This window comes from Dermochelys coriacea, chromosome 1 (genome assembly GCF_009764565.3).
Source record: "Dermochelys coriacea isolate rDerCor1 chromosome 1, rDerCor1.pri.v4, whole genome shotgun sequence".
Classification (NCBI taxonomy): Eukaryota; Metazoa; Chordata; order Testudines; family Dermochelyidae; genus Dermochelys; species Dermochelys coriacea.
This window is the reverse complement of record NC_050068.2, coordinates 237823797-238112154: the sequence shown is the minus strand read 5'-3', so window position 1 is coordinate 238112154 and position 288358 is coordinate 237823797. Positions and strand designations below refer to the sequence as shown.

Here is a 288358-nt window from a genome sequence, read left to right as displayed (position 1 = left end):
GGAGCTCTGAGCAGTCATACTGCTCCCTTACATACAGTGCTACTCCCCCACCTTTTCTGCCCTGCCTGTCCTTCCTGAACAGTTTATAACCATCCATGACTGTACTCCAGTCATGTGAGTTATCCCACCAGTCTCCGTTATTCCAATCACGTCATAATTCCTTGACATCACCAGGACCTCCAGTTCTCCCTGCTTGTTTCCAAGGCTTTGTGCATTTGTATATAAGCACTTGAGATAACCTGTTGATCGCCCCTCATTCCCAGTATGAGGCAGGAGCCCTCCCCTCACAGACCTTCCTGCCTGTGCTTCCTCCCGGTATCCCGCTTTCCCACTTACCTCAGGGCTTTGGTCTCCTTCCCCCGGTGAACCTAGTTTAAAGCCCTCCTCACTAGGTTAGCCAGCCTGCTGGCAAAGATGTTCTTCCCTCTCTTCGTAAGATGGAGCCCGTCTCTGCCCAGCACTCCTCCTTCATGGAACACCATCCCATGGTCAAAGAATCCAAAGCCTTCTCTCCGACACCACCTGCGTAGCCATTCGTTGACCTCCACGATTCGACGGTCCCTACCCAGGCCTTTTCCTTCCACGGGGAGGATGGACGAGAACACCACTTGCGCCTCCAACTCCTTTATCCTTCTTCCCAGAGCCACATAGTCCGCAGTGATCCGCTCAAGGTCATTCTTGGCAGTATCATTGGTGCCCACGTGGAGAAGCAGGAAGGGGTAGCGATCCGAGGGCTTGATGAGTCTCGGCAGTCTCTCCGTCACATCACGAATCTTAGCCCCTGGCAAGCAGCAGACTTCTCGGTTTTCCCGGTCAGGGCGGCAGATAGATGACTCAGTCCCCCGGAGGAGAGAGTCCCCGACCACCACCACCCGCCTTCTCCTCTTGGGAGTGGTGGTCGTGGAACCTCCAACCTCAGGACATCGCATCTCATGCCTCCCAACCAGCGGAGTCTCCTTCTGCTTTCTCCCCCCAGACATATCATCTGGTCCATCTCCGCATTGGTACCTGTGGAGAGAACATGAAAGCGGTTAGTTACCTGTGTCTGTGTTACTGGAACCCGGACATTCCGCTTACCTCTTCTGGAGGTCACATGTTGCCAAGCTTCTTCACTGGCCTCTTGGCTCCTCTGTGCAACCTGCTCTATATCTTTAGAGCTTTGTGCCCCTAGAAGGCTATCCTGAGTTTGGTCCAGAAAATCCTCAGTCTCTCGTATACAACGCAGGGTCGTTACCTGTTGCTCCAGACCTTCAATCTTCTCTTCCAATATGGAGACCAGCTTGCACTTTGTACAGACAAAGTCGCTTCTGTCCTGTGGAAGAAAGACAAACATGGCACATCCAGTGCAGGTCACAACAGCTGAATTCCCCCCTTCCATATCACCTACCTACTACGGAGCTTCCTCAGAGATGTTGGCAAGATGTAAGCCTCACTGGGCTCACTCCAGGCGAACTCCCAGGCAAACTCCTGCTGTGAGCTGCTCTGCTGTCCCCGCTGCTCCGCTGCCGCTCAGCTGGTTCGCGAGGCTCCGGCTATTTTTAAACAGCCAGGCTTCCCTGACGCAAACACACAGACACCCTAATGCCCGCCCCCTGCAGGCTAGCAGCCAATCAGACACTCACTCAGGCTCCCTCCCAGCAAACACACGCTCGGATACTTCCTCAGCAAGCAAACACACACACTCGGATACTTACCAGTCCCAGGCAAACTCCTGCTGTGAGCTGCTCTGCTGTCCCCGCTGCTCCGCTGGTTCGCTGCCGCTGCTCCGCTGGATAGCTCCTACTTGATAGTTTTGTGTTTATATGTCCCAGGATCATGTTCACTCTTTCTAAGCTACGGCACTGCATTGGGAGCTCATATTCAGCTGGTTACTTACCATTACTCTTAGGTCCTGTTTAGTGTCACTGCATTCCAGGGTACTGTCTCCCTTCTTGTAAGTGAGATCTATATTTTTGTCTCCTAGATGTGTGACTTTGGATTAGGCTATCTAAAATGCATGGTGTTCAAAGGAACTCACTTTACCAAACAATCCAGATTGGTTGTATAATTGAACTGTCCCCATCATTATCTATGCCGCCACCATTTGTTGTGTCATCCACAAATATTACCAGCAATGATTTTATATGTTCTTCCAGAATATTGATAAAATATTGAATAACAGTGGGCCAAGAACAGATCCCTTCAGGTCCCCACTAGAAACATCCCTTCTAAGATGATGATTCCCCATGTACAATTACTTTTTAAGATCTATCAGTTAACAAGTTTGGAATCCATTTAATATGAGATACATTGATTTTGCATAATGCTTTTTTATCAGAATGTAATATGGGATTAATTCAATGGTTTATATAAGTATAAGTATATTAAATCAATGCAATAACCTTTATCAATCAAACTTGTAGTCTCCACATCAAACAATATCAAGTTTGTTTGACAAGACATATTTTCAATAAAGTCAAGTTGATTGACATTAATTATACTACCATAATTTAATTCCTTACTATTTGCATTCCATATCAGCCTTTCCATGATTTTTCCAGGGTAACTGATCTATAGTTACAATGGTTATTTCATTTACCCCTTTTTAAACATGGACACATTAGTTTTTTCCAGTTCTCTGAAACTTCCACAGTACCAACATTTCTTATAATTCAACACTAATGGAGTCAGTGCTCTTCTTGGCCAATTCTTTTAAAACTCTTGTGAACAAATTATCAGGTCCTTCTTTTAACTTTAATAGTTGCTGTTGAACATCCTACATAGTTATTTATAGAATAGAAATTATTTCCTTATCACTGTAAAATGTAAAACACCATCCTTATTTCCAAATACAGAATACACATATTTATTGAATATTTCTTTTTTCTGCATCACGATTGAAAAAATTTCCATCTTATCTAATATCAGATGTATAGCATTCAATTTATTTATTTCTGATGTCTAAGGAGTTTCTTCTTTTCTTATTGACCATACATTTGTCATTAATACTTTTTAGCTTCCCTTATCAACTGTCTGCATTTTCTAACTGCCCATTTGTACTCATTAGTATGAACTTACTCATTTTTCCTTTTGTTGTATTTTTTAAAATTTGAATTGCTACCTTCACTTTCTGTTTCATCACAATTTTTATTTTTTATTTTTTTTAACCAAAGAAGTCTTAAATGATTAAAGAACTGGCGGAAGAGAGAGAGAGAGAGGCATTACAGCTTCTAATAAAACATTGTTCAATAACTCTCAATTATCACTCACATTTTTTATATTTAAATTTTCACTCAATCAAAGATGTCAAAAAATTGAAAAAAAAATAATTGGGAAAATTTTACTACCGTTTGTTGTGTCTGCAGTATTAGCTTGATGCTTAACCTCCTCCTCTTCATTTGGACTCTGCCAAAATTATAAAGTATTGTAACAGGATGCATGTTCAAAATGTGTTGGTGTAGGAGCTCCTATAATGATAGTGGTGTTTTTATAACACTTGATAATGGCTAGAAAGTTGTGCTATGACCACTGCTCATTACCGTAGTAACTATCTCACTATTTACTTGTTCTTCTTGCATCTGTTTGTTGTATCTGTTGTCTCCAATACTTAAATTATAAGTTCTTTGGAGAGGGACCATCTTTTTGTTATGTGTGTACAAACCTTAGTGCAATAGGCCCCAATCCCTGATTAAGGCCTTTAGGTATTAGCACACAATAAATAAAATTAATAGTTATGTTATTCATGTATTGCAATAGTGCCTGGACTCCTTGTCAGGATCAGGGCCATATTGTGGTAAATGCCAAAGAAATACATATGAAGGAGAAGAAGAAGATGTTTGCTACTCTGATGGGGCAAGGCCAAATGGCTATAGTAAAGTAATGGGAGACAGATATATTAGCCACAGGCTAAACAAATCCCTGTTACCAGGATAAGCAAATGGCAGCTGCTCCAGGTCAATTAAAACACCTGGGGCCACATAAGATCTTTCCAGAAGGCAGGGAGTACAGCTAGGTTGATTGGACACCTGAAGCCAATCAGGGGCTGGCTGAAACAAGTTAAAAGCCTCCCAGTTAGTCAGGTGAGTGCGTATGTCAGGAGATGTAGGAGGAAGCTATGCTATTGGAGAGACTAAGCAGTAAAAACCATATCAGGCACAAGGAAAGAAGCCCTGTGGTAAGGATGAAATGGATCTTGAGGAAGTGGGGGCTGCTGTGGGGAAGTGGCCCAGGGAATTGTACGCGTCCCATTTCTAAAAAATCATCTACCGTAGCTAATACTATCAGAGTCCCTGGGCTGGAGCCTCGAGTTAAGAGCAGGCCTGGGCTCCCCCTTTGCCCCCTGATTAATCACTGAGACTGGGAGACAACAGAGACTGTGCAAGGGCGGGTAGCGTCTCCTCACCTCCCTTGCTGGCTTATGATGAAAATGGCTCAGTAGGCTGTGACCCTTGCCTCCAGAGAGAAGGGCTATGTGGAGGGTCACAATGGGCCTCTGAGGCTAGTGAAATCTGCCAGGAAACGTGGGACCAGTGGAGACAAGGACAGAGCTTTGCCACACTACCTTTCAAATTATTCTTGCAGGAAGAGAGGGAAGAGAGAGAATTTGTTGTTCTTTTTTACCAATAAGGGTGACGACTGGAGTTGATCAGATACTATAGTGATAAGGACCATATATTTACCTAGATAGACATATAGAGGAAGTTTCTTCCATAAAAAAGAACTAAGGTAAACCAGCCTTGCAAAATAGTTATAACAAGCTTCTTAGCATAGGCCCAAAATCTAATTAACCATCTTCAATTACCTGCTTCTGAAATGAGCTTTTATACTACTGAAAAAAATACTTACCCTTGGCAAGTGACCAGTAGAATTTTACCATAGTGGGGTAAAAACTCATTTCAGCCTGGAGGAGCTAATAATCTGACCATGACAAGACTGAGCCAGATAATGTCACCTAATGTGCTGCTAATAGTTCTATAAAAGACAAAAATGAAGGCAGACCTAAACTACGTCTACACTTAGGGTGGTGTGTACAGTACATATACTCCACACACCCCTAGCTTGGGTATAAATTGCAGTGTAGACAGTAAGGAGCTGCTTAGGTGAGCAGACTATAGACATACCAGAACCTTAGCGTACATACCCTACATGGCTCTCTACATGCCCAAGCAGTGCCTCTCATGTCTACACTCTTATTTTTAGTGGTGTAGTGTCCTGGAGTGAGAAAAGGCTCTAGCAGGAAAGAGGCAATGGGGAAAGGTTCCGGCAGCTCACCACTGCTTCAGTCTTTCCCCACTGCAGGGCACTCCTGGACTTTCCCTGCTGCCTTCCCCCACAAGAGAGTTTCACTGTGTCATATTGCTGTGTGTACCTGGCACACCACCATCAGTGTAGGCAAGGCTCTACACTGCAGCAGAGGAGGGAAATAGGCTTGGAGACTTGCGCTCTAGAACTCTGATTCTAGGAGCAGGTGCTCTTGAATCTGCAGCAACCATTCTTACCAGTTCAGAAGTAGTGTTGACAATTTGTGGTTGTAAGGCACAACACGCCCCCTTCAGCTAAAAGCAAAATCAGCATAGCACAAAGATTTGTGCTGATAGTGGGGTTGGTGAATAATGAGAAAATGAAGGCTTATCATGTGATCTTAAAGATCCATCCTCTTTGGCCATATAATACATAAAATATCTTTAAATATTAATAAAATTGTACAAGGTATTGAAAATCACAATGAAAATATTTTATTAGTATCCTTAGTGTGCCTATGACCTATAAAGATCATTAATTTGAAACCTAATAGTTTACCTGATACTGTATAACATCCAAACCCTGATCTGGCAGAATTGCATTATATGTATAATATTGTTAATAATGTAAAACATAATAGAATGCCAAACAGCATTATGGAAAACAGGAAAAGTAGATAATTATCAGTATTATAATATCCTCAGTATCAGAACAAAGGGCTTAAATGTTATATGGACGAATGAAACTCTGATGATCCAGTAATTTCTTCATCTGAGAATGATTACACTATTGGAAAAAATGGATTGAATTTTTGTCTTTCATAAAAAAATAGGCTTTTGAGAAAATTAGAAGTGAGGTACAGTAGATTTTTCTCACTTAAAAATATAATTTAAATGATTAGAAAGCACTGTAATTTTTTTCAGATCAAGGATACTTGATTGTCCTTTTCATTTGTACTTTTTCTGCATTCCTGCCTATATACTTCCTTATCACTTAACTAGCTAATCAATCACTAGCCTTTTCTTACATTTTAAACACTGTAGAAAAGTATCTTCATTGAATAGGAAAGGTGGTAGTGTTGCCTTTATTCTGAGTTGCCTCTGGTCACTTTATCATCTGGGTCCCCAAAGCTTAAAATTAAGGTATTACATATTCGAATTCAACAGGGTTTTGAAGGTTTGCACAAGTAATATTTATTAAATACTCACTTTATTAGGATTAAGATTGCCTATAATTGTAGAAATCTTCTGGAGGGGAAAAAAAGTAATTAAAAAGTATGAACTGAAAATGATATATTGTGGCAGTGTGCATAGGCCATACATGCCTCTAGTGGATCATTGCTTTAATTACACTTGACCAAGTACAGCTTCAGAGAAAAGCACTGAAATTCTTACCATAAAGTAAAGGAGTACTTGTGGCACCTTAGAGACTAACAAATTTATTAGAGCATAAGCTTTCGTGAGCTACAGCTCACTTCATCGGATGCATTTGATGGAAAAAACAGAGGAGAGATTTATATACACACACACAGAGAACATGAAACAATGGGTTTATCATACACACTGTAAGGAGAGTGATCACTTAAGATAAGCCATCACCAACAGCAGGGGGGGGAAAGGAGGAAAACCTTTCATGGTGACAAGCAGGTAGGCTAATTCCAGCAGTTAACAAGAATATCAGAGGAACAGTGGGGGGTGGGGTGGGAGGGAGAAATACCATGGGGAAATAGTTTTACTTTGTGTAATGACTCATCCATTCCCAGTCTCTATTCAAGCCTAAGTTAATTGTATCCAGTTTGCAAATTAATTCCAATTCAGCAGTCTCTCGTTGGAGTCTGTTTTTGAAGCTTTTTTGTTGAAGTATAGCCACTCTTAGGTCTGTGATCGAGTGACCAGAGAGATTGAAGTGTTCTCCAACTGGTTTTTGAATGTTATAATTCTTGACGTCTGATTTGTGTCCATTCATTCTTTTACGTAGAGACTGTCCAGTTTGGCCAATGTACATGGCAGAGGGGCATTGCTGGCACATGATGGCATATATCACATTGGTAGATGCGCAGGTGAACGAGCCTCTGATAGTGTGGCTGATGTGATTAGGCCCTATGATGGTATCCCCTGAATAGATATGTGGACAGAGTTGGCAACGGGCTTTGTTGCAAGGATAGGTTCCTGGGTTAGTGGTTCTGTTGTGTGGTGTGTGGTTGCTGGTGAGTATTTGCTTCAGATTGGGGGGTTGTCTGTAAGCAAGGACTGGTCTGTCTCCCAAGATCTGAGAGAGCGATGGCTCGTCCTTCAGGATAGGTTGTAGATCCTTGATGATGCGTTGGAGAGGTTTTAGTTGGGGGCTGAAGGTGATGGCTAGTGGCGTTCTGTTGTTTTCTTTGTTGGGCCTGTCCTGTAGTAGGTGATTTCTGGGTACTCTTCTGGCTCTGTCAATCTGTTTCTTCACTTCAGCAGGTGGGTATTGTAGTTGTAGGAATGCATGATAGATCTTGTAGGTGTTTGTCTCTGTCTGAGGGGTTGGAGCAAATGCAGTTACATCGTAGCGCTTGGCTGTAGACAATGGATCGAGTGGTATGATCTGGATGAAAGCTAGAGGCATGTAGGTAGGAATAGCGGTCAGTAGGTTTCCGATATAGGGTGGTGTTTATGTGACCATCGCTTATTAGCACCGTAGTGTCCAGGAAGTGGATCTCTTGTGTGGACTGGTCCAGGCTGAGGTTGATGGTGGGATGGAAATTGTTGAAATCATGGTGGAATTCCTCAAGAGCTTCTTTTCCATGGGTCCAGATGATGAAGATGTCATCAATGTAGCGCAAGTAGAGTAGGGGCATTAGGGGACGAGAGCTGAGGAAGCGTTGTTCTAAGTCAGCCATAAAAATGTTGGCATACTGTGGGGCCATGCGGGTACCCATCGCAGTGCCGCTGATTTGAAGGTATACATTGTCACCAAATGTGGAATAGTTATGGGTCAGGACAAAGTCACAAAGTTCTGCCACCAGGTTAGCCGTGACAGTATCGGGGATACTGTTCCTGACGGATTGTAGTCCATCTTTGTGTGGAATGTTGGTGTAGAGGGCTTCTACATCCATAGTGGCTACGATGGTGTTTTTAGGAAGATCACCAATGGACTGTAGTTTCCTCAGGAAATCGGTGGTGTCTCGAAGATAGCTGGGAGTGCTGTAACGAAGGGCCTGAGGAGGGAGTCTACATAGCCAGACAATCCTGCTGTCAGGGTGCCAATGCCTGCGATGGGTACCCGCATGGCCCCACAGTATGCCAACATTTTTATGGCTGACTTAGAACAACGCTTCCTCAGCTCTCGTCCCCTAATGCCCCTACTCTACTTGCGCTACATTGATGACATCTTCATCATCTGGACCCATGGAAAAGAAGCTCTTGAGGAATTCCACCATGATTTCAACAATTTCCATCCCACCATCAACCTCAGCCTGGACCAGTCCACACAAGAGATCCACTTTCTGGACACTACGGCGCTAATAAGCGATGGTCACATAAACACCACCCTATATCGGAAACCTACTGACCGCTATTCCTACCTACATGCCTCTAGCTTTCATCCAGATCATACCACTCGATCCATTGTCTACAGCCAAGCGCTACGATATAACCGCATTTGCTCCAACCCCTCAGACAGAGACAAACACCTACAAGATCTCTATCATGCATTCCTACAACTACAATACCCACCTGCTGAAGTGAAGAAACAGATTGACAGAGCCAGAAGAGTACCCAGAAGTCACCTACTACAGGACAGGCCCAACAAAGAAAACAACAGAACGCCACTAGCCATCACCTTCAGCCCCCAACTAAAACCTCTCCAACGCATCATCAAGGATCTACAACCTATCCTGAAGGACAAGCCATCACTCTCTCAGATCTTGGGAGACAGACCAGTCCTTGCTTACAGACAGCCCCCCAATCTGAAGCAAATACTCACCAGCAACCACACACCACACAACAGAACCACTAACCCAGGAACCTATCCTTGCAACAAAGCCCGTTGCCAACTCTGTCCACATATCTATTCAGGGGATACCATCATAGGGCCTAATCACATCAGCCACACTATCAGAGGCTCGTTCACCTGCGCATCTACCAATGTGATATATGCCATCATGTGCCAGCAATGCCCCTCTGCCATGTACATTGGCCAAACTGGACAGTCTCTACGTAAAAGAATGAATGGACACAAATCAGACGTCAAGAATTATAACATTCAAAAACCAGTTGGAGAACACTTCAATCTCTCTGGTCACTCGATCACAGACCTAAGAGTGGCTATACTTCAACAAAAAAGCTTCAAAAACAGACTCCAACGAGAGACTGCTGAATTGGAATTAATTTGCAAACTGGATACAATTAACTTAGGCTTGAATAGAGACTGGGAATGGATGAGTCATTACACAAAGTAAAACTATTTCCCCATGGTATTTCTCCCTCCCACCCCACCCCCCACTGTTCCTCTGATATTCTTGTTAACTGCTGGAATTAGCCTACCTGCTTGTCACCATGAAAGGTTTTCCTCCTTTCCCCCCCCTGCTGTTGGTGATGGCTTATCTTAAGTGATCACTCTCCTTACAGTGTGTATGATAAACCCATTGTTTCATGTTCTCTGTGTGTGTGTATATAAATCTCTCCTCTGTTTTTTCCATCAAATGCATCCGATGAAGTGAGCTGTAGCTCACGAAAGCTTATGCTCTAATAAATTTGTTAGTCTCTAAGGTGCCACAAGTACTCCTTTTCTTTTTGCGAATACAGACTAACACGGCTGCTACTCTGAAACCTGTTACCATAAAGTGCTTCTTAAAAACCAGCCATGCCTGGCTTAGCCTGTCATTTTATTGTGATACCGCACAGTTAGACACAGTGCTATGAAGTCAAGTATCTCAAAAGGCACAAACAAACCTTAATTTTTCAACATCCTCATCTACTTATTTTTTTTTCTATGCTGTGGATTGAAAGCACATTTTTAAGCACAACGGGCAAAATTAATTGTGTGCTACTGCCCAACTCTTGCAGCCCCACTAAAATCAGTGAAATTATTACCCTGTATTTCTGAGAAAGAAAAGTGAAAATTCTTGATCGTTCAGTATCAAAACAATATGAGGAAGACATCAGATGTGTGAAGGAGGATGGATGGGGTTGTGTGTAAGACACCGGACAGGATTCATAAAATTCAGATTTTATTCCTCACTGTGGCACAGATTTTCTTTGTGATGGTGGACTTGTGGACAAGTCACTTAGTCTCTTTCTCTGTCTCCATTCCCTACCTGTTAAAAAACCTGGTGGTAATAATTCCCTACTCCACAATGAAATGTGGGCTGTGGCTTGACCATCAGAAAGAATAGGTTGCTTTTCTGAGGGCTCCATAACATGGGGAGAAAATGGCTATTTTGCTTTGCATTCAACTACCTATCCATTAGGACTGAACTGTGTCTTTGGGAACTGATTGTCATTTCCAGAAGGGCATCCCACACTGTTGTCCACATTGATATTTGAGCTTAGCAAAAGGTCATTTACTGGTGCTGAAATATCACTCTTATGAGTTGTAGCATGAGCAAAATGATGGTACTCACTGGTAGACTCAGAATTGAATTAATGTTAAACAGGCTACAGATTGATCAAATAGATGGGTACCCAGATTTACATGAATTTCTCCAAAGAGTAGAAAGGAGGAAGTACTTGGCATATTTCCTGAGAAGATACATTTCCTTCCTTTCTCACCATATCCTTGTCTATCCAGTTATGGAGACCCCCAACTGAATAGAAGGCTAAATCAGCTAAAGTGTTTGATCCTGCTTATATCCTTAACTTGACAGTGGACTTTATGTTCTCCTGAACTTTGCATAATAGACAGTGAAATTACCTGAAATAAGTACCTATGTGTAATTATTTCTGTACATTTTTTGAAGAAACCACTCACTGTTCATTTAGTGGTTAATAGAATTCATGAATGAGAGCTTCTAAGAGAATAGAAAACTTTCCACCTATACATGATTGTTAGGAAGGTGAAAAGGTAAATCTTAATGTATTTTTAATCAATACATACCTATAGGTTCACCGTGATAATATATCAAGTAAATTATTAGATGTTACAAACAAGAAGCACATCCTGTGAAATTAACTTAAGGGTTTTTGGTACCATATTATGTGCGAACCGTAAGCTAAAAGGGCAGGGATCATGTTTGTTTGTATAGCACCTAGCACAATGAGGTCCTGATTCATGACTGGGGCTGCAAGGCACAATAGTAATACAAATAATAGATAAAAATAATAATTTATTATTTGTATTACAGCAGCACCCAGAGGCCCCAACTGAAAGAGGTGCTGCATCATGCTAGACTCTGTTAAAATACACAGTGAGAGACTGCCCCCACCCCAAAGAGATTACATCTAAACCAACGTAGGGAAGGAGGTGAAGCAGATGCACATAGAGATTAAGTGACTTGGCCTAGGTCACAAAGCAGATCGGTGGCAGAGATGGGAATAGAACCCAGATCTCCCAAATGCCCTATCCACCAAATTACAATCCCTTTCAGAGTGGTGCAGGGATAAAATCCTACGGAATCTTTTATCTCTAGATCATTGATTCAAAGCTGATCCAGGTTGATAGTGACCAAAAGTCACTAATGGCTGATGGCTGTTCAGTGGCGTATGTGAAATAGCTTGAGTTGGACTTTATGCTATTTTGGCACAAAGGCCATCAGCAAAATGATTGACCTTTTTGGCATTCATAGAAGGGGGTCCAAGGACTGAATGGATATAAAGGATGAAGTTCCTTCTCATTACTCCTTCAAGAGGTGATCTCTCCAGATCTTGGTTTCATCACATTCACAGGGCATTACCGGTGAAGCTAGCAGTACTCTTATCCATTCTTTACCTGTTCAGTAGCACAAGAGAGGTAGAACATGCCTTTATATGTTTTAGAGTCTTACCTTATGTCCCTCTGAGTCTTTACTTCAGGCCTAACAAAACTCTCTCTCTTTATCTTTCCTCATCATTATCTTATATTCCAAGCTAGTTTTAATTGTTCTCCTCTCTTTACAGTTTCTCTCAGTTTGAGATGTGGCTCTTAAAAATGAATTCCAGTTTCTTGGTAGAGAAAGGCGTCTGGAGAAGGATCAGATAGGAAAAGGGTGGGTAACATGATCAGAGAAAGTCTGGTTAAATTGAAATAGATTACAGTCAATAAACTGAAACATTTGAGATTTATACAAACATTTCAGAAAACTAGAACCTATCAAGGTACAAACCAATATCATTTTGCAGTTTTTAGAGGACATGTGTAGGTGGAAAGCTACTGCTAAATAAGAAATTTTAACAAACTCAGATCCACAGAATCAAAAAAAGAATGGGCCATTCTTCTGATCTTAGCTGATCCTTGAAAAGTCTTAATTGAGAAAAGATTACTACTCCTGCAGACAGAACGATACTCAGCCACTTGAAATAAATTGGCAGTGCAGTTGTAATCAAGACTCATATGCTACCACAGGGTTAGGTACAAAAGCTGAAAAAATGTTATGATGAAAATAAAATCTACTGAATCTAGCAGCTATACAAATCCTCTAACCTATCAATTTAACAAACATACCAAAGAAAAAGGAATAAGGTAGTAATTGGGATGTTTAAGAACAAATTCTTAAAGAGCTATAAAGGGATGAGTGAAGGTAATATAGTCATGGATGTCACATGTAGAACACACTCACACGATATATGTGCATTTGGCTATTCCTGCATAGCCATTATGGTATGTCTATTACCAGTTCTGATTTGGATAATTTAGCATGTCACTAAGCTATATTCTCAATATGCTCAAGCTATATTACTCTGTATAATGCATCTGAAATCTACAGAGTTCACCATTAAGAAGTCAGCATGTAGCAACTGTTTTCTTTCATGCTTAAATCAACTGTTGACAAGGTTATTCTTTTTAAAAAAAAACCTTTATCATAAACACTCTGTTTGCTGGGGTTTCGGACATGTTTTTATTTTTCTTGTCAGCCCCGGCCTTTAATATTTTTATATAAAAAGACATATTTTATGTTAATTTGGACACTACAAAATCCCTCCTGAAGACTCATTCCTCTGTGATGCCTACAGGAAGTTATCTGACTAATAATGACGAGACAGATTGGCAATCAGGAGTGGATTTATATGTGTAATTTCTGCAAAATATTATGTTGTATTATTAAAATGTGCCCCATTACCATCTTGACTATTATGTTTGTATTTCTTTCATCTATCTTTTGTCTGTCTGTCTTTTAGGCCCTGATTCTGGTAACATTTATGCACATGGTTAACTTTAGTCAATGGGATTACTCACATGCTTACAATTAAACATATGTTTAGTGTTTCCTGGGTTGAGATCTTTGATTATTAGTTTTTCAGGGCTGGACCATCCTTTTTCTGTTTTATGTGGGTGTCACCAAAAGCAAATAGTTTGTTTCCTTTTGTAAATTCTAAAACTTTCACATGGACTATATATGGGAAAGGAATACTTAAGATGCACTCTGGCTTTTTACTCTAATTATTTCTTATAGACTCTCATGCTCTTTCCACTTGATTCAAGATAAATATTATTCAGCAACACCAAACACACATGTAGGGCTTTAAATTTATAGAGCCAAATTTTCAAACACAAACCTCAAGTTTTGCAATCTCAAATTGCAGGCTTAAATAACTCTGGATGCAATGTTGCATCAGTAGTTATTTGCAGGTATGACGTCTCATATTATTAACATGAGCCCAATTGCATCTTGACTACTTTTTGTTTTTTGTTTGTTTTCTAAGTACCTGTTTGCACTTGTGTCTAAATTAGCGAAATTACACATGCAAGTAATTTTGAACATGGAACTGTGCCTGCTAAAAAAGAGTCATGACTGGATTGAAACTGTCCCCTTCGGGATACATTTTGTGCTCATTAACACCATGCAATCTGATTTAAATCATGAGTGTACCTGAGGGCAGAATCTGGAATATTTGTTGCCACAAGCTCCCAGCTAGAAACTGAGCATCTTGACTTATAGAAATTAGAGATGGAAAAAGATCTATTAGGTCCTTTTGTCCATTCCGTATAGGTGTAGGTGAGTGCCCTAACCATAGGGCTATTGAGTCAGTCTCTCCCAGTCTCTCCTGTTGGAACTGTTTGACCTTGTATAAATAATTATTCATTGGGCAAGAGAGAGGGAAAAAGAGAGACTCTATAATCAGGTCCTGCCTGAATCAGAGTAGGAACTTCAACTTGGACCTTCTACGATATAGATGAGTAACCCAATCTCTAGACTATTGGGTGTGTGTCACCCATCAGAAATTCCATCCTGGAGCTAGAAATCTTCCTGATGAAAATTTTGTTTCTGCAAAAAGTTTCAGATTCAAAAAATTGGCATTTTTCTGATGAAAAAACATTTTGTCAGAAAATACTAGACCAGCTCTTGTTATGACAGACTCCTGCTCCTGGAGTCACTCTCCTGTCTTTCAGTGTTCTTCCCCCATAGTAAATTCTCATACATAAATTTATTTTCCCCCAGGATGTGTATACGGTCCTATGTGTTGTAGGCACATGTGCAGTGTGATTTGTATTATCAAGTTGATATATATTGCTATCTTCAACCACTCTTATTGGGCAAAGTGTTCACTTTTGCTTTTGCTTTCATATACTGTAAGAGGCATAGCAAGACATTGCACCATAACTTTCATGCTGAAACATACCGATAACATCAATGAAAGGATGTTAAGTCATCTACATAATTAAATAGCAATTGGCCTTAGCGATTACTCATTATGGTGTAGCTTTTTGTCATTCTGTTTGATGCTAAAGGATGTTCAGTTGCTTGTAATTGATAAAGAGGTTTCATCTGTTGTAGTTTCAGTCTAATGAGCAAGGCAATGAAACCATATTTGATTTTTTTAAAAGGGTAAAAGACCCTTGTGTAGGTGTAACTATGGGATGATGGTTGGGGTTACACAAATCCCTCAGGTGGAGAAAGAAGTTTTTCTTTGATCTTAGTTGATTTTCATAAGTTGTTAATTGAGGAAAGATTGCTACTGCTTTAGATGTAACAATACTGACCCATTCACAAGGAGCTACTGGAATAATGTGTTTGTATCTTGAGTCACAGACTTGAAAAGGGATAAGAATAGGCACTGTGTATTATTCAGTATTCTTGCTGTATCTAGCAGTCAAAATTCATTCTTTGCATGTTGCTTCTAACATTTGCCAAACACAATGGGAGCATATGATGGCAGGAATTGAAACTAGGTCAGGTAACCATTGCATGAGAAACTCCAAGCAATATTCATAGGTCATCATCTTTGAGACGAAGTCCACAATAGACTTTGAAGAAGACTTTTATTTTAGTTTTAAAACTGCATCTCTAACATATTAATGAACCTGGATGGAAATGTTGTGTAATTCACATTACTTTAACTAATTCACTAACTCAAATGGTATGTGAGCGGAAGAAGAAATGTCCTTGGTTGACTTTGAGTCAGTTTGAGAGAATGGAGGAAGAGAGCAACAGAACTTGGCCTGACACCAGAGTTTATCAGACATGCATCTTACAGGTATAGAAAATCAAAAGCAAGGAGATCTTCTTCCCCTTAATTTGTGAAGATATTCCTGCAGATGGTGATGGGTAATGTCAGAGAGCTCTAAAATGAACATGCAGACTGAGATGTTAGTAAAATCTAGGCTATAAGAAACACTAACAGCAAAACAAGAGAAACGCCAAATTCTGAAGCTAGGCATAGATTACTCATATTGAAGTGATAAGGAGGTTGTAGAAAGGTATTTTTGTACAGAAGCTCAAGAACACTTCAGATGAATGTCTGTAAACTGAGCATGACATCTAGCTTTGGGAAACATCATACAGTATCAGTTGCCACACATCTGTGAAGCTTATAAGGACAGGGAAAAAGGACTCTTCTGCCAAGGATCTAGAGATCAAAGAAGCTATGAGGGGCTTACATATACTGGGACAGTTCAGAGCTAAAGGATCCACTGCTACTCAGATCCTCTACTACTTCCCCTCCTTCTATGTATTGCGAAGGGCAGGAGCCGTGGAAGCTGATGTCTTCCTAAAGATGGAATATAACAATGCTCTGTAACCAGGGGAAGAGGCTTCCCTATTCTTCACCCCTCCCCTTCATGCTGTGCTCAGGCAGATCCCCCAGTACACAGCCCAGCCGTTTGAACTGGGCACTAGAAACAGGATTTTGATCTACATGCATTTGTGTGAGGAAAGTGCTTAGGCCAAATTCTCTTTTGTGGTTCTGCAAGGATACAGGATGAGGAAAGCCCATTATCTGGGGTGCTGATGATTGTTTCCTTGTGCTCCTTTTGGAGAACTGTTTACGCTAAGCAGAAGATGATTGAAATGTGATGGGAGCATTCTTAAATGAAGAAATTGTATCCAATGAGATGAAAAGAAATAACTTGCCTAGTAGAGGAGAAAAATGCTTAGGAGAGTAACATGATTGTCTTGTTTTCCAGATCATGGATTTGCCATGCTTGGGGTGGTTAAAAGCCTTAAATTACCAACTAAGAGATGACGAGTGGGACTCTTCATGCTGGATTGCATCAGCTACAATGACAGATTTCTAAAATTTCAGGATTTGAAAGATCTTCATAGTGTTCTAAGAGTGGCAACTCAAGTGGCTGCAGAGGAAGACCCAAAGGCAATTGGAAATCATTCTTTAAAACTTTATAATTTTTCGTAGAGATCAAAATAGCAATGCAGCAGTATAAAATAGTGGAAAACAATAGAGCTTCTTCAAAAACACAGGCGATGCACAATATCAGCATTATTTACTACAGTATACGAAGGTCTGTTGTAAAGAGATGTTGAGAAATACTTTGATCTTGGGATCACCACAACCACAATAATGATAACACAAACCATAGCAAGGATGCAATACAAACATTGCTGGGTTTTTGGTGTACATTGATAGTTAGTATAACTGGCTGAAAAACGGAATTTTTGTCCCATTGAAATTCAGAGAGTTTGAAATGTGATTTCATCTTGGATTAGAACAAAAAGACAAAACATTGGAAATTTTTGTGAAAGAAAATATCTGAAATATTACCAGAATATTTAGTTTCAACAGGGGCGGCTCTACCAATTTTGCCGCCCCAAGCAGTCGCCACTGAATTGATGCTGCCCCCGGAACAGCAACGGAGCTGCCATTGAATTGCCGCCGCGTGACACGGACTGCCGCCCCAATCTGACTGCTGCCCCAAGCACCTGCTTGGAAAGTTAGTGCCTGGAGCCGGCCCTGAGTTTCAATAGTCAACTTGTTTCTTTTTGCATTTATATAACATTAATACTAAAATGCAATATTTAGATAATTTCCCATTAAGATGTAAACGAAATTGATAAATTCCCATGAAAGGTTTTGATTTCTGCTAACCAACATTTTCTGACAGAACACTTCAGTTGGAAAATTTTCAATCAGCTCTGAAAATTAGTTTTGTTTTCTTCAATAAACTCAGAGCCATGCTCTGGTCCCACTGAAGTCAATGGGAGTTTTGACTTAGGACTCATTTGTATCAACATTTGGCTCATGGGACTCTAACCAGACTGTGGAGATAATCCTGTGTTCCTTACTCAAGCAAAACTATTATTATCCTTAATTCTCATTCTTAATTTTATACATCAAAAGACTTAGATAAATATAACACAACTGGCTTTGGGGGGGAGTTTTTTATACACCTTCAGTTTTAGCATCCAGATGATAAATGTTTAGGCCTCTGGTTCATAAACTGTGGTCCATTGATTGTTGGTGCTCTATAGAAAACTGGCTGCTCACATGGTGCTTACTTCCCTTTCCTCCAGTTGCAAAACTGCATTCAAAAATTAAAAGTACTTTACTTAAGAACTTACTGTACTGACCACATGGAAGTTTGTGACGGAGAATGGGGGGGTGATTCACGAGACACTGTTCTTAACGTGCTGTCTTCACAGTGAAAAAGTTTGAGAATTCGCATTTAAGGCTACATGAAAGAGAACTGTAAGATCATAATAGTCAGATAGAAATGACCTCTTAGATGGCCAAGCCCATGCCCCTGCAAGTTTAAGCTAGTCCTACTAATCAGATATAAACTGATATTATGCTTGACCTTAGGAGATAACTTAACCTGTAAAATTTCCTTTAGAAGGTGATGAATAGCATCTGGGGATTCAGTTAATCCAAGGACTACACAAATCCCTAGTATTTCTTTTTTCTCTCCTTAGCTATATTATTGAACAAAGCACTATCTGTTCAGTTATACCCCCCTATTGCAGGCCTGGTCTACAACAATATTTAATCAGAGGAGTCCTAACGTAGCACAGCATATGCTACATAAACATGAGACCAAGACCTTGTCACCATTAAGAGAAAACCTTTTGTAGATGGATTTGTGTGGATAACACAAGCAAGAAGGAATAAATAGTTATGCAAAGCCCTATAGCCCATGGGGCATACCCTCCAGAGCCAGTCCAGCCAACAGTGAGACATCAGAAAGCCTGGCTGAAACTTGTGGCACACAATGCAGTGACACCTCGCTCATATGAAAAGATTACTTTTCATTTTCTTTCCTTTTATTGTAATTAAATGTTTTATTTGTTTTTCTAAGTTGCTCTTTTAGACAGTGGGCATTTCAAGTCCCCCATCCCACACTTTCGCACTGATTTTCCTTGAGGTCTAAACTAGTAACAATGGAAACAAAGAAACAAGATGACACTGCTTAGAGAACAAGAAATCCTGTGGTTTGTGTGAGTAAATTTTTAGAGACTAGAAAATGCCAAAGGTAATATAATGCCTGCCATTCACAAATAGGGACAGCTGCCACTCATGCCAATAAGAGCTAGATGTGTGCGAAGTTCATGGCACATAGTCTCAAAGCTATCACCTCTTTTTCACTACACATATAATTTTTAAAATCATTAAGAAGATTTTAACATAACACTTTTTATTGTAAAAGCCTGTTTTTAATTTTAAAAATCCACACAAGATATAAAGGTTATATATAAGGGAAGTGTCACACAGAGATTGCTATAATAAGACATTCATAGTGATTTGATTTCCCCTGCTGTAGCTGTAAGTCAGTAGGTAAAGCCATATTTTAGTGCCTCCTAAAATTTTCATGAGCAGTATTGATACCATTGCTATTGTAGTTAGAATATAATGTCCTTTTATTTTTCAGTGAATAAAAACATATTGTTACCATTTCATCTATAATTCTTTTTAAGAAATAGTGCATGCTAGTGGAAGAAATTGAATTGAAGTATAGCAAACAGAACATTCATTTTGTAACTGAATCTGCTACTGCTATAAATGATGGTATAAGGGCAATGATTAGCCTGAACTAAACTGCCAATTCTGAACACCTCTGTACTATGGGAGTCCTTGAAATCTGATCCTGGATCTAAATCCCAATAATCTGTAATTTGTCCCTCTCATTATATTGGTGCAATAAAAACCTCAGGGCCTTTCCCCACCCAAACTTTGTGGTGTTTGAAATCAAGGTGCATCTAAAATTCTAGATTTAATGTCCAGCTACTGTGTATTTGATTTAAATGCCCAAAGTCTAAAGTTGTAATTTGATCTCCTGAAGGGTTCAAAAGGAAAGATAAATCATATAAAAGGTGATTGCTGGAATAAATATCAATTCAGTTATTCTTAAATTCTAATGTGTTTCCTTCATACTATAACTTTCTCTGTTAACTCTTCTACCTGACCATGCTGGTGTGAGAATGGAAGTATGATGTGTTCAATAACCTACATTCTGGTTGATCTTGCCAGTCTATGTATAAACTGCATTTAAATATTGTGTTGTAATATGGTTTACTCTTTTGATTTCATATTCTCTGATTGGTAGTAATATCTCCTTTACTGTATGGAAGGAGTCCAGAGTCCTCTGCCTTTGATTATTATAGGGGAACACTAATCAGTTTAGACTTCACTGTTGAAAATTCAACTTTCTGATAAAGTTCTGCAAAGGGTTTTTAAAATCAAATAATTAATTTAAATGAAATTATTTAGCTTTGTTTCAAAGTGATCTCTAATCCCTACAATAATTTATTTAATTCCAAGGGATTCCTTAAGCACTTCAGAAACTTTACAAATAGAGAAATCATTTTGCCCACTGCTGAAATATAACAACTCCATGGCAGCTATTTAGCAGTGCACAGCTACAGTATAATAGAGTACTAAGAGGGGAAGTGAAGAATACTAGAAGAATGTAGACAGAAAGAATCTAATTACTGATGCTGGAATTTGGCCAGGAAACAGAGATTAACACCCCTACCCTTGCACAAAATGTCATGGGCTCTAGGAATTTGGGTTTATGTCTCATGAAAAAGACAGACGCAGCACAGATATGGAATAGAACTGGCCAATAGCATAGTATTCATCAAGTATGTTATTTGGCATTTTTTTTCATTTCTTGTCAAATAATTTATTTGGTGAATAATATTTTACTGCATTTGACCTGCTTCTGTGGCTGTGATGAATACGTTATTTGATGGATAACAATAACATACATCAAATAATGTAATCTGGGGGTGGAGGTTGGTATTTGATCTGTTCTAATATAGTATGCAAATAAAAGATATCAGCAAAATGGAAGCAATGGAAATATAGTGATAAGAATGTGTGCAGTTGTCCCCAGAAGGTTCACAAACTGGATTGGAAATGAAAAACCGCTGCTGTGTGCCATGTGGTTCATGTTTTCTTTCTGTTTCCTTGACTTATTTATCCTTATGACACCCACGATAATTAATGGTTTAATTGGAGCTGTAAAGAAATTGTGTCACTGGACACCTGGCACTATTCATTTAGGCAAGAGCACACCTGGGTACTCAAAAGTGAAAAGAACAAAAAAATGAAAAATGAATCACAGTTTAAATAGATCTTTTTGAGTTGTTCAATGAGGCAAACAGATGTGTTAATAATTAACCTGCACTTCAGGGCTTATTTTTTGCTTAGAATAAAGGAGAGCACAGACTAGCAGGCCAACATATGCTAGAAAAAAAAGGAAGTGTAGGCCGAGGTCTGAAGTGATTGGCCGAGTGAGCAAATTTGTTTATTGCACTGTGCTGCTGCTAGGTTTGAAATTCTTTGATAATTAGTCCTATTGCTTGAAGTCTGTAGTGATTGTTGAGCTTAGATATGCTTCATGTACCATACCAAGCTCATACCCAAGGAAGAATTTGCCTCCACCCACCAGGAGGTGTGGCGTTTTGGAAGCACTCAGAGAAGACACATTGGATGATCTGTTAATTCAGGAATCATGATCAAACTCAGCATCTAAACACCTTTTATATCCCCATAGAACATTGGTGCTAGAACTAGGGCTGCTGCTGCACTCCTGGCTTGAAGTGGGTTCCATTATACACAGGGTTTCCAGTTTGGTCCAATGGCTATCAGCACCCCCACTATACAAATTGTTCCAGCACCTCTACCATAGAAGTAAAGCTTCAGCATTAAGGGGCTGATCCAAAGTCCATTTGAAATCAATTAGAGTCTTTCCATTGACTTCAAGTGGGATTTGGATCCGACCTTAGGCTGTGGCTGTCAAAGGCTAGACTTGATTATCCCAATGTTTGTGGGAGGACACTTAACTACAATAGGTAAGATCAGTTCTGTAGCTCCATATGATCTTGATTCATGGCTCTGGTTTAGTGTGTTTTTGTAGCAGCACAGTGGTAGGCTACAACTGATGAGGTAAACACATACTTCATCAAATTATATATCCATGTATTTTTGGTATTAACCACTGATACATTTGTCACTACTAATTGGGTCCTAAAGCAGGCAAAAGCAGTTCACAGCATGCCCTGTGCAAGCTGTCATAAACAGAAATCGGAGGTAGTGCCAAATTCTCTAAGTCTTGACAGCAAATGATTAGGATGTTTTAATTTAGTGGACGTACAAAACTCCCTCTGACATCTAAATGGGTGCATGCCATAAGAAATCTATTTTTGCCCCCCAAAGTACAAACATTTGAAACAAAAGTGATTTAGTTGGGGGTTGGGGTTTTTTTGGTATTTTTTTTTAAGTTTTGAGGAAATGGATGCCTACAGGATGACTGAATATGTAGCAGAGTGGTGTGGAGAGACGAAGGAATTAGCAAATTTAGAAAGATGGTATAATGTGAAAGAAAAGAATGAAGATTTTAGAATTTTTTCTCTATTCTATTGTTATGCCATCTTAGTTCCCAGTGGACAAATGTCTACATCACAAATTGGGCTTTATAAACTTTACAGTCCTTATTCTGAGTAAGATCTTCAGAACTGGCTCCATTGACCAGTATGACAGTGGAGCAGAAGGTAGAGATCTTCGAAAAGGGAGTCCTGCTGCTTTTCTCTTTGAATCCCATAAATCTGGGAGTGTCAGCTAAAGACAATGTTCGCATGAACCCCTGGGGACCTAATTGCTAAGTTTTTCACAGCTCTAAAACAAGGTCTCCAAACACGGGGTGAAGTAATCCACTAAACAATGAGCTGTACAACAAAAATGAGATGATGTGAAGTGGTAGGCAATATGCTGAGATGTATTTGGGCTGCTTTCTGACCCACTACCTACAAAACTTTATTAAAATGAGTGGTACCAATTTACAACTGTGAGGTATTGACCTTTTAGAAAGGTTGCCAGTCCATTTATATACCTCCTGCAATGCTCATCTCCTTATTCACTATTAACAATACTTGTCACCCCTATTGCAATGCCTCACAGGCTCTTTGTAAAGTTTTCCCATTTATGATCTTTTGAGGATTTACAGGGTGCATATCTACTGTAATATCTTTGAAGCTGCTATTAAAATTATAAGGTAAATACATCATGACTATCTCAGGAAACAATGCGAGTTTTAGGGAGTTAAAACCATTACTATGCTGCCCCTAAATCCATGTTCACCTGCTCACACAATGTGTTCATCTGTGTTATGGGAATGCACTTTGAATGCTTCAGCTTCAGAACTTAGTTGGGTATCTTTCTCTGTCATGTAAGGTTTTTCTCTTTAAGTTAAATCCTCTATTTTATCCAGACAGCCCCACACACAGTGGAACTCATGCAATTCTTCTGTGAGGTGGGCAGGATTTGGGGAGCCTGCACAGATATGTGTACCATTCTACATGCTCACCGAGGAGCACAGGAAGAAGTAATATTTTTGTCATTAATGTATCATTGGAGCTGCTCGTTTGAGGGTCACTTCTGTGGATTTATCTGAGGAACTTGTCAAACGTTTCATAGGGAAAACTTGGTGATGTTTCAGTTTTGCAAAACATCTAGATTGTTTTCTTTCATTCTGTCTTTTCATTTTGGGGTTTCAGAAAAAATTTAATTAATAGATTTTAAGGCCAGAAGGGACCATTATTATTATCTAGTCTGAACTCCCATATAATGTAGGCCACTGAATTTCACCCAGTTATTCCTGCATAAAGCCCAATAACTTGTGGTAGAACTAGAACTTATCTTGACCCTTCCCTTGAAAGATGTTCCAAGGGTTATTTACCCTCATTGTTAAAGGTCTGTGTCTTATTTCTAGTTTGATTTTAGCTTCAACTTCCAACCATTGGAGCTTGTTTTGCCTTTGTCTGCTAGATTAAAGAGCCTGAAGGCAGATAGAGTTTCTTAAATTATTTTTCATTTTATTTAAATGATTGATATTGACAAAGGAAAAATTGTTGTTTGCATAGCACCAGCTTCTATTTCATTAAAAACAATTTTTTAAGCAAGAGTCAACTTTGCAAATTTGGAGGAAGGATGGTCTTTTGGAATGGTCACTAAACCTACCAGCGTGGACACCTCAGCTCCATTCCTGATTCTGTCATAGGCTTGTTCTGTAACCTTGGACAACTCATTCAATCCTGCAAGTCTCTGAATAGCCTGGCACAATGTAGCAAAGCATTTAAGCACGCCTTTACCTTTTAAACATATGAGTAATCCCATTAAAATCAATGTAGCTGTTCACATGTTTATAGTTGGGCACAAGCTTAAGAGCTTCGCTGGACTGAGCCAGAACACTCATCACCTTGCAGAGCGTGAGCCCTTTGTGGCTATTCCCCATTAGTAAAATGGGACTAACACTTCCATTCGCCTGTCTTGTCTATTCAGAGTGTAAGCTCTTAGGGCAAGGATTGTCTCTTACTGTGTGTTTGGATAATCAAAATGTTGCACAATGGAGCCCTGATCTCAGCTGGGCCCGTAGGTATGACCACAATACAAATAATACTTAAAAACAAGTTTGAAAGTAATTCTTGTCCTGTTCCTAGGACCAGTGGGGAAATAAAACACAAGAACACGAAGCAACCCAGAACTTGTATTTTGCCAGAGCCAAACAGGGCACAAATCTCAAAGCCTGGCACTCTTTTTTTTCAGTCAGGAACCTGCTATTTACAAGTGGGTTTTGAATGTGGCAAAACTGTTTCTCTCATCCCCGCTAGTAAATAACTTTGAACTCCCACCCGTGAAACAGAAGCATTTTCTGAAGAAAAAAGTTGAAAAATAAGTGGCTTATGAATGACAGTAATTAAAATCTAAAAGATGCTTTCCCAGCTGTTGCTTTTGAAGTTGGGCTTAGTTGGTGGCTAGCTGCCAGCATTCAATTAGAAGTAGGGAATTTTATTAACAGAATATCATGTGTTATATTATGTCAATAATTCCCTTTAAATTATTTCTTTTTATTCCTTGAGATAGTCACAAGTGTACAAGTCATCAATTATTAAAACAGAGCCCGGTGATAATTTGGCGCATACTATGTTTGCTTTATTTGCACACCATTTGAAGTTCAAAATTACAATACCTCTGAACTTTTTAGATGGAAGTTTTGGCTAAGGTGAATACCGAAGAGACAAATTTCAGAAAGGTAGAGCTAGGGCCTCTGTACAACTTTTTGTCTGCATTTGAGAGTGTAATTACCATGTTTTAATTTCTAAACTCACCCTATGCACATGCAATCAGTAATTTAAACACAAACATAGAGGTACAGTGGCACTTACATTGGTAGCCTGGGCCTCATTGTCTTGATTTCACATTCTGAGATGCCAAAGTCCAGAGCTGGAATTAGTGTAGTAAGATAGGTTTAACGTTGGAGAATCATTGGAACTGTGGTGTTCTGAAGTGGATTGGTGTGGTGACCTTCCTGTTTTTGAGACCGTTCTGTTAGAATAGATTCTCTTGGCCTGATTTAGTCATTCTACCTCGCATTGAAGCAGTGCCTTATTGATGTGGACACAGCAGCAAAATGGGGACAGACCCATGGAATTAAGAGGCAGGCTGCAACTTTTATTAAACTTTAACAGAGGGGAGGGATGCTCTCTGCCCATTACCCATACTCTCCTATACCATGGGTTTAACTGGTTCCAGTTCAGGGATTACAGGGCTTCTTACCAGATAACCCATATCCGGTACCAGAGTTATAGGGCTCCTTACCATATAACCTGCAACTCGTGCCAGGGTTACAGGGCTCCTTATTATATAACTCATCACGCAGGGTAAGCTCTCCTCAGCCTACCCTCAGGACTCAGCTCATCCTAGCACCATCCCTGCCACGAGATGGAAAGTGGCTCCATCAAGTTCCCCCCATTGTTGATGCAGGCAGATGGCATTTCCCTGAGTAGAACACTGCTCAATACGAGGAAGAGTGGCAGAATTTGCCTACTGTGAGGAAGCAATCTGCAAGTGTTATGAGGACTATATAATTCAATAATATATTGAGATTAATTTTTTTTAAAATTGCATTGTTTATCGCCCTGCTTTTTTAATTTAGAGCTAGGGCTGGACTAACGGCCACCAGGGGGCTAGAACAATTTGTATATTGGGGGTGCTGAGAGCAATTGAACCAAACTGTAACCCTGTATATAATGGAAACCACTTCAAGCCAGGGGGTGCTGCAGCACCCCCCACACCCCTAGTTCCAGCACCTATGACAGCCACATAGATTGACATCCTCTGTCAGCAGAACAGCTGCAGAGCATGGGCTGAGTGTGCTTTATTATCATCGACCCCAAGGAACCATCCCTAGATGTAGAGAACAATTCAGCCTGCACTCCCTTTCAGTCCTTGGTGCTGCTGTTGAGACTGCCAGTGTAGGAAATATGGGATAGCCCTTACAGATTTGCTTCTTCTGCTCTCTTAGTGGTCACTTGGTGGAACTGAAGGATTTTTTTGAAGTAAACTGTTTATTACTATTATTAACAACAATAATATAACTTAATGGAATTAATAATAATACTTTTCATTTGTATAACACCCTTTATATGAAGAACTCAAAGGGCTTTACAAATACAAAGTAAGTAAGCCTCACAGCACATCTGTGGGATAGAAGAGACTCCTATCTCCATTTTGCATGTGAGGGAAAACTGAAATTAACTGAAGCTGACTTGCTCAAACTCACACAGGAAGTCAGTGCTAGAGCTAAGAATAGAAGCCATGTGTCCTGATTCCAATTCTTACACTGGTTGCTCCTTTTAATTTAGCTAATAGAATGCTATTTCTTGAAGGCTTGGGATTTCCCAGGACTTGATACAGTTGGAGGATAACAGAAGAGATAATGGTGTGGATTTTTAGGCACTCCTGCCTCCCACCACATCTGTGTCAATCTCAGTAGGGTTAGGCAAAGCCCCAGGTGGGACAAAATAATGGCGTGTAGTGTTAGAAAAGAACAAAAGAGACCAGAGAACAATGATGGAGACTTTGGTGAATAAGGCAAGTAGAATTTAAAAACTGTCTCTTGGTAACACCTTTTCAAAATGATTTAATTATAAAATACAATTGTTGTCGTGACCTATTAGTCATTTTTCATTGTTCTTTTGAAGTTTTGGATTACAATACAGTTCTTATCCATCTGCAAATAGCTAAAGAAAAATGTAAATGCTGGTAAATTGTGCTCTGAAAATTGATAATATCCCATGTAGCACTCAGACAATAAAGTGCTATTTATGTAACAAAATAGTTATTTAATTTAAACTTGGATCCAGATGGTCACTTTAGACACAGCAGAGGTTGGTGCCTTAGTTGTGTCACCCCAGGGGGCAATGCCACTAAAAGTCACCCTTCTGAGGCACAGTTCTTCCCCCACTTTTTCCTTTCTGCTGGCCTATACCAGCAGCAAATTACAACATCTCCTGCCCCAGCTCAGCACTGGCCAGCAATTTAGGAGGTTGGGGAGAGAGAGAGACAAAGATTTTTCTATTCCTTGCTTTTCTTCATGCACTGCCTGCCCAGCTGTTCCTGGAGGGAGACATAAGTAGGCATGCAGTGTTTAAAGTCTGGGCATAGCTGTAAGGGGAAATCTTACTCCCCTTTCTTCCTTTATATGGGGTAGGTAGGCCATATCACAAGCCCTTGGCAGGCCCTTTCATAGGGAGCAGAGGGAATTTAATAATTCTAATTTCTTTACCCCACTGTATAGGGTGTCCATTGGTTCAGCACCTGTGCTGGCCATGTGAGTGATGTGAACAATTGGCTTCTAGCATGTGGATGGAGATTATTAATTCATTTTACACAGGTCACCAAAAAGCCATAAGTCAAGTATGTGTTTTAACTCACTATCATCCTGGACCAAATCCACAGGTGAAAGATTCCCTATCCTGTTACCTGTCTCCACCGAGTCCTTTTTACATCTTGGCAATTGGTTCACTTTGATCCAGTCTGTGAACTATTGTAATAGGGAAAGTGGAAAAACTGTAAATTCTCTTTAACTTCTGTTTTCAGCTCATGGTGTGATTTCATTTTTTTGTTCTTGGAAATATATTTTATTTTATTGCAGATGACACCAATCGGGGTGAAAAGAGACAAGAAAGACTTTAGATCCTGAGTCTGACACAACTGCTCAATGATTCAAGACTCAAATGTAATAAGAAAGGAAGAATCACAAGAAAGAAAGATTTATACAGCCATAGTTATGGGTAGAGCTGTGCAGAGCTAGATGGTTTCAGTTCACAGGAATTTGTTCAGACCTTTGCTTTGATTTGTGAGGACTCAAATCTATTGACTCATGCTTGATGATACTCAGAAGTTCAAAGTGAAAGTACAAAGTTTCAAGGTACGTTATGTCAAAACCATAAGGTGGACCTGAATCGTAACCCTAAATCGTAACTTCCCCAATTTTTGGAGGAAAAGGGAGATAGATTTGAACTTTGCAGTTCATCCCTGTCTCTAGAGAAGACTGCATCTAAATTATTTGTGCCTGATTTTTCAGATCTTTGTACCTTGAGTAGTCATTTACACTTGCACCTACTAGTCTTAATCTTTTATTAAATCCAGACTGTAGCCTTTTACCCACCCTTTGTATAGATGTAAATCAGTATAAAGGAGCAAGGTACTAAAGAATCAAGTTCCAAATCTGAAGAGAGTGTTAAAAAATTGTAGAAGGAAGAGAGGAGAGAGAAGAATTATTCAAGGGCCAGAAAAAATGTCTTACAGTGAAATAGAAGTTACAAATTTAAATAGGAGATAAGGCACAATTTTTTAACTGTGCAGGTGATTAACCACTGGAACAAACATCCCGGGGAAGTGATGGATTCTCCATCTCTTGAAGTCTTCAAATCAAGATGGATGCCTTTCTGAAAGTAAGCTTTGGTCAAACACAAATTATTGGGCTCAAAACAGGAGTAACTGGATGAAATCCTATGGTCTTTATTATACAAGAGGTCCAACTACATGATCTCATGGTCTCCTGTGGCCTTATGACTCTATTACTTTGTGGCTCAGGCCTCCCTTAGGTTTTGATGTAAAACCTTAACTTTAGCCTAGGTGTGTTGAAAAGATTTGAGGTGATTGGAGAACTTGTTGATGAATCTGCATTGAGTTTCAAGTTTGAAACAAAAGCCAAAGCCAGGCAAAGCTTCAGAAATTCCTCACTGCTCAAATTCTATATCCTATTCCTGTGAGCTAGTTGGTTCTGTAATATTAACTAAATTTACTTTAGGGAAAAGCTAAAAGTTTATATAAAAGGTTTATATTAAAGAAAGACTGATTCAAAATTTGAACTGAATTAAAACTATATTTGAGATTGGGAAAAGTTCTGTTAATTGTTGTTGTTCTGGGTTTTTTTAGTAATTGTGTTTCAACTGCCTGCAGTCACAGCCAGAATTGCAAGCAGCAGGACTGAAATTGCATAAAAGACTATTGTCAGGCATTTCTAGCCAAACCAAAGCATGGAAGCATTACAAACCATGATAGAACCAGACATCACAAAGCTACTAATACAATTTGCAGACCAAGGAGATTGGTTAGGAATTTTCCATCACAATGGTGTTTTGATGGAAAATGACGTTTCCATACCACTGACATTTTCTGTGGGAAAAAATTTATTTTTCTTAAAATTTTTCAACTTTCCATGAGGAAAACCAAAACCAAAATATTTATGTGCAGGTCAGTTTGACCTGAAATGAAATATTTCAGTTTTTTTTAACTTTTAATTTTTAGTCAATTAAACATTAAACTGCATTTCTCTATAGTGGCATATTACCTCATGGGAGCTGTAGTTCAGATGGTTGATGCTCCCGTTCTCTCCTAAAGGCCAGGCTCCATGGCTGGGTTACATCTCCCATGATGGAAAACAGTTTCCCCTCTGACTGAACAGTGTGGTGTACCATGAGATTTACGTGTCTGTGTGTGCATCATGGGAAATATACTCTAGCTGGTGTGTGTTGGGAAGGGGGTCAGAGTTGTTCTTGTAAGTCAAGACAGAGGATATAGAGTGCCAGTGGATCATTCTTTTGGATGATTACACCAAAAATCTTGCTTGCTACCAAGTCCAGAATGAAACATCTGTATGTATAATGTATGTACGCTGTAATACTGCCAGCTGATACGTCTACAGAGCAGGCCATATACCAGCTGAACTTATTAGGGTAGACTGGGCTAGGCATCCATTAGAGCAAAAATAATCTAAGTCCCATTTATTTTCTATTTCTTTTTATCTCCTCTTCTAGTTTCTGTTTTTCTTCTTTGTCAGGGATATTGAATACTGATAATACTATTCTTGATCCAACCTCAGGCACTCATTTCCAGGGAATTAACTTGGCACCATAGTAGCACTTTACATCTGCATCTCTTAACTTGGAGATGGTTGACTAAAAGGCTACACATGGCTTAAATTTATTACCAGATTAATTTTTTTTAAAAAACTAAGGCTTAATAGTTTGTTTTCCCCCATTAGCTTAAGTTCTTTTAGGTAGAAAGAGATAGGAGGCAATGGTGTTGTACTATGACACATTTGATGATCAGAGCAAAATGCTTGGTTATTTCTTTTTAAGTAATATCAAGCAGCAAGCATGCTGTATTTCTGTGGTCTGCAGTTTTAGGTAGATGGACTCCTCAGAGGTTGAGGACCTATCTCCAACAGTATGTGGATGCTTTCAATGGCTACATGTCATTTTCCGTCCTTAACATAACTCTACATTGATAACTGGAGATGGGCTACTCAGTAATACTCAAAAGTAAACACTACCAAAGCATCTTTCACTCCCCTCTGGGCATGAGCCTTTCATCCCTCTTGAGCTCCTCTTCAGTTCCCTATCCCCTCTTGCGGAACACCAGCTCTAAGCCAGCTACCCTGTGCCTGCCCTTTATTCCAGGGTCCCACCACAGGAGTTAGCTTCAGTCCTGTGGCTCAGCTCTCCAGCCAAAATCTAGCATGACTGCTCTCTTCCACAGCCAGCCCCTGAGTGGGTTCTCTTAAGCTTTTTTATTATGAGGCTCAGGTGTTCACTGTACTAACACCTGACCCCTTTAGTCCTGCCCCCAGAAGCTTGGCTGCAGTTAATTACCTTAAAGGGGCCTGTCATCCTGTGATAATCCTACAGACATATTAGGCCAATCTTGCAGCTCATTGGGCATTTAACCTGAATAAGGACTGCAGCATTTGGCTATTAGACTTTATAAAAAAAGCTTTTTTTTTTAATCTAAATGTTGGAGAACTAACGCTAGTTGAGTGTCTCATTAATGCAAAAACTGTCTTTCTGAACAGTGGAAAAAAATGGAACCAATGCATTTTAATGCTGAACTATATCAAAATGAAATGCTTTGACTCTGTGCAACATTTCAGTGTTGGATATGTTGAAATATTTCAGTTGGATCAAAAATGTTAAAACAAAGAGTTTTGACATTTCTGAATAGAAATTTTCAAGAATTTTTGCGGTCTGCAAAAACAATTTGAAATTTCCACTTTTTGTCCCAATTTGGGATGAAAACAAATATGGAAATGTCAGAATTTCCAATGGGATGGAAATTCAGAATGTTTCTCAGCTCTCATATCAGTTTATTATTCTGTGCCTGGCTTGTTCCTTTGTGCTTGTTCTTGAAAAGGGGACAGTTTTGTGTTGCAATATCTTAACACAATAGTGATTTAAAAGAACAGCCACAGAAAGTTAGAGGTTTAGGGTCAAATTCTGCTCTTAGATGCATGCACAAGGTCTTGCCGATGACAATGTTGAGCTCCACAGGTTTAATCCAAAATCCACTGAAATCAGTGGGAGGCTTTGCATTGACTTTAATGGACATTATGTTAGGCCCCATGTTTGCATCTAAGGGTAGAATTTGGACCTTAATTTTAATTCTTTGATATGCATTGGGGAGGTAGGCAGCCAAAGACTTTCCACAGTATTTGGTAACATAAGGCATCAGATTTCAGCCATTCAGAAGTGAACTTTGTATTTTCATCTCTCTTTCTCTCTCTGTCATATAAAATTATTTAAACATATTTAATACTGTGTCTAAAATAGTTAATCATAATTTACAATGTCTCCAGCTTGTTCTTGTTTTTTCCCTTCCAAGGTGGTAAAAGTGTATTTCTTTTCTGGGATAATTGGCCTTCAAATACCATGGTGATGGGCATGGTATAAGAGCCAAAATAGAATAGATTATGTATTTGCAAACTAGCAATGTATGGATTTTTTAAAATTTCCTTTTCAGCCTTAACAAAACCTTGTTACTTGGACGGTCCATTATTTTAGATCAATTTCATACAGACCGTTTTTTCTTTTTTTATATATATCAATCCAAAATTAATATACTAGGTGCTCTGCAGCCACTGTGGTTTTGCATTGATCTTGGCCAGCTTGTTTACACTGTTTTGGCAAGTTGCTGATGTACTTCTCCCTGGGGATAGAGCAGGGGTTAATTGCTGTTAAACTCTCAGTGCCAAGTAATGGTTCAGACTCTGCTACATTAAAGATGACACTAATAAGGAAAGAGTGCACTGGATTGCTCTGTGTTGAAAATTGGACTTGTGGTGACAGAAACTTGGAGCAGAGCTGATGTAATAGGGAGGCCATAATGTAATTATAACTGCTGAACATGTGTCATACCAAGTTAAATGATACATTAATGAATCAAAACAGGTGATGGAGTGTTGCTCTTTCAGCAGATAGAGGTGTTTTCAAGGTTAGATTGTCATTAATTTAATAATCTGTAAAATAGCTATTCTTCAAATTATAAATGAAATCAAATTTAATGTTTTCTTGTCTTGCACCCAGTAGGTAAGAAAGAAAAAAGACATTACACCAAGCATTTTTCTGTTAATTTATATATATTTGTATAATATAACATGACTCTGATCTCACACTGTTTTCTTTTAAACTGTTATAAATCCATTGGTTACTTCTGATTTATACTGTTGTGTGAGGAGACCTAATCCCTTTGAATTCATGTGTTAAATAAAGCACATGGTAATTCAAGGCCACAACACTATCAGAATGATATTTGGCTATTTGATCATCACAGTAACTTGTTCGTTAGCCAATAATGTTAGTAGCAATTTAGGACTTATGAGAAGCAGGCCACCACCTATCTTTTTCCCTCAAGCCACGGCATACTACATTTAATCACCAATAAATACGAATGATTCGTAGTTCTAAGTTCTTCGGGTCGTTTGGCAAAATATACTCTGTACAGTATTTTGTTTATCATTTTGGGTATAAAATCTCTCGAGCTAGATCGTTCCACTTACTTGCTGCCTGTCTCATCAGAGAGACCTGTAATTGGTATTCTCAACCCTTGAAATAATAGGCTTTCCAAGTCTAGGTGGGAGGATATGGCAAAAATTATACTCCAAGGCCTCCTGTTGTAGCTGTTCTCTGGATAAAGAATTCAGTCTTCAGGGCCAGATCAGCACCTTTTAACACCAAATTCACTTAACTTTTCTTTTTTCAGGAGATTTTTCTTTTAGCCATTTACTGACTGCCCTGGCCCAGCATGAAAATCAGGTTTGCTCACATTATTAGGAGCATGCATTCGCTAAGTTTAGAAAGTGGTAATATTCTCCCCCGCAAACATCTTCTGTAACCACCATTACTCAGGGTTTGTCTTCACTGCAGACTTCACTCAGGCTTAATCGCAGGTTTTCCCGGATCATGTTTCGTGTTTAGTGCTACCCAGTGAGGTACCCACCACTCCCTGAGCTACAGGGCAGAGCCTAAGGTAGCTGTTAATGAGTACTACAGCCCAAAGTAACTGCAGGGAAGATGTGCAGCCAGAGACCGTCACAAGAGTTGAGGCATGATGGCCCTCCAATCCCTTCCTATCAGACCACCAACTCCCAATCTTCCTATGTTTGGTTCTCTCCTCCCTTCTGTTCAGTTTCTTGCTTGCAGTTTGCAATTTCTCCAGCTTCATACATCTCCGGTGTTTGATACAACAGAACAAGCCCATGTATTGGTATACAGCTGCCTGGTCACATGAATAAATACAAATCCCCAGAGTGGGCAGACAAGTTGTCCCACAACACCCTGAGAATGTGAGGCTAGAGCAGCACAATGAGTTGTGGCACTGTAAATCTTGGGATATGTGTCCAGGTAGATGTACTGCTTGTAGTGGCCAGATACAGCACCCGTTCTGACATGGGGCATGACAGCACAATAATATAGTCACACTATTGCAGGTTAAGCTATCATGTGTTAACTGACCCCAATTTTAACATCCAGTGAAGACATAGCCCTTTTGATACCCTGTGTCTCTATTGTTTGGCTGATCAGTCAACCAGACCTGAAAACCTTGGATATTTATTATGGTTGCCAGTCCAAATCTGAGTGTCACCTTTGGACTCAATAGGAAATTTCATTGCCTGTTGTATTTACAACATTGGCTTTAGCATTGTAATGCCTGATAAGATTACGTCCTCAAGACAAATTTTGTTAAATTGCAAAGGAGAAAACATCTATGTATATTTTATTATGCTGGCTTTGTAGGATCTTAAAGATGTACATTACACATGAAAGTCACAATGCCCACACACAGTCTGTTTAAACTGGTTCTTTGCAAAGGTGCTGTGCAGAGCAGCTTGGTTGAGGGACAGAATCTTCCCTGAACTTGTAGACAGGGTACGGAATAGAGCTGGTTAAGAATTTTTTCACAGGATTGTTTTTCCATTGGAAAATATCATTTAATCAACATTTACACATTCCATGGGAACAGGATGATTTCACTGCAATTTCACTGAGAAAAAAAATTGGGGGGAAAAGTGTTTTGATACCAGGACAGAAAGCTTTGATTTTTTTTTGTTTCAAAATGAATTTTTATTTCAATATGTATTTTATAATATAAGATTTAAAAAGTCAAAATTGGAAGAAAACATTTTGACTGTATCAAAACTGAATATTTCTACTGACATAATTTTTTTTTCAAAAACATGTCAAACATTTTTAGTTTGGTTCCAATTCAGAATGAAAACAAATTTTGAAATGTTGGAATTTCACATGGAAGAGAAATTCTGAGTTTTGACTAGCTCTAGAATGGAGTAGCCCTGCTCTTTCTTAAAGACAGGTCCATTCTGGGTGTCATTTAGGAAGATAGTTTTATGAAAACCTTTTGTCTTCACTTCCTCATCTGTAGACTCTCAGCCAGGGAAGTACTTAAAAAGTCTGGGCCATTGTCTCCATTCATCTTCTTTCCCATCTCATCAATGTCTGGTTGGTCAACTATGAATCAGCTCTTGTTTTAGCACAACTGAGCTCCAAAAGCATGGTTAACGTTGTCTCCTGATATTTTTCACAATGGAAATTGAACTAGAAAGACTGAGGCTCTGTGTAATATAATTCACAGGAACTTGCCATTAAGCTATTGCCTATAGCTGATGACAAAAAATAAAAATAAAAAGAAGGAAAATAAGAAGCTTAAGTCAATAACTTGAGGTTAATGTACCTGCAACTCTATTTAAATTTGTCTGGTTGGAAATTTCTCTGGTCAGACTGTAGAGTGATTAAGTTCTCATGATTTTGTAAAAAGGATTTTTAAATTCTTCTCTCCAATAATTTATTTACTGTGGTCTGAATCCTGCTCCATATGTTGGAGGAGATGTCCTGAGCACCAGCTTAACAGAATTCCATCCCTGTGGACCTTTCAGTGCTAGGAAGGTGGAATTGACTAATATGCCAATTGATGATACAGAGTGTTTGCCCCTCAGAGGATTTGCAGTTCCTCACTACCACTCCTGTCCATAACATAACATTTCTGTCTGCAGCAAGTGCTAATTGGTGAGGTGATACTGTCCCAGTAAGGTGCACTGCAGTATTCATTGAACTGTCCGGACATGTGCTGGCAGTGTACTCATCCAGTGTCTGCTTAGCGATTGTTGCATTGCTCCTCGCTCCATGTGGCTTCCCTTGTTGGCCAAATTCTGTCTTCAGTTATATCCATCATCATTATTATTTATTTGTATTGAAATAGCACCCAAAAGCCTGCAATGGGGCCCCATTGCACTAGTTACTGTGCAAACAAGTAGTTGGAGATACTCCTGTCCACAAAACTAAATAGATGAAACTGACAAAGCATGGGAGAAATGAATTAGTATTATTGTTCCCATTTTACAGATGGGGAACTGAGGCAAAGAGAGATTAAATGATTGGTCCAAGATTACACAGGAAATGTGAGGTCATGACAGAAACTGAACCCTGATCTTCTGTAGCCCTGCCCTGTCCCTTACTCACAAGACCAACCTTCCACTCAATTCCTCAAATCCATAAGCAATTATGCTGCTATATTCTGAAGAATCTGCAAAGGACAGATAAGTACTGTGAAGAGGAGATTCCAGTATTTATGAATTCCAGTTTCAATGTATATGTATATGGGAGAATAATATAATCTTGGGCCAGATTCTGCCCTTTCTTATACCTGTGTAACATAGCATTATGGGATCACACATATTGCTCAGTATACCTCTGTCATTGAAGCCAATACAGCAACTGTCATTGAAGCCAATGCAGAATTTTCCCATAAAGTTGTTTCATAGGTGTAACTATAAATCAAATTCAGTCCTCGGAGTTCAGTGTTTTTTCATAGCAGTGGCAGAGTTCTGAATTGAACCTAGGCCTCCTGTCCTGAGTCCTTTGTCCATTGCTTTAACTACAAAGCCAACCTTCCTCTATGTAGAATTTGGCCATATATCACATTATTGCTCCTTGCTTAGAAGATGCAAGCAATACATTTTGCTAAGTGCTTGTTAAATAGAACAATTAATTGCAAAAAGAAATTAACAATTAGCAAGGACTGTTTTATTGATTTATGTGTCACATGGAGCTTTTCTTAATCCATGAAGCTCGTTTTTTTGAAATTTTCTCTTGAACATGATGAACATTTGCCCTAGGTTTTTGCATTGCCTGCTTAGAAAATGCAAATAGATTGCAGGCTAGATTGATGCTTTTGTAGGTGCATGTTAGTCACCTGAATATTCCCAAAACCCATATGGTCCTCATCCTAATAGATATCTCTGTACAGCTAGCAAAATGCCACAAATTGCTCTCAAGCCAATAAGCAATCTTGAATTTACTGTGGTGAGCCATACAATATGGAGCTCATGTTTCCATGCAGTCCTCCTCCTCCTCCTCTACCTCTCCCCCACTCCCATATTTAGAAAACACCTATAAACCCTTTTTCATAAAATAAATTCATTTTGGTTTTATTGTGCTGTCAGTGCCCTGAGTGCCTTGGGCAGGGTGGGAAGGATTGTATTTTAAATTACAACATTTGTTGAATGAAGATCACAGGCCTAGTTTTAGTTTCAGGAGTTCTGAGCACCTGCAGTTCATTTCAAGTTGTGAGTCCAATGCCGCACTGAAAAGCATACCCTGTATTTATTTACTTCAATTTTTCTATTGCCTATCCCTGGCTTTAGGTACTTCACAATAATTAAAACAAGTGTTATTAAAAACCTAGTCAAAAATACACCTGTTGAGCTGCCCAAGGAGATAACAAAACCAATCTTCCATAAGTCCACTCTTACACCTAATAACAGGTTTCAGAGTAGCAGCCGTGTTAGTCTGTATTCGCAAAAAAGAAAAGGAGTACTTGTGGCACCTTAGAGATTAACAATGTAGCTCATGAAAGCTTATGCTCAAATAAATTTTTTAGTCTCTAAGGTGCCACAAGATCTCCTTTTCTTACACCTAATGAAGCCTTAAGTCCATCAACCCATTCTTATTATTCTTGAGGGTTCTTAGCACCTCCCAGGAAGGTGCACAACACCATGCAGGACTGGACCCTAAATTTACAGTATATACAAAGTGCTGCTGGTTTATATATATTCTAGGGAAAAGATGAGAAGTGTGTTGCCCTTTTGAGTCATTAATGCTGCATGATAGCGGGGAACTCGGCTAATAACATTTTTATATTAACAAAGTTATAGTTTGCTAGCTGGACATTTGACAGCTGCCTGTGGAATAAGACAGTACTCCTTTCCCCTCCCTACTGGGCCTAATTCCCTGGTAACCTTATTGAAAATGTGCATGGGCTACAAAACTAAAGATTAACTGTCCAGGGACCTGCTTCCTGGATCTTATTTGAAGATTAAATCAAATGGCAGGCAATATATATTTGGTAATTCAGCTTTGTCTCAGACTTTTCCCCGCGAGTGGCAAGTGTAATAGAAGAATCTGACACTCAAAATCAGTAAAAGGGACTTTTTTTAATGGGTTATAGTTTTGTTCTTATGGTGAAATTGGGATTGATAATTTATTTCTTCATGACTGAAGATCTGGTGCTTTTATTTTTTGAACAAATAACGAAGTAATTTTAATTATAGATGAACCTGCTTTAAGAGATATTATTTATTCTTAATTTATTGCATAACAAATGCAAGTTCAGACAAGGCAAGTTTAAAATGCCAACAGTAATAGAATAGTATTTATTTAAACAGAAAGGGGAAAAATAATTTTTAAAAACTCAGTGTTTAGGCTAGGTATTAGTAAATGGATTTCTATTCAACAAATTGGAGTCAGATGGATAGAGATGTTATGCTGTTTTAAAAAACTGTATTTAGAAGGCACATACAAAGACACCGAAGTGTGATTTGTCCTAGTAGCAGACATCTGAAGAACAAGTGACATTCTTACACAAAATCTATATTGGTGATGTATTTAATTACAGAGTTGATTGAAATTGACAGCTTTAGTGACCTATGTGTGCACTGGTAGTGATTGATGGATGCTTCAAATCTGGTTACTTTTAAGCCAATTCACGTATTGTTCAATAATATCATCCTGTCAAATTGCAAAATAAATAATTTTTTACAAATGTATGGACTAGGCAGAGCACATGTTTAATTAAAATAGGGTAGAGATGAATTGTATTTAAATATTCATGCAGTTGTTAAAAATATCATTATAATTTCAATGCAAAGTGAAGAAAATTCAATATTACTCAGACCATCTATGTTCCTTAAGAAATGTATATTGTACTTTCATAATCATTCACATCAGCACAAGACCTTTCATCACAGATTAACACTGTGAGGTCTTGTCTCTTCTGCTTATGTACTAGTAACTCCTATTAATATCATGGTACAATCATTGAGAAAACCATTCCAAAAATATGTAGCATCTGCTGATTTTCTGGATGCTTTGCAATCAGGCTTCAGGTCAGGGAACAGCATGGAGATTGCTTTGGTAGCACCAAAAGATGACCTCCCTAAACTCCATGCTCACCCTATTCAAGCTTTCTGCAGCTTTAGGCAGAGTCAATAATAAGATGCTGCTGACCTGTCTACACAACATAGATGTAGTAGATTGCACAGCATTTCAATGGCATTTCTCTTGAACAGGACTCAGAGAATAGCAATGGACAACTGTTTCTTTACCCAAAAGACTTCTCCTTTGGAGTTCCACATAGCTCCTGTCCCCTCCCCCATTATTCATCTGTGACACGAGACTATACATGGAGATGTGGTGAGAAATTCTGTGACAATAACCCTGATAACACCTACCTGTATATCTCATTTACCACACAGGTAACCAACACCATCACAAGAGATTGCCTCCTGGATGAAGAGCAGCTGTCTCAAATTAAGACCATGTAAAACCAAAGTAATAATGTTCAGAGAAAACAAATGGTTTGAAGAACTTATGGGGACACCGACCTCTTCTTCTATCCAAGGCATCTTCCTTCTGGTTAAGTGTCAAGAAGTTTCTTAGTCCTTAGTTCAACAGTAAGCCCAGAGGACCTGGTAGTGCTGAGGATAAAGAAGCCTTCTTCCATCTTCAGTTTGGACAGCACCTTGTCACACTGATCCATGCCTTCCTCACCTCCGAACTGGATTGTTACAACTCACTGTATCTCTGACTGAAGGTAGAAGGAATGCAGAGGCTCCAGCTTGTGCAGACTGCGGCAGCCTTTCTCATCAGTGACATGGGCCTCTATGAACATAACAGCCCTGTGCTCTGATCCCACGACTGTCTCTCAGTCCACTATTGTTTTTAGTATAAGATCTTGGTTCTGATAATCAAAGCCATCAGTGGTTCTGGAGCAAGCTACCTCAGTGACCACATCTCCAGCGTCACCCAATAAGACAGTTCTACTTCTCTGGAACAGTGCTGGCTACAAAGCCCTGGTTGAAAGAAGCAAGAGCCAGAGATAAAATGTTGTCAGAAGAGGGAGGGTCAGGTTATGAAAGGAACTTCCAGCGGAAGTTAGACTATCATATCATTTGATAATGCTTTCTTGCTGTATCTGGAATTATTAAATCATGTAATGGAAACATCAGACTCTGTAATTAAGATTTGCACTTAAAGCAGGACTCAGATCCCTATGTTTTACAAATTAAAGATTGAATTTTATCTCCAAATTTGGCACAATTGAATTTTCTGTTTTTTAGAAATGGCTTAGTACCTTTTCAATGGGAAATGTTTAAAAATGCTCCCTCTTTCAATTTTTACCTCACTTTTCTTATAATTTCTTTAAATCCCTCTAACCTAAACCATAAATGTTGCACAGACAACAAATTTCAAATTTCACCCAGCAATTCATCTTTACACTTTCTCAAACAAAGGCTAAGTAGTAGAACTTGAAATATTAAAGGTTTAAATTTATTGCTATAATTTGTGATAGCCAAACTGAATCCCCCCCCCCCAACCAAGTACTTTCTGTTATGGATCTGGATTGTGAAAACATCCTCTTATTGAGGGATGGAGCCATAGGCGAGTGATCCAGGCTCTGAGATTGCACAGGGGAGTAAGAAAGAGAGAATGGAGAAAATGGTGTTATACTGGGATATAAGAGATAGCAGTGATCTAAAGTGGAACAAGGAACGAGCATTGGTATGGAGATGATATACTCAGGATGTGGGGTGACATTAAGAGGTAAGCAGCCATGTCAGGGGAGAGCAAGAGGGTCCAGCTAGAGAAGGAGACAGTAAGGATAGACCTTGGCCAACTGCTCTCACACAAAGTGACAAAACAAATCAAAGGCCAATTTTAAAACAATCCCAATTAAAAGTGTGGATGTCTTAAATATTGAGGCTATATTGTCAGCAAGAGAACCCCAATGGAAAAAAATGAAAAGTATAACAGATAAGTATCTATACCTTGGAAATATTTTCTTGCAGCTAGAGAGTTCCTGAAAGTGAAGCTGGAATTTTGTTTCCACTTACTTGTTTATCAGGCTGAACTTGCAGTTTTAACTTGCTATACACTAAGAAAATATACTCTGAAAATGTTGCTTTTACTTTTGGATAAACTCTGGGCTTTAGGCCAGAGTTGAATTGAAGGTAGAGGGGGAGGGGTGTGTGTGGGGGGGAGAAGGTAGCAATACTTTTCCATGCATCATCAAAATGAGATACCACTCACAATAAGAAAAGGAGTACTTGTGGCACCTTAGAGACTAACAAATTTATTAGAGCATAAGCTTTCGTGAGCTACAGCTCACTTCATCGGATGCATTTGGTGGAAAAAACAGAGGACAGATTTATATACACACACACAGAGAACGTGAAACAATGGGTTTATCATACACACTGTAAGGAGAGTGATCACTTAAGATGAGCTATTACCAATGGGGGCGGGGGGAGAGGAAGAAAACCTTTTGTGGTGATAATCAAGGTGGCCATTTCCAGCTGATAACAAGAACATCTGAGGAACAGTGGGGGGTGGGGGGGAAATAACATGGGGAAATAGTTTTACTTTGTGTAATGACCCATCCACTCCCAGTCTCTATTCAAGCCTAAGTTAATTATATCCAGTTTGCAAATTAATTCCAATTCAGCAGTCTCTCATTGGAGTCTGTTTTTGAAGTTTTTTTGTTGAAGAATAGCCACTCTTAGGTCTGTAATCGAGTGACCAGAGACATTGAAGCATTCTCCAACTGGTTTTGTTATAATTCTTGATGTCTGATTTGTGTCCATTTATTCTTTTACGTAGAGCCTGTCCAGTTTGACCAATGTACATAGCAGAGGGGCATTGCTGGCACATGATGGCATATATCACATTGGTAGATGTGCGGGTGAATGAGCCTCTGATAGTGTGGCTGATATGATTAGGCCCTATGATGGTGTCCCCTGAATAGATATGTGGACAGAGTTGGCAACGGGCTTTGTTGCAAGGATAGGTTCCTGGGTTAGTGGTTTTGTTGTGTGGTGTGTGGTTGCTGGTGAGTATTTGCTTCAGGTTGGGGGGCTGTTTGTAAGCAAGACTGGCCTGTCTCCCAAGATCTGGGGGAGTGATGGGTCGTCCTTCAGGATAGGTTGTAGATCCTTGATGATGCGTTGGAGAGGTTTTAGTTGGGGGCTGAAGGTGATGGCTAATGGCGTTCTGTTATTTTCTTTGTTGGGCCTGTCCTGTAGTAGATGACTTCTGGGTACTCTTCTGGCTCTGTCAGTCTGTTTCTTCACTTCAGAAGGTGGGTATTGTAGTTGTAAGAATGCTTGATAGAGATCTTGTAGGTGTTTGTCTCTGTCTGAGGAGTTGGAGCAAATGCGGTTGTATCGTAGAGCTTGGCTGTAGACAATGGATCGTCTGGTGTGATCTGGGTGAAAGCTGGAGGCATGTAGGTAGGAATAGCGGTCAGTAGGTTTCCGGTATAGGGAGGTGTTTATGTGACCATCACTTATTAGCACCGTAGTGTCTAGGAAATGGATCTCTTGTGTGGACTGGTCCAGGCTGAGGTTGATGGTGGGATGGAAATTGTTGAAATCATGGTGGAATTCCTCAAGGGCTTCTTTTCCAGGGGTCCAGATGATGAAGATGTCATCAATGTAGCGCAAGTAGAGTAGGGGCATTAGGGGACGAGAGCTGAGGAAGCATTGTTCTAAGTCAGCCATGAAAATGTTGGCATACTGTGGAGCCATGCGGGTACCCATCGCAGTGCTGCTGATTTGAAGGTATACATTGTCCCCAAATGTGAAATAGTTATGGGTGAGGACAAAGTCACAAAGTTCAGCCACAAGGTTAGTCGTGACATTATCGGGGATACTGTTCCTGACGGCTTGTAGTCCATCTTTGTGTGGAATATTGGTGTAGAGGGCTTCTACATCCATAGTGGCCAGGATGGTGTTTTCAGGAAGATCACCGATGGATTATAGTTTGCTCAGGAAGTCAGTGATGTCTCGAAGATAGCTGGGAGTGCTGGTAGTGTGTAGGGCCTGAGGAGGGAGTCTACATAGTCAGACAATCCTGCTGTCAGGGTGCCAATTCCTGAGATGATGGGGCATCCAGGATTTCCAGGTTTATGGATCTTGGATAGGAGATAGAATACCCCAGGTTGGGGTTCCAGGGGTGTGTCTGTGTGGATTTGTTCTTGTGCTTTTTCAGGGAGTTTCTTGAGGAAATGCTGTAGTTTCTTTTGGTAGCCCTCAGTGGGATCAGAGTAGATTGTGCAGATGATTAAGATATGATTGTGCATGCTCTCTCAACTTCATGAGGATCCTTGAGCTTGGCTACACCTTGGTGAGGCTTGAATATCCCCATGTGCTCTGCTACCTGGTCTCGATTAGGTAAAACATAAAGGTGGTATCTCCCAAATGCCAAGAGCTTGTGACATCAAAATGAAATGTCATTCATAGTAAGTAGTGCAGATCTGTGGTCTTCCCTCTTTTTTCTTACATAAGGTATGAAATAGTAAACAATGATGACATTTAAAGCATCAACACTTAGCATCTGAGTTAACACCTCCCTGAGATGAATGGGGGAGTTCAAACCTCTCAGAGCTATCACTCCAGGTTCTCTCCAGATTCAACTAAATATCTCTATATAGGTTACTTTTACTTCATGTTTCTAAGATTTTCTTCACAACCATAACATTTTTTAAAATTAAAGCAAAATTGTAGAGAACAAGATAGCAGCATGAGCATGGTGCCAGTGTACCCTAAAGACTCAGTCCAATCTATACCTTTAAGAACATAGCAATTTTCTTACCCATCTAGCACACTGTGTATTCTCTCTAGGAAACAATCTATTCCACCCTAATGTGTAACACAGTAGAGAATCAGGTTCAGTCTCTTCACTACTGAACATGAGTTTCTAACACTGCCCTGCTAGTAATTGTACCCACTTGGTGTCTGTCACATACCATGAAGACTCTGGCAAGAACAGCATTGAAATTGCCTGGCACAGCTTTAATTTCTTTGGCTGCTTTTCAAAGGTGTGTAGGTGCAGTGTAATCCTTTATCTCTTGAATATGCCCCTTCTTTGGGTGACCACCTACTCTTTCTACTGATTATACGTGAGTATATATATTTATACATGTGAAGGGTACTTCAAACTGCAAAGCACTGTTCAGAGTTACAGCAAAGAGTTGTTCTTATGAGCACTGTGCAAGGCACCTTCCAGTCTTTGCACACTGCATAGCTATGGAATTATCAGAGTCTAGGAAAACACTATCCTTATTATGGAGAAATGGTACTGTAATCTCCTGATAGTTAAGGTTGTGGCTAGTTTTCATTAGCAGACCAAAGTTTTGACAGCCACCCCACCTTGAATTTCATACATATGTACTATGGCAATGGAAATCTCTTCAGGCTTATTCCAAAAAGTAGTAAAACTGAAGTTTTCATCTTGCACTGCTTAGGAGGAGCTTTCATTAATTCAATGGCAGTTTTTCCTGAGGGAGGACTGCAATCAGGCTGAAATTGCAGAGAACAGACTGTTTAAAAGGAGGAAAATACATGAAATTGTAAAGCAGAAAAATAACATAGCAATCTGAAAATGAATATGAATAATGGAAAAAGCTATATAGTACTTGATATGAAATTAGGAAAGAGGATGGGAAAAATAAGGAAATAAGTTTTGCTCTTGTTTAGAAGCCAGCATGTGAACTTTAGAGGGGACTCTAAAAGAAAGCTAACAGATTACTATTTGGAGGTTCACAATCATGCCACTGGGAGCCCCCTTGGTATATGTATATACAGCAGCTTGATTTGTGTAAATAGCTTGTATTGTAATTGTTGCTTCCTGGGTGCACTAAATTCTAGCCTAGAAGAAACCATTTTTGCTTGAACTTCTTCAAATTACATCTATTCCATGCCTTTAGGAGGTAAAAATCTACATATTTTCACACATCTATACACAAACACACACTCATGTACGTATATATAGCTGTATGGATATTATGGACAGTGCAGATGATGCCTATAATTGTTTGCCTAATACTTTCCATTATAAGACCCTGTTTTGCACTGTTTACATCTTTGTCATATTTAAAAAGGGTGGGATCAAATTTTCATGGCACCTGTCTGCCTTAGGCTGCTTTTTTTTATTTTAAGTTTCATTTAAAATAGTTCAGCCATTTCTAAGAAAAAGATTAGGGAGGAAATGTTAAATTCTTACAACATTTTCATGGAGAAGTTCTAGTACCGCCATGCTTTGAATACCACAGGAGGTTCCTTTAAAACTGTCAGTCCCAAGTCAATCATGAGAGTCAGATGTTCACAAAACAGATCCATATTTGTGGGCAGTCTCCCCTGTGGCTGAGCTTCCCTTGGCACAGGTGAGCAGGGGATCAGCATCAGGGATCCAGTTTTGGCTCCCTGATTCTGAGGGCTGGTCAGTGATGGCCCCCAAGCAGAGGGGTTCTCTAAATTATACCAGCAATGTATGGTCTCTTGGTGACATATGCAATTTGAGGACTGTCAGCTTTACCAGAGTCGGGATTTTGGATCCAGGGATCAGGTTTATGGCATTAGACATGAGAACTGGCTGCAAAGTTTGGATTTGGCTCTGAACTTCACCAAAGTTTTGGATGTATTTAGTGCTAGATATTTATTTTGGGCTTACCTCTTGTTTAAGTTTTTGAAAGTCCTATGAAATTTTTCTTCAAGGTCAACTCATGAAACCTCATTTTTCCATCTCTCTTTTCCCATCTAATCTAATACAGTCTAAAATGAAATTATATTTTTTGTCAGAAAGACCATTTATAAAAACTCTGGTTGCAACACTCAAATGCTAAGATAGGTCTGAATTCATTTTTTCTTCAACTTGTTCATTTTGATTTAAATGTATTGTTAGAATAATCTATGTGCTATCAGGTGAAGACAAAGTAAGGAAATACACTGAGGAGAGTATTATACATAATTTTAAAAGATCCTAGAGAGAAATACAATTGTTAGTAATTTTTCTTTTCTTTTCTTTTTCAACTTTTCTTTATTTCCCAGCCATTTGTGGATAGACACTATAAGACAATCAATGTGAATAGGATTCAGAGTAGCAGCTGTATTAGTTTGTATTCGCAAAAAGAAAAGGAGCACTTGTGGCACCTTAGATGAATCTGATGAAGTGAGCTGTAGCTCACGAAAGCTTATGCTCGAATAAATTTGTTAGTCTCTAAGGTGACACAAGTACTCCTTTTCTTTTTGTGAAGAGGATGTAACAAAAGCCATCTGAAGGTCAGTTAAATCCATCCATCAGAATATTAGCAAGTTGACCTAAAACTTTTATAGAACTTTTATTCATGAGAGAAAGAAATCATTAATTGGTGATTAACATAAGAAGGTAATAAGGAATGCAAATCTGTGTAGTAGGTTTTTTATTACTCATCTTCAGCAGGCAAGATAAGAAAACAAAATGAAGAAATTAGTTTTCATGTGCCAGAAAAGCTGTTTTGTGTAGGCTATTGATTGAAATAAATGTTGATGTCCAATGCTTCTGGGCAGATCCAGAGTCAAATAATTGATCTAGCTAACAGATCACAAATGCATTTAAAAGGGCTACTTTTGTGTCAAACTATAAAATCTGTATCTATTATAGTGTATTCAAGAGAATTCACAGAAGCAATATTTTATGATTTTTAAATAGAATATCCAACATGAAATATTTTCAGGATAAAATTCCATATACTTTGAATTAGAAGTACAGGGGTTCGTACCAAAAATTAAAATAACTTTAATGGATCTGATGTCATCATGCAAACATCTTTATAGTCAGTTTTAAAATATGAAAAAAGTTCAATTTTTCAGAAGTAGACAACCATTTTTGAAATAAGGGTAATTCTCCTTTAAGTGGTCTTCTTTACCAGGAAAGGACAAGCAACAGCAAGTGTCATAAAATTGTATCCAGTACTTCCTAAACCATACTTTAATTTCAATTTAACTTTATATAAACATTTCTTTACCTTTAGTAATTGGGGGTGGGGGACCCTGTTCTCATTAATTTTGTATGATTAAAACTACATTAGCAATATAGATGTATTAATTTACAGATACAGATACTAATTGCTTAAATATTGAGTTCAAAACTAGACACCAGTACTGGGAAGGGATAATTGGTTCTTGCTGTAGAAAAAACTATAATAAAGAACTTGAAAGTGCTTTCACATAACAAGCGAAATCTCAGAATATTTGAAAAATATTCAGAGAGAAAATGACTTGGGGCTTTCCTAATGAGAATGAATGTGGTTTGAAAAGATCAAATAATATCCACATATGTCAAATACAGGTTCTAATAACATAATAAGTTAGAGATAATGAATAAAATTAAAGTAGGTCATTTTAAGTCATTTAGGATCCAAAAGGAGGAATACCTCTTTATAACTGCTTGTTGAAATATAATTAGAATCATATGCTGTATTGCAATATCAAAGATTAAAGAAAACAGTTAAAATGAGATATTTTACCATCCTTTAATTTTTAGTTGTGTTTTGGTTTTATTAGCATTTCAGTAGTAAGCGGGCATGAACATATATTAATAACTGGAACAGTGATAATATAAGTAATATTATAATAGAGTTGTATTTATTTTTCCTGTAGATGGTAGTTGTTAGCAGTCTTCATGTACATCTAGAGGAAAAAACAGATATCTACTGTGACAAAGCTCTGTCCTTGCCTCCGTGGGTCCCACGTTTCCTGGCAGATTTCACTAGCCTCAGAGGCTCACTGTGACCCTCCACGTAACCCTTCTTTCTCTAGAGTTAAGGGTCACAGTCTACTGAGCCATTTTCATCATAAGCCAGCGAGGGAGGTGAGGAGAAATTATCCTTCCTTGCACAGTCTCTGTTGTCTCCTAGTCTCAGTGATTAAACAGGGGGCAAAGGTGTGAGGGGGAAGCCCAGGCCCACCCTCTATTCCAGGCTCCAGGCCAGGGACCCTAATAGTATTAGCTATGGTAGCTGACCTTTAAGAAACATGACATGTACAATTCCCTAGGCTACTTTCCCCACAGCAGCCCTCACTTTCTCAAGCTCCACTTCACCCTTACCTTAGGGCCTCCTTCCTTGTGCCAGATATGGTGTATACTACTCAGCCTCTCCAACAGCACAACTTCCTCCCACAGCTGCTGACATGCACACCCACCTGACTGACTGGGAGGCTTTTAACTAGTTTCAGCCAGCCCGTGATTGGCTTCAGGTGTCCCAATCAACATAGCATTCTTCCTGCCTTCTGGAAAGTTCTTAATTGGCCCCAGGTGTCTTAATTGACCCGGAGCAGCTGCCATTTACTTATCCTGGTACCAGTGATTTGTTTAGCCTGGAGCGAATCTCTCTCTCTCCCTCCCATTGCTCTCCCATAGCCTTCTAGCTTGGAGGGAGGTGGGAAGCTGCTACTCCTGCTGCTGCTGCTAAAACCTAAGCTCTCCCTGTTGCTCCAGCTGCTCCCCTGGCTGGGCCAGACACCCCCCACCCCATTCTCTGCTACCTGGTTGCTGGACCCCCCACTCTTGGGTGCTGCTACTGCTCCAACTGCAGCCCTGGGGTGGGGAGGGGGCTGCTAGCCCACTCCCCAGAGAGGAGGAGTGAGGAACCCCAGCCACTGCTGTTGTGGATACCACCACCACCACCACCACCACCACCTGAGAGAGGTCCATTCTGCCTGCCTGGACTACCACCTGGAGTTCCTGGAGCTGCTGCTGCTGCTGCTGCAGAGGCTGCTGCCTGCAGCTGCTGAAGCCCGAAGATGAGAAGAAGAGGATCATCTGCCAGTGGGGCAGCACCTAGAGACTTTGCAGACCACTGTGGAGGGGGGCCTAAGACTGAGTAATTTTCAAACTGTGCTCTTGTGGTGGGGGTCTTGACTGTGTTTGTAGGGACAAGGGGGTGTGGCGTGGAGCTGCCCCCCGATCCATCTGTGTGTCCCCCCCAACCCCCACCACAATTACCACCACCGCTGCCCCCTCCACCACCCCTACTGGCTGTATACCATCTGCCTCAGCTCCTGCCCCTGGACTCAGCTGCTTGCTTGGCTTGCCACGCCCTATTTCCACCCTTTGGGCCAGAAGCAGCAACCAGCTAAAAAAGACTTGTGCAAGTGCACATGGGCACATGTGCCCCCCCCAGACTGCCTACCCCCCAGCTTTGCCCTTACTACCTGCCCCATTTGCCACTTGCTTTGCCTCCTCTTTTGCTCCAGCCCCCCTTACTAGCTCCAGTTTGTTTGCCTGCCCCGCCCATTTCCTTCTGCAGCCTTTGTTTCTTTGCCCCGCCCCAGCCTCTGAAGCTAGCCCCTTGGTTTCCCTGTTCTACCTCCAGACCACTTAGCCCCTCGCTCCGTGTGCCCATGCCCCCTCCCATGCGCTTGTGCAACTCCCCATTTCACTTACAACACTCTTCACTGCACCCGCAATGTTGTTATATCCCCCCCTCCCCTAGTGCACCAAGAGGAGCCGGAATTCCACCTTGTGTCGGTGACTGACCCCTAACCCCTGATTGCCCCCCGTCCAGCCCACCCCTTTTGGCACCCTCCTCCCCTGCCTGCAGCCTAGCGGGGAGGAGTGGTCGACCTGCTTCCCCTCTCCCCTCCTTCTTTTGGTGTCCCCCCTTTCCTCCTTGCTCATGATGGCGGGGGATGATACGGGGGAGACCCCTCCAGCAGCCCGAGCTCCCCCTCCCCCGTCTGCCCCTCTGTCACCCCCCCAAGCTTCTACCTCCGCTGCCAAAGCATCTGCCATCGCCCCCGCTGGGGCACCAGCAGCGACAGGCACCAGGGTGACCTCCACTGCTGCCACATCTATCACCCCCTCAGATTTGGGGGGAGTCCTCCCAGCCGGCGGGAAGGGCCAGGGGAAGAAGAAGGGGAAGGGCCCCGCTAAAAAGACAAGGCCCTCCATGGCAGAGGCTGACCCCAATGCCCCGGCCCCATCTCCAGCTGGGGCGCCCCTCCCCGCTGTTCCCTCCACCAGCTCTGCAGGTGTCCCTCCCCCGGCCCCCAGAGCATACGCCCAGGTGGCGGCAGCCCCCCCGCCTGCCACTACGTCATTTCTCCAGCCCACCGCCTCCGCTACCATCTATAGCGGCCGGGGCCCCTTTCCCACCATGACCAGGAAGCACGGCGTCCGTTGCCTCCTGGTGCCCGCCTCGCCCCACGTGGAGACCTATGTGCGGGCATTGGCGAGGGTGGTGGGGCCCACGGCCATTGTGGCGGCCTCCAAAATGTATGGCAAGGTCGTCTTCTTCTTAGTATCGGAGGCCGCCGCCCAGGAGGCGGTGGAGAAGGGCCTGGCGGTGGGGGGCGTGTTCGTCCCTTTAGAGCCGCTAGAGGACCTGGGTGTCCGCCTGGTCCTGACCTCCGTCCCTCCCTTTCTCCCCAATGCCGCCCTGTTACCCGCCCTTTCTACCTTGGGGAAGCCCATCTCTGTCATCAGCCCTCTCCCGTTGGGCTGCAAAGACCCCGCCCTCCGTCACGTCCTCTCCTTCCGCCGGCAAGTGCAGCTTCAACTGCCGCCGGCGGCGCGCGACGGAGAGGCACTGGAAGGGTCCTTCCTAGTCCCCTACCAGGGGACCCGTTACAGGGTGCATTATTCCACGGGGGAGGCCCGGTGCCACCTCTGCCGGGCGATGGGACACATCCGGAGGGACTGCCCCCTGGCCCGGGAAGAAGGGGCACCCAGGACCCCCGAGCCCCGGCAGGGCACCGGCCCCGTCAGCGCCGATGCCCCTGGCTGCCCGGCGCCTGAAACCGCCCCTCCTCCTTCACAGTCCACCATTGCTCCCGCTCAGGCCCAAGGGGCATCTCCCCCATTATGCCCAGACGAGCGGGAGAACCCCGCCCCCGCTGCTTGCAATCTGGCGGGGCCTGTGGAGGAGGGTGCGGCAGGGACACCGCCAAGCATGGGCGAGGGCCCGCCCCAAGGGGAATCTTCCCTCCCTTGTGATGCCCCACCGTTACCCCCTCGAGTCCCTGAGCCATCGCCTCTGCCCCCTGACACAACCCCTGCTAGCCAGCCCCCGGATGATGCCATGGAGGGCTGGGCCCTAGTCCAGGGGAAGCGGGGCAAGCGGAAGGCTCGAGCTCCGCTCCTCCCATCTGATGCGGAGGCCCCCCGGAAGATCAGGAAGGGGGGCACCGATGCCGAGCCTTCCACTCTACCCACGGGTGTGTTCCACCCACCAGAGCTGGCTGGGGAAGACGTGGCAGCACTGGAAGGCGGTATCTCCCCTCCACGGGAGTCCCTCCCCTCCAAGACCCCCGAGGCACCATCTGAAACCCCAGTGTGCCCCGAAGTAACCGTCGCGTCAGGTGCCGGCGGGGAGAATCCCGGGGTAGCGGAAAACAATTTCCCCTCTATATATGAGAAGATCAAGGCCCTGGGTCTGACCCCAGTCACCCAGGGGGAGGACGATCCTATGCCAGCGGGCCTCGATCTGGGCGACTTCATTCCAGCCCTCCTCTCCCCATTCTCCCTCCCCCTAACCGTTGCTTCTGCTCCCACCTCCGAGGAGCCCCTGGACTCCTCCATCAACCCGGCTGCAGAGGGCACCCCGCTGAGAGCCGCCGAGCCAGTTGAGGCGACGGCCAGTGCCACGCGGCTGGAACCTGAGCCGCCAGGGGCATCCCTCGCTGGTGAGGAGCATTCGACCTCCTTTCCGGGAGAGGACCCTACAGAAGAAAGTCCACCTCCTGATGCCGTGGCTGCCAAATCCACCAGAGAGCTTGCGCCCGGCATCAGTGAGAGCCCTCTCCCGACCCAGACTCTCACCTCTACCCCTGCCCCTGCCCTTATCCCGCCCACCTCCCGAGATATCATTGCCACCCCTGGGACTGTCTCCTTCCCCTTTCCAACAGATGACTCCCAGGGAATGGCCTTTGTGTTTGCCCGTCCCAACCCACCAGGGGCTGCTATCCTCCCTCCGCCGCCCCCTATCGCCCCAGCATTCAGATCAACCCATCAGGAGCCCCGTCGGGGTCCGCACCCTGTCTGCCCGTCTCGCTGGGCCAGGGGGCTGTACCAAGGGCCCCATCGGGGAGCAACCAGACCATTATCCCAGCCCCCCATGCACTGCGAGAGGAGTTGCGGGAGTTCCTAGAAGACGTCCGTGGCTCCCGCAACAAAGTCCAGCTTGCCCTCCAGCGATGGGGGGACTTTAATCAAATCCTCCGGGCCGCAAGGGCCCTCATGGGGGAGGGGAAAAGGACCGGGAGACAGGGCGCCGCGGCCTACCAGCGGGTCCGCCACTTCCGTGACTCCTTACTCACCTACGGGGTGGGTCACGGACTGCTGCGCGGCCCGCCGGGAGCCACAAGCATTCCTGCCGGCGAGGATCCCCCCCAGCCCTCCTCATGGCACCCTTTACCATCGCAACATTGAACACCCGTGGCTGTAGGATGGGTCTCCGCAGGTCCCAGGTGCTCTCCTTCCTTCGAGAGGGGAGGTACAAAGTGGTTTTCCTGCAGGAGACCCATACGGATCCAACCGCCGAAGACAGCTGGTGGCTGGATTAGGGGGACAGGGTCGACTTTAGCCACCTCACAGTTCGTACGGCTGAAGTGGCGACCCTGTTCTCCCCCGACCTACGGCCCGAGGTGCTGGGGGTCGCCGAGGCTGTGCCGGGTCGCCTGCTGCACCTCCGGGTCCGCATGGAGGGGCTCGTAGTCAACCTCGTCAACATCTATACCCCAGCAGCGAGCCCGGAGCAGCTGCAATTCTATCAGCAGGCATCCGCCTTCCTCGGCACCTTGGATCCTCAGGAGTGTCTGGTCCTGGGAGGGGACTTTAACATCACCCTTGAGGAACGGGACCTCTCGGGGACCGAGCAGAGCCCGGCTGCAGTCGCCGTCCTCCAGGAGATAGTCGAACACCACTCCCTGGTGGACGTCTGGCGCGACCACCACCCGGATGACACTTCCACGTTCACCTTTGTCCGGGTGGAGGCCCATCGGTCGCGCCACTCCCGGTTGGACCGCATTTATGTATCACGCTTTCATCTTTCACGAGCCCACTCCTCCAGCATCTGGCCGGCCCCATTTTCTGACCATCACATAGCCACCGTGACAGCCTCCCTCTGCGCGGAGAGGCCGGAGCCGGCCTATTGGCATTTTAACAACAGCTTGCTGGAGGATGCGGGCTTCGTGGCCTCCTTCCAGGAGTTCTGGCTGGCCTGGCGAGGGCAGCGGCGTGCCTTTCCCTCGGCACGGCGGTGGTGGAACTTAGGGAAGGTGCGCGCCCGGCTCTTCTGCCGTGACTACACCCGGGGCGCCAGCCGATGGAGGGATGCAGCGATAGAGCAGTTGGAACGGGAGGTCTTAGAGCTGGAGAGGCGTCTGGCCGCCAGCCCCGAGGATCCACCCCTCTGCGGAGCGTGCCGGGAGAAGCGGGAGGAGCTCCGGACCATCGAGGACCATCGGTCCTGGGGTGCCTTTGTTCGATCCCACATCCGTCTCCTTCGGGAGATAGATCACGGCTCCCGCTTCTTCTACGCCCTGGAGAAAAAGAGGGGGGCTAAGAAACATATCATCTGCCTAGTGGCAGAAGATGGCACCCCCCTCACGGATCCGCACACGGAGATGTGCGAGAGGGCGAGAGCCTTCTACGCAAGCCTATTCTCCCCGGATCCGACTGATCCTAACGCTTGCAGAGTGCTGGGGAGGAGCTCCCGACGGTCAGCGTGGGCGACCGAGACCGGCTAGAGCTGCCTCTCACTCTGGCCGACTTCTCGGAAGCCCTCCGTCGCATGCCCACCAATAAATCTCCGGGCATGGACGGGCTGACCGTGGAGTTCTACCGCGTGTTCTGGGACATCCTGGGCCCAGACCTAGTCACCGTCTGGGCCGAGTCTTTGCAGAGCGGGGTCCTCCCTCTTTTGTGCAGGTGAGCCGTGCTCTCCTTATTGCCGAAGAAGGGGGACCTCCGCGATTTACGAAATTGGCGTCCCGTCTCGCTCCTCAGCCCCGACTACAAAATCGTGGCAAAAACCATCTCCCTGAGGCTAGGGTCCGTGCTGGCGGACGTGGTCCACCCAGACCAGACCTACACAGTCCCGGGCCGCAGCATCTTCGACAACCTATATCTGGTCCGGGACCTATTGGAACTTGGGTGTAGGGATGGTCTGTCGTTCGCCCTCCTGTCCTTAGATCAGGAGAAGGCGTTCGACAGGATGGATTACGGGTATCTCCTGAGCACTCTGCAGGCGTTTGGCTTCGGACCCAGGTTTGTGAACTTTCTCCAGGTGCTGTACGCTTCCGCAGAGTGTCTGGTAAGGCTCAACTGGACCCTGACCGAACCGGTCAACTTCGGGCGAGGAGTACGGCAGGGGTGCCCCCTCTCAGGCCAGCTGTACGCTCTGGCGATCGAGCCCTTCCTCTGTCTCCTCCGAAGAAGGTTGACAGGGTTGGTGCTGAGGGAGCCGGAGCAGCGGCTGGTCCTGTCGGCGTACGCTGATGACGTGCTCCTCATGGTCCAGGACATGGGCGACTTGGTGCGAGTGGAGGCTTGCCAAGCCATCTATTCAGCAGCCTCCTCTGCACGGGTCAACTGGGTCAAGAGCTCTGGCTTGATGGTAGGGGACTGGCGGCAGGCGAGCTCCCTCCCACCCGCGCTTCAAGCCATCCGGTGGAGCACGGGTCCGCTGCTCTATCTGGGCGTTTACCTTTCTGCCATGCATCCCTCTCCGCCAGAGAACAGGCAGAATTTAGAGGGCGGGGTGATAGAGCGGCTCCGGAAATGGACAGGACTACTCCGGTGCCTCTCCCTTCGAGGGAGAGCGTTAGTGCTTAATCAACTAGTCCTGTCCATGCTTTGGTACCGGCTCAACACCCTGGTCCCAGCCCCGGCTTTCCTGACCAACCTGCGGACATCGATTCTGGAGTTCTTTTGGTCAGGACTGCACTGGGTCCCTGCAGGGGTTCTCCATCTACCTCTGGAGGAGGGAGGGCAGGGCCTAAAATGTCTGCTTACTCAGGTCCATGTCTTCCGCCTCCAGACCCTGCAGAGGCTTCTTTATGGTGCAGGTAGAATGGCGTGGAGCATACTGGCACACGCCTTCCTGCGCCGCTTCCGAGGGCTCCGATACGACCGGCAGCTCCTTTATCTCCATCCGAGAGGTCTTCCGCGAGACCTCTCCAGGCTGCCGGTCTTCTACCAGGACCTCCTCCGGACCTGGAAACTCTTTACAACGAGCAGGTCCGTGGCGGCCACCGAGGGGGCAGATCTCCTCGCGGAGCCCCTACTACACAACCCCCAGCTCCGTTTGCAGGTGGCGGAGTCCCGCTCGGTGCGCCAGAGTTTGGTCCTGGCAGAGGTCACAAGAGTCGGAGACCTCCTGGACTATGACCGGGGAAACTGGCTGGATCCCCTAACCTTCGCTCAGTGCATGGGGCTTTCCAGACCTTGTACTCCCCGATGCATACTTCAGGAGGTGAAGGCCGCTTTGCCGCCCACTGCTCGGGTTTATCTCGACCGGGTCCTGCACGAGGGCACGCCCTGCCCACCCACTACCCCAGGCCCGCCGGACATTTTAATTGGACCCCTGCCCCGTGGACCCAACTGATCCCTTCACCCCTTCACTAGAAGCCGGCTGCACGAGATGCAGCCGTTCTGCTTTCAAACCGCGCCAAGAAAACATCTCTACACGCTCGTGCTCCACACCCTTCACGCCCGCACCCTCGTGTCCCGCCCCGATACAAAATGGCGGGACCTCCTGCCACCTTTGGAGGGTGAAGAGCCCCGGTGGGCCAGCCTATATTCCATCTTAGTCCCAAAGCGCGCCGGGGATATAAGTTGGCAGCTCCTTCACGGAGCCGTGAGCACGGGCGTGTACTTGGCGCGGTTCACCACAATCCCAGACGCCTGCCCCTTTTGCAGCGTGAGGGATACCCTGGCACATGTCTACTTGGAGTGTGCCAGGCTGCAGCCCCTATTCCGGCTCCTCACCAATATCTTATTACGTTTTTGGTTGCACTTCTCCCCTCACCTTCTCATTTATGCACTCCCTATCCATGGCCCCACAAAGTCATGGGATCTCCTGGTCAACCTCCTCCTGGCCCTAGCTAAAATGGCCATCTACAAAACCAGAGTGAGGAGGTTGGCCGATGGAGTCTCCTGTGACTGTAGGGCCTATTTCCGATCCTCGGTCCGTTCAAGTATCCGGGCAGAGTTCCTCTGGGCGGCGTCCTCTGACTCCCTTGACGCCTTTGAGGAGCAGTGGGCGCTGTCCGGGGTTCTCTGCTCGGTGTCCCCGTCCGGTTCCCTTCTTTTGACCCTTTGACCGCAATCCTGTCCCTGTTATTTTATTACTTGTCCCCCGGAATTTTTTGGGTATCTAGGTCCTCTGGATCCCCCTTTTAGGCTGGGGGGGATTCTTTAGCAGTGGACAGGCTTCGCCCGCCCACTTCCCGGATCCCAATAAGACTGCTCTCCCATAGCCTTCTAGCTTGGAGGGAGGTGGAAAGCTGCTACTCCTGCTGCTGGGCTCTGAGCTCTCCCTGCTGCTCCAGCTGCTCCCCTGGCTGGGCCAGACACCCCCCACCCCGTTCTCTGCTACCTGGTTGCTGGACTGCCCACTCTTGGGTGCTACTCCTGCTCCAACTGCAGCCCTGGGTTGGGGAGGGGGCTTCTAGCCCGCTCCCCAGAGAGGAGGAGTGAGGGACCCCAGCCACTGCTGTTGTGGATACCACCACCACCACCACCACCTGAGAGGGGTCCATTCTGCCTGCCTGGACCAACACCTGGAGTTCCTGGAGCTGCTTCTGCTGCAGAGGCCGCTGCCTGGAGCTGCTGAAGCCCGAGGAGGAGAAGAAGAGGATCATCTGCCAGTGGGGCAGCACCTAGAGACTTTGCAGACCACCGTGGAGGGGGCCCTAAGACTGAGTAATTTTCAAACTGTGCTCTTGTGGTGTGGGGTCTTGACTGTGCTTCTAGGGACACAGGGGGTGTGGCGTGGAGCTGCCCCCCGATTCATCTGTGTGTCCCCCCCAACTCCCACCACTACTACCACCACCGCTGCCCCCTCCATCACCCCCACTGGTGTATACCATCTGCCTCAGCTCCTGCCTCTGGACTCAGCTGCTTGCTTGGCTTGCTATGCCCTGATTCCACCCTTTGGGCCAGAAGCAGCAGCCAGCTAAAAAAGACTTGTGCAAGTGCACATGGGCACATGTGCCCCCCCGGACTGCCTACCCCCCAGCTTTGCCCTTTACTACCTGCCCCATTTGCCACTTGCTTTGCCTCCTCTTTTACTCCAGCCCCCATTACTAGCTTCAGTTTGTTTGCCTGCCCTGCCCATTTCCTTCTGCAGCCTTTGTTTGTTTGCCCCGCCCAAGCCTCTGAAGCTAGCCCTTTGGTTTCCCTGTTCTATCCCCAGACCGCTTAGCCCCTCGCTCCGTGTGCCCATGCCCCCTCCCATGCGCTTGTGCAATTCCCCATTTTAGTTGCAACCCTCTTCACTGCACCCTCAATGTTGTTGTATCCCCCTTTCCCCTAGTGCACCAAGAGGAGCCGGAATTCCACCTTGTGTCGGTGACTGACCCCTAACTCCTGATTGCCCCCCGTCCAGCCCACCCCTTTTGGCGCCCTCCTCCCCTGCCTGCAGCCTAGCGGGGAGGAGTGGTCAACCTGCTTCCCCTTTCCCCTTCTCCTTTTGGTGTCCCCCCTTTCCTACTTGCTCATGATGGTGGGGGATAAGACGGGGGAGACCCCTCCAGCAGCCCGAGCTCCCCCTCCCTCGCCTACCCCTCCATCACCCCCCCAAGCTTCTACCTCCGCTGCCGAACCATCTGCCACCACCCCCGCTGGGGCACCAGCAGCGATAGGCACCGGTGTGACCTCCACTGCTGCCCCGTCTCTCACCCCCTCAGATTCGGGGGGAGTCCCCCCAGCCGGCGGGAAGGGCCAGGGGAAGAAGAAGGGGAAGGGCCCCGCTAAAAAGACCAGGCCCTCCATGGCAGGGGCTGCCCCCAATGCCCCGGCCCCATCTCCAGCTGGGGCGCCCCTCCCCGCTGTTCCCTCCATCAGCTCTGCAGGTGTCCCTCCCCCGGCCCCCAGAGCATACGCCCAGGTGGCGGCAGCCGCCTCGCCTGCCGCTACGTCATTTTTCCAGCCCACCGCCTCCGCTACCATCTATAGCGGCCGAGGCCCCTTTCCCACCATGACCAGGAAGCATGGCGTTCGTTGTCTCCTGGTGTCTGCCTCGCCCCACGTGGAGACATATGTGCGGGCGTTGGCGAGGGTGGTGGGGCTGACGGCCATTGTGGCGGCCTCTAAAATGTATGGCAAGGTTGTCTTCTTCTTAACATCGGAGGCCGCCGCCCAGGAGGCGGTAGAGAAGGGCCTGGGGGTAGGGGGCGTTTTTGTCCCCCTAGAGCTGCTAGAGGACCTGGGCGTCCGCCTGGTCCTGACCTCTGTCCCTCACTTTCTCCCCAATGCCACCCTGTTACCCGCCCTCTCTACCCTGGGGAAGCCCATCTCTGTCATCAGCCCTCTCCCGTTGGGCTGCAAAGACCACGCCCTCCGTCACGTCCTCTCCTTCCGCCGGCAAGTGCAGCTTCAACTGCCGCCGGCGGCGCGTGATGGAGAGGCACTGGAGGGGTCCTTCCTAGTCCCCTACCAGGGGGCCCGTTACTGGGTGCATTACTCCACAGGGGAGGCCCAGTGCTACCTCTGCCGGGCGAAGGGGCACGTCCGGAGGGACTGCCCCTTGGCCCGGGAAGGAGGGGGATTCAGGACCCCCGAGCCCCGGCAGGGCACCGGCCCCGTCATCGCCGACACCCCTGGCTGCCCACCGCCCGAAACCAACCCTCCTCCTTCCCAGTCCACCATTGCTCCCGCTAAGGCCCAAGGGGCACCTCCCCAACTATGCCCAGACGAGCTGGAGAACCCCGCCCCCGCTGTTTGCAATCTGGCGGGGCCTGTGGAGGTGGGTGAGGCAGGGACACCGCCAAGCATGGGAGAGGGCCTGCCCCAAGGGGAATCTTCCCTCCCTTGTGCTGCCCCACCGTTACCCCCTTGAGTCCCTGAGCCATCGCCTCTGCCCCCTGACACAACCCCTACTAGCCAGCCCCTGGATGATGCCATGGAGGTCTGGGCCCTAGTCCAGGGGAAGCAGGGCAAGCGGAAGGCTCGAGCTCCGCTCCTCCCATCTGATGCGAAGGCCCCCCGGAAGACCAGGAAGGGGGGCACTGATGCCGAGCCTTCCGCTCTACCCACGGGTGTGTTCCACCCACCAGAGGCGGCTGGGAAAGACGTGGCAGCACTGGAAGTCAGTATCTCCCCTCTACGGGAGTCCCTCCCCTCCAAGACCCCCGAGGCACCATCTGAACCCCAGTGTGCCCCGAAGTAACCGTCGCGTCAGGTACCGGCGGGGAGAATCCCGGTGTAGCGGAAAACAATTTCCCGTCTATATATGAGGAGATCGAGGCCCTGGGTCTGACCCCGGTCACCCAGGGGGAGGACGATCCTATGCCAGCGGGCCTCGATCTGGGCGACTTCACTCCAGCCCCCCTTTCCCCATGTTCCCTCCCCCTAACCGTTGCTTCTGCTCCCACCTCCGAGGAGCCCCTGGACTCCTCCATCAACCCGGCTGCAGAGGGCACCCCGTTAAAACCCCCCAGCTTGTTGAGGCGACGGCCAGTGCCACGCGGCTGGAACCTGAGCCACCAGGGGCATCCCTCGCTGGTGAGGAGCATTCGACCTCCTTTCCGGGAGAGGACCCTACAGAAGAAAGTCCACCTCCTGATGCCATGGCTGCCAAATCCACCAGAGAGCTTGCGCCCGGCATCAGTGAGAGCCCTCTCCCAACACAGACTCTCACCTCTACCCCTGCCCCTGCCCTTATCCCGCCCACCTCCCGAGATATTATTGCCACCCCTGGGACTGTCTCCTTCCCCTTTCCAACAGATGCCTCCCAGGGAGTGGCCTTTGTGTTTACCCATCCCGACCCACCAGGGGCTGCTATCCTCCCTCTGCCGCCCCCTATCGCCCCAGCATTCAGGTCAACCCATCAGGAGCCCCGTCAGGGGTCTGCACCCTGTCTGCCCGTCTCGCTGGGCCACGGGTCTGTACCAAGGGCCCCGTCGGGGAGTAACCAGACCATAACCCCAGCCCCCCCATGTGCTGGGAGAGGCGTTGCGGGAGTTTCTAGAAGACGTCCGTGGCTCCCGCAACAAAGTCCAGCTTGCCCTCTAACGATGGGGGGACTTTAATCAAATCCTCCAGGCCGCAAGGGCCCTCATGGGGGAGGGGAAAAGGACCGGAAGGCAGGGCACCGCGGCCTACCAGCGGGTCCGCCACTTCCGTGACTCCTTACTCACCTACGGGGTGGGTCACGGACTGCTGCGCGGCCCGCCGGGAGCCACGAGCATCCCTGCCGGCAAGGATCCCCCCCAGCCCTCCTCATGGCACCCTTTACCATTGCAACATTGAACAACCGTGGCTTTAGGATGGGTCTCCGCAGGTCCCAGGTGCTCTCCTTCCTTCGAGAGGGGAGGTACTCTGTGGTTTTCCTGCAGGAGACCCAAACGGATCCGACCGCCGAAGACAGCTGGCGGCTGGATTGGGGGGACAGGGTCGACTTTAGCCACCTCACAGTTCGTACGGCTGGAGTGGCGACCCTGTTCTCCCCCGACCTACGGCCCGAGGTACTGGGGGTCACCGAGGCTGTGCCGGGTCGCCTGCTGCACCTCCGGGTCCGCATGGAGGGGCTCGTAGTCAACCTCGTCAACATCTATGCCCCAGCAGTGAGCCCGGAGCGGCTGCAATTCTATCAGCAGGCATCCGCCTTCCTCGGCACCTTGGATCCTCTGGAGTGCCTGGTCCTAGGAGGGGACTTTAACATCATCCTTGAGGAGCGGGACCGCTCGGGGACCGAGCAGAGCCCGGCCGCCGTCACCGTCCTCCAGGAGATAGTTGAACACCACTCCCTGGTGGACGTCTGGCGCGACCACCACCCGGATGACACTTCCACGTTCACCTTTGTCCGGGTGGAGGCCCATCAGTCGCGCCACTCCCGGTTGGACCGCATTTATTTATCACGCTTTCATCTTTCACAAGCCCACTCCTCCAGCATCCAGCCGGCCCCATTTTCTGACCATCATATAGCCACCGTGACAGCCTCCCTCTGCGCGGAGAGGCCGGGGCAGGCCTATTGGCATTTTAACAACAGCTTGCTGGAGGATGCAGGCTTCATGGCGTCCTTCCAGGAGTTCTGGCTGGCCTGGCGAGGGCAGCGGCATGCCTTTCCCTCGGCGCGGCGGTGGTGGGACTTAGGGAAGGTGCGCGCCCGGCTCTTCTGCCGTGACTACACCCGGGGCGCCAGCCGACGGAGGGATGCGGCGATAGAGCAGTTGGAACGGGAGGTCTTAGAGCTGGAGAGGCATCTGGCCACCACCCCTGAGGATCCACCCCTCTGCGGAGCGTGCCGGGAGAAGCGGGAGGAGCTCCACACCCTCGAGGACCATCGGGCCCGGGGTGCCTTTGTTTGATCCCGCATCCGTCTCCTTCGGGAGATGGATTGCGGCTCCCGCTTCTTCTACGCCCTGGAGAAAAAGAGGGGGGCTAAGAAACATATCATCTGCCTACTGGCAGAAGATGGCACCACCCTCACGGATCCGGTGGAGATGTGCGGGAGGGCGAGATCCTTCTATGCAAGCCTTTTCTCCCTGGATCTGACCGATCGTAACGCTTGCGGAGTGCTTTGGGAGGAGCTCCCGACGGTCAGCACGTGTGACCGAGACCTGTCCATGCTCTGTTACCGGCTCAACACCCTGGTCCCGGCCCCGGCTTTCCTGGCTAACCTCCGGACATCGATTCTGGAGTTCTTTTAGTCAGGACTGCACTGGGTCCCTGCAGGGGTTCTCCATCTACCTCTGGAGGAGGGAGGGCAGGGCCTAAAATGTCTGCTTACTCAGGTCCATGTCTTCCACCTCCAGACCCTGCAGAGGCTCCTTTATGGTGCAGGTAGTCCGGCGTGGAGCATACTGGCGCATGCCTTCTTGCGCCGCTTCCAAGGGCTCTGATACGACCGGCAGCTCCTTTATCTCCATCCGAGAGGTCTTCCGCGAGACCTCTCCGGGCTGCCGGTCTTCTACCAGGACCTCCTCCGGACCTGGAAACTCTTTACAATGAGCAGGTCCGTGGCGGCCACCGAGGCGGCAGATCTCCTCGCGGAGCCCCTGCTACACAACCCCCAGCTCCGTGTGCAGGTGGCGGAGTCCTGCTCGGTGCACCAGAGGTTGGTCCTGGCAGAGGTCAAAAGAGTCGGAGATCTCTTGGACTATGACCGGGGAGACTGGCTGGATCCCCTGATGCTCGCTCAGCACATGGGGCTTTCCGGACCTTGTACTCCCCGGCGCATACTTCAGGAGGTGAAGGCCGCTTTGCCGCCCGCTGCTCGGGTTCATCTCGACCGGGTCCTGCATGAGGGCATGCCCCGCCCACCCATTACCTCAGGCCCGCCGGACCTTTTAATTGGACCCCTGCCCCGTGGACCCAACCGACCCCTTCACCCCTTCACTAGAAACCATCTGCACAAGATGCAGCCGGTCTGCTTTCAAACCGTGCCAAGAAAACATCTCTACACGCTCGTGCTCCACACCCTTCACGCCCGCACCCTCGTGTCCCGCCCTGATACAAAATGGTGGGACCTCCTGCCACCTTTGGAGGGTGAGGAGCCCCGGTGGGCCAGCCTATATTCCATCTTAGTCCCAAGGCCTGCCGGGGATGTCAGTTGGCGGCTCCTTCACGGAGCTGTGAGCACGGGCGTGTACTTGGCGCGGTTATTTGAATCTCAGACACCTGCCCCTTTTGCGGCGTGAGGGATACCCTGGCACATGTATACCTGGAGTGTGCCAGGCTGCAGCCCCTATTCCGGCTCCTCACCAATATTTTATTACGTTTTTGGTTGCACTTCTCCCCTCACCTTCTCATTTATGCGCTCCCTATCCGTGGCTCCACAAAGTCACGGGATCTCCTGGTCGACCTCCTCCTGGCCCTAGCAAAAATGGCCATCTACAAAACCAGAGTGAGGAGGTTGGCCGATGGAGTCTCCTGTGACTGTGGGGCCTATTTCCGATCCTCGGTCCGTTCACGTATCCGGGCAGAGTTCCTCTGGGCGGCGTCCTCTGACTCCCTTGACGCCTTTGAGGAGCAGTGGGCACTGTCCGGGGTTCTCTGCTAAGTGTCCCCGTCCGGTTCCCTTCGTTTGACCCTTTGACCGCACTCCTGTCCCTGTTATTTTATTAGTTGTCCCCCGGAATTTTTTGGGTATCTAGGTCCTGTGGATCCCCCTTTTAGGCTGGGGGGGATACTTTAGTGGTGGACGGGCTTCGCCCGCCCTCTTCCCGGATCCCAATAAGACTACTTTTCTGTAGCCATCTGGCCTTGCCCCGTCACACTACATTAAAGAAAGGAAAATCTAGACAACAGCATTCTTTGAACCCAGAGGTAAATTATACAGTGGGTCAAATGCTTAGAGAAAATGTAAAGGATACTGTGAAATAAACAAAACCAAAAAATAAATAAATAAACAATATAGAAGTGAGCATATAGGCTCTGATATAAAGCCCCTTGAAGTCAATGGGAGTTGCAGGTGCTCAGCTCCTTTCAGGATTTGGCCCATGCCTATCAAGATCAAAATATATGGTTAATAAAAGGGTATTATTCATCTGTAATGTTGTCCCCAAGAGACAAAACTATTAGACACAATGTTAATTTTGGAGCTAATATCTGCACACACTGCTTACAGCACATGCTGGTAAGCGTTATGTCTGGTGAGGTGTATGTGTGTGTGGTTCTTGGATCTGGCCTGGAAGACTATCTATTAAAGAAAGTTATTAGTCCCACCTATTGTGGGTTCAGCCGTGCTCTTTAGGCAGAGCTCTGTGCTTGGAGATAGTGCATAGTTCAGAGAGAAACTCTGTTTTAAGAATGAAATATTCCCATTGCCGCTCCCTGTCACACAGGAAGAGCACACTTGCTACAATCTTTAGAGGTGTGCAGCAAACTCCCTTGGGTGTGCTGTGCCTGGTCCAGTGCTGCTGCAGAGAGAGGGACCGAGCCATGGTCATATCTCCAAACTGTCCCTACCTGTCCCTTTTTGGGATGGTGTGTGCCCCTGGGCCTGGGATAGTGTTGGGAGTGAGATGGGAGCAGTACTGGAGTACAATGTATGTAGCAGCCACCAGGATGGAGGGAGGGGGAAAGAGAGCATAACCTGGGTGTCACCTTCAACTTGATCTATTTGTAGGTTCTCAAACCCAGGCTATGTCTAAACCTTGCTAGTTCTTTCTGAATAACTTCTCTAAAATATAGCCTTTCCTATCCATCCACACAGCTAAAACCCTTGTCCAGACTCTCCTTGACTTGCATCTCCATTACTGAATTGCTGGTCTTGATAAATGCCTTCTTGCCCAGCACATATCCATTCAGAGTGCTGCTGCAAATGTCATTTTCCTAGCCATATCACTTGGGCCCTATCCCCCTTCTCTTTGAATCCCTCCACTGACTACCTATTCTCTATCATATTAAACGTAAGCTGCTTGTCTTCCCTCTCAAGCCCTTCCCACCCTACCTATCATCTCTCATTCACTGCCAAGATGTTGATTCCCACCTCTGACCAGCCTGTGACGCTAGCCACCATTGCCTGCTTGTTAAATTTTAAAGCCTTTGTGCTTTCCCCCATGCTGCTTCATAAAGAAACCCATCATCCTCCAAATCCCTCCATTGATTCATAGATTCATAGATATCAAGATCAGAAGGGACCATTATGATCATCTAGTCCGACCTCCTGCACAACGCAGGCCACCGAATCTCACCCACCACTCCTGCGATAAACCTCTCACCTATGTCTGAGCTATTGAAGTCCTCAAATCGTGGGTTTAAAAACTTCAAGGAGCAGAGAATCCTCCAGCAAGTGACCTGTGCCCCATGCTACAGAGGAAGGTGAAAAACCTCCAGGGCCTCTTCCAATCTGCCCTGGAGGAAAATTCCTTCCCGACCCCAAATATAGCGATCAGCTAAACCCTGAGCATATGGGCAAGATTCACCAGCCAGATACCCAGGAAAGAGTTTTCTGTAGTAATTCAGATCCCACCCCATCTAACATCCCATCACAGGCCATTGGGTCTATTTACCATGAATAGTTAAAGATCAATTAATTACCAAAATCATGTTATCCCATCATACCATCTCCTCCATTGCTTTGTGTCTACTACCTGGCAGCGGTTAGGGTGCTAGTGCACTGATACCATGCTGCCCAGTATTGTTTCCTTGCACTCCCCCATCTGTCTCCCTGTATCCACTTATTGCCCTTTGCTTTATACTTAGATTGTAAGCTTTGGGGGGCATGGATTGTCTTTTTGTTCTGTTTGTACAACATCTAGCACAGTGGGGCCCTTGTCCATGCCTGGGGCTGCTAGGTGCTGGAGTAATACAAATGATAAATAATAATAAATAACATAGCCACCTATAGTCCTCTCCTGCCAACTTAGATTCCATGGTTAGAACCTGGGGAGACGTGTTCCATTCCTTGCTCCAGTGCAGACTTTTTATGTGGCCTTGAGCGAGGTCTCTCTCTGCCTCTGTTCCCCATCTGTAAAATGGCGGTAATAGCACTGCCCTACCTCATAGGTATGTTATGAGGATGAATATATTAAAGATTGTGAGGTGCTCAGATACTATGGAGGCCATATTATCATCTCTACTAAGATAAGTAGAGAGAGGTGATTGCAATATTTAAGTGGTCATTTATTCTCACTACCAATGCAATTCAGTCTCTGAAGGGCTTTGGTGGCATTAGGATGAAAGGCACTGTTGTTATCCTTTCTAGATGAAGATTCCAAAGTATAAAATTCATCCTGAAATTCCTAATCATGGGCCAGTTTCAGCCACCCTTACTTGGAAATCAATTGAACTACTAATGTGAGCGGGAGTGTCAGACACTGGCCTCATGCAAGTCCTTTTACTGAGTTCAATGGGACTGTTTGCATGTGTAAGGAGTGGTCACATGAGTAAGGGTTGTAGGATTGGGCACTACTATTGCATTCATGCAATAAATTGAAATTTGATAAATGTGGATTCTTCTTTCTACTTTTTTCCTTTGTGTGTAAATGATAATAATGGGTTTTGGTCGCCCTAACTGGTTAAAAGATAGGAAACAAAGGGTAGGTATAAATGGTCAGTTTTCAGAATGGAGAAGGGTAAATAGTGGTGTCCTCCAGGGGTCTGTTCTGGGACCAGTCCTATTCTACATATTTATAAATGATCTGGAAAAAAGGGTAAACTGTGAGATGGCAAAATTTGTAGATGATACAAAATAGTTAAGACGCAGGCAGACTGCAAAGAGCTACAAAAGAATCTCTCAAAACTGGGTGACTGGGCAACAAAATGGCAGATGAAATTTAATATTGATAAATGCAAAGTAATGCACATTTGAAAGCATAATCCCAACTATACATTTTAAATGATGGGGTCTAAATTATCTGTTACCACTCAAGAAAGAGATCTTTGAGTCATTGTGGATAGTTCTCTGAAAACATCCACTCAATGTGCAGCAGCGGTCAAAAAAGTGAACAGAATGCTGGGAATAATTAAGAAAGGGATAGATAATAGGACAGAAAATATCATGTTGCCTATATATAAATCCATAGCATGCCCACATCTTGAATACTGTGTGCAGATGTGTTCACCCCATCTCAAAAAAGATACATTGGAATTGGAAAAGGTTCAGAAAAGGGCAACAAAAATTATTAGGAGTATGGAATGGCTTCTGTATGAGGAGAAATTAATAAGACTGGGACTTTTCAGCTTGGAAAAGAGACAGCTAAGAGGAGATATGATTGAGGTATGATGAGATAAAATCATGACTGGTGTAAAGAAAGTAGATAAGGAAGTGTTGTTTACTACTTCTCATAACACAAGAACTAGGGGTCACCAAATGAAATTAATAGGCAGCAGGTTTAAAACAAATAAAAGGAATTATTTCCTCATACAACGTGCAACCTGTGGAACTCCTTGCCAGAGGATGTTGTGAAGGCCAAGACCATAACAGGGTTCAAAAAAGAATTAGATAAATTCATAGAGGATAGGTCCATCAATGGCTATTAGCCAGGATGGGCAGAAATGGTGTCCCTAGACTCTGTTTGCCAGAAGCTGGGAATGAGCGATGGGATGGATCAATTGATGATTATCTGTCTGTTCATTCCCTTTGGGGCACCTGGCACTGGCGACTGTCAGAAGACCGGATACTGGGCTAGATGGACCTTTGGTCTGACCAGTTGGGCCATTCTTATGTTCTTATGATGCTTTTTCTTTGCTTTTTCCCAACTTTTTCTGACATTTTTACTATTGTGCTTTCTCCTGTTGTTTCTTCCTTGCTTCTCTTGCCAAATATATTTTTAAAGCTATTATTTATTAGCCAACCTCAGATCTTTCAAAAATTCCATTGGTGTTTTTTACACAAGTATTGATTTCTAAGCTTCCCAAAGATGAACTGCAGCTGCCAGTTGCAATGTGTTTCTCTAGCTGCAGCAGCTCCTTCTTTTGAAATGGTTGACTGAGCAGGATATGACTCAGGACATGAGCAAGAAGCAAATGATTTCCTTCTGTATGATTCTAAGACTCAGCAAATACCAGATGATTCTGCCAAAGTACCAAAGTACAAAGAACCAGTTGGTTCATCTTTACACTTTCTCTTTCTCTGTCTCTGGGGTGGGATTTTGTCAGTGACACAGCAGTTGTTCAGATACACTCCCTAAGAAGTTACCAAAAATTATAGGTCAAGATCACATTTTCTTCTCTTACTATTTGAAGTCTGCTCTTAATGCCACTGTATCGGGTTGTATACTACAAATACAGGTAGGCATTTGGGGACCACTGAAGTCAATGGCCAAGCTCTCATTGAGTTAATTAGAAGCAAAATGATCTCTCATATGCAAACAGTGAGTAAAATTTGTAGCAGTTTGGAGCAATATTTATTAATCACCTAGTTTGGGTGCAAGTCTATTGTCCTAACTAGTTCCAGCTAAGAAGGGGAAAACCTTTAAACCTAAAGGAGAATAAGCAAGAACTTCAATATAACTTCTGGTATATTTAAATTGTTGCTAGGATATTTTATTTGATAACTTATGGGTCTGTTTCTTTATTAGTGTATTTTCAACAGATTGTAAAAAGTGCCCAGAGCTTTGGTTGGGTGCTCTTTAATTATAGAATAATAAACACTCAAATAAATTAACCTGTATATGCTGCAATTGTAACATCCTCAATATTTACTACAAAAATCCCCTCAATAAAACTACATTCTTTAATCTAGCCCATCTCACAAAAAATGTTATTTTTAAATGACTTCCCAATTTCTAATTACATAACCTCAAATGCCTTGGGTTTTAACTCAAAGATCATATAACTCGCAAGAATCAGCATCCTCAACTTCTGCTCATTACTCCATTAGAACGAACTGTAGCTGCAAGGACACCAGGGTTCGGTAGCATTTTCCCATCTTACCCATCTTATTTTCCCATCTTATGATTGCATAAAGAAAAACACAACTGACACATTAGCAATACATAAATCACTTCATTGTGTCAGCCCTTCCTGGGTTGTATAATAGAATATTAATTTTATAACTGGCCTCTTATTTATTTACCCTTGCCCAGAAAGTACAAACTGCTTGTAAACTCAAGGAAGTTCTCCTAATGATACATAAGCTTTTAGATCTCTCCTTTGCCCAATATATTCTTCAAAGGAAGACTTGCATGTTCCTGGATTACTCTCAGACATATTGAAGAAAAGATAGAAAGACTGTTGACCCAGAAATGAACCACATGTACCCACTGATTTATATACAGCCTACTCACATGCTAGTAGCCTTTAGTAGAAACGGTTTTCCTGCCCCCTTTATTTTTTTGACATTTTGGACTTTTTTCATGTTCTGAATTGGAATGAAACTGAGACTTTTGTCACTTTCACAAAATATGAGAGAGAAATCTATCTCAGGATAGCCAGATCATTAGGGCACTCACCTGAGATAAGGATAAGCCAGATTCAAATTCCTGTTTTGCCTGATTTGGATCTGGGATTTGAATCCAGCTTTCCCACATTCCAATGGCATGCTCTAACCACTGAGCTATAGAATCTGTCTTAATAAATATTTAATTATACAAAGTGGAACAGCTCCAACCGGAAAGCTAGACAGAAACCTGTCCAGAATAGCTAATATCGTGGTCCTCTTTCATGCTCTCTCTCTCTCTCTCTCTCAATGCAAAATAGTCCACTCTGCTATCTGTGCCAGTCAGATGTTCAAATAAATCCATGTGCTTTCTTTTTGTTTAGATTGATTATTTTCTATTTTTTTCTCCTCTTTAATAAAAAAATACATTACAATACATTCTACGTTAATGCAACATATAAAGCCAGGTTGTGCAAATCCTATTCCTGTTGAGTGTTCTTCTCATGTTCTCCCACCACAATCATAGGTTTTTCCAAGTCAATCAATCCTTCTTTGTGCCTGTGGGAAGACATTCGGCAACATCAGTGTTTGTTGAGCACATATTTATATGAGCTGTCCTATTGACTTTAATGGGTCTATTTGTGTAAATTCTCACCAACATGAGTAAGAGTTGCACAGTCAAGCCTTATAACTGAGATTTTGTTGCCCAAATTTGTAGAAATTCAGAGCTATGATTCCCACAGCAACCTTCACTGTGTCCTTGCTGTCATTTGCATGATAATATGACCTTAAATCACATGATCACACAACAATTTGTGAGTTAATATGACATAAGGCATTTCTGGAAAAGAATACAGTGTAATCATCTTATGCTTTTAAAGCACCTTGGAGCATGAAGGATCTCTACACACTTTTCCAACACACACACACACACACACGCACACACACACACAAGAGGGAGGAGAGGGTTTATGTAGATAGACAGATAGATAGATAGATATAGATATAGATATATTGATATAGATATATATATTTGATATATATGCACACAAGAGGGAGGAATATATAAAACTTCTCCTCCTTCTTGCATCACCCAGAAACAGGCATGTGCTCACCTCTTGCCTGAGTGCCTGATGTTCTGAGGATAATGGAGATCCTGGGAATGTCCTAGTGGTACTGCTGGATATTTGGAAATCTTCTATCTGTCCACCTGCAGCAGATCCGTCCACCTGCAGCAGCTTTCTGCTCATATGAAAAAAGACATTTGGCAGTGTCTCCACATGCATATATACACCATATACCTCTGTTAGGGTACCTTGGTTGCTTCCAGGAACAGCGCTGGCCTAAATCATGCATTGATCTAGCAAATATGGGAATATGATATTTATTGCTGTAAGGAAAGCATTACATACCCAAGGTGGAGCCAGGAACAGCTTTACTTCGAAGTAATATAGCAAAATGCAATGACAATGCACTAGAATAAAATAGAGTACCTACTGTAGTGACTGTGACAAGTCAATAGGTGGCAGGGCAAAGGTTCAGCTAATGGTGGCCACTTATAAGCACTGAAGTAAACTTAACCACTTACTCACTACAACAGAGACTTGTGTTTTAAAAAACCTTTAAACTTACACAAATACATTCACCATTACAGGATACAAACACATCTCATCCCAAAGTGTGCATTTCTTTGTAGTTTTAAAATCCCAGACACTTTTTTGCAGTGGCGGACTTCATGATTGGGTGTTCAAGGGCATCACCAGGCAGCTCTGAATTAGCAGAGGCAGACCAGTGAGACACTTTTGTATAGAACAGGTTAAAACTGACACAGCATTATCTCATGATAATCCTGATTCTAAAACAAGTTACCAACTCTAAGCCAGCAATCACTTTTCTTACAAGGACTTTGAGCTTCACCCTGGCTACTCATGATGGGATACTGTCCCTAGTTCAAGGAATTTCACACCAGACAACCAAGGGGACTGACAGAGCCTCCCAAAACAAGGATAGTCTCTGGGGTACTCAGACTTTTCAATTCAATTGGAAGTAGTTGGAGTCCTTTGGAGTCAATACATAGTATATAGAGGCCTAATCAAAACACCCCGGCGAGGTTTGGAGGTCCCCCCACAATGGGAGAGGGCTATGTATACATGGGAATCACTGCTATGTATTTATGCACAATACATTATATAGCTGGGTTGGCATATTGCAGATATTGGTCATTGACAGTGGGTTACAGTCATACTGATACCAGTGATTAAAAGGAGAGAGAATCACTCTTTTAGCTGCCCGGTTGGGAAACTCCCAACATAATATATTGGGTGATATTTTTTGTCCCTGTTTTCACTAGTAGAGAATTTGGCCCATTAGATCTGTTGCTCCCTTTCTTCATGGTGATAAAGGTAGCAACAGTAGCAACAGTGAGCTAGAAGACTTCAAACCCCACATCAAAATTTACTTTCACAGCCAATACTGATAATAATATTGCACTACTAGATGATATTGCATCATTGTTAGATGTGCTATCCTTTGAATTAAACATTAAAGGGAGGTCCCTTCTTCCTGAGCCTGCTATCCATTAATGAGTTAAGAGTACCTATGACACTCCTTTAAAAGATTAAGGGATAATCCCCAATATCTTGGCCAACATTTCCTCTCTGTCAAACAGTTTCTGATATCTTAAACTATGTATGATCTATTGCTGAGTGTATAATGACAGTCAAGTTTGCCAACACAATCACTGCACTATATTATCTAACTCATTGCTCTGTAAAGTGCTTTGAGATACCTTGAGTATGAAAGGCCATATATCAAAACAAATTTTATTTTATTCTGTATGATGCCTGAGTTGTGCCAATACATATTCAACAAGCTAGGTGTGTGTGTGGGGGGGACCTCTTAACTATAGTATACTTGTCTTTCTTTGTGTCTTCGCTGCACCTCTATTTTCTGATGATTGACGTTCACTCTCAGATTTGGTACAGCAGAGTTATAACTCTGTAATGAAGCATGATAAGAAACCACTTTGAGTTAATGATATTTAAGGATTGCCATCAAAATAACACACTGTTTAACTTTTGCACACTAATGATAAAACAAAGATTTTTTACTGTTATCCTGACATTATTTTTGAAAAGACCTCCAGGACTTTTCAAGGATTATATTAATGGGTCATTTTTCAGCCCATTCTACTAGGATTACAAGTTCTTGGAGGAAAGGACCCCTTGTTGAGCTTTGGGATATCATTGATACATGTGATATCATTGTAAAAATAGTAGCACACCATGGCATTTCCTGTCTCACAACATTCAATCACTTGATCTGTATCTATCTGAACCTCATCACTATAATGGATTAGCAGTTTTGCCATAACATATGAATATCTTGTTTGCGAGGTAAGTATATTTCTTTAAATTTCATACATGCCTTTACGACCAGGGTGTACATAAAGTTGTGAGCAAGGTAGGAATACTAATTATTTTACTTCTCTAACACTAGATGGAGACTTTTATAATGAAGTCTGTCTATATCTTGGCTAATGCTTTGTACAAGAAGGGCCAAATTCTGCTTTTAGACCCACAAATGTATTTCTCATTGGCTAACTATACATATGTATCAAGGAGAAGAAATTCTCTTCCATTATGAAGGAGAATACTCTAATGTAAAGGAGAGAACATTACTACATGCCATTTGATTTCAGGAAGACTTTTGAAATATTGATAAAAATTAGGGCTGTCAATTAATCACAATAAACTCATGAGATTAACGCAAAAAAATTTAACTGCAATTAAAATAATTAATCATGATTAACCACACTGTTAAACAATAGAATACCAATTAAAATGTATTAAATATTTGTGGCTGTTTTTTCTACATTTTCAAATATATTGATTTATATTACAACATAGAATACAAAGTGTACAGTGCTCACTTTATATTAAAAATTTATTACAAATATTTGCACTGTAAAAATGATAAACAAAAGAAATAGTATTTTTCAATTCACCTCATACAAGTACTGTAGTGCAATATCTTTATTGTGAAAGAGTGACTTACAAATGTAGTTTTTTTGTTACATAACTGCACTCAAAAACAAAACAATGTAAAACTTTAGAGCCTACAAGTCCACTCAGTCCTACTTCTTGTTCAGTCAATTGCTAAGACAAACAAGTTTGTTTACATTTACGGGAGATAATGCTGACTGCTTCTTATTTAAAATGTCACCTGAAAGTGAGAACAGGTGTTCACATGTCACTTTTGTAGCCAGGACTGCAAGGTATTTAGATTCCAGATATGCTAAACATTTGTATGCCCCTTCATGCTTCGGCCACCATTCCAGAAGACATACTTCCTTGCTGATGATGCTCTTTAAAAAAATAATGTGTTCATTAAATTTGTGACTGAACTCCTTGGGGGAGAATTGTATGTCTCCTGTTCTGTTTTACACGCATTCTGCCATATATTTCATATAATAGCAGTCTCAGATGATGACCCAGCACATGTTCGTTTTAAGAACACTTTCACAGCAGATTTGACAAAACGCAAAGAAGGTACCAATGTGAAATTTCTAAGGATAGCTACAGCACTCGACCCATGGTTTAAGAAGCTGAGGTGCCTTCCAAAATCTGAGAGGGATGAGGTGTGAAGAATGCTTTCAGGTGTCTTAAAAGAGCAAAACTCTGATGCAGAAACTACAGAACCTGAACCACCAAAAAAAGAAAATCAACCTTCTGCTGCTGACATCTGACTCAGATGATGAAAATGAACATGCATCAGTCCGCTCTGCTTTGGATTGTTATTGAGCAGAATCCTTCATCAGCATGGATGCGTGTCTTCTGGAATGGTGGTTGAAGCATGGAGGGGCATATGAATCTGTAAAGCATCTGCATATAAATATCTTGTGATGCCGGCTACAACAGTGACATGCAAACGCTTGTTCTCACTTTCAGGTGACATTGTAAACAAGAAGCGGGCAGCATTATCTCCTGAAAATTGTAACCAAACTTGTTTGTCAGAGTGCTTGGCTGACGTAGGACTGAGTGGACTTATAAGTTCTAAAGTTTTACATTGTTTTATATTTGAGTGCAGTTATTTTTTGTACGTAATTCTACATTTGTAAGTTCAACTTTCATTATAAAGAGATTGCACTACAGTACTTGTATGAGGTGAATTGAAAAACACGATTTCTTTTTTTTACAGTGCAAATATTTGTAATAAAAATAAAGTGAGCACTGTACACTTTGCATCCTGTGTTGTAACTGAAATCAATATATTTGAAAATGTAGAAATTTCAAAAAATATTTAAATAAATGGTATTCTATTATTAACAGTACGATTAATCGCGATTAATTTTTTTAATCTCTTGACAGCCCTAATAAAAATTCATGAAAGCCAGGTATGAGTCAATATTCTGAAATATGGATGATTATCCAAACCTTAGCCAAATAACATGACCCTCTTGAGGATGCAATACTGGATTGGAAAATTCTTAACAACTGGCTTTTTCATGGTATTTCAGCACATATTTTTCTGGCAATGCTGGAAGCAGGAGGGGAGAATTAAGCAAATAGGAAAATATACTGAAAAATGTAACCTTTCCAAACTTCAGGAAAAATATTTTAGCTTTAATTTGTTACAGAAGAAGGCCTCAAGGAACAAAATTCAGATCCAGGTCAGATTTTGAACACCTCAAAATTTGGACAAGATTGACTCAGGGATAGGAGCAATTTCAGTTTTTGATTTGGGTTTTGTACTCTGCCAAACTTAGGGTGTGTTTGGATCAGAAGTCTTAGTTGGACCCATCTCTACATTTAAAACTTGTGCAAATATCTAAGGCATTCCTGATTTTATCTGAACTAGTTATCCCATCCCTACTTAAACTGAGGTACTGGTTTGTACTATTTGTAACAAAAGTTGTAGGAGACTTATGTCATGTTTCTTCTACTTTCAGGTTGTCTCACTGGAAAAGGCAGACATCTATTTTGAGCTGTATTAATTGTAAGCTGAATGGATGGCCACACATCTCCAGTAACCTCTTTTTAATGTTGTCATGGGTGTCATCTCTGTTTCCAGCTTTTTGGTTTTATTGCAGTTTTATTTTCTGTAATTTTCTTGAAATGAGAACGATATAGTTCTGCTATGATAAATGAGATGTGAAAGCCATAGCTCAGGCACTAGTTTGTGCAAAGATTGACCATTGAATGTAAAGTATGTGGTGCTAAGAACAATTTTGATGTGATCCATTGTTGAATGTGCAATGATTCATTCTCTTTTTTAAGCATGCTATCTTTGTCTTTGTTCTTCTATCATTTGTCATGTTTCTCTATGAATAGGGAGCCAGAAAGACAAAAGCATGATCACCCACCCACCCTAAAGTTCAGTCCAGAATAAATTAAACAAATATACTGGACATAAAAATGCATACATGACAATGTACAACATAGACTACCAGCCTCCATGGTACATCAGAAAATTTTCTCAGAAAGGTGATACTGAGATTGAGATCTGAACTTCACCACCATTTGGGAGTATTTGGATCTGTGGGTTTGGTTCTGACTCATCTTAATCATGTGTGTGTGCTTGTGTCTGTATGGAAGTGTGTATCTATATCTCTATCTATATATAATCTTAAAGCCTGCCCATGCATTGTGTTAAGCCCTAATTGAACAAAACATTTAAACATGTGCTTTAGTCCATCCCTGGTCAGCAAATAATTTAAGCATATGCTTAAAATTAATCACTTGCTTACATTATTTGCTGAATTGGGTTCTTAGTGGTTTGGGATCTTAAGCATATGCAATAGTGTCATATAATTATGGGCCACCCAGTAGACTAGGGCCAACTTGTTTGGGGGAACTTGTGTCTTTAGTACTGCAATTTACTGGAAACTGAAGATTTAGAAATGAAATTTTATCTATATCTATATCTATATCTATACAACAGTCCATTGAAGTAAAACTGAATTGCCATTTACTCTAATGTAAAGAAGGAGAGGGTATTGATTATTCAGTTGATGATCCCACTGGATTAAAAACAAGACAGGTTGGTAGTGATCCAGGGTAAGTGTTTTAGCCAAGGAAAAAAGGAACAGGTAAGCACATATGGCAGAACAGCTGCTTTCAAATTTAGAAAATATCTTTGTTAATCCCTGCAGTTTTCTTGGCTTTTTTCTCTTAATTCTCTTTCTACGTAGAAAGCACTGTGAAAACCATTCTGGATTTTTTTTAATTGTAATTTTCCCCAAATAGTAAATCACTTCAATTTCCACTGTAAAATTTTGGCTTTCAAAATAACCTGAATGCAGAAGCAAATAAATGTAGATTAGTTAAACACAGTTTCAAATCATAACATGAAAAAAATCCTCCTACGTTGAAGAGATTCAGACTGTTTATTCTTTGTATGTTGATATATTTTTTCCCAGGTTCCCTATTGTTGCAGCAGAGTTGAAAGGAAATTTATATTCATCATCTTCATCCCATTCCTAGCCCAAATCAGAGGCCATGTAAGGGCTTGTCTACTTTATCCACAGGATCGACGGGCAGTGATCGATCCAGCAGGGGTCGATTTATTGTGTCTACTTTCAATGGCCGAGAGCTCTCCCATCGTCTCCGGTACTCCACCAGAGTGAGAGACGCAGGCAAAGTTGACGGGGGAGAGTCAGCTGTTGACTTATCACAGTGAAGACACCATGGTGAGTAGATCTAAGTACGTCGACTTCAGCTATGTTATTCTCATAGCTGAAGTTGCATAACTTAGATCGATTTTCCCCCCCAGTGTAGACCAGGCCTTAACGGTGTTTCTTCATCAACCTCAAGATAATCATTTTCCAGTAAGAATACTAGCATTTCTGAGTAATCCATTGTACTTTACATTTTTCAAATCATTTTACAGACATGAATTTATTAAGCTGCATAACATTTGTACAGCAGAAAACTAACCCCATTTTGAACTTCTGGCAAGTGAGTTGGAGAGGTTAAAAGAATTGCCCAAGACTGTAGAATGAGTCCATGGCAGACACAAGGTTAGAAATTTAGAAGCTTCTTCTTTCCTAACTGTATTTTTAACCCACTGATCCACATTTCATTCCTTCCTTTCTTTTTAATGGATCATAATTTTTAGGTTGAATTTACTACAGGAGTCACTCATGAAGAAATGCCACAAGTAGCTCCCCTCTTAAGTAGCTACCATAAGGTATATTTTGATTTTAGTTTTTTTTTGTGGCTTTGCAAATTAAAGTCTAGTGACTTGCTTGAGGAATTATATCATTTTTCATTTTCATTTTAGAGTTTTTTATTACCCACTGGAACAATGAAGATAAGGATGGTTTGAAATTTTTTTACCAAAAATGGTTTTCAAAAATTGATACTTTTTTGTTTCAATTTTTCAGTGAAAAAACAAATTTTCAGAAGAAATTTGGGGAAAATTGGATTGTTTTTCAAAATTTCTCAACATTTTTTATTTTATTATTTTATTTTATTAACATTTTCTGACCAGATTCTACTTAGAGCTGATCAAAAAAATTTGAATTTTTTTCAAAACATCTTTTAACAAAAAATGATTGTTCAACAATGTCTGTTAATGTTTCCAAAAACTGCTATTTTTGTTTGTTTTTTATTTTTTTGCCAATTTTTTGAGGGAGGGGTCTGTCTTTCAATGAAAAGCGAAAAAAAATCATGAAACAAAAGAATATCCTGACCACGTCTAGCTCTAAGTAACATACCTGTTTCTGAACTGCTATAAGCAGCCCACAGAATAAGCAGATGTAGGCTCATTGTTGATCTTCTTACTGAAATCCTTTTCCTTCTAAATTAAAATATTTATCATGCATTACACCTTTTGTATCTGAATAAGGAGTCATCACACTCTTTATACTTCGCTAATTATATTCATTCTTGGCTTGTTGAGAAAATGAAAGCCTCTGACATTTCTATTTCTCTGAAGGAATGTTGCCAACTGAACATAATTTAACAGGCATTTTGAACTGTAAAGAGAATGATGGTCCAATCCTGCTCTTATGTAAGGCAAAGGGACTTTTGCTATTGACTTACATGGGAGCGGGAGCAGGCATTACATTTATTTTCCAGGGCTAAGGAATTAGCCTATAAATAAAGGCAGATTTCACATCTTATTTGTTTTCGAAGATAGTATTTTGAGTAATTTTTTCAAAAGAGTTTAAGTGAGTTAGGAGTCTAAGTCCCATTTTCAAGGTGATTTAGACACTTAGGGTCACATTTTCAAAGGTATTTAAGTGCCAGAGATGCAGATAAGTCCTAGTGGGATTTACAAAAGCACCTAAGCAGGTACCTAACACCCATTGATTTCAGAATTGACTGAACTCCGATTGAATGATTGTAATCAATGAGAGTTAGACATGTAAGCTTATGTAAAACCCACTAGGCACTTATCTGCATCTTTTGGTGCCTAAATACTTTTACAAATACGCCCCCTAGGACTTATAACACATCAGAATTCTGCAGGTGAGATGTGCTGTATTATATGTATGAAATTGATATTATAACATTGTGTTTTGTGGAAGAGAAGTAGTAAAACCCACTCTTTACAAACAAACAACTGCAAGCTAATTGCAAGGTTGTTGGGTTTGGAAGGGAAGGCGGGTTGGAGATTTTTTGCGGGAGGGGGTAGGCTGTTAAGTGTTTTTAGTATAAAAGGAATCACTAATCTTGGCTTGACAGTTCAAATATGTTTTGCAAGGGGGAAAAATCACTAGAGTTATGACTACATCTGCATTTGGCAGTTCAGTAGATCTGTATTTTTCCCTTTCTTTGAACACACAGGAGTTTAATAGCTTACCTGTAGGACAGGAAGTTTAGGTCAGGTCTTTGAAGACCTCTGTCCTATTCCAGAGAAGACCTCTATCATTATTCCAACTATGCTGACAACACAGAGCACACTGTCAAAGTCTTCTAGGTAAAACCCTTATTACATGTGTCATTAGAGGATGTTTGCCATATCTGCTTTAACACTGCAGACATTTTAAGTAGGTTACTCCATCACTTTGCCATTTTGATTATGACAACAAAATGACACCATATTGAAATGGATTTTGGAAAGAAAGGCTAACTGTCCAAAGGGGTCCATGCTCACTCTAATTAAAATTGGCTTAGGTGGCACAACCTTCATAATTCAGACTATGACTATGAAGGATATGCATGTTGAAAGCTCTCTTTGCTCATTAGTGCTATTTCTGTCAGACACTGCTACCTGCTCTTTTCTTAATGAATGCTAAGCCATCTCTTTAGAAGATTGTGCTGCTTCCCTGAACTGAAGGAACTGTCTTATTTCCTCCCAAGTTCGTTGAGAGTAAAATCAGGGAGTCACCTCTTTGACATTTCCCAACCTCTGTACTTATTTATCTCTTTGAGACCCTGCGCTCCAGAGATATCACTGTCTTAATTAAGAAGAAGGATGTGACCATGGTAAATTGACTGATTTCATTGATTAAGGACTAGCTGTACAAGTAACATTGATTTTAACAGTAGGTCTACATAAATGTAATTGTTCGAACATGGGGCTGCATAATTATGGTGATGTACAAGAATAGTTGGTTTGTCCTTTTCAACCTTCACTAACATTCTTTTGCATGATAATGCACCTCGTTCAATTAGCAGAAATCTTAAATGCTACAAAATGTCTTTTGTGAAGGCACACAGTAATCATTACAGTCTAATTTAATTTAACAGCATCGGACAGATACATCTCTTTCCTTTTCATTCTCTCATTCCATATTCTTTTCCTTTTTTCATGTCCACATAGAAACACATATGAGTACGTATGAACCATCCAAGGGGGGGGGGAGAGAAAGGCTTTTTAGCAGTGCTTACTGTGTACATGTACCTGAGTGTACATAGGTTGACCAAGATTTTCAAAAGTAACTGTGATTTTCGACAATTCACTTTTTGGGTGCCTAGCTTGAGACCCTTTAAAAGGCAGAACCCCACGAAGTCTGCAATATCTACACCTCCAGCTTTTGCAGAAGAATTGGATCTCCCCCACAAATGCTGACAAATTCTGGAGTTTAGCTGCTGAATGCACTCTTTTGTTGCAGGCAAGCCCCCAACAATTTGTCTTCTGTCTTCATACCTTTCTGGGAACTGCCTGCAATTGCCTCTGCCTCTCCAGCATCCTCTGCACGGAGGAATTAATTTGATTACAGTAATGATGTTGGCCTATAGGCCCCGCACTGAACCAAGATAGGGAGTAGAGTAATACTGGGCTAGGAAGGCCCCACCCCTGAACAGGTGCAAGGCATCTTCCCAATTTAGGAAAAGGGAATGAGCTGCATGGTGCACTAAGAAGCAAGGCTGATGCTGTGCTAGAAGTAGCAACAGCTTTGTGAAGGCTGCTCTAGCATCAGGGATTTGGATTCTCCCCCTCCCCCATCCTGCCTTTGGGAGTTGACAGCCCTGAGAGAGAAAGACTGAGAATGACTGACTGAACTGGACACTAAGAGACTAAGGCAAATTTGCTAAGCCAGGGACCATGCCCCAAACCGAGGAGCTTGAGACAGGAAGGAAGTGACCCAGGGTGAAATGTAATTTGTGGTAGCTCAGTAGCTGGGCTGGACACCTTGATAAACCCCTTAGGGCCTTGGGTTGGGACCCAGTGGAGTGGGTAGGCCCAGATTCCCTATAGCCCCCCATTTCTTTGTAGTGACTGAACTCTGGTGGGGAGCAGTCAGATTATGATGGGATGATTGAAGCTGCAGCTGGAGCCCCCTGTGGGATGACTAGATTGGCAGAAATCATAAGGCCGTGAGCTGACCACTAGGCAAGCTGGTCATCAGACTTTCCTGCCACAAAAGTGCACTGTTCCCTGGAGCCAAGCAACAAGAGTTTGGAGAGCCAGAGCTGGAAAGATGCTTATAGCGAGGAAGTTGGGGAGACCATCCCAGGAACTGAGGCTCAGACAGCCAGGAATTAGAGCTGGGCCACCTGGAGCATATAGCAAAAATACTCATGAATTAATATTATGTCTGTGTCAAAAGTATTAATGGATGAAAAATTCATCCATGAATATTTTTGTCACTGCTTATTCTTGAGGATGGATTTTTTTTCTTGCAAAGTTCTCTAGGAAGTGTAGCTTCCAGGCCATTAGCTAGTAAGTAATTTGGAATAGAGACCATTGTTTTGTTCTATGTTTGTACAGCCCCTAGCACAATGGGGTCCTGGTGCCTGACTGTGGTTCCTTGGTGCTATTGAAATCTAAATAAATAATGTGTCCAGGTGCCCTGGCTTAGAACCCCCTTCTTCCTTTATGTTACAGGAAAGGGTGCAGCTAGCAGCTAACTTCAGAGGCTCATCTCTCCAGCTTTCTGAGTCACAGCTCCCATGATGTTCTTCAGGCAGTCCAGCTGGCCAGCCCACACTTCTGATTCTCTCAGCTGCCTAGCAAGTTTAAGTAAACTCAGTGGATATATTTCTGTGGGTAGCAGGAAGGGCACTGTAGAGTGATAGCAGTTAACATTGCTTTGGAATTCAGGAGTTTTTGCTATGGAGTTCCGTGCTACTATGCCACAGAACACCTGGGGCCTTGCTTAAATAGATGAGACTTTGAGAGAGTGCTGAGCACCCATCCCCTAAAATTAATTTGACTTTAAGGTGCCTCTAGTTAGGCACTCAGAAGACTGGGACACTCAAAGTTGCTAGTCACTCTTGATAGTCTTGGTTGTTGTAAAGTGGTTGCAATTAACAAAAGTTTATTTTATCTTTTTACCAGTGGGTAATGCCTCAACAGATGTTCCTTATCGTTCTAATGGGATATACCCCTTGGAGAGGTAATCGTGCTGTTAAAAGAAGTAAAATTGCTCCCAGGGCAGATGGGTTTCTGTATACGTATGATACGTGATACAGCCAAATGAGAATATGCACGCTTTAGCATTTTAGCATGGGCACAAGTGAAGTTAGGGGACACAAGGACACCAACTCCAGCACATAAACATGCATACACACAAAAAATCATAGCCTGAATTTAGAAAGTTTGAAGACTAAACGCCCAAGAGGCTTAAACCTATAGAAATGCTCCTTCTGCTTTGTTGCATATTCATAAGTGAATATTTCGGCAAGCAGATTGAGCAAACTAGCTTACAGAATTATTCAAAGATTAGAGTTGATTCCTGTGTTCCACAACAGTGCTCTTGCAAAAAACAATGGCAAATATAAAAACCATACAACTGCATTTACTGTCCACCGCAGTATATTTTATTGCTTTTGAGCCTTGTAAGGTAGTAAAGGTTGATGCTGGGTGCTCAGCAGGCCTACCTCTTTGGGGTACAGGTCACTCAGCTACAGAAAGACAAAAAGGTATTCAAAAAAGAAGGAGAGAATACACCTTTCATACTAGCAAGTTTCAAAGGGAATGAGCTTAATGCCAAGATTGCTCCACAATTTCAGTCAGTTCTGGCACCCCTCCCTGAGAGCTGGATCCAAAGCCCTCCCATTGACTACAATAGGATTTGATTCAGGCCATAAGACACACCACAGAAGTTGCCCTAAGTTGCTAATACCCTATTGCTGGAGCAATTGCAATATGCCAATTTGATCCCTTCCACCCATTCTTTCTTTTCTACAATTAACTCCTCTTTCGCATCAGCTACTCTTGCCCTCATGTCAGCCTCTGTCTTCCTTCTCTGCCTCCATGCCATTATTTGTTCTCCTTTCTTACAATTCTTTAGGTTTTATTGTGATTGTAAGCCCTTCAGGATGGGGACTTGTTTTCTTGAATCCTTTTGGCAGAGATCATGGACACTTGCGGAGCTATAAAAATAATAGTTTACCCTGCTATTTGAGGGGGAAAAAATTTGTGGGAAGTGGACCTCTAACCTCAATCTACTGATACAAGATGGAAACATATTTTGAAAATAAGAATTTTTTAAAAAAATTATAAATCCCATGAAAGCACTTTCCTGTTCATTAGAGAAGGCAAAAATTATCAATCTGCCTTTGAGTACTGACACATAAAATATAGTTTTGTGTGTCTATGTACAAAGGCTAACCATATAGTTTTAGTTCAAAATTACTTATTTCACATTCAAGGAAACAATAAGAAAGAACCAAAGTAAAGTCTCCATGAGAAAACAGTTTGTGTCTCTACTTTTGTACAGGATACAGTAACTCTGAGGACAAAATTACCAGCCTGTCTGCAGACAGGCAGAATTCTTAGACATTTGAAGGGGAAAGATATAGAAAACAACAGCATCACAAATTACAGCTATGCTCATACCTGTGAGTTTTCCAAGAGTCCTGTCTCACTTGGGGAGCAAACTGTGTGGCATTTTTATCAGCCTTTCACAGTAGAAAAATAAAGGAGATGTTGAAGCTGGTCAAAACATTTTCAACTAAATGAAATTTCTTGGAGATGTGTTTGTTTTGACAAAGGTTTTGACTGAAAGAGCAACTCAAGCTCTGTGGCTTGGTGCTTAGGGCACTTGTTAGATATGGAGGATCTAGGTTCAAATCCCTGCTCTGGAATGAAAAACTCTTCTCTCAATCCACTGAAACAAGGACTTGATCCTGAATCTCTCACTTTCCAGGCTTGTGAGGTAACCACTAGTCCACCCACTCACCAAATGAAGGAGCCCATGTTTCAACCAGGAAATGGACATTTCAGCACAATTCTATTTTCATAAAACCATTTGAAACATTGTTTTTGTTCTAATATAGAATGAAAGCCAATTTTGAACCCTCAAAAGTTGTTGTGAAATGGTATTTTCATCCTCCAGAAAGCTCTGGTGGCAGTTGATCCTTTAGACAAACTATGAATTTGCCAGAGGTTAAATGAGTGATGAGCAATATAGAAACGATAACTTTTTGTCACCACTTTAATTTCTAAGGTTATAACTACACCCGTCAAACCTACTTCAAGGCAACAATTAGGCAAGTTTCACTCAACTTCCCCTCTCTTTGCTTTCTCACAATGAACTGTGAAATATTTGGTTCTTCTGAAATAATGAATCAGATTTGTGCAGAACCTTGATTTCTTGCACTCTGCTGTGGGATTTTGTTTTTCACACACCCATATTGCTCAAACCTAGCAGTCCAACTTTAGAGTATTATGTTTTTCTCCAGTTCTACCCCATTTACTTCCTTGCCCCTACCTGTAAGTGTCTTGGGTCACATGCCCTTCCATCCAGAAGTAGATGTCTTAACACAGTTCCTTCCTGAGTCTGCCCCTTCTGTGATTAGTAGATGGGAAGGCATATCATGGCATTGACTTGCCACACTGTGTGACCAGACCTTGTGGCATAAGCCTGGTCATGTCATTATGTGATGTAAGGAACAGAGGGACAGATGGTTATTGATCCTTGTAACAGCAGGCAAGAGGAGTAAGAAGTAAAGTAAGTTTTCAACCATGGATCCAAACCTTACTTTCTCCTCACTATCTTCCCACCCCTCTGAGAAAGGGACATGTATGGATCCAGAAATTCCATTTGAAACTCTAGAATGGGATTTTTGGTAGTGCTCATAGTTGGTGTAACATTGCTCCCACTGAAATCCCACTGAAATGAAAGGCAAACAAACAACATTATCCCTAGTCTGAATTCTGTCTATTAAGTGTCAGCTCAAATTTAATTTCTTCTGGTAGTTTACAATTCTTTGACTTAACCCTAGTCCCCAAGCATAACTCCAACCTTTGGCCATGTCCCACAGGCCATAGGTTCTAGCATGTGAAGAAGTTGGAAATAGGATTATGAGAAGTGTGTGATGATGACACAGTGTTCATAATACTTCCAACCTGGGGGGGATTTATGGATCTGTAGCATATTATATTATTATTTTTACTAGACATGTTGGTTAATTAAAGGGAGATTGCCAAATTAAAACCCCTGTTAATGTAAAAAATCCTAATAATTCATTAAATTATTAAAACTCAAACTTGCTCATTTAAATTATGATTTCTGCCAGATTTTTGCGCTACTTTGAGCTTTTAGTGTGAGCTAGTATAATATGTGTCTGAAATGTTTAGTCTGGGTCTGAATTGCTAGATCTTTCAAGCAGAGACCAGTCCACCTTTTTATGGAATTTTGGTTTTGACTCCATAATTAAGGTTACTATTACAGTTGCTTTTAGATGCTATAGTTTGCATATAGAATGCTATAGCTTTCTACCCTTAACTTTATGAAAAAAACCCTCTTTTTTTCCCTGAAAATTTTCATGCTTATCTTTAGAACAAAAAACAATTTAAGGTGAAAGGGTAGCTTGCATAGGTAACTAAGATATTTTGGGATAATGGAACTTGAAAAAAATGGTAACTCTTTCTGAAAAGTCTTCAAACTTTTCTCTCAAAGTGTATTTCAAAAATATGTTAGTACAAAAACTTCAAATATATTATATATTATTTTTCAGTAAAAATAGTTCATAGGAAAATATTTATTGAATACCTTATTGGAAGATTCTGGACATACTAGATATGAAAATTTTCATCTCTGGATGTTATGTGAAGGTCTCAGAACATTATAACATCTAGGAGGACTTGCTGAAGTTACAAGCAACATGAAAGACACTGCAGAGCATGTACATTCCATGAGGCAAATAGGGTAAGACAGTAAGAGTTTTCACTATAAGGTTGATATAATAATAATTATATAATATAAATTCACCTCTAGTTGTCTAAAAAAATTCTCTTTGCACGAAAGGTGTTACCTGAGGTCTCTTGGCTGTGGAAAACTCTTGGGGAAAGTTTGATATTAAGAAGAAAACAAAGGATTTTCATTCTCCAAAAAGTCCTTTAATGATTTTTGTTTGTTTGTTTTGTAGTTTATAATATTTTGGAACATCCTATCTCAAACTGAGACTCCAGATATGTTTTATGCATGAGATCTAGGTGGGGATTTTGAAAAGCACACAGCATTGGCTTACCTCTGCTCCCGTTTCTAAATCCAAGTGTCAAACGATTTCATTACAACATAAGTAGGAGACACTTTGATCTAGATAGAATCATGGAAATGTGGGACTGGAAGGGACCTCGAGAGATCATCTAGTCCAGTTCCCCACACTGAGGCAGGACTAACTTTTATCTAGACAGTCCCTGATAGGTATTTGTCTAATCTGTTCTTAAAAAATCTAGTGCTAGAGATTCCACAACCTCCCTAGATAATTTGATAATAAGATAAGATGTTTCAATATGCAGTAAGTACCAACAGCTCCCCTTAACAATTTTTAAAATGAAAGAAAATGTAATAATATTTGGATTATTATCACATATCATACTATGGCATTGTTTGACATGCTATGATATGTCCTATTATGCATTGCTACTACTGACATGCCATGTAATAATGTAAACATAATTTAAAAATTAGCACTGGACATAGATTTTTCATTGGAAGTTTGTTTCCAAAGAAAAATCTTTTTTTTCACAAAACTAAAAATTTCACTTTTGCCAAAAACAAACTTTCTGGATGGAAAAATTGAAATGACATCTCTCTGGCTGCTGCATGGAAGGGCCCTGACCCTCTGAGTCTTAGCTTTTCCCCCTCTGAGGTCCAGAGAGGCAGAGACCTGGAACTGAGTCTTCTGCCTAATCCATAGCCTGAAATGCTGAGCAGCCCTGCTCTCTTCGTCTTGGGCAACTGGACAGGAAGGCTTCCGGTTGGGCAGCCTGGAAGCTGGAAAATTCTGTTTCTATTCTCCCGAAACATCATTTTTAAAAAAATCCTTTCCCATAAAAATTTTTACAGAATTGCTATTTCATCCCAGTTTGGGATGACAATGTTTTCAGAAACACAGACTTTCTTGCAGGAAAGAATTTCCATTTTCCATCCAGCTCTCATATCAATGATAATTTAAAAAAAATAAATTTCAAAACCAAAAATTTGGTTTTGAAACAATATTTTGAAATAGAATTTTTTAAAGGGAATTATTTTTTAATGTCTGTTTCATGGGAAATTTCAAAAAATATTTGGTTTTATTCTGATCTGGAATAAAAACAAATTTTGAAATGTCAAAATGTCCTGCAAAACAGAAATTCTATATTTCAGTCAACTTTATTCGTAAGTAAGGAATGTGTTGAAAAAAATCTATTCTGCAGGGCAAGAAGAATTTGTCCTGTGGGCTCATGGTGTTTTGATGGATTGAGGCTCTCTGTAGTTCTTATCCACACCTGAATGAGCCTGCAAAATACTCAACCATGGTTAGGCAGCAGGTGTGCCTTGAGCACTGCTTACAGTGCTGATCATAATTGTCTCTCTGTTACCTGATGCTATCCCTGCCTGTTTGTTGTATCCATGTGTTGGCACTTGTTTTATACATTAGATTGTAAGCTCTTTGTGGTAGGGACTGTCTATCTGTTATATGTGTCTGCAGCCACTACAATATGGCTCTGATCCCTGACTGGGGCCTCCAATCACTACTGCCATAGAGATAATAACAGGTAAAATATTCTAATCATAATGATATTTTGCACTTACATACATAACAGTTTTCATTCATATAAAATTTTCATCGTACAAAGGATGGTAAAGTACTGTATTATTATCTCCATTTTACAGATGGACAAACTGAAGCACAGAAAAAATTAAAGTGAGCTGCCCAAGGTCCTACAGTAAGTGCAGCGGAAAGCCAGAAATGACCCATAGATCTCCTTACTCCCACTCCTGCTCTCTAATCACTGGCTCACAGGGGCTTTTTTGAGATTAGAGATAGGCCTGGACCAAGACGCTGGATCCTGAATTTTGAGGGAGTTTAAAATCTAAACTCTTAATTTTGCCAATGGCCTCTGCTTTACAAAACTAAAAGCTCAGGGACATCTTCCCTCACACCATCCAGACCTGACCTTGAGAGTGGTAAGCTCCAGATCCAGACCCTGGACTCATCTCTAGTTGAGAGGTATTGGAACAAACTTGGCCATCTGTTTCAAAAATATTAGCCTGCAGTGGCTTGACAGAGAAACTCTCCGTTACTATGGTAAAACTGAACAGTAATAGTAAAAGTAAAGATTTTGTTACACTGACAACTATTGAATTTCTTCCTGCACTTTAACATGTTCAATTACCAGTTTGTCCTCAAACCTACCCATATGGCAAAGGGATTTTAGACACTAGTGCTCCAGTGGGTTAACCCTGCATAATGAATCCAAGGCCAAACTGTAACCTTCATCCGACTACATGGGATGGGCCGTCAAAATCATAGATCAGGCAGAAGCCTCCACATCAGAGATCATCAAGTAGAATTCACAGGAGGAGATTTTTTCCTCCAACAAATAGAAAATAGCAAAGACAATATGACACATTTGCAGAGACATGGCAACTCATGGGACTGTAATCATAGCGAGTGTTGATTAGGGCATTGATATTTGAAGGCTACAGCAGTGTACTGCACATATAGTAAAAGTATAACTCCTACAAGAGACAATGACTGCAGCTACATCCCCCACCTCTGACAGTTCCAAATGTAATTAGGTTTCCTATTGTTGTGTTTCTTATAAAACAAAGTCTTTGCTAGTTTTAAATGTAACCTATGGGCTTCTCAGATACTTATTTCCTTTGGCAGAATAGACCTGGCAAGGTGACTTTAGCGTAGTTGCATCGACCCACTGTATCCTGTGTTAAAGAATTCCCATCTATCTGCTATTGTCTAAATAAGAAGCTGAGTCAGCATCTCAGTACACTATATTTATATTGACTATCGGACGTCGTTGTGATGGGGCAGGAAGGTGGGGGGAGGGTTGTCACATGTTTTTATAGTAAAGTGCAGTGGTCAAGGTTATATTGAGAAATACCGTGGGCCAAATCCTCAGCTGGTGTTAATCAATATAGCTCCATTTACTCCAATTTATACCAACTGAGGATCTGCTCCTTTGTACTTCCTGTCTGGTCAACAGTGGACTGGATTAAGTTACCAGCATAACACCTGGCTTCCCTAAAAACAGGAGTGAAATCCTGATGCCATTGAAGTCAATGGCAAAACTTCTATTGACTTCAGGATTTCACCCAAAGTGTCTTAAATTAATGGAATTTTATGAGGCAAAAACATAGCTCTCTGTATTCTTGTTAAAATCCATGTTACAAAAAGGAAAGGAAATGAAGAGGTTAAGATGTAGACCTAAACTTTTGTAAAGAGGGTTTGCTATCAATGTAGTGTCTGGACTCAGCCCCGTATTTGTACAAAATAGAGAAGATACTAAGTTAAAAGGCACCCAACATTCATGTTTTGCTCTAAATATGCAGAAAGCCAGTAACTAACATTTTGATTCCTTTGTCCTCAGTAATATAACTATTGATTAAAGGTATTTCTGTACTGATAGCTTGCAAATCAAATGTGATGAATATAGGCAGCAGTGGATATGAAAATAGAGTGCACTGGAATTCAGCTGCTTACATGGGCAGAACCATGGCCATAAATTGAATGAGTTTCTCCTGCCATGGCAGGATAACAATTAACTTCATTGTATCATATTGGAAAAAAATTCAGAATCCTCACTCTGCTAATAAGAAATTAGAGAGAAGGTGGGCTTGTTTTGTGTTCAGGAACATAGTCCTTGCAGTATAACTAGAAAAACTTGTAGTTGGGGGTGTCTTTCATCTTTTCTCCAAAACCGAGTCAATAGTTACCACTGTAGGCATTCTGTTCAATGGTCTACATGAAAAGAGTTTGGTGGTATTAATTTAGTTATTCATAAGACAGTTACAAATGGTGTGGGCTGATTCACTGGTGACCACCTCCGGAGAGAGGTCAAGGATTGAATGGGCTATTGAGGATAAACTGCCTTAGCACAAAAGCAGGTTTGAGGCATGTTGGTGCACTTGAGTGGGGAAGTCTGCACTGTCACTGTCCACAACATACTTGTACTGTTTAAAAACATTGGATTTCTATCACCAGGGCAGTCAACCCTTCATTTTCATCAGCCAGAAAATTCTTCGTCCGTTTTTAAAATCTTCTATGTTAATTGAATTCAGAGATGATGATGAGATTTAGTGCCATCTATAAACACTTACTGGAAAAGACTTGGGCTCAGTTTCCATTGCCTGAAGGATGCCTGCCTGGATCAAATAACCTCTCAAATGTCACTATTTCACAGTACTTGATTTTCCCCCCTCCTCTTGCTTACTTTGAAGTTTATGGGCACGCATGCCTTCTGTGACCATAATGTGATACATAAGTATTCATTATGGTGAGCCTAAGGATTTTAATTTCCTTACTTGTGAATTGAGAGTCTTTTTGACTAACTACAACGCTTTTTGAAATCTCACTTGCTAGAGTTTACGGTCATAGTGCTAGTTTTTGACATCATTATTTCCTTGATGTTGAACTTAATTGTACCATCATTTGTATTACTTAGTGGTGTAGTGATGAGTGCCACAAGTTACTTCTTGAGCCATCTTCTCTGTGTCACTTGAGATTAAGTCAAAAATAGTTTCTTGTATTCTCTAGAACTAACTGTTCCAGGAAGCAATGGTATAACAAATTGCTTCTTTAAACTTTGCTCCCAAATTATATTTGACCACTTTTTAGACAGGCAGTTGGAATCACCAATTAGTTTTCATGCTAGACTTGATTGATCTCTCTCCACATGATAAACTCAATATCCTTTTTCTGATCAGGAAGATGGTAGTGTAACCCAATGACAATGTACAATGGAAGAATTTTAGTCCTGCTATAGTCCAACTATGGAAGCCCCAAAAAGATTTGTATTGCTATCAGTTGGGGTTTGTTTCCATCCATATTCTACTAAATTGTATCTCATTAGATCAATTGCTGTTGTTTTATAATTTGTATTACAGTAGCACTTAGAAGACCCGGCCAAAATAGGTTCCACGTTCTAAAAATATGGTACATACACATAGTCAAAGACAGTTCCTGCTCCAAAGAGCTCACAATAAGACAAACAACAAATGAAGAATAGGAAAAAAAGGTAAAACATGCAACTAAGTTCCTCTTCCCAAACAGATCCTCAGTATAGCCATTGGAAGTTGGCTAATTTCCCATAGGCTTCCCAGTATAGAGTAGTATATATATAAGTTTATCTTGAGGAGTGATTTGAAGGATAGGGAAGTGGCCTAGGAAGATCAGTTCAGAGCAGATTTTCTAGGTGTAAGGGTCAGCATGGAAGGAAGCACAGTGACAGTTCTGAGAAGTGGTCAGATGGGCATCAAGACTAGATTCATTGGCAGAGTGAAGGGCCTGATGCGGTGACACAATAAGAAAGTAAGTAGGGAGGGGCTGAGGTTTAAAGTCAAGATGGGGTGCATGCCCTCTGGCCCCACACACATCTTGGTTTGATTATGGTGGAGAAGAGACCTTGCCAAAAAAGGCAGCACAAGATATTACACATATGCATCTAAAAACCTAGTCTTGCTAAGCGCCAAAGGGCCTCAACTCCCATTTAATTCAATGGGAGAACTTAGGGCATTGAGCCCTACCCCAGTGGGAAAGCAATTGTATGGTATTTTATTTAAGAAATAGTAAATGATCCTATAACTGAAGACTCTGGACCAGATTCTCATTTCATTTAAAACCATTTTAATCCAAAGAAACTGAGATCAGATACTGTCAGAAATAGATATACATAAGAGAACAAAGTTAAGGTTGTACATTCAACCTTGACTTCCAGGTTTCTTCACTTCAGAGCTTGTTTATTGGTAAATTTAACATTAGATTAACTAAATTTGTGTAGTTTATTATATTTATCCTACATCACACCCTGCTTTATGGAGGAGGGTGGAGAGTTGGTGGGAATTGAGATAGAAAGGGTTCAGATCTAAGAAGAAGCCCTTTTTTTTTTGTTTACATAGATTCATAGATACTAAGGTCAGAAGGGACCATTCTGATTATCTAATCCAATCTCCTGCACAACGCAGGCCACAGAATCTCACCCCCCACTCCTACAAAAAACCTCACCTATGTCTGAGCTATTGAAATCCTCAAATCGTGGTTTAAAAACTTCAAGGAGCAGAGAATCCTCCCTCAGTGACCCGTGCCCCATGCTACAGAGGAAGGTGAAAAACCTCCAGGGCCTCTTCCAATCTGCCCTGGAGGAAAATTCCTTCCCGACCCCAAATGTGGTGATCAGCTAAACCCTGAGCATATGGGCAAGATTCACCAGTCAGATACTACAGAAAATTCTTTCCTAGGTAACTCAGATCCCATCCATCTAATATTGCATACATATTGCACTGTTTAAAAATAATCTATGCAGAACAAGTTTAAGAGCAGCAGGTACCTAAAAAACTGTCAAATAGCACTGTTAACTATAGTAATTTATTCCATAATTTAATGTAGCCCTGACCCCTGTCACAAGTTAATACACCATGAAGAACAGTGTGCAAAAACATGCTTATTAATGAATTGGAGAAATAATGTGACATTGGTTTTTGCCATGTTCCTATGAAATATCTTAATATTGAAGTTAGCAGAGCTTAGACAATTTTCACTATGTAATTATGTCTGCCCATATCATACTAACTTGTGCTGTGATTAAGGAATTTTTAATTTTTAATTATGCTATCTGGAGGCAGTTGTTTGATTTCAAGACAAAGATAATACTGGACATGAACTCTCTCTCTCTTTTTTTTTAAAGTATTGCCAAATGAATCTTTTCATCTGAATTTCTTATATATATTACTAGTTGACAGGTAACAGATTGCACTGCTTTAACGGATTCTCTGGTTAATAGATTTGTATTTGTGAATCAATATCTGTAATTAAATTTAATTTTTTTTTAAATTAGGCTTAAAGGCTTAAAAAATAAGGGCTTTTGGTTATAAACATGCAATCCCACTGAAGCCAGCTCCTGCAATGATCTTAGAACAAAATTTGATGCAATTCAGTCTAGAATTGAATATCTTCCTTAGGTTCTTAGGAATGAGCAGAAATCTAAAGGTCTGGAGGTTCAATTCAATTCAGCTGAAGTGGAGTGACACATATCCAAAAATTAACTGAAATTGTTTTGCTGGAATTCCTCTTTCAAAGAGCCAGATGGTGTGTGACACTGATTCTATAAGGAGACTGTAGATGGACAGTCTGCATAACAAGGATGTGGCTGGTTGTTCCTATTGTACACATTCACTAGCCACAGTCTTCATATACTGACATGAAGTGTGCCATTATTATAATACATGGACTATGACAATGGCTGTGGACTAGATCTAAAGATGTGCCCATCGCTAGATTTGGGGAGCCCACCCCCATCCCTGTCTTTAAACCACGGATAAGAATTAAACTCTGGCTGCTCTGCTTTTCTCTTAAGTCTGCTAACCTGATCAGGAAATCTTGAGAAAACAATTTTTCTTGAGCTGTACATTAGTTCTTGCTTCTGATCAACTCAAAAACACAGCAACTGTACTTTGGAAAATACCTTTCCAGCCCATACCAGAAACAGGAAGATCAGAGGAATGTGAAAATGAAAAATTAACTTTAAAATAAAATAACATTTTCCAAACTGTTTCAGTCCACAAATAAGGTTCTTTCTGGGTCAAGTTTAGGGAGAAGGAAATTAATGTTTTCTTACTTAACCTGAGTCAGTTTCACCACGTTTGAACCTCTTAGACCAAAAGAATTTTATAATTATTTTTATAAGGGACAACCAGAGCCTTGTACCTTCACATTTCAAGAGTGACACTGTAATACTACTCTGTCTATGAGCATATTGTGTGTGGGTTCAGATGGGCTTCAGAATAACTCCACGATGACAGAATACATGACGAATCTACCATATGGGCTTTACAAAAATAAAAACAAAAACATACCACAAAAAATCAACCCCCCCAACCTTTAAATGTGGTTGTATTCTGAAAAATCACTACATAAACATAGTAGTATATGGCTACATGTTAAATTCTTAGTGACTCCATTTTGAATTTCGTCATATTACAAATATTAGGAAGTTTTTGCTAATTGAGAGGCCTGAAAACTCAAGCCAAGATCTGAGAGTCAAGCTGTGTTCACTTGTGCATCATCATTAGTAATAAAGATTCCAGAGGCTAAATTCTATCCAGTTACAGTTGTGCAACCACATTGTCTTCAGTGACAATGTACAGCTGTAACTGAGGTCAGAATTTGATCTTGCAGTTGGAATTTAATCAACAATTCTGCTGACAATGCAGTTAGCATCTCTCTCCATCTCCATCTCCATCTCTCTCTAAGTTATTTTGGTTCTGCAGTACAGTATGTTGTATAAATTTAAGTTTTTCAGTAAAGTCAGCATACTACACACTGATTATACACAAGTGGATCTGTTAAAAATTTAATATTTTCAGATAGCTACTTTTCACAGTAGAAAAACACTTTATATTTGTAACTTTAGTTTTCCACTTCCTGTTTACCTATCCCAGCATCATATATATTAGTCTGTGGTCAATTCTGTCTAAAAATACTATCTCCTCCTCCTGTATATTTCTATAAGTACAGGGTAAAACAAACCATGGATATTGTACTCATTTTTATTATTTATTTTGCAGAAGCACCTTGGGTTCCCTTGTATTAGTCATTGTGCAAATACATAATGAATATTCAGTCCCTGAATCAAAGAGTTTGCAATATAAGGGGGAGATTTTCCAAAGTGCTTAAGGGATTTAGGAGCCTATATCCCACTGAAAGTCAATAGGACTTGTGCTTCTAACTTCCATGGGAGCTTTTGAAAATATCCACCTATGTTCTTATGTCTGAAAAGTTATTCTGGAAATCTTTCACAAGTTTAGTAATCAGAATAGCACAGATTACCATTTTCTCAGATCCTGGATGTATACGTGCACTGTGGGAGCTTCAATATAAAACAACACATATATGTGTGTATATATATATATGAAAAAATAAAAGTTAATTTCCAACAAATTTGAGAATTCCGTGTTTTGTCCTGCACTCAGATTGGCACTGTAATCATTCCTCGAGTTCTACTCTGCATCACCAAAGTGGACCTCCGGCTGGGAAATCTTTGCCAAACAGGAGCTTTTGCTGTGAGATCTCTAGACAACTGTGGAGTTGGTAAAACAGGGAGCCATTTCTGAACTTTTTTTTCTCTTTAGAATTCTTTAGAAATATAGATCCTACTCATGGGAGAGGTTGTATGCATCCTCCGAGATGCTGAGTGCACTCAACTAAGAGAGATGATTTCACAGAATCGGGACCTCAGAGAATAATTGAATAACCATTTTGTTGGCATGGTTTTGGAATGGCTTCTTTACTCATGCAATACTTTATTACTCATGAATTAATCATTCAAAACAAATGCAGCCAAATACCGTTGTATTCAGTATAAGCCACATATTTGACAGAAAGCTCTTTTAGAAATGTTTATTTTACATAATACTTTCATGCTTTTGTTTTAAATGGACATTTCCAGCTTATTTTTCAAGAATTTCTAATTGCTCTTGTTAAGGCCAACGTCTGGATTTTGAACTCGTTAAAACTTACTGAAACATTTATAGATAAAACACAGTCCTACAATCCCGTTCTCATCTAAATAATCCTCTCAAAATCTTTAGTTCTAGTCTCTCAAGTAAGGAATTTCAGAACTGGGCCTATAGTTTGTATAAAAAGAAGATAGTTTTTAAGCTCGTTGATGTGGTTTAAAAGTTTCCTGCAAACAGAAAGCATGTTTTCTAAAGAGCAGTTGGGGGGAAAAGATCTTTTCATTTATAAGAGTGCTCTTTACAAGAATTTGCCCTTGCAGTCCTCAATTTAGAAGCTCACCCTATAAGTTTAACAATAACTTTTCAGTGTGCTACTGCACTTTACAAAGTCACAATTTGTGTCTCTTTCTCTGTGGGTTTTAACATTTTAAAATACTAATAATGGAAATAAATTCTGAAACAGTCTTCATGGAATTAAATTGTTAAAAGTAAATTTAACTGCTTTTTACAATCTGAGATCTGAGTTCAGAGGCTTTTCCCCGTTAGCAGTTGATAATACCTCTAACACCTGGAGTGCAACAGGAAAATGCATTCATGGCCCTACTAACATTTTTAAATAATCAGTTCCTGAAGGGGAAAGAGAGAAATGCAAACTTGGGCCTTGGGGGGTAAGTAGATACCTCTGAAAATGGCTAGGTGGTATAACAACTTGGGTAGAGATGAGTCATCTAGTTCAGTCCCCTGCACTCATGGCAGGACTAAGTATTATCTAGACCAGTGCTCCTCAAAGTGGTGGTCTGCAGACCAGTGCCAGTTCGCGAGCCATTGGCTGCCGGTCTGCGTGCACATTGGGAGAAAAAAATGCCGGTCTCCCACATCAGATAGCTTGAGAAGCTCTGATCTAGACCATCCCTTACAGGTGTTTGTCTAACCTGCTCATAAAAATCTCCATTATGGAGATTCCACAACCTCCCTAGGCAATTTATTCCAGTGCTTAACCACCCTGATAGAAACTTTTTCCTAATGTCCAACCTAAACCACCCTTGCTGCAACTTAAACCCATTGCTTCTTGTCCTATCCTCAGAGGTTAAGAAGTACAATTTTTCTCCCTCCTCCTTGTAACAACTTCTTATGTACTTGAAAACTGTTATCATGTCCCCCCTCAGTCTTTTCTTCTCCAGATTAAACAAACCTAACGTTTTCAGTCTTTCCGCATAGATCATGTCTTCTAGACCTTTAATCTTTTCATTACTCTTTTCTGAGCTTTTTCCAATTTGTCCACATCTTTCCTGAAATGTGGCGCCCAGTTGAGGCCTAATCAGCACGGAGCAGAGCAGAAGAATTACTTCTCATGTCTTGCTTATAACACGCCAGCTAATACATCCCAGAATGATGTTTGCTTTTTTTTTTTGCAACAGTTTTACACTATTCACTCCTATTTAGTTTGCGATCCATTATGACCCCAAGATCCCTTTCCACAATACTCCTTCCTAGACAGTCATTTCCAATTTTGTATGTGTGCAACCGATTGTTCCTTTCTTAGTTGAGTACTTTGCATTTGTCCATGTTGAATTTCATCCTATTTACTTCAGATCATTTCTCCAGTTTGTTCAGATTATTTTGAATTTTAATCCTATCCTTCAAGGCACTTGCAACCCCTCCCATTTTAGTATCATCCACAAACTTTATAAGCGTACTCTCTATGACATTATCTTAATCAGTGCTTTGTTTAATAAGAATGGACTATTGAATTAGGGCCTTAAATTAAGTGGCTTGATTTTTCAGATTACTGGGCACCCATTGGGGCCAATGACAGCTGCAGGGTGTTCAGTGCTTTCAAAATTAGGCTTCTGGTTTAAGTGCCTAATTAGACTTGGAAGCCTAACCTTAGGCACCCATCTAGGAAAATCTTTCCTTGGTTTTAAAATACATTTACTTTTAACTATTAGTTTAATCCTTTTGCTGGTGGTCTTTCGCTGGGTTTGTTGTGTGCCTGTTATCCCAACAACATTCCAATGAGAACAGTGGACTGTGAAGATGACCTTGTTACATTTGACTAGAACAGCAGAAGTTTGCTGCCTGAACATTTCTGGAACATTTACCAGAACCCTTTCAACTGAAAGGGTTAACTGGCTTGTTGTCTGTATAGTGGGAGTTGACATTTTCACACTAATTAGAACAGACTGCTGCAGTCCCTGCGTACATGTAACTCATATTTAATTCAATGGAAATGTTGAGTGTGCATCAACTGCTGGATTGGGCCCAAAGTTTGCATTAGGCTGGATATTTTTGCTTTTGTGACATTCAGGAACAGTCTTATTGAGCTGTTTAGTTTTTTCACAGCTTTAATAGAGCGAGTCTTTGGAAAGTTTTCATTAAATGCTGTATTAATATTCATGGGCCAACTTCTGAAGTCCTTAATCAGCCCATGCTCAGGCAAAACTCCCACTGAGGTTGAGACTTGGCCCTATGGGCATGATCCAAAGGTCACTGACGTCTATTGAAATACTTCCATTGATAGGAATGGGATTTGAATAGGAGCCCATGTTTTCCAGGAATTCAGGGCATTTTAAAATATACTTTTGGATCATTTTAATTTCCCATCACAGTTAATATTCATAGGGCTCTTATGTGTAAATACAACCTGTTTAAAAAAATATGATCACTATGAGCTAAATTCTGATGGTGAAGCACTGCTCACAGGCTTTTGAAAAGGAAATCATAGAGATGCTGTGGGGTGGAAAGTTGACTGCCCTTCCTGGCTTCCCTCAGATCCAGCAGAGTAGACATTTTAACATTATCCAAGGCAGGCATAGTAATTCATGGCTTGGCCTGTATTTGCATATAGTTTTGGCCCGATCCAGCTCCCACAGAAGTCAATAGAAGTCTTTCTACTGACTTCATTGAAGCTGGATCAGGGCCATATGCCCTCCCCAAACAACTCCTCCTACTCTCACACCTATGTAAATTATTTGTTCTCTTAGGAGGAATAATCTATGTGGGGGTACTTTATGTGGGATTGCTGCCAGGCAGAATAATGGTTCCATTAAGACTGTATGTTCAGGGTCTATGAATGCCTGTTGTAGAGTCCAATTAGTCCATATTTGGAAGGAATCAAAAAGAAAAAGAAAAATATTTGTTCTTTCAGGTGATTACATTTTAAATATAAAGAGATTGAGATGCTAAATAATCAGAGGGTGTCCTCTGCCCTAATTTCTGGAGGTTGTAAACCTCATTAATATGTGTATTTTCTTCATTCAACGCTCTGGAAGTGTAGAACTGCAGGTCTTGCATACAGTTTCTTATATTTTGGTGAAAATGTAGCTGTAGATATCATAATGACTATGGACTTTTATAGTGCCATAAAAATTCAGTGTCACTGTAAATCCATGCTGCTGAAAATGTCGACATTTATGGCAACTTCTACAAGGACATATTTTAAAATTATATTAAAACTTGATGCAGCAACTTTTATTTAGTTAAAAAAGTAAGATTATAAAGCAAAACATTTACTCTTAGAACAAAGGGTGTGATGAATACTTTATAAAAAGGAAAGCAATTGAGTAGGTTTCTTTTTAAGCAGATCAGTCAGCTTTAGAAAGCACATGATGCTCCTGTCCTGTTCATATGTAACCACTAATTGAAGAAAATCATTAATATTCACTTAAATTGCATTTAATTCAGAGTGTTAATAATTCTGCTTTGAGGGCTCAGTATCCATGTAATTGATTTGCATTGCATCTTTATTTTTATATGACTTCTTAATGCCAAAGGGCAAATGGGTTGTCTGAATAGTGTTCATGTATCCATTGGGGGGGCTGATCAGCTATACACCCCCTGTAGATTTCAACATTGCAATGGGATTCCCTTTCCTTTGGTGGTTCTGCTAAAGGGGACTGCATAGATCTGAACACAGCACACTTCACGTAGAGTTTGCCAACAAAAGGCAGTTACTTTCAAGAGGCCTCATCCAAAGCCCATTAGAGTCAATGGAAAGACTGCCTTTGATTTCAGTGGGCTTTGGATCAGGCCCAAAGTGTACCTCACAGGAACTGGTGGAAGTCATTATGCAATGTGACAGAGCTGTATGATTGTATAAATCCAGGGTGTTCCTGATGATGCTCAAGATGCAGCAACTTTGGGGTTCAATACTACTTCTTTTGAAGTCAATGGAAAAATGCCAATTGACTTCAGTAGGAGCTGTATCACAGGTCGGTATATCTCAAAAACCTGTGCAAAAAATATTGGGTGTTTGCTGAAAACTGTGACGCTTTTGTTTTTGCAGAATATTAATATCAAGTGAGTTTAGGAATTGATCCTGTGCCCACTGAAGTCAATGGTAAAGCTCCCATTGATTTCACTGGGTCAGGCTCAAACTCACAGGGAGTTATGCTTTGAGGATTTGGGCCTTAGTGCTGATGAAAGGTGCTGAGTTGGGAGCCCTGAAATTCTACCTGAATTCATGGGGTAAACATGGAGTGAGCACCCTGCCCTCCTTGCTGTGACTTGTCCATGCTGCTGTGCCAGAGCACCTCCATCCTGGACAATCATCTCTAGGTGTCAGTGCTTTTTTCATATGCAGTAAGCATATGAAATATACTTTTGTTTTAGATTAAGGGAAAGAAGAAAATGAAAGCCATCCTGAAAGAGTACAGTGTGTCTCTCCTGCAATAGCAAGTGTGATATAAAGGAAATGGCACTTACATAGCACATATTCATATCATTCTTGGCTTTTCTGTTGGGACTGTCAACCAAGCTGCTCTGCCATTCAGTGTTAAGGGTGGTGTTACTGTGTGTGATGGTGTGATGGGGATGGTTGCTCATTGTGGTCTGGACTGAGACCACCAATTCATTGCACATAGGGCACCAAACAAACTTTCAGTAAATAATGACTTTCAGTCCTGGGCTGCATTTGAAACAGAAACCTCAAGACAAAATGCACCATATTCTATTCCCAGTACACTTCCCCCATCCTGTCTGACAGGCTCTCTCTACTCTTACATTATCACTAGGCATTAGCCTTTATAAACAGCTCTGAGGCTGCCCACAGAAGACAATCATGACAGCTTATTTTATTTTCAAATACATTTTATTGAGAGTCTTGTCAGGTAAACAACACTTCTACATGCCTATGGGGCTGATACAAGAAGTGTCTCCAAGTCTCAATTTTCACATGCCATGCTGCGAATAACTAATTTCCATGCCCCAAAGAAAGAGCTACTGATGCATATGATCACTAAACAGTACTGGTTGCTCTAAGCCATCTTATTTCAGAGGGGGGCTTCTATAAAAGGCTGCAGGTGTGTAACAATGCCCAGTGGCATTAATACCTTGAGATACTCTAGATGGGATGTAGGAGAAGGACTTTTTTTCTAGCAGTGGTCATAATTTGATGCATTTAAAAAAAACAGATAGCAAGAGCAAAAAGACACGTGTGCCTGATACAGAATAAAAGGCTGTTTGCATCTAATATATTATAGAAAAGTTCAAAGACAGCTTAACCTTGTAAAAATGTTACCTCTGTAATGCTGCCAAGATAAGTGGCTGTATGAATTATTACTTTGACTTGCACACATGACTTTTTCAGAAATTATCTAACTTGTGCATTCATTAATTGGTGATTTTCATATGCCGGGCTCTTTCCTTTTCACTCAAACTCCCACTTATTAAAAACTTGTGCATTCTTCTGCCCTCAAATACATAGTATTAGCTCTTCCATTGTCTGGTAAATGCTCCAGGTTACTCATTATCTATCTTGTTGGATACACATTACATGGAAAATGCAATGAGTGGTAGTTATGATAACCTTAAATCAGCCATTCCCAACAGGTGCTCCATGAACTACATGCTGGTGGACCATGGAAAGCTCTCAGGTCACTTGTTACTGGCTCCTGTTACTTTCATTAACTTTAATAGGCCTCCAGATTTGCAAAGAACAACAGGAGGGCCTTAAAAATACAGACGGAAACTAGAAAGAAGAGCAGCCTAGCTACTCCTGTAGGGGATGCTGCCACATAGAATGAAGTGACTACACAGGAGCCATCCTTAATGAGCAGACAACCAATAGGGCTGGTCTTATCAAAAGTGAGGTTCAGGGGATAAGCGAATGAGGCAACAACTCTATGTAGCTGTGGAAGCAGAGAAGCAGGTAGCCATGTGACAAACAAATGTATTGTTGGGAACAGAATGGATGGGAAATGTAGATGAAACAAGGAAGAAAAGGGAGGACATAGTACTTATTGCAATAAAGAAATCTAAAAAGACCTAAATACATACCTCAATAGAGCTGGGTGAAAAATAACTGCAATCATTTTATGTTGGATGTTCCGTGCCTTAATTCAAAAAAGACCTGGCCAGTTTGTGTCAGAGTCCTACTCTCCCCTGTCTCACCCCCCAAACAAAAATAATTAACACTTAGCCTGAGACCAAGCATAACAATTTTCATGCAGGGTGAAGGAGATGTTGGAAAGTGGCAGCTATAATGAAAGCTAGGTTGCAACTCCGCTATAGGATGACAGTCATGGCTCCATAATAAGAAAGTCATCTCCTGCATGGTCTAAGAATTAAGATTTACTGGGTCATACCCATGGTCTGTCTAGATCATTTTCCTGTCTGCAACAGTAGCCAGCACTAGATGCTTCAGAGGAAAGTGCAAGAAATTCTGCAGTAGACAGGCATAAGGTAATATATGCCCCACCTTCCCCTTATGGTATTATCCTAATCTCTAATAGTTAGAGTTGTCTTAAGCCTTGAGAGAGAAAGTTTTATTTCCCTTCTGATACACTTTTTGTTAGCGTCAGCTCTATAACTCGATATTCTTGTAATTCATACAAACATCCAATCCCTCTTGCAATCTTGCTAAGATTCTGGACCACAACAATAGTCTATGGCAGTTTTTTCCACAGTCTAGTTATACATTGTGCGTGAAAGTATCTATTTTTCTCAGGCTTGAATTTTCCACCTTTTAATTTAATTGAATGTCCACTTGTTTTGCGTCATGACACAGGAAGAAAAGAAATCCTTATCTCCCTTCTCTTTACCATTTATTATTGTATATCGTTTTAGCACATCCCCTCTTATTTTTCCCTTTTCTAAGGTAAACAATCCTGTTCTTTTCAAATTCTCTCTGTAGAAATGTTTTTTTCAATGCCCCTAATCATCCTTGTCAGCCTTCTGTGAACCCTCTCTAATTCTGTTACATCACTTTAGGTGAAAGAAAAAAATCACAAACCAAAGGTGAACAATTTTGCCACTGGTATCAGAAAGGAGAAGACAAACTCAGAAAGTGATAGCCCAATGATAACATTCATCTATTATTTTAGATGCTGTCTTCTTTTCTTATATATAATTGTTTTCAAAGAAAGACCACTCATGGTATGATGGAATATAGTCACTAAGAGTCAAAGTAATTTCACTGTGGGAAGCTGCACAAGCTGATACTTTAAACATGAAATAAGAAGGCTTTGGAGAATTTGGGAAAGCTGGAAGCTGATTAAATGATGAGTGGGCAATGTTTATATCTTGCCCCTTTTAGCAGTAATTCCTTGTAGCATCCCTTCACTGCAATTTGTAATTTCAGGTCCAGGTCCTGTGGTGCATTAGGGCACTTTTGCACTGCTCTGCTAGTGCAAAGCTGCCATAAAGCTGGCTTAATTGACACTAAGGATGATGCAGTGTGCAGCATAGATGTCTAGTTGTGTACAGCTGCCATAGCAGTTCTTACACCACCACCCTCCTTTTGGCCTGTTTAGGAGGCACGGCTAAAGGAAAAGGATGTGGACAGGGCATCCTTGCACTGTGGTGATTCCCAGCTGCCAGTACATCTCCTTGGGGTCACTGACCCCCCGGTGCAATAAGAGCTGCCTTGAGGGTCTTCAAACTTGCACTGAAGGACTGGCCCAGCATAGAGGACCCTGGGATGTAGGAAAGGGGGATGGGGCTATCAAAGGTGTCTCAAAGCCACTTTGCACTCCTCCTTAGGTCTGGTTTACACTAGAAAGTTCAGTCAATGTAAGATGCCTTGCATCAACCTAGTTGTGCATGTGTCTCAACTCAAATTTGTCTCCTGCCGATGTAAGCACCCTGTTACAGTGACGTGGTAACATCACCTATCTGAACGGCATTCAGCCATGGTCAACATACTGTGCTCGATGCAGTGCAAGTGTAGATGCTGCCTGACCTATCTTGACCCTAACAATCCTCCAACAGTTGTCCCACAATGCCCAACACTGACCACTCTGGTCACAGTTGTGAATTCCACTGCCCAGGAGTTGTGGAAACCGGAAGCCACTCTCTCCTTCCTTTAAAATACCCCAAATTTTAGTGCCTTTTCCTGATTGCCCGGCTTGAAGAGCACTAACAGCTCTCCCTTGTTGCATAAAACTGCCCAGTTGACCATGCCATTTACACAGTCTAGACACTCTCCTGCCTGAAGTAGACAGGAAGTATTGGATTTCCTGGGCCTGTGGAGAGAAGAGGCTGTGCAGGCACAGCTACAGAGCAATTATAGAAAGTTGGACATCTACGAGCACGGATTACACGGAGGATGCTGGAGAAGGGGTACAGCAGGATCAGCAGCAGTGCTGTGTGAAACTGAAGGAACTGTGGCAGGCGTACTGAGGGCCAAGGAGGTAAGCAGTCAATCTAGTGCTGAGCCGTAGATTTGCCACCTTTGCAATGAGCTGCATGCCATACTTGGAGGAGACCCCACCAGAACCCTGTACAGCACTGTGGATATTTCCAAGGAGCCTGAGCTGCCGTGAATAGCAAAGAGGAGAATGGGGGGGACAAGAGACTGGGGATCCAGCTATGCTGCTAGCCAGGACTTGTTCAAGACTCCACTGTAGTCTAGACAGTCCCAACAGCTGAGTACCAGCAAGCCCAATGCAGGGAAAGGAACCTTAGGGAAGTGTGTGAATGCCTTTTCCATTACAACATTTACATATACAGATGGCACTTGACCCCACACTGAGAGGGACACAGCTATTGACTTCTCATTAATTTATTCATATTGGAAGCGATAGTGGTACAACTAAAAAAGGGAGAGTTGGGCATGCACAGCAGTTTGTTTAGGACATAGGGATGTCCTTTGACTCATCCTGAGAGATCTCAATGAAACTTCCAGGGAGGTACTCTGCAATCATCTCCCTAAGGTATCTAGGGATTGGAGTATTATTTCTTCCTCCACAGGAGGACACTTTCTCATGCCAGTCTGTGATGACGTCTGCAGGCGTCATTACAATAAACAGGCTAGCGACATACGGGCTTTGGAGCATCTGTGTTAGCTGCTGGAGAAGCCCCATTATGTCCTGGTGCATCTTCCACTCCTTTTTCTGCTAGGACTTTCTCCTGTCTGTTCTTTCTTTTTCTGTACTGCCCTCCATGCCCTCTGTTCACGGTCCAATGCAGCACTGTCTTGCAGGATCTCTGAGAACTTGTCCTCCCTAGTCTTCTTCTTTCTCCCCCTTATCCTGGTCAGGTGTTCCACAGGTGTCTCAAGGCTGCAACAGCAGCAGCTACAGATAATCACACAAATGTATCATTGAATTTATAGGCTTCCATCAGCTGTATACGTCTGCACTGAGTTTTTTTTTAATATTGCTTGTGTTTGGCTGTTCAAACTCAGCAGATAGCCACTTCACCTCCACCCTCCACTCTGGCAGAACTCTTCCCTCTTAGTTTCACAGATGTTATGCATGACACAATAGGCAGCTATAACCATTAGGATATTTTTCTCACGGAGATCCAATCTTCTGAGTAAACAACACCAGCATCCCTTCAATCTACCAAAAGCACATTCAACTGCCATTCTGCCCTTGCTGAGTGGATAATTGACTCTTTCCTATGTGCTGTTGAGGTGACCAGTGTACAGCTTCATGAGCCGGGGGGCAAGGAGTAGGCTGGGTCCCCCAGGATCACTACTGGATTTTGAAATCACTAATGGTAGTCCACCAGTCAGGAAAGAAAATCCCTGGTTGCATCTTTCTGAACAGTCCTGTGTTTTTAAAAATGTGATCATCATGGACTTTCCCTGACCAGCCAACACTAATGTTGGTGAAGTGTCCCTGGTGATCCACCAATTCTTGCATAATGATAGGAAAGTAGCCCTTTCTGTTGATGGATTCTATGGCAAGGTTGTCTGATGCCAAAATAGGGATGTGTGTGCTGCCTATAGCACCACTACACTTTGGGAACCCCTTTGCTGCAAATTCACCTACTGCGTTCTGCACAATAATGAAAGTCATTGTCCTGCACAGCAGGAGATGATTAATAGTGTGATGTTGTCACCCAGACCAGTAAGGGGTTCTGCCATGGCCAGACTTATAACTTTGGGTGCCTTAATGCTATGCTGCTATGACACCAGTGGCCAGCCCATAAGCGTAAAGGTCTCACCCTGACTTCCACCTGTCGAGTTCCTTGCATGGTGACCTCAACAGCCCTTCTGGTCCCAAGTCTCCCCAGATCCATCCCCCAAGTTCTTAACTACCAGACACATGAGCTTTTCCCTTCTGGCTCGTCACCCCCAAAGGAGTGAAACCTGCCCCTCAGTTTCATCCATTCGGTGCTGCACACCCAACCCAAATTGCACAACAGGGACCAGATTAGGGTAAAAATTAATAAAGTTTATGTGATTGAAAAATCACAGATTCAAGGATAAAATAGTAAGAAAAAGCAAACACAGACAAATTACACATTAATTAAAACATAAAGACACAACCTCAGGATTTACACTTCTATATTAGCTAAATTCCTTTCTTTAATACAAGTTACCTATTGCCTCTGAAGAGATCCCAGCTTCCTCTCTATCCTAGAGGGGATTCAGTGTTTCATGGACAGCACCCTGTTTAGATACTGGTCCTCTGTTTATGGAGAGGTGTCACTTCAAATCCTGTCCCTTGTAACAGGGTTTGCAGTTCTTTTCTTTCTCTTAGATTATGGTAATTCATGGTGACCACAGAGCAGGAGAAAACACCCTATTGCCCTAGTTTCCCAAGAGCAGGGGCCTGGGGGGGGGGACAAGGGGGAGAGGGAGGTCTCTTTTCAGTTTCAATGTCCTGTCCATCCATTAACTGTAATGGTCCATCATTGTCTTTCCCTGGGTTGTACAATGCTGGGTATGTAGAGTTAGTTTCATGTAAATAACTAGCCTGGAGATGCCTCTCTCTGCCTGATTGCCTCCCCACACTGCTGTGAGATGATGCTGTAGTTGCAGCCTACTTATAATTACCGTGTTCTACACATATATACATACATGATCTGTGTACGTATCTCCTAATGACCATCAAGATCAGAACATTACACACTTTCATAAAAGACCTTACTTGACATATATTTATACACAATAACATTGTATATAGCCAGTTGATTCGATTGCTTATTCTTTGGGGTTCAAACATCCTGTTTATCCCTTGGGGTGTTTGGACCCTGATTCTCAAAAATGGCCCTGCACGTTTGCATGATAATGCTCTCCACTGTGGCTTTTCCAACTGCAAAATAATCCCCCGCTGCCTTTAGCAATCTAGCATTGCAATCATTCCACTGAGGAATGACCACTCTCTTCTCAGCTGTCAATGTAGCTCTCATTCTGGTGTCCCTTCACTGGATGGCAGGGGCAAGCTCAGCACACAGATCCAGGAATGTGGCCTTTCTCATCTAAAAGTTCTGTAGCCACTGCTCATCATCCAAACTGCAATATGATGCAAACTCCCAAGTCAGTGGTTGTCTCTTGGCCCCAGAAGTGGCACTCCACCATTGGCAGCTGCTCTATGAATGCCACCAACAACCTTGAATTGATTTTTCCTATATCCCGCAGCAATCTGTCCTCCATGAAATTGTTGTCCCCCTCACTCCATTGCTGCAGTTCTTCTTGAGGCTCTGTAAACATTGGAGGATCATTCACTAAGTGCTTGCAACACCCATGACAATAATGCAGAGCTCTGCAGTCTCCATGCTTCTGTCAGAGATGGTGGACAGAGAGAAGGGCTTCATGGATTAGTGGGATTTTTAAAAAGGGCATGAACATTTGGTATATGGGTTAATTATGGGAAGGAGAAAGTTGCATGACGGGAACTTTACCTGTATCTTCCAGCCAACCCTTCATGAATTGTTTCTGCCCCACCATGAATTGCAAAAATTTCCCAGAAGACAGTGCACCGGATGATGGCAAGTTGCACACTGGGATAACAACCCATTGTGCACTGCATTGTGAATCAGCACAAGCATTTCTGGTGAGTACATGCTGTGCCAGTGCAAGGAGCCACGTATGCATGTGCATGAATATACTGACTGCGGCAGCTTTATGCCGACATAGCATGAGTTGACAAAAGTTTGTAGTGTAGACATGGCCTTAGCTGCACAGAGTGCTCCTAGGCTGCAGTTCAGGATCCCAATGAATGTCTTTTTTTTAATGTTTAAGAGGAGATGCTTCTGAAACTCCTTTGACATTTAGAGAAAATGGCCCACATACTCCCTCAGTTTTGAATATAATGTGCTCCTCACTGCTTCACTTTGAAATATATATTTCAACTGGACAAGTATTCTGTTTTATGCAAAAGGAGAAAAAGCTTTTAAACAAGACAGTCTTGCATCTTTCTCTTTCGAAAGCCTCTTAGTTACATGAAATGCCAAGATTTAGGAGCATGTTAACCAATAATAGTTATTCAATCCAAACTGTAAGGGTAACTTACTATGTGCACTGGAGGCTGAGATGGGATATTGTACTTACAGAATATGGGAAACTGTTCTGCTGTTTTATGGAGCAGCAATCATATTTAGTTTAATGTCTTATAAGTCTCATAAAATGACATTAGGAAATTTTGCTATTTGGCTGGTGAACAATCTAAGCAGCGGTGTTAACTCATCATAACACTACTACTTTGAATGTTCAAGCCTCATAAAATATGCGATATAAATATGCCAGATCAACCAAATGAGATCAGAGAGCCTGTTTAGATCCTTGGTGTGGGTTGGGTACATTTTGTACCTGCTAAGCTTAGATTAAAAGTGCCAACTTTAGAGTAATGATGGGCCAGCCTCAAAACATTTGGCAGTTTAGATAACATCAAAAAGTCTGGTGCTTACCCAAAGCTTATCAGAATCTCTCTTACCTACAAGACTGGGCAGGAAGTTTAAGAAGAACTTAGCCTTTCTTGAAGTGTTTCTGCCCTTCTGTTTCTAAGCCTGTCCAATACCAAAATGTGCTGAGACACACGTGAAAATGAAAAGTAAGAGTAAAGAGGGAGTAGGATATTATGCATTGTGATACAGCATGGCCAGAGGGCAGCAGGAGAGTACTAGAAGGGAGCCTTATTCCCTGTAGAGGGAAGAAAGTTTGCTATAGACTAAAGCACCTGAAGCCAATTAGAGCACCTGAAGCCAGTCACATGATAACCCCCCCCCCCCCGCTTCAATAAGACCAGGAGAAGCAGAAAGTGGTTTGAAGGAGGCAGAGCAGAGGAGAGCTGAGCTTGGAGAAGTGCTGTGGCTGGCTAGAAGACCAAGACCAAGACCAAGACCAAGACCAAGACCAAGACCAAGACCAAGACCAAGACCAAGACCAAGACACCCAACTAGTGCAGAGAGAAAGGGCAGGAAGCCCCACAAGCTGAAGAGCAGAGAGGGAAGTAGCCCAGGGAAAGGAAGCACTAGTTCGAGTGGTTTATCACTATTCCATGGCCCCTGGGCTGGGACCCGGAATAGAGAGCAAGTCTGGGTCCCTCCCTCTCCACTATTCTTCTCTGGGTTACTAGTGGGACAGTAGATACCCTAGTTCTGGAGCAGGAAACTGCACTCTGACCCCCCCCCCCCCAAGAAGAGGAAGTGTGGGACCCATAATAATTGTACTGGCAATTTGTCACATGCATGTTTAGTGTTAAATTTAATTTTTGTGTGAAACTTTAAGATGGGCCAGATCTGGTGCTAGTGTAAATCCGAGTAGGTTTACCAAAACCAGTGGAGCTATGCCAATTTACAACTGTGGAGATTTATCTAGGAATCTGTTTATCTGACTGTTCATCCCTGTTTGAATCATAGCCTTCTTTTGAGACATTCAGAACCCCCATTGATATCAGTTGCCTTCTGGATAAAAGTCAGTTAGTGCATGCATTTTAATTAATAGTTCTCCTTTGATTCCTTTAGTGAACAAATGTATTTTACTGGTTTACTTCTTATGGTAATTCTGTATGATAACAAATAAGTTAAAAAGAATGGAAGTACCCCATAACATCAAAGGGGTCATAAGTCTGCAGTTGGGGGCACATGTCTTTAGTTCAACAACTCTAGCCTCCTCCAGCTGCACTCCTAAAATCAGTTTACACTTCCACCTTTTCCCTGATCATTGCTGGCATTGACCCTGAAAGCAGGAGTTATAGAATACTGTACCATCTGGAAAAGGCATGGAGAACAAGCAACAGGAGAAGGAAATGAGGACTAAGATGTAGACAGGGGTATTGTTGAGAAGTGCCTTGAAGATGTGGTATTTAACATTTTGTTGCAAAAAGTGAGGAGAAGCCATAGATTCAAAAGGAGGTGGGGGTGCAACCTGATTACAATGGCAGGAAAGGAAGATTTTTGGGAGCAGCATTTTGAATAGACTGAAGGGGACAGATGTCAAAGTGGGGTTTGCTGATGAGAACTCACCAATGCCTAGACTATGGATTTAGCTGTAGGCAGACAAGTTTGGGGACAAGTTATCCTCTGAAAAATATTAAAGAAACTAAAATAATGCATCACTGGTCATAGTAATAGCAGAAATTTGCCAACAAGATAGTAATCAAACGAATGCTAGAATTACATGAAACCAAATCTCTCAACCCACCCCAACACCCATAATTGCAGTCTGAAAAAGGAGATAAACCTCTTTAGAGTATAGTAAGAGTGGGATAAAACAATACATTTCAAACAAAGATGCGAATACTCCTTTTCTTTTTGCGAATAAAGATAACAAGCATGTTTTCCATGGAAAATAAACATGTATGAAAAATAATCTATTGGGCTACAGAGGCTACAGCACTGGACTATTCAGAATGTAGGTTAGGGTGACCAGATAACAAGTGTGAAAAATCAGGATGGGGGTGGGAGATAATAGGTGCCTATATAAGAAAAAGCCCCCCCAAATCAGGACTGTCCCTTTAAAATCGGGACATCTTGTCACGCTAATATAGGTGTATAGCTTCCTAGGGCAGTAGTTTCCAAAGTGGGATGCGTGCACCGCAGAGGGTGTGCAAGACCATCCCTGGGGGTATGTGGCAGGAAGAGCACCATCGGCACGGTGGCAGCAGCGCTCCTGGATCTTTTGATTCTTCGGCAGCATGCTGGCGGTAGCTCACTTCTCCCTGCTCCGTCTTCAGCGGCATGCTGGAGGCAGCTCTTCTTCTTCTTCTTTTTTCCTTTTTCTTGCTTCCCTAGCGCGGGGGGTGCGTGATCCAAAAAGTTTGGTGACCACTGTCCTAGGGGACTGAGAAGAGAAAAAGTCTACAGAAAGACTTCTCCAAAACACATTGTGGTGTTTTCAGTTCTGCAGCAAATTGTCTGCAATTTCCGGATGGTTTTTTTGGCCCCAGTTTTCAAACTTGTGCAATCACATTAGATGCCCAAATCCTGCATTTGGAGGGTTAAATCAAGGGTTAAATCAACATTTGTACCTGTGATAAATGTAAAGACACTCTGGATCCATGGGTTCCTGTCTGTCACATGGCTGGGCAAGGTTCTAAAAGGAAAGGGGGAAACTGGTAGATAAGAGGAAGGTATGTCCTCTTTCTTCTCAGCTGGCTGAAACTGGAAAAACCTCAAGTGGTTTTATTAATTTGTACTCTGAGCTGACTTGTTCTGGTTTTGTGTTTTTGAAAATGAAGGAAGCTCTGAGGAAAGGGATGAGAAACGACCTGTAACAGGCACTTGTACTTTTCCTTCCTCACTGGTGAGTCTGTACACTGGCTTACAAGGCCCAAATCCTGAAATTGGCTGCCTACTCATGTAAAACCCTGGTACTGGGCGTGGTGAGAGCTTACATAGTTCCTTCCGCATGGAACTGCGTGGAGGATACGGGGGCATAGTGTCTAAAAAGGTTATCTGGGAACATAAGTGCCCATTTTGAGCATTTGCTTGTATGACTTGAGCACTTAGCTTTTATTTGCCCAGGTTTTCAAATTGAGCCCTTTAATTCTTTTTGATTGTAATTAATGAAAATATTTAGACCTTACAATTTCTTCTTGGGCATAATTTTTTTCAGTCTTCTGAACAGATTTTTAAAATATTGAAAAAAAATAATGGCAGTTGGTTTCTAGATACTGCTTTTATTGCATCTGTCAGCAAATCATATTATTTTTAATGTTAGAATTAGAAATGGGCAAACTTGTTTGGGGTAAAATAAAAATTGACCTAAGCCTTCATCTCAAACTCAGCCTTTGTGGATATTCAGAAAGTTTGGATTATTATTATTTATTTTTTATTATCCACAAGTACTAACTCTTTCTTTTTCCTGGATGAAATAGGGTTGCCAGGTGTCCAGTTTTCAATGGGAATACCCAGTCCAAAAGGGACCCTAGCACTGCTGACTGAGCTGTTAAAAGTCAAGTTGGTGGTGCAGGCAGGCTCCCTATCATGGAAACAGCAACATGTCCCTCCCTACATGGCTCCGCAGCTCCCATTGGCCAGGAACCATGGCCAAAGGGAGCTACAGTGGCAGTGCCTGTGGGTGGGGGCAGTGCGCAGAGCCGGAGGGACATGTTGGCCTTCCCAGGAGCCACCTGAGGTAAGTGGAAGCCTGCACACCTCAACCCCTCTTGCACCCCAAAGCCCTCATCCCTGGCTCTACCCCAAATCCCACCCCCCCCAGCCAGAGCCCTCACTACCCCCCACCCCCGAACTCCAACCCTCTGCCCCAGCTTGGCCCCGTCCTGCACCCAAACTTCTCATCCCCATCCCCACCCCAGAGCCCGCACCCCAGCCAGAGCCCTCCCCAACTCACTCTAAGCCCCTCAGCCGCAGCCCAGAGCCCCCTCCTGCATCCCAAAACCCTTATCCCAGGCCTCACCCCAGAGCCCACACTCCCAGCCAGGGCCTTCACCCCTTCCTACATCACAACTCCCTGCACCATCCAGGAGCCCCTTCCCGCACCCCAGTCCCCAGTGAAAATGAGTGAGTGAGGGTGAGGGAAAGCAAGCGACAGAGGGATGGGGGATGGAGTGAGCAGGGTTGGGGCCTCAGAGAAGGCGTTGGGAAGGGGCAGGGCAGGGCAAATGTGTTTGGTTTTCTGCGATTAGAAAGTTGGCAACCTTAGGATGAAACCGAAGAGAGAAGGACGGGAGGAGTTGTTCTCATGGTATTTCCAGCCTAGCTGGAAGAAGGAAAGACCAAAAATCCTAATTCCAGACCGTGACGAATTCTATCCAAACCACCACATTAAAATTCAGTGACACTGCATGAGTGTGAAGAAAGAATATAGCCCTTATTATGCAATTAAGAGGTTCAGATAAGGTTTGAATAAGCATCCAAACTTCTGGGTGATTATTCATTCAGATTCTTTAAACCTTTTTTGGTTCACCAATCACAGGAAAGAATCGCAAAAGTGAATTACACTAACGCAAATCTAGGCCACTTTATTTCTAAATGAGTGTGTCCGCTGAGGAATTTAATGCAGTTTAACTAACCCAGTTTAAATTCACCCCTTCAGTTAATTTGGATTAATTTTCCTGAGTGTCCCCATGTAGACAAGCCCTTGTAAACTGGCAAACAATGTTGCATTTATTGCCACTTGCACAACCTGGGTAAGCTGCCTATTAATTCTCTACCGTTTCTCACTTAGCAGCATTCTCTTCCCATAAACATAAAAATTAAAGATAGTATACAAAATAAAACTTAGGTTTTTTTATTGTCAGATGAATCCTTTGCATACCGTATAATATACAAACTGGAGAAAAATAATTTTGTTTAGCCACTGTGACTTCTAAAGATATTTAATTTGCAATAACAAAATGCTTTCATGGGACAATAAATTCCACTAGAGCTGGTGGGGGGAAAAATTGAACAAAAGTGGCGTTTTTCAAAAGAAAAATTTTCACAGAAATGTTTTTTCTTTCAGTTTTCTAATTTATTATTTTTAACAAAAAATATTAAAAACCAATTTATTTCTGAAAGCTGAAACCTTTTCTGTTTCAACACATGAAAATCTTTTGGTGTTCAGTTTTTCTTTGAAAATGCAGAAAATTTCCACACAATATGAACACAGTTGAATGTTTCAAAATTTTCTTGGAAAATACTTCCTAGTTTCCAACCAGCTCTATATTCCTGTGCCAGAAGATGAGGCCATTTTGAGTTCTGTTAAGATCAGGCGATAAGACAAAGCTCCATGTTGCATAAGGTGGAGTATCCCATTTTAAAAGTGAATGCTTTTCCTATTTCATGCAAGGTAGAGGAATTTAGAGGTGGAGGGTCTGATTCTCTGCTGTCCTGTACTTTGTATAGTCATTTACACCAGTGAAAACTGGGTTTAAAATTATACTAAATAAGAATGGTATCTTACACCTATTTTTGTGCTTGTATAAAAGACTACCCAATGTGCAGGGCAATGGGGACTCAGGTCAGCCATTTGTAATTTACAACAATACACAACAGAAGTGAAATGTTAATTCTTCTTTTTGTTGGTGGACGCTAACAAATATTTTATTTAAAAAAAAATTAATTATTTGCAGTTTGACACACAAATAATACTGAAATGTACTTTTTAAGATCTCTATAATACAAACATCAAATGCAAGCCTCTATTTACAGCTTTGATCCATTATGCTCTAGTTATGTCAGCTTAAAGTTGATATCCTGTAAATGGAGGGATGATGGATGATCATGATGTTAAAGTGCTGGGACCCTCATTCTGTGGTCTGGCTGAGTTGTGCTCAGTCTAGGAGTGCACAGGGAGGTAAAGTTAGCTTTATACCATCTTTAAATTCCTCTGATATTAAGACCATCTGGAAACTAGTCTTGCCACCAGTGTAAGCCATAGTCAGGCTGCTTTAACATATGTCCAACTGCCAATGCACCCAAAGGGCTGCTTTGTTAACATGGGCATAATGGTGCCTTGACTATGTCTTCTGTTCCCTGGCATTCTCTACACCAGATGCTGCAAAGGACACGACTATACACAACTCAGGGATTCACCTTAAGCAGAGGGAATCCTGAAAGGGCGAGATGTGGAGGAGCAGATAGAGTGGACACCAGGTCCGGGCCTAAGACTGGAGGACTTCTGGATTCTATTCCTCACTTGGAAGCAGACTTCCTATATTGCCTTGGGTGAGTCACAGCCTCCCTGAGCCTTTGTTCCCCATCTGTAATATAGGGATGATATTTACTTTCCTCACCACATTGCTTTGAGGCTTAATTCATTAATGCTTGTTGAGCTTTGAGAGTCTCAGATGGGAGTTAGCACAGAAATCACTACTGGGTTCCTACAGACCTCATTATTGCCATGATCCGTGGTCTGATCACACACCTTACAATCCTCTCTATGAGCACCATCCGTGTTGTTGTTGGCATTTACTATTTGATCAGTTTTCTCTTTTCCCATTTTATTGTTTACAAATGGATCAAAAAGCAGCATGAATCATCAGAACTGGTGGTGAAAAGTTATTCTTTTGGCAAAACTCTGCCTGCTGTCTTTTTTATAGTTAAGACTTTTGCCTGAAGTCTTGAATGTCTCACCCTGACACCAGCCTGCAGTAATTAATCACTAAACAGTGATTGAGGCAGTGGACCCCAGAAATTATCTTCATACTATACCATATGCTGGAGCCAGCTGCAGCTAGTATTTAGAGAGAAGCAGCACAGAGGAAAACACTCTGTCTGACAGTCCCCTACTGTGAAGTCCAAGCACAGTAAACCTCTAACGAAGGTCCTTAGACAGAATGTTTGCTTGTATTGACCTTCATTACCTGAGATTGTTTGGAAGGCAAAATGTCAATGGTAATGTACTGGAATTTTAAACATTACCCTATTTTAATGAATATTTCCAGCCTCTCGCATACATACAAAACTGTGGATTAGTATAGTGAAATTTAATAACTTAACAATAAGTACAGATGGTCAGATGAGTTTTGCTTAATTTCAACACCACTCCCCCTGAGCATCTTAGTTGGATATTAAGAACAATCTCCACCCATCCGAGTTTCATATTCTATTGAAGCCTGGGAAAATGTCACTTATGGGCTGTCACTGCTCACAGCAGCAGGGGTCCATGCAATAGATACAATAGGCCCAATACATCCCTGCACCTGTGCTAGGGCCAGCACTGGGCCAGAGGAGAGTTGGTTTGCCCTGATTCCAGAGCTACCAGGGGCCAGTTCGCAAGTTGCATCACAGCTACCATTGTTCCCATGGGCCTTCCATAGACAGGGGACAGAAGCACCCCAAACGCATCTCCTGACTTCTTTGATACATTCCCTCCCTCCTGCAACCCATCCTGGAACAGCTCCTGCTGTGCAGGGGAGGGCTTCTGGCTCTTTGTCTGGAAGGGAAGGTAATGGGAGCTATTAATTTTAGGGGTTGTTGTGTGATGTTGAAAAGGGACCATGGAGTAACCATGATTCATGACCTACCTCTCTCCCAGCTTCTTCTTGTCATTTCCTACTTCCGCTACTGGGCTGCACCATATCATCTTCCTCCCTGCTAAACAGAGGGAAGGCAAGAGAAGAACATTCTCCTATAGCTCTACAAACACCCTTTCCCTGGCCCCTGTGGAAAGGGGAAAGGAAAAATATCCATTCTTCTGAACTGGTGAGGAACAGGAAAACACCCCACACATACACACCTAAGCTTAGTAGGATCAGAAAATATTCTTCCCAGTCCCACTGTACTGTGTCAGGAATGAGGGCCGGAAACAGAACCAATTTGAAGGCAGCCCCTGCAGCAGAGCCCGTCTCAAGACAACTTAACAAGCACAGCTGGCATATAGGGGGCTGTATAAGAGGCTACACTGCCTGATTGATTGGAAGAGTCAGCAGCAAGCAGTGGCAATGGATCAATGGCTCAACAGTTGAATGGCTATTCAAAGCATTTACCTATAGCTGCAATAGCTCCTGCCTTGTTACAGCGTTGGACCCAGCCTTGCCTCACTCCAGGAAGCCCAGTTCTGACTCTCAGCTCCAATTTCTGACTTTGGCTCTGACCCTTGGTTCTGGCGTCTGGCCTCCGACTCTGGTTCTGACCCTGGGCTCTGATTCCTGGTAACTGACTCCAGCTCTGACCCCTTGGCATGACTGCCCATGTCCCAGTCACTGGCACTTTCAGCTATAATGGGTAGATTAAGACTGTCAGATACGGGCTACAGCTCACTTCATCGGATGCATAAGACTGTTTCTCTTATAATATATGGGTGTCACATTAAAATCATGCATGAGCGATACAGCAAGACATACATTGAAAATGGTTGCTGGATATTTTCAAATACAACTGTGAGAGGTGAACCCCCATAAAACAAACTGAAGAACAAATTTTTATATTTTCTCTTCTGTTTTTAAGCAAGGCTTTAGAGTAATGTTTGCATGAGTCAATGGAGGAATTCAAGCAGGTCAATCAAGGGAGCAGTAGGAAAACAAAACAAAACACATAACCCAGTATTCAGCACTTCAGCAGAGGAAAATGTGGTCATGTTGGGTATAATAGCACAAAGGTCCCTGTTTGTAATTAAGGTGAAGCTACCCTCTTGGGTCCTCAAGCAATCCTCTGGCCTGATTTGTTGAACTATGTACTGCATGTGTATAGAACTTCTGATAATATCAATTGAGACATTACATGATTGTACATGGAGCAAGAGGCAAATATCAGAGTCAATACCCTGAGAGGAGAACATTTTGCATTTGTATCCCAGAAAAATCAGGCCAATTGCTATTTCTTTTTATACTTTGTTTTTTTTTTAAAAAAAGTAGCAGTTGTACTTTCTTAAGGTATTTTGAAGGATTAATAGATGTTTTAATGAATTGCTAATTAATTGTTAGATACTGCTACATGACAATAGGTTGTTTATAAGAACCTGGCTTATAACCCGCTGTAGAAACTTCTACTGATGTGTTTATCTGTGACACATACTTCTCATGTCTGCAACATACTTATTAGAGCTGTGCAAGCAATGGATTTTTCAGCTGCTGGCTGTTCCGGGAAAAAAAATGTTTTGGGTGAAATTGAAAAACAAGATTTTTGACAAATCAAAGAGTTGAAAAAATTCTGTATTATGTCGGTTGCTAAATGTTTCACTTCAATTTTGACCATTTAAAAAAGATTGACTGTCTGTTTTAGTTTTAATAAAACTGAAGGAAGTAAGTTGTTTGGAACTGCAAAATCAAAATGTCAAAATGAAACATTTCAACTCTTTGGAATTTTTTTGTTTGCGATTTGACATAAACAGTTCAACAAAACCAGACTAAATTTGTGAAATGTTTCAGTATCACTGAATCTACATTTTTGGTGAAAAATTTTGACTGAAAGATTAGGCCTATCACTAATATAGCTGGCTCACGAAAGCTTATGCTCAAATAAATTTGTTAGTCTCTAAGGTGCCACAAGTACTCCTTTTCTTTTTTGTGGAAACAGACTAACACAGCTGCTACTCTGAAACCAGTCTTATGCAATGAACACTTATATATTTAAATAATATATGCTGTAATAGAGGAAAGCACACGTCTTTCCGTGACATACATAAGCAAAATAAAATTAGACTAGTAACTAGTCTAGATAAACTAGTGTTTATCTACAGTGCATCAGTCTTTGGTCAATAAAAATGATATTTAGATCTCATTGCTATATACTGATTATATGGTATCAGATTTACCATATAAACAAACATCAACAATTTTGTCTGTAAGGCTGAGCATATAATTATTTTTTTCTTTTTCCTATAGCACTTTCTATTCTATGATCTCAAAGCACTTTACAAACATTAAAGATTTAAGTCAATGGATGTAAACTAGTTGAAGATCTAGACTTCAGTATAGGCCGTCTGAGGTAGTGAATTAACAAACTATTTTTCAGATGGAGAAAATGGGGCATGGAGATGTTAAATGGCTCATGGTTGCACAGAAATCTGTGGCAAGGCCAGAAATAGACCCTTGGGTTGAAATCATTCCACTGACTTCAATAGATTCAGGATTCTTCCCATGGTCTCCTGAGTCCTACATCTGTACTTGAACCACAAGACTTTCCTTTGTTCACATCACTGCATTAGACAATGGTAAGTTCATGACCAATGTGTGACTCCATTGTATCTATCTTCTAACTAATACATCTGATTATAACATTGCAGGTTACTTGATTGAACTGATACATGCTGATTGAACTGATACTTTTCTATCACTCTCACAAATTTCATTCTGGAAGCAATCCTTTCAGGAACTATTGATGACGGAATAAGTTGGCCCATATATGTTTGGACCATGATCTACACAGTTCCAAGCAGGCACAAGGCCCTGCCTGCATGGAATTCCTTGTAGTACCAGGGCCTTAGTTTGCTGGCAACAAGTTCTGTTTTCAGACTTATTCCCAGAAAAATCCGTCTCGGTGATTCCAGTAAAGAACAAGGGTGTTTAAAATTCTCTCATTATGTATTTAGAAGATCCAATATTTTAATTTTTATAAAATTTTAATATAGCAATGCAGTTCAAGCAGGCATATGTATGTTTTGCTGTGTGCGTGTATGTATGTATGTATGTATGTATGTATGTATATATATATATATACACACACATCTGCATCGCTATATATATACACAATTAAAAATCAAAGGAAATAGTTTCCCATAAAAAACTCTGGTGTTAAAATGGTATTAGATTTAAACTAAGAAAAGCAAAGAAAATTTAGACTTAAGGCTAAAATGTGATCCTTATCATGTCCCAGAGTGCTTGTTGATTGTAGCACATTCACCATAAAAAAATCTCCCACTGTTAACAGACCTCTGCAATACTGAGACACAACAGGGTGCATAAAAGACGGAGTTTGAGAATTAACTCCCTATTTTCTGGCTTCTTGATGTTTTCAGTCAAACTAAATATTTTAACATAATTTTGCATGTACATAGCACAGTGGTTGGTACTGTATAAACTTCTCAGTATTATCACGTCTATCTAAACTATAGAGTGGCTATACTTAGTAAGACATACTTATTTACATCTACAAATTACACAGAATATTATTATTAATTATTTGTATTACAATCTCAAGTAGATGCCAGTTGAGGTAAGGACCCCATTGTATATGCAGCATACCACTGCCATGAGATATAAAACATCCTTGCCTGAAGGGGGAAGATATACATGATTTCCTGTCACAAGCAAATGGGAGCTGATGGGGAAGGCCAGGAAGTAGCTCTGTATCTAGCAGTGCATAGCTTTTGAGAGATGGGCTCATAGTCAATACTTTTTAAAGGACTCTAGTGAAAAATAAGCAAGTTATTGAGTCATAGGGGTGGGGTGGGTAATGTAAAATATGTTAGATTATGAGGCATGTGTATCAACCATATTCAGTGAGATAATAATGTACTGAGTAGGGCCTCAATTCAGCAAAACACATAAGCCTGGGACATGAGGGCATGGAATGAGGGGTGTCTATAACGTCCTTTTGTGTAGAGCAGCCACTGCATTGAGGCATGGGTCGAAAAAAAAAAAGGCAAATTATTTCTTTTCTTCCTTATTTTTTTTTACCAAACCTAACAGGCATTATGTTAACCAGAAACAGACACATTTTTGGAAATATATGAACATTGCCTAGCGAGATTTTTTTTACAACCCCAACCCCTGTGCTGGGAAAATTATCAGTGTTTTCCAGTAAGCCATCTAAATTTATGATGCCTGAAGATATTTTATATACCGTTTCCCAAAGTACAAATTACAGCAGCCTTGTATTTTTGCCCAGAGGTCCTTTTCACAGTTATACATGCAGATGATCTCTAATAAATTGATTTATACTCCTCTGTTTCATGACATAATTACTCATTATAAGAAATACCTCTCACTCCACTTAAGGGCACATGGTTTTGTAAATGCTGAGTCAGTACATGTGAGTGTTTAACAAGCCAAGACTTGTGTTTCCAAAACAGCAACATAGGTAAATACCCACCTTTTGATGAAGTCTGATTTTATAAAACTTTTTTAAACCCAAAAGAGCCTGAGTCTGCCTGTTTGATGATAGAGTATTGTGCTATTTCCCTTCATCTTGTGAATGCCTGATTTGATTAAAGTTTGGGGCATCTCCTGAGATCTTCATAAAATTGGGGTTTACTTTGATTCAAATAAGAATCTAAATAATCTTTTGTTTAAAAAAACCTCTTCCTCTTTGGACTATGTACTCAGTTAACAATACGGTGTAGATAAATACTTAAATGTCAGCTGTGATATTCTGCATTTTTCAGGATCAATGTCATTTCTATCAAATGACCCTCATTTTGAGCGATGTTACTCATTTTAGTTCCAAGGTTACCCACATTCCACATAAAACTCTTCCCTTTCACTTTTATTTCTTAAAAACAGTTTGTAGTAGAAATTAAGACTTGTGGAACAGAGGTTATGGAAACTTGTTTATGCTAAGGGAATGAATCTTACAGCATGTTCAGTTTCCTGCATAAATGCTTTTTTGTGAGTTCTTCACTTTGGATCTTTGTTACATGTTGCACCCCACATTTGGGTCTTGGCTGGTTGAGGTATGATCAAATGTACTATTGTACCTGTTAAAATAATCTTAAAATAAATAGTGTTATTTTTACCTACTTTTTTTAATAAAAGTTGCAGAATATGGGTAACACAAGATTGTGGTGGGTGTGACTTGGTCCTGTAGGGTCTTTGTTATGGCATCAATCTTGTAGAGATTTACACAGAACTAAATTTATACACAAGTAGTTTCACTGAATTCAGTTGGCCTACTCACATGCATAAGTCTTTACAAGACTGAGGCCTATAACATCTCTCTAGCTGTAGCATTTGTAAAGTACAAATCATTGTATTATGTACTCTAGAGTACTGATCTACCCAAGCACTTAACCATGTAGGTTGTTCTATAGAAATTAATGGAGCTCTTAACATGCTTAAGTGCTTTGCTGGATCAGGGCCTAGACCTGAGATGAAAAAGACTCTAATTTCAGGTTCTTTCTGAAACACTTTTTTCCTACCTCTGGCCTTGGCACACTCTCTTATGGATAATTTGGAGGATTTACATATTGTTATTTAGTAGGTTTAGGGGAAAAGTTATTTTTGTTTTTGTTATTTTAAATGAGGCAACTGGCAGCCTAGTTAGTATAGTTGACAAATTATTACAAAAACTGGATATGTGTAACTGGAAAGCGAGGTAACTGATTATACATATTTTTCGTGTGAAAATTAAAGTCCAGGACTCTGCTGCCTTTGCTCATTGAGTTTAACTTTTGCTCAGTTACACATTTTGCAGGAGTAGACAGGGTTTAGGGTATACATTGGAAAGTTGCATGTCATGTACAGTGGGTTTTCCCCCTCTCCTTTCATGGGCTTGCCTGAGAGAAATTGTGGAATGCTTTTTCTGCCAGGCAGAGTGCTCGCTCTCCCGGTTCATGGTGTGCTTCTTGTGGCTGAGAGGCCACTTCTCTATTCCGAACCAGAAGAGAAAAACTGGCAAAAAGTAAGTGCCATGGGATTTCGCTAGAGTAATTACCCTAGTCTTCAATATTAATGAGCAATTAGAGCATTGTCCATGAAGCAGGCCGCTGATCCTACGGCTCAAAAGAGGACAGTCCTGTGGCTTTGCCATTAAGAGTTTAACTATTTGTCTAAGTGGGAAAGCCCTGGGACTGTTGTCGTTACTGTTGCTATATCACAGGACTGCTCCAAGTCTGTCACTGAACCATAGCAAGCAGGCTTGCTGTGACATAGCGTATCTCTCGTCATTGCTTAAGGGAAGGAAAGCCAGGGGACCCAAAGTCTAATCCTGCACTAGTGTTATTTGGAGGGATGGGAGAAATTCCTCCTTTTAAAAAAAAGAATATTTAGTCATGTTTAAAAATAATTCTAGACGTCGGGTGGGATTTTCAAAAGTGCCCAAGTAACTTCGGAGCACACGTCTTTTTATTGGGCGTGTATTCCTAAATTTGGATATGTCTACAAGGGAAAAAAAGACCTGCGGCAGTGTCTCAGAGCCCAGGTCAACTAATTCGGGCTCATGGGGCTTGCGCTACAAGTTTAAAAATAGCAGTGTAGATGTTCCTGCTTGGACTGGGCCCCAGGCTCTGAACACCGGCAGTGGGAGAGCGGGGCTCAGAACCCAGGCTGTATCCCAGGCCTGAATGTCAATCTTGAGGCTACTCTAACTTGTGCCATTTGGAAATGATTCCCTAGGGAAAATAATGAATTTGAAGAATCTGGGGTTCATAAACAGGAAATGTGCAAATATTCTCAGCATCATCGAAGTTTTATTTAGAAGAAAAATGGGGGGGAAATTGAAATATTTTTGTAATTTTTTTTTCCTTATTTTCCAACCAACTGTGCTGGAAACCTCAAATCTTCTCAAGGGATCTCAGATACCTTGGCCTGTTTCTTTGCCTCATCTACAGCCACAGGATAGGAATGCAGAAGTTCTTTGGACTCCTAGCTGTTCTCCTGCAACCAGCATTTCTACCAAGCTGTTTCGTTTGTGCACCAGGCAACAGGATTAGTAAGTAAACAAATAAATAATTTTTGCAATGAAAAATGGCTTTTCAACCAAAACACAAATGTTTGCAGGGAATTCTTGTTGGTCAAAATTACAGTTATTCAATTAAAAAAACAATTTTTGAGCAGGTTTTCAGTATCAGGGTTTTTGTCTTTCCACCTTTCCCTTCTCTTCCTTTATTCTGCTCCTCTAAAGGGGGTTAAGGGGGAAGTGGTGGAAAACCCTCAACATTTAAAGTATTTCATGATGTTTTGAAATGAACCAAAATTCATTTTTCTCAAAAAAGAAAAATAAGTCCATGAAATATGTAAGAAAATACATATTTTTGGTTTCTTTCAAAATTCTGGGCAGAAAATACTTCCTATTTTTGATCAGCCTTACCAGATAAAGCTTGGGGAGTAAACATCTAGATTCCATGCCATCAGTGTTCATGGACAGCTCTGTTCAGTTCACACAGAGTCAGCAACTCTGAAAAGAAAGAAATGATATTGAAAATACAGCAATCACAGATGATGGCAAAAATCAGTTTCCGTGACAACATGACCAGACTGTAGCATGTTTTTAAAAACAAAAACAAAAACAAATGAGGTTTGAAATATACCATGTTGAAATAGATCCAAAAATATATTCACACATAATGTTTTCTCCTATCTTCAGTGCTTAATTGACGCTTGAGTCTGAAATGGAGCACTCCCGACAATTGAGTTGTTTGTGTTTGACTCTGTGTCATAGAAATATATTTTGATATCTAGGCTACATTTCCTTTTTGCCTGTAGAAAGTCACCACAAGGCTGAGGCTGCTCTCTGTTGATTAAACCATGTTCCATTAAAAACCTGCAGTGCAAATACATGTTAGCAGAGCATGTTCTGTGTACTTTTCCCTCTCATGTGATAAGCGGTGCATTTCCTCAATGGATGCACATTGCTTACATTTTTAGAGCTATTAAGCTGGGATAATTATGGAACAATCTAGGCAATGTTCAGTAGCCCATGCAGATGCCTGACAGGGCATGTTGTCTCTTAATTAGGAATTTGAATGCCTAATGCTTGTATATTAACTGAAATAATTGGATAGATGTTTTACATTTTCTTCAGCTTTACTGACAACTGAGCAAGGGACTGCACAAATCCATACATCTTTCTAAACCAGCTCATTTTATTTGCACATTCTAGGTGGTCTAATGTGGTAGTTAAGTGCGGCTTTTAGGAGAATTGATTCTGACTATTGTGTAAACGTACTTTGTGATGTCTTTTAGTAAACCTAACATTTTAAATCTGGCATTTTACTGCTTCAAATAGCTGCCATGCAGTATTCAGAATAACTGCCACTCTGCACCCTTTTAGTTACTTGGAATTTAAGTTACCAGTAAATCAATCATCATTATTATTTTAATTATTTATTGCTAAGTGCTGACAGTGGGCTCTGCATTGTTAACAAACAAAAAAAAGGTGGGGGGTTGCAATCTAAAAACCTGATCCTGTCAACCTTACTCACACAAGCAGTTCTCATTCCCCATTCACTTCTATGGGACTGCTTCCATGAACAAAGGACTTCTCATAGAGTAAGGGATTGCTGGATTGAACTCTAAAGCTCGGATAAAGAAAGCAGCTCTGCCTGCGTAGGCCCATGCCCCTGCACAGGGCCCTGCTGAAGCCAAGCAGGGCTGCTCGGGTTCAGGCCCTAAATGAACTGTTTTGTTATTCCTGAGAGATAAAATGGATGAGGTAATATATTTTATTGGATTCAAAGCAGCAGCCGTGTTAGTCTGTATTCGCAAAAAAGAAAAGGAGTACTTGTGGCACCTTAGAGACTAACAAATTTATTTGAGCATAAGCTTTCATGAGGAGCAACTTCTGTTGGTGAGAGAGACAAGCTCTCAATCTCTTTTGAAACAGAAACCATCAACACTTAGGTTATATCTACCCTGGCATTGGAATGACAAAACTTTTGTCTTTCAGAGGTGTTAAAAAAAAAAAAAAAGCCCAACCTCTTTCCTCCCCCCCCCACCCCCGAAAGACAAAAGTTTTGCCAACACCAAGCGCCAGCGGGCCTGCTGAGAGCAATTCCGGGACGCAGGGAAGAACAGTCAATGGGCACCTAGAAAAGGATGGCTGAGGTTTTTGGGTGGTGCTGCACCTGCACTGGCTGGTACGCCTCAAGCTGCTGCTGCCAGCTGCACTGCTGGGCGCACTCTGCTGGCATGGCCAGGGCTTCCACATACCTGCCCGGCTACTTTCACCACCACTGGTACCACCCTACATGGGTGGCGGGTACGGAAGGCAGGGGGAGGCTGTGCCTCCCCCAACAGCTTTGCATGGCCCTGCCCATGCTCCACACCCAGGCCCCTTCCTACTTCCCGGGCTGTTCTGCTGGGGGCTCTTCCCCGCATAGCTGGGGCCCCAGATTGGGGCTGGGGTGGCTAATGGAAGCCGCCCAGCATTCCAGGGCTGGGGGGCCATGCCACCCACTCAGCCTCCTGGCGTTCTTTCACCCTCCCGGGGTGTATGTGTATGGGTGCTGCCCGCTCACCCACCTGGCATTCCAGGACCGGCGTCACTCGAGCAGCCTAGAGGTGTGGGGGGGATGGGGCTGGCTGCCATGCCAGGAGGGGTATAGGCCTCTGGCGGAGAGGCGGGGCCATGGTCAGCAAGGGTGGTCCGGGCTAGCCTCCCTAAGCCCAGGGTTCAGCCGCCTCTACTGTGGCAAGTGGCAGTGGCAGTAGCCGGGGGCCCCTGGGCCCTTTTAAATCACCCAGGCCCTGGGCAATATCCCCCTTTCCTGTCCCCCCTACCCCGAACTGCCTGAGCTATTGTGTGAACAGCACTTTGTTGGCAGGAGTGTACTCCTACCGACAACACAAATGTTGCTCATTGGGGGTGGAAGTTTTCTGTTGGCAGGAGAGCTGACAAACAGCAGCTACACTGCGCGACTTTTAGCGTCATGGCTGTAGCAACACAGCCATGTCGCTAAAAGTTGTGTAGTGTAGACATAGCCTTAGACATGTGAGTAGTCCTGAGGAACCTATTCAGGTGCATAGAGTTAGATACATTTACAGGATCAGAGCCCAGTCCACTCCCTTTGGCTTCAATGGAAGCAGGATTGGGTCCTATATATTTTGCTTATTTAATCTTCTCTGCTATGTGTGCGAGGAGGTACCATGCACACCAGCATATACATTGTTTATATTTAGGATACTTGATAAATATGTGTTTATCACTATTATTAGTATAAAAGCTCCTTTAAAAGCAACAAATTGCTCTCTATTAGTAATGTGCATAATGACCTATTTCCATAAACATTTTTAATAAGAGAAATTTGAATGTGAAAAACCCTGCAGACATTTTACGGAAATTAGACTGTATTGTGCAGAAGTACATCATAGTTGTATTTTGTTGTTTAATATTTTGTTTTGAGAGGTGAATTACTTTCTTTCTGATATATAATGTGAAAGAGGCAAGCCAGTATAGAACAAGGGAAAAATGACTCTTAATATGTTTTTCTCTTGCTAATGTTTATTCACTTGATTGACATAAGGATGTTTTTGCAGAAAATATACAGGTTATTTATTTATTGCAGATTCATTTAAAAATATGTGTTAGTCATTTTAAAAATGTCCCAGAAATCTAGTCATTAGGAAAAAAATAAAGAGATGTCTTTTATGGTCAAAATGATGAAAACAACCTCTGAATCTGTATCTATGGTATTGTTTTTCTATGTACCTGATCTGTGTATCTCCACATGATTTCCATACCGAAATACTGATTAAGTATGCAAAAATAATACTGTACTGAAGTTTAGAAGCTGGTTTAGAAATTTAGCCCCAGGAGTTAAATTTGCTTTAACTATGTGTTTTGGGTTGAAAGGCATGCAAGCATATCAATCAGTATTGTGTATAGCCCAAACAGCAGTGCCTTGTGTTTTGTATAGTATGTAGACCTTGCAGCAGAGGAGTTGTTAAAAACTCACTTTAATTTTGTTTGGAGTAAATAAGGTTTTTCTTCTTCACCAAATGGCTTTTAAATTCTGAAATACTAATTATCCATCCTGCATTCTGTAAAAATAATACTCATGGAGGGTCAGATGATCATCTTATGCAGATTCACTGAGGTTATGCAAGTAAAGTGGGCAACATTTGATCCTGAATTAGGTTAATAGCATCCGATGAAGTGGGCTGTAGCCCGCGAAAGCTTATGCTCTAATAAATGTGTTAGTCGCTAACGTGCCACAAGTCCTCCTGTTCTTTTTGCAGATACAGACTAACACGGCTGCTACTCTGAAACCTGTTAATAGCATAGCCACACAAACTAGGTAATAGAAGGAAATGCCAATACATCTAATGCTAAAAGACTAAGCAATGTTTCAATTCTGTGTGAAATAAATATTTTTTTCAAAAGGAACATTAAATCAAATGTCTAGATATTACGAATTCTGAGTTCTTTTCCAGTAATACTGACAAATTTTGTGAACTTGGGAAGGTCACATAAGTACAATTTTTAAAGGGATTTAGGCTTCTAAGTCACTTAGGTGCATTTTGAAATTTTTCCTATCTAGCTGTGCCTCAGTTTCCCCATATGTAGAAATATGGCTCATAATTAGAGCCAGGGGAAAATTTTCAGCTGAACTTCTTTTCAGTGAAAAATGCAGATTCAGTGACACCAATATATTATGCAAGTTTGTACAATTTTCCCAAAATTCTTTGTGTTAAAAAATTACAAAAATGTTGAAACACATCTTTTTGATTTTTTGTTTCCAAGTGACATTTTGTTTCAAAATTTCCTTCAATATGATTTTTTAAATACATCTGAAATGTTAAACTGAACATTTTGGGGAAAATGTTTTTGCTTCAATCCAAAATATTATTTTTTATTTATTTTTTTATTATTCACACAGTTCTAATGATAATGCTTGGTCCAGCTTGTAAAACTCTCTGAGATCAATAGATAAAACATGCTACATAAGCTTTCAGCTCTATTGAAGATTTAAATATTTGTAATGCTATTGAAGAGAAAAGTATATTCTTATATTTCTAATTCTGTGTTACAAAACTGATATGTAGCAGCTATTTTTATTCCTAAAAATGCATTTGGCAATTCAATGCGTTTTATTCATGTATTTGTTTCATTAAAAATTTGAACTACATAGCTGAGTTGGAGAAATCTTCGTTAAAATGGAGATTAATGAGAAGGTGTGTGAAATGTATACATTGTGGACCTGATTCAGTAAAGAACTTAAGCAGGTGTTTAACTTTAAGCATGTGCCATTGATTTCAGTTGCATTGAAGCATACATTTAGGCATATGTTTAAGAGCTCTGCTAAACTGGGGCCTGAATGCAGAGCTGGACATTACCATTACTATGGAGGACTGAACCAAGGGCACACAGATTTTAAGCTGTAACAAATGCAGACGTCTTTAACCCTCCTGACATGTGGACTCATGCAAAATGCTGCTGAATGTCTAATCCTCCCTCAACCAAGCAAGTGAGAGTAGAGGGTCCTCAGTACCTTGTAGTATCAACCCATATATTATAGCCCTATCTTTCTCCCATTTTGGTGGGTGGCCAAGCTCCAATTGACTTTAATGGCAGCAGGACTGGCCTTTATGAAGGTAGGATTTTCTTTGCTATTTTAATTAGGTATTCATTAAACACATAGAGGCAAGTATCAGTACCCTGCGATCATTATTGCTGCATGCTAAATGCAGTTAAAAGAAAAAAAACCTTAAAAACAGCAGTAAAATGAAATCTGAGATTTTGAATTAGTCAAGTGAATTAATGTACATGATCATTTACTTACTGGTAATTTTGCTAAAAGATAGAGCAGAATGAGCCTGAAAAAATTCAAGGTTTTTTTATGTGGGGGTTGTCAAATTGTCTGGAATAGCTCACAACTCTGAGTGCCTATTTTAGGGCAGCCTGTCAGAAAACAAGGGCAGACACCCCAAACTGGTGTATGTTCTATAATTAGATTTCACCAACTGAGTAACAAATGTGAACTCTTGGATCACTATACCAGTCTTACCATGGAGTCACAGACAGTCCCCTACTCTCTAGTCTATCTTACCACCCAGACAAACTGAACTTTTGATAAAAGGTTACTCAAACCTAAAAGCACACCACATTAGGTTTCTCCCAGTCAGTCCCAACAGACCAGTCACTCACCCCAGATCAATTGGTACTCCAGATCTTATACCAAAGACAATGCTGGCAGCCAATTCTGTAGTAAATGAACTATAGGTTTATTAGATAAGAAAAAAGAATGGAAGTTACTGAGAGGTTAAAGTGGGTAAAATATATTAACAGGTAAATCACAGTTTGTAACTGTAATGATACAATAAGCTGCCAGTTTCCTAAAAGTCTTTCAGGGCTACCCAGAATAACTCTGGGATCTCTGTCTTCTCGTTCAGTTATTCTGCCCTGTTAGAATCCAAACAATCCACAGAGACCGGATCTTACTTTGAACCCATATTTATATCTTCTTCTCACAGAAAACAAGCTGGCAATCTCTCTACCCACCTGGGCTTTCCCTTTGATAACAGGTTTCAGAGTAGCAGCCGTGTTAGTCTGTATTCGCAAAAAGAAAAGGAGTACTTGTGGCACCTTAGAGACGAACAAATTTATTAGAGCATAAGCTTTCGTGATGAAGTGAGCTGTAGCTCACGAAAGCTTATGCTCTAATAAATTTGTTCGTCTCTAAGGTGCCACAAGTACTCCTTTTCCTTTGATAACAGTGAGTGAGGAATGTATTTAGTCTTTTGACCTCCGACCATATACATAATGGCCACTTGCTTTGAAATTAGCATTTTCTGTTAAAGTCCTTAAGTCCTTCATTAGCATTTCATAAGATGTCTTTAATGGGTAATTTAGTTACAAGGTATACATAACATAAATGTTTGCTGTTACTTTATAAGAGGAATAGATAAGCAAGAACAATACAAGTAACGACCAATTAGTTTTCATGAAGTTTAAACACAGGACCTATTAGTTTTTCATGAAGTTTAAATCTGAATAAACACGTATACATTGGCAATTGTTTTGATCTACACTAATACAGGTGAATTGACCTGTGATTCTGGGCCTAACCAGGTTTGCCAGAATCCCAGCTGTACCTTATGTTGATTCTAAAAAAACAAAAAAGAGTAAGAAGACGTTTAAGTTAGCTTTAGAAAAAGAGAAACTGTTCAGTGCTCAGCACTTCCTCCACTTAACAGAACAAAAGTCAAGTCCTATTATATAGTCGTCTGTGCCATAGTGACTCATCAAATATTATTTGTTGTTTTATGCTTACTATTTTGTTGAAATAGAATTATGAAGTTTTGTTGACAATACTTTTGCATGGTATGCCCTTTTTCCTGAATTATCTACACCCTTCATTTTAATCCTCCTTTATCGTTTAGACACAAACACTTACATTGAGGCTAGAATGAGAAGCCACTCATAATGAGAGAGCATGATTTTCATCAGTTCATGTTGGTACATTAAGTCTTCTTTCCTCATCTCCCCTCCCATGTGAACAAAATAGGTATTTTTAATAATAATAAAAAGAGATAATCACTTAATGCAGAATTGTCCATTGCACCCGAAGAGCAAATCCAGTTTAAATGGAAATTTACACAAAGAATTATTTATAGGAATCAATCACAATTACATTTAATGCATGCTGCAGCTGTTTATAATTGTGGTTTTCCCAAGGTTATTCCCCTCCCACCCTCCACCCCCACACATGAAATTTGTTTCTGTGGAAATGCTTAGGAAGAATTATAAATTTCTTGTAACTGTGGTAAGGCAGACTAGATCCCAATTAGTGGATGTCACCAAAAGAAAGAGCAGGCTTTCTTTATTTGGACCTACAAAAGAGTTTTGTAGAAGCTGAATTAGCAACACCTAATAGGAGAAATATTTTCCATGTAATTCTGTTGTCTATTTACTGTTGGCTGAAACAAACTGGAGCCCTTTAACATAAGTTAAAAGGGTAATTTTAGGGAAGAATAATTTCCAGACTCTGTGGGCCAAATTGAGAAGTGATACCTAAAGTGGATTTTTTTAAAAAGCTCTGCTCTAGGAATTATTTGGAGGAAGTTCTGTGGCCTGTGTCGTACAGGAGGTCAGATTAAATTATCACAATGGTCCCTTCTGGCCTTGGAATCTATGAATTTAGACTGCCTAACATTCTGCCAGAACCCCCAGAGCTATTTACTCTAGAACTGGTTGGAAAATGGATTTTAAACAGTTGTAAGTTTTGACTTTTCATAAAAAAACAAAAACAAAAAATGTTAAGTTTTGATTTGAGGCGGTCTGGTTTTTCAATGAAAGCAAATATTTTCTGCAAAATAAATTTGGTTAGCTGACAAACTAATTTCCATCAAAAAATGTTTTGGCCAGCTCTAATTTATACCCCTTATACTTACATGTAAGGAAGTCTTGCCTTCATCTGTAGCATGGGCTGTGGATCATTTGCTAGGATAATCAGGATACATCTCATGTAATCATTTTCCTGCCATTGGAGGGGCTTTGGGTGTTAATGCACCTTGGTCCCTCCTGTTCTCTGCCTGTGTCACACAATAGTTTAGTCTCCTGAAGGCTGTAATACTTTGGTCTAATTCTGGTTGTTGGCTTGCTGTGAGTGTGACTGGGTGGTGTTTAGTGGCTTGTCATATGCAGGAAGTCAGATTAGATGGTCTGGTGGTCCCTTCTGACTTTAAATTCTCTGACTCAATGAGTATGTCTACACTGCAGTATAAGCTTAAGGTTAGTGGAACTCAAGTCTGTGGACCCTGGATTAGAGAACCTGGGGCGTGAGCATCTACATTGATTGTCAACCCTAAGTTAAGAATTTTCTAACTGGGCCCAAACCTGGGGCTCTAGCATCCACACTGCAGTACACAAACCTGAGTCCAGCCAACCATATCCCAGATTTCCTAGCAGCCTCCCAAAATGTGGTTGCTCTAGCCCTTTGTTCATGGTGCAGTGTGGAAATACTTGACTGTTCACCAAACTTGACTCTCCAGGAGACAGAGAAAGTTGGCCTGTGGCATCGTGGGACACTTCAGGTGGACTCTCAAAGCAAGAATCCAGTGGGGCTGTGTCTATGCTGCAAAGCAATAGGCCTTGAACCCTGGGTCCCAGCTTGACCTAGGCGAGGACCCTCAACCCTCCTGGGGTCCTGTGACCCTGATTCCGCATGATTTTGGGTAGACAGAAAGGGGTTAGGCTTGAGCCTGAGTTTGAACCCTGGGCTTACATTGCAGGGTAGACAACTCTGTGACTGCAAGTCAATCTAATTTACATGCTGAGGAGCCTGAAGAAGGCATAAGTCACTGTATCCCACCAGGGCCGGCTCCAGGCACCAGCATTCCAAGCAGGTACTTGGGGGCGGCATTGTGAAAGGGGCGGCAATCCATGTGCCATCAGGGCAGTGTCTCGTTTTTCTCTGGTAGCCTCTTTCCTCAGGCTGCCGCGGCGGCAATTCAGCATCAACTTCACTCTGCAGGCTGCACCGCGGCGGCAACTCAGCGGCAGTTTCTGTCTTCAGACGTCCTGCTAGGGGTGGCAAAAACGGTAGAGCCGGCCCTGTATCCCACATTCTATTATAACTTGCACATTCTCACACATTCTTCCACCTCTTCAGCTCATAAATTAAACCATTGTAGATTTCATCACGTGTAGATAGAGTGGCTGTGCTTTTAAGTAGATCTAGGGGAGTCTAGCTGAAGGTGAGCTAAGTTACACCATCTCATGCATCCCTTCTGCACTGTGCTCTGTTAGTCCAATTTTCAAACTGAGGTGCCTACGTTAAAGCATCCTGATAGGCACTCTCCAGTGCCCAAATACTACAGAGAGGGAAAATCTAAAGCTCCAGACCTGAACTTTCCTGAGCTTTGAGATGGTTGTAATTTAAACAACTTTGGAATTTTTTCAGCATGAGTCTATTTCTACTAAATATGCATCTGAGCACTCACATGTGAAACTGGGTAACAAATCTCAGATGTCCAGTTAGGCACTCAAGTTTGAAAATTGGGCTCACTGTCTTTCATCAATGTCATGAATATCATCACATCATACTGTGAAAAAAAATAGTAGCAGGATTTGTCTCAGTGGTGCACATTGAAATTTTCTGAAGGTAAAGATAGTACACCCCTTGGGGTGGCTTTAGTAACTCATTTCCATTTTATTCAGAGGCACTCTACACTGTGCATCAGTCAGGAGGAGAGCACTGACACCCTGCTTCTTCTTATACATATTCCCTGGCACACATCGTTAAACTTTGATGTAGGTTATGAGTTATTCATGGTTAGAGGTTAATCTGGGGTGAAATCCTGACCCCATTGAAATCAATGGGAATTTTACCATTCATTTCAATGGGTGTCAGGCCCTGCCATCCTTGAACCCATGTTCATGGGAGCCCGAGGAGGCCTCACACACCAATCCTCACCCAGTAGCTGGGTGCAGGGTACCTGAAGCCCAACTGGTACACAAGCCCCACCCTACACTCTGACTGGGAGAGCTCCAAGGCTTCTCTTTGGTCCACAGCCCCTATTCAAGCCAGAGGCAGAAACAGGAAGTTGTCTGTTCAACTGGGCTTCAGCCTGCCATGGACTACTGGTCTGGTCTGGTCTAGTTTTTACCTGTTTCTGCCTTCTGATCCTGTCCTCCTGCTATCTTGATTCTTGGTTGCTGACTTTTGATCTTTGATTTGTTTCTTTATTCTGATCTCCTGGTTTTCTAACCTGGCCTGATTCCTGTTAATTCACTTCCTGACCCTTGGCCTGCACCTGATGCTAACCCATAGGCAAAGCTGCCCTGGCCCTGGCAGTGGACCAGGATTTCACTCGTGGACTTTAGGAACATATTTCAAATAGATACAGAGAGATCCAAAAGATTCTGGGTAGATTTTTTTAAAACTACTAAGGCCTAGATTTATAAAGGTACTTAGGCATTGCTATTATCAGTGCTGCAATGCCTAACTGATTTAGGAGCCTGACCCTCATTTTCAAAAGGGATTTAGGGCCTTAGGAGTTTAAATCCCACCAACTGTTAGGTGGTTTTTGGCTCCTAAGTATTTAAAAAACCCATTGACAGGAATATAACTCCTACCAAGTGCCTAAATCCCTTTTGAAAATGACGGTCAGGCTCCTAAATCAGTTAGGCAGTGCAACAAAAGGCCTACGTACCTTTATAAATTTAGGTGTAAGTGACTTAAGAGCACAAATTCCATTGAAAATCAATGGAACTTGTGTTCCTAAATAACTCTCAAGGTTTTGAAAATCCCGTCCTCTATTTCTACAGTCTTTCAAAACTTTTGGCATCGAAACAGGGTCAGACACTTTCCAGCTCAATCCATTTTCTTTCTATTTGTGCTTTTATTTTCTCCTATGTCACTAGAAGCACAGAGTTTAACTATACAGCTCTGAGATACAAAATAAATAAATAACCACAGGGAGCAATAATCATGGCAATAAGCCTATAACTGTGATACTCTAGTATTTAACATTCTGGGTCAAACTCTGTCCTGACTTTCACTCCATGCAATCCCGCTGAGGGCAGTAGGATTTAATGAGGTATAAATCAAACAGAATGAGGCTATTTTAGTGCAGGTGAAACTGCTGATGTAACTGCCCCATCTTAAGGAGACTTTTGCAAAAAGAAGTAGAGACAAAGCAAGATATTTAAAAATTAGCTTGGAAAGTTTTAAAAATATATGTTTTTCCCTTGTGATATGGGTATAGACTTGCTGTTTGATAGGGTGGGATTAAATGAACGGGTTCACTCTATCAGTAGCTGTCTAAAATGTCTTACAAAACAAGTGCTTGGGCTATTTCCATTGACTAGCACTCTACCTGAATTAAAAAATGGTCTGTCTAGTATATCTCTAGATATCAGCTATTAGGAACATTTCTCCTCAGCATCCATGACTGACCAATTTTATAGCAACATAAGCAATTTAGCATTGACTATAGCTATAGGCAATATGCCTTGAAAAGCTAGGGATAAAATATGTGTAAAGTGCAGTTTATGGGCCTGATTTTGCTGAGTGCCGCCTCCCCTGTGACGAGCACCCTGCAATGCAATTGATTCTGAGGAGGTGCTCAGCACTAGACTGGTAGAAAAAAATGCCAATTCTTTTTTGTGGGATACTTTTTATCTAAAAAAAGGTTTCTTCTAAATTTCGTACGCAACTTTTATTTTAATAAAATGCCAAAAGAGAAAACCTGAAACTTTCCGTGTTTAAAAAAAAAAATCTTTGGCAAAATAAGTAACTAAAAATAAAATGTTGGTTTTCAGTTTAAAAAAAAGTCAACTGAACTGAATAATTTACATGACATTTTTTCAGTTTAATTGAAAGGCCATTTTTTGTCCAAAAAAAAAAAAAGAGAGAGAGAGAGAGAGAGAGAAATTTAAACCATATCTACTTGACTACTATTAGGGTTTATGTAATGGATCCATTTCCAGCCAACTGATAGAGTTATTAGATGAATCTCCAGTCCCCTTTTCCCCCATTACATGCACCCACAAGCTGAGATTAAAAACCTATTGTTTCCCCCCAAAATAAGCTGCCCCTTAAATTGAGTGCCAGTAGAAGTAGTAGATCCCTTATCTTCTCCAAGAGCCAACACGATAGGGCAACCTCACATAAAGACCTGCATAGCTAATACATTGCATCCCTTCTTTTGTGGCCTTCCACATTTTCCCTCTCAATCGAAAGTCAGTCTTTTTTTCCCCCTTAGCTCACCACTCCTGCAAATTCTACTGGAGATGGATCTGCAACTATGTCCCTTCAGCCTTGTACATCTTCACAAGTACTGCAGTTTCTGCCACTGGAATTTATGGTAGTTGACAATTTTGTTGATGATCCATGAGGCAGAAAAAAATCCCTCTGCTCATTCTTCCACAGCTGCACCAAGGGTACCAGAAGAAAATAAATTATCATAGGGCCTGTTTCTCCATTGCACTTTGTGGAGTAGTTTACACCTCTGCAAAGAAGGTTTAAAATCTTACCCAATGAAAATGATAGCATTTTGGTACCCACTTTGCATTAATTAATTGACTTCACACCGTGCAGAGCTGTGGGGGAAGGGGCTTGGAAAAATTACTTTCCTTTTAGTGCAACACTATATTTTGAGAATTAAAAAGAAGAGAGCTGAAGCCAGCTGTCCTATCTTATTGAAAAATGATGCACAATGTTAGAAGAGTCAGATTCCAATAGCTGCTATAGTGAGGCCTCCTACCTGAACAATTGTAGTCCAATATTAAAATGATTGCCTCTTAGGCACATGGCGAAAAACTCATGGACAAGATGCGACCCTAGGTAGAAACTTGTGCTCTCCTGTTTGTAAAAACAGTAGGACAATGGAGCAGACTGCCTAGGAAGGTTGTGGAAGCTCCTTCACTGGAGGTTTTCAAAAGGAGGCTGGATAGCATTCTGTCTTGGATGGTTTAACCACAACAAATCCAGCATCTTGGCAGGGGGTTAGACAAGATGACCCTTGTGGTCCCTTCTAAGCCTATGATTCTGAGATTCCTTGGGACCTGCAGATTTCAGCCTGCAAGTCCTCCGTGCCCAAAGCTGCAGAGGGGGATTCTTGGGAAACACTTGGAATCTGCGATGTAGCCTGCATGTAGTTTAGACTTCAACTCCTCTGAGTTATCCAGAACATTTCTAATGCGTATGACTCCTGTCACCGGGAAGAATAATACGTGTTGTGTCCTTTGTGTCAGCAGTGGTTGGTCTGACTAAGTTCTGTAGCAGCATGAGTGTGCATCTGTGTCTGGTGCTAAATAGGGGCCTGAATTTGGCCATGTATGTAGCACTTTATGAACATTTCATTTTAACTGGGAAAAGGGCAGTCTGCACCTCCCTGTACCAAAAGAGCTGCACTGCAGGGGGCATTCATTTCTGGCAGAGGCCAGGCTGTCTTTGTATTACTCTCCTCCATAGAGATTCTGCTGGGGTAAGCCTTGCTTGTAGAAGCTGCCTTTTATACTGTATAAATGCATCCTTACTAGGGTGTTTGTACCACTTTAACTATATTGGTTTCTAAACCCATATATTTATACTGCTACAAAAACTGTGTAGACAAGTCATAAAGATACGCTTCCCTTCCCAAGCCAACCTGACCTACCTTGGGGGCTGTACTGTTTTGCTTCAGGGGCCTAACAGAGTGGGAATTATGGTGCCTTCCAACACTGTAATTCCCCTCTGGGTGGATCTTCCACTACTGGGGGCCCACAGCCATGGTTAAGCCTGGTGCTAAATCAGTTCCAGTCAGTTTGTTTTCAAACAAAAGATATTGGCAATGATTAAGAAGTTGTGGCTGTCAGTAAAGATTTTCAAATCTTTGACATGTCCCTTCAAAGAACTTGCTCTGGCTGGGAGCTATCCCCACTGAAGAGCCTGACTCTCTCAACATGTCCTCCTGAAGAAATGTCTACTCCTGGGAGCCTCTATAAAGGATCTCAGCTCATTGGTATGCCCTTCTTATCCAAGATGTTGCCCTTTGAGCAAATATAACTCTCCCCCACTCAACTATGTGCTTCTTAAAGGTGAGCATTCACTCAAAGGCCAGCATCCTCAAGGAATTTTAACATCCATCCTCAAGGAATCTTAACCCAATCTGAAAAAAAATCTGTCTTGTGGGGAACATTATAAATGTTATCAAAGAGACAGCACCTTTTGATTGGTTTCAGAGTAGCAGCCGTGTTAGTCTGTATTTGCAAAAAGAAAAGGAGTACTTGTGGCACCTTAGAGACTAACAAATTTATTAGAGCATAAGCTTTCGTGATCTACAGCTCACGAAAATGCATCCGATGAAGTGAGCTGTAGCTCATGAAAGCTTATGCTCTAATAAATTTGTTAGTCTCTAAGGTGCCACAAGTACTCCTTCACCTTTTGATTGAGAGTGTCAAGGCATGGTAAATTATTTATTAATTCTCCCCCCCCCCCCACACACACACACATAATCCATGGAGAGGTGGTTAAAATTGAGGAACACTGAGGTTATGGGTAAAATTTTTAGAAGTGTCTAAGTGATGTAGGAGCCTAAGTCCTATTCTCGACAGAGCCAGATTTTCAAATTATTTAGGTGCCCAAAAATACAGAGGGAGTTAGGCACCTAGGTGCTTTTGAAAATCTAACGAGAAGCTTATTTACATCTTTAGGCACCTAAATATCTTTTAAAATCTGTCCCTTAGTGCATCCTAGGTCAGCTAGGCATTTTTTAAAATGTTGCCTTAAATGACTTGTGTTATGGTATATCTACAAGTAAAAACATAGGCTGTACAGGACTAGCATAGACCCAGGGTACATACTCAGCTTTCAAGCCCACACTGTTTTTACTGCTACTGTAATCCATGCGAGCTGGATTCAAGCTAGTTTGGGTAGGCTAGCGCTTGCCCATCCACAACACTTGCTGTGTAGGCATACTCTTGTCACAGGGTGTGTCAGCGGTTAGAACAAGAATAGAAGTTAGCCATTATGATTCTCAAATCCTTTTTATAACCACTTTCTATAACTATTTGCTTTGGTTAAAGGAATATTTGAGGTAATAGCTTGTAAAACTGACACTTTTGTGCCTTTGAGGTCTAGGATGGACAAATCCTGCTCTCCTTACTCATGTATTTCATGTGAGTAAATCACATAGGATTTGGTTTTGAATTTATTTGCAAATGTTCATCTATGGGAAACAATTTCACATGTACATTTTGCTCTCAAATAGAAATGCCCAGTGGAAATTCTTACAAATACACATTCTGTAGCTCATCAGTAAAGGGTTCTAATTCATATTTTAATGAGATTATTGCCTTAATAGAAGACTGATTGTTTTCCCTTAGATATAAAAGATAAACTCTTTGTTTGGTGATGGATTTATTTTTCCTAAGCAGTGAAAGCTGTGCCAAAAAGTGTCCCAGTCTCAGCATATCCAAAATCAAGGCTGGAAGCTATGAGAATTAGCTGCAGGTGCTTAGAGTTTAGAAACTGCTGAAGGGACAAAAGACCAAGGTGTTGGCTCCAGGTTAGTTCTTATGATCAACTATTCTTTTTATCTTCCCATAAGTCCACCTCTATCTTTTGTTGGAGAGGGGGAGGGAGTAGAAAGCGAGGCCAAAAAAGGAGTTTGAATGTTTTATTTCAAATAGCAGGTAGAATTCCTTAGAAGTTGAGCCTGTAGCAATCAGGAAATTCAGATTAAGTGAAGCAGACTAGGGGAAGGGGGAGGATAAAGGAGGAATGGATTTATTTATGTAATTTAGAGCATTAACAGTAAACTGAGAAGGTGGTCTGTTCTGTGTTTAGACCTATACAAATTCTGCCCCCTTTTCAACACATTTTTCCCTTTGTTTATCTCCTGAGAGATGCCCACGTGTGTACAATACAAAGAAGCAAGTCATAAAAGCACAGGCCTGTCAGCCTCCCTGAGGACCAATTAATGGTGTTCCAAATCTTGTGGGCAGGCAGATGAAAAGGATACAGAGAGAGAAGGGGAGGTAGATGAATACTCAACTAGAGCTAGGCAGGTTTTTTTAGATGTTGGTAGGAACTTCTTTAGGTATTCTTATCTAACTTATTGGGATTTGGCTTTCGCTCGCTTCTATGGTCCCCGGTCATAACAGAAACATAAGGAAAAGTAACACATCAAAATATCAATTAGGCTTTCATCCAAACCAATAACAGCATGATTCTAGTTTCGAGAGAGGAGAGAAAAAAGGCCATTTAGAATTTTCCTGTCCCTCCTTTCATATATTGGCAGTTTTATTGATAGGTTCTTGAGTTTATATTACTATTTGTATCTCCAAGCTGGATATTACTCTGAATTCAACAGGCTTTGTAGTGCAACCTTTTACTCCAATCTCACCCCCCTATGAGTCCAAAGGCCTTTGAACAGCAACCGAGTGGTACTTTGAAATCAGGAGTTGAAAGTGTTTGACATGGAAAGGGGAGCATGAAAGTCTTGCTCTTTGAACCTTTTCTTTTCAAAATCCCACAGAAAGTACAAGCAGGACAATAATGGACAGACTGGGGGCTCTCTGGGTGAAGAGGGGATATGTGGTAATGAGATTTTAAGTGTTTCAGCAGCCGTTCTATCCTTGCTGTTGCCAGTGAATTAAATCGGCCTCAAGATAGCACTGAACATTTTAGATAGCTATAGATACTCCCCAATTTAATTAACTGCTTGCTAAACTTCTATAGAGGAAATTGTGCTGATGGAAATGAGAGAGAATGGTCAAAATTATCCTTAGGCTGCAACTTACCTGAAGTAGATCACTTGTATTTATTTGTTTTGTTTTCTAATTAAATGAAGCCAGATGTTCAGGTAAATACAAGTTATTGCATCAAAGATTGGATTCAGACTTTTCCAGGCTCACTTGCAAGCTCACTGTCTCTAAACTGTTAGGGTCAGAAGGGTGAATTAGTAAACCTGCCAGCCGCTAAGATTTGCTTCAGTTGTTTTACCTGAATGTCAGACCACTTAGAGGAGAGAGAGAGAGATTTTGATTCCCAGAAATAAAATGTCTAATTTAAGTGCTTATTTATATTTAAGAAAAGAGGATTTACCAGACTAGATTACCAATCCTTGAGATCCAGGATCTTGCCTTTGAGTCTTCAGAGAAAGGCAAGAAAAACAAACAAACAAAAACTTGCCATATCATGTGCCTTCCCAATAGCACAGTCTAGTACCTGGGAAGAAAATTTCCTTCCCAAACTATATAGCAATCATTTTACACTCTCAAGCATGACATTTCATCACCATTATCTTAGCTTGGATGACTGTACAGATGTCGTTTGGTCATGAAATGTATCCAGCCCTTTTTAAAATCCAGCCACGAGTATCTGATTTGATGTCCTCCTGAAGCAGTTAGTTTCACAGGTTGGCTATATTTTGTGAGAGAGATTTCCTTTTATTAGTTATCATTTTAGCCTCGCAAAGACCTGTGATAAGAGAACTAAAAACACTGGTGGGATCAAAGTCATTAAAAGTGAAAGTGGAAATACGTTAACCAATGAAAACTCCAGATTGCTTTGAAAAGCTTATGAATCAAGAGAATCCAAACGAACCATGCCATCTGATAAAATCAAATCAGGGTTTGCAGGCACCAGTGCTAGAAGTTGGAGAAGCACCGAACAACATGACAAATAAGAAACCTCTTAGTCCTGATAGCAGCAGATGTGCCCCTGTGCCTGGGGCAAGTAGGCGTGAAAATATGTACATGTTAACATAATTATTTAATTTCATCAGAAGGTCTGAGAAGATGTCTGGAGAAAGAACACGTTAGTAACAACATTTAAGAGAAAATGAGACATACAAGACTGTAGTAACTATTTCAGTATTAAACTCATGAGTCACATTATGAAGATCTGGGAGAAAATTATTGATAAGAGACTACAAAGAAGAGTTAAGGTCAGTGACAATCAGTCTGGATTCTTGCCAGGCAAATCAACAATGGATGCGATCTTCACATTAAAATTGCTTGTGGAAAAAATATAGAGAAAAGAGGAAAACCCTACACGTAGTATTCATTGATGTTGATAAAGCTTATTACCATGTTCTGAGAAAAAGTCATTTGACAGAGTATGAGAATGAAACAGATATCTGAACACTATATCAGACTCATCCAGGATGTGTATAAGAGTGCTGTTACCACCATTAGAAAACTTTGTGGAGAAAATGAACAGTTTCTAGTAAGAGTTGAAGTACTAGGGGGCTTAGCACTATGCCCCTTTTTATTCATATTGGTCCTGGATGCACTCACAGAAAACATCCAGAGAGTGAGACCCTGGTACATGCTTTTTGCAGATGACGTAGTGCTCGTGTGGAAGAGGGAAAAGGAAGAAGATTTAGAGGGATAGAGGTACATACTTTAAAGAAATGGCATGAAAATCAGTAGAAATAGATCAGAGTATATCATCTGTAGATTCGACTATATTTTGAAGAAAGACAACAAGTCTCTGAATCCGAAGGGCCAGCCACTACCAAAGGTGCAGAAGTTCAGGTACCTAGGTTCAATAATACAGGATAATGGTGAACCCAACAATGAACTTATAAGCAGACCAGGAAAGTCATGTATTAAACGGAAAGAAGTGAGTGGAGTGATCTGCAACAGGAGAATGCCTATCAGTAAAAGTAAAATCTACAAGATGGTAATCAGGCTTGCACTTTCATATGACTCTGAATGCTGGGCACTGAAGAAGAGATAGGAGCAGATCTTGACAGTGGAAATTAAACTGTTAAGATGGATGCTTGGAGTTACAAAGATGAACCATGTTCAGAATACATGAATTAGGGAAGTGTGACAGTGGTACCAATTATAGAATAGCTGAAGGAATCCAGGCTTAGATGGTTTGGGCCCATGAAAGGAAGAATGGAAGAATATATAGGAAACAGAGTGTTACATTTATAAGTGGAGGGTAAGACAAGACCCAAAACTAGATGGATGGATGTTATACAAAAGGAAATGATTAGTTGCAGAGTTTCCGAGGAACTGCTATGTTGGTGGCACGGGAATGGAGAAGAAGGCTTCAAAGAACCAACCTCTCATAGATGGGACTAAGGCTAAAAGAAAAAGAAAAGTTATCAATTTAGCCACTGTAAGAGAGAGAGTTGAATGAAAACTCATCATCCACAGATTCCTGAACCCACTCTTGCTCTGATCTGTTTTCTAATCTATGTACTTTCTTATGACACATACTGCACCCCATACTCTGGGGTATTATAAATGTGAACCTGGAACGAGATCCAGATTTGGAAAATGCTCCCTACCTCTAAAACAGGTTAAATCCAAATCTTGCATCCAAGCACCCAGTGTCTGAAATCTGGATCCAGATCTGAATATTGCATCTGGAGTCCATTGAGAGGGCCTGTTTCTCTTCCTTATATGTGGCAGTGTGTGGACTAGAGTCTGATTTAGTTCTTCATTATTTTAAATTCCTTAATTTAGTCTAGTGCAATAATAATAATCATCATACTTTTCATTGGGTGTGTAGTTGCTTCAACCAGCACTGTGTTAAAGTGCACTAGAGAACCATTAGTGTGCACCAGCAGGGGCTACATAGACCAATTAATGTGTAACACATTAGTGCACTTTCAAAATCACCCCCCCCATAGAGCCCATTACTCCACCATGTAGACAAGCCCTAAGACCCTGAATCTCCAATGAGCTTTGCACAGGCAAGACTCCTATATCCACATAGACCCTCACTGACTTCATGGGAACACCACACGAGTGCATGGTCCACATGTGTGTAGCTTCTTGCAGGACTGGAGCCTAAGAGCCTGAGAGGCAGGTAAAAAAAATATTATCTCCATTTGGAGCTGTCCTTTGAGAGCCCATGTTCATGAGCAACCCTAAGATAAGGATTAGAAAGGTAAAAGAGAATCTTGGCTTCCATTTAAAAAAAAATGGTTCTAGCCCATTTCTTTGCAAAGTTAGCCTTAAAATGTTAAGTAGTACAAACCTATGAAAATCAACCTCTAGAACTGAAAGGTTGATGTTGATTACAGATTAAAGCTGCCCATGGGTGGCTTTTGGGGGCAGATCTCTCTATTAATTTAAAAGGACCCTATATCAGTTGTTGGCTGTGAAAAAGCAGTGCTGTTCCAGTTGTACTTAGAGCACTAGAGGTTCCATGTTCTCCCTACCAGCCAACTGCATGCTGAGCAGCCAGTATGGTTTCTGGTCACAAGGAGGTGCACAGTTCAAAAGCAGAAGAAGCAGTAAGAAAAGGAGTACTTGTGGCACCTTAGAGACTAACAAATTTATTTGAGCATAAGCTTTCGTGAGCTACAGCTCACTTCATCGGATGCCAGTGGTGCTCTTGTCTAATGGACTAGGACAAGAGACTGTTATGTTGTAATCCTAGTGCTGATAATAACTTCCTCTGTGGCCTTAGTCAAATCACTTAACATTTTGGCCTTAGATTCTCTAGCTGTTAACTGGGGCTAATAATGCTTACTTACCTCATAGACGTGAGTATATTCATAAAGTAATTAGTGTTTGTAAAATTATCTATATATAACTTTTTCTCTCTAATATTAATATCTATCTATCTATCTATATGACACACACACATACAAACTGACTATCTCACCTAAACACACAGCAGTTCTCTATTGCCCAAACAAAGCTTATTTGATTAGATGACTATTCAGGAACTTTTTATTCCAAGGTTTTATAAGCCTAAAATATAATTTACATTCAGAATGTAGTGCTTTCTTTTTGTAAGGAGAACCAAAGTAACTACATATTACTGCATTTAAAGTGACAGAATTAAGCCTAATAACCCTAAGTCCTCACACAATCACTTTTGACTTTGGAATGCTTCATTTTTCAGTGGTTTTCTCAAATGAGTTCATTCCTTGACATGTTTAAAATCTGAGCACTTGAAAATGAAATGACCAGAAATATATCTGTGATAGTATTCTTTAAATCATGTATATTTGGCATTTAAATAATGAAGGACACATAATAACTTTCAATGAATTGCAATAATAGCAACAGTGTTTCATGAAGTATTTACCATCAAGATGAAGAATTGAGTAAAAAAGAACTAAGAAAATGTAGTAAGAAGTGAATTCTGCTTGTTGAACATATAAGCGTGAAGACTAGAGTATGAAGGAACATAGCTGTTTCTAATTACGTCATTGGATGTATGGAGATACACTTCTGTCTCTGATTGGTATAGTTTCCATCCAAATATCTCAAAACTCTTTACAAAAATTAATGAAATAACCAGAACATTTTTATTATCCCCATATTGCAGATGAAACTGAGACACAAAGAAGTTAATGTTGGGACTGGTCAAAAATATTTTTTCCATGGAAAATTTATATTTTTGGTGGAACTTTGAAAACTAGAAAAATTCACTGAAAATTTTCAATTTGGAAATGGTGCAGCAGTGCCTCTTGGGATTTGTAGTTTGGGTACTTCAAGCTCCCATTCTCCTTTATGGGCCAGACTCCCTATAGGATTACATTTTCCATGATACACTATGATCTCACCTCCTGTATGGAGAAGATGCAGAGCATCATGAGAGTCCTTAGCTATGGTGCATTATGGCAGATGTAATCTGGCTGGGGAGCTCGGCTCATAGAGGACAATGGGGACATATGGCAACTGAACTGCAAGTCCCATAGAGCATCACAGTAGCATTTCCAAATAAAAATATTTTGGGTTTGGTTTAAATATTTCCATTTCTGGGCATTTTGTTTTTCAACAAAAAATTGAATTTTTCCACAGAAAACAGACATATTTTCCACAAAAATGTGTTTAGTCAAATTTAGTGATTAAAAAATAGTTTTGACAGAAAATTTTCAACCAGTCCTTGCTAGTGCACAAATTTTGAAATCAGACTTTGGGTGCGTCATTTTCTGAGTGTCCAATTTAAGATATCTAAGATTTTTCAAAATGGACACCTAAAATTAGGCTCAGTTTTTCACAAGCATTCTCTAATACCCAGATTTTTAAAGATATTTAGGAGTTGCTGCACTTAGCATCACAATACCTAAATGATCTAAAGTCTAAATCTCATTTTCAAAAGTGCTTTAGGAGTCTAAATACCATTGTTTGCATATAGCTGTGACAGCCTCATATCCTCCATGGACTGACCAGTGGGTTCTACGTATTCGGGGAATGAGGCAGGCCTGGCACATCTTCAAATGCAAGGAAAGAGGTACTATGGGATCTGAGCTCTGCAATACTCAGACTGTGCAAGGACCCCTAAATTCTGCCCTCATCCATGCCCTTGGTTCTGCTGCTAGGGAACACTCTACATCTGCTTGTATTGTGTACCTGAAAAGTGACTTGATAACGTAGCACAGTTATAAGTTGTGTGACAGGAATTAGTTGGTGATGAAGAACTTGCATGGGAGTGTCCTCCATAGGAAATTCTTTTAAAAATGTGCAACACTTGGCACAATGTCCTAAAAGTTTGCACTTCATTTGATGATCTCCAGGGATCAATGTCATCTCCCTCACAGCTGCTTTAGCAGTTTCCAAGGGGAGGTGTACATTCCATCAGAGGCAGAGTAATCACCAAATCTCTCTTCATTTGAGTAGCAGACTTGTAACAAGGGACTCCCAAGAGCCCCCTGCAGCACATCTTTGGACTAGTTTTAAATGTCCCAAGCAATGGGACTTCCACTCATTGGATGCCGTACATTCCACGTCCCTTTGGGGTCTTGTTCTGCAGTCCTACAGATCTCACTGTCAGGACGATTTTTCTTGGTATTAATTTAGCTTAAATTTTCTCTTGCTTGTCTATATCTAATTACTGCTAGTTAAACTCCCATCTCCCACCCTAAATCATTCCTCTCCATCCTTGACACAAGACTAAGGATACATATGGATTTTTAGCATATATCCTCCTTTAATTACCTCCTAGCTGAACCATACATATTTAGCTCTTTTTATCTTTCCTCATATGTAAATTTCTCTAGTCCCCTGGTCATTTTTATTTCTCTTCTCTGAACTCCATCCAATTTGTCAATAACTTTCTGCTAATTATATGCCCAGAACTTAATGCAAGATTTCATGTGCTGTTGCACCAAAGCCGAATAGATTTTCAAAACAGGTCAGCCAGCCTACCACGCTCACCAATCAGAGGGAGATTTTCAAAAGTTTTTTGGATGTTGAGATCTTTTGGAAATTTGGTACTAAGTATCATAAAAAGAGATGCTGGATAAAGAGCAATTTTGAAAATATTTATTTCAGTGTCTCAAGGGGGCAGGGCTCCTTTGGAAATCTGGCTCCAGTTGTGGGGTCTGAGCACCTGGAAACTGTCCTAGATCTCTTTGGGAAACCTGTACCTGTGATGGGGTGAATAAACCCTATTCTGCAGCAGCCACTAAGGAGTTAATGGACAGAGTCGCTACCTCCCCAGCTGTGGTTAGTTGGTTGACCAGCAACAGCTAGGTTAAGAGGTTGCAGCCCAGGAAGATAGGGGTGGCTGTTAGAGAGGCTGAGGTCTATGCTGAGTTAGCAGTACACTATCAGGAAGCTGCCAAGGAGCAGGACCTGAAGTTCCTTGAGGACTGAGGTGAGATTGCAGGGAGCCGAAACCCCAGCCTAAGTGGGCTGGAGAAAGACTGGGTTCTGCTACCATGCTGGGGAGGATCTGAGGAGAAGGAGAGTTGTGCTGAAAGGCTAAGGGTATGTCTATGCTGCACAAACTCAATCCATGGCAGCAAATCTCAGAGCCTGGGTCAACTGACTCAGGCTTATGGTGCTCATGCTATGGGGCTAAAAATAGCGGTGTAGACATTCCTGTTTGGGCTCTCTGACCCCTCACCCTTGCTGGGATTCAGAAACTGGGCTCCAGCCCAAGCAGGAATGTCTACATTGCTATTTTTAGCCCCAGGGTGGGGGCCCTGCAACCCCAACAGGTGACCCAGGTTCTGAGAGTCACTATTGTGGGTCTTTTTTGGCTTGGTTTGTTATTTGCAATGTAGATGTACCTTAGGAAACAAGCTGTTAAAGAGCCAGTGTGTTTTCAAGACACCCGAGAACAGATAAGAGGGCTAAGTTCTCTCTGTCTGATAAAGGAAAAATAACTTGTTCCTTTTCCACATTTTCCATTTCCAACTCATGTAATTTCAAATCTGTAGGATCCATTAAACTGACTTCCTGTGTGTTACTTTGAATATACACCCTCTAGCCTTCAGAGCAGGGAGGTAAACTCATTTTTTGTGGGGATGCTACTCACCATTAGAGCAATAACAAAAGTACCCAGAAGGCCAAGCAAAAGAGAAATTTGATTTCTGACCCATGTACCACCTTACTGTGTAGAGATGGTGAGAAATGTTATATTAACATGTTTTTGTGATAAAATGCCATTTTTGTCAAAATCACAACATTTCAAAAACTATTGATTTTTACAAATATTCCTGTAGGAATAAAAATTCTAAATGGGGGGGGGGGGATTTGGAAAACTTTTGTTTTGGAGAGTTCTGAAATTTTGTTAAGTTGAAATACTTCTATTTCAAAAATCATTAAAGGTGGCTGTTACTTAGTACTCATTGAGACACTTTATCTTCTTTTTTGGTTCAGTGTTTCTGCTTTTTGCATTGTAATGAAACAGGTTGACACTGTCATGTTATGAAATTTATAAACTTTTAAAAAAATTAAAGAAAGTCAAAAATTTTTTGAAACAATTGGTTTTAGAAATTCCCATTAACAGGAAATTTCAAAAATATTTGTTTTCACTCTGATATGGACCTATAAACCAGAAATTGCAGGTGTTGGCCAACTCTAATGCCCTGTTCTTCTGCAGTACAGACAGTGTAATTATTTTTATCTTCACAGGACCTGATCTTGCAATTGTTCCATGCACAAACAATGCACAGGAAAAGTGTGGCATTTCCCTTTCTAATATCTAACCTGTACAGGGGAAAAGTGACTGATTCACATTTTACATTAAGGCCCCTTTTACACTGTGAATGCAAATTACATTTCTATCCACCTTAAGGTCCTTCTATTGCTATCACCTGTAGCTGGAGTTGGAGAAACCTGTGCTTTGGTGCTGAAGGCCCTGGGTTCAGCCCTTGTTGGTAACTTATGTGGGGTTTGTTCTACAAAGCATTCCTATTGAGTTCAGTTGCAGGATCAGGTTTGTCATAGAGTTAAATCTTGCACCTAGACTGTGTTGAGTGTAGCAGAACAGATGTTGGTCAGTAGAACAGAGCAAATTTAGAAATAATATCTTTTTTTATTCAACTTTTTCTGTTTATGAATTATCTATAGAACTGTTTTTTTTATTTTATTTGTTTAATTGAGAAACCGGTTTTTTTTTTTCTAAGTGATTTTTACACCTGTTCAGGGTTCCCTCCCCACTCTGAACTCTAGGGTGCAGATGTGGGGTCCTGCATGAGAGACCCCCTAAGCTTATTTCTACCAGCTTAAGTTAAAACTTCCCCAAGGCACAAATTCTTTGCTCTTGGAGGGTACGCTACCACCACCACCAAGTGATTTAACAAAGAATTAGAGAAAAGACCATTTGGAGTTCCTATTGCCCCCAAAAATATCCCCCCAAACCCTTACACCCCCTTTTCTGGGTTGGCTTGAGAATAATATCCTAACCAATTGGTTACAAAGCGATCACAGACCCAAACCCCTAGGTCTTAGGACAATAGAGATATCAGTCAGGTTCTTTAAAAGAATTTTATTTAAAAAAAGGTAAAAATCACCTCTGTAAAATCAGGATGGAAAATAACTTTACAGGGTAACAAAAGATTCAAAAACACAACAGAGCTTCATTTAGGCTTAGTTTCAAAGTTACAAAAAACAGGAATAAACCTCCCTCCAGCAAAGGAAAATTTCACAGGCAGAACAAAAGATAATCTAATACACCTTGCCTGGTTTTTATTTACAGTTTTTGTAATATGAGAGACTTTTAGGATGGTTTACAGGAGAAGGAGTTTTCTGACCTGATGCTTCTCTGCTTCCAAAGAGAACACACAAAACAAAGCCTTCCCCCACCCCCCCATCCCCACCACAGATTTGAAAGTATCGTCTTTCCCCATTGGTCCTTTTGGTCAGGTGCCAACCAGGTTATTTGAGCTTCTTAACCCATTACAGGTAAGGAAGAATTCTAGGCTACCCTTAGCTGTATGGTTATGACCACACCAAAAAATGAAAAAGTTCTTTCAAAATCTATCTTTTGTATCTTAGAAATGTAGAGATGGAAGAGACCTCAAGATGTCATCTGTCCAGCCCCTTCCCCACGCTTCTTAAGTATACCTAGACCAGGATTAAGTATACCTAGACCATCCCTGACAAGTGTTTGTCTAATTTGTTCTTAAAATCTCCAATGAAGATGATTCCTCAGCCTCGTGTTCTAGTGTTTAACTATCCTTTATTATTAGGAAGTTATTACCAAATGCCCTTATTGCAAACTGAGATAACATCTTGTTCTACCCTGGGTGGCCATGGAGAACAATTGTGAACCATTATCTTTGTAACAGCCTTTTATGTATTTGAAGACTGTTATCATGTCCCTCCTCAGCCTTTTTTTCTCTACATTATACATGCCCAATTCTTTCAACTTCTCATTGTAGGTCAGGTTTTCTACATCTCATGTCATTTTTGGTGGCATTTTTCTCCTCCCTTGAATTTTATCCATAACTTTCTTACAGTATAATGAAAAGGAGCACTTGTGGCACCTTAGACTAACAAATTTATTAGAGCATAAGCTTTCGTGAGCTACAGCTCACTTCATCGGATGCATTTGGTGGAAAAATAATAATAATAATAAATTTGTTAGTCTCTAAGGTGCCGCAAGTACTCCTTTTCTTTTTGCGAATACAGACTAACACAGTTACAATATAATGCTTTCTGTTCTTCCATACAAAAAGTGAAACCCAAATGTCTGGTTTTAGAAATCAATTTTTTTTACCAACACCCCCTTGCCCCCCCCCCACTTTTTCAGTTTTCAATGATTAAAAACCCTTTAAAATGGTATGGTTTGAATCATTTCTGTTTGTTTGCTTTTAAAGCTATTTATCACATAATTTCTATGTACTATTTTTGGCCTCTGACTTGTTGTAGCTTTTTGCAAGATTTCAGTGTTTAGATTTCAGTCTTTTTGGATAGGACGCATAGGTCACACATGATATATTGTTTCCTCACTGGATGAGAACAGTACTTGAACCAGGTTTACAGTACGAATACTCACATGTACAGTTTGAATTTGCTTTTCACAAGTATTCTGCAATAATAGTTTAGAATTTGCTGTTTCAATAACGATGGAAAGTAAACACTGCAAAGTGTATTTGTTTAAAAATAGTTGCAGAAAACGTTCTGCAGCTTTTCCTTTTTCTCTTCTCCTATTGTGGCTGGTGAGGGTCAGCAGACCCACAAATGCTGCTGGTCACAGCAGCATTACACAGGAGGAGTTGGACTGGAGGGACAATCACTGGATTGCAGCCTTCTGGTTCTTTGGGACTTGATTATGCCTGCACATAAGTTTATTTTGCAAGGCCAAGCTTTAGTGTAATTGTTTGCAAGGTCAGGTGCTTGAAAAGAAGCATGCACCCCTGTTTGCCAAGCTTGCAAAGGCCTTATATACAAGTCAGTGACATTTCTCTGTGTGTAACATTAACATTTTGAATGTCCCATCTAATCAATTTGAAAACTTCAGAGAAGTTCCAGGCCTCAGTGGCCAGAGCCCTATTAATTCTGGGGGAAATCGGAACACTGAAAGGGAGAAAATGAGAAATCCATGAAGCCCCTGGCAGGTCTTTAGCTCAGCCAGAGCCTCAAGCACCCCTGCAATTGTCTATAGATCAAACAACTGGTATAAAAATATCACATTGGATCTCTGCTCATCCTCCCAACACTTTAACATGGTGATATCCTGAATGAGTTAAATTCCAAACAAATAATAATGTTGGTGATGGAAAAAGGGAATGGGGTCATGCACACAGCCCCAACACTGTGGGAGAGATGGTGGATCCTGGTGTGGAGTGGGGAGAGAATGGGGTGCACACAGAACCCTTGGCAAGGAGGAGACTTAAGGACCCTGGCAGGGGGGCATGCAGAGTCCTTGGCATGGGGAAAATATGGGATTTGGGGGCACACAAAGCCTGTGCCATGGGGGAATGGAGGGCATAGGAGGGAAGTGAGAATGGTGCACACAGAGCTGCTGGCAGGGGAGAAGAAAAATGGGGGCTTTGATATTGAGAGAATTGAGTGGAGTTGCAGGGAGTCCCTGAAATAGTTAGATGAGAGGATGGCACACAGGAAGTGGAGTGGGGGGACAGGGATGCAAGGAGTCCCTGATGTATGCAACAAGCTGCAAAGCATGCTATCCTGTAGTAAGTACATGGTAAGGATGACAGTCTGTGAGAAAACTGGCCAGGCTTTATAGTGTTCAATCTATTTTCCCTTCATGCTGGGTTATGCTGGTTAGCATAAAGAGTAAGTTCCATTCTCTTGAGCACCAAGTTGAAATTCTACTTGTCTTCTTTCTCGGGACCAGGGGGACGGGGGAGAGTCTCACACATGTATCTGCATAGCAGAGGGCAGAATTTGGACCATGGGACTTTTATTCTTGTTGTTTTAAGAATAAAATATTGGTTTATGATGTAGAAGTTCCTCATTATACTCTAACAAACCATTTTGGCCCCCAGCAGAATTCCTTTAAATATTTCTCTTAATAATCTTGGTATTTCATTGCCTTGGGGTTTTCTGTTTGTCTTGTTTTGGGGATTTAAAAAAAAACAAACAACAAATTGCATTTTTTTTTTTAAAGATCAGGTTAAATAATCTGTCTCCTCTTCCACTCTGCCAGTAAACATTCACTAGGCTGTTCTTAAAAAAACAAAAAAGAACTTCATGATGTACCTAATAGAGCCATTCAGTTAAATACTGCATGTATGCATAATTTTTAAAAAGGGATATTTACCCAGAAGACTGGAAAGTTTCTAAGTTTCTCCAGTGCATCATGTAAATATGTATTTAGGACAAGTGCCGTGTGTTCAGTATTAAAAAAAAAAAATCCTTCTAAAAATCTCTTTGAAAAGTTATTACAGACGTCCACTGCAGCAGTGCAGTTTTAAATATTAATCTATCCGCTATTTCCATTTTCAAATGTTTCAGTTTGGTTAGAACTTATTGTGGCTGATGGGCTCTACCAGTGCTTGATATATTGAACTTCAGATAATAAGTGAGGCCTCAAAGGCTTGTGCACACTAGGGCTACTTGTGTGTAAAGTGACACGGGCTAAAATCTCTTCAGGATCAGGGCCTTAGTTTTATTGTGTGAACCTAAACACTATACCCAAGGCTAGTAAAGAATCTTTCTTAGATAGCCATCTTTCACTTCTTCCATGCCTGTCTCTTCCAAGATTTGCACATCAAGGAAAGTTTCCATGTTTGGATTTCCTTCTCCACCCTGCATGGAAGGGGCTCATCTCTCTCCTCTCTCTACAGCACCAACCCACCTCCTCCAGATCCTGCAGAGACTGCTTCCAGCATCCACAGTCCCTGTTGAGGGTAGGGGCTGATAATGATAAGCTAGAAGGGGCTTGCATTGTTCACCCCTTCTGCAACATTTAGATTTCTGAGGCTTTATTGTCTTTTCCAGAGAGCTCCACCCAATGATTTCCTAGGCTGCTCTGTGTAGAGGGGAGGCCTTAGTAGAGCAGCTCCAGTGGAGTCAAACTGAAGGGGAGTGCAGAAGAAAAGGGAGCCAGGGGTAGAGGTGCTCTTGCATATATGGCTGTGTGCTCCCACAAATTTCTCAGGATCTGCGGAGACCTACTAGGTGTGGGTTTAGGCAGAAGCTGGCCAGGAAACTGAATTTCACTTCTACAAAAACAAATTCATCCTGAATTGAGACAAAAAGCCAAAATATCTACATTTTTCTTGGAAGTTGAAATTCTATAATAGTTAGTTAGTTTTCAGAAACACTGAAATGTTCCAACAGGGGGAATGTGTTGCTGTTTCTGAAACAAAATATGCTCCCTAGGATCATGGGAGCCCGCATGGGTTCTCCAGCAAGCAGGCTGAGGAGCCACAGAGGTGAGCTCTCTGGTAGGAAACCAGGCAGGTGTCAGAATCTGCCTGGCTTCCATTAGAAGCTTCATCAAACTCAGCACATTCCTGTGGAATGTCTCGAGTTTGATTTGTAATTTTCTAACGTAAATTTTCTGGTGGAACATTTTTCTAACCAACTCTAGTGTAGGCCTCATGATCCTGTAAGAGTAGGGAGAGCATGATCCCTTCCCTTCTAGAATGGAAGGTCTGGAACTCTTGGTCCTTTCATGGACCATGAATGGCGGGGAGACTACTTCCCTGTACTGTGCATCACTTAAAGGCCAGGCAGAATCTTCTTAGTAGGAGAATTCCCAACTTGCTTAGGAAGTTGAAATGAAGTCCTCTATTAGGAGACATATAGGCACTGGGACTGTGCTTTGGGTTTTGGTTTAGATTTTTATGATCTTGTTAGGTTGGTGATTCAAAATTGTTTGTTTGAGTGGTAACTTTAGTCAATAATTATTGATACTAAGAGTTGGGGGTAGGGAGAATCAAGACTGATACTCCCTTGTATTACACCCTGTGTAGTCATTCACACCTGTGTAAAATGCAACCAAATCAAAATATTGTAGTAATGTTTTGTGCTGATTCTGCACAGGTGTAATTGATGATGCAAAGTGTGAGGCGATGGAGAGTCAGGCTCATTGTGCATAGAGATTTATTTTCTCAAGGAATATCAATAGCTGACACAAGAACAAATCAACTGCCTTTTAAAATGTTTGGTGTAGGTGGAAGACACCTTTTAAAATATACTTTAGGTTTTATGGGGTGTTTGTTTGGGTGGTAGTGGGAGCCTCCTCAGCTGCCAATAGGCTGTTTGCCTGACAGCACCGTGCCTGTAGGGCCAGATCAAGAGACAGGGGCTGTGGTAGGACAGACAGCATGGGGCTAGGGGGTCACAGATTGGGGTTCCTAAGGGCTGTTGGGGAACGACAGACTGGGGCAGAGGCTGAATGGGAGTGGAGGAGCTGGGCCACATGAGGACGGGGGAGGGAGTGCAGAGCCACGTGGGAGAAAAGAGGGGGTGGACTGAGTGGGGGGCATGGAGATATATGGGGACAGGGAGGGGGTGCAGGAACTCATGAGGATGGGGGCAGAGGGCTGGCTTAGGGGGTGCTGGGACATGGGGTGGCTGAATGGATGCATGGACATATAGGGATGGAGGAGTGGGTGTCTGAGTGGGGGTGGAGGGACACATGGGGATGGGAGGTTCAAGGACACATGGGGACAGGGGCAGATGTGGCTGACTGTATTGGAGAGGCTAGGGGTCAGCCAGGTCTACATGGGGAAGCTCCGTAACAATCCCTCCCTGCTCCCCCCCCAAAAAAACCTGCTCAATATTTCTCCCACCCACACCCAATAACCCTCCAGGTTCGCTCCCAGGCTCCTTCCCTCTCTCTCAGCTCCTCCTTTACCCCTGATTCCCCCAAGCCTTTGCACTACTTCTGAGGGGGATGGGGAATACAGTTCTGTATTGTAGTTTAAATGAATTACTCAGAGTTCTATATTTATATGCATAGTAAGGAATCTATTTGACAAACATTTCCTGAATCTTTTTCATTGTCTGTATTGTTACAGACATACATGCTGATTGGTATTTTGAAATAAATTACTGAAATAATTGAAACTGGTGTGATTATACTGTTATTTTTGACAAATAGAATATGCAGAATTTTTAATTTTTAGCACAGAATTCCCCCAGATATTACCCCCTGTAGTGTTTAGTGCCACAGACAGGAAGCTATTGATGATCTGAGAAATAGTAAATTCCATTGCATTTTATGCCATAAATTAGGCTGCTCTGAGAGGGGAAGACCTGTTCCCTGACTTCTCACCAACCTCCTTCTAGCCATACTAGCCCACTGGTGGAGCAGAGCTCTGCTCATGGGCTAGGGAATAGGAAGGCTGTTTCTCATTAACTATATTTTTCCTGCACATCACCCTGCTATACTCTACATTTTTGCTCTTCTCCCAATCCCCACTATCTCATGCAGTTGAAGGGAGAACTTGGACCTTGCCTTCCAAGAGAATGTCATTCCAGACCACTTGTGCTGCCTATTTACCTATCTAAACTTTCATATTTAATATAAACATGTCCTGTAAGCATGAGGATGGATCTCCTGCTTGACACCCTAGGCATTACATCGTGTTTTTCTTAAAATTTGTAAAATTATTAAGGTAAATGTTTATCTTAAATGGTATTATTCCATTCAAATGAAGATAAATATTAACTTGATTTCCAGTGAATGACAAAGATGGGTTTATGGGGGTGGGAAAAATTCAGAGTCAAACTAATAATCCTGAACTCCTCCCAGGAACTGTGGCGCCATCTATTATCAGAAGAGGTAGGATTGAGTCTGAGTCTAGGATCTAATCCATATCTGAACTTTCCCAAACTTCAGGGGAAGGGGTATTGAATTCCTGAGTCCACTTCAGATTGGGCCTCTCTAGGTGGTGAATCTATAACAATTTGGTACCAGGCCAGAATCCAAAGACAGGAGGTTCAAATTATGTGTCATAATGCAGACCCAGTGTTAACTGGCAGCCCCAAAACTTTGGAAAAGTTCAGAACCAGATTCAAGATTTTCATTTTAGTTTATTCCCCAGAGTTTTTTGTCTCTAGGTGTAAGAGACCAATCCTTTTAAGATGACAAAGCCAGAAGGAGAGTGGGTGCTACAATGTTTATGGCAGGCGTTCTCCATATTTGATAAGTTATGTTAATAGGTTTCTTGTAAAAAAGACCCAGTGGCTAGATCCTCAGCTGATGTAAACAAACATGGCAGCATTACAATCAGTGGAACTACACCAGTTTACTTACTAGCAGGTGAATCTAGCACAATGGTTCTTGCCTCTTGGTTGGATGCAATAAAAAGTCTGTGTGTGAACACTCGTTTTGATGTATTTAGCCTGTTCTACAGTACTGCTTCACCTGCTACCTGGTGTTTATAATTGTAAATAAAAACTGGAAATGGGCCTGAGCTGCAAAGAGCAGGTGTGGATCCAAATTTTCACACAGTCCAAGGCTCTTCAGACCCAGAGTTTTGACTTGGACCCATATCTATTTAGAGATAGAACTGGTAGTTTTGTCTCAAACAAAACATTTTTACATTTCCATTTTGCTGAAAAAAAGTCAAACAATTTGGCCACGTAATCTTCTTTTGCTCTTTCTTTAAAGTTAATAGTAGCGGTAGCTGCACCAGTGTAGCTACATCACTCATGTTTTCTTGTCCACTGTGCCACACCAATGTAGAGGAGGGATGGTCTTGTGGTTAGGGTTCTAACCTAGAATTTGGGAGGCCTGGATTCAAGTCCCTGCCCTACCACAGAATTTCTGTGTGACCTTGGACAAGACTCTTAAGATTTCTGTGCCTCAGTTCCCTCATCCATAAAATGGGGATAATAGCACTTCCCTACTTCTCGGGGTATTCAGAGAATAAATGAGATTGTGAGGCACTTAAATAGTGATAATGGGCATCATATAAGTACCTAAGATAGGGAGAGTTTGGTTTGGTTTCTGCAGATCGGTGCCAAATGCCTCATCCCAGGTTTTGCAACCAATTGGTAATAAGCAATGCTTGTTAAGCACCCAGGGTGATGCATCCAAGCACAAACAAAGTTTTGATTGTGTGTTGTAAGTTTCAGGTCTTCTATTCAATACATTTTTGCCTAGTATAGATAGGGCCTCTTATTTTGCTTGTAGTTGGATTTTTCTGTTCACATACCTAAATGTATGTTTTCCAGCCACTTCATTCACATTGCATGTTTCTTTGTTCTGGTGATGATTTCAATCATTAATTTTTACCATGAGGATTATTAATAATGCTCTTAGTATCTTGGGGTCTTAACATTTTCATAGCCCTTTAAAACTTTATTATTGTTTTTACAATTGATATTTCAATTGTGCAATACTCTCTTGTGGCTTGTCATGCCTCTAGTTGTGCTCTCTGAAAGAGGAATCTACAGTAATGTCAAGAAGGTGACGGGGACTGCTTAAACACAAACATATTGCCCTGTTTATCCAGTTTATAAATCTTGGTTTTTAACCTTAGCAGCTGTTGCAAGTAGCCATAGGATATATTAAATCATTTCAGGGGAACGTTATACACTTAGGACACTAGTTCAGATCCAGATCTGGTTGATCATGGTTGAATATTGTTTCCATCTGATGGTAAATCTTTGCAAATGGATAGGGGTTGTCTGACCAGATATAAAACCTCTCTATTAAGACGTGAAGGTTGCCTTGAAATCCACGGGGGCCTGCTCCCAGAACTATTCCACTCAATGGCAAAACTATTTATTTCAGTGGAAGTAGAATCAGGCTCCTTGTTATCAGTACTTTATTTAATTTAGAATGTAATTTACCATTGGTTGACTGGTTCTATGGGACACATGCCTCATTTAAAGTATTCTACTCTGAAAACTGGCATTTGTTAAAAAGGCACAAGGAGACGGGTTTATTCTCTCACAATTATCCCTGTATAAAATGTCCTCAGTTTACAAGTCAAACTTTCCCCCACCCCAAATGCCTGGGACACAATGTCAAACTGGACTCTGAAAGGCTCTTTCCATTTTACAAATCATCTATCAACAATGAGGTTCTACAGGCCAATTTGTGCCTCCAGTGGCACCTGCATAATTCTATTTTCTGCTTCATAATAATATTACAGTGGAAGTATTGTAACCTCAATGGTTTTATAGAGGTCTAGATTTGAAAACATGCTGTCAAAGGTGCCCAACGTGAAGCAGAATCCAGCTTCTTCATTCAGTCCTAGATGAGCTGGTTCTGCTGCATTAGCAGGATTAAAAAGGAGTATTCCCAATCTGATAAATGCCCAAGGATTTTTTTTTTCTGGAAAAAAAGAGAAGAACAAAACAGGCTAGTTATTTTAGGTGCCTGTACATGAATACAAGAAGCCTGGGAAACAAGCAGGAAGAATTGGAAGTCCTGGCACAGTCAAGGAACTATGATGTGATGGGATAACAGAGACTTGATGGAGTAACTCACATGACTGGAGCACTGTCATGGATGGATATAAACTGTTCAGGAAGGCCAGGCAGGGGAGAAAAGGTGGAGGAGTTGCACTGTATGTAAGAGAGCAGTAAGATTGCTCAGAGCTCCAGTATGAACCTGGAGAAAAGCCTGTTGAGTCTTTGGGTTAAGTTTAGAGGCGAGAGCAACAAGAGTGATGTTGTGATGGGTGTCTGCTATAGATCACCAGACCAGGATGATGAGTGAGATGAGACTTTCTTCAGACAACTAACAGAAGTTTCCAGATCAAAGGCCCTGGTTCTCATGTGAGACTTCAATCACACTGGCATCTGCTGGGAGAGCAATACAGCAGTGCACAGATAATCCAGGAAGTTTTTGGAGTGTGTTGGTGTGAACCTCAGGGGAACACCCTACACCCCCATGTTCATCTTTATAAAATGATTGTGTGGTATCCAATGCAAAGTTTGTCATATTTGGTATCTTCAGAAGGCTCATGATGCACTGAGCATTGTTACAGGTTTCAGAGTAGCAGCTGTGTTAGTGTGTATTCGCAAAAAGAAAAGGAGTACTTGTGGCACCTTAGAGACTAACAAATTTATTAGAGCATAAGCTTTCGTGAGCTACAGCTCACTTCATCGGATGCATTTGGTGGAAAAAAAAGAGGAGAGAAATACCATGGGGAAATAGTTTTACTTTGTGTAATGACTCATGAGTCATTTCCCCATGGTATTTCTCCCCCCCACCCCACCCCCCACTGTTCCTCTGATATTCTTGTTAACTGCTGGAAATAGCCTACCTTGTTTGTCACCATGAAAGGTTTTCCTCCGTCCCCCCACCCCCTGCTGCTGGTGATGGCTTAAGTGATCACTCTCCTTACAGTGTGTATGATAAACCCATTGTTTCATGTTCTCTGTGTGTGTGTGTATATAAATCTCTCCTCTGTTTTTTCCACCAAATGCATCCGATGAAGTGAGTTGTAGCTCACGAAAGCTTATGCTCTAATAAATTTGTTAGTCTCTAAGGTGCCACAAGTACTCCTTTTCTTTGAGCATTGTTGTTACAGTAATGTTATAGGTTATAATTGCATGTGAAGTACTCAATCCTTTTTTTTGCCTCTGTCTTCACAGACAAAGTCAACTCCCAGACTGCTGCACTGGGCAGCACAGTATGGGGAGGAGGTGAGCAGCTCTCAGTGGTGAAAGAATAGGTTAAGAATTATTTAGAAAATCTGGACATACACAAGTTCATGGGTCTGGATGCAATGCATCCGAGGGGGCTGAGGGAGTTGGCTGATATGATTGCAGAGCTATTGGCCATTATCTTTGAAAATTTGTGGCGCTTGGGGGAGGTCCCAGATGATTGGAAAAAGGCAAATATAGTGCCTATCTTTAAAAAAGGGAAGAAGGAGAATCCAGGCAATTAGACCAGTCAGCCTCACCTCAGTTCCCAGAAAAATCATGGAGCAGGTCCTCACGGAATTCATTTTCAAGCACTTGGAGGAGAGGAAGTTGATCAGGAACAGTCAACATGGATTCACCAAGGGCAAGTCATGCCTGACCAAACTGATTGCCTTCTATGATGAGATAACTGGCTCTGTGGATATGGGGAAAGTGGTGGACATGATATACCTTGACTTTAGCAAAGCTTTTGATACTGTCTCCCACAGTATTCTGGCCAGCAAATTAAAGAAATATGGATTGGATGAATGGACAATAAGGGGTATAGAAAGCTGGCTAGATTGTTGGGCTCAATGGATAGTGAGCTAGATTGTTGGGCTCAACGGATAGCTTGATGTCTAGTTGGCCGCCGCTATCAAGCAGAGTGCCCCAGGGGTCGGTCCTCGGGCTGGGTTTGTTCAACATCTTCATTAATGATCTGGATGATGGGATGGATTGCACTCTCAGCAAATTTGCAGATGATACTAAGCTGGAGGGAGAAGAAGATACCCTGCAGGGTAGGGGATAGGGATAGTGACCTAGACAAATTGGAGGATTGGGTCAAAAGAAATCTGAGGTTCAACAAGGCTAAGTGTAGAGTCCTGCACTTAGGACAGAAGAATCCCATGCACTGCTATAGGCTGGGGACTGACTGGCTAAGCGGGCGTTCTGCAGAAAAGGACCTGAGGATTACAGTAGATGAGAAGCTGGATATGAGTCAACAGTGTACTCTTGTTGCCAAGAAGGTTAACAGCATATTGGGCTGCATTAGTAGGAGCATTGCCAGCAAATCGAGGGAAGTGATTATTCCCCTCTATTCGGCCCTAGTGAGGCCACATCTGGAGTACTGTGTTTGGGCCCCCACACTACAGAAAGGATGTGGACAAATTGGAGGGAGTCCAGCGGAGGACAACAAAGATTAGGAGGCTGGGGCACATGACTTATGAGGAGAAGCTGAGGGAACTGGGCTTATTTAGTCTGCAGAAGAGAAGAGTGGGGGGGGGGAGGATTTGATAGCAGCCTTCAATTACCTGAAGGGGGGTTTCAAAGAGAATGGAGCTTGGCTGTTCTCAGTGGGGCAGATGACAGAACAAGGTTGCAGTGTGGGAGGTCTAGGGTGGATATTAGGAAAAACTATTTCACTAGGAGAGTGGTGAAGCACTGGAATGGGTTACCTAGGGAGGTGGTAGAACCTCCATCCTTAGAGGTTTTTAAGGTCAGGCTTGTCAGAGCCCTGGCTGGGATGATTTAGGTGGGGTTGGTCCTGCTCTGAGAAGGGGGTTGGACTAGATGCCCTCCTGAGGTCTTTTCCAACCCTAATCTTCTATGATTCTATGAGAGTACTTTTATTACATGAAACACTCAACAAAGTGTGCAGTTCACTTTGACAACATGTCTAGTCCTCAGCCATAAAAAAGCCACACATTTTGTACAAAACGAAAAGCTTCTCATTCTCTAAATAAAACAAATATGCAATACTAGTGTGTCAAGTCTAGTTAGGCCTACCACTCATTTGTACTTGGATTCAGATACCAATACACTTTTACACACTTGACTTGTCAGTGCACTGTGACAGATTCTGAAAAACCAATGAAGTGAGCTGTAGCTCACGAAAGCTTATGCTCAAATTTGTTAGTCTCTAAGGTGCCACAAGTACTCCTTTTCCTTTTGCAGATACAGACTAACACGGCTGCTACTCTGAAACCTGAAAAACCAATGTAAATGGAGTTTAAAAACACAGTACAATTACACTTAGTTTACTGGAAAGGTATGCAAATCTTAGAAAAATTAGGAAGGCTGAATTCAAAATTTTGCTCTCTTCCATGATTTTGCATCACTTTGATTAATGATAAAATACTCTCCTCAAGCATAAATTTGAGATGGAAATCTTGTTCTTCAATTTTAGAACTTGCACATCAGCTATATTTTTGACTTCAGCTTCCAATTTTGGACTCAACCTATGACGTTTGTATGTGAATCAGTCATGCTGGCAAAGTAATGGAAAGGTTCCATACCTTCTGAGTCATTTTTTCACTGTTCTCGTGCAGTTTCAGTTCTTTGTTGTTAATTAGATCAAGCCAGCTTTTCAGTGAGACTGTAACTGTAGTGTCAGCAGCCTGCAATCTGTCAAGTCCCCCTAAAATCTCTTTCAATTGCATTTGTAGGTTTGGTGCTTCTTTATAAAGTCCCTTGGATAAAATGCCTGCTGTGTTTTGACGAAGTTCTTAACATGCTCGGTGTAAATTTCAACCATTGCATGGTAGCCTGATGCACATGTAGAGACTTTTTCCTGAGAGATCCAGCAAGTATCATTAGGAGTGGGGTATCTGGGGCATCCATTATCCATTTTCAATCAAATTATCATAAGACTAGATGATGATGGTTGTGGAAGAACTTTTGTACTTCCACAATGTTCTTTAGAGTCTGTATTCAATGTTGCTTCTTTCTCAGCAATGTTTATATGTGCTGAAGTCTGGGATAACTGTATTTGAGAAATTCTCTCATCTTTTTTATTTTTATTGTTTACATAAATAGTAAGAAGAAAAGGAGTACTTGTGGCACCTTAGAGACTAACAAATTTATTAGAGCATAAGCTTTCGTGAGCTACAGCTCACTTCATCGGATGCATTTGGTGGAAAAAACAGAGGAGAGATTTATATACACACACACACACAGAGAACATGAAACAATGGGTTTATCATACACACTGTAAGGAGAGTGATCACTTAAGATAAGCCATCACCAACAGCAGGGGGGGGAAGGAGGAAAACCTTTCATGGTGACAAGCAGGTAGGCTAATTCCAGCAGTTAACAAGAATATCAGAGGAACAGTGGGGGGTGGGGTGGGAGGGAGAAATACCATGGGGAAATAGTTTTACTTTGTGTAATGACTCATCCATTCCCAGTCTCTATTCAAGCCTAAGTTAATTGTATCCAGTTTGCAAATTAATTCCAATTCAGCAGTCTCTCGTTGGAGTCTGTTTTTGAAGCTTTTTTGTTGAAGTATAGCCACTCTTAGGTCTGTGATCGAGTGACCAGAGAGATTGAAGTGTTCTCCAACTGGTTTTTGAATGTTATAATTCTTGACGTCTGATTTGTGTCCATTCATTCTTTTACGTAGAGACTGTCCAGTTTGGCCAATGTACATGGCAGAGGGGCATTGCTGGCACATGATGGCATATATCACATTGGTAGATGCGCAGGTGAACGAGCCTCTGATAGTGTGGCTGATGTGATTAGGCCCTAGGATGGTATCCCCTGAATAGATATGTGGACAGAGTTGGCAACGGGCTTTGTTGCAAGGATAGGTTCCTGGGTTAGTGGTTCTGTTGTGTGGTGTGTGGTTGCTGGTGAGTATTTGCTTCAGATTGGGGGGCTGTCTGTAAGCAAGGACTGGTCTGTCTCCCAAGATCTGAGAGAGCGATGGCTCGTCCTTCAGGATAGGTTGTAGATCCTTGATGATGCGTTGGAGGGGTTTTAGTTGGGGGCTGAAGGTGATGGCTAGTGGCGTTCTGTTGTTTTCTTTGTTGGGCCTGTCCTGTAGTAGGTGACTTCTGGGTACTCTTCTGGCTCTGTCAATCTGTTTCTTCACTTCAGCAGGTGGGTACTGTAGTTGTAGGAATGCATGATAGAGATCTTGTAGGTGTTTGTCTCTGTCTGAGGGGTTGGAGCAAATGCGGTTATATCGTAGCGCTTGGCTGTAGACAATGGATCGAGTGGTATGATCTGGATGAAAGCTAGAGGCATGTAGGTAGGAATAGCGGTCAGTAGGTTTCCAATATAGGGTGGTGTTTATGTGACCATCGCTTATTAGCACCGTAGTGTCCAGGAAGTGGATCTCTTGTGTGGACTGGTCCAGGCTGAGGTTGATGGTGGGATGGAAATTGTTGAAATCATGGTGGAATTCCTCAAGAGCTTCTTTTCCATGGGTCCAGATGATGAAGATGTCATCAATGTAGCGCAAGTAGAGTAGGGGCATTAGGGAACGAGAGCTGAGGAAGCGTTGTTCTAAGTCAGCCATAAAAATGTTGGCATACTGTGGGGCCATGCGGGTACCCATCGCAGTGCCGCTGATTTGAAGGTATACATTGTCACCAAATGTGAAATAGTTATGGGTCAGGACAAAGTCACAAAGTTCTGCCACCAGGTTAGCCGTGACAGTATCGGGGATACTGTTCCTGACGGCTTGTAGTCCATCTTTGTGTGGAATGTTGGTGTAGAGGGCTTCTACATCCATAGTGGCTAGGATGGTGTTTTTAGGAAGATCACCAATGGACTGTAGTTTCCTCAGGAATCGGTGGTGTCTCGAAGATAGCTGGGAGTGCTGGTAACGAAGGGCCTGAGGAGGGAGTCTACATAGCCAGACAATCCTGCTGTCAGGGTGCCAATGCCTGAGATGATGGGGCGTCCAGGATTCCAGGTTTATGGATCTTGGGTAGCAGATAGAATACCCCAGGTCCTGGCTCCAGGGGTGTGTCTGTGCGGATTTGTTCTTGTGCTTTTTCAGGGAGTTTCTTGAGCAAATGCTGTAGTTTCTTTTGGTAACTCTCAGTGGGATCAGAGGGTAATGGCTTGTAGAAAGTGGTGTTGGAGAGCTGCCTAGTAGCCTCTTGTTCATACTCTGACCTATTCATGATGACGACAGCACCTCCTTTGTTAGTCTCTAAGGTGCCACAAGTACTCCTTTTCTTTTTGCGAATACAGACTAACACGGCTGCTACTCTGAAACCTGTGATTATGCAAGGCACTGAATTTAGCCGTATAGAGTGGAAATCTGTCAACTTCATGAAAAAACTCGCACAGATACAGACAGACATCATCTTCCTCTCCAAATTCAAACAGATGGACATCATACCGAAAGGACTGAAGGTAAAAAATCCATTACAATCTACATACCACACAGACTATGCTGACAGCTTGTGCCACACACTCTCAAGGAAACTGCGGAACCACCTGATCAACATCCTCTACAGCAAACAGGGAAAGATTAAGAATGAGCTCTCAAAACTGGATACTCTCATAAAGAACCAACCTTCCACACAAACTTCCTCGTGGCTGGACTTTACAAAAACTAGACAAGCCATTTACAAAACACACTTTGATTCTCTACAAAAGAAAAAGGACACTAAGCTATCTAAACTACTATATGCCACAAGGGGCCACAACAATGGTTCCCGTAACCCACCCAGCAATATTGTTAATCTATCCAACTATACTCTTAGCCCAGCGGAAGAATCTGTCCTATCTCGGGGCCTCTCCTTTTGCCCCTCCACCCCCATGAACATGATACAGTTCTGTGGTGACCTAGAATCCTATTTTCGACGTCTCAGACTCAAGGAATATTTCCAACACACCTCTGACCAACATATTAACCCACAGAGACCTTCCTGCCAACACTACAAAAAGAAGGATTCTAGGTGGACTCCTCCTGAAGGTCGAAACAGCAGCCTGGATTTCTACATAGACTGCTTCTGCCGACGTGCACGAGCTGAAATTGTGGAAAAGCAGCATCGCTTACCCCATAACCTCAGCCATGCAGAACACAGTGCCATCCACAGCCTCAGAAACAACTCTGACATCATAATCAAAAAGGCTGACAAAGGAGGTGCTGTCGTCATCATGAATAGGTCAGAGTATGAACAAGAGGCTACTAGGCAGCTCTCCAACACCACTTTCTACAAGCCATTACCCTCTGATCCCACTGAGAGTTACCAAAAGAAACTACAGCATTTGCTCAAGAAACTCCCTGAAAAAGCACAAGAACAAATCCGCACAGACACACCCCTGGAGCCAGGACCTGGGGTATTCTATCTGCTACCCAAGATCCATAAACCTGGAAATCCTGGACGCCCCATCATCTCAGGCATTGGCACCCTGACAGCAGGATTGTCTGGCTATGTAGACTCCCTCCTCAGGCCCTTCGTTACCAGCACTCCCAGCTATCTTCGAGACACCACCGATTTCCTGAGGAAACTACAGTCCATTGGTGATCTTCCTAAAAACACCATCCTAGCCACTATGGATGTAGAAGCCCTCTACACCAACATTCCACACAAAGATGGACTACAAGCCGTCAGGAACAGTATCCCCGATACTGTCACGGCTAACCTGGTGGCAGAACTTTGTGACTTTGTCCTGACCCATAACTATTTCACATTTGGTGACAATGTATACCTTCAAATCAGCGGCACTGCGATGGGTACCCGCATGGCCCCACAGTATGCCAACATTTTTATGGCTGACTTAGAACAACGCTTCCTCAGCTCTCGTTCCCTAATGCCCCTACTCTACTTGCGCTACATTGATGACATCTTCATCATCTGGACCCATGGAAAAGAAGCTCTTGAGGAATTCCACCATGATTTCAACAATTTCCATCCCACCATCAACCTCAGCCTGGACCAGTCCACACAAGAGATCCACTTCCTGGACACTACGGTGCTAATAAGCGATGGTCACATAAACACCACCCTATATTGGAAACCTACTGACCGCTATTCCTACCTACATGCCTCTAGCTTTCATCCAGATCATACCACTCGATCCATTGTCTACAGCCAAGCGCTACGATATAACCGCATTTGCTCCAACCCCTCAGACAGAGACAAACACCTACAAGATCTCTATCATGCATTCCTACAACTACAGTACCCACCTGATGAAGTGAAGAAACAGATTGACAGAGCCAGAAGAGTACCCAGAAGTCACCTACTACAGGACAGGCCCAACAAAGAAAACAACAGAACGCCACTAGCCATCACCTTCAGCCCCCAACTAAAACCCCTCCAACGCATCATCAAGGATCTACAACCTATCCTGAAGGACGAGCCATCGCTCTCTCAGATCTTGGGAGACAGACCAGTCCTTGCTTACAGACAGCCCCCCAATCTGAAGCAAATACTCACCAGCAACCACACACCACACAACAGAACCACTAACCCAGGAACCTATCCTTGCAACAAAGCCCGTTGCCAACTCTGTCCACATATCTATTCAGGGGATACCATCCTAGGGCCTAATCACATCAGCCACACTATCAGAGGCTCGTTCACCTGCGCATCTACCAATGTGATATATGCCATCATGTGCCAGCAATGCCCCTCTGCCATGTACATTGGCCAAACTGGACAGTCTCTACGTAAAAGAATGAATGGACACAAATCAGACGTCAAGAATTATAACATTCAAAAACCAGTTGGAGAACACTTCAATCTCTCTGGTCACTCGATCACAGACCTAAGAGTGGCTATACTTCAACAAAAAAGCTTCAAAAACAGACTCCAACGAGAGACTGCTGAATTGGAATTAATTTGCAAACTGGATACAATTAACTTAGGCTTGAATAGAGACTGGGAATGGATGAGTCATTACACAAAGTAAAACTATTTCCCCATGGTATTTCTCCCTCCCACCCCACCCCCCACTGTTCCTCTGATATTCTTGTTAACTGCTGGAATTAGCCTACCTGCTTGTCACCATGAAAGGTTTTCCTCCTTCCCCCCCCTGCTGTTGGTGATGGCTTATCTTAAGTGATCACTCTCCTTACAGTGTGTATGATAAACCCATTGTTTCATGTTCTCTGTGTGTGTGTGTGTATATATAAATCTCTCCTCTGTTTTTTCCACCAAATGCATCCGATGAAGTGAGCTGTAGCTCACGAAAGCTTATGCTCTAATAAATTTGTTAGTCTCTAAGGTGCCACAAGTACTCCTTTTCTTTTTGCCAATACAGACTAACACGGCTGCTACTCTGAAACCTATAAATAGTAAGGATTTCCTTTATGTAATCTTTGCTTCCTTCTTGAATGGCGTCTTCAAACTCCTCAGATGCAATATACTACCAATTTTCTTTTCAAACACAGAATCAGTAGCATTAAGAAAGCACGTAAATGATTGTAATTACATTTTAATCACAATGGTGGAACCAAAATGTCTCACTTGCAGAATCACCAGACTGGCCAGTGTTCTGCTCTTCCATTTCAATAAAGAAAATTTAATTCAATAGACAATTTAACTTTGAAGAACCTGAAACTCCTTTTTCTGTGCTCTTTAATGAGCCTGAATCCTTTTATTCTTGTTGTTTAACCGTATATAATGCTTGCATTTTACTTTATATTAATTATCTCTTCTCCCTTACTTCAATCCACTCAATAGCCTGTTCCTTAACATCCCTTTTTGAGAAACACTGTGAGTAAATAAACTGAGATTTGGAAACCACTGAACACGAATCATCCTTTTGAATTGTGACTAGGAGTAGAGCTGACTGGAAAATGTTTTCTTCATTTTCATGAGAATTTTCTCTGTGTGTGAGAGAGAGAGAAATCAAATTGAAATATTTTAGCTGAAAACCGAAAGATTTTTTGATTTGGAAATGCTGCTGCGGTGCCTTGTGGGAGTTGTAGTTTGATGCCTCATGCTCCCAAATCTCCTACAGGCCTAACTCCCTGGTCCGACTATATCTCCTCTGATACATAGTCTTGCCTCTTGGGAGAGGAGAGGAAGTGCATCAGGTGCAAGCCCACCCCATACAGAAGAATGGGGACATGAGGCAACTGAACTACTACCAGGGGGCACTGTGGTGGCAAATCTGAATTGAAATATCTCAGATTTTTGGCCCCCAACTGAAAACTTTGGCGTTTTCAGGCATTGAGGTTTTTTGATCAAAAATTTCCTGCTTTCCACAGATATTTTTCATAAAAAACTGCTTAGTTGAAAACACAATTTTCCATTGGAAAAACAGTATCAATGTAAAACTTTTCTAGACATCCTTAATTAGGAGCTATCACCTTTACAACTTGTTAGAAATGAGAATCCACCTAGTAATTCCAGTCTTTCAGCTTCCAGTGAAATTTGATTCCCTTACTAGATTTACCCCTCTTCAGTAGCTCAACTAATTCCTTTTCCCCTGTAGGCTTTTACATGGTGCTATAATTTATTTCTTAACAGACATATCAAGAATCTTGATGTTTAATCACTTCCCATTAAACTTTTTAAAAGTTAGTTTTTATTCATAGATTGCAATAAGAGCCTAATGTTTCTAGAATCAAAACCTTTCAAAGATGCATTATGTTTACAGACACTTCAGAACATCATACAAGTTCAAAATATGAAGGGGGGGGGGGGAAGCTGGATGCTCTTTCCTCTTAACCTCTCCCAGCCCACAAACAAACGTGCTCCTCACAACCCCAATGGCAGTCCAAACTTATGTGTCTCACTATTTTAAGTAGATTAATAGATTTTTTTTTTTAAGGCCAGAAGGGTCCACTGTGATCATCTAGCCTCCCTTTGTAACACAGGCAATAGAACTTCTCCAAATTACTTTCTAGAGCAGATCTATTAGAAAAAACACCCAATATTCATTTTAAAAATTGCTAGTGATATAACCCTGATTGCACAAAGGAACCTATCTATTTAAAAAGAGACCTTATTCAACAGTCACTTTACAGAGTAGAATTGCACTTTGTTTTCCAGTTTTTATTCTTACAATCATTCACCATATCCATGAATCTTCTGTTTGAAACAAATTTCTATGGGTCTTTTTTTAATCCCAAATTAGCCCTAACGTCATCCTTGCTTATCATCTTAGCTTATGTATTACCACTGAAACACTTGCAAGTGTTGCAGCTACCTCCTAGCTTCTCACTTAATTCACGCAGCAGGTTTGCAGCTCTGCATAATATTTTGCTCCAGTTCAGTTTGGGGTAGATCTCTTTTTTTGGTATTGCTTTAGTGCATAAGAGCCTTAGTCATGAACCAGGACCCCACTGTGCTAAGGGCTGCACAAATACAGAATGAAAAATTCTCTGTCAGACAAAACATGATCCAGTTGTTAAGGTGTGAACCTGGGACTTGGGAAACTCGCATTCAGTTCCTTGTACTGCTATAGACTCTTTAAGTCTGCCTAACCCCAAGTCATTTAGGCCCAGATCCTCAAAGGTATTGAGGTGCTGAACTCGCATTGATTTGTAGAGTAGACCAGCACTCCATGTCTTATGATGCACCATGCTCTCACCTATTGGTGAGGTGAGGTAGTGTATTAAAGGAGTCTCATGCTGATGATTGCTTTCAATGGGAATTAGGCGCATAAATACTTCTGAGGCTCTGGGTCTCAGTTTTCCATATGTATAATGGGCATAATACTTTTCTATCTCACAGGGGTTTGGCAAATAAATACATTAATTAATTAATGTATGGTGCTCAGATGGTAATTGGGTCATATAAGTATTTAAGACAGAAGATACGGCCTTGAAGAAAGCACTAGCATAGGCAGATATAGCTGAGAGAATATAGCTAAAAACCATTAGTCTTGTGAATAAAATCCACCGATTCATGTTGCTGGTGTTTGTGAGCCATTTTATTCTTTGTCAGGAATTTTCAGGTAAGCCAGCTTTCATTCACAAAAATGTTTTTGTAAAACAAATGCATCAGAAATGCCAGCACAAATATTTATGTAATCATATTCACCAGCAGTGTTCTTTCAGCCTATTACAAAACTTTTTTTTTCAAATTTTATTTGCAAAAGACTTTAACTGAACAATTTTAGGTAACACATGGAACAGTTTGACAGTAATATGCCAACAGAAAAAGATCCTTCATGTTCCACTAAGAGACATGATATTGCATAGCTTAACATACAGACCACAGGTGCCTGATCACACAGTGCAAATAATGAATAGCAAGTACTCAGTGACCAGTTTGTAAACAAAATATAGGCTAACATTTGTTTGCACAACTAGTCACTGAATAATTGTGACTATCTAAAAATAAAATATAATAAATAATAAAATAAAATAATAAAAATTCACAAGCAGAAAAACGTGTGAAATTAATCACAATGGATAAGTTGACAAGCTCCACTCAATCTACTCATTCCTCTTAGTTTCTAATGCTTAGTATCTGTTGCTTTCAGTTATAGGATCTGTAGCTAGTTTCCAAAACTTAGTTGGTCAACAGGCATCAATAAAGAACCAGTTAATTTTTTAAAATGTACTTTCCCCTAGTCAACGTATAGAATTTCTTTCCGTGGATGGGCTTAGAGAGTTAAACACTGAGTGAACTTTTAAGAAGTCTAATTTCATGATCACTCGTAGTAGCTCAAGTCCTGCATTCATTGTGAACCCAACATTCCCACTGATTTCACCAGGAGAGACTGAATTGGGGGGGGGGGGGGGGAATACCAGATTGGACTCAACCTTTGTTACACTCCCACCTAAAATAGTAAGGCTATAAAGTCATGTAGGGTTATTTTTTCCTTTTTGCAGTTGGTTTAGATCAATTATAGGGCTGTTTTTGCTTCCTCTGTAAAATCAGGTATTGGCCACAGCTGGAGGCAAATTAAGACGATGTCTGATCAGCTATGACAAATTCTGTATTTCTTGAAATGGCTTGATTTGGGGATAGCCCCACTTCCTCCCCTTATTCTAGTTACAAATAACATAAAATACACCACCAATGTTAAAAACTGTTTTTGTTTTGTCCTTTCTAATCTTTGATATTTTTCTTTCTTAAATTCAGTGAATGAGGTCATGTCTTTCTATCCCCTGCACACTGTGCCAGAAGGTGATAAGTCATGGAGAAATGATCTATACTATGACTTACAAAGCGGTGCAAAAAAAAAAGTACAAGATATTCTTCCTATTGTCAAGTATCCAGGCTTATAACAAAACTGTATTGTCCCCCTGCATTCTGGCCATTCTGACAAGTTTGTATGTCTGGCCATCTATCTAATGGAGTGCACAGTTGATAAAGTGTTTGGTCATACTAAAAGTCAAAGAGCTCCCATAAGCACAGGACCTTCACTGAACCAACTTCTTATAAAAATTTCTACTGACAAGTCTGCAGGCTTGAGAGAGTATTGGATACTAACAGCACAGTTTAAAATGACTTTACTGCACAACTGTTGGGGTTTTGTTTTGTTAACCATTGACAAGTGGAATCTGTGAATGCTTAGCAAACCCGTTTTTGTCAGCCACAGGAATGTATTGCAAACAGGTTTTGTTTGATATTTACAAGAAATCGCCCCTTGGTTTCCGTAACAAGACACACATATGCAAATCCACCCACCTGATCCTTCAAATTATATGCCCTGAATCAGCAAGTAGTATAATAAAACTGCATTAATTTACATTTCACCTATCTGCATGTCCTATAATTCTCACACTAAGAACAATGGTTTCTTTCTCATTTCTCAGCAAAGATTTAAGAGCCGACACAGTGCTTGTGTGAGGTCTCACATTACTAAGACTTAATTACTTTTATAAAATATATTACTGAACATTTACGATTATACTGCAGTGTAAAGTATGGGTGTAAATTAAATCTAAACTGCATTTGTCAAATGAATGTTTTCTGATGCAGAAGCCTTGGTTTTTGAGTGTTGGAGAAACTGAGTCACAAGTCCACCCAATTGCCTTTATTTATACAATTTCAGCCAGAATTACTGTCACTTACTATGTCTGGACACACATTTACACCAGACAAGTAATAACAGATTAGATGGAATTGGTAAATGGGCCCAAGTTACCACATTCTGGGGCACCGAGCCGTCCTTCCACTTTCCACAACCGTCGTCACCTTTTCTGATCCCTTGATCTGGTCCTTCAGTCCAATCCTTCAGTTTCTAGTCCAGTGTTTCTCTAGTTTTGGCTCATGTTCACTTCGGTCTTCTATACATTGCTACATTATAGATTAAGTAATCTTTATTCGTTTGGCTTTTAACCAGGCCTGCCAATGGGGGCACAACAGGGGCAATTGCCCAGGGGCCCGGGCCATTTAAAAGGGCCCAGGTGGGCAACAGGGCTCCTAGGCATGCATTGAGTGGTACTGGTGGTGGTAAAGGCAGCCGGGCAGGCATGTGGAAGCCCTGGCCATCATAGGCACCAAGTTTCTAATCTGCCGGGGAGTACTCCCCCTGGCTCTGCCCAGGCCCCACCCCCATGCCACCCCTCCTCTAAGGCCCACCTCCATCCTGTTTCTTCCCACCCTCAATCTGCCCCAATTCTTCCCACCCAGTTCCGTCCCCTCCTCCAGGCAATCTGTGCCCTCCCTTCCTCCCCCCCACCCCCAGAGCCTCCAGATGCTGTGAAACAGCTGATCTGCGGTAGGCGCTGGGAGGGAGGGAGGGAGAGAGGAGGAGGCGTTGATCAGCGGGGCCTGCTGACAGGAAGGAGGCGCTGGGGGGAGGGAGAGGCGTTGATGGGGGGCTGCCAGTGGGTGCTCAGCACTCACAGATTCATAGATACTAAGGTCAGAAGGGACCATTCTGATCATCTAGTCCGACCTCCTGCACAGCGCAGGCCACAGAATCTCACCCACCCACTCCTATGAAAAACCTCACCCATGTCTGAGCTATTGAAGTCCTTAAATCATGGTTCAAAGACTTCAAGGAGCACAGAAGCCTCCCTCAAGTCAACCATGCCCCATCCTACAGAGGAAGGCGAAAAACCTCCAGGGCCTCTCCAATCTGCCCTGGAGGAAAATTCCTTCCCGACCCCAAATATGGCAATCAGCTAAACCCTGAGCATATGGGCAAGATTCACCAGCCAGATACTACAGAAAATTCTTTCCTGGGTAACTCAGATCCCATCCAGCTAATATCCCAGCTCAGGGGATTAGGCCTATTTACCCTGAATATTTAAAGATCAATTACTTACCAAAATCCCATTATCCCATCATACCATCTCCTCCATAAACTTATCCAGTAGAATCTTAAAACCAGATAGATCTTTTGCCCCCACTGCTTCCCTTGGAAGGCTATTCCAAAACTTCACTCCTCTGATGGTTAAAAACCTTCGTCTAATTTCAAGTCTAAACTTCCTGGTGACCAGTTTATACCCATTTGTTCTTGTGTCCACATTGGTGCTGAGCTGAAATAATTCCTCTCCCTCGCTTGTATTTATCCCTCTGATATATTTATAGAGAGCAATCATATCTCCCCTCAACCTTCTTTTAGTTAGGCTAAACAAGCCAAGCTCCTTAAGTCTCCTTTCATAAGACAAGTTTTCCATTCCTCGGATCATCCTAGTAGCCCTTCTCTGTACCTGCTCCAGTTTGAATTCATCCTTTTTAAACATGGGAGACCAGAACTGCACACAGTATTCTAGGTGAGGTCTCACCAGTGCCTTGTATAATGGTACTAAAACCTCCTTATCCCTACTGGAAATGCCTCTCCTGATGCATCCCAAAACCGCATTAGCTTTTTTCACAGCCATATCACATTGGCAGCTCATAGTCATCCTATGATCAACCAATACTCCAAGGTCCTTCTCCTCTTCATTTACTTCTAATTGATGCGTCCCCAACTTGTAACTAAAATTCTTGTTGTTAATCCCTAAATGCATAACCTTACACTTCTCACTATTAAATTTCATCTTATTACTATTACTCCAGTTTACAAGGTCATCCAGATCCTCCTGTATAATATCCCGATCCTTCTCTGAATTGGCAATACCTCCCAGCTTTGTATCATCTGCAAACTTTATTAGCACACTCCCACTTTTTGTGCCAAGGTCAGTAATAAAAAAATTAAATAAGATTGGTCCCAAAACCGATCCCTGAGGAACTCCACTGGTAACCTCCCTCCAGCCTGACAGTTCACCTTTCAGTAGGACCCGTTGCAGTCTCCCCTTTAACCAATTCCTTATCCACCTTTTGATGTTCATATTGATCCCCATCTTCTCCAATTTAACTAATAATTCCCCATGTGGCACGGTATCAAATGCCTTACTGAAATCTAGGTAAATGAGATCCACTGCATTTCCTTTATCTAAAAAATCTGTTACTTTTTCAAAAAAGCAGATTAGGTTGGTTTGGCACGATCTGCCTTTTGTAAAACCATGTTGTATTTTGTCCCATTTACCATTGACTTCAATGTCCTTAACTAATTTCTCCTTCAAAACTTTTTCCAGGACCTTGCATGCTACAGATGTCAAACTAACTGGCCTGTAGTTACCCGGATCACTTTTTTTTTTCCTTTCTTAAAAATAGGAACTATATTAGCAATATAGTTAATTCACCTTCCCCCCCCCCACAGGTGCTCCAGCCCTACAGCACCCATAGAGTCGGCACCTATGCATGCCGTGCCAGAAGAGCACGCCCAGCAGCGCAGCTGGCAGCAGCTCGCTGGGCACCAGTCTGCCCAGGCTCAGCACTGCCTAAATATCAGGTGCACCGCATCTGTGGCTAGTGCCTGCATGCATGCACCAGCTCTGCTGCCCATGTGGCGACACCACACCTGGCCAGCTGCAGCGTGAGGCCCGGCTCCCGCCCACCCTGACCAAATCAAACCTCAACCATCCCTTTCTAGGTGGCCCATTGATCTTTCTGCTCTGGGGCCCGGAATTGCTGTCGGCAGGGTCTGCTTTTAACCCATCAGCCCTTTCGGTTTTTTTTTTTGTAACCTGTACATTTATACATGTGCAAGTTTCAATTACCCAATTTCTGCATTTTGCGTGCTGGTTTTGCAGTTTCTGGATCATGTCATTTTATGTCACCCAGCTCTGGGTTTTCCCAGAAAGTTAGTTAGTTTTACAGATTTGTATGTTTTACCTCAAAACATCCAGCACGCTAAGTTACCTTTGTTCTGTCAGCAATAACATCATTTTAAGCAGCTGAGTAATTCTATGTAAAAGACCACACTTATGCCAGCAAGGCCTTGGCATAAGTGTTACCTCATCTGTACTCATCATTGTCTATAATTACAAATCATTAAAATGTAACTAACAAAGCTTTTAATTTTACCATTTAGCAATCCTTCATTTTTATATTTCAGTGGCATAAATCAGTATATGTTATGTTAATCTATTTGGGGAGGGGCGTTTGAAGAGAATGCTATGATTCTGTAATGTCAATGTTTCTTTTCTTTAAAGGTGGGTTTTTCATTCAAAGCCCAGTTTTATTTGTGAATCATCACAAGGAAACACTATTGGAAGTTTTCCTGTGAATTCATTTTGAGGAGTAACTCCATTTTAAACGTTGGTATTCGTTTGCTTTTAATGGTATGCCAATGTGCTCACTTGTTCTTCAGTTTAACAAATTCTGTCATCTACAATGGATCTTCCAGTGCAAAATTTTCACAAGTGTCTAAATGACTTAGGCTCTCAAGAGACTTGAGGTACGTCCACTCTGTGGTTTTAAAACCCGCAGCAGCTCTGAGAACCCAGGTCTACAGACTTGGGCTTGTGCTACAGTGCCAGCAACAGCAGTATAGATGTTGTAGCTTCGGCTGGAGCTTGAGCTCTGAAGCCCACCATTTTTCCTGGGCTTCAGAGACCAAGCTCCAGCCCATGCCCATATGTCGATACAGCTCTAACACATCTGCATAACGAGCCTCAGTCTGTAGAACTGGGCTCTGGGACTCACTGCTGCAGGTTTGAAAATGCAATGTAGACATACCCTTAGACTACTTTAAAATTTTTACCCCGCAGTCTATAGGACAAATAAGGGAGGCTTTGCTGCAATAAGAACACAGCTACAGGCTATCATTCTAGTAATGCAGAAAACCGAACTAAGTTAAAGGGGCCTGTGCATTGTGATCCCAGCTCAGGAGGGCGCTTACACATGTGTAAAGTTAACATGCGTAATTGTTCTGAACAGAGATGGCTACCATGTGCTTAAGTGCTTTCATGAATTAGATCCTGAGAACTTCATATGTCATATATATTGCATTGCACCTTCAGCTGATTTCCTTGGGCCTTGAACCTCTGCTATATATTAGCCACAGCCTATTGCCATTCTATAGCCCATCCGTACTACCTAGCATGCTCCGGCACCCCTTTTTTTTTTTTTTTTTTTTTTCCCCCCCTCCCAGCAGCTGGGCTCATTCTCTAGCTGCTTCCATTTGCTGTACTGGCTGTATACATACCTATTGGTGTTAGTTTGCCCCTCGTTCACCACCATGCTGTTGGTGACGGCCCTTATTCTCTTGTCTGTAGATGGTAGAGAGGTACTTCCAAAGAGTTTTATGCACACTACTGATGATGACGATAATATGAACTTAAACAGAATTTGACATAGTAAAATCTCAAACCATTTTATAATGGTAGGTAAGTAGTCAGTAACTATACTGAATCTATGACAGAATTGGGACTAGAAACTTATTCATTATAGGTTCTTATACCAAGTTCACCGTAGTAGCTAAGCACCTTCCAGTAGCGTGTTAAGCAACGTGACTACACATTTGCCACATGTTGGTTGGTCTCTCGTCCTTGCCCCAGAGGGAAAATCTGATGTCATCACTAGGTCATACCTTGCCTCTCTGCCTTGGTGGATGCAGGTAGCAGATGAATTGTCAATTGCAACCTTCAAGATCACCATATGTGATTTTTCTCTGCCCTGGATCCAGAAGGGATCACATGGGAAATTTTGTGGGAATTTCCAAATATTATGGGTTTTTTGTTTTTAATTCAGAATGAAAACAAATTTTGAAATGTCAGAATTTCTCCACAGAGACTAGCTCTTTTATAAACCTAAATAAAACTGCATTCTGTGTGCGCATGCATGCACTGAATTTTTATTTTTTTTATATTTTTGTTCCCTCACCAATGAATAGAGTTTAACAAAACTTTGCCAATTTTGCACTGAATTTGTCAGCACTCCATTTGGTCATCCTAAGCATAAGGAACACCCCAATGGTATGAAATCATAAAAAACAGAACTGATGGTAAAATCATGGAAACCCATTCATAGTTTAGTGATTTGGGGAATCAGTCCACATACAACTTATGAAATCCAGTTGATTTTTAAGAAATTGCTGAATCAGTGAATGCCTTAGTGAATATGGAGTCGGCCATATGGTAGCAGGCTGGCACAAATCTCTTCCAGACCAGGGAAAACAGAGAGTCATTAACCTGAATGAATTCCATTGTAACGTGAGCCCTTTAAGACAACAGGATGTCTGAATCCTGGGAACCATTTTGACCACATCTGGATATATGCAGTGGGTTTGGAGCAGTGGAATTTCTCCAGGCAAAGGAACAAGGAGATGAGGTCTTGGTACAACTCTTTAAAAACATAGAGGCTGAGTCTAGCAGAGACACATAGTTTTTAGGTTTTAGCTATGTATTCGGTATTGACTTCAGTTGGAATCATGCAGTGAAATCCCCATTCATTGCTTTGAAAATGTATCCCTTAGTGTTCGATGTCACCTGCTGAGATATAAAGCACTGATCCCAGGTCCAAATCCATGGCAGGCTGCACTGTGCTATGTGCTGAAATTCTGTAAAGCAAAACTGTGTTAAAACTGTAACTTAAAATGACAAATCAAAAGCATTCTGAATGAAGGCTACTAAGATGTTCTTTCCCGGTCCCATATCATGATGGCCGACCCTCCAAAACTATGTGAATTTTTCTTTCTTGCCTCTTTCCTAATTGGAATATATCTTGTTTTTCAATAATAGAATTTCCCCAGGAGATAGTCAGTCAGTTTTTTAGAGCTGAAAATTAATTTATGGACACTGCTTGATTGTATGCATCAGAATATGTTTGTCTCTTACTCTTTTTCTGACCTTCTCCCCTTTCCTCTTACTTTCTCATAACTGGGTACTTATTACAGAATCTGATGTGCCTTTTCATTGTGTAGAAAGTATTTGTGCTTTTATTTTCAACTCCAAAGCTGTTGTTGTTAATACTGATTATGTAGAGTCAAGCCCCAGTTAGAGGGCTTGATTTTTGTTTCCCTGTGCTTTGTGAGGTTGATTTCAGCAGTGCAAAATGCTGTCATTCTGATTTTTGTAGCCATTTTCACTCTGCACTGGTGTAACAAAAATCAGGCTCAGATTTGTTTCAAAACTTCGCTGGAGTTCGATGGTTTGGATAGAGGGATCCAGTTTGGGACCATCTTTCATTATTTTATTATTATTATTATTATTTATTTGATTATTAAGGGTTTTTTTTGTCAAGAGTAATTGCTTGTGCAGTTGCAGGTTTCAGTTATAATGGCTATTTAAAGAGGAGATATTTTTAATGTCCGATTGTACCAGTTCACAATCTATTCCAAGGGTTAAATGATGCTCCTATGCTTTCTACCCCTGTGAGCATGTACAAACACAGCCCACTTATTGCCAAGACAACAAATATAACAGCTCTGCTACTCATGGTGGGGTGAGGAGCGCAGGACTCTGCTAACTTATGTGCACTGCAGAACCTTATGCCAGAGCACCACTCTCCAAGGCAGAGTGGAAGGTGGCTGGGGGGGGGGTGAAGGACAGGCCGTGTGGATTTGTGGTGTCAGTCCCCTCAGATGACGGACAGGAGTGCCATTTGCTATTACAACCCATGAAAGCTGTATTAGTGATGGGAAATGTTGCTCAGCAGTTCTGTGCCATACTCCCATGTTAGAGCAGGGAATTTCTTCCCTGCCAAACCTCTTACACTGAAGTGACCTATGGCCTGGTTTTACTGAGGCAGTCCCTTTTTCCCCCCCCATTCCCATATGAGATCCCAGGAATGGATACCTGAAATGTCCTGGTTTTTCAGTATGTAAGTTACAATATTGTTTTAATTACTGCAAAATCTTTATTCAAGGCATAGTTCTGTACAGAGGAGAACTTGTTTCTGTTGTCCAGAAAGGCAGTCCTGTGGAATGCATGTTCAGTGTGAAGAACCATGTTTGATGTGAAAGGCTGAACGAATGTGACACGTTCCAGAGCTGCTGTTCTCATCACAATGAATGTTAAAGCCACTTATTCAGTGTTTTTATAAGCTCATTCAAAACATTAAGTTACAGGGAAATAAATCCTCCACTCTGAGAAATATGTACGTTACCACAAAAGTATCAGGTTTCAGAGTAGCAGTTGTGTTAGTCTGTATTCGCAAAAATGCATCCGATGAAGTGAGCTGTAGCTCACAAAAGCTTATGCTCAAATAAATTTGTTAGTCTCTAAGGTGCCACAAGTACTCCTTTCACAAAAGTATCCTAGTTCTTGGTTTTGAAAAAAGGGGTCAGTCACCTCCTCTGACAGCTCCTGCACAAAGACTTTATACAGGGGCAACATTTGGCCTAAGGGAAGAATATTTTTCAAAGTAATATGTGGGGACTAACTCCATATGACCAATGTATGCAGTATCCCATGAAATGGTTCATCTGGGAAAATGTTAGGACAATATGATCCTTGGAGCATATGATCAGCCAATGATTATGTTCTGGTGATGTACTTCTTGTAACTCTCTAATATGCAAGGTAAATCCAGGTGTATGTACGCGCACACGCACACGCGCATGCACACACACACTTGTTGAGCTGCAGTAGGCTGCCAAACACACACATAGTGTTTCCTCTAAACGAACCACCAGCAATACCAGATCTTAAAGAAGACACTGTTCCAATAACCTGGTGTTTGATATGCTAGGGATAGAGTTTTGTGGAAGATCCACAAAATGTCTTTCTGTGACACTTTTTAATGCAAAGACCATTATATTTCAACGCCCAATTCTCAGCTGGTATAAATCAGCGTAGCTCAATTCTCTTAAATAGAGCTATGCCATTTTGCACCAACTGAGAATCTGTCCCTCAGTCTTCATTCCAAAGTAAGAGAATGAAAACACTAAAAAGCACCATAGTAAAATCTCCAGGTGAAAGTATTCTTTAATTCAGTACTGCATGGTAGGGAGCACAAAATGACTGACTGCCTCTCTGTAGAGAGTGGAGTCATTAGAGATTTAAAGGTGGAGTTAACAGGAAAATAAGACATTTGTTATAACTAAATCCACCCCGTATTCACTACAAGGTGTATTTCAGTTCAACTACTGTTAAGCTTATTTTGTTTTCTAACTTGCACTACAAACACAGCAACAATCTTCATCAATGGGACCATATGAGTAAATCCCCTTTGCACTTCCCTTATGTGTAACAAAAGCCCCCATCAAAATCTGTAAAACCATCTTTGTCCTTCTTCAGACACCTCTTTGAGACCTGCTGTTCTGCTTTTAGCGTCTTGCCATCTGACCATGCTTGGACAGGTGGTAAGATGAAACTGTTACTTTTTATGCAAAAACATGGTGGCTTCCCTGTTATCTCAATCTCTCCCACCTGCCACTTTCCCATTTGTCCATTTCATCCACCTGTTTCATTTTGTCATATAGACCTAAAAGATCTGCTCTAGGAATTATTTGGGGGAAGTTCTGGGCCTGTGTTACACAGGAGGTCAGACTAAATGATCAAAATGGTCCCTTCTGGCCTTGGAATCTATTAATCTAATTTTGAACTCTCTGAGCCAGGAGTTGTCTTTTTATAACTTATTTGTACAGCACCTAGCACACTGTGGATCTGATCACTGATTGGGGACTCCAGGAGCTACTGTCATACAAATAATTCATAATAAACATTTCTACTGTGTCATTTGGAGAAACTATATCTTGAGTAACTGCAGCTTTTATAATTCTATTTTAATTGCTGTGGATTAAAAAAAAATGTCCCTCCAAATCGCACACTTTACGTAATTCAGTGTTAGAAAATGTTTGCTTCTGGGCTGACAACTTGTGTGCAAATTGAAACAACGGAGTTAAAGCTGCTGCTCTCCTGTAACCTTTGTAATGTTGCTTACTGGGTGCCTAGACAATAAAGTCTGATGCTCTGGTCAGAATTACAAACATTTTTAGAAAAGTAATTTTGAGTAGAATTAGTGACCTCTTGTACTGTAAAGGGCAGTGGGGAAGGAGGAAAGGGAAAGAGTAAATTGGTACATTCCTATTCTTTGTTGTTTTAATCAGACTGCTGTGCAGAATGAGATACAAGTTAATACTTTGTTGCTAGTAATGAACAATTCCCACGATTAAGGGTGTTGTCGCAGATACCCTAGGCAAACTCCTCTATGTATGCCAATATTCGTTCTCTACCCTCAGCTCTCATTAAAGTCAATACAAGTTAAAAGGAAGCTTAGTTCCTCACAGAATTTTGCCCTTTAAAAGCTGCCACATAATGTTCCAGAGGTGGCTGCACATCAGTGTTGATTTGTGTTTTTTATAAACTGTATAGCACGTTGGGTTTGGGATGAAAAAATAAAATACATTATCAAAAGTTTTTGAGGTCTTTTTTTGATTTTATCTAATTTTGTCTGCTCCTTTCCAGTCCTAGTTTTGTCTGAGCTGCAAGTGCAAGAATACCCTTTCTTGCTTTATTTTACTATTTCCATTTCTGGTGTAAACTATAAAAATGCACTGGGGCCTGTCATACTAGTTGTGAAGATTTTCAGCCACTACTCCCAAGGAGCACTGAGGTTATATAATAAGGAGATAAGGGTCTGTGTAAACAGGAAATAAAGGCAGTTTGGCATTCATCCTGATACCAATATTCTGGATCTCTGTAATCTCTACAGGGCTCAGAAATATTTATCGACAATGTTCATTTCACATTCTCAAAGATCTGGGTTTGCTTTGAGTTCATGAGGATGCATTGCTTTATTTCAACCAGCTTGGCCCATCCCAAGATTTGACTAGAACACCACTCTAAAGACAGAAGACAGGCTATCAGACCTTTTTACTTAGAGACAGGCACAACTGCAACCTCAAGTAAAAAAAAACGCTGATATTTGTTAGGGTCCTAAATCTGAATCTACACTCTGTACACTATTGCAGATCTATCTTAATTGTGTCATGATCAAAATAAAACATCCTGAGCTTTGGATTGAATGATTTATTTTTATTTATGAAATTCAAGTTAACACAAGGACTCTTATGTCTTGGCCTAGCACCTAGCTCTGTAGGACCTATTCCTGGTCTGTGTGTGTAAATAAGCCAGTGAAACCCAGTCAAAACCACCAACCTTAATCCAAGTTCATGGTAAGGATTGCAAACCTCAGGGAATGTGGCCCAAATTTCAGATTTGCAAAAGATGAGTTTTGTCTGGTTTCAGTCTTCATTACAAAAATTATACACAGCCCTAGTAACAACCCCACAAGTTGACTCAAGTATTGTATTATTAGGCTAATCTGTTTTTGACAGCTAACTGAAAATCAGTTCTGGAGGGGAGAGGAGAAAGAGGAACAAGATTTAAGTCTTTTTTTTTTTTTTTTTTTTATTCTCCCGTCTGACCTAGAAGTTTTATATAGTTACAAATGCATCCGATGAAGTGAGCTGTAGCTCACGAAAGCTTATGCTCTAATAAATTTGTTAGTCTCTAAGGTGCCACAAGTACTCCTTTTCTTTTTATAGTTACAAAGGTGTTCACTTACCTATTTATTCATAATAGCAAAGTGCCATCTGATATCTTCTGTTCAATGTTGTCATGAACACATTATGAATCGTTGCAACATATGCAGACTAAATCATAGTATGTTAATGAATTCCTGCAGTGCTTTTACATTTATGCTGACACCCAGTGGCTGCCCAGCATAACTACACACTACTTTGTATAGCATACAACGTCCTCATTACCAATGAAATAATAAAGCTACAGCAGCAGTTCCAAAGAACTCTAAGACCCTTGCCAGTGTGGATGTCTGTGCTTTTTTCTTCAGTCACCTGTTTAAGTAAACAAACACTAAAGTAAAAGGGGGAAAAGTCCCATTTAAAGTATACGGGAACCAACTCCTTGGAGCTTTTTGATCATCAGACCTATAATGTGCAAATGGGCCAAAAGAAAAGATGGGATCAGAAGATCCCTTAGTTTTTCATGAGAGAGGGAGTAAGGAATGGTTTTGTGATTGCAAAAGGCAGTTGACCACAAACTGATTTTTCACAGTACAAAATGCCTCCATCACCACCACTCACCAAATCTACGTTTTCATGAATTGTTAAAAAAACAACAAACTTCAAACAGCTTCAGTTCTCTGTAAAATAAGGCAATTTAGCAATAAATATCACTCCCTGTCAAGCGTAAGTATTGACCTCCAGATTTTAAAGCTGATATTAATATTCTCCTTTGGGCTGAATCCTGGACTCCTTACTCGGTCTTTAATCTGGCAAAATTCCTACTAAAGTAAAGGAGCTATGATTAAAGATTACAAGACTGGCCTGTTTAAAAATCAGTCCTTTCTACTTTAAAGATCAGATCCTGCAACTAGATCCATACTGGCATACTCCGTGCCATAGGATAGAGCTCCAATGACTTGCAGAATCTGTCCCTGTAAGTATAAATAGATACTAGGGAAAGAGCTAAGTCCTACTCCAGTAACATACTGCACAATAACAGCCTGTCTTTAAGCTCAGCAAAAGCATAGCATATGGAATTCTGTCAATACACCTAAGCACCCAAATATATTAAATGTAGTAAAGCATAAAATAATAAAGTAAAACTGAGCCAATGTTAAACAGAAACAAAATATCCAAATGGCAATTCCGAGGCTAAGCAGTGCAGAGAGTTTTCAGGCACAAGGAATGATCCTACACATCACGTGTTTAAGTACTTTTTTCCAGGAGCCATACAGTAAACAGATAGCACTAACAAAGTCAAATATTAATAACCAAGAACTACACATCTCCAAATCCCCTTCCCCCCAACCAGCAAAACCCATAGAAATTTACACTGACCAAAGCAAATAGAAAATAAAAGTCAAACCACTTAAATGGTTGACATTTAGGGATAGAACCAAACACCCTTTCCATCCTCTTGAATTATCTAAGTTATAACATTAACAGAAAATAAATACACATTGAAATGGACTAACTCAAGATCGTGACATCCAGGTGGTGGTAAGTTGTAATAAAAAGATTTTAGATCATCTCAGGAAGAATTTTTTAGAGTGTCTGACAGATAAGATCATTTTAATGTTTTGTCCCAGTCTAAGTGAGGTGCTTAGCTTTGACTAACCAGGGCAGCATTCTCAATATAATAGAGTACAAGCAGTATGTTTACCACTGTCCCAACTCTGTGTCTCATTTCTTGGGGGGGATGTAAAAAGATACCGTTTGCAGAGGAATGGAAAAAAAAATGAGATGGTTGAAGGAAGGGAGATGACCCAAAACCTGATTATTTTTAATAAAATAAAAAATAATTCATTTCACATTTGTCTCTGCATTTCTGGGTTCAAGTTGGCATCAAGTAGATGTGCCAAAATTGTGCAAGGAAAATGGTGAAGGTGGCTCCACCCAGCCAAAACAAGAAGGGGTTACTGAAGATCTTGTGAGAAAGTCTGACAAATAAAGTCCTGTAGATGCTAGAGTGGCTAAATTTTGAATATCTAATCTGAATCAAATATCCCAAACCGTTTTAAGGTTTTCTGCTTTTGCTAAAATTTGTCATGTCTAACTCATCTCTTTCCTCTATCCAGCTCTTTCTTATAGCACCTAAAGCTTACTCCTGGCCCAGATGACAAAGAAATCTGCAACCAGACCCCACCCTTCTGCTTTCTCAGTTGCCTTTGTTTAGATCCTGCCACAAAGCCTTCCTGTGAAAATTCCAGTAGTTGCCCCCAAATCCTCACAGCTGGTGCCCTGAGTAGTGCATAAGAGAGACTGGGCAACTTTTGATCTTTCTGCCCCCATGCCTTTTAATTGAAACATATAGGCTTGTCTGAAAGGGAGTCCAGATCTGAACCATTTCCTGGTTTGCACATTCAACCTCCTGCCACCACAATTTAATATCTTCTTTTAGTTCAGCCCACCTTTACAGATGTGGGAGCAGTACAGTGTCACCATACATTCTTGTCTGTGGCTTGTCCCTCCATTAACACCAGCCTAGTCAGATCCCTGTATTCAATGTTCTACCATCTAGTTGGTGGTCGGCCTTTAGGTCAGACTGACCTTGGTTGTGTTTGTATAATTTTCTTTGCATTCTCTCACTGTTTGCCTTGTGCAGTGTGCCCACCATCATGATCTTGTGAAACCACGGCATGGGATTGGCCCCAATTAAAAAGATTACAATTTAATATACATTTAATTTATAATATATAGTTTAAATCTTATGAAGGTTAGGCTGCGAGCCCTCAAATACAACTGAGAAACTGTTTTGATTTTGTGTTTTACTTTATTTTAGGTGTAGCTGAAACAGATTTTTTTTAAATGTTTTTTTTTCTTAACAAAGAGCTGTTCATTTACCAATAACTAATGCAATAATTGTACTGGTTATTCGTACTCACTGATAACGCCGATGTTAGTTCACGTAGCTGAGAGCACAGCCTTTATACACAGAGGCTGTAAGAGAAAAGGGAGAGTTTCTGCCCAGATCTGTCTTTGCACTATTTTTAAATATGTCTGATGTCCCTCTGAGTCTGCCTGTGAGAGGGGCAACTTTCTTTCAAAGTTGAGTGAAAGAATCACGCCAGTAGTTCAACAAACAGGTGCCTATGTTTTTGCAAAAGGGTGCTAAATTTTGTTGATGTGGCAAGAACTCTCCTTTCTGTCCATTTCCTCCTTTAAGATTGAAGAGAATTTTTTTAAATAAAAGGTTTTGAGCCATCTTGACTTGGGGGCCCAGCATTTGTGTGTGTGTGTGTGTGTGTGTGTGTGTGGGAGGGGGGGCTGGATTGCTCTGGTACACTGGGTGCTCCTATCACTGTCTATATTATTCAGGGGGGAGAGATTTATTTTACAATTCATTAATCATTCAAAAGCAGCTAGCTAATACAAAACCAAACACCGGTGTGCCAGATACACACAGGTTTATGTATGTCCCAACTCCATGTATGGAGTACATGCCACTTGCTAATCTGTATTGTGATATAGGAGCTGTTAGTGAGAGTATATCCAGAGCAGAGTTAAGAAGTATTTTCTTTCTCACTTTTACCTGCTCATTCACTATTATTGTTCAGCTTCCATGCTGGAGCATTGGCAGTATGTGCTTGGTCACCTAAGTTGAATGGTATTGATCTACTCCTTCACTGAATGAGTGTAAACTTTTAAACAGTTTAAACAGAACAATGAAATACAAATAGTGACAAACAATTCTCTTTGTCATGCACAAACACCCTACTTCATCTGCAAATATGAGTTTTCATCTGGGAAGAAATTCATCCTGCTACAGGGGGCCAGAATAAGGCTGATGCATGCATAAATTCCACTTAAGACCTACGTTGAGGGCTAAGTGGAACTTTTGTTGTGCTAGCTCTCTATGCAGAAGAGAATTTTACCCATTAAGAATAGCTGTTTGCTAACCGGTCATGCTAGCAAACACAGATCTGTGTGGAAGTTTGCAAATAGCAAAAATAGGAGCAGTATAAAGTTTAAACTGAACAGCCATTCAAAATTCAATTGAATATCCATGAGCATTGTTTCTACAGTTTTCAGCCAACTCTAGTTTGATTTTGCTTATATTTCCTGCTTTATAAATGCAAATACCACAGAATTTTGACACTTCCACTTCTAGTCTTGACCAGTAATGATAAAACAAAAGAGCAAATAGAATTGTTGGACTCACTTGAAGACCTGGGACAAATTTCAGGAGATTTGTATTTAATTTCCTTGCATTTGGAACGTTGTCTTCTTCTTGTCCATTATTTACTTACTTACTTACTTGTATTGCAATAGAGCCTATGAGCCCCAGTCATGAACCCCGTTGTGCTAGGCACAGTACAAGCACAGAACAAAATGATAGTCCCTAACCCAACTGGCTTATAAACTAAGACAATAGATGATAGAGACAGACAGATAAGGGAGAATAAGGAAACCATGAGATCATATTGGTGTATCAGATGATTCATTGATGCATGAGGCTTACTTCCTTCTACTTAAACACAATACTTCATCTGGATTTTCAGTGATAATGGCCAAGTATTGTAACATATCGATTGCATGAAAAAATCCCACAGAACATTTGCGGAAACATCTATGTGGCACATTCATTCAAATTATATTATGGGCTTAAGTTACAAAGCGTGAATCCAAATTGAACTTCCCCAAAGTTTTCGGGTTGTTTGGACGCAGGGTTTAGGTTTGCACCTGTTGTATTAATTTAGGTGGAATATATGGGACAAAAGTGTTAACATAACCCAGTTACTGGATAAATGTATAGGCCCAGTTATTATAACAGATCACTATAAATTCTGGAAGTAAATCCAGATCCAAGCATTAGTCAAACTTCACCACAGTTCCAACAAAGATATGAGCCCAGCACAAACCCTAACTTGTCTGATGTAGTTTGCAAGGTCTTGGGGGCAGGAACTGGGTTTTGTATCAGAAGAACTACAAGTGCTAAATAAATAATGAATAATTTATCTTCAAACTGATTTGCCTATACTCAGTTAGCTAAGATAAGAGATGGTTATAGTTTGGGGAAATATGCTTAATATATACCCAAATATTATGGGAGGAAAATGTATGTCTGAAACTGTATTGAATGTGCATGTCCCCAAATAGGTAAAGATTTGCACAAGCCAATTGGATAATTGACACAATTATCCAGTTGAATGTGTCATTTGAACATAAACAACACTTACATTTTGCATATGCAACAGTGTGCTTATTTGTTCGAAAATTTGTCCCTATAGCACTAAATGACTGGTGAAACCAAGTGTGGAAGGGAACTGGAAAAAGCAACTTTAACTTTTGTGATAACTTGCCGTTCAGTCCGGAAATAGTGTATATAGATTTTTAGCTAGATCCTCATATGGACGCATGTGAGCACAGCTTATTAAGAGCCTGATCCAAAGTCCATAGAAGTCTATGGAAAGATACCCACTGACTTCACTGGGCTTTGGATCAGGTTCTAAGTTCCTTTAATTTCAAAGAAACTACTTGCAGATGTAAAAGATCACAAGATTTGGCCTTCACTAACAATGTGCAATCCAATACAGCATGTATATACTATATAAACTGTAGCTCAGAAATGTTTTGATTGTAAATAAAGAAGTGGTAGAGGGAGAGCAAAATTATGAGATCTAGGGTCTATATAAATTGTCAATGTGCTTGCCTCAGAAAGCATGGGTCCAGATAGATTCATAGATAGATTCATAGATACTAAGGTCAGAAGGGACCACTCTGATCATCTAGTCCGACCTCCTGCACAGCGCAGGCCACAGAATCTCACCCACCACTCCAGATGCCTGGAGCAGCAGAGGAGAATGCTTTTGATGCAACAGCAGTGCCACTATGAAGGGACAGAGGACAGGTCAGTGATGGCCTAGCAGTGAGATCAGGAAAGAGAGCAGAGAATGATAAGGTCCATGAAGAAGGAGAAACAGTAGTTCTGTAGTTTTTTCTAAGTTAAGCAATTTGCCCAAGTACTATAGACAGTACCTAGGAACAGTCAGACAAATTAGAGACCTCTTCTCACAATGTCTGTTGCTGTAAGTGCAGCTATGAGTATAGCAAGTGTGCTTACTTAGAACATATACCACATCTCCCCTTTGAAACCCTTTTGATTTTATTATATTTGCATCTAGTTACTAATTTTTCTACTCTGATATCAGTTCTAACAAATCTGAATGGCTGATGGCATTATCTCACCTGTAATACCTGTGAGTGTTTGTATATAAGTACATTGCCCTTCTGTCAAAATGATCAGTCAACTTTAAATACCTCTCTGATTTTGGAAGTTAAAATGCTCTGGAGGCTGTAGATGAAAGGTCAGAGTGGGAGCTGGCTGGGAACTCTCAGTTGCTTCTCCAGGTTCCCTTTGTCTTTGGAACACTTACAATGTAGAAGTTACTGCTGGAAATGGCAGTTTTCCTTCAGGAAGTGGCCAAGCAGAAATATCTATGGAGGCTACTTAGACAACTACTGTAGCAAGATAGCTATTAGTTGACAACTTCCTTATTTTTCATGTCTGAGCTGGGAGTTTTATGTCATTCCTCCTTGGTGGACACAGGACTATAAATTGGTCATCTTTGTCTCTCGAAAGTGAGTAGTTTCTCTGCTGATCTCCTATTCAGAGGCTTCCCTTTATCCTTGAATGGTTGGCGTTGTGTCAGTTTGTATGTTAACCCAGGCAAGTTGATCTATTCCTGAGTGCTGCAAAATGCTAAAAAGTTCCGTCAGTACAGTGCAGGAGGGAGTAAAGACAATGCTACAAAAGAACACTAAAGGGAGCTTAGGGAAGATTGTAGCACAAGAAAAATAAGATGAGGTATGAACTGGCAGTTTAAGCACACTGAGTAAACGCTTACATTTGACAGAATAGTACATCATGGCACTGAGGCAGGTATATAAGTAGTGTGTTATTTAATGATTATTCAATTTTCTTTACCCTTTCCTCCCTCCACTCCCCTTTGTAAATTTAACAGGAGTTCTGTAGATGGTCATTACGGAAAGCTGTCTAGATTACCAAACCCGAGGGGTGAAAAGGCTAATTCTGTTTTCACACACATCTGAATCAGTTTATCCATTCCTGTTTTAATGGTGCCTCAAACTCAGTTGGGTCTGTTAGGCACTACTGTAATATAGATTAATAATACTACAGTTCCTCCTCCACCTTCACCCTCCCAAAGAGAGGGATTTCAGCTGAGAGACTTCAAAGCTTTCCTTTGGCCATTGTGAGTTTGGTGAGACTATCCACACTATCTACTTCAGGTACACGCTTTGCTCTAGAAATGGGGGCACTCTTCATTTACTGCAGCTTGTGAGATTATGCAACTGAAGGAACCATTGTTTTCTGAGGGCTAAAAATCAGTGGAAGGTTCCTTAAAAGAAAAGTACAGCCTATTCTCAAACAATGTCAGAGAAAGTCCTCTCTTTGTAGTTTGAGTTGTAGAAGGTCAGAAGTGTCCTACTTAGAAGTTAAAAAAAGAAGAAGAAAGTTTAGGCACAGACATGGAAAGGAAAAGTTGAAATACAAATCAAGCTTTAATGATCCTTCTAGTAACTGTCTTTTGTTTTTACAGCGTGAGCCATTAAAATGCTGGGCATCCAAGCTCATCCATCTCAAGGTGCTTCCAATAACTATGGTATCTTACTATATTCTTGTGGGATGGCAAATATTGAGTTTTAATGCCATCCATTGTAAACTGTAAGGGTGACATTTTCAAAGCTGCCCAAGAGATCTGAGATACTTAATTTTCCATTACTTATAATGGAAAACAGGCATCCAAACCGCTTGGGCAGCTTTGAAAATCTCAGCCTAAAGTTTTAGAACACAAAATTTCTATCCATTTAAAGAATGCTTTAAATTAGGAGTAATTCTGGAACATATGGGTTCTACTATTTTCTCCAAAGACTGTTTTCTATTTATGCATTTCATAAATAGGGTTGGGTAATACTTGGCATTTTTGGGTTCCAGGGGTTTGTACACAATGTTTGCTTTATGGAGGCTTGTCTAGTGCTGTGGTACAGTAAGGTGCAGCAAGAGCAGGATTCTAACAAGGTAACTGGTTAAATAAAGATAACCCAGAAGTGATACAGAACAGTCAGCACTCCTTCTAAGTATAGTGAGACACCCAGTGTTAATTCTTTCAAGGTCTGATCCAGTATTAATTGAAGTAAATGAAAGAACTAATATTGACTTGAGTGTGCATTGGACCAGATCCTCTGGGCCCAGATCCTCAAACAGGGGTGTGCGGGTGGGTGTAAATACCTTTGAGGATCTGGGTCTTATTGCCTTCTGGCACAGTTTTTATCCACTGAGTTGCACTTCTGGGATCCAACAAAGAGAAACACTACTTAGTGAAAACCATGCAAAACTAGAGACTGAAAGCTGAGTTTGGACTCAGCTGGGAATAGGATCCTACTGAAGTCTCCCAAAAGGTTAATGAACTTCACTCTATATTCTATATAGGTTGTTATACTTCAGTAATCACTATAATATCTGAGTACCTTTCAGTAGTATGTTAAGCAAAGTGATTACACATCTATCTCATGATGTTTGTTCTCTCATCCTTTCCCCAGAGGAAGCGTACAAAGTGGAGTGTCTTGTTTTGGAAATATATGATGGTTGGTTGGTTTTAAAATATGTACCTGTTGCTATGTGTATGTTAGAGAAGGCAAGGTCAAAGCAATGTGCCTTGCCCTTGAAGACAAAGGTGTCGAGGTTTGTGATGACCCTATTTCTTTAGGGAAATCATTCCACAGTCTTAGACTAGCCCCTGAGAAAACTCTCTCAGACAAGCTTTACACTTACTATTGAGAACAGTTGATTCCTAGGTTTATGAAGAATTACAGTACAGGAATCTAAAAAGGCAGCAGTATGTTGCCAAAGCAAACTCATGGTGTTCGGGTTTGAACAGGCTCCAATTTCTATCCTGAACAATTAATCGGGATCCTAATTTAATGTTGATTATTGCTTTAGATTACTGAGCTGGGAGTGCAAAATGTTTAATATGCTGTATTTAAATAATTTTTCACAAAGTAAACTTTTGATTTTACCTCACTGTATCCCTGTCAATTTAAATTCATGTTTTAATTTTTATATCAGATAATAGTTCATTTAATTGTTTCTAAAAAAGCACTAACCTGAAAGCTTCCCAGAAATCTAACATCTCTTAATAGTCTTTGCAAGTAGAATTGCTTACTGCAATTTAAATATTCAAAGGGCTTTATTTTAAAGTTAATATTGTTTATAGGAAGCAAATGCAAATAAGTGGTTAAAACCTTTTGGTATTAGGTCATTAAAAATCCATTCTTGACTTCCTGCCCACAACTACATCTTTTTTCAGACCTGTCACCCATTTCATTTAAGCACTTAGCTCTTTCCTAATGAATGAATTGGCATTTCATATTACCTTATTATCCTATAAAGCAAAATGCATACTCAATAACATTAACGGTAATTTCTCATAAAGACACATTATTGATCTGGGTGCTACCTGTAAGCATTGAAAATTGCATCCTGCACACAGAGCATTTCACATCTGGGCCTGAAGAATTAAAGAAAAATTAAATTTGACAGCAGTAAATTCACAGGCACAATCTAGGCACCAATTTATATGCAAAATGAAATGCTTTATGAAAATTTCCTCTATTTTCTCACGGAGATTTGGGAAAAAGATTTCACTAGATGCTTTTTTCTCTAATATCCCTCTACTTAAATATTATACTGCAGTCACTGCAGACTCCCTTTGATGTATAAATAATCAAGTTAAATTATGTGCAGCAAGGAGACTAGTGCTCTGCCATTCTTATTTTACAAAGTAATTTCTACCCTAGAGGGTCAAATTTCCCTGACAAATTCTTAATTACTATGTTGCAACAGAAGCAGAATCTATTTGTGCATAAATCCTGGGCATTCCCATGTGGTAAGTAACTAATATTACCAACCATTTCACTTGGCCTGTTCACTGAACTCCATAATTAGATAATACTTTTGATGATGGCACATTTGAAGTCTTAATCCATTTAATTTTTTATGAGATTTTTTTTATTTTAATAGGGATATGTTAGTGACCACTGCCTATTTAAAAATCATTAAAATTCTGTCCACAGCAGTAATAAAGATTAAAGATTACTAATATGGCATTCATAACCTTACTGGTTTTCTAGAAATCCGGGGCTTAAGGTAAATGTTAAAGGTCATTTAATATGTTAGTCACTAATTATAATCCTGGGTAATAGGTTCCTTTTCTAATTATCCTGGTATAAAAGTTCTATTGTTTGGGTCTATGCGTCTGATTTTTCTATTTGGTTTTTTGTGTGGATGAGTAATCCTGGAATTAAGCTTCCGAACATTAATGAAAGTAGGTAATGCACAATGATTAACTGGATAAAAGCATACGTTTGAAAGCTGCAGAATATCTCACCTTGAAGTTACTTACAAAAGATGCAACATCCCTTTTCTAGTAGAAATAAAGCAGAAAGGTCATTGCAAAGATTAACACCTTTTTATTTTAGTATCAAACATTGACAAATAAGATAAAGGCCTCCAGAGCATGTTGAGAAGAAAGCAGGAGCAACTAGAGACAAAAAGGGGAGTTGGGAGAATTTAAAAAGAGCAATCATCTCCCCGAATTCAGGAAAGCACTTAAACACATGCTTAACTGGATAAGGATGGATTTAAGCATGTGCTTAAATGTTTTCCTGAAATGGGGATTAGTTCTGCAGTAAACTACTCCTCAGAGATTCAAACAAACCTGGCCTGCTTACGTTCATACAAAAACTTGGTCTTTTCCTTCTGCTCACCTGTTATCTTCCTGCCCAGTGGCAGGTCACCTGTGATTGACAAAAAGCCCTAGGTAGTTTTGCCTGTGAGGTACATTTTATTATCTATGTGATTTCTCTTCTGATACCACCCAAAGGCCCAATCAGGGGCTCATTGTCTATACAACCACATAGGCATCATCCCTGCTCCCCAGAGTTTACATACTGAGGCCCCAGTGCAGGAAAGCACTTAAACCTATTCAGGACCGCACATACCATTTCTTACATCCCATTGACTTAAATGGGATGCTTTCCTTAATCGGGGTTTACGGCTCTGATCCTGTAATTGGCTCTGTCTGGGAAGATCATTGTGCCTGCTGGGAGTCCCACTGAAATCAATGGAGGCACCAATCATCGGCCTGCATATTGCAAGACAGGGCCTGAGACTAGATGCCATAAGTGAGTGCACTAAACAATAGGAAGAAAAGAGTAAGGGAAGACAAAAATAACAGCAAATGGAACCTGAAAGGTATCTAGCCACTTAACTCCCACTAAAATCAATGGGAGTTGGGCTCTGAAGTAACTTTGAGGCTCTGAGCCCAGGTGTCTTAACCCGAGTACACAAAAAATAGAGATAAAGATGATAATGCCAGAATTTTCACTATCTGAACATGGCAATATTCAGCTCACTTCAGCATAGGGGCACTGTGATATTGATTTAGTTAATTCTCATAAAGCATTTTGATGATAACACAGAACATAAGAATGGCCATACTGGGTCAAACCAATTGTCCATCTAATCCAGTATCCTCTCTTCTGAGAGTGGCCACTGTCAGATGCTTCAGAGGGAATGAACAAAAACAGGGCAATTATCAGATGATCCATCCCCTGTCATCCACTCCCAGCTTCTGGCAGTTAGAGGCTTAGAACACGCAGAGCATGGGGTTGCATCCCTGACCATTTTGGCTACTAGCCATTGATGGACCTAAGAATGTATCTAATTCTTTTTTGAACAAAGTTATAGTTTTTTGTCTTTAGAGCATCCCCTGGCAATGAGCTCCACAGGTTGACTGTGTGAAGACGTACTTCCTTTTGTTTGTTTTAAACATTCTGCCTATAAATTTCATTGGGTGACTCCTGGTTCTTGTGTTATGTGAAGGAGTAAACAACACTTTCTCCACACCATTTATGACTTTATATACCTCTATCAGATCCTCATTTAATCATCTCTTTCCCAAGCTGAAAAGTCCCAGTCTTATTAATCTCTCCTCATATGGAAGCTGTTCCATACCCCTCATCATTTTTGTTGTCCTTTTCCAGTTCAAATATACTTTTTTTTTTTTTTTTTTTTTTTTTGAGATGGGGAGACCTGAACTGCATGCAGCATTCAAGGTGTGGCATACCATGGCTTTACATAGTGGCGTTATGATATTTTGTCTCTTACTATCTATCACTTTCCTAATGGCTCCTAACATTGTTAGCTTTTTTGACTGTTGCTACACATTGAGCAGATATTTTCAACTGACTACTTACACACACATACACATACACTCTTACAAAGGATATTTCTAAACTGTTGTATTAATTTAGATGGAATATACAGGCCCAAAGAATCAAAGGTGTTGGCAGGACATGTCACTGTCCAACATTAAACAGTTTTAAAGAGGGTTTGTCGTTTGGTTTACAGAGACCTCTGCCTCCTTAGTACCCTAGCAAATACACCATTAAAAATCCTTTTGACCTTTTAGATACAGAAAAGAAGGGGGGAAACAATTAAAGGATTAGCAATGTAAAGTATTAAATAAGGCTTTCATTTTAACTACATGTTGGGACACAATTAGAAAGGCTAAGGCATAAAATAATTTACACCTAACAAGGGACAGAAAAGGTAATAATAAGAGGTCCTTTAAATACATTAGGAGCAAGAGAAAAACAAAGGGAAGTGTAGGTCTTCTATTTAGCAGGGAAGGAGAGCTAATAACTGATGTCATCACAAAGCTGAGGTGTTTAATGCCTATTTTCCTTCAGTCTTTATTAAAAAGGTTAAAGGTGACCAGATACTCAACACAATAAATATTATCAACAAGGGGAAAGGAATGCAAGCAAAAGTAACTATCTGAAGCTATATTGGAAATGTTAGTAATTATTTTGGAGAAGTCCTGAAGGAGGGATGAGGACCCAGAGAACTGGAGAAGGGCAAACATAGTACCTATCTTTAAAAAAGGAACCAAAGAGTACCTGGGGAATTCTAGACAGTCAGCCTAGCTTTGATACCTGGAAAGATACTGGAACAAATTATTAAATAATCAATATGTAAGCTCCTAGAGGATAATAGGGTTATAAGGATCAGATAGTGTGGAATTGTCAAGAACTAATCATGATAAATCAACCTAATTTCCTTCTTTGACAGGTTACTGGCCTACTGGACAGGTGGAAAGCAGTAGTCAGAATATATCTTGACTTTAGTAAGGCTTTTAACATAGTGCCACATGGCATTCTCAAAAATAAATGAAGCAAATGTGGTCTAGATGAAATTACTATAAGGCAGGTGCCCAACTGGTTGAAAGACCATACTCAAAGAGTGGTTATCAATGGTTCACTGTTAATCTGGGTGAGACATATCTAGTGGAGACTCGCAGGGGTCAGTCTGGGTCCAATATTCAATATATCTCATTAATTACTTGAACAATAGAGTAGAGAATACCTTATAAAATTTGCAAATGACAAAAGCTGGGAGGGGTTGCAAGCACTTTGGAGGATTAGAATTCAAAACAACCTTGACAAATTGGAGAACTGGTCTGAAATGAACAAGATTAGATTCAATAAAAAATACGTGCAAAGTACTTCACTTCGGAAGGAAAAATCAAATGCACAACTACAAAATGGGGAATAACTGGTTAGGAGGTCTGAGAAGGACTACAATGTGATGCAGTTGCACAAAAGGCTAATCAAATTCTGGATTGTTAGACATGGTAGGTAACTGTCCCACTCTGTTTGGGAGTATTGGGGCCTCAGCTGGAGTACTGTGTCCAGTTCTGGGCACCATGTTTTAGAAAAGACTGGAGAGAGTTCAGAGGAAAGCAACCAAATGATAAGAGGTTTAGAAAACTTGACCTCTGAGGAAAGGTTAAAAAAACTGGACATGTTTATTCTTGAGAAAAGAAGACTGAGTGGGGATCTGATACCAGTATTTAGATTAGATATTAGGAAAATCTTTCTAATTTAAAGAGTAGTTTTAGTTCTGGAATAGGCTTCCAACAAATAGGCACTCCATCACTGGAAGTTTTAAAAAATAAGTTAGACGAACATGGGTCAGGGATCATCTACGTATCCTTGGTCCTGTCTCAGTGCACAGGGCTTGGCTACATGACCTCTTGAGATCCCTTCCAGCCCTATATTTCTATGGCCCCATGATCCCATATTCCCTTTTCCTTTAGCGAGAGAGAGTTTTTAGATGCACCTGTCCCTTCCCCCTCCCTTGTTTCACAATCTCTTAGATGGTATCAAAGATGGTAATTTAAAGGACTCTTGAGGAAAAGGGAAGAAATTAGCTGAGTTGGGCTGGAACTGTTGTTATTGTGTTGTTGTTAAAGTCCGATCCTGTTTCCCAGGAGCCAAAACAAGACAAAAATACTCAAAAGGGAGGGGAAAAGAATAGCAAAGATAGAAAATATATCTTCTGTGTCTAGTGTTGACTCTCACTTGCAACCTCACTGTTGTAAAAACACAGACACAGCAATTGTTTTCCCAGATACTCTGAGACCATGGAAACTTGTACCAGAACTGGGCTATTTAGGGTATTGTTTTTAACTGCTTCTTTCTGGTCACAGGCATACAGCAGTGTTGCAAAATATGAAGTCTTGGCTGTTTAAACCAGATTCTTACTAGACAAAAGGAAAAAGGAGAGAGAGATAGGAAAGAGAAGAACTAAGGTTGGAAAAGAAAAGGACTCATGTCTCCTACAATGGAGGTGGAGTAGAAAACCCACTATGATGCCAGCTGGGGAAGCCCACTCTCCTTACACTGGGTGTACTCCCATAAGGCCTTCCCAAGAATCACATCCTTGCTCAGCCAAAGCAACATAAAGGAGCAATAGTGTAATTAAGAATTTGGATCATAAAGTCTTGCTGCTGTGCTCGCTGTTTAGACCCTAAAGAATCAAGGCTTGCCAAGATTTACATGCTTCCTCATATTTTCCATTATTGTAGAGGGTGGAAGAAGAGAGAGCTTAAATGTTTTTTTTATCATCACTTGATGGTCCACCTGGTGGCCCGCAGATGTAAATAGGAGCCTGGAGTTCATGAGACTGGGGAAGAAACACTACACTAAATAATGATGAAGCACTGTGGAGATTTTCAGTGCTCTCAAAATCTTCTATCCACTTCCACTTGTGGGTGTACCAGAGGTTGTGGATTGGCTGGCAATATGACCTTCTTCAGTGCAATGGCATTGCTTAATGACCTCCATAGAAACTGTTTTATATTGCCCAACAAACATATGTGCGATATTTCTGTGACTTATTCCTGAATATTTCTATATTTCTGAGTTTATGTACCAAAACATGTACTTGAATTTGGGCAGAGGTTGAGTGTGTAGCCTTGTAAAATTCTACCCATCAACTAACCTGAGGCAAGGAATGTTTCCGATGAGCTAAAAACTAACAGTAGATTTTACATTATTGGCATCTCCTTGGGAAGAATGAGAGAGCAGGTCTTGTGCCTGGGCTGGTGAATTTTCATAACAATTTTGCATGTTTGGCAGGAATTAAGGAGATAACACATAAGTGTTCTATTTTTTCCATGACTTTCTTCCCACAACCAGCCTCTTTAAATGCTTTAAGCAGAGTCAGAGGTAGACCCCTTTAAAATATTCAGAATGCTGCTTTAATCAAGGAAATAGATTCTCACCACACACACAACTTTCTGTCCCCTATTTTCAATATTTCTTTTTACCGCCAATAATGTGATGTGGGGAACATGATACTCTACTTTAAGTAAGTGGGATTTTCACCTTGCTCTAACACAGCACAGTACACATAGACTAGATATAGTCCCCTCTCTCTGGGGCTTTTGTTATTATTATCTTAAATAAAAATAAGTTTCCTAGCAGAGTTTGCTCCTAAGTTTGGATGTTTCTAGGTACTTTAGTGCACCTTATGGCTAATAGGACATATTTGATCTAGTTGCCAGCATGAGCCAGCAAAATCTGTTCTGTATCTTGGTACAAGATCTTGGAAAATAACACCTTGTTACATCTTCCTATACTTTTTCCTGCTTCCTGTCCTGGCAAAATTGTCATAGAAGTTACTCACCCAGGCACAAAACCTACTTGGCCACTCATGGTAGTTAAACATAGGTTTTGAAATTGATGGGGTTGCATTGGTATAACTGAATAGAAAATGTCCCACAGCCTTCAGGTTTACTTCAAGTGAACAGTGACACATGCTAGGAACTATCAAAATATAAAACATGTCTTTGTCATGTGCATTCCTGTCACATGAGAACAGTCATAGCATAGAAAGGAATAAATATTTGTAACCAAATAACCATGTTAAGAGGAGGCATGGTAATGAGCACCAGCATGAAGAAACGTGGACAGATTTCAAGGGGGGATTAGAGATTGGGATGCATGATAAACTATAGAGATGGGCCTGAACCAAACCCCTTGATACTCCTATACTTGAGGTATTTGTAATCTAGGTCTAGATTTCACCATATTACTTTTAGTAAAACTAGCTTTAAAATGGGGATGGAAACCTTACAATGAAAAAAAAAAATCCTGGTTTTGAATTTGAAATTTTGAAATGGTCAATGTAAAGCTTTTAAAAATTGATGGACTCAGAATGGTCAAAACACTGGAAAAATGTAATTGAACATTTGGCCTCCCCCTCCCTTTGAATTATGATATGCCAAAAAAATTGACCAGCCCTACTTTTTAGTACATCTTCCTCTTATAAGAGAAATTGTTTTCTCTTATAAATTTCCTCTTCAGTGACCCTGTGTGTATGTATATATTGCACTTCCAAACACTCTGTGGGGCTTAATTATGCCATTAATTGCCAGAGCCAAACCTGGAAGATGGAGAAAACACTGGAGCCAGGCATACACTGGTTACCAGATCCGTCCTGCTGGTGCAGAACAGAGGGACTAGGAACAGTTCGGGGTTGCTTGAACATAACTATGTGAGGCTCCTTGCAAATGTAGTAATGTGTTCCTCTCGCCAGCATGTGTACTCTTCCCCACACTTTATGTGCTAGCTAAGGTTGTGAGCCCCTTTCCCTTCAGACTGTGGACCAATGGCAGGCACAAGAGTCTTCCAATTACCATTCTTGTGTTCTCAGTAGGTATGCTGTCCTGCTGCATTGCAGGTACAGTATAGGAAGTCAGTGAGAAGTGCCTCCTTACCACAAAGGGCAGGATTTGGCTTATATAGTTTATATCCAGATTGGAACATGTAAAGAATGAAGTTCAGTATATGAACATTTCTAGTTTTTATAAAAAACTGAAAATTGTTGCACATTTAAAAAAAACAGTTGCCCTAGAAAGGTAGTAAAGTGCATTCTATTGCATGTTTATCACAAAAATGAGGAATGCCAATTGGCATAGACTCCTACTAAATGTAGTCTACTCTTCTGCCAGGGGATCTATCCTTTGTGTACTAGGACCCATCTTCAAATTGTATTGAAACAGTTAATTTGGGGTCTGATATAATATTAAAATTCCTGTTGACTTCAACAGGAACAGCATCTGGTCCCTATTCCACATCCAAAATTTTTGACATCCACATATGAGACTATGACTTGTCAAGTCCTCTGTTTCTCTCTGCACATCCATTTAGGAAGATAAGATTTGCCATATTTGCATAGTGGTTCAGACCCATGCCCTGTCTTCAACAGTGGCCAGTACCAGAGTTCAAACAGGAAGGTACAAGATACCAATAGTAGGTAAATGTGTGTAATTGTTCACCATAAAGGTCTCAGCATAATCCCAATGAGCTATAGATTGATTTAAACCCTGAAGTATGAGATTTTTATTCCTTCCACAACGTGTTGTTTGCATTTAGAGTTGTAATTCTGGATATTCTTATAATCCATATAAAAATCTATTCTGTTTCAGAATCTTACTAGGTATTGGCCTCAGTGACATCCTGTGGCAATGAGTTCCACAGTCTAATTAGGCACCAAGGGGGGAAAGTATTTCCTTTAATTGGTTTTGAATGTGCCACTCTTTAATTTCTGGTTTCAGAGTAGCAACTGTATTAGTCTGTATCCGCAAAAAGAAAAGGAGTACTTGTGGCACCTTAGAGACTAACACATTTATTTGAGTATAAGCTTTCGTGAGCTAAAGCTTATGCTCCAATAAATTTGTTAGTCTCTAAGGTGCCACAAGTACTCCTTTTCTTTAATTTCCATAACTGTCCCCTTTTCTCTTGTTTTATAAGAAAGGGAGAACAGAAGCTCCTGACTTACCTTCACTAAACCATTAATTTTATATACTTATCACCTTTTTAAAAAAAACTGCTTTAAACATTTTTGAAATACGATCATTTTGAAAACCTTAATTAAAACTTTGAAAAATATACAAAACCTCCAAATGATCATTTATAATTGTTTCAGCACTAACAGTGTACCTGGAAAGCAGGAGCTCCTCTAATCGCAGATCTAATTCCAACTCCTTCAGGTCTCAATATAGACCTAACTATAGAGCTAACTTGGGACTTTAGACATAGCCCTATTCCAGGGATGTTGCATAACCTGCACTTTACCAGCAATAGCCTTGGGAGGCATTGTGACTCAGACACACCCTCTGGGGTCATAAACCCTCCTCTGCTTCCTCATTGCTCTGGGGTGAATGTAGTTACTTGCCACTGGCCTATACGAGCAGCAAATGGCAATGCCCTCAGCATTATCTCAACTGTACTGGCCATGCATGTGGGGATGAGGGGAGGAGCTATACTATGCATAGGGGAATAAATGAGATGATAGCCCCTATCTACTCCTACATGCCTAGACAGGAGGTCTGCCTCAGTTTTCCATCCATAAAATAGGCATGAAATTACTTGTTTTGCTGATGTGTCATGAGGGTTAATTTAGTGTTCATAATACCTTTTGGATACGAAGTGCTAAGTATTATTCATATGCAAAGAACTGAAAAGTGTGTGTGTATGTTTAAGTAAGAGTCACCCTTTCACTTTTGATTTGTGTTTATTTTTACATCTGGAGCAAATCAGTAAATATATTTGAGAGAGAAAACACCTGATGGGATACTGTATTGCATGGGGAAAAAAACAGTTACCTTAGGTATAAGCAGATGTTAAAGAATTAAGGATGATTTTAAATAAGAGGGACCTTTCTGCTTGGAAATACCAAAATACGTACACGTACTTTTTTTTTTATTGCTGTCTTCTCTTTCAGCTAACCTTTGAGTGAGAGAAACTTCTGCTGATGTCAAATGACCAGGAGGACATTAACAACTGATTTTGGTGCCTGTCGGGTGCCGTTGGGTATGTCTCCCCATTACCAAGCTGGCTTTCCTCACTACTGCCACTGACCTTGCAAACAGCTCCGACAAAGGTTGGAATGGATTCATTGATCAGCTAGGCCAAGCATATGACAGTCTGTGCCTTAATTGAATCCCAAAAGGGGGCAGACTGGGTTTTTATTACAGAGGCCAGACGATAGCACTCATTAAAAGCTCCACAGACTGTGTAGTTTACTAATTAGTTTATTATACAGACACCTTGACGATGGGCAAAGTTGTCATTTTGCCCTTTATCGCACAGGGGATGTTGTTAAAAGTTTAATCAGCTAATACTGACCAACTCAGCTTGGCAGGCTGTGGATGGTCATTACTGAGGTCACCCCTGCTGTAGCAATTCTGACAGGGTCACAGCATGAACCTCCAATAAAAAGAGTGTTACATAAGGTAAAAGTGCACCTGAAAGGGAACCAGGAAAAGAGATGTGCTCAGCAGGGAGTAGAAAACAGATGGACTGTTAGGACAAGTGAATCCTGTTACAGTTTCTCTTTGCCTACATTGTTTAACATATGCTTTTTGGAAATATGGGGAGCACTGAGCTATTTCTTTGATATGTTCATTAGACCTCAAGATAGCCTGAACCAATTGGAGTATTGTCAGACACTGAATACTGCAGGGTAGAAGGAAGAAGGGGTGATTTTACTACTCCAGCAATACTTACCACCCAAAGGATGGGAGGGTTCATCTGCAATGTTTATGGGAATTTGCAGTAGAAAAACACCAGAAGAGAGCATTGTAATCTTGCCTCTCAAGCTACTATTCTCTCCTTCTCTCCCCCACATTACAGGCAATTCCCCTAATGTTTTATGAATGTCTTCAGTTGTGGCAATAAGTTATAATTTTGGGAAGCATTTTTTTTAATCAAGAGGTTGTTTTTATTATTTGTGTTACCACAGCACTTGTAAGTCCCAGCTGAGTGCAAAGACACCTTGTGTTAGGTTCTGTATAAATGTATTGTAAGAGGCAGCCCCTCTCCCAAAGAGCAGACAGTGTGAATAGACAAGACAGACAGAGTGACAGGGGAAACAGAGGGGAAGTGACGTGCCCACAGTCACCTAGCAGGTCAGTGGTAGGGCTGGGAATAGAGCCCAGGTCTCTTGACCTGTAGTTCAGTGCTCTAGCCACTAAACTGCACTCTCTCTCTCTCTTTTTTCCCCTCACAAAACAGGGAAATCTCCAGGTAAAATCCCATCCAAATTCCTGAGCAGCAACTTGAAAGAAACAAAGTACAGACAACCCCAATGGGGAAACTGTCTGAGTTTATCTCCAAGCCCCAGGGTTTACAGGGATAGGATACTTTTATTATTATTTAAATTGTTGCATCACCTAGATGTCCTAACTGAGATCAGGATCCAATTATACAAATACTAGAACGAGTGGTATACAAATACATAGTAAGAATCTAGTTCCTGCTCCAGTTTGGAGCTGCAGACCATTCTACAGAAATACCCAGTCAATGTGGAAGTGTTTAATAAAGTTGGTTGGTTTTTTTACCTTAGTAACAGGTCTTGGTATATTAATTCATGGTTCGAAGTGATCTAGGACGCAACAAGATGAATATAACTGTAGCCTGGTATTGCCAGCAAAGCACTGTCTGTATTCTCTGTCTGTACACTAGCTTAGGGTCTCTCGTTTCATATATCATTCACAACTCGAGGCAATAGTTCCACTACATCAGTACATATTCTTAATACAAAGAGAAAAAAAGAAAAAGAATTGCTAGGCCGTGTACATTTCTCTTTGGGAGCTAGATAAATGTGTAAGCTGCACTATCTTAGATGCCCCTCTGAATTTAGTCCTTTGGGTCTGTACATATACAGTGGATGGAATTCGAGTCCTGTGTGGGACTTTTTTTAAATGCTGCTCATGTCCCGCCCTGCAATATCCACTCCCACCCGATCCCACATCGTTTCTTTCATTTTTATCCCACTCCCACCCAAAAAAACCTTTGGTTCCGCAAATCCTGCAAGACAGATTCCCCCATGCTACAAAAAATAAAATAAAATAAAATAAAAATGGTCAGTTAAAATATTATATATATAAATGGAATTCAGACACAAATTTTACCACTAAAAGAATAAAACGAATCTTGCTTAAACCATGTAAAAATACTTTAACTCCTGTTATAATAGCTATCAAATCTTTCTTAAATTTAAGTATTAAAACACTTATTTAAAGAAAAAGAAACTTGCTTTACATTGCTGACATTCTATTTATGACAAATTGACTAAATCTTCATGTTTTCCCGCAAATTATCACAGTCTGTTTTTTTGCCCACCCAGTTCTGCCCGCAACAAAGTACATTTTACCAGCTCCTGCTATTATGGCAGTGGGTCTGGTGGGACCTGGAAGATCTCAGACCCCTTGTAGGGCTCTAGGTGGAATACTGGCACAATTGAAGTGAATGGGAATTTTGGCACAACTGTTTAGGACAGGAATTGAGGAAGACTTTCGGGCCAGACCCTCAGCTTGCACTAAATAGTGTAGCTCCATTGACTTTAATTTCCACCGTCTGAGAATCTGATCCAAGCATTTGAAACTGCAGAGTGAATTTAGACAGGAAGGATGTATTACACACACAGGAATCTGGCCAGGGCACATCAGAACACCTGGGCTAACAACGGGTCTTGCAAAATGGAGGTACCATTGCTAGTTAATATGTTTTGGTAGTCACCTCAGGAACAAATTGCTCTGTTACAGCCACACAGCCAAACACTCTGTCATGAACTCTCTCTAAAAAATATCTGCCTTAACTGTAAAACTAAAAGACTCCAACTTTTTCTTTTGCTGTAGCTCCCTCAGGCAAAGAAGGAATTTGTGATGTGTGTCAATGAGACATTTGAAATTTCACACATTTAAATCGTCCCAACTTCAACAGCATTTTAAATACACTGAAACCAGCAGCACTCTTAAATTCAAATACTTACCAGTCTCCTTCCTACAATCTTGCTGCTATTAGCCTCAAAGACATAAGAAAAAGAATATGGGAACAAAGCCATGTTCTGTAATCAAATTAAATATGAACCAATTTAAAAGAAAGAGTTGATCTAATACTAATGAATAATACTTTGTACTTTGGTAGCATCTTCCATGCAAGAATCACAGTGTGCATTGCTAATATTAAATCAGCTCACACCATCCTGTATTATCCTCATTCTATGCATGGGGAAACTGAAGCACCAAGCGATGTAGCTTACCCAGAGTCACAGTAAATTGGTGACAGAGCAGGGAGAGAACTTAGGAGTTCTGACTTCCATTCCTGCAGTTTAGATGTCACTGTTACATTATCTGCAGTGCTACAAAACAAACCAACAATAGGACCCAAGCACCACAAGACTAACACAAAATGGAAATACCAGTCATTGAAATGAAAGTTAGGGTTCGGGTTAGGGTTAACCTCCACCCCACAAACCCTAGCTCCAAGAAATAAGACAAATGACTCACTGTGAACAAAGCATGCCCTAGAAACTCTCTATACAGTAGCCACTGTTTCAGACAAATACCCCCACTCTTTGATAGTCAAATGCCGTGATATGATGACTATCACGTTGTGTGGTATTTTCATAATGCCATCCCCAAGCCAAATACCATAGCAAGTAATCTTCCTCCTGTTCAAGTAAGTTGAGATGCTCCCATGAACTGCAGTGGTGTAGGATCCCATTCCTTCACTGCAACCAAGGAGCACGTAGTGCAGTTCAAAGGGCATGAGGGAGGGGGTGGATAATGAGATCCGTTCTGGTCACAGTTTTAACAGTTGAAGATAATAATATATTGCCATATAGGGATCCCACCACTCTGAGATCTAGATCCGAGATTCTGCCCAGGCACAAAGAGAAAATTTGGGCTTCAATCCCAAAAGAATTCCCTGTGAATGGACCCATTGTCTCCATATGGGTACTCCCCATATTGCAGAATCAGGGCTTTGCTTGCTTTCCAAAGAAACCAGAAAAGATTGAGCATTTCATTAACTGGTCATTCCTAATCAGCCCAGCAATAGGTCTACAAATGAATAAACAACTTAAGTGAATCTCTGTTGTAAAAATGAAAGCAATTGGGTACCACTCTGAATACTGGCAGACATCAGAGTTCCCTTTTAACTCTGGAGTCATTCAACTGTTGTTGGAGTGTTACATAAAAGCTTTTAATTTACTGAGTACCTTTTGTGAGTCGAAGGGATTGTTTGTGACTAATGAAGAGCAGAGAACATTTAATAATAGCGACAACTGGCTTTGATATTGATATTGTCTCTAAAAAAAATCTGTTTTGAAGTCTTTGAGATTAGGAAGCCCCCTTTGTATTTTATCCAACCATGTTAATAAAATTGTCTTGGCTACATAATGCTCTCTGCAAAACGGAAGTAATTTGCCCCTCTTCCCCCCCCACCCCCAACTTAGTTCCCTGTGCTATCCTTTGGATTTTTTTTAAACACTAGTCATTATTCTGTAAATCAACATTTATAAATTTTCATTAAGTAGCTTTCAGGAATAATCTTCAAATGAAAACCCAAATGCAATGTTTTGTTTCTTCCAACATACTGAGCATATTCACATCTTTATATTTGTCTGCAGTTTTGCATTTCATAGACATCTCCTAGTTTTTGGGTTATGTGTCTGGACTCCTCCCATATTTCTAAAATCCTCGGGGGTCTATTATAGCATCAAAAAGACAGACGGCCCAGTAAAGATATTTTCAGGGCTAAATGCCTTCTGATATCACAACCTAGACTAGGTGATCTGGTTAAAATTTGCCCCTATGGCTCGTTTTGCAGAATCTGAGCCTAAAGAAGTATGCACCCACTGTTTCAAAGGGCTAAGGGGCACTGTGTAAATGGAGTGGTATTTTCAGATAATTTTCAGATTATTATCTGAAAACTGAGGTCATCCTAGCCACTTGTGGCTATTAATGATCACATTACAATCTTCCAGAATAAGGGTAGAGATCCCAGTATCCCAGTCAAAGTCCAATTTAAGTAATTCAATTCTAAATTCTCCCTAAATTGTACCTCCTTAAATTCTCTCTGAAGTCCCAGTTGGACTGTATTCCTTTCCTCTTCCTGCAATCAACTGCTGCATAGTGTTTCAAGTCTTTAACTATCTGCCATGTTCCTCTTCAGAGATGGTTGCATTTCAGTGGGGTGTATGAAAGCTGGGTGATGATGAAAAAATCAGAAAATGCTCATTTGACTAATTTGAAACATTATGCAGCAATATATACATTTTGTCAACATTTTCAATGAAAAATTATCAAAATAGGTTCAAAACATTGTTTTTTGACATGACATGGTAGTCAAAATGTTTTCACTTTTTATGATGTTATAAATGAATGAAAAATTTTAGTATAATAACAAAATGTTGAGTTGATATAGTTTAAACAAAATGCTTTTGACTTTAGGCAAACTACATGGTTTCAACCTTTATCAAAATGAAATGATTAAATAAAATCAAAAGAAAATGTCATTTTTAGTTTTTCTGAAACAAATTTTTTCAATTTCTTTCCATGGGAAATTTTGAAATTTCATCTTTTTGTTCCAATTCAGGATGGAAAGAAAAATTAGGTTCTGGTATTTCCCATAGAATGGGAGTTTCAGGCTCTGACCATCTCTAGGGTGTATAGCTATTCCTATACTGTAGTCATTTGTGTAACCCATTTGTCCGATTGATCATGGCAACAAAAAGGGCTGGGTGCCATACACTTAGTATTTTTCTTGGCACATAACCAAATCAGTTCAACCCCTAACCCCCCAAAACCTGAGAAAACTAAACACATCACCTCTGAGTCATCTTAACACAGAGAACATCCCCACTTGCAGGAACTCCAAGACTGTGCACAAGACAAATTTTCATTAGGGGAAAGGGAACATAGCCAAACTTGGGAAAACACAGCAACAGAACATATATGCAACTGAAAAGTAAAATACTCTTCCCCCTTCCAATAACTTTGGCAGTAGTCCATCTAACTCTCTTCCCCCCCCTGCTGGTGAGAACATCCCATAGATTATGATCCCTTAGCCATGCCTCCTCAGCTATCCACCAAATCCCCTTGATGGTTTGGATAAGCAGTAGCTTTTCAGGTCAGTCTCCAGGAAGCTGCTTGCCTAGTCCCACCTGGAGGTACCACAACCTAACTCACCTTATTGATTCAGCTTTATTAAGGTGCTAGCTAGGCAAGGCCCGTCCAGAGTCCTTTCAGCTCTACCGCTGTCTTCTGTATCATATCTCACTGCCTTTCACAACAAAGTTCTCATGGAAGGAGAGCCAAGAGCCCTTAGAATCTTGAGCAGAGTCCTGACTACTTAGAAACAAACTCTTTGTCATTTTTCCCCCCCAAAATCCAAACCGATGTACATTTATGGTGACTTCCCAAGTGTCACTCAATGAATTGTGGGTAGGTAGCTAAGCAAACTAAGCTCAATATGGTAGGGCTTTTCCCTTTTAACCAATAGACAGGGTAGAGAACTCTTGCATTTTTGGAGCTTCTGGCCATAAGTCTTACATTTGAAAGCAGCTTTGGCTGGTTGGGATTGAAATGTTTCATATAAACGTGAGATGGTATTATATCATCTATTTAAGTTGATGTGGAGGGAGGTACAGTTGAGAAGAGGTTCACCTCTGTTTTGTTCTTAAAGTCTACGTTACTGCATGTTTGATTATTTCTCAGAAAATTTATTACCAGGTCAAAGTGAAAACTACCTCTGTGTACAGAGGCCTGGTCTACACTAAAAAGTTATATGGCATAACTACATCAATCAGAAGTATGAAAAAACCACACCCCTGCCCGACTTAACTATGCCAACGTCCACGCCAGTGTAGAACACTTGTGCTGAGCTAACCTCACCACTCGGAGAGGTGGTGGTCTGTACTGTAAAGATACCCAGAGTAAGACTGGTGCTTTAATTCCACCAAAGTGGCTCATCCATTAGGATAGAGTGGGTGCAGTTCACATGAATAATGATTGAAATGAGAAAAGTATTTCTGTTAATTAGTGAAAGCAATATAAAAGGGAGGGTGTAAATTATTCCCTGATTTAGGCCTCAGTTCAGCAAAGTACTTAAGTACATGCATATCTTTACGCACGGGTCATCCCTTTGTCCTCAGTGGGACATATCACATGCTTAAAGTTAAGCCATGCTTAAGTACCTTGCTGAACTGAGGCCATAGCATATCACAGTTAATGAAACAATTTAATACAACAGAAACAATATTTTTAGGGCTGTCAATTAATTGTAGCTAATGCTTGCGATTAACTGAGAGCAAAATTAATGTGTTCATCGCATTCCTGTGGGTGAGATGGGAGGCATCCAGGGCAGGGGGCTGAAGCCTCAGACAGCAGCTCTGTGGGTGGCGGAGAGCTGAAGCAGCCCCAGCCCACAGCTCTGGAACTGGCAGAGGGGCTGAGGAGCCCCAGCCTGCAGCTTCCTGGGCTGCAGGGGTGGGGGCTAGAGTCAGAGGTGGATTAGGATTTTGGGGGCCCCTGGGCCAGAGCAAGTGGGGGCCTCTCCCTGCGCCTTCCACCTGCAGTCCCCCCCAACCCCTATGGCACTTCTGCTAGGAAGCAGAGTTGGGATGCGGGGGCTTGCCCCACTCCACCCGCCCAGCGCTCCTGCAAGGGAGTAGAGTTGGGGTATGGGGGCTTCCCCTCCTCCCCAGCAGGAGTACCGGGTGGGTGGAGCAAGTCAGAGCGTGGGGGTGCCCATTTTTCTGAAGCCCCCCAATTGGCCGGGGCCCCTGGGCACGCACCCCATAGGCACAGTGGCTAATCTGCCACTGGCTAGAGGACCCCCAGCCCACAGCTTCCTGGGTTGTAGGAGGACTGGAGCAACTCCAGACCACAGTTGCCTGAGCAGCGGGTGGGGGAGCTGGAGCCTGTGCCCCAAGCTTCACACCCCTAGAGGGGCTGAAGCCCTGAGCAGGGCGGAATCCCAGAGCCCCCAGTCCTGACCCTATATTTGAAAATATAGAACCCCCCCAACATTTAAATAAATGGTATTCTAATATTGTTTAACAGTGCAATTAAAACTGTGATTAATTGCAATTAATTTTTTTAATCGCTTGAGATCCCTAAATATTTTGTTTAATTTATTTCTAACCTCCATGATACAAGCACATCAGCCCTCTCGCCACTAGGAAAAATAATTCACCATCAGTGCAGCTTTTTCCTACTGGTAACGCCCATGGGGGCTTTATCATAGACAGGGATCAGGCCACACACCATGTAACCCTATGGTATGTTACTTTAAGTCACAAAAGTCAGCCTTGCTCTTGGAGCTGTTTCCAAGGTCTAGATACCATGGATGGCAGGCTCATCCGGAACGTGAGCAGTGAACAAACAAAGGCTGCAGTCCTGCACTGTGCACAGTCTTGCACCTTTGTGGAACCCTGAGGTGATGCTTGCAATGGCACATTTTTCTGATTCCTCTCACTAAACCTAAATTCAGTTACTTTTTTGGGTAATTATACTCTCAACATCAGGTTTTTTATACCCCTGCATTTTAGAAAGCTCCTGGGCTAATTTTAAATATATATAATTTTGAAGAGAGAGAAGTAAAACTGGGATGCTAAGTTTCAGCCTGAAGCAAATATTTATGGCTAAGTTTTTCAACTAAACATTTATAGAATGAAAATGCTGACTCACCTTTCTGTCATGTTGTTGCTATAATACAAATAACCAAGGAAAGTTATAAGGGGCCACAGAGGCCCTGTGATCTGTAGAAGCTAGTGTGTCCATGGAGAATGATGCAGTTCCACAGCACCACAAAGTGTAAGGAAGAAAGGAACTTGGTTGAGGATTCATTCAGATGAAGAAACCTTTTATGGGAGTTTCTATAATGCTTCATCTTGAACAAGTATGTGGAGACTAACGCTGGATGACTGTATAATAAGGCTCACTGGCTCTCTGATAGAAACTTTCGTAAAGGAAAAAGTTACTGATGAAAGTAGACGGGGGTTTTTGTGTGTGCGTGTTTTGTGTGCAACTTGAGGTTTCATCTGGCTTTCAGTGCCTATAGAAAGAGGGACAACAGGGAAGCAGGCCGCCAACCTGAACTCCCTGTGCTCTCTTCCTGAAAGTGAAGGAAGAGCTTCAAAGAGAATGAGAGTGACAGACTATCTGACTGAAAGGTATTGTATATTTTTGCTTTAGGTCACAGCCATGGCTGGCATCACAGAGCAAAATCTTTCTAATTTAACATTTATGAACTCCTTATTTCCAGGGTTCAGTTGGGGAAGGTTTGGAAACTTGGGGAGATAGTACAAGGTAACATAGACATTCTTAGTCTTTACTTTTGGCAAGTCTAAAACTTCCCTGTTATGGCTGAATGCTGAATCTTCTTTTATTACAGCTCCTATTTTTCTTTTAGCTAGAGCTGGGTGAATAATGAATTTTTGGTTCATCTGCAGTTCCAATAAATTTAAAAAAAAGTTTTGGGTCAACCCAAAGCCAAATGTTTTGGTGAATCAAATTTTAAAAAAAATGTTTTGAGTCAAACAAAAGTTTTATTCAACCCAAGACGAAATATTGTGTTTAGATATTGAGTGGTCGATTTTTTTTTTTTTTTGTTAAAAAGACAACCCTCAAATAAATCTGAAGAAAAAAATTCATTTAGAAACTCTTTCAAACCAAAAATTGGAAATGTTTAGTTCTGACTCTGTTTTAAAACAGATTTCAACATTTTTTTCAGTTGGGATGGAGGGGGCAGTTTCAACATGAACAATTTGGCAAAACCGACACATTCGCAGAACATTTTAGTGTCACCAAGTCTGCCTTCTCCAAAAAAATTTTGGCCAAAAATTTTGCCCAATTCTAGTCTTAACCTATTTTCTTCTCTGCTCAGGCTGAAAAAGCAAAAGAATTTGCCATGCCACCAAGTTTGCACCAATACTTTCCAAAGTTTCAGATACATACATACTTCATTTATAAGAGCCACTAGATCATGACATATACCTGGGCATAGAAAAACCAAGAATGAAGGATTTATGAATAGTTCCCACTGACTGCAGCAGAGGATCTGGCCCAATTAATATTTCCACATTGCTTGGTTACTGTTAAATTTACATTTGGCTAAAAATCATCCCCTATATTATAATGATAGTAGAGAATTGTAATTACTCTATTTGAAGATGTGTGAGAAAACCTAAATTAGGATTTTCCCTATCTGTGAACACTTGTTGTTCATGTCAGACAGGTGTTTTTAGAGTACAGGACCCCTCCCCCGAACTCCAGCTTTCAAAATTAATCATCTTGTTGCTTATTTTAACACCCATCAATAACAGTTTTCTAGGCCAATATGCAGTATGTAATTTGTGATTGATAAATATCTATGTAATTGGGGAGGGGCTGGATTTTTTTTTATGAATGGGCTAAATTCAATAACTGTTCTCATTTGTAAAACACAGGTGACTGTGAACGTGGTATATTTCTGTCCTACCACAGGAGGGTGCTAGCAGTAGATTTCACTCATCGGCTTTATTCTGGGAGAATCCTGTACATTTCAGTATGTAGGCTTTTTTTTTTTTTTTAAATTTCTGGAAAATCTGTTCACAATCTGTTGTGTCCTATTTGTAGTTGAAACATTTTATAGGTAACCACAACAAAGAGATGTTAGTTTGTCTATATAGATCTTTCCATGTCAGTTACGTTTGGAACCAGATGCTTTGCTTACATTTTGCCTGCAATAAGAAATGCTTGCCAGTCTCTGCCCATACTGGTTTTATGGAGAGGAAAAACTCTGAAATACCATAAGAGCTGCAACCAGGGAGCTTTAAAATTCCATCTGTCCAGCAAAAAAAGAGATTTTTTTTTTTTTTTAAAAAAACAGGAACTCAGTGTTATCCAGTGGAATTCACAGATGAACTTTCAAAGCTCCCCAGGACTAGGGTCCTGTGATGGGGCAACTACCCCACAGATGTGAACAAAGTGTTAACAGGAGTATAAAAGATCAATTAGTCTACCTTACTGCACTTGGAGGGTGTATCAGGCTTGGTTTGTTGGGCGTGGGGTGGAAGTGGGGCTGGAGCTGGGCCTTCATAAAAGAAGGAAGTGAAAGTTAGAGGGGAGGTTCAGGAAAAGGACCCAAACCAGAGAAATGCAGGAGAGAGGAAGGGTAATGAGGTGGTCCATCCTTTAAGGCTGGAGATAGCTGTCATATATTTGAATATATTGAACAGAGAGTTGATTCTGTTCATACAAGTTTGCAGTTCTAGTTTCCTAAGCAGTTACGTATGTAAAATCTGTTGTTATATTCCAGTTACTGTATTTTTCTTCTCTCTCTGCAATACAAGAGGTCAGTCAGCCATCATGGCTCCAACCATGTGCACATGTCTGTGTTTCTAATCAGGGATTTGTGCTATATCCGCCCTGTACAGCAATTGGCGATGAAGATTTCTAGAATCTTCTTTTTAGAGCCCTATGTGGATACAAATGTATATCTATGGATATAAATTGGTATCCATGGAGATGCAGGGCTCTACCGGGAACCAGGAAGGAGCAGTATGTCAGGCCACTGCTTGCAGGAGCCAGTGCCCTGTGCTGGCAGTGCTTCCAGCATGGCTGTACCTCCCCCAGCCCTGCCCACTGGGGTGGGTACCAGGCTCATCAGCAGCTGTCCCTGATCACGCTTGTGTGTTCCCAGACAGGAGACTCAGATTGCTGCATGGAAGGCACTGGGGGCGGTACAGCCACACCGGAGGAGCTGCCAGCGTGGGGGCACTGGCTCCTGCGAGCAGTGGCCCGACATGTGCTCCTTTGTGGTTCTGGGTAGAGCCCTCCAGCTTTGCGGATACGAATTTATAACCAAGGATCTCCACATCCACGGATATAAATTTGTATCCGCTGTGACAGGGTCAGGCCAGATGGCTAAAAGAGAGTGATAGAAGGCAGATATTTTAGCCCCAGATTAAGTAGGTCCCTTTCCCTTGGGTAAGGTAACAGGGAAGGTTCCAGAACAATCTGGATCTTTCTGGAACCAATTAAGGCAGACAGGCTGATTAGAACACCTGCAGCCAATCAAAAAGCTGCCAGAATCAATTAAGACAGACAGGCTAATCAGGGCACCTGGGTTTAAAAAGGACTCACTTCAGTTTGTGGTGTGCGTATGAGGAGCTGAGAGCAAGAGGTGCAAGAAGCTGAGAGTAAGAAGGCGTACTACTGGAAGACTGAGAAGTACAAGCATTATCAGACATCAGGAGGAAGGTCCTGTGGTGAGAATGAAGAAGGTGTTAGGAGGGAAGTAGCCCAGGGAGTTGTAGCTGTCACGTAGCTGTTACAGGAGCCACTGTAGACAGCTGCAATCCACAGGGCCCTGGGCTGGAACCCGGAGTAGAGGGCAGGCCCGGTTCCCCCTATCTCCCTCCATCCCCCCAACTCCCTATTTGATACCAGAGGAGTTGACCTGGACTGTGGGTTCCACCAGAGGGGAAGGTCTCTGGCCTGTTCCCCGATCCACTAGGTGGATCAGCAGAGACTGTGGGGATTGTTCTTCTTCCTTTTCCCCATGCTGGCAAGTGATGAGGCTAACTGAGTGAATGGCAGATTTGGCCACGAAAGTGGCCAAACTGAGGGCTGCCGTGAACCTCTGAGGCGAGCAAATCCATCAATAAGCACAGGACCCACCAAGGCAGAGGAGGAACTTTTGTCACAGCTGCACAGGGCTCTACGTCAATGCATCAGAGTAGCAAAACCATATATGGCATTGCTTGCTGCTCCCTGGGAGGAAAAGGGTCTGCTACAACTGTAAGCACTCCAACTACTAAACTAACAGCAGTGAGGTGAAATGGCAGGCTACTTTAGAAAAAATGGAAGCCTTTGACAGTGTCATGGAGGGCTGGTCCACATATATAGGCTTTTGGAGCAAATAAGATTCTGCCAGAAAAACATGTAGTAGCATCATTGAGTATGATGGGAGGAAAAACATACAGTTTAGTTCGCTGTCTGATTGCCAGAGAGAAGCCAGCAAGCAAAACCTGTAAAGAGAGAGTGAAAATTGTTCAAGAGCACTTGGCACCCAAGCCCCTGATTATAGCAGAAAGGTTCAGGTTTCATAAGAGGAATCAACCTGAAGGTGAATCTATTTCCTGCTTTGCGACAGAATTAAAAAGACTATCAGAACACTGCTTTTAAAAATAGCTTAATGAGGCCCTAAGAGACAGATTTGTGTGTTGACTGCATAATGAAAGCATAAAGAAGAGGCTCTTCACTGAGGCAAATCTTACCTTTAAACGCGCAGTAGAAATTGGAGTAGTGATGGGGACTGCAGCAAGGCATGCAATAGAATTGCAAACCAGAGCTAAAACAGAAGTAGAACTGCATAAAGTATCTGTGACTCAAGGCAAGACAGAACCATGTTATCAGTGCAGGAAAGGATTCCATGCACTTTTTGATTGCTAATTTAAAGATGCATATTGAAGAGGCTGTAATAAAAAAGGGCATATCCAAGCAGTTTGTCACACTAAGAGAAATAAGGAAGTGGCCAAATCAGGGTATAGAAAAATGAATATCAACGTACACTTTGTAGACGGAGGCAGTAGTGACACAGACTGTAAGAGTGGAGTAGTCAGCCTGGATATATGAAGTGTCAGCAATCTGGTTGACACCCTGGGTGGTGGGGAAAGCACTAAAAAAAAGGAATTGGACACAGGCTCTGCAGCATCTGTTATCTCACGCTGAGAATGTGAGACACTTTAGGAGTGAGAAAGATGCTGATGTTACTAAAAACATATATGGCAGAAAACATCGTATCATCTGGAGCCATGCGAGTGAGTGTGGAGTATAACAATAAACACTGTTTGTTAGATTTATATGTCATTGAATAGGGGGGAGCGGCACTGTGGGGCCATCAATGATTATATAAGGTTCCTCTGGATTGGAAATCTATAAAGATGTTTGTGGTGTTTAGATGCTGCTTGTAATTATTAGAACTGGGAGCACTGGCTCTTGGGAGTCTGAAAGGACAGAAAACAGGAAAGGGGGGGGAAGTTGAGGAGGCAGCGTGAGAGCTACCGAGGGTGCAGCAGTAGCTTGATAAAGAGGTTTCCACTTTAAAACTAAAGTCCTGTTGAAGTTTGTTAGTACCTTGCCTGGTTGCTACAACATTTTGGCAACGAGGATGGATCTTCGGCCTCTGAACCCACCTGTACCCTTTCTTCAAAACCCAGGTGAGTCTCCAATTGCTTTTACTGCCTGGATCCATATGTTTGAGACTTATCTGCATACAATCAGTGCTACAGAGATTTCTGAAGTAAGAAAGCATGCTCTGCTAATCCACTCCTTGGAGCAGAAGGACAGCATATATTTTACACTTTTCCCCTTGCAGATGATAAATTTGAGACTGCACTCACTGCATTAAAGAACTTTTTTGTGTCAAAAGTGAATGTAGTAATTAATCGCTACAGATTTTTGCCAGTGTGAGCAGAAAACAGGGGAGACTATAATACAGTATATTGTTTTCCTGAGGAGTCTGATTGGAACTTGTGACTTTGAGAATATGGCAGATGAGATGATTAGAGACCAGCTCATTGAGAAAACAACCATGCTTCATGTAAGAGAACGCTTACTTCTAGAACCACAACTTACACTAGAAAAAGCAATAACCATTGCTACTCAGATTGAGTCAGCTACAGCTGAAGCCAAAATAATGATCATGGATACAGGAGGCACAGTCCAGGCTGCGACTCCTTTGCAGAAAAGTTCACTATCGCTGCAGACAAACAATTACAAAAGAGAAATTAATGAAAAACCACCAAATCAGAAAATTCAAAATACAGCAAAAGCATGCTTTTGCTGTGGATCTCCACAACACTTTGCAAGCTACCCAGGATGTCCAGCAAAAGTAGCTCTGTGTAATCATTGCAAAAAGATTGGGCATTGTGCTAAAGTATGTTGCAGCAGCTAGTTCAATCAACAGGTACATACAATACCAGACGTTACTGTGCTGAGCGTGGACAATATCACTACTGCACATATTCCATAACAAATAAAGTGCACTGTAAATGTTTCCGCCATTCCCTCAGGCAAATCACACTCTATTCAGCTAATGTTGGACACTGGCTCAGCAGTCTCTATACTACCTGATTCCATCTATTTGCATTACTTTAAAGATGTGCCTCTTACTGAACCCAAACTTCACTTAGTGTGTTATTTGAAAAAACATATTCCAGTACGTGGTTGCCTGCCAGCAATAGTTATGTTTGATGTTTGCTGTGTAACTGCAGAGTTCTACATTGTCCACAAAGGCACTCCTATCTTTGGCAGAGATTTATTCACTGCTTTAAATCTCAGGGTAGTTAATGGATGAATTGATCTTCCTCAGCAAAGCACTCTTGCGGTATACACACCAGTTTCAGCTGGGACCTAACACCAGGTTGAGGAGAAACTCGGCTGTGCTTATGGGTTTCCGCATAAAGTTAAAATGCGGAATAACATGATGCCTATACGACAGAAGTTACGGCACTTACCATTTTCAGTCAAGGAAGCTGTTTCAGAGGAACTGAGAAAACTTGTTCAAAAGGACATTATTGAAGAGATTGACTCCTCAGAATGGCTTCCACCTATATTAGTGACGCAGAAGAAGGGTGGAGGCATTCGCTTTTGTGTGGACTTAAGGGAGCCAAATAAAGCTATTGTGATTGACAGCCATCCTCTTCCTCACATAGAAGTAGTATTTGCAGAACTCCATGGAGCAAAGATGTTTTCTACTCTTGATTTGCAGAGTGCATACTACCAGGTTATGTTGCATGAAGATAGTCTCTCACATGTAATAAATGCTATTTCATTTTAAACGTTTTCCATACGGTCTCGCATCTGCCCCAAGTGCCTTCCAAAAATGATGTCATTGATTCTGAAGAATCAGTGCTATCTGGATGATATTATTGTGTTTGGAAATACTTCTGAGGAGCATGACAATAACCTGCAGTCTGAACTAAACTGCATCAGCAAAGCAGGCCTCAAGCTCAATAGGTCCAAATGTAAATTTAGACCAACTGAACTCTCCTTTCTGGGGCATACAATTTCACAGGCTGGACTAAAATCTCGTGTCACTTGCCAAATGCATGATAAGACAGCAGTGACGTACCCCTCCATTATAGCCTGTTCCTCTTCCTGAATCTGCATGGGAAAAAGTGGTGATTGACATTGTAGGACCCTTTGATACTGCTCCAAGTGACTGCCATTATGCCAGCACTTTAATAGACCATTTAAGTAAATGGCCTGAGGTAGTATTTACATTGCAAATCTCTTCTGCTACAGTAATACAGTTCCTCTCTCTTTAGTTTTTAGCAAGGAAAGTAACCACAAAGAACTGGTTTCAGATAATGATAGCCAATTTACTTCCCTGGAGTTTGAAACTTTTCTAGCAGAGAGGAACATTTTACACAGAAGGTCATCCCTATATTACCCTCAGGCCAATGGGGAAATCGAATGGTTTAACAGAAGTTTGAAAGAGAGTTTGCAAACGGCTAAACTGGAAGGGTGACTGTGTATAACCTTCACTACTGATTTCTTGCAAGCATACCGGGCTACACGACATGCCACAATGCAAAGATCGCCTGCAGAGTTACTGCATGGGAAACAGATGAATACTAAACTGAACATTGCTGGATTGTTAAAGGCATGACCTGATGCCACAACCGAGGATGATGTGAGAAAAGCAGTTGAACAGAACCAAGCAAAGTATAAGGCTTTCACAGACATGTGGCAGGGTGCTAAGGAACCAAAGTTTGAGTGTGGTTCCTTCATTAGAATACGAAAACCTGGAATTTTATGCAAAGGGGACCATAAATTCACAGCTCCTCTTAAAATCATAGAGAAGAAGGGACCTTACACCTATTGACTTTCTGATTGGCGGGTATGGAATGCTTCTTATCTTGCTGCCTATGCACCAAGATGAGATTATGCCAGCCCCAGTCTGCATTGGATGATTTCACCATAGTATCAACACAAAAAGACATTGCACTGGAACCAGGGCTTGAGAGACAGCCTGTCAGACCCAGACGACCACCTGCCTGGACTAGAGACGATGTTATGTAGTATCTACAGTGTTTTCAGTGTAATATTTCTGCCAACAGTATAGTGTCTTGTTTCATATTTGTTCCTGTGGTTAGAAAAACAATATTTATTTTAATTGGGAGAGTTTCTTAAGAGGAGGGAATGTGGTGTTTTGATGCTGCTTGTAATTATTAGAACTGGGAGCACTGGCTGTTGGGAGTCTGAAAGGACAGGAAACAGGAAAGGGAGGGGAAGTTGAGGGGGGTGGAGTGAGAGCTACCGAGGGTGCAGCAGCAGCTTGATAAAGAGGTTTCCACTTTAAAACTAAAGTCCTGTTGAAGTTTGTTAGTACCTTGCCTAGTTGCTACAACAATGTTGCAGTCACTTTCAGCAAATTCCACTAAAATAGTCAAACACCTGGCAGGGATCCTAAGTTAGCCATCAGCAGTATTTAAGGAGAGATAGGAACTCTAAAACATATGAAGCCTAAAATAATCCTACTTGAGAAGGTGCAGGCCAAGTTTCATAAAGCTCAACTTGTCCCTTACAGTATCTGCTTGAAGGTAGATGCTGAATTGTAACTTCTGGAAAGAGAGGGCATATTTTCATAAGAGGCCTGGAGTGAGTGGGGAACTCCTTTTGTTCCAATTGTTTAAAAAAAATGTAATGCAATAAGGGCATGTGGAGACTTTAAGGTGATTATAAACCCTCTACTGAAAGTTGAAAAGTACCCACTGCCTCAAATTGAAGACATTTTTATGCAGTGGCAGGGGAACAACTATTCAGCAAAATTGATTTCTCACATGCTTACCTACAGATGGAAGTTGAGGAATAGTCTAAAGCATACCTCACAATCAACACAAAAGGGTTTGTTCCAGGACAATAGGCTAGTGTTTGGTTTTGCTTCAGCTGCTGCTATATGGCAGCGGGCAATGGACCAAGTTTTGCAAAGTAGTCCAAGAACAGAGTGTTATTTGGATGACATTATTATGACTGGCGGAAGTAATGAAGAACATCTGGAAACCTGAAAAGGGTATTAAAACATCTAAAAGAATATGGATTATGAACCAATCACATAAAATGTGAATTTTTCAAGGACTCGATAACTTATTGTGAGCATGTTATTGATGCACCAGGTCTACATAAGTCTCTGGAGAAGATTAAAGCAGTCCTGAAAGCTCTACCTCCAAAGAATGTGTCAAAACTTAGATCATTTCTAGGATTTATAAACTACTATGGACGATTTGTACCAAACCTAGCAACTGTATTGCATCCTCTGAACTGTTTACTGCAGACTGATCAAAAGAGGATATGATCACATGAGTGACAAAAAGCTTTTCTGGAAGCAAAACAACTGGTCACATCAAACAGCGTGCTTACTCACTTTAACCCATCCTTGCCTATCGATTTGGCATGTGATGCTTCCATACCTGGAATTGGGGTGGTTATATCGCACACCATGCCAGATGGCAGTGCGAAACCCATACCGTTTTCCTTCAGATCTCTCACAGTGGCATAACATAACTATGCGCAAATAGAGAAGGAGGCTTTAAGTCTGGTATGGGGTATGAAGAAGGTCAAACAGTATCTATATGGGAGGAAAATCATCCTTGTCACAGACTACTAACCCCTAGTAATCTTTCATCTGAGGAAGGGAGCTTCTATGACAACGGCAGCAGGTATGCAATGCTGGGCTCTCTTCTTAGCTGCTTATACCTGTAACATTGAATTCAAAGGAACAGAAGTGCTTGCAAATGCAGATGGGCTCTCCCACACCTGCCTGTGCCTGTTGAAGGTCAATCTGTAGTAGCAACAGAATCTATCAAATTTGTCAACTTGTTTCAGGCTGAGTTCACCCCATTGACTTGTAACTGGATCAGGCAACAAGGGATCCCACACTAGCTCATGTTCCTGAAGCCACTCTGAGGGGCTGGAAATATACTGACAACTCTTTTACACACACAAAGCTGAGCTTACCATACATCAAGGATGTGGAGATTTGTGGTGGTCTACTTAGTAGACTGCTCACAAAAGCCTTAGAAGAGCTCCACTTAGGTCGCCTAGAGATAGTAAAAATGATGGCACTCACCAGAAGTCTTGTATAGTGGGCTAGTATTGACCAACAAATATAGCAGCTTTCTTAGGAATGTTTGGGTTGCCAACAGGTACAGTGCGTGCCTTTACACCATCAGCTCCCTGGCAAGATCTGCACGTTAATTTTGCAGGATTATTTTGGGGAATGGTGTCTCTAGTGGAGCTGGATGCCCATTCCAAATGGCCGGAAGATTTTTGCATGAAAACCACTACAGCTACACAGGCAGTAGAATATCTTTGAAGTTTGTATACAAGAACTAGACTGCTAGAACAAGTTGTGAGTTTTGGCGATTCATGAAGAAAAATGTTATTGGATATATCACCTTGACACTATACCACCCAGCCACAAATAGCTTGGTTGAGAGGTTTATATAATCTTTTTTTAAGCAAGCCCTGCATAAGAACAACCATACTGAGTCAGACCAAAGGTCCATCTCGCCAAATATCCTGTCTTCTGACAGTGGCCAATGCCACGTGCCGAGAGGGAAGGAACAGCTGTGCCGCTGACTGGGAGCTGCCTGAGGTAAGCCTGCCCCAACCCAACCCCACTGCCCCAGCCCAGAGCTTCCCCCCAACCCAGAGTGCCTTCCTGAATTCCAAACACCTCATCCCGGCCCTACTCCAGAGTCTGCACCCCTATCCCAGAACCCGTACAGCCTCGTGCACCTCAACCCACAGCCCACTTCCACACTCCAAATCCCTTGGGTCCCCCCCAGCCCGGAGCCCCCTCCTGTACCCCAAACTGTTCATCTCCAGCCCCACCCCATAACCCATACCCACACTCCAACCTCCTGCCTCAACCCCTGCCCTACCTCAGAGCCCACACCCCATCTGAGCCCTCATCCCCTCCTACACTCTTAACACCTCATTCTGGCCCCACCCCAGATCCGGCACCCCCAGTTAGAGCCCTCTCCCCCTCCCGCACCCCTACTCCAGCCCAGGGAAACTGAGTGGGGTAGGGGAGAGTAAGCCACCGATGGAGAGGGAATGTAGTGAACTGGGGTGGGGTCTTGGGGAAGGGGCAGGCCAGGGGAAGGGGCTTTGGGAAAGGGATGGGGCTAGGGTGTTCAGTTTTGTGCGATTAGAAACTTGGAAACCCTATGAGAGAGCCCTGAAAAGTGATGCAAATGAAGTGACCCAAGCCATGAGGGGGAGCTCAGGAAGTGGCTGACCCACTGAGAAGGAGGTAGTGAATTTGCTTTCGCTGGCGAGAGCCTAGGAAAGGCAGACAGGCTCTAGGATGGAATTAATCCCTGTGGTGAGCTCTGGAAAGGGGGCAAAGCCTAGAGAGGCAATTCTGAGGGACTGGCATTCCAGCAGAGAGAGATGGAGCTGAGAAGACCTAAGGACAAGCCAGAGGCCTGGGAACCACAGAAGAGGTTGTGTTAAGCACTGGCTTCAGGAAAGTGTGCCTTGGCTGAGTCATGAGGAGAAAGACCACCACAGGACTGGAGTGACTGTCAGCAACCAGTGCTAAAGCAGAAAAAGCTGCTGCACCACACCCAGTGTTAAGGGGATATGCCAGCGATGACTCGGCTCTTCCACAGGTACACATTCAGAAAAGCACTTGAAGTCCAATTCAACTAAATATATAAGCACAAGCTAAATGTAAAGCATGTGAATAAATCAGTTATTATTCAACCATGGTCTTAAGCACATGCCTAACTTTAAGCCATGTAAATAGCCCCAGTTCTTAAAGTTAGGCACTGCTTGTACCTTGTTGAAGTGAGCCCTAAATGAAGACTTGAAATTGATGGGACTTCACATATGCTTAAAGTTAAGTATATGCTTAGGCACGTGATTGCTGAATCATGGCCTGGATTCTTACAGGGTTTTACTCACTTTTAATAGAGAATTGGTAGAGATGGACCCAATCCTCAAAACTTTGAATCTGTTTCAAAGACCACAGTTCCAGGGTTGTTCAGATCCTTTTGGTTTCTGTGTATTCAAGATCTTATCCTGCACCATTTAAATCAATGGGAGTTCTGTCACTGACTTCTGTGGGAGTAGGATCAACAATATATAGCAATATTATTACTGTACTGGGGGGAAAATTCATGTTTGGGTCAATTTTACCAACTGAATTTCTAAAATGGTGGACATGGTTTTCCATACTCCAACGTTTGGAATTTAGAAAAAACTTGTATTTGTGGATTCAGAATGCATTTGCACATGAGAAGTGGATAGTTAGACACCTGCCAAATTTCACTGGCAAATGCAGTGTGTGCACCTATCAGTGTTTGCACATGCAGAAATGTGGTCAGGCAAACTTTGTCCACAATTTGGGAGGCTTCTTCTGAAAATGTAGCTATTGAAATGTACAGTAGTCTCCAAATTTTAATCAATTCGCTCAAGTTCATTTTGAATACACTTAATGCTGCTTTTTATAATCAGTGAATAAATAACACAGAATGTTGTGAGAAACTTTAAAAAGTATTTTTCCAGTATACAATATAGTGAGTAACAGCTGAATGGGAACTTGGACTGCACACCTATGAAGGCCATAATAGGGAGTAAGAACCCACTTATACCCCTTTATGGGCTACCTGAATCTTGTGTCTAAGTACATGGGAGCAGGTGTTGCACACTCATTCTTCCTTCACTATGTGGGGAGGGTCAGCACAGCTGAACCACAGATCTGATCTGAGATCTGGTCACCCCATCTCAAATAAGATATATTGGAATATAGATACAGAATACAGAATAGGATACAGAAAAGGGCAACAAAAATGATTAGGGGTATGGAATGGCTTCCATAGGAGGAAAGATTAATAAGACTGGGACTTTGGAGCTTGGAAAAGAGTTGACTAAGGGGGATATAATAAAGGTCTATAAAATCAGGACTGGTGTGGAGAAAGTAAATAGGGAAGCGTTATTTACTCCTTCTCATAATACAAGAACTAGGGGTCACCAAATGAAATTAATAGGCATCAGGTTTAAAACAAACAAAAGGAAGTACACACAACGCACAGTCAACCTGTGAAAATCGTTGTCATAGGATGTTGTGAAGGCCAAGACTATAACAGGGTTAAAAAAGGAACCAGCTAAATTCATGGAGGATAGGTCCATCAATGGCTATTAGCCAGGATGGATAGGGATGGTGTCCCTTGCCTCTGATTGCCAGAAGCTGGGAATGGGTGACAGGGGATGGATCACTTGATGATTATCTGTTCTGTTCATTCCCTCTGGGGCACCTGGTATTGGCCACTGTTGGAAGAAGGGATAGATGGACTTTTGGTCTGACTCAGCATTGCTGTTCTTGTGTTCAGTAAGTATGTCATAACTTTGCTGCTGCAAAAGATCAGCCTTCCCTCCTACATGCATCCTGCCCTGAGCAACAGGAAAGCTGGGAGGTAGCTGGTCCTCAGAGAGATGTCTCTAAGGGTATGTCTACATTACGAAATTAGGTCGAATTTATAGAAGTCTGTTTTTAGAAAGCGTTTTTATACAGTAGAGTGTGTGTGTCCCCACACAAATGCTCTAAATGCATGTAGTCGGCGGACTGTGTCCACAGTACCGAGGCAACAGTCGACTTCCGGAGCTTTGCACTGTGGGTAGCTATCCCACAGTTCCTGCAGTCTCCACCGCCTATTTTAATTCTGGGTAGAAATCCCAGTGCCTGATGGGGCTAAAACAGTGTCGCGGGTGGTTCTGCGTACATATCGTCAGGTCCCCGTTCCTTCCGTCCCTCCATAAAAGCAAGGGCAGACAATCGTTTTGCGCCTTTTTTCTTGAGTTACCTGTGCAGACGCCATACCACGGCAAGCATGGAGCCTGCTCAGCTAACCGTCACCATATGTCTCCTGGGTGCTGGCAGACATGGTACTGCATTGCTACACAGCAGCAGTTTATTGCCTTTTGGCAGCAGACAGTGCAGTATGACAGGTAGCCGTCATCGACTTAGTCCTGGGTGCTCTTTTAACCGGGCGCCTGGGCAAACATGGGAGTGACTCAGCCAGGTCATTTCCCTTGTTTCGTCTCATGGCGATTGAGTCCAACAGGCAGTGCACTGTCTTTTAATCTGCAGCTAGCAGAAGACGATGACCAGTAGTCATACTGCACCGTCTTCTGCCGAGCACCCAGGAGGTGACGATGACTAGCGGTCGTACTGCACAGTCTGCTGCCAGCATGATGTATGAAGATAGATGAAGTGGCTCAAAACAAGAAATAGGCTAGATTTGTTTTGTATTCATTTTCTCCTCCCTCCCTCTGTGAAATCGATGGCCTGCTAAACCCAGTTTTGAGTTCTATCCTTGAGGCGGCCATTCAGTTTCTCGCAAAGCCACCCCCTTTGTTGATTTTTAATTCCCTGTAAGGCAACCCTGTAAGCCATGTCGTCAGTTGCCCCTCCCTCCATCAGGGCAACAGCAGACAATCATTCCGCGCCTTTTTGCTGTGCAGACGCCATACCACAGCAAGCATGGAGCCTGCTCAGATCACTTTGGCAATTAGGAGCACATTAAACACCACATACATTATCCAGCAGTATATGCAGCACCAGAACCTGGCAAAGCGAAACCGGGCGAGTAGGCGACATCAGCGCGGTGACGAGAGTGATGAGTACATGGACACAGACTTCTCTCAAAGCACGGGCCCTGCCAATGTGGGCATCATGGTGCTAATGGGGCAGATTCATGCGGTGGAACGCCGATTCTGGGCTCGGGAAACAAGCACAGACTGGTAGGACTGCATAGTGTTGCAGGTCTGGGACAATTCCCAGTGGCTGCGAAACTTTCTCATGCATAAGGGCACTTTCATGGAATTTTGTGACTTGCTTTCCCCTGCCCTGAGGCGCAAGAATACCAAGATGAGAGCAGCCCCCACAGTTGAGAAGCGAGTGGCAATAGCCCTGTGGAAGCTTGCAACGCCAGACAGCTACTATCAGTCGGGAATCAATTTGGAGTGGGCAAATCTACTGTGGGGGCTGCTGTGATGCAAGTAGCCAACGCAATCAAAGATCTGCTGATATCAAGGGTAGTAACCCTGGGAAATGTGCAGGTCATAGTGGATGGCTTTGCTGCAATGGGATTCCCTAACTGTGGTGGGGCCATAGACAGAACCCATAACCCTATCTTGCCACCGGAGCACCAAGCCAGCGAGAACATAAACCGCAAGGGGTACTTTTCAATAGTGCTGCAAGCACTGGTGGATCACAAGCGACGTTTCACCAACATCAACGTGGGATTGCCAGGAAAGGTACATGACGCTCGCATCTTCAGGAACTCTGGTCTGTTTCAAAAGCTGCAGGAAGGGATTTTCTTTCCAGACCAGAAAATAACCGTTGGGGATATTGAAATGCCTATAGTTATCCTTGGGGACTCAGCGCACCCCTTAATGCCATGGCTCATGAAGCATACATAGGCAGCCTGGAGAGTAGTCAGGAGCTGTTCAACTACAGGCTGAGCAAGTGCAGAATGGTGGTAGAATGTGCATTTGGATGTTTAAAAGCACACTGGCGCAGTTTATTGACTCGGTTAGACCTCAGTGAAACCAATATTCCCACTGTTATTACTGCTTGCTGTGCGCTCCACAATATCTGTGAGAGTAAGGGGGAGACGTTTATGGCGGGGTGGGAGGTTGAGGCAAATCACCTGGCTGCTGGTTACGCACAGCCAGACACCAGGGTGGTTAGAAGAGCACAGGAGGGTGCAGTGCGCATCAGAGAAGCTTTGAAAACCAGTTTCATGATTGGCCAGGCTACGGTGTGAAAGTTCTGTTTGTTTCTCCTTGATGAAACCCCCCACCCCTTGGTTCACTATACTTCCCTGTAAGCTAACCACCCTCCCCACCTCCCTTCGATCACCGCTTGCAGAGGCAATAAAGTCATTGTTGCTTCACATTCATGCATTCTTTATTAATTCATCACACAAATAGGGGGATAATTACCAAGGTAGCCCAGGAAGGGTGGTGGAGGAGGGAAGGACAAGGCCACACAGCATTTTAAAAGTTTAAAACTTATTGAATGCCAGCCTTCTGTTACTTGGGCAATCCTCTGGGGTGGAGTGGCTGGGTGGCCGGAGGTGTTCTTGGGCATCTGGATGAGGAGGCTATGGAACTTGGGGAGAAGGGCGGTTGGTTACACAGGGGCTGTAGTGGCAGTCTGTGCTCCTGCTGCCTTTCCTGCAGCTCAACCATACGCTGGAGCATATTAGTTTGATCTTCCAGCAGCCTCAGCATTGCATCCTGCCTCCTCTCATCACACTGCTGCCACCTTTCAGCTTCAGCCCTCTCTTCAGCCCACCCCCTCTCTTCCCGGTCATTTTGTGCTTTCCTGCACTCTGACATTGTCTGCCTTCATGCATTCGTCTGTGCTCTGTCAGTGTGGGAGAACAGCATGAGCTCCGAGAACATTTCATTGCGAGTGAGTTTTTTTCGCCTTCTAATCTTTGCTAGCTTCTGGGAAGGAAAAGATCCTGTGATCCTTGAAACACATGCAGCTGGTGGAGGGAAAAAAAAAGGGACAGTGGTATTTAAAAAGACACATTTTCATAGAACAATGGGTACACTCTCTTTCATGATAAACCTTGCTGTTAACATTACATACATAGCACATGCTTTCGTTACAAGGTCGCATTTTGCCTCTCTCCCCCGCCGCCATGGCTAACAGTGGGGAACATTTCTGTTCAGCCATAGGCAAACAGTCCAGCAGGAACGGGCACCTCTGAATGTCCCCTTAAGAAAAGCACCCTATTTCAACCAGGTGACCATGAATGATATCACTTTCCTGAGGATAACACAGAGAGATAAAGAACGGATGTTGTTTGAACGCCAGCAAAAATACACTGCAATGCTTTGTTCTACAATGATTCCCGAGTACGTGCTACCGGCCTGGAGTGGTAAAGGGTCCTACCATGGTGGATGGAATAAGGCTGCCCTCCCCAGAAACCTTTTGCAAAGGCTTTGGGAGTATATCCAGGAGAGCCATGAATGCCAGGGCAAATTAATCATTAAACATGCTTGCTTTTAAACCTTGTATAGTATTTTAAAAGGTACACTCACCAGAGGTCCCTTCTCCGCCTGGTGGGTCCAGGAGGCAGCCTTGGGTGGGTTCAGGGTGTACTGGCTCCAGGTTCAGGGTGAGAAACAGTTCCTGGCTGTCGGGAAAACCGGTTTCTCCGCTTGTTTACTGTGATCTATCTACAGCCTCCTCCTCATAATCTTCCTCATCCCCCAAAACCTGCTTCCATGTTGCCTCCATCTCCATTGAAGGAGTCAAACAACATGGCTGGGGTAGTGGTGGCTGAACCCCTTAAAATGGCATGCAGCTCATCATAGAAGTAGCATGTTTGGGGCTCTGACCCGGAGCGGCCGTTCGCCTCTCTGGTTTTCTGGTAGGCTTGCCTCAGCTCCTTAAGTTTCATGCGGCACTGCTTCGGTCCCTGTTATGGCCTCTGTCCGTCGTGCCCTGGGAAATTTTCACAAATGTTTTGGCATTTCAAAAACTGGAACGTAGTTCTGATAGGACGGATTCCTCTCCCCATACAGCGATCAAATCCCGTACCTCCCGTTCGGTCCATGCTGGAGCTCTTTTGCGATATTGGGACTCCATCATGGTCACCTTTGCTGATGAGCTCTGCATGGTCACCTGCAGCTTGCCACACTGGCCAAACAGGAAATTGAAATTCAAAAGTTCGCGGGCCTTTTCCTATCTACCTGGTCAGTGCATCTGAGTTGAGAGTGCTGTCCAGAGCAGTCACAATGGAGCACTCTGGGATAGCTCCTGGAGGCCAATACCATCTAATTGCATCCACAGTACCCCAAATTCGACCCCGCAAAAACGATTTCAGCGCTAATCCCCTTGTCAGGGGTGGAGTAAGGAAATCGATTTTAAGAGCCCTTTAAGTCGAAAAAAAGGGCTTCATCATGTGGACGGGTGCAGGGTTACATCGATTTAACGCTGCTAAATTCGACCTCAATGCCTAGTGTAGACCAGGACTAAGGTACAGTGCTGCTCCTTGAGTGCCTCTGCTTACATACTCCGTCTTGGTCAGTTCTGTGCATAAAGGAACAATCTAGTCTTAAAGGGTTTTGTATGGGGTACTTCCAGTTGTATTACTAGAAATAGCTTTGAGGTGCAAAGTTCCCATCAGGAGAACAACTTTCTCAAAGTTTGGGGGTGTTTTCCTCTTAGGGACTGGTTTGGTCTTATAGTATTTGTTTAATTGTTCTGGGCCAGTTTCTTCACCTTGAATAGTCCTTGTCCCCTTAAAGCCAGCAGGACCTCTTGTCTCGTAAGATACTACTTGGAGTGAGTAAGAATAACAGAATGCAACCATTAAAGTTAATGCTTCCTGACTGGCATAGTTCTCTAAATCCTTGCTTTGTAAACCCTAGGAGTTCATTGTACTGGAAGGTATTTTTTTTTTATTTTTGCATGATGTATTTTTACCATTTTCTTACAGAGAATCCAACCCAATGTGTGTTCATGCTGCAGGAAAATTACAGTTTACCACGGCAAGTAGGTTAGACCCTCATTGTCTACCTTATGGTAAATGATCGTTTTCCTACAGTGCAAGCACACATTAGGGACCCCCACTGTACTTATCTTGTTCTACTTCGCTTTTTCATTTACTATCAGCTTAATACATTCCTACAAAATCGATATGAGGGTTGGCTGGTTCTTTTGTTTGTTTAGTTTATGTAATTCAAAATATTTCTGGCTGTTTATTTCATTCTGAGAATTATTTTTTTATCAGAATCTATGTAGTATTGTCCATATTGTTCTTTCCAACATTCTGTGAGTTATATGAATGCTGTCCACCATATGTGACAAATATTTATTAATCAGAGAAGCAACTAGTTACCACGGGCCAGTTATAACTTAATAGCCATGCTTGGAGAATGTGGGTGGGGATGGGGACATAGGGCCAGAACTTCAGCAGGTGTAAATCCATATTTCTTCGTTGACTTCAGTGAAGTTACATCACGGTACACCAGCCAAGGATCTAGCCTTGAGAATCCAGCCAACCTCAGCAGAGCCCCTTCATGGTTGCTACTTCAGTCTTAGAGCCCGCTGTAGCTGAATTGAAGCTAATGGTACAGTGCTGATTTACACCAGTTGAGGATCTGGCCCCCAGTCTCCACTCTGTGTGGTCCCATCTGCACTCACATTCACCAAGTACTCTTGTAGCTGACACAGGATAACTATTGGAGTAATAAATATTTTGGTTATGTTTGTAGTGCCTTTTAGAGGGGGTGAGGGGGAGGAAGAGAATGGCCAGCCCGTCTGCATTGCCATGGATTCACCAAGCCTGTCTCCTTGTCTCACCTTCACCCACTCCATGAGCTGAATTTAGACATGTTTCTGCCTGCTTCAGCAGATAGGTCAGAATAATCAAACAATTGAGAGTGTCCATTTTAGATTACATGCACCTGACACTAAAATAGCTGCCACATCTTTTTGGAATTGACTTTTATTTTTATACTTCCGTCATGCAAGCGTGTGTTTCCTTAGGTAGGGAGTTACCTGAGCTTCTTTTGGTTGATTCTGATTTTTAAAACTCTTTTTTGTTTATTGGATTTCTACATTCCTTATCTCCTCCAGTAAAATAAATAGAGTTCAATACCTAATGTGTGTGTTGCTTAATCTGTGGTGGCATTACACAATGGATTTCCCAGAGTATACCACAAGAGTAAAAAATATACTAGTACAGTATCATAGTAAGACATTCAGCATTTCAGCACTTTCTGTCCTGCCAAAAATTAAATGAGTTTGTACTGGTTATGGTTTTGTGAGGAGAAAAATTACATTCCAGTATGACTCCAATGTGTGTTAAACGTATGTTGGCTAAAGGTTTTCCTGAGAAAACCATCTAAAATTATCATCTCCTCTTCCACACACAATATAATTATGGTACCTATCCAAGAATGCAATTAAGCATGTACTCAACTTTTAGCACGTGTAGTCCCAGTGAATTGAATGGGATTATTCATGTATTTAAATTTAAAAGCACGCTTAATTGCTTTGCTTGATCGGGGCCTATATACAGCATAGCTACATAGAATGAGGTAGACTTCTCCCTCCTTATCCTTAATTTAAAGTGGGCATGCTTCTGTGTCATTCTCTTTTAGTTACTCTTCATGCATCCCCGGAATCTCCTGCATAGTCAATTCTGCAGGGTTGCATTGACATTGGGCCTCAATCACGACAATCTCTGCAGGAAGAAATCAATTTTTTTCATTATATTTTTGCTGGCAACCATCTGTTTCTATTTCTCCATGTTGGCTACATTTGAGGCCATTCAACAGATTGTAGAAGTCTTTAAAAGATATTATTTTATACTGGTGACTTTGCTCCTAAATGTTTGTTTATTTTAAGTGAACATAGTGCTGTTAAAAAAGTACCAGAATAATCACGTTGAAGCATGTTCTCTATATATCCTCAGAATAAGTGCATCATGGGTAGTAGGAAAGCAAGCTTCACTCAATCTACACTGCCCATGTTTCACAGCTCTTACCTGTAGGGCTGTTTCCACGGATCATTCAGTTTCTGGCCATCTGAGTATGCAGACAAGGCATGACAATTAATGTTGCTTGATAACTTCTGTGATGCCTAAGAACCTGGACAGAGGAATGTTAAATTCTTTCACATGAGGACACCAAAGAGTAATTAAACAATCAGTATTAGCAGTCTCTGCTGGACTGGAACTGTGGGTTTGTAACCCATTACTAATAACCTGTGCTATCCAGTTGCACTTAATTCTTTATCTTAAACTAAGGAGGAATTCAGTAACCAAAACATGTTTTTTTCTTCCATCTTGCTAAATTTACTAGGTTTTTACTCAGTTTTTAAAAAAAAAAAAAAAAAATCTTTCAGGTGGTTACTCATGAGATAAAAACCTTTGGTGCTTTATATCTTAATGAAAGGAGGAGGAAGTACATAAAAGAAAAAGCAATGCCAACAAACTATACCTAGCTCCAGGCAGGACAACCATGTCATTGAGGATTTGGGACCCAATTTAAAAGTTGCCCAATTGGTCCTTCTACACCACTCCAGAGGCATAAATTCAACAGCTCTCCCTACCGTAAAATAACTGTAGCCTAGGACTTTGTTTGGACTGCATAGAGCAAATATAGCTGGGTTGATGGCACCCCTCTCCCCTTGTAGCAGCCCTAAATCTAAGGGGTGTATCTAAAATGTTGCTATGCTCTGGCTAGTCCTGTCTGGCACAACTGCTCTGAAGTTCATATCTATTAAAATGCATTGGGGGTGGGTGGGAAGCTTGCAATGACGCTGGGCGTGTTGCACCTTTTCTTTTTTATAAACATAGGCTTTGCTTTCCTGGACTGTCAGGATGACATATTTTATGAGCACTAAATTCAGATGAAAATTTTAACACCAATCTAAAAAATGTTGAATAAACAGCCGCATGGCTTGTCGTCTTAGCTTTCCCACCTACTGCTTTTCCTTTTGAACTTGTATTAAATCCTTAATGTATCTCTTCCCCATATTCTCTTTCTGGCTGTCAAATGTTTCCCATACCCAAATGCAGTAAAATATCCCTTAAGTCATGGTGCCACATGTTCAATGTAATCAAAAAAGAGGTTGGCTTGTGTTGGGCTAGGTGCATTATGTTAAGTACACCTGGTGTTTGTGTGGCTGTCCCATATTGAGGAGCCATATATTTCACAGTAAGGCTGGAGCACAGAGAAATAAACAGCTATATGGAAAACAAACTTCCTTTTTAGTGCTTCATTTTATTTGTTTCAAAATAGTGCAATGCCACAAATCCAGAATATTAACAATGCTCCATCTGGAAAGAGGAAAGTTTTGCTGCCCTGCATTACCGTCTTAACGTTCTTGAAAAACTTCAATCAACACCTCATGCACCAGGAATTGGCCATAGTTAATGACATCAGCAAGGATCATACATTCTCTATTCATTTCTCCTTGCCCTATTTAAAATATTCATGGCAAGACATCATATATAACATGTAAGAGATGAAAACAAGTTGTCTCTATCACGTGATCAATTCTGCACTCCTTCATTATTGCTTTCCCCATTGAGATCCATGGAGAGTTATGAGTGAATGATAACTGCAAGACTGGATAATGATTTGGGTTCTATTCCTGACTCTGCCATTCACTCACTGGGCTATCTTTGCAGTGCAGTCACTGAACAGCACTGTGCCTCAGTTTCCGCATTGTAAAAATGAGATGCTGATGATATTGATCAATTTGAGTGTGGATAAAAAGTGTTATTTGAGTGTAAGAGATTATTTATTCTTTTATTGTTCTTCTGTAATATACCAACACATAAAAGTCCTGTGCTTAGCTGAGCTTAAAATGGTATTATTTCATTAGTTCATCTTCCCCTTTCTCTCAGTCGATTTGTCTCTTTCCAGTTTTAGAATACACCTTAAAACTTCCCCTTCTCTAGTGTTGAATATGACTACCTGCTGGTCTGTATTTATTGCCTTCATTATTTGTATTACAGGAGTGCAAGGAGGCCCTTGCCATCATCAGGCCCCATTATACAAGGTGCCATATAAACATATGGTAAGACGGTCCCTGCCCCGCAGCTTAGTCTAAATAGAAAAAGAATCATCATTTTACAAGTAGGGAACTGAAGCAAAAAATTAAATGACTTGCCCTTGATTACACAGGAAGTTTGGATGGGTAATTGAACCTAACTCACCTGAGTCTAAGTCTAATTCCTTAACCACACAATCATGCTCCTTTTCCTTTTAGCCTCCCCTAGCCCCTTAGAAATCATCTCATTGCTTCTGTATTTTAAGAGTGTGTTTTTATTACAATGTTCTAATTGTACTTCATCATGTTTTTAATATGTTCAGTGCCCCTCCCACCTAAGGATGGGAGGTGCATTCTAAAATCATTTGCAGTGATGAACTAATTATAGGGAAGTGTAATACATTAGCCAATCTGTCAGCAGTTCTAATTATATACTGACATCAGATTATATTAATAAATAATGAAAGTTACTTTAGAAGTATTTCTGCTAAATTTCAATGATATTTTTACATACAAGAAGAAAATACTGGCTGAACTAACAAATGCTCTCTGTAAACTTTATAGCTGTAATTATAGCATGTGAACACTTTAATTTGATTTTTCAGAAAATGTATGGTACTTCTAGGGAGTTCATATAGGCTATTGCATTTTTAACTTGTAATTTTAATCTCCCCTTCAGATCTTCTCTAGTTGAGTTGTAGAGATGGATTCAAGCCAAACCTCAGCTTAAAAAACAAACAAACTGAAAACCCCACCAAACTTTAGAAAAGTTGTGTTTTGGCCAAGAACTTTACAGCATGAGCCTATCTCTGTGGGTATGTTTACACTGAAGCTAAAGGTGTATTTTTCCAGTTGTTGCAGCAACACTTCTAATTTGAGCACACGAGCTCAATCAGAGCTACAATGGGTATGTCTACTTGAGATGGAAATTACACCTCCAGCTCCAGTGTAGATGTACTGTTTGTTGATCATTCCCATTCAGATGTAGAATATGTTATCAGCGGGTATTTTAAGGCACATGGACCATATTTTTTTCATCTGACAGACTGGAATCTTCTCTGATCAAATCAGTCTGTTAAAAGAAATGAGCTATTGTGCCAAGTGCTTTGTACCATCTCTTGTCAAAACACAAGTGTGTTTTTAATGCATCTTTGTAGATGCTGTCCTCCTGTCCTATCTCATTTGTCAAACCCCACCATTTTCTTTTCTCTCTAAACCCAACCAAAGAAAACACTCCTTGACAGAGGAGACACCTTTCTGATTGCTGCTTCATCTGCTAATTTCATTTCCTCACTACAGAATTGGAACACTAGATAGAATTCTGCCACTAGAAACAAAGGTAGTGATTTGGAGTGCCTTCAATGTTGGATGCCCAGTGATTTTAAGAAGATGGAAGTTCAACATTTCCTGGAAATCATGCTCCTTTAAAGTGCTTCAAGTTTGACAACCAAAATTGTTAGTCACTTTTCAAATTCTTGGCTTATTGGCCAAAGCCTGGTCCTATTTACCTCAACGTAAAGAGCAGGCATTTTGCCTTTTGCTTTCAATGGAAGCAGACCTCAAAACCGTACTTTATTCATAAAGGTCCCCGTCCTGTAAGGTGCTCAGCACCCTCAACTACAATTTACTTCAGTACTGTGCAGAATTGACATTCGGACTACTGTGGGCATCATCAGCACATAGCAGGGGTATGAGTTTGGCCTTAGCAGCACCCTTAAAGGCAGGATTTAATCTTTTAATTCTTAAGACTTAAGCAGGAAAAATCTGTTTTAATTTTTCCCATTGAAATGGGTGAGAGAATAATGGGCAAAATTTATCACAGGATATGTCATAGTATTTCATTTGTCTTCTCAGTGCTTCATCTCAAATGATTAGTGATGGGCTGAATGCTGCAAGGGAGGATCCTGTTGCTACATCTTTACCAAACATGGTGCTTTGTGTTTGTGGTATGAGTGTATTTCAAGGTGTGATGAGAGTAGATGGGACTAAAAATCACTTTCACTCTAGGTCATGATTTTCTTAAGCTTAAGCTTCTGAAGCCAAGTAATGACAAGAGAATCTCAGCTTTAATAATAATAATTGTAAGTTTCTAGCCCTTACTGAATCTGAATCCCTTTCTGTGCTGTCATACGTTTCTTAGGGCATAAATGAGGCTTGGCCATCCCTGTCTATCCTAGGCGGCTCTTTGTATGTCCTCTCTGTTAAGTCTCATAAGTTATTCCTCTCTAGAAGTACTGTTCAAGAGAGGAATTCTTTTGGTCAGCCCCTTTTCCATGTTCTTCTAGCTGCCCGATAACATGCCTGTCATAGCAGATGCTCTGACTTCATTCTCAACACACATCCCAGGTATTTCCATCTTCTTAACTCCAAATTTATCCAGAAAAGGAGTTGCTGAACTTTCTGAATCTTGGCATTTGTTATGATTGTGCAGGAAAGCTTGAAAATGTGACCAATGTGTGACCTAAATGGTCAAAAGACCAAAGAAAAAAAACCCATCCCCAAAACCCCATGGCCAGATTTCATTAGATGCTTGGAGTCTCCTGATTTATAAGCCAATCTCATGACTTTTTTGAGCCTGACATGATTTTGAATGAGTAGGGTTGGCTAAACTGCTGGGAGGCATGTGGGTAAAAGTATTCATTCATTATCTACAATGGTAATCTGAGTTAGGGCTGGAAAGTCCTTTGATGGCTAGATCCTGCACCCACTGATGTTAGGAGAGCGTCGGGTATTTCATCAGGACTAAATTCACTTATCAATTACAACAGAGAAGATATGTCACTGGAGGACAGTGGCACTTACCTTCATCGAGGGCCTGATCCAAAGATGCCCACTGACTTCAGTGGACATTGCATTAGGCTGCAAGGCCCAACTCCACGAAGGGATTTAGGTACTAATGTGTTCCACAAAACCCCTGTCCAGCTGCCACATAATCCTAAACTCGGGCCTTACATTTTCATTGTAATAGTTCCTTAGGTGCCTATGTTTCCGTCTCTGGCATGTACACTGAAGCAACATGCATGCAGGCACCTATCCTCATGCCAAAGCACCAGCACAATCCTCAGACCAGGGGAAGATAGGCAGGGAAATGCCTGTCTCACCAGTGGGATCCATTGGGTGTGCTCTTAGCATGCCTAACTCCACCTTTAATCCAATGGTTAAGGAACTCATCTGGGATGCAGAAGATCCTGATTAATTCCCTCCTCTGCTTGAGGAGAAGGGACCCCACCACCCAGATGAGTGCCCTAGCTTAAACAGTTCTCTGTCTAGCATGGTGGCTTTTGTGAATCCCACTCTCAGGTGCTTCTCTCTCCAGGCATTGTTAAGCACCTTCCCCGTGCTTTGTGGATTCTAGTTATTTTCAAGGAGTTGAAAGGATAGGTGCTGCAATGCTCAGCATTTTCAATGCCAAACTCCCTTTGTGGATCCAGGCCCCGTGCTTCCTGGTCCATCTGAGATATGATATAAATTACACCAAGATATGCTCTCTCATAAATTCCATGTAAATAGCCTCTCTGTGCTTCAGAAATTGAAATATTAATACTTAACTCTCTCTCAGGATTATTGTGCGAATTAACCAAAGCATGCACAGTGCTCCGGAGATGAAAACTTCTGTATAAATGCTAAGTAGTAGGATAACTTATTGATAAGATTCATCAGTGCCATTGCCTCAAAAGATTACATGTGTGATCATAAGTGACGCTGAGCACCTGCATCTCACATCACATATATATGGATTTGTGGTTGTTGAGCACTTTTCAGGATTGGGCCAATTTTGGAGCCAACTTTGGATGCTGCCCTGATCACGGGCAGAATTTGGATCTAAATGAAAAAACAACAAAGATGATCTAGAGAATAAAATTATCATTCAAGAAACTTCAATGAAGGAAAAAAATGGGAAAGGACTAGATTTATGGAAGAGAAAACAAATCACAAGTAAACACAAATTCCTGTTTTATTTAGTTTATTTATCCTTCTGCATTTGAACACAGTTTTGTATTTATCCCAGTTTTGTATTTATCAGACAGTTGCATTTAAGTAGTTTACTGGATACTAATAATATTCTTTTATCTAATTTTTCTAAAATGTCTTTAACTCACATTATATATCAGACACTTATGTCTTTCTCTGTGCAATAGTGGCAGAAGACTAAGCAAGCAACAAAAGAATCTAGCATAGATATTTCACAATGTGATTTACTCTGTGTGTGTGTGTGTGTGTGTGTGTGTGTAAATGTAATTTGTAATTGAACCCTGGCAGGGGAAGCTATTACACTTCAATAATATTTGTGAACCTAACTTGCTGAAAGCTCAAGCCAAGTGTTTCACAGTATCTATTTTGAAAAAAGAAAGTAAAATCAAGCCAGATGACACTGTCATGCACGCTCCTTACCTTGTACTTCATCATCTATGCTATCTTAACTAAAAGCCGATTCTCTTTAAACAGGGATTTTAATTTGATTTTTAGCCTTGTAGTTCTGCAAAATTAGAATCATGCTATCCCTGTATTGGTTATATTTTATATCTGGCTTGAAAGCAGCAGGCAAAAATCTGTTTGGTACATTGTCCCTTTTATTTAATTTGGGCTGAATAACTCTCAAAAGCCACATGATATTTGAAATGTTGGATAGATTTTATGTGTGTGTGTCTGAAGGTGTATATCAAAATTAGAAATGAAGCCAAATTTAAAAATATTAAACCAATAATTTAACTGTCGCCAAGCTTTGGGAAATTTTGGATTTGAATTTTGCATCTTGGCCCTGTCGCAAAACTAGGTCTGGAACTATGCCCCTGAATCTGAATGCTCACCATACTCATGAAGAATTTCCATAAAGATCCAAACTTCACATTGTGAGCCTATCTTTAGTATATATTTGTATATAAAGGAATGAATTGTGAACTCACAATAGAATGAATCAGCTGAAGTCATATATAGTTTAATAGGAATGGGAGAACATAATGGGATCTGAGGTCTTGTGAACATTGCAAACAACTTTTAGAGCTCTCAAATTTTGTTTGTGTTTAGGAACTTCTTTCCCCACTCATAATTTAATCTTTGTTTCAATTTGCAAGTGATTTGATTAAAAAACAATAACATTTTCCTAGCTAAAGGTAAACCAGTGTTACACACTGGTATAGGAGCTCACACACTCCTTAGATCAACCATACAAAAAGCTAATTTGGCACAAATGGGTGCCTCCTTGGGCCAGCTGACCATTTTGCAATAATGATATGTCCAGAGAAATTAGCCCCTCTTTCTCCTAGGAGATTATTAGCATACCATTTTACATTTTTTTAAAATTTGTTCATTACTAGCCATCATTTAACAAACTGTTAATTATTGCTCGCCAAGCATTCATAGCAACTGTTCAGCCAATTATTCACTACTTGTGTTTCAGGTCACATGGTATCCTTTTGATAACTTCTTGGCAAACTTAACTTTTATGAAACATTCCAAGCGGAAGCAGAAGTTAATTTCATTTAGTCACTGGACAGAAATACTTACCCCTTCCACCACAAGGAGAGTTTCTGCACTCAGAAGTGGATACAGTGCAGTCCCACTGCAGAAGTAAAGGGATTGATACTATAGTACCCAGAGTTGTAGTGTACTCTGCATGATGCAGAAGCCTGCCATGTGGAAGCAGCACACAGGGAGGAGAAGAGACAGGGACATGGTGGTGGAAATATGCTTGCACACCTTGTTTAAGTAGCTGCAGCTACACACATTTGCTCAGTGCCTGACCAAGCTAGAAATCATGAGATTTTTAATAAATAATAATGTTGAGGTTTTTTTCTTTGCCTTCTGTGGTCTTTGAGCCTTTAACATGAAGTTGGGTCATGTTTTCAAGTCTTTTTCCTCAACCTTGAGGGCTAGAAACTTACTTTTTTAATGAAAATTGAGATTATCATATAATCCCTTGACCACAGGAGTTGTAATTTTAAGGAAGACACCACATATCCTAACACTCCCTGATGAAAAAAGTGCAATAGACACTGCTATAGACAATTACAATTCCTTTGAGTAAGATGGAATTAAAAAGTTTAGTTAAAAAGGGATTGAAAAAGGAATGGCAAGAATTGTGGACCAAGAGAAGAGCGGAAGAAAATGTTACGACATATGCCCCAAAATAGAGGCTAACACACTACTCCAAAGTTATGAAAGGATTAGTGAAGTGTTCAAATTTAGACTGTTAACTAGTCACTGTGGTTTGAATAATAATTTCTATTTTCTGATGAGATGCAAAAATGGGGTTTATAACACATATGAAGTTAAAGAAACAGTTGATCACCTGATAGGGGAATGCAGAGTGTGTTCCCAGGAAAGAAAGGCTCTTTGTGAAAAACTTAGATGCTTTAAGGTGACAGAATATTCTATGATGGGTTTTAGTGAGAGTATCGGGAAAGTGGGTAACATTTAAAAAGCTATGCTTTGTTTTTTTAGGACATGGAGCAGGATAAGAGAGTCTTATGGCTTGAATTTATGAGGAATATTGTAGGTGGCAGTTATCGACACAGTAGATGAATCTGCTTTACCACAAAGCATAAGAAGCTCTAGCACTAATGTGCCTATTTTGCAAGTGGCAAGTGCTGCATCACTCTCTGTTTCAGTTTGTAATTACTCTTACTTCTTGTTGTGTGTCCTTTGTTATGTCTGAGCAGAAGGCACATGCTGAGAATGGAAAAGAGTCAGGGTCAAATGTTCAGAAGTGCCTTAGCCACTTGGGACTTATCATAGAATCATAGAAACGTTGGACTGGAGGGGACCTCAAAAAGTCATCAAGTCCAGCCCTCTGTGCTGAGTCAGAGCCACATAATTCTAGACCATCCCTGACAAGTGTTTTTCCAACCTGTTTTTTTAATAAAACAAAAAACTTTCAGTGATGGGGATCCACAACCTCCCTTGGAAACCGATTCCAGATTTTAACTACCCTCATAGTTAGAAAGCATTTCCCAATACCTAACATAAATCTCCTTTGCTGCAGATTATAAAACCAGTAGTTCTTGTCCTACCTTCAGTAGACATGGAGAACAATTGATCACAGTACTCTTTTGCAGCACTTAGGCACTTTTGAAATGTGTTACCTTAAATGTCTTGGAAGGGGATATTCAGGTAGGTGGGAAGCAGAAGTGAAAGACCATCAAAAGTTGAGATTTTTAGGGGAGAGGAAAGAGGCCAAGGCTGGAAGAGTTGGGTTAGTGAGTGGAAAAAACTCATAGGGGCCTGTGCAGGGTGTCCACCCCACACAGAACTGGAAGGGATAAGGTGGCCATGTAGGTCTATTAACTGCCCAGGCTGCACCTGGAGGAGAAGCCAGGGAGGGCTGGGACCTAACTGCTGATGGCACCTAGTTGAAGACGAACAGGCGGTGTCCATATAAGACAGAAATCTGGCAACAGAGCAGTCACTCCCAGGAAAGAGGGTTTGGAGCTGTACACACAGAGAAAGAAGAACCAGGACTTGTAGGAAGCAGTCAGGAAAGGAGCAGTGAGGGCTGGGAAAGGAAAATCCAGAAGTGCTGAGTTGAGGGTCCCTGGACTGGAATCCAGAGTAGTGGGCAGACCCGAGTTCCCCTACTGGCCACTGGGGAAGTATCACCATCAGTTCAGTACTGGAGAAGACTGCCTGAGACTGTTGGTGCAGAAGAACTTTGGGGACAGTCCCAGAAGGGGACACTATATAGAGACTGGTCAGAGAGTCGAGTCGTGGAGTGGAGGCTGTGGTTCCTGGAGCTAAAGGGGCCTCATGGAGATAGGATGACAGGAAGGTTACTGCTGGAGGAGGATGCAACAGCTAGCCAAAACTAATCCCCAAGATGGTCAGGAGGAAGTGCCACCTGCAGTTAGTGGTCCCTAAGACAGGGCCATAAAGAGAGGCTTGAGGAGGCCATGGAAAGCTTTGAATGGGAGGGTAATTTTTGTACTGAATTTATTTAAGAACAGGACATCAGTGAAGGTGAGGGAGAATGGAGAAAATGAGAGTGTAATATGCCTGCAGCATCTTGAATTCCTGAAGCTTAAAGTATAGGAAATGAGGAAGAGCATAAAAGAGGCAATAGTCAAAACATGAAGTGATTAAGATGCAGATAAGAATTTTAGAAGAGAAAGGGTCACGGTAAGGACAAATTCTGGCAATATTCTGGAAGTAGTGATAAGTACTTTAATACAGAAGCTCTTTTCTTTCTGTCTTTCTTTCTTTCTTCTGACACAAGGCCTCTTTAGCTAATAATGTATGCACCTAAATGCAATAGGAAGTGGTGTCAGCAATTCAACAGGGGTTGGCTAGGGGCACGCCTTATCCTGAACGGTTGTGTAGTGTTGCTGTGTACCTTAAACTGTTAATGTTTCCCCCGGAGGTCACTGCATTTCAGTGGTGGCTGTAAGAAAAGGAGTACTTGTGGCACCTTAGAGACTAACAAATTTATTAGAGCATAAGCTTTCGTGAGCTACAGCTCACTTCATCGGATGCATTTGGTGGAAAAAACAGAGGAGAGATTTATATACACACACAGAGAACATGAAACATTGGGTTTATCATACACACTGTAAGGAGAGTGATCACTTAAGATAAGCCATCACCAGCAGCGGGGGGGGGGGGAAGGAGGAAAACCTTTCATGGTGACAAGCAAGGTAGGCTAATTCCAGCAGTTAACAAGAATATCAGAGGAACAGTGGGGGGTGGGGTGGGGGGGAGAAATACCATGGGGAAATAGTTTTACTTTGTGTAATGACTCATCCATTCCCAGTCTCTATTCAAGCCTAAGTTAATTGTATCCAGTTTGCAAATTAATTCCAATTCAGCAGTCTCTCGTTGGAGTCTGTTTTTGAAGCTTTTTTGTTGAAGGATAGCCACTCTTAGGTCTGTAATCGAGTGACCAGAGAGATTGAAGTGTTCTCCAACTGGTTTTTGAATGTTATAATTCTTGACGTCTGATTTGTGTCCATTCATTCTTTTACGTAGAGACTGTCCAGTTTGGCCAATGTACATGGCAGAGGGGCGTTGCTGGCACATGATGGCATATATCACATTTGTAGATGTGCAGGTGAACGAGCCTCTGATAGTGTGGCTGATGTGATTAGGCCCTATGATGGTATCCCCTGAATAGATATGTGGACAGAGTTGGCAACGGGCTTTGTTGCAAGGATAGGTTCCTGGGTTAGTGGTTCTGTTGTGTGGTGTGTGGTTGCTGGTGAGTATTTGCTTCAGATTGGGGGGCTGTCTGTAAGCAAGGACTGGCGTGTCTCCCACGATCTGTGAGAGTGATGGGTCGTCCTTCAGGATAGGTTGTAGATCCTTGATGATGTGTTGGAGAGGTTTTAGTTGGGGGCTGAAGGTGATGGCTAGTGGCGTTCTGTTGTTTTCTTTGTTGGGCCTGTCCTATAGTAGGTGACTTCTGGGTACTCTTCTGGCTCTGTCAATCTGTTCCCGTAACCCACCCAGCAATATTGTTAATCTATCCAACTATACTCTTAGCCCAGCAGAAGAATCTGTCCTATCTCGGGGCCTCTCCTTTTGCCCCTCCACCCCCACGAACATGATACAGTTCTGTGGTGACCTAGAATCCTATTTTCGACGTCTCAGACTCAAGGAATATTTACAAAACACCTCTGACCAACATATTAACCCACAGAGACCTTCCTGCCAACACTAAAAAAAGAAGGATTCTGGGTGGACTCCTCCTGAAGGTCGAAACAGCAGCCTGGATTTTTACATAGAGTGCTTCCGCCGACGTGCACGAGCTGAAATTGTGGAAAAGCAGCATCGCTTACCCCATAACCTCAGCCATGCAGAACACAGTGCCATCCACAGCCTCAGAAACAACTCTGACATCATAATCAAAAAGGCTGACAAAGGAGGTGCTGTCGTCATCATGAATAGGTCAGAGTATGAACAAGAGGCTACTAGGCAGCTCTCCAACACCACTTTCTACAAGCCATTACCCTCTGATCCCACTGAGAGTTACCAAAAGAAACTACAGCATTTGCTCAAGAAACTCCCTGAAAAAGCACGAGAACAAATCCTCACAGACACACCCCTAGAAGCCCGACCTGGGGTATTCTATCTGCTACCCAAGATCCATAAACCTGGAAATCCTGGACGCCCCATCATCTCAGGCATTGGCACCCTGACAGCAGGATTGTCTGGCTATGTAGACTCCCTCCTCAGGCCCTTCGTTACCAGCACTCCCAGCTATCTTTGAGACACCACTGACTTCCTGAGGAAACTACAGTCCATTGGTGATCTTCCTAAAAACACCATCCTAGCCACTATGGATGTAGAAGCCCTCTACACCAACATTCCACACAAAGATGGACTACAAGCCGTCAGGAACAGTATCCCCGATACTGTCACGGCTAACCTGGTGGCAGAACTTTGTGACTTTGTCCTCACCCATAACTATTTCACATTTGGGGACAATGTATACCTTCAAATCAGCGGCACTGCGATGGGTACCCGCATGGCCCCACAGTATGCCAACATTTTTATGGCTGACTTAGAACAACGCTTCCTCAGCTCTCGTCCCCTAATGCCCTTACTCTACTTGCGCTAAATTGATGACATCTTCATCATCTGGACCCATGGAAAAGAAGCTCTTGAGGAATTCCACCATGATTTCAACAATTTCCATCCCACCATCAACCTCAGCCTGGACCAGTCCACACAAGAGATCCACTTCCTGGACACTACGGTGCTAATAAGCGACGGTCACATAAACACCACCCTATATCGGAAACCTACTGACCGCTATTCCTACCTACATGCCTCCTAGCTTTCATCCAGATCATACCACTCGATCCATTGTCTACAGCCAAGCTCTACGATATAACCGCATTTGCTCCAACCCCTCAGACAGAGACAAACACCTACAAGATCTCTATCATGCATTCCTACAACTACAATACCCACCTGTGGAAGTGAAGAAACAGATTGACAGAGGCAGAAGAGTACCCAGATGTCACCTACTACAGGACAGGCCCAACAAAGAAAATAACAGAACGCCACTAGCCATCACCTTCAGCCCCCAACTAAAACCGCTCCAACGCATCATCAAGGATCTACAACCTATCCTGAAGGACGAGCCATCACTCTCACAGATCTTGGGAGACAGGCCAGTCCTTGCTTACAGACAGACCCCCAATCTGAAGCAAATACTCACCAGCAACCACACACCACGCAACAGAACCACTAACCCAGGAACCTATCCTTGCAACAAAGCCCGTTGCCAACTCTGTCCACATATCTATTCAGGGGATACCATCATAGGGCCTAATCACATCAGCCACGCTATCAGAGGCTCGTTCACCTGCACATCTACCAATGTGATATATGCCATCATGTGCCAGCAATGCCCCTCTGCCATGTACATTGGCCAAACTGGACAGTCTCTACGTAAAAGAATAAATGGACACAAATCAGACGTCAAGAATTATAACATTCAAAAACCAGTTGGAGAACACTTCAATCTCTCTGGTCACTTGATTACAGACCTAAGAGTGGCTATCCTTCAACAAAAAAGCTTCAAAAACAGACTCCAACGAGAGACTGCTGAATTGGAATTAATTTGCAAACTGGACAAAATTAACTTAGGCTTGAATAGAGACTGGGAATGGATGAGTCATTACACAAAGTAAAACTATTTCCCCATGGTATTTCTCCCCCCCCCACCTCACCCCCCACTGTTCCTCTGATATTCTTGTTAACTGCTGGAATTAGCCTACCTTGCTTGTCACCATGAAAGGTTTTCCTCCTCCTCCTCCCCCTCCCCCCCCCCCGCTGCTGGTGATGGCTTATCTTAAGTTATCTTATCTTATCACTCTCCTTACAGTGTGTATGATAAACCCATTGTTTCATGTTCTCTGTGTGTGTATATAAATCTCTCCTCTGTTTTTTCCACCAAATGCATCCGATGAAGTGAGCTGTAGCTCACGAAAGCTTATGCTCTAATAAATTTGTTAGTCTCTAAGGTGCCACAAGTACTCCTTTTCTTTTTGCGAATACAGACTGACACGGCTGCTACTCTGAAAAGTGGTGGCTGTAGTGATTCTGATATGATAATTACATATATGTTGGTGATATCATGTGATAAATTGCAGATTTATGTGATAAATTGGATTACCTGCACCTTTTACTACTTTTCATTCTGCCCTTAATCCATATGTTTGGATTATTTCTAACATTCCAAACCACTGAACAACTCTGGATAGCTGCCATTTTCTCTGGGTTTCCCCCTAATCTTGGAATCTTCCTCCTACTGTATTTAGACTGTCCCGTGGTGCAAAATCTATAACAATTAGTCCTGGACTCGTAATAATAATGTGCTTAAAGTTGAATATCTCTCAACTTTCCAATGCTAAAAACAGCAGTTTCATACCACTGGAAAGGAGAGATCCCCAATATTTGAGCGCCAAACAAAGCAGTTATATCTGGTCTTTAGGTTTAAAAACCCTGCATTTTGTCTGAGTAAGACCACAGGTCTGGGTTTTTATGATAGTTTTTTCTAGAGGATGTTTTCTTAGATAATATTATGACTAAGTATCATCTAATAGGTAGAGATGTGAATCAGAATTCATAATTCCTGTCCATGACTCACCGTGCTACAGTTTACCCATCGATAAAATGGATATAAAGATGTTGTGAGATACATAAAAAGTAATTTAGGATAAAGGATCATGAATGATGTATTGCTTTAGCTTATATGGTCTCTATCATAATTAGAGTTGGAATTCCTTTTTCCAGCAAAAAATCAAAACCTCAAAATTGTCATCTGTAAAATAAGAATTTTGAATAGGAAATGCCAAAGTGGTGCCCCTTGGGAGTTCGTTTGGGTATTTCGTGCTCCCTTCTCCATCTTTCGTGATGCACCATTTCCCTATTACTGAGCCACCATGGTTTTCTTCAGAGGTTCCAAGGTCAGAAAGGACCCTTGTGATTATTTAGTCTGACCCTCTCCTGTATAACACAGACCATAGAATCTCCTCAAAATAATTCCTAGAGCAGAGCTTTTAGAGTAACACCCAATCTTGATTTAAAAATTTTCAGTTATAGAGAATTCACCGTGACCTTTGGTAAGTTGTTCCAATGACCAATTACTCCCACAGGTAAAAATTACACACAATTTCTTTTTCTACTAGATTGAAAAGCCCATTATTAAATATTTGTTCCCCTTGTAGGTACTTATAGGCTGTAATCAAGTCACACCTTAACTTTGTGTTTTTTAAGCTAAATAGATTGTGGTCCTTGAGACTATTACTAGAAGTCATGTTTCCTATTCTTTTAATCATTCTCATGGCTCTTCCCTGAACCAACTCTATTTTATCAACATCCTTCTTGAACGGTTGATGCCAGAATTGGTGCATCATGGGAGATGTAGTCCAGCTGTGGAACCTGGCTCATACTGGAGAATGGAGGTGTAAGACATTGAAATTGCAACTCTCATGAGGCACTGCAGTGGCTTTTCCAAAGAGAAGATTTTTGAGGGCTGGACACACTTTTTTAAGCTTTCAGCCAAACACCAAAACTTTTTTTTATTTTCGGTGTGCAGGTTGTTGGGATATTTTTTAACAAAAGTCAAAAATTTCCACAGAAAGCATACATGTTTTACAAATAGTTTAAATTTCTCATTCAATTTTTATCCAGAAAACAGCTTTGTGGGAAAACCCAACCCTCTTCATGATGTGTCATCTCCCAGAAAGTGAGGTTTAAACAGAAAAAAGCAACCACTGACTTGACAGGATGTGAATTAAGTAGTTGAAACCAATGGATATTGAGAACATTCAAACATTTGCAAGAGTAGCTAGGCAAGAACCAAGCTCTTAGTTTGTGAGTAAGAGGAAATAAAGAGTATGGAAATCAGGTGCTATTCATTTCTCTCACCCATAATACAAGAATAAGAGTAAAATCAAATAATAAGCTAATACATGTATTTCAAATAGAATCTAATCTCCTTCTTTATTCAAATCCCAAAATTAGCACTCACAGAGGAGAGATCAATGTTAGAGCCAGAGGAATTACCCCGGTGCTACAGGAGACTAGTAACATTCCTTTCTTTATTACAATAGGCAGTAGTGTGAGGAGGGTTTCCTTTACACTAATTAATAGTCCAAAACAAATGATAATTATTTGCACTTACATAGAGCTTTTTATGCAAAGCCTTCATTGCCCTCTCCAAATGTGGGTAAGTATTATTGTCAGTCTACAGATGGAAAAATCAAGGCACATAATGGCTGTAATTTGCCTGAGGTCACATGGTTAATTAGTAGCAGAACTGAGAACAGACCCCACATTTGTGATTCCCAGTCTTCTTCCCTAAGCTCTATGTGGTGTTGCCTTTTAAAGGTTTTTTTCTCTCCCCATAATAGTATTGTCAAGTGTGCCATATAGGCTTGTTGTGAGGGATTTTTAAAGAATACTGTGGGATGACTTTCAAACTTTTTAAAGGCTCACATATATTTTATGAAGACCATGAAAGGGATCCAACTCTTATTAAGCCTTACTAGTTGGACACAATCCAAGTACAAAATTGACTAATAACAAAGCACTGTGGAACCTGCCATAAAGTGCAGTTACATTACGGGGGGGGGGGATGTCTGTAAAATACCTTTTTGGGGTTCCCTATTTATTCTTTCTTGATGATTCACACATCATATTTTTCTCAGTTTAAATTTCAAGAGATTGTTTTTCTGTTAGCCCTGCAAATACAGTCTGGAAACTGGAAATCCAGCTGGGTTTTCCCTGCTTCTTAGGCTTACACTAGACAACATTTTTGGGAAAAAATAATCCCAGCATTAGTATCGCCAGTTCAGCAGAACTAGTGTTGAGAATTTGAATCCTAGTATAGATTCTCTTCTGATTTTCAGAACCCTGTTATCTAACTCTGCTGGGAGCAAGACTAATCAAAATGATCCTGAAAAAGGCACCAGTAGGTGAAGATCTGCCTGTACTTAGGCTTCTAATGATGCTAATACTGGTTCCGCTGAAAGATGTGTTTAGCAGCAGTGAGTTTGAAAACATTTTGGTAAACAAGTCTTTACCATGCCACTAGCAAAGTATCGACAGTCAGAACTCAGCTGATTTCAGTTGATCACTTGGTTGATGTCATGTTACTCTTACCATTTTCATGTTTTCTTTTTTTTGCTTCATCTTAAGAGATTGATTTTTGCAGTCTAGAAAACATTGAGCAGCAAAAGAAAACTAAACTGGTGAAATGTTTATCACAGTATCAGTATACTTGGCTACAATTAACAAAAGGAAACAGATTGATAAAAGATGCATGTTAGCAAGTGAGGATCTTTGAGTTTGTGCAGCTGTGCTTAGTACTTGCGTTATGGACAAGGAACTGGAAACATCTGGGAGAGGCACCTGGCAATTGGATCTGAAAGTGAAATAAAGTATGGGCTAGAAAGATCAATCCTTAACTGAAACCTAAATTTGACTAGAAGGGTGACACACCTTCTTTTAATGAAATCTAGGAACCCTGAGTGCAGCTGTCTCAAATAAGAGAGCATGAGAGTGGTTCATTACAGAGACCCACTGACTTCAGTGTGACTTCACGCAGGTGCAGAGGTCTGCATCTGTAGCTTCCATTGCAAGACTGAAGCCCTCGTGGGGACAGAAGTTGTGCCTTCCATCTCTACACACTATATGCTACAATATGGTCTGAGGTTTGGGTGAGCTGATTTGGATGTTATAAGGTCCAGTAAGAATCTCTCATGAGATGTCTGTTCAAATAGTTTCTATTTCAAAAAATAGTAACTGAAGTCTGAAATGCTAAATCCCCAATGAGTCACTTACAAGCCAAAAGAAAAGGAGTACTTGTGGCATCTTAGAGACTAACAAATTTATCTGAGCATAAGCTTTCATGAGCTACAGCTCACTTCATTGGATGCATTCAGTGGAAAATACAGTGGGGAGATTTATATACACAGAGAACATGAAACAATGGGTGTTATCATACACACTGTAAGGAGAGTGATCACTTAAGATGAGCTATTACCAGCGGGGGGAGGAAGAAAACGTTTTGTAGCGATAATCAAGGTGGCCATTTCCACCAGTTGACAAGAATGTCTGAGGAACGGGGGGGGGGGGGGGGGAAACATGGGGAAATAGTTTTACTTTGTGTAATGACCCATCCACTCCCAGTCTCTATTCAAGCCTAAGTTAATTGTATCCAGTTTGCAAATTAATTCCAATTCAGCAGTCTCTCCTTGGAGTCTGTTTTTGAAGTTTTTTTGTTGAAGAATAGCCACCCTTAGGTCTGTAATCAAGTGACTTACAAGCCAGTGGATGTTACCCCAACTGATACCATAAAATCAGCAATTTGTGTCCCAATTCCCACAAGGTAGTGAATATCCTCAGTTCCTGGTGAAATCAATGGGAGGTAAGCGTGCTCCACCCACTTCAGAATTAGGCATTGTTTGGAAGTAACTTTTTAACATTTTATTTTTAGCTGGCATTATTTTCATAGAAAGAATTTTTTAAAACATCATGGTTTCCCTTGTGATAGAGAGGAAAACTTTTTTAAAATGAGTTTGATTTTCATTCTAAATTAAACATCAAAAAGGGGGGGAAGAATCATGTTTTTATTTTTTTAAATATACAGTTGAAAGATTTTGTTATTAATAATTGACATGAAAGCCTTTTGTCTTGAACAGTGGTGTATGTAAACCTCAATAAAATCCTAAAAGTGCTTTTGTAGAACAAGAACAACCACAAAAATCTGAATAAAGCCACCTTTTCAAAGAACACAATGAGAAAGGGTAAAACTCTTAGATGTGCAGAGCAATACATTTTACATTCATGCCCTAGTTATTAGGAGTCTTTGAAGTGTTCACTGTTATTCAATACACTGTGTACTGTAATTCATTTACTGCCTTCATGTGGAGCTGAAAAAATTCTAGCCAAAGTGCTTTGGCTGTTCATATGAGCATACGGATTGTAAAAATCATGCATTTCACTCTTCATTTCCTGTAGTCCTTGAAGATCATCTGATATCTCACAGAAAACTAAAAAAAAATCTAGAAAAAAATCTTATTTGGGGGAGAGGGCTATTTTTAATCATTGCATTTTCTGTGTTTCTTTTCTTTAATTTCACATTAAAATGTTTTCTTATACCCACCCTTAGCAATAATGATCATAACAAGTGATAAATTGATACTTTGTCTATCCACAAAATACATAGAACCATATTCTGAACTCAGTTACACTGGTGCAACTCCATTGAAATCTAGGAAACTACTCTAGATTTACATTAGTTGAGACTGGGATTTAGCCCATATGTTGTAAATTGTGCAAATTTCCCCATGCTACCTTCCACTATTCTCTGTAAATGTTCTACAGAAACCAGTTCTAGCGATGACACCAGTATTTTGGGCTGCATCTCTATTTAATCCTTAATCTCTTTGCTGAAACTACACTCTGCTAATTGTTGTGGTGGCAGTTTTGTATGTGTATGATGGATACAGACCTCTTGACATGATGGTATTGAGACCACCACACAGATCTTACCCAGGCCCCTGAGTAGGCATCATATGATTCCTAATGAGTAGGGCTGTCAATTAATCACAGTTAACTCAAATGATCAACGTAAAACAAATTAACTAAATTAAAAAAAAGTCTCAATTGATTGCAGTTTTAATCTACTCCTGCGGGAATTCTGCACCACTGCACAATGCTGAATTTTGCAGAAATTAATGTACATGCAGAATTTCCTCTCCAGCACCCCCACCCCGAAATGGGCTGCGGAGATGTTGGCTGCCGCTAGTGGCCACTGAACCTAGCAGAGCCTAGCTTGCAAATAGAAGACAAGGCCGGGGGCATAGGGAGGGAACTGGAGGGTTCCTAGTAGCTGCAGTTTTCCAGCATGCCCTGAAGGAATGAGGCAGCAGCATGCAGGAAACTCTGTGCAAGCCCAGAACCCAGCATCAGGCTTTCTCTCCCTCTAGATCCCTAGGCTTTGAGGGGTAGAGGGTGTGAGTGTCTGGGCTGGGGGGTGGGGAAAGCTTGCTGCTGGCCTCTGGGTGTTGGGATGTGAGTGTCTGGGCTGGAGAGGGCCCCGAAGCTGGCCTCTGGGGACTAGCGGGTTTGAATGTCTGGGCTGAGGGGCATGGCTGGGCTCTGGGAGAGAAGGAGTGTAAATGTCTGGCCCCACGGCTGGGCTCTGTGGAGGAGAGGGCAGAGAAACAGGAACTCTCTACTCCTGGGGAATTTTTTGTGTGTGTCTGTATTGTTACATACATGCTTGCTGGCAGGTATATTGAAATAAATTACCAAAATAATTGAAATTTCTGTGATTATATAATGTTATTTTGACAAAATTGGCAGAATTTTTAATTTTTGGCACAGAATTCTTCCAGGAGTATTAATTGCGCTGCTAAACAATAACAGAATACAAATTTACATTTATTATAAATATTTGTGGGTGTTTTTCTACATTTTCAAATATATCTATTTCAATTACAATACAGAATAGAAAGCGTACAGTGCTGTTCACTTTATATTTTCTATTACAAATATTTTCACTGTAAAAAATAAACAAAATAAATAATATTTTTCAATTCATCTCATACAAGAACTGTAGTGCAATCTCTTTACCATGAAAGTGTAACTTACAAATGTAGATTTTTTTTTTACATAACTGCACTTAAAAACAAAACAATGTAAAACTTCAGAGTCTACCAGTCCACTCAGTCCTACTTCTTGTTCAGCCAATAGCTAAGACCAACAAGTTTGTTTACATTTATGGGAGATAATGCTGCCCACTTTTTATTTGCAATGTCACCTGAAACTGAGAACAGGTGTTTGCATGACACAGTTGTAGTCAGCATTGCAAGGGTATTTACATGCCAGATAAGCTGAACCTCTTCATGCTTTGACTTTATATTGCACTTTTTTCTTTTTCACAGTGCAAATATTTGTAATAAAAATAATATAAAGTGAGCACTGTACACTTTGTATTCTGTGCTGTAATTGAAATCAATGTAATTGAAAATGTAGGAAAACATCCAAAAATATTTATAATAAATATTTATTAACTGTGATTAAAACTGTTATTAATTGTTTTTTAGTCTCATGATTAATTATTATTATTTTAATTGTTTGACAGCCCTACTAATGACCTATGCTAAATTTGAACTGCAAACCCCAGAGACATCTAGCATGGTAAGCCTAAAACATAGCTTCTTTTTCATTAGAATTCTTCCCCTCTGATTGCTTATTCCTCACCTGATAGTATAATCTCTGTTCTTGGTCTGACAAGTAGTTCCTTGGAAATGAGTATGATGGAGCAAGAGCAGTAAGCTATACACACATACTCAGTTTTCATGGACACTTCCTTTATGATAAAGAATGAGGGAAGAGAAATGAGCTGTACAGTTCTGATTATGATTACCTTGTTATTTTCCAATTTTCCATCAGGTCACTGTGCTTACAGTGGTATATCCTGGTCCTACATAAAGAGAGTTATGCTATCGCTGGCATGGGGTGGAATGGACTGACCTCAATGTGGAACATGACTGAAATATACCTGCACAGTGTGGCTGAAGTTGCTAATCTAGCCCATGAACTTTAGAAGTGGCTGTGGCCATTGCACTCCACTCCTAAATTTAGGGTTGTCATCCAGTAGGTGTGTGCAATTTCTAGCACCACTGAAATGCCTCTGGCTGGCCCCCGAATTCCCCATCTCTTCTTCCCAGAGAGAGAGCACAATCCTGGAACTGACATTCAGCTTGCAGGCACTAGTTTTGGCCTGGCCAACAGCATTGCAGAAACACAATATTTTCACTTTGCTATGGTCTTTCCTTGCGCTTGAATGGTATGGGGGAGGAAATCAGGATTTGCTCCTAACTTTTTCTCCTCTATGTTTATTTTCAGTAACAATGCAATGTTACTGGCTTCCTGTAGAATCAGGGCCTAGGAACTGAGTGTTCTAGAATCAAGGCCTAGGAATTGAGTGTTCATTCATTCTGTGCTTGGAAAAAATATTGAAAATGGTGAATTTTGCAAAAATATTTTAATTCCGCAGCTGCAGCAATAGGTTAATACTCTTTTCTAGCAGGGTTATTTCCATTTTCCCTGGTAGACGGCAAAAGCAGAACAGCTTACTCAATATTCACTTTTCAACAGCTGCCTCTGATTTGCTCAGGGTTCTCCGGGAACAGAGTCCCCATGCTTGATTATGCTTTCCCTAGAGGTGACGGAGGCCAGATTCACACTCCAACGAAATACTGAGCTAAATGAAGTACATGTTTTAAAACAATTTATGAATTATTTCACTAGATACCTGAAACAACTGTGTTTTGTTCTTGTTTGCTGTTTTCTCCTCACTGCATTTTGAAGTGTTGAGCTGTATCTTGTGCTTTAAAGTTTATCTGTGGAATGTTTCTGGATTTTTATTATAGAAACATTTAATAGTAATGTCCTTTTGTTTTCCTATCTTAAATAACTCAGGCCCAGGGCCAGATTAACCCATTACTGGGCCCTACCCAAATATACATTTCTGGGCTCCTACCTTCTAATATGAATAATAACAAACAGCCGTACAGTAGATTCACAGCACCCAAGCTGGCCATGCAGTATCCACCAGGACCAACCTCTCCATTTGCTGTTCTCAGTGTGCTGTTCACCATGAGAGGGGGTAGCTAGGCCAAACTTGAGTGGAGTTGCGATCCCATGCACTAGGTCGCAATGCTGCTCATTAAGTAAGTGAAGGTCCTTTAGCTTTTGCACAGATCAGCATCATTTAAAAAATAAAATAAGAGGGGCCCAAAATGTTTGTCTATGTGTTAATCCAGCCCTGCCCAGGCCCCAGGTCTGAAAGTCTCAGGCTGTTTTCTACCCAGACCCTTGGCCCTCAACTAGGTGAGTGTTTAATTAGCAATAAGCAATGGCACAATCAGTCAGAAGTATAAGAAGCAGTGCTTTTTTAAAAACTTACTGAGAAGCCAGTGTTACATGCCTCAGCACCTAGCCCCAGGCTTGCATTCCAGAGTCTACAGGCCCTCATGAATCTAGGATCTTCCTGAAACTTGATCCTCTTGCTCCAGTTTCATCCAACATAATATAGTGGCAATTCAGCGCATTTCTAGGAACTACGGTGTAGTTAACTCAGCATTCAAAAATCATGATGTCTGCCTCCCTCCCTAACACTAACCCCCCCCCCCCAAAAAGAGGCAGAGTAGCTTAAAATCATGAGGTTTTTAAAATAATAAAGTTTGAGCTTCTTTAATTTGCCTTCTGATACTTGAGTGTATAGGAGGTCACATTTTCAAGGTTTTCTCTTCAACATTGAGGCTGGAAGCTTTTTTTTTAATGTAACCTGAGATTCTTATGACTCCGGAAGCTGAGGCTTGAAGGAAAACAACATAAATGTTGACACTCAAGATAGAATTATGAAAGTTGTCAACATTGATAACTGGTCACCTCTGAACTCACAGTGTAGTTTCTCCTCACTTACAGGAGACCTTCAGTACAGGATCTTCTGGTGGACAGCCCTTTACATGTGGGAGAGATGAGCAGTTTTAGTTCTTAAGTGGCCATTTATCATCTTGCACTTTACTGACGAAACTTCCCTTCCAGTGGTAAACATTTTTAGTTGCTATTAATTTTTATTCCTAAAGAGATGGAAAAACCTCACAGGGGGCCTGTTCTGTTTTCTTTTACACTAGCGTAAATCCAGAGGAACTCCAGTGGAGCTACTGAGAGCAGAATTTGGCCAATAAATTCTAATTCTTAGCTTGGGATGCCTATTAAACAACTCCCTAATGAACTACAATAAATACATAGTTATTGAACTACTGTAGCATTGAAAATGCACTGCTGGGCCCTTTGGCTCGCTCTCTGCTAGATGGTTTCTTGGAAGCATTGCTTACATCAGCAGTTGTATAATCAGTTCAGATGAGAAATCAAATCATTAATTTATAAAATGGCATTAGGAATTTTAAATTCTGATTATCTGTCAGTCTTTAGGCTTGCTGGAACACCCATTGCCATAAAATCTGGGTGATGCACAGATAAAGTAGGTTATCATTGCAAGATGCATGATGGACTTCATAGAGGAGTCTGTTCTTCTACCAAATACTTAAGAATATTCATGGTAAATAGGCTTAATGGCCTCTGATGGGATATTGGATGGGTGGGATCTGAGTTACCCAGAAAAGAATTTTCTGTAGTATCTGGCTAGTGAATCTTGCCCATATGTTCAGGGTTTAGCTGATCGCCATATTTGGGGTCGGGAAGGAATTTTCCTCCAAGGCAGATTGGAAGAGGCCCTGGAGGTTTTTCACCTTCCTCTGTAGCATGGGGCATGGGTCATTTGCTGGAGGATTCTCTGCTCCTTGAAGTCTTTAAACCACGATTTGAGGACTTCAATAGCTCAGACATAGGTGAGGTTTTTTGCAGGAGTGGGTGGGTGAGATTCCGTGGCCTGCGTTGTGCAGGAGGTCAGACTAGATGATCAGAATGGTCCCTTCTGACCTTAGTATCTATGAATCTAAACCTAGATCATCCTTAAATCTCTTTCATGGTTATTTAAAAAGAAAAATTCACCAGATAAATATAGATCATATGTATATATAAAACACCACTAGATGGTGTTTGTTTGTTTTTTTTGTTTTGTTTTGGTGAAGAGTAAACCCAGGATTTTTGGATCTAAAAGCACAAGCCTCTACTGCTTCAGCCAACAGAGCAGGTCCACTAGCCCCACAGGAGCAAACCCATATCTATCTAAGGTACCCCTATTACTTTAGTATCTAATCACCTCATGATCTTTAACCTTTTAACTGTTCTCTGAAGGAGGGAATTATAATACAGATTTTACAGATTAGGAACTGAGTTAGAAAGAGTCTAGCCCAAAGCCACACAGGAAGCCTGTGGCAAAACCTGGATTTGAACACAGTCTTCCTAGGTGACTGCCTCAATCAGTGGGCATTCCTTCTTCTCATAAATCACTCTCTGTGGTCTAGCCATTAGGAAGGGGACAAAGAGCTACACTGCGTTAGCACACATTATACATAGTCATTCATGGCAATCCAGGTATTCACTAAGTATAGGATGATGGATAGGTTCCAGTGCCATCCAGTGTACAGTGTTTCAGTACAAAAAACAAAATCCGTGTTTCATATTTTACCTGTACTATTTCTGGCCTTTGTTTCTCTTTCTTCCACCCCATGCTTGCTCCATTTCTCTACTTCTTCCTTTTCTTTGTGTCTCTCCTCTGTTCTTCTCTTGGCATTTCCGTCCTTGAAGCTTTCCCAGTTTCCTCCCACATGGGCTTCATTCCCAGCCCTTCTCTATTCCATCTGCTACAATGATAAACAAATACAATAGCTAATGTTGACATTAAAATTACATTATTTTAGTTGACACTCTAATGAGATTAACAGTGTTTAGGGTGTTCACACCTCTCTGAGCCTTGATTCAGGCTGACTGCAGACTCAGGACTGTATAACTTTACTCTGTTCACTTTTGGAAGATTTTATTCATGACCATGAGTGCTAGAAACATACTTTGTGCAAAATTTCAGTTTATATTTTTAAAAATCTCAGTATGATGTGCAAGTCGCATAAATGCATCAGATGGGCATGACCTGGCCTGCAGGCTGTATGTATGACACCTCTCTTCTATCCAATTTACAAATATTTATGAAATAAACATGACTGGGAGTCAGGGTAATGGCAGGTTTGTCACCTCTGCCTCCAGTATAGGAAATGATCTCACCCAAATGCATCGATAGAGAATGGTGTGGATTTTAGCCCAAGAAAAGTAGTAGTCTTCTTTAGAGCACTATTTCTTTTTGGCATTTTTTGAGAAGGATTTTCCAAGCTTATTTTTGTGTGTGTGATCTGATTAAGAAAATTTGAGCTATTTTTCTTCTTAAATACTTGCAGTAGCCTGTTTAGAGTTATGGAATAAGATGATTAAAAGTATAGCAAAAGTGTTATAAACAACCCTCCTAGTCCCAAGTAGCCCCAAAACTATCTCCTTGCAGTGTCCAGTCCCCGTCACTGGACACTCACAGGGGTAACACCAAGTTTACTGCCTCCAAAGAGCCAATACACACAACAGCTTTTTAGCTCGGCTGGGGTTATACTTTACTACACCATAATGCACAATACTGAGATACTTTGTAGTAAAGCTAAGAATATGTTTATTAACAAAGAAGATAGATTTAAGTTTATTCTACCAAGAGTCAAAGAGATATGAAATGGTTTCAAATGAAACAGAACTAACATGCTTTCTAGTGGCTAAAACTTAATTCTAATAAGTTATAGCTTTGCCTAATATAGTTTCTTAGCATTCTCCAGCATGACTGGCTGTTCCAGCCTTCAGAGAATCAATGTGCCAGTTTATTTGTTCCCTCAGGAGATGGATCCCTAAAATGTCTATTTGCTCCCCTTATATTACCAAAGTGTACTGTCTATTTGAAGAGCCAGGAAAGCTTCCTGCAGTGTAGATTCTGTTCCCCAGCATGACTGTTAAACAGTCTACTCCCATGCTCCTCTAGCTCGATGTCTTTGTTTATCTTATATGTAAATGTACTTCTATTGTTCTCTACCAGTAACTAAGCTGGTTAGACAGGTAAATACACATTTCTTTGTCTAGAGCAGGCTGGGTTCATGCTCTGCCTCCCAAACATATATTAAGAGCGTTTCCAGCATATGCAAATATCTTTTTGTATGCAATCTGCACATACATAATGCAGTGATTTTTCAGGACCAGTGTGTCACCAGTTTACTGATGATACCTTACATGACACCTTTGAGATATATATGATGACAACAATGTGTTGGTGCAATGTGTGTCTCTGCTCTGATGTGAGATATAGTACAGGGGGCTTTTGCCAGTTTGCACTGAGGGCTTCCTGGGGTCATACCTCTCCTCTTACAATGGCACAGTAAACTCAGCCACCTGCTGATCTATAGGCATTGGATCAGAACCTTTTTTTCCTGTCTGGGAGAAAACCTGTTTCTCCCTTTGTCTGGTCACAGACTTTAAATCATATAATTAAGTATCCATAATTCCTCATGTGGTGTTAATACAAACATTTCGCAATGATATCAATCACTAGTGTGTCACCAGCTTTCATAAAAGACCTTAACCAATACACTTTGTGACAGGGTCGGATGGGATGGCTATAGGAGAGTAATAGAAGGCAGATATATTAGCCCCAGGTTAAGTAAGTCCCTTTTCCCTGGGTAAGGTAACAGGGAAGGTTCCAGAACAATCAGGAACCTTCTGGAGACAATTAAGACAGACAGGCTGATTAGAATACCTGCAGCCAATCAAGAATCTGCTAGAATCAATTAAGGCAGGCTAATCAGGGCACCTGGGTTTAAAAAGGAGCTCACTTCAGTTTGTGGTGTGTGTGTAAGGAGCTGGGAGCAAGAGGCACTAGGAGCTGAGAGTGAGAACGCATACTGTTGAAGGACTGCGGAGTACAAGCATTATGAGACACCAGGAGGAAGGTCCTATGGTGAGGATAAAGAAGGTGTTGGGAGGGGGCTATGGGGAAGTAGCCCAGGGAGTTGCAGCTGTCACGCAGCTGTTACAGGAGCCACTGTAGACAGCTGCAATCCACAGGGCCCTGGGCTGTAACCCGGAGTAGTGGGCAGGTCCAGGTTTCCCCCAAACCTCCCAACTGCTGGTCGGACACAGGAGGAGTTGATGTGGACTGGTGGGTTCACGAAAACGGCCAAACTGAGGGCTGCTGTGAAGCTCCAAGGTGAGCAAATCCACCAATAAGCGCAAGACCCACCAAGGTAGAGGAGGAACTTTGTCACAACTTTACTTTATATTGTATACAACCAGTTGATTCAACTATTTATACTTTGGGATTATACCAAGGGTGTCTTGACTCTGATTGTCACAAGGTCTGAATTGCCTTCTCAGCATGACAGGAGGCCCTTCCAGGTCAGTGTGCAGGCATGTTAGTATGGCCATGAGGGGAAGTTTGTGTGAGCATTACTCATGCATGTATTCTACAGCCATGGAATTTGCAACACAGTTCATCCTCAGTAGCAGAATTGCGCTTACATTTAAAAAAATAAGTCTAAACCTTTCATAGTTTAGAAGAAAAACTTGAAAACACGAACCAATGTTGTACTGATACAGACAGGCTGAAAGTGTGAGGTATGAACTGCCTACTCATTTTAATGGGATGTTGAATCTGAATACTACAGATGACAATCTGTGGCATTTTGAAAAACTAAAAATGTGGGTACAGCATAAATTTTATTGTAACATCAAAATAAATAACAATGGTGTATTTGTACTGAGTCTATTATTCAAATTCATCTTAAATTGAAATTTAAAATTACAGTTTTAAAATATAAATATGAAGATGCTGCAGATTTTCAAACCAGATTGCTGCAGACTCAAGGTACCTTGCTGCAGAATTGAGTTCCAACTGGCTATGCAGTACACAGGGCCGAGACTTTACACACTTACATTTGAAAATGTTTTTCCTGCTCTCTATGGTTATCCATCCAGAATCTTTCACTACTACAAAAATCATTCAAAATTACTATTTAGTTTCCCCCCCTTAAAAATGTGGGTGCATTTTTAGATATCCCACTTTCTTCTTTGAGTATTTTTTTCTGTAAATATTACTCATCAGAAATTAATATAACTTTTTGTGGTCACCATTTGCAAGTCAACATTTATCCCCATCGCCACAAAGTGATCTGTTGCTATTTTCTATTTTGCATGTAGATGGAAAACTGCAGTATCTGAGATACCCAGTGTGTAGTACATATTGGTAAATGTTGACAGATAAGAAAACTGATTATTTCATAAAACTCAACCCCTTAAAATGGTCAGATTTAACAATCTGGTCATTTTATTTCTAAAAATGAAAAGACTAAAAAATTAACCAACAGAGAGAATAGCACAAGCTTCTGAAGGGAAACATGGCTTAATTCACATCCCCAAGCAAGCACAGTGACTTTTTTGATTGCAATTGCTTATCTTTGTTGCTGGGATATTTGGAAACCAATTTCCCCTATTTTTTGTCTTGTCCAGAGGATACAAAGATTAGTAAATAGATACTCTTGTCAGGCTGTACCTTTAAATATCATATTCAAAGCAAAACTTGTACACAATGGATCAATTCCCTATCCTGCTGTAAAGAACAGATAGAAAGAATAGCAAAGGATAGAGTGCATCAGTAGCTTTTTAATGACTTTAAAATCAAAAAGGAATCCTACAAAAAGTGGAAACATGGACAAATTGCTAAAGAATAGCAAAAATATTTAAAGACAAAATCAGAAAGGGTAACTCAAAATGAGTTGCACTTAGCAAGGGACAGAAAAAGCAATAAATACATTAGGAGCAAGAGAAAGACTCAGGAAATTGTAAGTCCATTACTTAGCAGGGAAGGAGATCTCATAATGGATGACAGCAAGAGGACTGAGGTATTTAATGCCTATTTTGCTTCAATTTTCACTAAAAAGGTTAATTGTGGCTAGATATTTAACACAATTAACATTAACAACAAAGGGGAAGGAACACAAGCCAAACTAGGGAAAGAACAGATTAAAGAATATTAATAAGTTTGATTTCAGAGTAGCAGCCGTGTTAGTCTGTATTCGCAAAAAGAAAAGGAGTACTTGTGGCACCTTAGAGACTAACAAATTTATTAGAGCATAAGATTTCGTGAGCTACAGCTCACTTCATCGGATGCATTTGGTGGAAAAAACAGAGGGGAGATTGATATACACACACAGAGAACATGAAACAATGGGTTTATCATACACACTGTAAGGAGAGTGATCACTTAAGATAAGCCATCACCAGCAGCAGGGAGGGGGGAAGGAGGAAAACCTTTCATGGTGACAAGCAAGGTAGGCTATTTCCAGCAGTTAACAAGAATGGGGTGGGGAGGGGGGGGAGAAATAACATGGGAAAATAGTTTTACTTTGTGTAATGACTCATCCACTCCCAGTCTCTATTCAAGCCTAAGTTAATTGTATCCAGTTTGCAAATTAATTCCAATTCAGCAGTCTCTCGTTGGAGTCTGTTTTTGAAGCTTTTTTGTTGAAGTATAGCCACTCTTAGGTCTGTGATCGAGTGACCAGAGAGATTGAAGTGTTCTCCAACTGGTTTTTGAATGTTATAATTCTTGACGTCTGATTTGTGTCCATTCATTCTTTTACGTAGAGACTGTCCAGTTTGACCAATGTACATGGCAGAGGGGCATTGCTGGCACATGATGGCATATATCACATTGGTAGATGCGCAGGTGAACGAGCCTCTGATAGTGTGGCTGATGTGATTAGGCCCTGTGATGGTGTCCCCTGAATAGATATGTGGACAGAGTTGGCGACGGGCTTTGTTGCAAGGATAGGTTCCTTGGTTGGTGGTTCTGTTGTGTGGTGTGTAGTTGCTGGTGAGTATTTGCTTCGGATTGGGGGAGTGTCTGTAAGCAAGGACTGGCCTGTCTCCCAAGATCTGTGAGAGTGATGGGTCGTCCTTCAGGATAGATCCTTGATGATGCATTGGAGAGGTTTTAGTTGGGGGCTTGATGTATTCAAATCTCCCAGGCTTGACAAAATTCACCCTGTGGTACATAAGGAACTAGCAGAAGTGATCTCTGAACCATTAGCAATTATGTTTAAGAACACAGAGAACTGGAGTAGGGCAAACCTGGCTCCTATCTTTAAAAAGCAGAACAAAGAGGTCCTAGGGAATTATAGACCAGTCAGCCTAACTTCAGTTCCTGGAAACATACTGGAACGCATTTTTAAACAATCAGTTTGTAAGCAGCTAGAGGATAATGCGGGTAATAAGTAATAGCCAACATGGAATTTTCAAGAAAAAATAATGCAAAAAAACCCTAATCTCCTCCTTTGACAGGTTTATGGGCCTAGTGGATGGGGGAAAGCAGTAGACATGATATATCTTAATTTTAATAAAACTTTTGACACAGTTCTACACAACATTCTCATAAACAAACTAAGGAAGTGTGGCCTAGACGGAATTACCGTAAAGTGGCTGCACTGCTGGTTAAAAGACCACACTCAAAGAATAGTTATTAATTGTTCACTGTCAACCTAGGAGGGTGTATCTACTGGGGCCCTCCAGGGGTCTGTCCTGTGTCTGGTGCTAGCCAATATTTTCATTAGTGACTTGAATAATGGAATGGAAAGTATACTTATAAAATTTGCAGATGACACCAACTTGGGACAGCACCGACTTTGGAGGACAGGATTAAATTCAAAATGACCTTGATAAATAGCAGAATTGCTCTGAAATCAACAAGATGAAATTTAATAACAGCAAATGAAAAGTATTACACTTAGAATGTAAAAATGAAATGCATAACTACAAAATAGAGAATAACTGACTCCATGGCAGTACTGCTGAAAAAGTTCTGGGGATTATAGTGCACCACAAATTGAACATGAGCCAATAGTGTGATGCCATTGCAGAAAAGGCTAATGTTATTCTAGGGCAGAGGTTCTCAAACTCGGCGGGGAGGGCATGAGAAGGCAGAGCAGAGAGCGACAGCTCCTATCCAAGTGCCCAGCTCTGAAGGCAGTGCCACTGCCAGCAGCAGCACAGAAGTAAGCGTGGCATGATATGGTATCACCACTCTTACTTCTCTGCTGCTGCTGGCAGTGGCACTGCCTTCAGAGCTGGGTGGCCGGAGAGCTATATGCTTAAATGGCTCTGTATGAATCAATGCCTTACAGTTTTTGATAGTTAGTGAGAGTTTCATGTTTGTTTGTGTTTATCTGTATATGTACTTGTGTGGTGGGATGGAGGGCGTAAACTACTGCAGACACAAAGTTAGAGAACCTCTGTTCTAGGATATATTAAGGGATGTGTCCTATGTATGATACAGGAGGTAATTGTCCCATTCTACTGGGCACTTGTGAAACCTCAGTTGGAGTATTGTGTGTCATTTTGGGCACCGGAGTTAAGAAAAATATGGGCAAACTGAAGAGTCTCCAGAGGAGAGCAATAAAAAGTTTAGAAAACCTGACCTATGAGGAAAGATTAAAATAATGGGTATGTTTAATCTGGAGAAAACAAGACTCAGGGGGAGACCTGAAACCAATCTTCAAAGATGTTAAGAGCTGTTATAAAGAGGATGGTAATCATTTGTTCTCCATGTCCAAAGGTAGATCAAGAAGTAATGAGCTTAATTATGCAGTACGGGAGATTTAGGTTAGGTATTAGGAAACACTTTCTAACTGTAAGCATAGCTAAGCACTAGAATAGGTTAGCGGGGAGGTTCTGGAATGCCCATCTATAGTGGGGTGGCTGCCCCACTCCTATCCTAGATGGGGCTTCAGCAGGCCAGGGAGGCGGTGCAGGTGGGCGGCCAATCAGAGAAGGCCTGCTAGGGAGCCAGTGGGAGCCAGACTCAGCCATATATAAAGGCTGCCCAGGAAGGAAGCAGGGAGTCTCTCCCTGGTGATCAAGGGAGGAGGACTGGCTCCTCTGCTGGAAGGTAGCACCTTGGACAGAGCAGTGCTGGGGAAGGCCAGAAGGAGCTGGGTAGCTCCAGCCAAGGAAAACCCCAGGCTGCCGGCCTAGGCTAGGCAGGTGCATAGGGCCAAAGGGGAAGTGGCCCAGGGACAATAGTAGGGCAAGGGGAGAGAAGGAGGGCAGAGAGGCTGCCGCTAGAGGATCCCTGGGTCAGGACCCAGAGTAGCGGGTGGGCCTGGGGTCCCCCCCTGCCCCCTTGTGCTACACCGGGCTGAAGAGGAGCATGGCCTGATCCCGGCTGTGGCTGGGCCCTGCGATAAGGGCTAGACTTAGAGGCTGCAGCCGGCCACTACAACAGGTGCAGATCGTGGACTGCTGATAACACCAAACCCCCGGAAGGGGGTGAGACCAGAGCAGTGCACATTGCTGGAGGGCAGTGTCCTGAAGATGATGCTGCTGAGCGGGGAGCAATGAGGGTCCCCAAAGCAGCAGAGAAGACGAGGGGCAAGGCACCACGTGAAAAAGGTGCTCCATGACTGGACAGAGCTAATTCCTGGAGCAACCAGCTGGAGGCACCAGCATGGTGAGTCCTAACCCCATCACACCATCACTAGAGGTTTTTAAGAACAGATTGGACAAACGCTTGTCAGGGATGGTCTAGGTATACTTGGGCCTGCCTCAGCATAGAGAAATGGACTTGATGACCTCTTGAGGTCCCATTCAGCCATACATTTTTATAATTCTATGAAATTGAACTATTTAAGCAATATCAATTGTACCTGTATATAGGGGTAAATTTTGCTTGTTCTTCTTTCTGACTGTTAACAATAATGCCCAAGTTCTCCATCACATGAAGCTTTAAAATCAATACCAGATGTCTCTCTAAAAATATGCGATAGCTCAAACAGAGGTTATGAGCTTGATGCAGACATTATTGGGTGAGGTTCTGTGGCCTGTATTATGCAGGAGGTCAGACTTCATGATTACAATGGTTCTGTGTAGCCTTAAATATGTTAATCTTTGAATTCAGCAAGGTACTGAAGCTGTCAATGAAGTTGAGGTCAATGGCAACTGCTGAACCTTGCACAGCACCATTACATTTGGGAAACCAGCTCATGCAGGGCTCAACCATGGAATGTACTGAGCTCTCTGGCCCTGATTCAGCATAGCACTTCCACTACATAATACTAATGTGCTTAAAGTTAAGCATGTAGTTCTGTGGATCAGAGTCTATGATCTTGGAATAGTTCTCTTTTCAGGTTTCATACTGCAGTGTGTATGTGTATATTGTGTGTTTCTTTGTACATATGTGTAGCACATCTCAAAACATTCTCCATAGGCTTGATCTTGCAGCTTTCTGAGCACTCTAACCCTGATCCAGCAATGCACTTAAGCTAATGAGGAGTCAAGGGGCTACTCGTGCTTAAAGTTGTGCTAAGGGCTCTGCCTGAACAGGGCCAGGATGCTGGAGAGTGCATTTGGGACTTTCCCCAGATAAATCACAAATATAATTGTATTCCAATGACATTAATCTGTTGGACATCATTTCTTCCGCCTTCCTTTGTCATGTTTGCTCAGTTGGCTAATCTTTTTTTCCCCCTTGCACTTGGCACAGAGTTCAATTTAACTTATGAAAATCAAGCTGTCTCTTCTGTTTTATTCATCACCATCAATGTAATTCATTCAGGAATCAAAACTTGTTTCCTATTATCTCAGTATGGTGAGAGTGATGATATATGGAGTAGTGGCAGGGCATGGCATTCAAGTCTGTTTTTTTAGGAAACATATAGTGGTAGAGAGGAACCCTGCAGGAATTGTGTTGGCTCTGAAATTAAAGAAAGAAAACATTGGAAAAATGTGCACCTGCAAAGTATCTCTATGCAGAGTGTAGTACTTGTACTCTTAATAGGGTTACTCCATCAAAAAGATTAATTATGTAATTATTGCCTCCTAGTGTTACCTATGGAAAAAGACTATTGACTAACATCAAAGTGAGCTATTTATTAGACATCAGGGGTGAGATGCTGTGCTGCACAGAACTCACAGTCCAGAGGGAGGAGCCACCTTTGTTCCCTCCCAATACTGGGCTGCTCTAATAGCTGGAGAGGCCCCAGGCATACTTTAAACAATTCTGGAGTTCTGTCTAAATTTCGGCAACCTCCCTGGGCAGGATTGCCCTCTGGAGCTCAGCATGGCCTGGAATCTCTGCAGCACTGCAAACATACTGTAGGCCCAACCCTTATGGTTCATAGGGCCTCTTTACACTGCTCTAGCTCTTTCTCTATGCTTAAAAGGGGGGAGATGAGGCTCTCACTACATAGCTCCACAAAGGGAGGGCAGCTGGCTAGTTTGAAAAACTAGGTCCCACTGAACACTGTAGGTCCAGTTCCACACAGAGGCAGTCCCTTGACACTGAAAATAGGAGCGTCCTCTTTGGAAGATGCTTTGGAGTTTTTGTGGCATTTCAAGTTGTTGGAAAGTAGAGATAGAAAAGATCAGTCAAGCCAGTTAGTCTGTTTCCTTCCTTTCTCCCTCTGCATTGACTGGCCATTACAACACTTTGTCTCATACTACAATTTCTAGTGCTTTTTCTAGTCTAGTTTTAAGTGAAAGACAAGGCATGAGGTCATATTTATTGGACAAACTTCTCTTGGTAAGAGAGACAAGCTTATACAGAGCTCTTCTTGAGGTCAGCTCTGTGAAAACTTGAAAGATGATCGAATACATATTACCTCACCCACTTTGTCTCTCTAATATCTTGGGACTGAGACAGCTACAGCAACGCCTGCATGCAACAATAGTTTTGAGTGATTCAGACACTAGGACTTTTTGCCTGTTCCTCAGTCTGAGATATCACTGTTAAGAATTTATTCCTGATATTTGCCTTAAATGTCCTTTTCTTACTCTGATCCATTGCTTATAGATATACCCTGTGCAAAAACTTCCGATATGTGTTATTTATTTATTTATTTGTGTTATCATAGCGTGTAGGAGCCCCGGTCATGGAGCAGGACCCCTTTGTACAAACACGGAACAAAAAGATGGTCCCTTCCCATAAAGAGCTTAGATAGTTGTGAAAATAAAATTGTGATGCAAGTCTGCAGCTGAGACAGTCAATATTTATTTTATTAATCAGGAATTGGTTAGGGTTTGGTTAGTGAAAAGGAGAAGAGTCAAGGAGGAAAAGTTGGTTTTGTTTGGGTGTGGGGTTTAAAATATGTCGTCTTTGAGTTGGTTTTCCTGACCAGACTGAGATGGAAGGCTAAGCTTGTCATTAAAGTGTAGGTCTCCAAGTCAAGGGAGATGAATTCTGTTCCTAGCTATGACATAGACTCCCTCTGTGACCTGGGGCAAGTTCCTTAATTCGTCTGTGCCTCTGTTTCCCCCAGCTGCAAACTGTGGGGAGATTTTACTTGAGCGCTGTAAGAGGAATGAATTAATTTTTTTTTTGCACAATACTTGGGTGGAAATCTCTGTAGAAGTACAAAATATTATGTAGCGCAATGCTGGAGAGTAGGAGTCGGTTGAATGAGTGCCGAAAGAATTAAAGAAAATGTGGGGGAAAAACAGATGGTTTTTTTTCATTTGAAAATTGAGTATTTTTTTAAAAAACAAATTTTCAAATGAAATGAACATTTTTTTACTTAAAAGAAACCAAAACAAACAAGCAAAAAGAGTGAAGTGAAAAATTACTTTTTCTTCCTCTTTCTTTCATTTGTGCGCATATGCGGGAGGGGGACAATGAGAGGGGATGGGAAGGAGGAACCCATCTTGCTAAAATTAATCTGTGCTTGTTCTCTGCCCAGAGGTGAAGGATAAACCCTGAGTTTTACTGGGCATGAACTTGCCACGAAATAAAGAGAAACAGACGTTTCCTTAAATAGCTGTAAGTCAATGATGAAGCCTGATCCAAAGTTTATTTAATACAAAGTCACTGACTTTGCAGACTCTCATTGAATTCAGTGGTCCCTAGATCAGACCTCAGTGGAAGAGTATTAAAATCCTGCTCCTTTAAGAAAAGGTGTGCAAGTTGATTTGTGGAGTGAGAGAGCATCTATAGACATGGCTGAAGAGAAATTCTTGTGATAACTGGAAAAGAAGCAAGCTGGTTAACATTTTTAAAGCACTTAAGTGACTTAGGAGCCTATGTTTCATTTTCAACAGTGTACTAGGCTCTTAGGACTAGATCCACAATAGGATTTATTTTCCTAAATTCCACTTTAGGCACCTAAATCTAAAATTTAGGTATTCAAAATCCCCATTCCTCTTCCACGGAATTCTGAAGGTGCCTACAGTCTCTAGGTACCTAAATTTCTGCTGATGGACACAGCTGCTTCAATCCTGACACATGGTGGGAGCCTGAAACAAGGTATTCCCCCACCTATCTCACCTTTGAGGCCCAAACCAGTAGATATGACTGGGCTAGTCATCCTCTAGCCCAGAACTTATAATCATTGATGATGTGGAAGACTCAGGTTCAGTCTCCTCCTGCCACATGAGTTAGGGCACTGATCTGAGCACAGGTTTTGTACTTTCCATGACAGTGCACTAATGACTGTGTCTCTTAATCTGTTTTCTAAAAAGTGGAACAATTTCCATACATGATTAAATAGTAATTAGATAAGTGTCTTGAACTTGGGTCTCCCATGTTCTAGCTGAGTGCCATTGGGCTGTAGAATCAGTCTCATTTTCTGTTGCTATAGCCCATTGATTATTCAAGAATTTCAGAAATGTGGAACTGCTTCAAGAGAGATTGAAAGTACCTCCACTGTAGAATAGCCCAGTAACTAGGGCACTCTGTTGGAAGGCTGGAGATCTGCAGTTAAGTGCAGGTTCCAACTCATGCAGAGTGAGGGCTGAATCTGGGTTTCTCCCACATCCTGGGTGAATGCTACACTGAACACCTGGGAGAACCCAAACTGCATAACCCAGTGCTTTCAAAGTGGCTTCTCCACTGTGATTCTTCGGTTTAATGATGCATCCTCATAGAGACTGTGCAAGTTGTCACATATTCAGGTTGTTGTTTTTAATATACTCCGTATTGTGAGCAGATGTTCTCTTTGGTATTCTCCTCACTAAGATTATTTTAGAATTCAAAAAATGATTTGCAAAAATAAAATATGGAAAATAAAGCAAATATGCAGGTCCCATTCATAACTAACTGACACTCATCTAGGTTGGGGGCAGCTTCAGCTGACTGGTTTAATTTTACTCACAAGGTAGAAAATGATTGGCTGTAAAACTACAATTATTTTACTCTTTAACATTGCCATTGGGCAATTTAGACCATCCTCTGCAGATGGTTAAACTAGTTTCTGTGTGTCTCAGTTTCTAGCAGTATCATGAGAATGAAAAGAATGCAGTACCTCTGCAGGTTCCATATTGCACATCTCTAACTGTCAGCTGTGGTTTCAAAGGTATCTTTAATTCACTTAACTCCACAAAAGAGTGGCATGTTGTGCATTGTGTTCAGGTTCATATGGCCATCCACTGTGATTTCAGTTCTTAACCTGGCTGAGAGAGTCAAAGGTCATGCCACTATAGCTGCTGAACCACGATACTATTCAGAGAGAGCTTTTCTTTATGCCTATGACAATGGCAAATATCTTGAAAAGCAACTCCAAATACACATTCACTGCTGAATGACTAGCCACTTGTATCCATCAGAAATACTGCACTGCTGTGTAATGTCATAATGTAATGTCAACCCCTCTATCTAACATGAGTGCTGCACATACAAGGTGCGCATGATGACACCAAGATGTTTAAATGTCACTTTTTTAATAGCCATAGTTGTTCCAGATTTCCAAAGCCATTAACAAAGCAAATAGAATGGTACATTATAAATCGGAACACAGTTATGGCTCCCAGCTAGCTGTTTAACCGACCTCACTGTGGCTAATAGCTGAATGTACAAATTCTTTTTTTATCGAGGATATATTTGATTAAAAGCCAACCTCTGTGTAAAACCTTCAGTTTAAACAGCATTTCCATGTCCAGTGTTAACAAAATCAGGGCTGCTTCCAGGCTTTCTAGCACTCACTCATCTATTCAGTTCAGTTCTTGTTTGCCCACTGGTGGTTTTACTGTTAGTTACTCCAGATTCCAAAAAAGTAAGGTTGTGCTTTTGATGAAATTTATTTACGTTTGTACAGTTGCTATTATTTTTAATGAAAAGGCTAACAGCTATTCTCATGAAGGATAAGTGATAAGCATTGAACTTTGGTCCTTTCCTTCTCTCTAATCCAATTAAATACAATAGAATACAAACTGTACAGTAAAAAATTCAAGCATCTGCACACTTCCCCATTGACCTCTGCTCTAACCAGGAGTGATTGTCTTTTGTGCTGTTTACCAGCTCTTCAAGACTTTATCCTTTTTTGCTTTCAGGAGGTGTTGGCTGGGTCTGTATGGATTTTGTGTCTGGATGAAATTGTTAGGATTTTTTTCTTTGTTTTTATAACAATCCTATGATTAAATTATCCTACATCTACAAGGAGATGGATTGAATGACCTGAAAGGTCTTTTCAGTCTGTAACATTTGAATCAAGAGACCATGTAGAAAGGAAGAGAGAGAGGCCAATAAAGTGTGGGTTACTTTCATGTTTTTCATGCATGGATTCTCTGGTCTGACCATATGAGCAATTCTCCTCTTCCCAGAATTTAAGTACATCTCACTGGAGTTAACTTGAATGGGAATTACTCATATCCCAAAAGAACAGAGCTGGAAGTGGAAGAGGCAACAGGCCACAAGGAAGCCTGTTCCCATCAGAATTCCAGCCAAATTAGGTACTGGAAACATCAGAAATATTAATCACCAAGTTACCATAAGATTTCCAGCATAATTTTGCAGACCTTAAGACCAGATAGTCCTCTCAGTGAAAAATCAGGAATACCACATTGAAGTCAGTTGAGTTGCAGCACTGTAAAACCAGTATTAAGTGAGGGGAGAATGAAGCCCAAGAACTTTTGGATAATGTAAACTGTTGAATGGCTATCTGTTGGACCAAACCCTGTGAAATTTGCCTAGCACTTATAATTTTCTAATTGATTTTGAGACAGGATGAAGGGTATGGAGCAATAAGGGTTCTTTGAATTGTTTTTAATTGGGAAGTAGAGTAGATTATTTGTTTTTGTGTTTGGATGCACTCTACTACTGAGACAGAATCGGCAGCAAAGAGGCTAAAGAGAACAGAGAAAAGAACCATCTTGGACACTTATTGATATGCCCTAGGGAACCCCAGTAATATTTAGACAGTAGGATTTTCCCTAAGTCTCTGTGATTCACATTAAAGTGAGAAAAAGCATTGCATGATATATCAGCAATAAACACAAAACAGCCCCTTTCACAGGACCACCTTCATTGATAACAGCTGGTGTCTACTAAACCTCCTCAGGTCCATGTTGCCCTCTAATAGGAATGTTTTTTCCCATCATGCCTTTCTGGGGCTATTAAATTCGTCTGAGTAAAGCAGCTGTCTCCCTATAGGGGCCATTTTCTAACTGATTGCTGTTTGTTCCTCTTGCTCTTTCAGCTGGTAAGTACTTTTGGTTCCTACTATGTTGATTCTTAACATTCCTCAGAAATTAGGCACATTCTTGCATATGGTAGGTGAAGTAATAGCATGTGTACTTAGCTGTCATTTACTTTCTTGTAGCTCTTATTCCCCCCAGCCTGGAGGGCACAATAGAGACTGAGATTCTGTGCTAGCCTCCAAGAGGTGCAGCATAGGAGGAGCAGAAAACAAAGATGGCATCTTTGTAGCCATTTGATTCTGGACCGCTTTGGGAGCCAGAGTGACTCCCCAGGGTGATGTAGAACATCTGGGAGCTGCTCTAAACTATGGTTCCCTGGCTCCATCTATATTTGGGCTGCTCCACAGCAGCTAAGCATCCCTATAGCTGTGTATGCTGTAGGGATTCCTTTCCTGCCCGTCAGGCATTTTTTTTTCCTGAGGTTTGCGATGGTACCTGTGCTGGGCAACATAAGGCTAGTTCTGTGTCATGTACCTGCTGAGAGAATTCTTCCTTGGACTGCTAGGTGGGTTTCATGGCCCCTGTTTACTGCCACAACAGTGGCAAGGGATAGTAATGGGGGGGAGAGAATCCCACCTTTTAATGCACAACCTCCACTAATGTTAGTCAACCCCACTATGTAAGTAGGTAGGTGATGAGAACTGTAGTCTAAGGGCTAGAGCAGAGGACTGACTTCTCTTCCCGACTGAGCACTTATTGTAGAATGTTAGACAAATCACCTGATCTTGTTGTTGTGCCTTAGTTTACCCACCTATAAAATAGTTACAAAACCTAAGCAACAGATATTGTGAGCTTGAATTAATGTTTGTAGAGAGCTTCCTTTTTTGGCACTATACAATGCACCGTTATTAAAAGTTACTGTTGTAACACTGGGACACAATGTGCTAATCAGAGATCACATGACCTCTGAGATGTTCAAGATTTGTATTCACCTGGCAGGAAGATACACCAAGCTCATTTCAGAAGGGCAGGTTCAACTATATTGAATTCATTTCTATGCCACCACAGCACCTCTCAATAGTGGACTTGGACAGATTATCTTCACTGTTTTGACTATTAACAATTGCCAGAATGACGCTTTCTGGCCATAAGCAGCTGGACATAATTCAGAGCAGCCCTGAAAATGCTCCAGTTTATGTCTAGGGTCAAAATCGCCCCTCAGCTGGCTCCAAAACATAGAGCTGCAAAGATGGTTTAAAGCCACTTTGTTATCTCCGCCTTGCATCCTCCACCATGCCTAGCTCAGCCAGACCAGGAAACTAGTACCATTGTGTATAATTTTTTAATACAGTTTTTGGTATGCCTTGTTTACTGTGAGTACTTGTATGCTAGCACAGAGCGTGGACTGAATCCCTGGCCGGTGGACTGTTGTCGGCATGATTATTGCTCTTTTAGTTCTGCTTGACCTGATTGTATGCCCTTTCCTCTGCCTGGACGGCTGGTAGAGCAGCACCTTCGTTACGCCAAAAGGGGATTTCCTTGAGCTTCTGCTTGTCATAACTCCAGAATGTAGAAAAGCCAGTGGGATAAAGAGGATGTTTTCCCTGGTCATGTCGCTATTGGATATAGGCTGCCTGACTGCCCCGCCCCAAGAGTTTTCAGCAAGGGAGGGGGCGGTAAGATACTGGACTAGCTAACCACTGCTCTGTTCCAGTATAGTAGCTCCTGTTAAAAGAATGGGGTCACTTAAGGAATTACAGCATTAACTATACATATTTATGCTTTTATTTTCTGTCTTCCTCCCCCCTCCCCCATGACTCTTTTTTTGGACTGCCCCAGCACCACCTCCACAGTTTGATTTAGGTATTGTAATGCATTTCACACAAAATTAGAGGAATTTCTCATTCCATAGAAAGAATGTACTTTTTTTCCCCTGGCTTTCTTTGAAAAGTGTAACAGATGTCTGTAGCAATAAAAAGGCAATTATACTCGTATCATGAGAATTTCCAGCAGGAAATCCTGAACAAACTCAGAGTTTACTTAACTGAGATAAATACAGTGGATAAATATCAAACTGAATTTAGTTTACTCGTGTACACAGGTGTACTACATATTTCTTCAAGCTATGATGCATGGCTATAACCTTTCTCATCACAAGAGCACCAAAAGCTGTCACTAGTAGAGATGATTTCAAGCAGCAAAGTTCAGCTATAGATTCAAAGTGTTAGGGTAAAGAATTGGTTCGAGTTTATTGCTAGTTACCAAGATAGGAAAGAGGAGAAAACAAAGGGCCCAATTCTTTTTGAATTTGGATTGAATTTGCCCCAGTGTGCAAAATCTAACATGGAGCAGTTTATTTAGTCTTTGTTTGCGCTTATCATCTTCCACACTTTGAGCAAAGGCACAAAAATGCTTGTGTTGCTTATGGTGTTTGTGTGATGTGGATTATTTACTCTTCAGGTGAATTGGCAGCATAGAAAACATTCCATTTTAGGACTATCACTGAATTATTAAATAATAGCTGAATTATTATAATAGCTGAATACAGCTAAATTATTAAATAGACTGGAGATGAGTAGCCACTCTCCATCTATTCAACTATCTTCAGTTAGATCAAGTGGTATTTTTTAATATAAAGTCTTTCCTTTAAAAGGAAAAGTCTATCTCATTATAACTTAAAAGCTGTAGTACTTTAAAAAAATATTCAGACTGTTGTTTGGCTTGTTTTATCAACAGCTTAATTCTAGATAAAATATGGCCTGCTATGCTGTTTTAAAAGACAATTTAGAGTTTGGGGTGTTGTTGAAACAAGCCAGATTTGACAGTGTGGAAGACCTTATCTCCCAGATATTTTTTTAATGCTTCTCCCTGGGCCCCAGATCCTCAGCTGCCGCTGTGCTTGGTAGTGTTCACAAGGAGTATGGGTAAAGATTTTAAGCCACCTCTGCCACATCCGATCCTGGGGTCATCTGGCTATTGAGTCCACCATAAATCAAAGCAGCCTAAGGGCTCTTCTGTTCCATGCCTACTGCCTAGGGTGCTGTTCTAGCAGTCATGGATTGCTAGGCATAAGGGTATCCCATCGACATACCCTTTTCCCTAGCCATACTCTCTGCACCAGCAGCCTGGAAGAGCAGCACCATAGGAGCCACTACAGCATCTTTATGTCACCGTAGAATTATCCTGCATGGCAAGAATATTCAAATGGCCATTTAAGCCATCTTTAGGGCAACTTTATCCCAGGCCTTAATAAACTGGGTGATCTGGCCCTATAAATACTGGATCAAGACATCCCATTTTATGCTAGCATTAATATTGGGTTCCACTTCTGTCATATTCTTTGCTCAGATATTCTTCATCTCTAAACAACTATGCACAGTGAACCAAACTACTTTCATTTATACCCCCCACAGACCCACTAAAGTAAATAACATTGGATGAGCTTTAAGACATATCTAGTATTTGGTCCAATATCAGCTGAAGGCAAAACAATGGAGCTGGCTGAATATAAGTACTTCACATAAAGTGAATTACAAACTGATATTCAGGAATTCTTGTGCAAAGCAAATCTTAAATTCACACATGCAAGTGTTTTTACTGAAAGAACTTGCTCTAACTTTTATGCTCATCCAATTGGAGAAAATAAATGATTCCACATCCCTTATGCCTCCAATCATAATCACAACTAACCAAAACAGTTCAAGAATATACTACTTGCAGCAAACTGTTCGTGACCGATTGTTCGACAAACATTTTTAGCAAACTCAAACAATAAACACAGCTTTGGAAATTGACATTTACTTATGGCTATTCCGTAAGTGGGGGGAAAAAAGGCTAAAGGTAAATTACTGATATGCAGGTTTCAGAGTAACAGCTGTGTTAGTCTGTATCCGCAAAAAGAAAAGGACTTGTGGCACCTTAGAGACTAACAAATTTATTAGAGCATAAGCTCTCGTGAGCTACTGCTCACTTCATTGGATGCATCTGATGAAGTGAGCTGTAGCTCATGAGAGCTTATGCTGAAATAAATTTGTTAGGACTTGTGGCACCTTAGAGACTTCTTTTCTTTTTACTGATATGCAGTTATTCACTCAACTCTACAAAAAGAAACAAATGCTATTATAAGTACTGTTTCCTCTCAAAGTGTTTACTCACTTTCATTTAAAATAATTGTAGGATAGGTATTTAAATGCTACATTTGGTCTGAGACCACTAAAACAACAGAAAGCTTCATCCTCTGAGGGATGGGCCCCAGAGCTAGGACTTAACTAAGTATAGGGGACAAAAAATGAAAAAAGGGGGGAGGGATGGGGTACAGGTCATAGACACAAAAGTGGGGAACCAGAAGAGGCCACCAAGCAATGAAGTTTGGACAAAACCCACTGCCCCAAGAAGAAATCAGTGCCTAGAAAATGCAAGGTATCAACTTCACAGCGCTGGTGATTGAAGTCATCTTTAACCATAGAACAAATACAGCACAGGAAGTGATACAGAACAGCTAAAGTGGTGGATAGATACTGGGCATTTTGCCTAGCCAGTGTTGCTTAGGTATTTTCTGAAGGGAATCACCCCAAGAGGTGAGAGGCTAGTGTTGTCTTCGGTCTTTGCCTTCTCTGCTGAGACTGTCAATAAAGTGAAAATTAGTACCCACTGTGAAAATGATTCTTGTAGTATAGAAACTAGTCCATTAGGAACTGGTCCAATGCTAACAACTAATTCCATAGAGATTGCCAAAATTAGAACAAGGAGCTCCCTCACATTTTATCAAAATTAGCTGGCAATACAAGCTGCATTCTTTAGGTAACATAATCTTCTCCTCCCCCCACAGTTCTATTAGTACTCTTTCCCCTTTCAAAAATATCCAGCAATCCCATACACACAAACACAGCCCTCTCAAAGTATCCAGCAATTCCAATGGTCTTTCCTTCATAAATATCAATCACCTCCTTCAAGAGCCTTTCAAAACGCTCTGTCCTTTCAACATCATGACCACATGGATCCAATATCTCATGATGTGTCGACACCTCAAGAAGGCTCCTCTAGGTACCTCAGATGTTCCCTGGCAGATGTTCTTCACAGAATCAGCAGCAGTAATGGAGGCATATGGGTATCCTGGAGACCTTCCTGGCTACAGCATGGCAGGCAGATTGTCTTGCAGATTGTCTCTAGTTGTGGAGTGGCTGGTGATAGGAGAAGTGCGCGGGCTGGGTAGATGTGAGGTGGGCTTTGGGAGTTGGTTCTCTTGGTTGGCAGGTCTTCCCTAACTGGTACAAAAGCATATATTTTTACACAGCAGGGGTCAGGATTTTGTGGCTCACAGTTGAAGCTGTATTTAAATAAATAACTTCAAAAATGTCTGTATTTCATTACCTGTGTCTGCCACATCCATTTCATTCAGCTTTGCTGTGTACCGGCACTGGAACTCACTAGGTCAAAGTAGCTAGATACTGAATCTAGCTTCTAACTGCGTAAGAAGATGGAGCCTGAATCAAAGCACTTTACCCTGTATAAGGCAGACTTGATATCCTTGCGTTTTTCTTGCTCTTTTTTTATGCTGCTTTGAGTCACTGTTTTGATCAATTTTTTGTTGATAGACAATATGGCATTAGATTAGTAATGTATATTCATTTGCAGTCAAACCATTATTATGTATTAAATTGAAGAGAAATATAACTGTAATGAATTCCTGGACAGCAAATTATTCAGAGTTATATCGCTAAATCCTATGCAACTCTGAATATATAAGGGTTAGTTCATGCATTCTTTTCAGTAAAAAAGACTAAAAATGATCCATATATATATATGGATATATATATCCACAAAGCATTTCTCCATTTTGGGGGGGGAATGGCTGCCGAGTCTTCACTTAAGACTAATAACCTGCTGAGAGAGAGTTCAAAGCATTCACTAGAAAATGATGCTGGGCAGGATCAAAGATGGGCTAGACCATTTGGGGCACTGATACAGCTACTCCATAGAGTCCATCTCATAGCTGTTCCCGTTTGTGGGCTGCTATACACATAGACAACCCTGTTCAATTTTCTCACATCTAATTTGTCTACATATTCCTTTTGGAGCTAAAGAGCACCAGCTCTTCTGTATAGGTGCCCTTTGAGGTCATGGGAGAGGATTTTGCCATCATTTGTATATAATTTCATGTCAGTATTTGAGGAATGAGTGGCTTACCCTTAGTGTAGCTAGAGTAACAAATCAGTCAGTGTGTATTCACATATCAGATACATCCCTGATGGATGATAGCATCATAATACAGTATTATTCTTACATTGTGGTATCTTGAGTGCTGAATACAGAGCCATATAACACATATTAGGAGAAAAGTCTGTACTCAGTTACTGTGTTAGAAAGTAGAGTTTAATGGGAAAGACCCCCATTTACTTCTATGGGCATAGGATTGGTGCCATGAATGACTAAATGCCATTGATGCAACCCCACCTCAATCCTCACTGCATGAGTGGAAGAATAGTATAAGTGTATGAATGAGTCTAACATGTATCTGTTTGGGTGACTGGTCAAAATCCTGTCTTCCAGAAATTCTGCCAAACCACAAACTAATTTGCTTATTTTAAAAATTAATGTCTGGTGTGCAAGACTGAGTGTGTAACCACTGAGATGCAGTCATATTGGTATCAATACATACTAGGAGAAATTAGAGTGCTGTATGGAGAAGTTAGTTACAGAATCCCTAGAAGGAAAGGAGTTACCAACATGTTGCTCTACTTTCATTATTAACAATGTTATTAAATCAGTAGCAGAGTGTTGCCTAAAGTTGACCGATTAGTACACTCATACTAGTTTTTCACTGGTGTAACTCCACACCAGTGTAAGTGAGAAGACTGTCAGTAATGTTTGAATAGTGCTTTGAGATCCTCATTTAGATGGTCCTACAGAACTACAAAGAAATATTGGCCCATACACTTAGCGGTATTATAGCTTGACATGGGCAAAGGTGGCTGTAAACCACTTTTGCACTGTCCTGATCCACCAGAGCTACTGCAAGACTGGTCAAGACCCCAGTCTAAGTTAGAAAATCCTTTGAGCTGCTGTAGATTATATCATATGCCTTCAATATCACTGTACTACTGCATGTTCCTGGCAACTCTCTTATGCCAGTGGTGGTTGGGAGGAGATAGAGTAGATCCAGCTGTGTGCCAGGTGGCTACTGAGGCTGGCTTTATGGCACTGGTATGCCACCAAAACAATTCAGATCATGGGCCAGGATGTCATCCATTATTTATAACTGAGATATAGCCACTGCTATTGCAGAGGAATATCTCATGATGTGATGTCATGGTGGGAGTCTGCTATAGACCACCGGACCAGGGGGATGAAGTGGATGAGGCTTTCTTCCGGCAACTCACGGAAGCTACTAGATCGCATGCCCTGATTCTCATGGGTGACTTTAATTTTCCTGATATCTGCTGGGAGAGCAATACAGCGGTGCATAGACAATCCAGGAAGTTTTTGGAAAGCGTAGGGGACAATTTCCTGGTGCAAGTGCTAGGGGAGCCAACTAGGGGGAGCGCTTTTCTTGACCTGCTGCTCACAAACCGGGTAGAATTAGTGGGGGAAGCAAAAGTGGATGGGAATCTGGGAGGCAGTGACCATGAGTTGGTTGAGTTCAGGATCCTGACGCAGGGAAGAAAGGTAAGCAGCAGGATACGGACCCTGGACTTCAGGAAAGCAGACTTTGACTCCCTCAGGGAACAGATGGCCAGGATCCCCTGGGGGACTAACATGAAAGGGAAGGGAGTCCAGGAGAGCTGGCTGTATTTCAAGGAATCCCTGTTGAGGTTACAGGGACAAACCATCCCGATGAGTCGAAAGAATAGTAAATATGGCAGGCGACCAGCTTGGCTTAATGGTGAAATCCTAGCGGATCTTAAACATAAAAAAGAAGCTTACAAGAAGTGGAAGGTTGGACATATGACCAGGGAAGAGTATAAAAATATTGCTCGGGCATGTAGGAAAGATATCAGGAGGGCCAAATCGCACCTGGAGCTGCAGCTAGCAAGAGATGTCAAGAGTAACAAGAAGGGTTTCTTCAGGTATGTTGGCAACAAGAAGAAAGCCAAGGAAAGTGTGGGCCCCTTACTGAATGAGGGAGGCAAGCTAGTGACAGAGGATGTGGAAAAAGCTAATGTACTCAATGCTTTTTTTGCCTCTGTTTTCACTAACAAGGTCAGCTCCCAGACTGCTGTGCTGGGCAACACAAAATGGGGAAGAGATGGCCAGCCCTCTGTAGAGATAGAGGTGGTTAGGGACTATTTAGAAAAGCTGGACGTGCACAAGTCCATGGGGCCGGACGAATTGCATCCGAGAGTGCTGAAGGAATTGGCGGCTGTGATTGCAGAGCCCTTGGCCATTATCTTTGAAAACTCGTGGCGAACGGGGGAAGTCCCGGATGACTGGAAAAAGGCTAATGTAGTGCCCATCTTTAAAAAAGGGAAGAAGGAGGATCCTGGGAACTACAGGCCAGTCAGCCTCACCTCAGTCCCTGGAAAAATCATGGAGCAGGTCCTCAAAGAATCAATCCTGAAGCACTTAGAGGAGAGGAAAGTGATCAGGAACAGTCAGCATGGATTCACCAAGGGAAGGTCATGCCTGACTAATCTAATCGCCTTTTATGATGAGATTACTGGTTCTGTGGATGAAGGGAAAGCCGTGGATGTATTGTTTCTTGACTTTAGCAAAGCTTTTGACACGGTCTCCCACAGCATTCTTGTCAGCAAGTTAAGGAAGTATGGGCTGGATGAATGCACTATAAGGTGGGTAGAAAGCTGGCTAGATTGTCGGGCTCAACGGGTAGTGATCAATGGCTCCATGTCTAGTTGGCAGCCGGTGTCAAGTGGAGTGCCCCAGGGGTCGGTCCTGGGGCCCGTTTTGTTCAATATCTTCATAAATGATCTGGAGGATGGTGTGGATTGCACTCTCAGCAAATTTGCGGATGATACTAAACTGGGAGGAGTGGTAGATACGCTGGAGGGGAGGGATAGGATACAGAAGGACCTAGACAAATTGGAGGATTGGGCCAAAAGAAATCTAATGAGGTTCAATAAGGATAAGTGCAGGGTCCTGCACTTAGGATGGAAGAATCCAATGCACCGCTACAGACTAGGGACCGAATGGCTCGGCAGCAGTTCTGCGGAAAAGGACCTAGGGGTGACAGTGGACGAGAAGCTGGATATGAGTCAGCAGTGTGCCCTTGTTGCCAAGAAGGCCAATGGCATTTTGGGATGTATAAGTAGGGGCATAGCGAGCAGATCGAGGGACGTGATCGTTCCCCTCTATTCGACACTGGTGAGGCCTCATCTGGAGTACTGTGTCCAGTTTTGGGCCCCACACTACAGGAAGGATGTGGATAAATTGGAAAGAGTACAACGAAGGGCAACGAAAATGATTAGGGGTCTAGAGCACATGACTTATGAGGAGAGGCTGAGGGAGCTGGGATTGTTTAGTCTGCAGAAGAGAAGAATGAGGGGGGATTTGATAGCTGCTTTCAACTACCTGAAAGGGGGTTTCAAAGAGGATGGCTCTAGACTGTTCTCAATGGTAGCAGATGACAGAACGAGGAGTAATGGTCTCAAGTTGCAATGGGGGAGGTTTAGATTGGATATTAGGAAAAACTTTTTCACTAAGAGGGTGGTGAAACACTGGAATGCGTTACCTAGGGAGGTGGTAGAATCTCCTTCCTTAGAGGTTTTTAAGGTCAGGCTTGACAAAGCCCTGGCTGGGATGATTTAACTGGGACTTGGTCCTGCTTTGAGCAGGGGGTTGGACTAGATGACCTTCTGGGGTCCCTTCCAACCCTGATATTCTATGATTCTATGATTCACCTGAATGAAAAGAGTAATTGGCGACAAGCAACACTTATGGGATGGATGCACAGGTAATATAGCTAAAGATTAATGCAAGCCCTCTGATTTTTGCTGGTGCTAGACAAAACAGAAGTAATACTGTACATATAAATCAGGAAACTGATTGTAAATCACATTTAATTTTATTCCCTCTACTGTTTCCAAAAGAAACAATGATTTTCAGCTAAAATCCTGTAAGTGTTAATTTTAGTACATCTCTGCTTATGAGTAAATGCATTGTAAAGCTGTTAAAAATCTTTAAAAATTATTTGTGAAATGATCAAATAAGTATATTTTCATGTCTGCGTTTCACTGATGAAATGCTCAATAACTTTCTTTCATTATTTTCTTTGTGGGGTTGTTTCAACTTCTCTCATTGGCTTTTTTCCTTAAATCTTTTCCTCCCCTTGAAATTATTCCTTGTTTCCTTGCTGTGTCTCTGACAGACCCTCCTCCATCTTTTACTACTGAGGCCCGCCATCCAAGCCAGTTGAGCAGATTCTACCAAGCCTACTGATTTTGCCTAACAATGGTACACAAATAGGATATGAACATACATGGGAAAGAACAGGAGCATTGGCTACTGCTTTGGTTCTCCAGCTCAGCAAAGCACTAAAGTATATGCTTCACCATAAGCACATCTGTAAGTCCGACCCTATCCAGCAATGCTCTTACACATGCTTAAGTACTTCTGAATGGACATATCAAGGGCTTTTCTCAGTCAGAGCCTAGAGAGAGGCTGAATCAGCATTCATTCTATTTCTAGATTCTAGTACAAGTTCTTCCACTGACTTCACCTTAACCAATTCATGTTAATCTCTGAGCCATGTATATATATTATACACACAAATGGTTTTTGTTGTTCTTATTGTATAACCAAAAGAACTGCTAATACCTTTTTAAATGACGTTTATACTTCAACATTCTGAGGGAGGGAGTGACTGCTACACTGGAGAGAGAGACCATTTTATCTTCAGTATCTTGAAAATGAATTTGATTTTGTTCAAGTGGCTGTTTCCAGAGGCTCCATTTTTGGGCTGCTTTTTGGTGGAGACAAATCCCTATCAATAAATACTTTTTTGTATTTAAAAATAAATCTTTGTTCCTGTTTGTGCCTTAAGCAGAGAGATTGTATCTATGCTTTTAAAAAAAAACCCAAATATAGAACAGAGATGGCACACTGCATAGTTATTTCATCAGGCATAGATATTTGCTAGAATTTTATATTACCCTGATCATCCAAATATTCATGGATTCAATGAGATTACTCACATATGTAAGGTTACTCAAGTGCAGAAGCATTTGCAGGATTGGAGCCCTAGCTCTTCTATATAAAACCCTGCTTCATTCCAAAAATTGCACAGGACCTGAAAATATGGAAACTAATTTCCACCTAATCAAACAATTCTGTCTGACTTGCTCTCTGTGTTTTTTCAACTGTTTTGACTTGTGTTTAAAAAAGGTTTCCTCTGAATTTATTTTCATATGGCATCACTAAAAATCAAATCCCGTAGGCTTCAGACTGTAGTTGGAGAAGCCTATTAGGATTCTTAACTTTCCAAGTCACTTTCTGATCAGATTGCACCAGCTAGTTGATGAAACTTGAGCTAATTACACTAATGTTGACAAATGCACTGGCACACACAAAAAAACCCCGAATGTCACATTTTCAAAAAAATTACACCTCTTCAAGAGATGCTAAATAGATTCAAGTTTCAGAGTAGCATGGACACAAATCAGACATCAAGAATTAGAACATTCAAAAACCAGTTGGAGAACACTTCAGTCTCTTTGGTCACTCGATTACAGATCTAAAAGTTGCAATTCTTCAACAAAAAAAAAACTTCAAAAACAGACTCCAACGAGAGACTGCTGAATTTGGAATTTAATTTGCAAACTGTATACAATTAATTTAGGCTTGAATAGAGACTGGGAGTGGATGGGTCATTACACAAAGTAAAACTATTTCCCCTTGTTTGTTCCCCCTCACTGTTCCTCAGATGTTCTTGTCAACTGCTGGAAATGGCCCACCTTGATTATCACTACAAAAGTTCCCCTCTCTAACCCCCTCCCCGCTCTCCTGCTGGTAATAGCTCACCTTAAGTGATCACTCTCATTACAGTGTGTATGGTAACACCCATTGTTTCATGTTCTCTAGATATATATAAATCTCCCTATTGTATTTTCCACTGAATGCATCTGATGAAGTGAGCTGTAGCTCACGAAAGCTTATGCTCAAATAAATTTGTTGGTCTCTAAGGTGCCACAAGTACTCCTTTTCTTTTTGTAAATTAAGTAATTTATGGATGTAGCAGAGCGATTTATGCAATGACAGCTTTGGGTGGAAAATTGTTAATTTAAAAGTTAAAAATATGTAACATAGTCCCTCCACTGGCCACTTGCAAATTTAAATATTAACAAAAAATGTTTAGGATATTGGAACACAGTTGTAATTGATTCATTAAGGGTTAAAGTCAACTATGTGAAAACTAGGGCACATGAGTTCCACCAGTAGCCTCAGAGCAGTTTGGAAACACCAATCTCTCAAAACTGGCCATTATTTCAGGAACTTTATTTATACCAACAACTTTTTGAGTAAATCACACACCTTATTTACTCATAAACCTGCACCACCATAATCCCCACGGTCGACTTGCCAACACCAAACTGAGCTATGGACCTGTAGCAGTCAGAAGTAGCCAGCTTCCAGATGGCTATAGCAACCCACTTCTGGTCTGGTATGGCCTCCATCATGCATTTGTCCTGGCACTAGAGGGTCAGGGCAAGCTGCTCACCAAACTCCAGAAATGTCACTTTCTTCATGTGAAAGTTCTGGAGTCATTGCTGGTCATCCCAGGTCCACATGATGAGGTGATTCCATCAGTCTGTGCTTGTGGCCCTGCTCCAGAAGCGCCAGTCTATATGGAGGAATCAACTGTTATCCTCAGAGTTGTGAGTGGCATCAGACAGTTGGAGTCTGCCACATCTGTGTTACCTGCCAATATTTAGGGCACCCCGCCTATACCCTACAGAGGGCTCAAGGCATGACCCAGTCAATTTAGGTACCCTCATCCTTTCCCTACCAAGAGCTCACAGTGTAAGGCACCTATCCTTACCCATGGGACTCAGGAACAAACCTGGTCTATTTAAGTACCTGTCCTTTCCCATGGGGTTCAGGGTTCTATGGTAAAAGAGCCTTACACAGATGTGCTCTAAACATCTATTTTTTTAGTTACACACACAATAAATATACCAAACAAATCTTTTATGCTCTCCACTCACAATATACAGACAAATTTACCTGATGGCCAATCAGAATTCACTCGTCTGCGGGGTCCCAGCAATGTGTCTACACCTCACAGTCATGCAGAGGGGGTCAAAGTTCCAGCATCTTGCTGTTGAACTGAAGCCTGGAAATGGTTCCCAAAGAGCATTGTTTTTCATTTACTTTATATAGGTAAAGCTAACTATCTCCTTTAAATTTACTAAACCTATCACATTGTCCCACACTCTTAAATAACAAAATTGTTAGCCAATTATGCACTGGCACCTGTGTCCTCCTTCCTGCCCAAGTTTTTTACATTTTATCTTTCAGGCCCAAATTGCAACTTAGTTGTGACCTTCTCTGTTTATGCAGATGGTCAGCATAAAAATGCTGGTCAGAGCTTATCTTATCATTTGTTGAGTCTTTCTGTATCCTTCCTAATTTACCAGCACCTGGGTGTCTCCACTTTACAACCTTGGTGGTTATAAGACTCGCTAGGACATTCCTGAGGTGGGAGTGCTTTATCAGCAGCAGAACATTCCTTTTTTTCAATTTTAGAGGTGAACTTCCTGAGTTTCACCCAAGGCTGCCTTAATATGGGGGTGGGAGTAGATCAGGTCTCAGGCCAACAGCTGTCGTTCTCCTCCTCCTCCGACAGGTGCCATTGGAAGGTCAGAAAATGTCACAGATATGTCCACCAGCATCTCATGGATGCTCTGCCCAGGTCCTGAAACAGGAGTGAAAGTGAAAGCAGGAAAAGTTCTTCAAATAGTGCTTCACCTATGTTGCTGGCTCCAGGTGCCAGGAGCATGCAGACTCAAAAGATGGCTTGGGTGGATACATTGGTAGGCTGAGACAACTTCCAATAAAGTGCCATGGGATGAACAGTCAAGTTTTCCCACAGTGCACCATGAACCAAGGGCCAGAGAAGCTACAGCTGGGGAGCATGCTAGGATGCCTGGGATAGGTTGGCTGGACTCTGGTTTGAATAGTGTAGTGTGGATTCATGAGTGTGGGTGTGAGACCTGCGTCCAGAAATTGTAAATCTAGGGTTGCTAATCAGTGTGGACACTCAAATGCGTGCTTTTAGCACTGAGTCTGAGGACTTAAGTCCCATAGACCCTGGGTTTATGTTGCAGTGAGACATATCCGTGAAGGTAGGGATTCAAACGGGCCTCAATACAATGGTTCTGCTTTGTTTGGCAGTGGCAGCTTTTTAGTGTGCATAAAGAGGGCTCTGCAAAGTCTCCCTGTTTATAGTGGAGCAAGGCTCCAGACATTACCACATAGCCCAGCGTAGAGGGACTTGAGAATGAAGTCATGCTCAGCATCCACAATTACAGGAACCACAAACTCCTGCAGTCCCCAATTCTATTCTCAGTTAAACTAGCATTGAATGCAATGAAATTATGCTGAAGTGGGAGAAGAATGCAGTCTATGAAATGCAGAGGAGTTGCTGCCTCTGAAGAGCATCTGTGGATAGGACTGTGAGCTGTCAATGAGTTGAGGTTGTATTTCAGCTCTGCTCAACTTTCATGTATACACGTTTGTTTAAATTCCCTGGCACAACTGCACTGAAGTCTATATAGTTGTATACCTGTTTAAACCAAGGCTGAATTTAGTCATATACTTCTTGACAATAATCTTTAAGATTGTGAATGCATATTGATAAACTAATGGAACAAATTATAAGAATATCAAGATGTAAAGACAGACATCTTATTTAAGGTAAACTTTACAAAAGTTGGAAAACATGGATATGCAGTCTGAGCCATCTTAACTCTATCCAAACTGCTTTACTCAAAGAACACCCAGAAATGCTCTACTAATTGCTGCATACTTTTAATCTCAAATTATACATATAGTTCTTAATGCTGTCGGTGTTTCTGTGTGGCATGAAGGCCACCTGTCATTTAAAGACTTACCATACCTCAGAGAGAAACTTTTTTTTATATATTCCAGGATTTACTTAATAGTTTTGACCTTTCAGGCAATTGTCCTTATCCATCATTAGAGTACATAATCAATCATTTCATACTCGGTTATCTATAAAATATGTATTAGCAAGGGAGGAGGAGGTTTATGTTCCATAGTTTCTCTAGAGATTTATATTGAAACAGCTTAGGAAGTAGTATTAACTAGGGAAAAGAGGCAGAATTTTGCTCCAAATCAAATTGGTGTAAATCCAGATTAACTCTGTTGATTTCAGTGGAGTTACTTTTGAATTTATGCAGGTGTAATTGAGAGAATATTCATTGATTTGATTTTTAATTTATTTGGACTTTGTAACTTATAATAAGAGGGTTCCGCTGCTTCAGGCACCCATTCAAACCTTTTAAAAATATACAAAATAAACAAACAGCCTCATCAATTTCACCAAGAACATTTGAGTAGCTGAGCAATAAACATAAATATGGTAGACATTATTTGACCTCTCTCTCTCACAATATGGATCAAAGAGAAAGGGTAGTCCAGTGATTAGGTTACTAGCCGGGGAGTTGGAAGACTCAGGTGTAATTCTCTGCTTTACTACAGGCTTCTTGTGTGACCTTGGGCAAGGTACTTAGGCCTAGATCCTTAAAGATATTTAGGTCTATCAGTGGAAGTTAGGAGCCCAAAAAACCTTTGAGAATCTGGGCCTTAGTCTTTTCTATCTCGGTTCCCCATCTATGCAATGCTGATGTTAGCACTTCCCTACCTCATAGGCTGCTGTGAAGATAAACACATTAAAGATTATGAAGTATGTTAGATAGGATAGATAAACAACTTCAACAAAAACATCCATCTAACATCAAAAATATCAATTGTCTGACTCAAAATCTTAAAAACTTTACAGTTTATTAGAGGGTCATGTGCCCATACACACTATGCAATCAAAGTAATGGAACACAAAGGGAAAATACAAATCACACCCAAAAAAGGAACTACACTTATGACAATATACCAAATGGATGGTTCTCCTGCAGTTGTTTGCATTTTTTACTTAACTGAAATAGGCCCATTTCCCAGTATCTATGAAGGACAATGATAATTCCCTCACTTATCCGAACTTCATCGTACCCTACTTTCTCTTGACATTTTGGGTAACTGAGGTTATACATAGGCAGCATTGCTATGCTGCTAAATAGATCAACACTAGCTGTTTCAGGACACACAGCATGAAATGGTTAGCATGAAAGAAAGGTGAGATATAAACACACAATTCAGTTTTGTAAGGCAAGTTTTGCACACCTTTAGTTCAAATTCTTTAAAGTATTCATGTGGCCCCTTGATGTTATATTGAAGCAGGAGCCAGACATAATATTAGCAACTGAGTTACTGTTTTCCACTGAAGCTACTGAGCAGTAGGGGAACACGGAAACATTCTTGGAAGTGCAGGTATTATGTTGGAACATCAGCACTTTAATAAGAATGCATCATGTGCATGGGTGTGTAACTGAGATCGGCAGAACCATAAAGTGCAGGTCTAG

General features: G+C 41.5%; 1 long non-coding RNA gene across 1 annotated transcript; it reads left to right on the top strand.

Moving 5' to 3' along the window:
• The first annotated feature begins 122798 nt into the window (after window positions 1-122798).
• LOC122460719 lies at window positions 122799-253003 on the top strand. The gene is made up of 3 exons (XR_006282176.1): window positions 122799-122955; window positions 202183-202271; window positions 252946-253003. It is a non-coding gene; the product is annotated as an uncharacterized LOC122460719 (long non-coding RNA).
• Window positions 253004-288358: the final 35355 nt, after the last annotated feature.